This window comes from Gopherus evgoodei, chromosome 7 (assembly GCF_007399415.2).
Source record: "Gopherus evgoodei ecotype Sinaloan lineage chromosome 7, rGopEvg1_v1.p, whole genome shotgun sequence".
Lineage (NCBI taxonomy): Eukaryota > Metazoa > Chordata > Testudines > Testudinidae > Gopherus > Gopherus evgoodei.
The window spans coordinates 334,413-614,885 of NC_044328.1; the positions used below are offsets into that span (position 1 = coordinate 334,413).

The 280,473-nt window shown below is 52.5% G+C and overlaps 9 protein-coding genes and 1 long non-coding RNA gene across 24 annotated transcripts; 5 read left to right on the forward strand and 5 right to left on the reverse strand.

Annotated features, from left to right (window-relative positions):
* Positions 1-6,398: 6,398 nt before the first annotated feature.
* Positions 6,399-91,731, forward strand: DNMBP (dynamin binding protein). Of its 7 annotated transcripts, none has more exons than XM_030571090.1 (18): positions 6,399-6,469; positions 45,493-45,647; positions 46,412-46,462; positions 49,592-49,714; positions 50,179-52,146; positions 77,672-77,859; positions 79,197-79,296; positions 79,521-79,668; positions 80,252-80,269; positions 80,972-81,171; positions 81,461-81,591; positions 82,014-82,118; positions 82,576-82,704; positions 85,987-86,319; positions 86,851-87,033; positions 87,116-87,314; positions 87,536-88,002; positions 88,486-91,730. In XM_030571090.1, the coding sequence occupies exons 2-18, from the start codon at positions 45,503-45,505 to the stop codon at positions 88,669-88,671; spliced, it is 4,674 nt and encodes a 1,557-aa protein (XP_030426950.1). In that variant the 5' UTR covers positions 6,399-6,469; positions 45,493-45,502; the 3' UTR covers positions 88,672-91,730. The 7 variants fall into 7 exon arrangements, with proteins under 7 accessions (XP_030426950.1, XP_030426949.1, XP_030426953.1 ...); XM_030571089.1 differs by lacking the exon at positions 6,399-6,469 and adding an exon at positions 12,704-12,771; XM_030571092.1 differs by lacking the exon at positions 6,399-6,469 and adding an exon at positions 28,276-28,298.
* ABCC2 (ATP binding cassette subfamily C member 2) lies at positions 90,681-145,148 on the reverse strand. Of its 3 annotated transcripts, XM_030571088.1 has the most exons (32): positions 144,919-145,148; positions 140,868-141,041; positions 140,084-140,230; positions 130,096-130,230; positions 129,525-129,647; positions 129,023-129,078; positions 127,583-127,814; positions 126,736-126,911; positions 125,287-125,464; positions 124,570-124,824; positions 124,026-124,091; positions 123,490-123,627; positions 122,730-122,876; positions 119,182-119,266; positions 118,666-118,732; positions 117,741-117,867; positions 114,952-115,128; positions 113,635-113,802; positions 112,199-112,385; positions 110,621-110,744; positions 109,703-109,835; positions 108,228-108,447; positions 107,768-107,922; positions 106,933-107,088; positions 106,489-106,688; positions 104,822-104,948; positions 104,199-104,300; positions 103,870-104,013; positions 98,597-98,755; positions 97,680-97,846; positions 93,408-93,602; positions 90,681-91,897 (listed from the first exon to the last, which is right to left on the reverse strand). In XM_030571088.1, exons 1-32 carry the CDS (start codon positions 144,958-144,960, stop codon positions 91,768-91,770), a joined length of 4,692 nt encoding a protein of 1,563 aa, XP_030426948.1. In that variant the 5' UTR covers positions 144,961-145,148; the 3' UTR covers positions 90,681-91,767. The 3 variants fall into 3 exon arrangements, 2 of the variants coding, with proteins under 2 accessions (XP_030426948.1, XP_030426947.1); XM_030571087.1 differs by lacking the exon at positions 90,681-91,897 and having other exon boundaries at positions 92,888-93,602; XR_004001405.1 differs by lacking the exons at positions 90,681-91,897; positions 93,408-93,602 and having other exon boundaries at positions 97,761-97,846; positions 98,597-98,679.
* Positions 145,149-149,443: 4,295 nt separating this feature from the next.
* Positions 149,444-166,563, reverse strand: CUTC (cutC copper transporter). The gene is given in 10 exon segments (XM_030571100.1): positions 149,444-149,885; positions 150,405-150,510; positions 150,912-150,939; positions 152,439-152,572; positions 152,983-153,018; positions 156,177-156,324; positions 156,326-156,387; positions 156,985-157,044; positions 163,451-163,522; positions 166,432-166,563. Coding segments are annotated over 10 exon segments (804 nt in total). The 5' UTR covers positions 166,478-166,563; the 3' UTR covers positions 149,444-149,773.
* On the reverse strand, positions 159,790-161,512 carry LOC115655541. Its single transcript, XR_004001407.1, has 2 exons — positions 161,204-161,512; positions 159,790-160,472 (listed from the first exon to the last, which is right to left on the reverse strand). It is a non-coding gene; the product is annotated as an uncharacterized LOC115655541 (long non-coding RNA).
* Positions 166,564-166,744: 181 nt separating the features above from the next.
* LOC115655539 (cytochrome c oxidase assembly protein COX15 homolog) lies at positions 166,745-178,669 on the forward strand. Of its 2 annotated transcripts, XR_004001406.1 has the most exons (11): positions 166,745-166,825; positions 166,952-167,127; positions 168,645-168,767; positions 169,083-169,269; positions 169,624-169,791; positions 171,293-171,374; positions 171,885-172,039; positions 175,620-175,733; positions 176,102-176,424; positions 177,226-177,476; positions 178,174-178,669. XR_004001406.1 is itself a non-coding variant. In XM_030571099.1 (9 exons), exons 1-9 carry the CDS (start codon positions 166,757-166,759, stop codon positions 176,231-176,233), a joined length of 1,206 nt encoding a protein of 401 aa, XP_030426959.1. In that variant the 5' UTR covers positions 166,745-166,756; the 3' UTR covers positions 176,234-176,503. The 2 variants fall into 2 exon arrangements, 1 of the variants encoding a protein (XP_030426959.1); XM_030571099.1 differs by lacking the exons at positions 177,226-177,476; positions 178,174-178,669 and having other exon boundaries at positions 176,102-176,503.
* Positions 178,670-182,277: 3,608 nt separating this feature from the next.
* Positions 182,278-183,564, forward strand: LOC115654480 (skin secretory protein xP2-like). Its single transcript, XM_030568814.1, has one exon. It carries the CDS (start codon positions 182,278-182,280, stop codon positions 183,562-183,564), a length of 1,287 nt encoding a protein of 428 aa, XP_030424674.1.
* Positions 183,565-183,654: 90 nt separating this feature from the next.
* LOC115655063 (V-type proton ATPase subunit e 2) lies at positions 183,655-190,073 on the forward strand. Its single transcript, XM_030570132.1, has 4 exons — positions 183,655-183,808; positions 183,894-183,941; positions 188,484-188,635; positions 189,030-190,073. Exons 1-3 carry the CDS (start codon positions 183,705-183,707, stop codon positions 188,575-188,577), a joined length of 246 nt encoding a protein of 81 aa, XP_030425992.1. The 5' UTR covers positions 183,655-183,704; the 3' UTR covers positions 188,578-188,635; positions 189,030-190,073.
* Positions 190,074-192,610: 2,537 nt separating this feature from the next.
* On the reverse strand, positions 192,611-208,853 carry ENTPD7 (ectonucleoside triphosphate diphosphohydrolase 7). Of its 5 annotated transcripts, none has more exons than XM_030569006.1 (13): positions 208,739-208,853; positions 205,187-205,369; positions 201,631-201,836; positions 201,523-201,552; positions 201,169-201,319; positions 200,569-200,672; positions 199,996-200,052; positions 199,275-199,423; positions 199,024-199,190; positions 197,306-197,630; positions 195,883-195,968; positions 195,597-195,758; positions 192,611-195,118 (listed from the first exon to the last, which is right to left on the reverse strand). In XM_030569006.1, exons 1-13 carry the CDS (start codon positions 208,744-208,746, stop codon positions 194,890-194,892), a joined length of 1,857 nt encoding a protein of 618 aa, XP_030424866.1. In that variant the 5' UTR covers positions 208,747-208,853; the 3' UTR covers positions 192,611-194,889. The 5 variants fall into 5 exon arrangements, 4 of the variants coding, with proteins under 4 accessions (XP_030424866.1, XP_030424867.1, XP_030424868.1 ...); XR_004001210.1 differs by having other exon boundaries at positions 195,027-195,118; positions 195,226-195,758; XM_030569007.1 differs by lacking the exon at positions 201,523-201,552.
* A 1,226-nt stretch (positions 208,854-210,079) lies between these two features.
* On the forward strand, positions 210,080-215,293 carry SLC25A28 (solute carrier family 25 member 28). Of its 2 annotated transcripts, XM_030569464.1 has the most exons (4): positions 210,080-210,231; positions 211,291-211,519; positions 213,061-213,117; positions 214,676-215,293. In XM_030569464.1, the coding sequence occupies exons 1-4, from the start codon at positions 210,166-210,168 to the stop codon at positions 215,191-215,193; spliced, it is 870 nt and encodes a 289-aa protein (XP_030425324.1). In that variant the 5' UTR covers positions 210,080-210,165; the 3' UTR covers positions 215,194-215,293. The 2 variants fall into 2 exon arrangements, with proteins under 2 accessions (XP_030425324.1, XP_030425325.1); XM_030569465.1 differs by lacking the exon at positions 210,080-210,231 and having other exon boundaries at positions 211,374-211,460.
* Positions 215,294-261,168: 45,875 nt separating this feature from the next.
* NKX2-3 (NK2 homeobox 3) lies at positions 261,169-264,006 on the reverse strand. The gene is made up of 2 exons (XM_030570112.1): positions 263,655-264,006; positions 261,169-261,797 (listed from the first exon to the last, which is right to left on the reverse strand). The coding sequence occupies exons 1-2, from the start codon at positions 263,992-263,994 to the stop codon at positions 261,169-261,171; spliced, it is 969 nt and encodes a 322-aa protein (XP_030425972.1). The 5' UTR covers positions 263,995-264,006.
* Between the last annotated feature and the right edge of the window lie 16,467 nt (positions 264,007-280,473).

A 280,473-nucleotide genomic window follows, 5' to 3' on the forward strand; every position in this document is an offset into this window, starting at 1 on the left:
GAATATTGGGCAATTCTGGTCAACCTTGTTAAGAGAGATTAATTCAAATCAGAACAGGTGCAGAGAAGGGCTACTAGGATGAACCAGGGAATGGAGACTCTAACTTGTGAGAGGAGATTAAAAGGGCTGGGCCTCTCTAGTCTAGTTTTCTAAAATGAGGGGTGAGAGAGGAAAGGATAGCTTTCGATAAATACAGGAGGGGGGTAAACACCAGGTAGGGTGAGGAACTATTTCAGTTAAAGGCCAACGTTGGCACAAGAACCCAATGGGTATACATTGGCCATGAGTAAATTTATTCTGGAATTTAAAAGAAGTTTTTTAACCAATAGATAAGCGAGGTTCAAGGAACAGCCTTCCAATAAGAGGAGTGGCGGCAAACAACTTAATGAATTTTAGTGCAGAACTTAGTCCAGTTATGAATAGCATTATATGATGTGGTTGTCCATGATAGCAGGGCCTGGACTCAATGACCCAGATGCCCCTTCCATTCTGATATTCCATGAGCTGCCGATGCCACTCTGTGTGTATGACCTCCCAGCAAAGCCACTGGGATCTTCCCAGAATGCACTGATCTAAAGCAAAGGAAGCGGTGTCTTCAAATCAAGCCTGCATGCCTTTCTGGAGGATATATGTAAGCCAAACACAAGCTATTGGGGTCAATACAGGGGTGAAATTTAATGACCTGTGAGCTACAGAAGAGCAGACTAATGCCAGAAGGAACCACTAGATCATCTAAACTCTGAGTCTATGAGTACATTTATACTGCAAAAAAAAGACCCATGGCAGCAAGTCTGAGCCTGGCTCAACTCAAGCTTGTGGGGCCCAAAATAGCCATATAGACACTGGGGCTTGGGCTGGAGCGGGCTCTGGAACTCAGCGAAAGGGATGGGTGGCAGAGGCCAGGCTGCAGCCCAAGCCGGAATATTTACACAGCTATTTTTAGCTCTATAGCATCAGCCTGAGTCAGTTGACCCAGGCTTTGAGACTTGGTGTTGCAAATTTGTTGTTGTTTTGGTTTTTGCAGTGTAGATGTACCCTCAGATGCTATGGACAGGCAGCCTGGGAGGCCTGGATTTACAATGTGCTCAACACATAGCTGTGGTGTGAAAAATCATGCTTGTCGTAACTGGGTCCAATAAGTCATGGCCCAATCACAAAAACATGGTGCTACTTGGTACTGCAGGCAGAGTTGTTACACCCTAGGGCACTAAGACACTGCTCCAGAATTCAAGGGGGTTCAGTTGGGATGCAAAAGCAGCAAAGACAAGGCTTGATGTTTCTAGAGTAAAACACAAACAGGTAGAACGTTTATGGCCTTCGTTAAATTAGCAAAAAAAAGGCACAGACACAATTTTGTTACTAGATTTGCCCATTACTTTGGGATATGCTCATTTATTCGCGTTACTTTTCTGGGGAAGGGGATTCTGTAATTCTATCAATGTGCTGCTTGTGTCACTTGTGTGTTCATACGGAGCTTTACTTCTCCCTTTCTGCAAGTCCCCTCTCAATGGAGCTATCCTGCAGGACCTAGGTTCCCTAGGGCTGGGTTCCTCCAGCCCAAGAACCAGATGAGCACACACCCACCCATACATTAACAGAGCAAGTCTGAGCGGACCGGGTCAATCAGCACTGTCAAACTGACCCCTTATATGTCCCTGGACTCACTGGGCTGGATGAAGCAGCACGTTCAAGCTGCATCTCCTGATATGCCCCTGGGCTCCACGGACTGGGTTAAGCAGCACTTTCAAGCTGTTACTCTTGTGTGTCCCAGATTCAGCACGTCCCTATCCCCACCTTCACAGCACAATTGTACTGGCAGTAACCTACTTGATGAGCAAACCCCACAGGATTCTGGGCGCTGCAGAGATCTTTAGTTTAGGTAAAAGAAGTGTTGCTGCAGAGTGAATGGGGGGAGCTAAAAACACAAAAGAGTAAGGTTCAGCCAGAGAGAGAGAAGCAACCAGCTTAACCGTACAAGTTATTTATTGAATACAGGTGATAACTACACAAGGAGGCTAAACCAACATAACATACATTATTAAAGGCTAATACCTAAGGTAGAAAGGAAAAATGAAAAGAGAGAGAGAGAGAGAGAGAAGGGGATCTCACCACCCCCTGAAGCTTGGACTGGTCGGGGTTCCCAGATGATGCTGGTAGCTAAGGGTCCTGAGGGCAGGAGCATGGCAGGCAGAGTCCCCAGCACGATCAGTCAGGAGAGTATGGAGTCCTAGTGGAGCTGATGCAGAGTTTGGATCTGAGCATCAGAAACCTCACTGGAGGGTGAGTAGGGATTTTTGTAGAGAAAATACAATTGTTCAAGGGAGAACAATAGGTTTGTTTATAGGTAAAGTTTATAACTCAAGGGTTTTCTTTAGCCTAGACAAAAGGAGCTGATCACTCTTGGCTGTGGGTGGTGTTTTCTTCCAGGGAGCTCACAATGCAACTAGGCGGCTTTACTATTTGGATATCAATTAAGGATTCATTACTAGAATTGATCTTATAATTGCTGAGCTGGGTGTGTGCAGACCTAGGTTCATTAGCATCTGGAGCAGAGATTCCCATGATGCAGTGCTTCCCTGCTCTTTCTAGTCCCAGAATTCAGTGTGGTTCTTGTTTCTCCATTCTGTATGCAAATTGAGATGTTTTCCTGTCCCATCTTTCATGCAGATGAGGCTAGGGGAGTCGTCTCTGCTCTCCATTCTGTATGCTAATGGAGATGTCTTAATCTTGTCACCCTTGTCAGGAGGGGTCTAGGTGTGTCTCCCAACGCCCTTCACTGCTCTCTGCAAGTTCTTTTCTCTGATGGGTTTTGGTTTAAGCAGAGGCTGAGGGGTGGGGATGGGGGGGAGTCTTTCATGAGTCAGGCTGGATTCTGCACCCTGGTTCCCCAAGAACACAGAGGTGTCTGGTATCAACTTTCTCTTCCTTTTGTAGCTCAGCTTTACGGTCCTATACAGGAGATCATACCTAAATCCAGTTCTGGTATCCCCTAAGAACTTGCCTTCTGTGGCATGCTGCTGAGGATCACAAAGCTGTGAGTCATTGTGTTACCTCTCTGCCTTAGCAACAGTGAGTTTTGCTGACAATTAGACTGTGTGTCAGCTCCCCGTCACGTCAGCCTGTCGTCCTCACCAGCAAACTCCTCACAGCTCTCCCCGCCCAGACCTCACTCAGCAGGTAACAGTCAGTGCACTCCAGCCCTCAAGCTCCTCAGATGTTTCCCTGCAATGCACAGCCCCTACCATGGTGCATTCAGAGAAGATACTAAGTTCACTGCTCTGTTGGAGTCAGTACATCACACGTTATTAATTTAACTGGGTAAATACCCTTCAAAGCCAGCACTGAATTGGGTTATAGGAAAATTAGAGAGTTTATTAATAAAAGAGCATGGCTTATGTGATACAGTTAAAAAGATAAAAGTAGAGATGGTTACAAGCAAATAAAGTGGAAAAAGACATCTAAAACTTAAGTCTAGCAAGATACAGTCTGCTCAAGATGTCTTCTCTCAGCCCAGTCTCCTTTTCCTGCTTTTTGCTGGCCACCTGGCCAGGACTCGTCACAGAGATAAAATAGCTTGTTTTCTTTGTCTCCTAAAGTGAAGGATAAAGATGGATTCTCACTCTGCTCCTTATATTCCCACAAGGATGTCTTTGTCTCACATGTCAGGAAGGCGTCTTGAGCACACAGTCTCCTGTGTCTGGAGTGCAGGAGGCATGTTTCTCTGTCTTTGAGTATGAGCTCAGGATAACCCCTGCCGGTTTAGGTTGATGGCTTTGTGTACTGTTAATGTAACTGGAAGTAAACCCTTTGTCTAGGACAGACCTCTTTACCATCTTTACCTAGGCTAGGCTGTCTGGTCTTAAACCATGTTCTAATAACCTCATACAGAGGGAACTGATAACTTCCCATATAACATTAACACAGGCACTTTACAATATTAATAACCAGTGTCTTACTAGCTTTCGTACCATACCTCACAAGGTGTATGTTGTACAAAAATGTTTCCAGTAAGGTGTAGGGTGTGAATACAGGGGTGTGTAGGGTGTGAATACAGGGGTGCCTAGGGTCACACATCCCATTTTCATCCTTTCCATTTCTCCTTAACTCAGGCCTATCCAGAGACATCCCCAAACTGTCTTGCAAACTCCTCCTCTTTCCCAGATGTCTCATGGTCTCATCTCCATCACTCCTGAGCCACTCAATAGCTCATCACATGGGTCCTGTTCAGCATCAGTTCTCTCAGGGAGAAATCCCTCCTTGGCTCTGGTCTTCTCACACACAAACCACTGACTCTCTGTCTTACTGGGCTGCAGTGAGCGACTCTGTCTCATATCTCTATTTGCTTCCAGATGCTGCTTCCCTACAACGTCACCTCCTGAGAAAGGACCATGGCTCAGGCCTAGAAAGCGGTGGTCACTTTTATATTGTCTCTGTTGCCGGGGGGCACTGGTTAGGGGCACATAACTGTGTCCATTTGTGAAAGTGATTTCACGCTGACTGCCCACACTGGGGTGGGGGACTCATACAGGTTAGGTTCCCACTTGTAGCCATGGCTGGATTCAGATTCTCTATGCTCTCCTTGAGGTTGAGAGAAAGCAAGGGAGTGGCTGAGCCATTCAGCTGCTCTGTGATTTACCACTACCTTCCCCAGCCAAGTCTGGCTGCCAGAGCCGTGTTCTTGTCCCTTCTTATTTTCAGCTAGATTTTTTCATAAGAACCTGTCAGCCATTGATTGTAAACAAACATTCATGTATGAAAAGTGTTTAAGCTGAGTGCACAGGGAGAGGTCCAGCTCTCGGCCTATCAGACTGCCTGTGGCCCTTGTGGCATGTAGCATGGCTGGGGTATATTTAGCCTGTCTGTCTGGTGTAATTCAGAATACAGGCTATTTGGGGCAGGGCCTATGGCTTGCTCTGGTTGTCCAGAGCTGACACCACTCAGTCAATAATAACCAGGCCTCACACTGTTAGCTGGACATGCTACTGATCCGCATTAGCTGCAGAATGAGAGCACACTCATCGCCCTCTTGTGCTGCTAGAGAGTGTAACAGAAAAAAGTATGTGCCTGTCTTGCTTTCCAATTTCAATAAGAACCAGTGCCTCGGGATTCCGTCACAGCTCTGCATTTGGAACTGGGCTGCACTTCTAGAGGACTTGCTCGTTTCACCTGCCCATGGCCTGTCTCCACTCTAGGTAGAGATGCCTGCAGTACTATAGTCCTGGATACAGAGGCCCTTTCATTGTAGAATTTCCCATGAGCGTGTAACTTTCTGATGGAATCTGCCTCAGAACTGGAATTCCTCCTGTTCATTCTCAGCCCAGTGAGGAATATTTTGTGTGTGGACAGTTTGACAGAGATCCTTTTGGCTTTTTTTGAGTTATCCATGTGTGGTAAAAAATGGTTACAACATGTTTCCATTGCGTTTAGCCATTGCTCATTTAAACCTGTTCTCACATAGCCTCAATGCGCTGGAAGAAGTGTGTGCTAGAAATGACATTGCTAAATGTATACAGCTAAGGTGACCAGCTGTCCCGATCAGGGTCCATCCTGATATTCAGGGCTTTGTCTGATATAGGCCTCTATTGCCCCTCCACCCCATCCCAATTTTTCACCCTTGCTATCTGATCACTCCATATACAGCACAAGGGTTTCCACTAATTTTGAGAGGCAGTTCCAGTTAAAAAAGTTGATAGTGTTGGATCTATTTGGGTCAGGGTCTTTTAATAATTATTAATTAATTGATAATAGTAATAGCTCTGGTAACACTTCACATCTTCCAAGTGCTGTAGCTAATTCACCCCACAACCTTTCTGAAGGGAGGATCAATATTTCAGGTTGGGAGCTCTCCCTGCATGAGAAATTGGGAGCTGTATGAGAGAGAGGGAGAATTATTTCATCTGAGACTGTGGATTTGCTGCTCTGTACATGTGACACATGCTGTTTTCTGTGGACTTGGTGGGCCATAGTGGATGGAGTTTCAAATAGCTGAGGTAAAAGGAAATGAAGGCTGCCTGGCTGTAGATTACAGCAAAGATGGCCTCAGGGGAGTGGCTGAATCACTGAGATGGCCCTGGAGGATGTGAAAGACATCAGAGCAGTGGCATTCATGGGCAACACGGGGGTTAGGAAAAGTCGTGAAAAGAGACGTGAGTGAAATCCGCGTGGTGAGGGAGAAAAGGAAGCAGCTGAGAATTCCTTAGGGCTAAAAATATAAAAGTATTCTTTAAACCTGAAACTCTTCTTTGAAGACTAGAGAGGTTGGGACCAAAGTTAGGTAAAGAGTGAATTGGGAACCGACAGGGCAAAGAGAAGAGCAGAGAAGCCAGAGCTATTGAGGTGAATAATAACGAATGGAAGTACGAGAAGCAGGATGTCTGCCTGTGTGACTGCACCCTTTCCTCTCTCAGGGGCGAGGAGGATGATTACAGTATGAGCAAGGAGCAGAGAAGCTGGAAGACACTTCTGAATTGTGAGTTGCTCGTTGGTATAATTAACTATAGGTAAGGCTAAGATTTTGTTATGGATATCTTTAGTAAGTCACTGACAGGTCACGGGCAATAAAGAAAAATTCACAGAAATATGTGACTTTTACTGAAAATATCCCTGACAAAATGGGGTGCTCAGCTGAGGGGTCCCCAAACCACCTGCAGAGGTTGGACAGCTGCAGGGGCCACTCTTGAGCTCTGGGGGTCCCCACCACGCATGGGGGCTTGGAGCTCCAGGGTCTCCTGCTGCCCCTGAGTATTGGGGGGCCCCATGGCAGATGGAAGCTGGGGTAGGGGGGTGGCTGCTGCCCACAGCGGCCAGGAGCTGTGGCAGTGGTGTGACCTTGCAGCTCCTGGCCGCCAGGGCTGAATTCATGGAGTTTGCTGGAAGTCACGGAATCAGCGATTTCCATGAAAAAATCTTAGCCTTAGCTATAGGCTGCAATCCAGTAGGAGCCAAGGCAGGATGCAAGGAAGCACTTGGAACTAAGGAAATGTTATGACGGTTAGTTCCCAGAAAGGACCCGTCTTTCCATGAGTGGATACAGAGTTTGGTGTTTGTGTATATGTTTATCTATTGGTACTGTTATCCATTGCTGTCTGCACATACAGCCCCTCTTTATCTCCCTTATTCTTTGTATTTTCCGTATTGTTATATAGTGTAACAAAATGGTGGCCACCTGCCACATAGCTGAACATTCCTTCAGATAGCAAAGAATCCTTCAGATAATGTCTTTATTGGACCAACTTCTGTGGGTGAGAACCCAGGCTCTGGCATCCTTTCTCCTGATAGCCTGTCAAAGCTAGGGCTCCAGCCCGAGCCTGAGCGTCTACCTGGAATCTTACAGCCCTGCAAGCCTGTGTCAAATGACACAGGCCAGCCCTGGGTGTTTAATTGCAGCGTAGAAGCTCCCAGGGGAAGGGAATAGTGTGGAACGCTGAGTTCTGGGATCCGTCTCAGCTACGCAGGGGCAGCACTCAGCCAGAGGGTGGGGATGTTACTGAACTGAAACAAAACAACAGGGCTGGGCAGCGGCTGTTCCTGAAGCCAAAGGTTCAATTTAAAAGGAGCCAAGATTGATTGCAGGACTGAGAGGCCTGCTGGGTCACCTTTGGGAAGTGACTGAATCTCACACTGGTCTGTGCCAAGCCATGACCTGTTGCTGCAGTGGGTCATCTGTGCTAGGTCTGGGACCAGTTCCACTGTCAAGGTAGATGGGACAATGCCACGTGCAGCCCACAACAAAGCATGTGAGTGAGACACACTCCCCCCAAGCTTGCAACACTGCTGGAGCCAGGATGCATCATCCACCTTTCCCCTAAGGATCACCATGGATCAGTTTCCCCATGTCAGGTGCATGGCAGATGTTTGTGTCCATATGGCTGTCTGGCACTGTGTCAGCTGTATGGTGACAGAGGCTCTGTGTCCCCCTGCCTATGTGGTGTGTGTCCTTGTGCTGTTGAGGGAGTGGGGAAGTAGGTTTGTGCCCTATGCCATCCCCATGCAGGGGGCTGCATGTCATGAGCCTGTGTCCTGTGTAGGGTGTCACTGTGTCCCATGGCCATGTGCATTCTTGTCTGTGAGCATCCATGTCTGGGAGTGGTGTGACTCTATGAGGTGTCCCTATATCTGGGATCATATCCCTGTATCTGTGCAGAGCGTCCTGTGTCCAGGCAGGCTGTCCTGTGTCCATGTCCATGAGGGGTGTCCCTGTATCCGTGTGTGTGGGGGGAGGAGGGCGTTGTGTCCACTTCTTTGTGTCCGTGCAGGGTATCCCTTTGTCAGCATCCCCATGTCCATGTCCTTGTCCCCATGCTGGATGTTCTATGCCATGTGTCCCCATGTCCATGTGGGGGGTATCCCATGCTGCATGTGCAGTGTCTCGTGTCTGTCTCTCCTGTCTCTGGGTCTGTGCGGGGGTATCTGTGTCCTGGCAGGGTGTCCCCCGTCTCTTGGGGAGGGGCTGTCCTGTGTCTCTACTCTGTGCGGGGTGTCCGTGCCCCGGCGGGGTGTCCCCCGTCTCTTGCGGAGGGGCTGTCTTGTGTCCCTGTCTCTGGGTCTGTGCTCCTGTGGGGTGTCCCCATCTCTTGGGCAGGGGGTGTTCTGCATCTGTCGCTGGGTCTGTGTGGGGCTGTCTGTGTCCTTGTGGGGTGTCCCCCATCTCTTGCTGTGTCCCTGGGCCGGTGTGGGGGTGTCTGTGTCCTAGCAGGGTGTCCCTCGTCTCTTGGGGAGGGGCTGTCCTGTGTCCCTGTCTCTGGGTCTGTGCCCCTGTGGGGTGTCCCCATCTCTTGGGCAGGGGGTGTCCTGTGTCCGTCGCTAGGTCTGTGTGGAGGTGTCTGTGTCCTTGTGGGGTGTCCCCATCTCTTGGGGAGGGGCTGTCCTGTGTCCCTGTCTCGGGGTCTGTGCCCCTGTGGGGCGTCCCCCGTCTCTTGGGGAAGGGGTGTCTGTGTCCTGGCGGGGTGTACGCATCTCTTGGGGAGGGGGTGTCCTGTGTCTCTGGGTCTGTGCGGGGGTGTCTGTGTCCTGGCAGGGTGTCCCTTGTGTCTTGGGGAGGGGGAGTCCTGTGTCCCTGGGTTTGTGTGGGGGTGTCTGTGCCCCTGTAGAATGTCCCCTGTCTTGCGGGGAGGGGCTGTCCTGTGCCCCTGTCTCTGGGTCTGTCCTGGCGGGGTCTCCCCATCTCTTGGGGAGGAGGTGTCCTGTGTCCCCATCTCTTGGGGAGGGGGTATCCTGTGTCCCTGTCTCTGCGCGGGGGTGTCTGTGTCCCGGCGGGGTGTCCCTGTCTCGTGGGGAGGGGCTGTCCTGTGTCCCTGTCTCTGTGGGGCGGGGGTCTGTGTCCAGCGGGGTGTCCTTGTGTCATGGGAAGGGGGTGTCCTGTGTCCCTGTCTCTGTGGGGCGGGGGTCTGTGTCCAGCGGGGTGTCCTTGTCTCATGGGGAGGGGGTGTCCTGTGTCCCTGTCTCTTGGGGAGTGGGTGTCCTGTGTCCCTGTCTCTGTGCGGGGGTCAGTGTCCCAGCGGGGTGTCCTTGTCTCGTGGGGAGGGGGTGTCCTGTGTCCCCATCTCTTGGGGAGGAGGTATCCTGTGTCCCTGTCTCAGTGTGGGGGTGCCTGTGTCCTGGCGGGGTGTCCCTGTCTCATGGGGAGCGGATGTCCTGTGTCCCTGTCTCTGTGCGGGAGGGTCTGTGTCCCAGCGGGGTGTCCTTGTGTCGTGGGGGGGGGTGTCCTGTGTCCCTGTCTCTGCGCGGGGGTGTCCTGTGTCCCTCTCTCTGCGCGGGGGGGTCTGTGTCCCGGCGGGGTGTCCTTGTCTCGTGGGGGGGGGTGTCCTGTGTCCCTGTCTCTGCGCGGGGGTGTCTGTGTCCCAGCGGGGTGTCCTTGTGTCGTGGGGGGGGTGTCCTGTGTCCCTGTCTCTGCGCGGGGGTGTCTGTGTCCCAGCGGGGTGTCCTTGTCTCGTGGGGGGGGGTGTCCTGTGTCCCTGTCACTGCGCGGGGGGGGTCTGTGTCCCGGCGGGGTGTCCTTGTGTCGTGGGAGGGGCTGTCCTGTGTCCCTGTCTCTGCGTGGGAGTGTCTGTGTCCCAGCGGGGTGTCCTTGTCTCGTGGGGGGTGTGTGTACTGTGTTCCTGTCTCTGCGCGGGGGGGTCTGTGTCCCGGCGGGGTGTCCTTGTGTCGTGGGAGGGGCTGTCCTGTGTCCCTGTCTCTGTGCGGGGGGGTCTGTGTCCCAGCGGGGTGTCCTTGTGTCGTGGGAGGGGCTGTCCTGTGTCCCTGTCTCTGCGCAGGGGTGTCTGTGTCCCAGCAGGGTGTCCTTGTCTCGTGGGGGGGGTGTCCTGTGTCCCTGTCTCTGTGCGGGGGTGTCTGTGTCCCAGCGGGGTGTCCCTGTCTCGTGGGGGGGGTGTCCTGTGTCCCTGTCTCTGTGCGGGGGTGTCTGTGTCCCAGCGGGGTGTCCCTGTCTCGTGGGGGGGGTGTCCTGTGTCCCTGTCTCTGCGCAGGGGTGTCTGTGTCCCAGCAGGGTGTCCTTGTCTCGTGGGGGGGGTGTCCTGTGTCCCTGTCTCTGTGCGGGGGTGTCTGTGTCCCGGCGGGGTGTCCCTGTCTCGTGGGGGGGGTGTCCTGTGTCCCTGTCTCTGTGCGGGGGTGTCTGTGTCCCAGCGGGGTGTCCCTGTCTCGTGGGGGGGGTGTCCTGTGTCCCTGTCTCTGTGCGGGGGGGTCTGTGTCCCGGCGGGGTGTCCCTGTCTCTGCGCGGGGGTGTCCTGTGTCCCTGTCTCTGCGCGGGGGTGTCTGTGTCCCGGCGGGGTAACCCCTGTCTCGTGGGGGGGGTGTCCTGTGTCCCTGTCTCTGCGCGGGGGTGTCTGTGTCCCGGCGGGGTGTCCCTGTCTCGTGGGGGGGGGTGTCCTGTGTCCCTGTCTCTGTGCGGGGGTGTCTGTGTCCCAGCGGGGTGTCCCTGTCTCGTGGGGGGGGGTGTCCTGTGTCCCTGTCTCTGTGCGGGGGGGGTCTGTGTCCCGGCGGGGTGTCCTTGTCTCATGGGGAGGGGGTGTCCTGTGTCCCTGTCTCTGTGCGAGGGTGTCTGTGTCCCGGCGGGGTGTCCCTGTCTCGTGGGGGGGGTGTCCCTGTCCCGGTGGGTGTCCCTGTCTCGTGGGGGGGGTGTCCTGTGTCCCTGTCTCTGTGCGGGGGTGTCTGTGTCCCGGCGGGGTGTCCCTGTCTCGTGGGGGGGGTGTCCTGTGTCCCTGTCTCTGCGCGGGGGTGTCTGTGTCCCGGCGGGGTGTCCCTGTCTCGTGGGGGGGGTGTCCTGTGCCCCTGTCTCTGCGCGGAGGGGTCTGTGTCCCGGCGGGGTGTCCCTGTCTCGTGGGGGGGGGGTGTCCTGTGCCCCTGTCTCTGCGCGGGGGTGTCTGTGTCCCAGCGGGGTGTCCTTGTCTCGTGGGGGGGGTGTCCTGTGTCCCTGTCTCTGTGCGGGAGTGTCTGTGTCCCGGCAGGCTGTCCCTGTCTCGTGGGGGGCGTGTCCTGTGCCCCTGTCTCTGCGCGGAGGGGTCTGTGTCCCGGCGGGGTGTCCCTGTCTCGTGGAGGGGGTGTCCTGTGCCCCTGTCTCTGCGCGGAGGGGTCTGTGTCCCGGCGGGGTGTCCCTGTCTCGTGGGGGGGGTGTCCTGTGCCCCTGTCTCTGCGCGGAGGGGTCTGTGTCCCAGCGGGGTGTCCCTGTCTCGTGGGGGGGTGTCCTGTGTCCCTGTCTCTGCGCGGGGGGGTCTGTGTCCCGGCGAGGTGTCCCTGTCTCGTGGGGGGGTGTCCTGTGTCCCTGTCTCTGTGCGGGGGGGTCTGTGTCCCGGCGGGGTGTCCTTGTCTCGTGGGGGGGTGTCCTGTGTCCCTGTCTCTGCGCGGGGGTGTCTGTGTCCCAGCGGGGTGTCCTTGTCTCGTGGGGGGGTGTCCTGTGTCCCTGTCTCTGCGCGGGGGGGTCTGTGTCCCAGCGGGGTGTCCTTGTGTCAGGGGGGGGTGTCCTGTGTCCCTGTCTCTGTGCGGGGGGGTCTGTGTCCCTGTCTCGTGGGGGTGGTGTCCTGTGTCCCTGTCTCTGCGCGGGGGGGGTATGTGTCCCAGCGGGGTGTCCTTGTGTCGTGGGGGGGTGTCCTGTGTCCCTGTCTCTGCGCGGGGGGGTCTGTGTCCCGGCGGGGTGTCCCTGTCTCGTGGGGGGGGGTGTCCTGTGTCCCTGTCTCGTGGGGGGGTGTCCTGTGTCCCTGTCTCTGCGCGGGGGGGTCTGTGTCCCGGCGGGGTGTCCTTGTCTCGTGGGGGGGTGTCCTGTGTCCCTGTCTCTGCGCGGGGTGTCTGTGTCCCAGCGGGGTGTCCTTGTGTCGGGGGGGGGTGTCCTGTGTCCCTGTCTCTGTGCGGGGGGGGTCTGTGTCCCAGCGGGGTGTCCCTGTCTCGTGGGGGGGGTGTCCTGTGTCCCTGTCTCTGTGCGGGGGGGGGGTCTGTGTCCCGGCGGGGTGTCCTTGTGTCGTGGGGGGGTGTCCTGTGTCCCTGTCTCTGTGCGGGGGGGGTGTCCCTGTCCCGGCCGGTGCCATGTCCCCATGTCTCTGTGCGTTGCCCTGTGTCCCCGTGTCCTGCCCTTGTCGGTGCCTGGTGTCCCGGGGGGCCGCGCAGGGCGGGGCGGGGGAGCGCCCAGAAGGCCCGTTCCGGTCTAGCCCAGCGCCCGCGGGCCGCGGCTCCCGGCTCTCTCGGGCGGGGCGGGGCTTCGGCTGGGGGCGGAGGCAGCCGCGGCCTCGGTAGCGGGACGTGGAGGGGTTGGAGCGGCCGCGCGGGGCGGCTGGGCCCGGGGAGCAGGTAGGAACGGGGGCCGGGCCGGGAGCAGCTACCCGGGGGAGAGACGGGCCTCCGGCCTGGGCCTGCCGGGCCTCAGCCGCTGCCGCAGAGCGAGCGTCCCGCGGCGCCCAGAGCCCCCGCCTCAGGGCCCCGAGAGCCCCCCTCATGGCTCCCCATTGCCGCCGACCCCACATACCTCCCGGCGGCCCCCGACCCCCCTCATGGTCCCCCATTGCCTCCCGTTCCCGCCGAAACCCTCATCCCTCCGGCGCCCCCGCCCCCCGAAACCCCCTCATGGCCCCCCATTGCCTCCTGTTCCTGCCGAAACCCTCATCCCTACCTGCGCCCCCGCCCCCGATTCCCCTCACGCCCTGGCCCCCCCATGGCTCCCCACAGAGCCCCCATCCCTCCCGGTACCCCCTAGCCTGACACCCCTTGCGCCCTGAGCCATTCTCATGGCCCCCGGCACCCCTTACCCTCATCCCCCTTGTACCCCGAGCCCCCCCATAACCCCCTATGGTCTCTGGCACCCCTCGCCTCGACACCCCTCCTGCCCCGAGCCCCCCCATAACCGCCATTCCCCCTATGGCCCCCGGCACCCCTTACCCTCATCCCCCTCGTGCCCCGATCCCCCCCATAACCCCCTATGGTCTCTGGCACCCCTCGCCTCGGCACCCCTCCTGCCCCGAGCCCCCCCATAACCGCCATTCCCCCTATGGCCCCCGGCACCCCTTACCCTCATCCCCCTTGTACCCCGAGCCCCCCCATAACCCCTATGGTCTCTGGCACCCCTCGCCTCGACACCCCTCCTGCCCCGAGCCCCCCCATAACCGCCATTCCCTCCATGGCCCCCGGCACCCCTTACCCTCATCCCCCTTGTACCCCGAGCCCCCCCATAACCCCCTATGGTCTCTGGCACCCCTCGCCTCGACACCTGTCGTGCCCCGAGCCCCCCCATAACCGCCATTCCCTCCATGGCCCCCGGCACCCCTTACCCTCATCCCCCTTGTACCCCGAGCCCCCCCCATAACCCCCTATGGTCTCTGGCACCCCTCGCCTCGACACCCCTCGTGCCCCGAGCCCCCCCATAACCGCCATTCCCCCTATGGCCCCCGGCACCCCTTACCCTCATCCCCCTTGTACCCCGAGCCCCCCCATAACCCCCTATGGTCTCTGGCACCCCTCGCCTCGACACCCCTCCTGCCCCGAGCCCCCCCATAACCGCCATTCCCCCTATGGCCCCCGGCACCCCTTACCCTCATCCCCCTTGTACCCCGAGCCCCCCCATAACCCCCTATGGTCTCTGGCACCCCTCGCCTCGACACCCCTCGTGCTCCGAGCCCCCCCATAACCGCCATTCCCTCCATGGCCCCCGGCACCCCTTACCCTCATCCCCCTTGTACCCCGAGCCCCCCCATAACCCCCCCATGGTCTCTGGCACCCCTCGCCTCGACACCTGTCGTGCCCCGAGCCCCCCCATAACCGCCATTCCCTCCATGGCCCCCGGCACCCCTTACCCTCATCCCCCTTGTACCCTGAGCCCCCCCATAACCCCCCCTGGTCTCTGGCACCCCTCGTCTCGACACCCCTCGTGCTCCGAGCCCCCCCATAACCCCCCCATGGTCTCTGGCACCCCTCGCCTCGACACCCCTCATGCCCCGAGCCCCTGCATAACCGCCATTCCCCCATGGCCCCCGGCACCCCTTACCCTCATCCCCCTTGTACCCCGAGCCCCCCCATAACTCCCTATGGTCTCTGGCACCCCTCGCCTCGACACCCCTCGTGCCCCGAGCCCCCCCATAACCGCCATTCCCCCCATGGCCCCCGGCACCCCTTACCCTCATCCCCCTTATACCCCGAGTCCCCCCATAACCCTCCCATGGTCTCTGGCACCCCTCGTCTCGACACCCCTCGTGCCCTGAGCCCTGCCATGGCCCTGGAATCCCCTGCCCTGCTCCCCTTGTGCCCTGAGCCCCCCATCCCTCCTGGTACCCCCTGCCCTGCCACTCCTTGCACTCTGAGCCCCCCCCCCCATGGCCCCCTTCCCTCCCGGCACTCCCAGCCCCCAACTACCCCAATGCCCCTCGTACCCTGAGCCCCCTATGGCCCCCCGAGGCCCCCTGCTGCCCAGAGATCCCCACCTCCTGCTGATACCCCATCTATCCCTCCTGGAACCCCTTATCCCCCTGCTGTTCCCCAAGACTCCCCTGACACCCTCATTGCCCTCCAGGACCGAGAGACCACTCCTGAATGCCCACCCATAGCTCCCTGGTGCTCAGACCCCTTCATCTCCCCTGGTCACTCCTCCACCCTGAGACCCCCTGACACCTGCCATTGCCCCCTCTCAAATCTCCAGCACCCTGACACCTTCTAGTCCTCCTCTACCATCTTCCATTACCCCAACCCCCATTCCCCCTCTCTTTTAGCACCTCCTCCATCGCCCCTCAGTCTGCCAACACTGCTCCATTGCCCCCTGCCCCTGAAACCCCTCTCTGCCCCACCCCCCTACATCCCTCATCGCCCTTCCTGCCCCGACTCTCCCATCCCTTCCCTGCTCTAGTACCCCGCATTGCCCTCTGCCCCAACACCCCGCTCTCCACACAGAGCACCCTTCTGCCCTGATGCCCCCCTTCCCTGCTCCCCACACAGAGCACCCACCCCCTCACACTCAGTCTTCTTCCCCCCATCTTGACAAGCCCATGCAGAATACCCTGTATCCCCCTGACACCCTGTCTTCCCACCCAGCCCCTGGCATCACCAGTGCCCTACTCCCACGCAGAACACCCACTCTGACTACCCCTCAGGCACCTGACTCCCTCTGCTCTGCATGCAGGAAACTCACCCCCACATCCACCCACTGCCCCTGACAGCCCCATTCCCTCTCTCCCCATGCAGAGCACCCACCCTGATTTCTGCTGACACCCTGACTTCATCCCTCTGCCCCCCACAACTCCACACTTCTGTCCCCACATCCTCATCCCCCGGCTCCCCATGCAGAGTACCCACCCCGTCCCCTCTGCTCTGCCCCGACACCCTGTCCTCCTGCCTCCAGCTTTCCCTATTCCCCGTGCTCTGTGCCTCTGCTCCCCATGACATCTCCCTCTCCTGCCCATAGAACCCCTTGTTTCTCCCTGTGTGCCTCTGACATCCCTCTCCCTCTGCCCATGAAATCTCCTGCTTCTCACAGCACTCCATCTCCCCTGCTCCGTGCCCCTCATGCCCCTGTTCCCCCATCTCTCCGCTCTCTCTGCCCTGACCCTCCTGTCCCACCCCACCCACTGTCTGCCCGTTACCGCTACCATGGTGTAACCCTCCTTCCAGTTCTCAAGAAAACTTGATTGGCTTGAAAACTGTGTTTTGCCAAAGTGTGAAAGGTCTGGCCTCTGGGAATGCTGTCGGGGCTCTCACTGTGTTTGGGATTAGCCACGGTAGCATAGTGCATTGGGTTGTGTGAAAGGCTGCAGCAAGAGTGCACTGTGTCAGATTGTGATCGACCCTGGGGGCTAGCCCTGTAGTGCAGTGGAGTGCATTACGTGTAGGACTGCACAGGATGCTGCTGCTTCCATCATGTTAATAAAAATAACAGAGATTGGAGCATCGTGTTGGCTCACTGCTATGTAAAAGCATAAGAATGGCCACACTGGGTCAGACCAATAGTCCATCTAGCCCAGTGTCCTATCTTCTGACAGTGGCCAATGCCAGGGTTTCAGGGGGAGTGTATAGAACAGGGCAATTGAAGTGATCCACTCCCTCCTAGCTCCTGGCAGTCAGGTTTCACCTCAAGCATGGGGTTCATCCCTGACCGTCTTGGCTAACAGCCACTGAAGGACCTGTCCTTCAGGAACTAATTTAATTCCTTTTTAAACCCAGTTATACTTTTGACCATCACATCATCCCATGGCAATGAGTTTCACTTGTTAACTGTGCATTGTGTGAAAAAGTATTTTCTCTTATATGTATTAAATCTGCTGCCTTTAATTTCTTTGGGTGACCCCTGGTTTTTGTATTTTGGGAAAGGGTCAAGACTATAACAGGGTCAAAAAAGAACTAGATACATTAATGGAGGACAGGTCCATCAATGGCTATTAGCCAGGATGGGCAGGGATGGTGTCCCTAGCCTCTGTTTGCCAGAAGCTGGGAATGGGTGACAGGGAATGGATCACTTGATGATTACCTGTTCTGTTCATTCTGTCTGGGGCACCTGGCATTGGCCACTATTGGCAGACAGGATACGGGGCTAGATAGACCTTTGGTCTGACCCAGTATGGCCGTTCTTATGTTCCTATGGGTAAATAACATATCTGTAGTCACTTTTTCCACATAATCTCTCCTCCTTTAAAAGCCATTCCATGCTCTTGATCATCTTTGTTGTCCTTCTCTGAACCTTTTCCAATTCTAATATATCTTTTTTTGAGATGGGGGTGACCAGATCTGTATGCACTATTCAAGATGTGGGCATATCATGGATTTATATAGAGGCAACATGATATTTTCTGTCTTGCTATCTATTCCTTTCTGAATGATTCCCAACTTTCTGTTCACTTTTTTGACCACTGCTGCAAATTGAGTAGATGTTTTCAGAGAATTATCGACAATGACTCCAAGATCTCTTTCTTGAGTGGTAACAGCTAATTTAGACCCCATCATTTCATTTGTATAGTTGGGATTATGTTTTCCAGTGTGCATTACTTTGCATTTATCAACACTGAATTTCGTTTGCCATTTTGTTGCTCAGTCACCCAGTTTTGTGAGATCCCTTTGTAACTCTTCTCAGTCTGCTTTGGGTACTTGAGTAGTTTTGTATCATCTGCAAATTATGCCACCTCACTGTTTACCCCTTTTTTCAGGTTATTTATGAATATGTTGAATGGTACTAGTCCCAGTACAGGCTCCTGGGAGTCACCACTATTTACCTCTCTCCAAACTCACGTTTATTCCTACCTTTTGTTTCCTATCTTTTAACCAGTTGCTGATCCCTCAGAGGACCTTCCCTCTTATTCCATGTCTGCTTACTTTGCTTAAAAACCTTTGGTGAGGTTCCTTGTCAAAGGCTTCCTGAAAATCTAAGTCCACTATATCCACTGGATTCCCCTTGTCCATATGCTTGTTGACCCCCTCAAAGAATTCTAATAGATTGGTGAGGCATGATTTCCCTTTACAAAAACCATGTTGACTCTTTCCTAACATATGGTGTTCATCTATGTGTCTGACAATTCTGTTCTTTACTACAGTTTCAACCAGTTTGCCCAGTACTGAAGTTAGGTTTACCAGCCTGTAATTGCCAGGATTATCACTGGAACCTTTTTAAAATATTGGCGTCACATTAGCTGTCCTCCATCATCTGGTACAGAGGCGGATTTAAATGATAGGTTACATACCACAGTTAGTAGTTCTGCAATTTCACATCTGAGTTCCTTCAGAACGCTTTGTTGAATGCCATCAGGTTCTGGTGACTTATTATTGTTTATCAGTTTGTTCCAAAACCTCCTCTAAAGACACCTCAATCTGGGACAGTTCCTCAGATTTGTCACCTAAAAAGAGAGGCTCAGGTTTGGGAATCCCCCTCGCATTCTCAGCCTTGATGACCAATGCAAAGATTTAATTTAGTTTTTCCTCAATGGCCTTATTGTCCTTGTGTGCTTCTTTAGCATCTTGATCATCCACTGGCCCTCCTAGTTGTTTAGCAGGCTTCCTGCCTCTGATGTACTTAAATGTTTTTTTGCTATTACTTTTTCAGTTTTTGGCTAGCTGTTCTTGAAATTCTTTTTTGGCCTTCCTAATTATATTTTTACACTTCACTTGCCAGAGTTTATGCTCCTTTCTATTTTCCTCACTATGATTTAATTTCCACTTTTTAAAGGATGCCTTTTTGCCTCTCAGTCCTTCTTTTACTTTGTTGTTTAGCCATGGTGGCATTTTTTTGTTTATCTTACTGTATTTTTTAATTTGGGGTATACATTTAAGTTGAGCCTCTATTATGGTATCTTTAAAAATTTCCCATGCAGCTTGCAGGAATTTCACTTTTGACACTACCCTTCAATTTCTGTTTTACTAACATCCTCCTTTTTGTGTAGTTCTCCTTTCTGAAATTAAATGCTACTGTGGTGGGCTGCTGTGATGTTTTCCCCACTACTGGGATGTTAACTCTAATTATATTATGGTCACTATGACCAAGCGGTTCACCTATATTCACCTCTTTCACCACTTAGGACTAAACCAAGAATTGCCTCTCTCCTTGGGGGTTCCAGGACTAGCTGCCTGCCTCCAAGAAGCAGTCATTTATCTCTGCATTCTGACTTGAGGTGACATGTACCCAGTCAACATGGGGATAGTTGAAATCCCCCATTATTATTGAGTTTTTTATTTTTATAGGCTCTCTAATCTCCCTGAGCATTTCACAGTCACTAACACCATCCTGACCAGGTGGTCGGTAGTATATCCCTACTTGTTTGTTCTTATTATTCAAGCCTGGAATTACTATCCATAGAGATTCTATGGTACAGTTTGGTTCATTTAAGATTTTTACTTCATTTGACTTTACGTTTTCTTTCACATATACCTTTCTTAATAGTTCCTAACCGTCTGTTAACCATGTGACCTCTGCTGCTCTTTGAGCTGAAGTTGTCAGAGAACTATCCATAGTGACTCCAAGACTTTTACTTGAGTGGTAACAGCTAATTTAGATCCCATCATTATATATATGTAGTTGGTATTAGTTTTTTTCAATGTGCATTACTTTGCACTTATCGATGTGGTATTTGATCTGCCTTTTTGTTGCTCAGTCACCCAGTTTTGTGAGATCCCGTTGTAATTCTTAGTTCAATCCAAAGGTCACTCCAATCCTGAATAATACTGTATCATTTGCAAACTTGTCTCTTCACTGTTTACCTCCTTTTTTTAAGATCATTAATGAATATCTTGAACAGCAGAGGTCCCAGTACAGATCCTTGGAGGACCCTGTTGTTTACCTCTTGCCATTGTGAAAAATGACCATTGTTTTCTGTCTTTTAACCAGTTACTGATCCATGAGAGAACCTTCCCCGTCGTCTCATGACCACTTAGTTTTCTTAAGAGCCTTCAGTGAGGGACCTTGTTAGAGGCTTTCCGAAAATCCCTGTACACTATATCAACTGGATTATCCTTATCCACATTCTTGTTGACACCTCAAATAATTCTAATAGATTGGTGAGCCATGATTTCCCTTTACAGAAGCCATGTTGACTTTTCATCCAACAAATTGTATTTATCTATATCAGGGGTGGGCAAACTTAAGAAGATAAGAACGGCCGTACCGGGTCAGACCAAAGGTCCCTCTAGCTCAGTATCTGTCTACCGACAGTGGCCAATGCCAGGTGCCCCAGAGGGAGTGAAGCTAACAGACAATGATCAAGTGATCTCTCTCCTGCCATCCATCTCCATCCTCTGATGAACAGAGGCTAGGGACACCATTCTTTACCCTTCCTGGCTAATAGCCATGTATGGACTTAGCCACCATGAATTTATCCAGTTCCCTTTTAAACATCATTATAGTCCCAGCCTTCACAACCTCCTCAGGTAAGGAGTTCCACAAGTTGACTGTGCGCTGTGTGAAGAAGAACTTCCTTTTATTTGTTTTAAACCTGCTACCTATTAATTTCATTTGGTGACCCCTAGTTCTTGTATTATGGGAATAAGTAAATAACTTTTCCTTATCCACTTTCTCCACATCACTCATGATTTTATATATCTCTATCATATCCCTCCCTTAGTCTCCTCTTTTCCAAGCTGAAGAGGCCTAGCCTCTTTAATTTTTCCTGGTATGGGACCCTCTCCAAGCCATTTTAGTTGCCCTTTTCTGAACCTTTTCTAGTGCCGATATATCTTTTTTGAGGTGAGGAGACCACATCTGCACACAGTATTTGAGATGTGGGCATACCATGGATTTATATAAGGGCAATAATATATTTTCCGTCTTATTCTCTATCCCCTTTTTAATGATTCCTAACATCGTGTTTGCTTTTTTGACTGCCTCTGTGCACTGCGTGGACATCTTCAGAGAACTATCCACGATGATGCCAAGATCTTTTTCCTGACTCGTTGTAGCTAAATTAGTCCCCATCATATTGTATGTATAGTTGGGGTTATTTTTTCCAATGTGCGTTACTTTACATTTATCCACATTAAATTTCATTTGCCATTTTGTTGCCCAATCACTTAGTTTTGTGAGATCTTTTTGAAGTTCTTCACAATCTGCTTTGGTCTTAACTATCTTGAGTAGTTTAGTATCATCTGCAAACTTTGCCACCTCACTGTTCACCCCTTTCTCCAGATCATTTATGAATAAATTGAATGGGATTGGTCCTAGGACTAACCCTCGGGGAACACCACTAGTTACCCCTCTCCATTCTGAGAATTTACCATTAATTCCTACCCTTTGTTCCCTGTCTTTTAACCAGTTCTCAATCCATGAAAGGACCTTCCCTTTTATCCCATGACAGCTTAATTTACGTAAGAGCCTTTGTTGAGGGACCTTGTCAAAGGCTTTCTGGAAATCTAAGTATACTGTGTCCACTGGATCCCCCTTGTCCACATATTTGTTTGACCCCTTCAAAGAACTGTAATAGATTAGTAAGACATGATTTCCCTTTACAGAAACCATGTTGACTATTGCTCAACAGTTTGCTTTTCCTATGTGTCTTGACAATTTTATTCTTAACTATTGTTTCGACTAATTTGCCCGGTACCGACGTTAGACTTACCAGTCTGTAATTGCCGGGATCACCTCTAGAGCCCTTTTTAAATATTGATGTTACATTAGCTAACTTCCAGTCATTAGGTACCAAAGCCGATTTAAAGGACAGGTTACAAAACCTAATTAATAGTTTTGCAACTTCACATTTGAGTTCTTTCAGAACTCTTGGGTGAATGCCATCTGGTCCCAGTGACTTGTTAATTGTTGAGTTTATCAATTAATAGAGGGCCACATGTGGATGGGGTAATTGTATACAGGGCCATGAATGTAGGGCTGGAGAAGGGGGTTGGGGAAGGGGTGAGGTGTGCAAGAAGGGGCTCAGGGCAAGGGGTTGGGTGCAGGAGTGGGCTTGGCAGGGGGTTGGGCTGCAGGAGGGGAGTGGCAGGGGCTCAAGGCAGGGGGTTGACGTGTGGGGTGCAGGAGGGGTTTAGGGTGTGGGCTCCGGCCTGGCACTGCTTACATTGAGCGGCTCCAGGGTGGCAGCAGTTGTGCAGCAGGGTTAAGAAAGGGTCCCTTCCTACCCTGGCCCCATGCCACTCCCAGAAGTGGCCCACATGTCCAGCAACGGCTCCTAGGGGTGGGACTGGGGCAGGCGGCTTGGCTGTGCGCTGCCCTCGCCTGTGGGTACCACCCCGAATCTCCCATTGGCCGTGGTTCCCCATTCCTGACCAATGGGAGCTGCGAGGAGTGGTGCCTGCAGGGAAGGGTAAAGCATGGAGCCCTTTCTCCCCTTCCTTGCCAGGGGCCATAGGGACATGGTGGTTGCTTCCAGGAGCAACGTGGGGCCAGGGTAGGCAGGGAGCCTGCCTTAGCCCTGCTGCGCCACAGGTCTGGCAATCCCGTGGGCTGGATTGAAAGCCCTGATGGGCCGGATCCAGGCCATAGTTTGCCCTCCCTGATCTATATGTCGATAATTCTGTACTTCAGTACCAGGTAAATTGGTAAAAACTATAGTAAAGTTAGGCTTGCGTCCTGTAATTGCCAGGATCACGTCTGGAGCCCTTTTTAAAAAATCGATGTTCCCCGGAATCGGGCCCTGCGCCTAAGAGGGCCCCACGCTCGCACCTAAGAGGGCCCCGCTCTGGGGGTCTTCGGTGGCATTTCAGTGGCAGGGGGTCCTTCGGTGCCGCGGAAGAGCTGGAGCGGACCTCCCGCCACCAGAGTGCTGCAGAAGACCCACACAACCGCCAGGTATTGGAATCGGGCCCCGCAGGTCATAAAGCCAGCCCTGATCTGGTACAATGACTTTTTCCAGTGATGGGTTGCATCCTAGAGTTAATAGATGTGCGATTTCATATTTGAGTTCCTTCAGAACTCTTGGGTGACTTCCATCTGATTCTGGTGATGTATTAGTGCTTAATTTATCAGTTTGTTCTAAAATATCTTCTATTGACATATCAGTTTGGAACAGTACTTCAGATCTGTCACCCAAAAAGAATATCTTTGATATGTGTCTTCCCCACATCCTCCGCCGTGAAGACAAATGCAAAGAATTCGTTTAGCTTCTCTGCAATGGCCTTGTCTTCCTTGAGTGATCCTTTAGCATTTTGGTCATCTAGTCACGCTACTGTCTGTTTGACAGACTTCCTGCTTCTCATGTACTTAAAAAATTCTTACTGTTAATTTTTGCACCTTTACCATGTTGCTTCTCAAATTCTTTCTTTGCCTGCCTTATTATACTTTTACACTTAACTCACCAGAGTTTGTGCACCTTCCTGTTATCAGCACTAAGATTTGACTTTCAAATTTTATAGGATGCTTTTTTGCTGTTGATGGCCTCCATTGCTCTGCTTTCTAGCCATGGTGGTGTTCTTTTGGTCCTCTCATTGTTTTTCTGATTTGGGGTATACATTTCGTCTGAGCCTCTGTTATGTTGTTTTTAAATAGTCCCCATGCTTGCTGGCATTTAACCCATGTCACAGCTCTTTTTAATTTCCATCTAACAAGCATCCTCAGTTTTGTGTAGTTCCCCTTTTTAAAGTGAAATATTACCGTGGTGTGGGTTTTGGTGGTATCCCTCCATACAAAGGTGTTACATTTAATTACACTATAATCACTATTACTCAGCTATTATGTAATCACTATTACATCTGTGATATGGGTCCAGCAGCAAGGGTGGGTGAAGCTGAGGCATGCAGAGATTATGCTTGGGGGTTTAGTATGTCGGCATGAGTCACACAGCTGCAGTTTCTGGGTGAAATCCTGGCTCTTTTGAAATCAATGGCAAAATTTCAGTTGACTTCAGTGGGGTCAGGATGTCACCCTCCAAGTGTCTCATGGCAACTGCTCCCAAGGGGCCTGGCATACTAACTGCACAGTTAATGCCCATCTTCGTTTGTTGGGAAGGCTGGAATTGGGATTACAGGTACATGGAAGCTCTGATTTAATGATGCGCTGTGCCAGATCTGCCTGTGCTACTGGTAGGTCTGGCAGAGTAAATTCTGGAGATCTGGGGAACATCGCTGATGTGGTGACGGTGTCAGAAGTAGTATAGCTGTTGAACAGGCAGGACAGTGAGAGGAACATTCAGTTTGTAGGGCTAACGATATAGGCCTGATTTTAAAACCTGGCCTCTCTGCACCCACAACTTGCTGCCCAGAGACATACACGTATAAATGACCTCAGTTGTGTCCACAATTAAGAGAGACTGGGCTGAGCAATGTCCAAGTCTGCGACTGCTGCTTTGGGCAGTATTGTCACTGTTCTTCCATCTGCAGCATACACCCTGCCTTGTAAACACTATGGGCATATGGCCCAGCTGTCAGGTAAAGCCATTAATGCTGCAGAGCACCGCCTTTATCATTCCTGTACAGAGCACTCTTGGCAGAGTGCTATCTGGCCTAGGGATTTTGATCCTTTGGGGACATGTCCACACAGTGAGTGGCAGCAAGCATGGAGCCAGGCTCAGGCTAGCTGTGTGGATGTAGCCTGGGGAAGGGGGTGGGCTCTGTCTGCACAGCTGTTTTTAGTGCCCTAGTGTGAGCCTGGCAACTGGGGCTCTGGGATTTGCTGCCGTGGGCTGTGTGGACATACCTATGTGATCTGAGTTCCAATGGCCAGAGGGCTGTTCTGGGTTAAACCAGCAGGAGAGACCTGTAATTTCTGGCACTTGGTATTGACCTAATAGCTTATGAAAGAAGATAACTCCAGGGAGAGACAGGAGGGCAGCACAGCGGCTCCTAACTATATAAACCCAGGAGCAGATGCTGGGGCCTCTGGGTGCTGCTGTGATACAAACTCTGAACAATGTTATTTTGCTTGTCAGTAATTTGGGCCTGCCCTCTCTACCGAGCAGAAACACTAAGCATGAGGCTTCAGAGTTCAAAGGTAGGATTGGTGCTATGCGCGTCCTCCTGGGGGACTGAGGCCGTGTTGGGGAGGGGGATACAGGTGGGCAGACCCCCTCCAGGTGAGAGGCCTGGTGCAAGCTTCACCCCGTGGGTGTATCTCAGCTAATGTTCTCATTCTACTAAAACTCCTCTGTTTCGTAGGGAAGCCTGGGTTCAGGCATAGTGAGGGACAGAGGCATCTTACTTTGTAGATGATCTGAGCTGAGTGGCAAAAAGTGCCATCTTGATCAGCCCCTTGAAGGGTTGCCTTATGACATCTGCACCTCCTGCATCACCTCTCCCTGCTACAGCATGTCTGACAGAGTGATGCCAAAGCTGATGCATTATCCTTCACATGCTCTAGCCTCTCCTTATGCAAGCACCTTCTCCTTTGCAGCTCCTGGCATCTAGACTGCCTCATTCTATTCTTTTCTAGTTCTAGTTCCTATCCTGTCCTCATCGCCGTAGTATCTAAGTGCCTTTCAGTCATTCATTAAGTGATGTGACTGACACTTGTCATGTAAGGTTTGCCATGTTTCCATGGCTTTCAAATTTCTGCTGAAAAGGACTCTCTCTCCTTGGCTTCTGTTACAGTCTCTGTCTTTACCTCTGACAGAGACAGGAGAGATAGTGTCTGCCCTACGCAACTCTCCCAAATACAGTTATTTTGTACCATACAGCACAATCTCACCCCATCTACTCCACCTTATTTGCTTCTCTGCCTCCCATTGTGCTGTGCATCACATTTCAACTTCCTGTCTGCATTTTCAGTGCTGACACTGCCTACATTTCTGAGCTGGCTTCTGTCCGTGTCCCCTTCCCACACCGCTCTGTTCTGCCAATGTCACCAACTGCAGTTGTCTCATTTTTTGTCTCCAGTGCGCTTTGTAACCTTCCAAGATCTTTTTATCACCAAATTCAAATCTCTCCTATATACCCGCTTCTGGAATGGCTTACAAAAGGGAGCCTGTTTGCAGTTTAATTACAGGTGGCCTGCAAAGGGATTTGAAAGGATTGGACTTGGGCTCTTGTGTGATGGAGGGAGCAGCCCAAAGCGGTTTTGTTCTCATTTATTTGTTTCCAGCTTTTTTTAATCTTAGCAATATTATGAATATAAAGAAATATGGCTTTGTTGGAGGACCAGTGGGAGTCCTCAGAGGTATTTTGTTGAGCTCTTTGTGCCTTAATAGATCAGGTAAAATAAAACTAACAAAAACAACAAATTTCAGAGTAGCAGCCGTGTTAGTCTGTATCCACAAAAAGAACAGGAGTACTTGTGGCACATTAGAGACTAACAAATCTCTAAGGTGCCACAAGTACTCCTGTTCTTTTTGCAAAAACAACAAAAACCACCTACATTAGAAATCTTCTCTTTCAGCACAGTTTTTCTCTGTTTTTTTGTGATGTCATCATGTACACAAGCTACTCTGTCACCATAAAATTCTCTAGCCTTGACAGGACCTTAAGTACTGGAAAAACAAGCAGAATTTTATTTTATTTATTTTTTACAGAACCTTTTTGGGCCCCTGTCTCTGTCATAAAGGGGAAAAAATGGCACAAGCTCAGTTTTTTTCCTTTTCAGGTTACTGTTGAAACAAGTAGCATTAACCATCATGCTGAAAGGCAGCTAGGGATAGTTTATTTTGTGGAAGTGTCGGTCACAGCTCTCTAGAAAAGGGTGGGTGAAAATTTCTCTCTGAAGTTTGGCTCAGATCCCTCTGTATCTCTCACATGTTAATGACTGATTTGGGTCTCCAGATCTAGTACACACTCTTCGGGGTAGCTGGATTTTCTGTAATATTGTTATGGTAAAATATTTCTTCACTCTTGCAGTGGAAACACTTAGAAATACGTTTCGCTAAGATTTTTCCCCAACAGCCTTAATTTCCCCCTCCCCCCAAACTGAAATACCAGGGTCCCAACAAATTGCAAACTTTTATGTATGTGTCTTTCTCCCTCACATGTCTCTGTTAGAGGCACTGTTTAAAATGTGCAATTATGTTTAACCTACAAGGTGTTGTTCCCTGTTATGTATTTATTCATTTGTTCGTGAGAGCACCCCGCTGTGCCACGTGCTTTCCAGATATTCAAGAAGGAAGGAGAGTCCCTGCCCTGAGAAGCTCAAAGTTTAGAGATGGACCAAAGCTAGGGAAGGGAAGTAACAGAACGTGATTGTTTTTATACAAACCATCAAGATTTGCTGTGGGCAGCACAGTGCTGTTTGCTATAACTGAATGAATATCACCAAAGAAAAGCCAGAGGTACTAAGCGTGCCTGTTAAGCTACTTCTGTGCTCTGACATGGCTTCCCTGGTTCCTAACTACAGCTGCTCTCCCCTGCCTCTGTGATCCTCCATTCACTGGAATTAATGTTTATTTTTAATAGTTAAATATTAATAAAAATGGACATTGATAAAACTAAGTTGTTTAAAACTTTGGCAGGGGTTAAGGGAGTGGGGAGATGTCGGAGGCATGAAACTAATGAGTCTGGCTGAGCACGGGGCCTGCAGAGCTGGTGTGGGCAGCATGGCTGTGTGACCTCATTGTGCTGAACTCAGAGTTCAGTCTGTGACTGGGATGTGTACACTGTGGGTGGTTCTGTGAAAGGACTGTGTAGTGAAGATGATGTGTGAGAGTACACTTGCTGCCTTGTGCTTGGCTTGGAAATTAATGTTGCCTTAACTAGTTATTTCCTATATTTCTAGTGTTTATGTCACTTGAAAATGTATTTGAGCAAAATTATAAAAGCTTTTATATTACAACTGCTTGTATTCCAGTACCACCTAGCAGCCCAGTCAAGAGCAGGCCCCTCATGAGCTAGGTGCTTACAAACTGAATGAGAGAGAATCCTTGCCCCAAAGAGATAAGTTTCAATAGACAACGCTGGCAAAGGGTTGGAAGGATTGAAAATGCCCCCGATTACACAGCAGAGTTAGAAATAGAAGCCAATTATCCTTGACTCTCAGTCCAGTGCCCCATCCATTGGACCATGCTGCTTCCCAGTAGTCTCCATCTAAAATCTATATGAAAAAAACCTTAGCAAGGTTGCAGAGTCAAGCATTTGAGAATTAGAAATGCTCTTGCAACCATAATTCATATTTCAGGGGCTCTAATACCCTTATCAAACTCCAGTGATCCCTTTACATAGCTGTATTGTCTCTTAAGTGCTGGGACCCATGTGTCTGTGAGTGTGTTAATCTTCCAGCAAAAACAGGATCGACAAGATCCATATTTCCAATGTACAAAAAACTCCATTAATTTTATCTGCATCCATCCTAAAGAGGCTAAAAAGGGCACAAACTCATTTCACCATCCTCCTTCAGGTCACCCTCCCTCTGAGTGGTGGCTTCTTTGAGTAAGGGTCTAATACTCATCTTCTCCCTTGCCTTTCCCCAAAAATGGTGAGTCCATTAATGAAAATTTCTTGTCCGACCTCATTTCAGATGCAAGGAGAGAGGCTGAGGCATGTGGGAAATGGATCTGAAATCTGTGAGTCACTGTGCAGCAGAAATGTGACAAAGTCTCCACTACCCCTTTTGGGTGTATAATAACCTGGTTTGCTCCAGTCTGGACAGATGGCAGCAAACAACATTATCACCAGGTTAAAAGCTGTTGTGCTTTGCTTCAAGTCTCTGCTTTCTTAGCCTGCATTGGCTGGTCTGGCTGAAAGGACAGACGGATTTGTTGTAGGACTGGTCTGGCTCTGACAGGCTGCAGATTGCTCAGCATGCTGCAGCGTGGAGCTGGGATTTCTTCTGTAGGGCTCTGGGGAAGTTGCTAATCTAGGAACTGAGATACAGTTAGGTATTGAAATGTGTCACCTTTTCCCAGGAGTGGGGGTGGGGAGCAGAGGAAGCAGGGAAGAGTGCCATGACAGGGTGAGTTAATTGCCTAGCTTTCTCCTCCTATTCATACAGGGGGCCCCAAGCCTGCCTGGGAGGGGTATCTTGCTGCTGCTGGGCTGAGTTAGGAATTCTGAGCTCTGATTCAGCCCTGATCTCTGCTAGGGTGAAGTCTCCATGTTTGTTCAGTCCTGGGCCTTCCCTTCCTCTCCTGCCCTGCCTTAAAGGGATTACCCAGCTCTGAGGTGAGAGGGGAATGGTGCTTGGCCAGAAGTCAGGGATGGTGACTCATTGCAGATATCAGGCGGAGTGCAGCTCTCCCTAGAATCTGCTCTTCCTGCTCATGTATCAGGCACAAAGAGGACACTCTTGGGTGGAAGCTTGGGAGAATTTTGTTTTCACCTTTACGTCCAGAGGTTTAGATTCTGTAACATCTTCATTAATCATCTGGATGATGGGATGGATTGCATCCTCAGCAAATTCGTGGATGACACTACGTTGGGGGGAGAGATAGATACGCTGGAAGGTAGGGATAGGGTCCAGAGTGACCTAGATAAATAGGAGGGTTGGGCCAAAAGAAATCTGATGAGTTTCAACAAGGACAAGTGCAGAGTCCTGCACTTAGGAAGGAAGAATCCCATGCACTGCTACAGACTGGGGACCGACTGGCTAAGCGGCAGTTCTGCAGAAAAGGACCTGGGGATTACAGTGGACAAAAAGCTGGATATGAGTCAGCAGTGTGCCCCTGTTGCCAAGAAGGCTAACAGCATATTGGACTGCATTTGTAGGAGCATTGCCCACAGATTGAGGGAAGTGAATATTCCCCCTCTATTCGGCACTGGTGAGGCCACATCTGGAGTATTGCATCCAGTTTTGGGCTCCCCACTACAGAAGGGAGGTGGACAAACTGGAGTGAGTCCAGCGGCAGGCAACAAAAATAATTAGGGAGGTGGGGCACGTGACTTATGAGGAGAGGCTGAGGGAACTGGACTTACTTAGGTCTGGGCTACACTAGCGGGGGGGTTCGAACTAAGTTACGCAAGTTCAGCTACGCTGTTCACGTAGCTGAAGTTGAAGTATCTTAGTTCAACTTACCTAGCTGTCCTCACGGTGGTGAGTCAACTGTTGCTGCTGCCCCATCGACTCCGGTTACTCATCCTGCCGAGGTGGAGTACGAGCGTTGATTTGCGGATCGATTTATCGCAACCAGACAAGACGTGATATATCAGGAATCGATTTATCGAACACTACCCACCGATCCGGTGGGTAGTATAGATGTACCCTTAGTCTGCAGAATAGAAGAGTGAGGGAGGATTTGATAGCAGCCTTCATCTACCTGAAGACAAGTTCCAAAGAGGGTGGAGCTTGGCTGTTCTCAGTGGTGGCAGATGACAGAACAAGAAGCAATGGTCTCAAGTTGCAGTGCAGAAGGTCTAGGTTGGATATTAGGAAAAACTGTTCACTAGGAGGGCGGTGAAGCACTGGAATGGGTTACCTAGGGAGGTGGTGGAATCTCCATCCTTAGAGGTTTTTAAGACCTGGCTTGACAAAGCCCTGGGGAATGATTTAGTTGGTGTTGGTCCTGCTTTGAGCAGGGGATTGGACTAGATGATCTCCTGAAGTCTCTTCCAACCCTAATCTTCTATGATTCTACCAACATCCCAGCCTGAAAGAAGCTGTAAGTCATCTTCTGGTTGAGAATTCGGAAGTGGAAGATAACTTGGGAGAAAGTGGTCATGAAATGGTAGAGTTTGTGATTCTAAGGAATGGTAGGAGGGAGAACAGCACAATAAAGCAGTGGATTTCAAGAAGGCAGACTTTAGCAAACTCATGGAGTTGGTTTGTGAAATCCCACGGGAAGCAAGTCTAAGGGGAAAAACAATTGAAGACAGTTGGCAATTTTTCAAAGAGACATTATTAAAGGTACGAGCAAACTATCCCACTGCGTAGGAAAGATGGGAAGTATGGCAAGAGACCACTATGGCTTAACCAGGAGATCTTCAATGATCTAAAACTCAAAAAAGAGTCCTACAAAAAGTGGAAACTCAGTCAAGTTACAAAGGATGAATATAAACAAATAACACAAGTATGTAGGGACAAAATTGGAAAAACCAAGGCACAAAATGAAATCAAACAAGCTAGGGACATAAAAGAAAACGTTCTGCAAATACGTTAGAAGCAAGAGGAAGACTAAGGACAGAGTAGGCCCATTACTCAATGAGGGGAGAAAGACAATAACAGAAAATGCGGAAATGGTAGAAATGCTTAATGACTTCTTTGTTTCGGTTTTCACCAAGAAGGTTGGTGGTGATTGGATGTCTAAAATAGTGAATGCCAGTGAAAATGAGGTAGCATCAGAGTATAAAATAGGGAAAGAACAAGTCAAAAATTACTTAGAGAAGTTAGATGTCTTCAGATCACCACGGCCTGATGAAATGCATCCTAGAATACTCAAGGAGCTTACGGAGGAGATATCTGAGCCATTAGCAATTATCTTTGAAAAGTCATGGAAGACAGGACACATTCCAGAAGACTGGAAAAGGGCAAGTATAGTGCCCATCTATAAAAAGGGAAATAAGAACAACCCGGGGAATTACAGACCAGTCAGCTTAACTTCTGTACCCAGAAAGATAATGGAGCAAATAATTAAGCAATCAATTTGGAAACACCTAGAAGATAATAAGGTGATAAATAACAGTCAGCATGGATTTGTCAAGAATAAAGCATGTCAAACCAACCTGATAGCTTTCTTTGCCAGGGTAACAAGCCTTGTGGTTGGGGGGAAGTGGTAGATGTGGTATATCTTGACTTTAGTAAGGCTTTTGATACTGTCTCGCATCACTGTCTCATAAACAAACTAGGAAAATGCAACCTAGATGGAGGTACTATAAGATGGGTGCATAACTGGTTGGAAAATTGTTCCCAGAGAGTAGTTATTATGGTTCACAGTCATGCTGGAAGGGCATAATGAGTGGGGTCCCACAGGGATCGGTTCTGGGTCCGGTTCTGTTCAATATCTTCATCAATGATTTAGATTGGGGTAGGCAACCTATGGCACGTGTGCCAAAGATGGAGCACAAGCTGTTTTTCGGTGGCACTCACACTGCCTGGGTCCTGGCCACCGGTCTGGGGGGGCTCTGCATTTTAATTTAATTTTAAGTGAAGCTTCTTAAACATTTTAAAACCCTCATTTACTTTATATACAACAATAGTTTTAGTTATCTTTTATGGATGTATAGAAAGAGACCTTCTAAAAATGTTAAAATACGTTACTGGCATGTGAAACCTTAAATTAATAATATATGGAGATATACCTTTCTCATAGAACTGGAAGGGACCCTGAAAGGTCATTGAGTCCAGCCCTGTACCTTCACTAGGAGGACCAAATACTGATTTTGCCCCAGATCCCTAAGTGTCCCCTTCAAAGATTGAACTCACAATCCTGGGTTTAACAGGTCAATGCTCAAAACCACTGAGCTATCCCTCCCCCAACTTCTGTGAATAAATGAAGACTCAGCACACCACTTCTGAAAGGTTGCCGACCTCTGATTTAGATAATGGCATAGAGAGTACACTTACAAAGTTTGTGGACGATACCAAGCTGGGAGGGGTTGGAAGTGCTTTGGAGGACAGGATTAAAATTCAAAATGATTTGGACAAACTGGAGAAATGATCTGAAGTAAAATAGGATGAAATTCAATAAGGACAAATGCAAAGTACTCAACTTAGGAAGGAACAATCAGTTGCACAGATACGAAATGGGAAATGACTGCCTAGGAAAGAGTCCTGCGAAAAGAGATCTGGGGGTCATAGTAGATCACAAGCTAAATATGAGCCAATAGTGTAAAACTGTTGCAAAAAAAAGCAAACCTCATTCTGGGATCTTTTAGGAGGAGTTGTTATAAACAGATAACTAAGGGTTAATGTCTCTTTCACCTGAAGCACCTGACCAGAGGACCAAATCAGGAAACCGGATTTTTTCAACTTTGGGTGGAGGGAATTTTGTGTCTGAGTCTTTGTTTTCTGTCTGCCTGCTTTTTTTGAGCTTTGGAGAAGTAGTTTCTACTTTCTAGTCTTCTGTTTTTAAGTGTAAGGACAAAGAGATCAGATAGTAAGTTATATGGTTTCTTTTCTTTGGTATTTGCATGAATGTAAGTGCTGGAGTGCTTTGATTTGTATTCTTTTTGAATAAGGCTGTTTATTTAATATTCTTTTAAGCAATCGACCCTGTATTTTGTCACCTTAATACAGAGAGACCATTTGTATGTATTTTTTCTTTCTTTTTTATATAAAGCTTTCTTTTAAGACCTGTTGGAGTTTTTCTTTACTTCAGGGAAATTGAGTCTGTACTCACCAGGGAATTGGTGGGAGGAAGAAATCAGGGGAGATCTGTGTGTGTTGAATTGGCTAGCCTGATTTTGCATTTCCTCTGGGTGAAGAGGAAAGTGCTTTTTGTTTCCAGGACTGGGAACGGAGAGGGGGAGTCACTCTGTTTGGATTCATAGAGCTTGTGTCTGTGTATCTCTCCAGGAGCACCTGGAGGGGGGAAGGGAAAAAGGATGATTTCCCTTTGTTGTGAGACTCAAGTGATTTGGGTCTTGGGGTCCCCAGGGAAGGTTTTTCAGGGGGACCAGAGTGCCCCAAAACACTCTAATTTTTTGGGTGGTGGCAGCAAGTACCAGGTCCAAGCTGGTAACTAAGCTTGGAGGTTTTCATGCTAACCCCCATATTTTGGACGCTAAGGTCCAAATCTGGGACTAAAGTTATGACAGGAGTATTGTAAGCAAGACACGAGAAGTAATTCTTCTGCTCTTTCTGCGCTGATTAGGCCTCAACTGGAGTGTTGTGTTTGGTTCTGGGCTCCACATTTCAGGAAAGATGTGGACAAATTGGAGAAAGTCCTGAGAAGAGCAACAAAAATGATTAAAGGTCTAGAGAACATGACCTATGGGGGAAGATAGAAAAAATTGGGTTTGTTTAGTCTGGAGAAGAGAAGACTGAGGAGGGGCATGATAACAGTTTTCAAGTACATAAAAAGTTGTTACAAGGAAGAGGGAGAAAAATTGTTCTTAACCTCTGAAGATAGGACAAGAAGCAGTGGGCTTAAATTGCAGCAAGGGAGGTTTAGGTTGGACATTAGGAAAAACTTTGTAACTGTCAGAGTAGTTAAGCACTGGAATATATTGCTTAGGGAGGTGGTGAAATCTCCATCATTAGGGATATTTAATAGCAGGTTAGACAAACACCTGTCAGGGATGGTCTAGATAATACTTAGTCTTATCTTGAGTGCAGGGGACTGGACTAGCTGATCTCTCGAGGTCCATTCCAGTTCTGTGATTCTATGATTTCTTCTAGATGTGAGTTTGCAGTCGGTGTTCAGCAAGCAGCCACTCCTGGGGCAAGACAAGGCCAAGGTCCTGTAAAAATTAATAATACATCTGTGTCTTGTTATGGAACAAGTAAACTTCACAGGTTGGTTCTCTGCCTTCAAACAGATGAGCACAGTGACTGGGCCCAGAGAGAGAGAAACATACAGCAAACACTCCTGTGTTCAGGGAAGAGTCCCAGCGCATTCCAGAAAAGGGACAGCTTTCCCCAGACGCTGAGACCTGAAGTTTCATGGTGCTTGCAAGGGTGTAGTTTGCAATCCTGCAAAACACTCTGTGCAGAGAAATAGCATTACTTCTGGAAGCCCCAGTGAGATATCTAATGTAAATGGGAATACGAGCAGGAAGGGCTTTGTGCTGCCTAGTGACGTGCACAATTTTTGCTCAGATTCTCCAGAAATCCTGGAAGTTCTTGGGCTCAGAACTCCCCTATCCCTCCATATCAGCACTCCCTTTGCTCTGTAATATCCACATCCTCTAATTTCAACTCTCATTTGCTCTATGTAAAGTGCTCCTTTTTCCTCTTCATTTTAACATTCAATGGCTTCTATAACCCAGAAGAAAATTGTTAGCAGATGAGAGTTTGACCTGTGATGAGACCAAATTGTTACTTAATTGAAAATATGAACTTCTCCCCAGCTCCCTTAGACTTTTCACATTATTAGTCTGTCACACTTTACCATTCCCCTGAAATACTGGCCATGCTCTTCCTAAGGAGCTGTTACTTTAACCCTTTTTATGAGTTCCTCAGAAGCTGGATGAGAAAACCCCTCTTTCCTTGCACAGCTGAGAAAAACATGAGATGGCTGGGATTTTATTGCTCAGCACTGATAAGGCTTCAACTGGAGTGCTGTGTCCAGTTCTGAACAGCATGCTTCAGGAAAGATGTGAACAAATTGAAAAAAGTCCAGAGGAGAGAATAAAAATGATTAAAGGTCTAGGAATCATGTCCTAGAAGGAAAAATTGAAAAAAAGTTGAGTTTTAGTTTGGAGAAGAGAAGACTGGAGGAGGAGGAACATAACAACAGTCTCCAAGTACATAAAATGTCAATATAATGAGGAGTGTGATAAATTGTTCTCCTTAACCACTGATGATAGGACAAAAAGTAATGCGGTTTAATTTGCAGTAAGGGAGATTTAGGTTGAACATTTGAAAAAAAATTCCTAACTGTCAGGATAGTTATGCACTGGAACAAATTACCTAGGGAGGCTGTCGAATCTCTGTCATTGGAAGTTTTAAAAAACAGGTTAAACAAGCATCTGTCACTAATGGTCTCTAGATAATACTGAGTCCTGCCTCAGTGCAGGGGACTGGATCAGATGATCTATCAAGGTTCCTTGTAGTCCCACATTTCTATGATAGTGACCTGACCAAGCCTACAAAGAGTAGGGTGACCAGATAGCAACTGTGAAAAAAAGGGACGGGGTGGGGGGTAAGGGGCACCTATATAAGAAAAAGTCCCCAAAAATGGGACTGTCCCTTTAAAAATGGGACATATGGTCACCCTAACAAAGAAGGGACCTGTGACTCTTTGAAGGTCAGAGACTTAATCTGTGTGTTTAGATATTTATTTTACCCTGTGGGAAGAGAGGGTGTGACGAACTGGAACTGTTCTTAATGTGGTCTGTGAATGCTGAGTGGGGGGTGTTGGCCTGGGAGGACGATCTGCATTGGGGGATGGGAGAATGGCCTTGAGAAAAGATATCTGAGCATGTAATGCCCTCTTCCCCGATGCAGCAGGGAAGCATCCTGGCCAAAGAATTAAAAAAAAATAAATCAGTGCTGAGCAGAGCAAAAAATTACTTGTGGTGTCTAATGTATTACACTCCTGCTAGTACATCCCAGAATGCTGGTCTCTTTTTTGCAACAGATTTACATTGTTGAATAATATTTAGGGTATTGTTGGCCAAATAGGGCCCGTTTCCCCCTGGAGCTTACCTAATTACACCAAGGAGGCACGGAGAACAAGAAGACGGGTACCACACCTTTATTTTCGTTCAGCTGAGCGGGTGTTTCTTTCCGACTAATGCCAGAGAAGAACACACCTTACATGGGCGACCTGAGCCCCTTTTATAATCAGCAACAAACAACTTAGTTTACGTCACTTTACTGACCTATAGATAACAGGTTACACAGAATACATGGATTATTTTGGGGAGGGGGATACAGGACACATCTGTTGCGGATACATTTATCATTTTGAAGAGAAGATAAGGTACATGTCTTGACCCCTGGCATCAAATATCTTTTGAGGATACATGAGAAAGCAGCTGCATACACTTTTTTGTACCAAGCGGGCCAATTAGTAAATAGCTAACATGGTTAAATGTAAGATTAAATACATGCCCCGTCCTTGATTCCCTGGTCCCGTCCATCATTCAAATCCCTAGGCTCATCCTCTAGCTAGGCCCATCCTTTAGCTATAAGCAGAAAGAGCAAGAGCAAGACACAGGCCTTTTGATTCTTAGCAGGCCTTTTGATTCTTAGGCCTTTTCTATCAGTATGGCTACACTTGCAGCTGTACAGTGCTGCCGCAGGAGCGCTCCCGCAGCAGTGCTTTGAAGTGTGAGTGTGGTCGCAGTGCCAGTGCTGGGAGAGCTCTCTCCCAGTGCTGCAGGTTCTCCACCTCCCTGTGGGGTTTAGCTTACAGCACTGGGAGCTACGCTCCCAGTGCTGGGGCACTATTTACACTGACGCTTTATAGTGCTGTAATTTGCTGCGTTCAGGGGTGTGTTTTTTCACACCCATGAGCAAGAAAGTTACAGCGCTGTAAAGTGCCAGTGTAGCCAAGGTCTTAGTTTGCAATCTGCTATAACTCCCAGATCCTTTTCTGCAATACTCCTTCCTAGGCAGCCATTTCCTATTTTGTATTTGTGCAATTGATTATTCCTTCCTAAGTGGAGTACTTTGCATTTGTCCTTATTTAATTTCATCCTGTTTACTTCAGACCATTTCTCCAGTTTGTCAAAATTATTTAGAATTCTGTGCTCCAAAGTGCTTGTAACCCCTCCCAGCTTGGTATCATCCACAAACTACCATATATAAGTGTACCCTCTGTGCCATTATACAATATATTTATGAAGATATTGAATAGAACTGGCCCTAGGGCAGATCCTTGTGGGACCCCACTTGAAATTCTCTTCCAGCTTGACTGTGAACCGTTGATAACTACTCTCTGAATATGTTTTTCCAACCAGTTGTGCACCCACCTCATAGGAGGTTCGTCTACACTATATTTACCCAGTTTGCTTATGAGAAGATCATGTGAGACAGTATCAAAAGCCCTATTAAAGTCGAGGTAGATCACATCTGTTGCATTCCCCCATTCACAGGACTTCTAGGTCCTTACAAATTGATCGATTATTTGCTCCATTCTCTTTCCATGTACTGAAGTTAAGCTAAGTGGTTTGTAATTCCATGGGTTGTCCTTACTCCCCTTTATACAGATGGGCACTATGTTTTCCCTTTTCCAGTCCTCCGAGATCTCTCCCATCCTCCATGAATTCTCAGAGATAATCACTAATGGCTCAAATATTGTAGGATGCATTTCATCAGGCCCTGCTGACTTAAAAGACATCTAACCTGTCTAAGCAATTCTTAACTTGTTCTTTCCCATACAGAATTGCTGTACTGCATCAGAGGAGTGGTGCATCTATCTGGGCATTTATCTGGCTCACATCTGTGTGCCTTCCGCCCCCCCCCTCCCACCTCCCCCGGTGAGGTAGGGCGAGTTGTTTTTATATGCATTTTACAGATGGGGACCTGAGGCACAGAGAGTGGAAGGAACCTATCCAAAGCCTGACAGAGAGTTTGTGGCAGAGCCAGGAACTAGAGTCAGAGAATTTTAAGGCCAGAAGGGAACACTAGATCATCTAGTCCAGTGTTTCTCAATGACCGGTCTGTGGACTTGTGCCTGTCCCTGAGATCTCCCTGATACAGATTAGGAAGGCAGCAAGCGGGTCCCTGGTATCAAAAAGGTTGAGAAACACCTGACTAGTCTGACCTCTTGTATATTGCAGGAATGGAACCTATAACTTCCAGTCTGGTGCACTCTTGATACTTCTTGTCATAGCTTCTGACCACAGCCAGCACCAGCTGCTTCAGAGGAAAGTGCAAGAAAAATCCCATATGGGCCCATTATGGAATCATATGCCCATAGGGGAAGTTTCTCTCTAGTGCCCATCTTTTATCAGGCTTATGCTCTGAAGCAGGAAGGGTTAGTATACCCTTTTATAATTTTAGCCTTACATTCATATTCTCATTATAGAAGTCTCATCTTTTTCTGCCTCTCACTAAGATCCTGACCTCAGTGGTTGGTATCTTGTGGCAAGGAGTTTCACAGGCTAATTATAAGTTGTATAAAAATATTTCCTTCTACCAGTTTTAAGTGCATTGACTTTAAGTATTCAGAATGTCCAGTGTTCTGCATTTGTATTTTTATGGTGCTGTTCTGTTCTCTTTGTGGATTATAGTGCTACACATTGTATCACATTTACTGTGAGTTTCTCTCACGGACTTTTTTCTTTGCTACGTTAGTGAAGAAATGTTTGATAAATGTGTTACAGAGCTGTGGGAGCAGTGTTCACGTGAGGTACAAAAGCACTACACTATTGGGGCATCTCTGGTCCCTTCCCCTCCCTGTAGGCTGTAGAGCGACTGTTCTCTTCAGTATTTTTCCCATTGCTTTCTAGCTCAATTTTAAAGGCGGCCTGCAAAGGAAAGGACAATTTGGTTAGTGCCCCTTTTTAGCTGCTTTATAGTGAATGAAGGGGCCTGGAAAGTTGTGGGTGTTTACATTCTTTCCTCTGATATAGAAATATTAGTAAATGAGGGTTGAGCATTTGACTAGTCCAAAAAGTATTGGTCAGTCAACCAGTCAAATATCGGTCAAATAATGTAAAAAATGATCAAATATTTTAAAAGCTAATTTATTGGAACAGTAACAACAGTAACAAAAAAGAGAGAGGCCAAAGAAAAGAAACAAAAACAGCTCCCTGAGCGACATAAGTTGCACCGATGTAAGTGTGGTATGCACAGTGCTATGTTGGCAGGAGAGCTTCTACCACTGACATAGCTACCACTGCTCGTTGGGAGTGATTTAATTATGTCGACGGGAGAGCTCTCTCCTGTCAGCATAGAGCATCTCCTGCTGACATAGTGCTGTCCACACTGGCACTTCTGATGGGGTAACTTTTGTCGCTCGGTGGGGTGTTTTTCCACACCCTGAGTGACTTGAGTTTTGCCGACAAAAGTGCTAGTGCAGACACAGTCTGAGTTATTTTAACTCAGAAAAATGCAAAACACAGTGAAGTGAAGCTCTAATAAAGGAGTGGAACCATGACATTAACATTATTTATAATTGACATTGTTTATTGGTCAAATTATTTGACTTGCAACACCTTGTAATGACAAATCCAGACTTCCACAATCAATGCTGCAAGATGCTTTGGATACCCCAGAGTTGTGCCTTGGGAACCTTCTTAGCGCTTAGTTGAAGGGATGAGGATGTTGAATCCTTAACAAAGAAGACCTCTTGTCTCCCAAGTAATTGAGTTTGGAAGGTGCTTCTGAGTAGGGCTTCCTAGCACTGTTAAAAATACTCATGTCCTGTCTGGACAACACTTTAAGTCAGGGGTGGGCAACTTTTGGCCCGAGGGCCACATCTGGGTGGGGAAATTGTATGCAGGGCCATGAATATAGGGATGGCGCAGGGGGTTGGGGCACAGGAGGGAGTGTGCGATGTGGGACAGGGTGCGGTGTGGACAAAGGGGCTCAAGCAAGGGGTTGGGTTGCAGGAGGGGGCTTGGGGCAGGGGGTTGAGAGCTCAGCGGGTTAGGGTGCAGGAGGGGTTGCAGAGTGCATGAGAGGGCTCAGGGCAGTGGGTTGGGGTTTGGGGGGGTGCAGAGTGTAGGAGGGGGCTAAGGGCAGGGGGTTGGGGTGCAGAGTGCAGGAGGGGTTTGGGGTTCGGGCTCCGGCCCGGTGCTGCTTACCTTGAGCGGCTCCGGGTTGGCAGTGGCACGCAGTGGGGCTAAGGCAGAGTCCCTGCCTGCCCTGGCCTCGTGCCAGTCCTGGAAGTAGCCAGCATGTCCGGCAGTGGCTCTTGTGGATGGGGTGGGGCAGGCAGGTATCACCCCCAAAGCTTCCATTGGCCGTGGTTCCCCATTCCCAGTCAGTAGGAGCTGCGGGGCGGTGCCTGCAGGTGAGGGCAGCGCACGGAACCCTCTTCTCCTCCCCGCCCCATCCCAGGGGCCACAGGCACCTGGTGCCGGCTGCTTCTGGGAGCAGCGTGGGGCTAGGGCTGACAATGCCTTAGCCCCGCTGCGCCACGGGGCTGGCAATCTGGCAGGCCAGATTGAGAGCCCTGACAGGCCGGATCCGGCCCACGGGCTGTAGTTTGGCTCTCCCAGCTTTAAGTGTTGGTAATACCTAAGGAAAAGATTCTGTTGCGGGTATTTTTACTAAAAGTCAGGGACAGCTCACAGGCAATAAACACAAATTCATGGAAGCCCATGACCTGTCCCTGAATTTTACTCAAGATACCCGTGGAGTGGAAGGAGACTAAGAGTCAGAGTGCGGCAGGGGGCTGACCGCCCGCAGCTGCTCTAGCCCCAGGGGGCTGACCCAACCACTTCAGCCCTCTGGCCGCTGGTGCGGCAGTCCCAGGGCTGACTGCTGCTCCAGCCCTGCCCCAGATGTCATGGAATTCGTTACCTCCATGACAGAATTATGGCTTTAGTAATCCCCTTTAGCTTCATCCATGTGACACATCTGTTGAACACATTTACACATTCTTCTAGTTAAATGGGCTCCAGTTATCCCATCTTGAACTACCCTAAATAACTCTTCATCCTCCTTCCGGCATACAACAGATAGTTATCACGTCTCTCGTCCTCCCTCAATCAGGATTTAGATGGGTAGCACATAGCTCTGTTGTTCATTCTGCATCAGTCCGTCCCTGCAGCCCGAACTCGTGTCTGGTACATGTCCCTGCATTCCCTCAGGTCCCCTGATTTCTTGCTCGTACAAAATTGCCTTCCATTTTGTGTGTTATGTATTATTTGTATTGCGGCATGCCTACTAGACTCTGTTCCACTGTGCTGTGAGGGCTGTATGAACATATAATGAAGAGATGGTCTCTGCCCCAAAGAGTGTACAAGGGAAGGATAAGATGAGGCTTCAGCTCGGTACAACAGCCAGACAAGCCATCAAAGGTGACTGATTCTTGTTAGTGTGATAAGGAGCCATCACAGCACACTGGCTCATTCTCGAGTGTTGTGCAGGCACTGTGGCAAAGCTGAATGTTAAGGGAGAATTTGGAGGACATGATGTGGGTTTGTGGATGTCGGCAGGGCGTTTGTCCTCTGTATGAGGGGCAGCATGGGAGAAAACATGATGGTGCATGCTGGAAACTGTAGGATTTAGTGTGTAGTCTCCCTGTATGCTCTTACTGCCCTCGAGACAGACACTTGCGTTACTCTCTCTTGTCGTTGATGCTGCTGTAGTTACTGGAAGCATCTGTTTAATTTCCTGCCCACTCTCGTTCTTGGGCTTCCCCTGCAGCACACCCACGTAGTTTGATTCTCATCTGGATGCACATTAGGGTTTGTGCTCGTCAGGGGCACATGTTGGACGTGTTCCCGTCTCCTGGGCACATGTGGCCTTTTTGGCGCACTAAACAGGCTCCTCTGAAAATTCTTCCTTGAAGGAGGAAACTGAGAACTCTCCAGTGCTCAGGTTTCCTACATTCTGGCTTGGTGTGTCTGTGAACCCATCCCTGCTCTGTGCAGCGCCTGCCAGCTGTGAGAGCTGCCAAGGCCCTTTGCGGGGTGGTGCGTGTCTTGTCCTGTACGCTGGCTGTATGGGAGAGCCTGGGATGAGGAGAGACGTGCCAAGGCAGCGTTCTGGCAGAACCCAAACTATGCATTGTTCCTGTGAGGTGATTTGCACTTGATAAATAAAGCAGGTCCATCAGCAGAAAGTGTTGCCATGGCTGGGTTCTCCTCTGCACCCAAGGGCACTGCTGCAGACCCGGGACGGGGAGCCTCTGGCTGGTCCGGGGGCCCACTGCTCTCTGAGGTGCAGCTCTGGGGTGGAGGGAGCTGCTGGCTGGTCCGGGGCCTGCTGCTTTCTGAGGTGCAGACCCAGGGCAGTGGGGGCGGGGGGAGCTTCTGGCTGGTCCGGGCCCAGCTGCAATCTGAGGTGCAGCCCTGGGACTGGGGGTAGCTGCTGGCTGGTCTGGGGCCCGCTGCTTTCTGAGGTGCAGATCCAGGGTGGTGGGGGTGGGGGGATCCTCTGGCTGGTCCGGGCCCAGCTGCTCTCTGAGGTGCAGCCCTGGGACTGGGGGTAGCTGCTGGCTGGTCTGGGGCCTGCTGCTTTCTGAGGTGCAGACCCGGGGCGGGGGGATCCTCTGGCTGGTCCGGGCCCAGCTGCTCTCTGAGGTGCAGACCCAGGGCGGTGGGGACGGGGGGATCCTTTGGCTGGTCCTGGCCCAGCTGCTCTCTGAGGTGCAGACCCAGGGTGGTGGGGACGGGGGGATCCTCTGGCTGGTCCTGGCCCAGCTGCTCTCTGAGGTGCAGACCCAGGGTGGTGGGGACGGGGGGATCCTCTGGCTGGTCCTGGCCCAGCTGCTCTCTGAGGTGCAGCCCTGGGACTTGGGGCAGCTGCTGGCTGGTCCGGGGCCCGCTGCTTTCTGAGGTGCAGATCCAGGGCGGTGGGAGCCTTTGGCTGGTCCAGGCCCGGCTGCTCTCTGAGGTGCAGCCCTGGAGTGGGGGGAGCTACTGCCTGGTCCGGGGCCTGCTGCTCTCTGAGATGCAGCCTGGGGGTAGGGGTGGGGGTGGAAACAGCTGCTGGCTGATCTGGGCCCAGCTGCTCTCTCAGGTGCAGACCTGGGGCGGTGGGGATGTGGGGGAACTGCTGGGTGGTCCAGTCCCAGCTGCTCTCTGAGGTGCAGACCTGGACTGGGGGTTGGGGGAGTGCTGGCTGGTCTGGGCCCAGATTCTCTCTCAGGTGCAGCTCTGGGGTGGGGGTGGAGGTGGGGGGAGCTGCTGGCTGATCCGGGTCCAGCTGATCTCTCAGGTGCAGCCCTGGGATGGGAGTCGGGGTGGGGGGAGCTGCTGGCTGATCCGGGCCCAGCTGTTCTCTGAGGTGCAGCTCTGGGGTGGGGTGGGGGGAGCTGCGGCTGATCTGGGCCCCGCTGCTCACTGAGGTGCAGCCCTGGGGTGGGGGCGGGGGTGGGGATGAGGGGGAGCTGCTGGCTGGTCCGTGCCCTCCTGCTCTCTGAGGTGCAGACCTGGAGCGAGGATGGGGGTGGGGAGAGCCACAGCTGATCTCGACCCCGCTGCTGTCCTAGGCACAGTCACTGAGAGCTCCCTTCTGGTCCCCAAGTCAGAGGAGCCCTTCCAGTTCCTCTGCTGAGGGCTCCACGACCGTAGGTTGGGATGAGAGGAAAGCTCTGCTCAAGCTACAGGTTCATTGCTTGGGCTGGACGTGTTAGAGATGCCTTGAGAGAAGACCTGTTGGATACAAAATAGAGCTGAGTCACATGGGGGGTCTCAACTTGCAGAGTCATTTCCAGCAGCACTTCTAAGTTGTGCGGCCCGTTGCACGTTGGGGAACTGGTGCAGTGTGTGCATGTGCCCGCCTGCTGGGTGTGTTCCCAGGCATGTTTCTGCAAGAAGGGCTCAGGGCCTGGCCCACGTTTGCAGTGTGCGTGTGTGTGTGGCCGTTTCAGTGCCAGCCCCCAGAACGCAAACTGGGGTTTCCCTGCTCCCTCCCCAGTACCAACCCCAAGCCGCTGCGGAGCAGGCAGTTTGGGAGCTATCTCAGCCTGTTTGTGCTGGCACCCTTCCTACTGGGGGGCATTGGGGAGCCACATGGAGAATCGTTGACGCTACAGGCTGTGAGGAGCTGTTCTTTGTTACTGATGTGTTCAGCTCTGTACAGGACCCAGTCTCAGCTAGGTCTGCCCAGAGATCACAGTGTATAGTATGTGCCAGAGGGCTATGCCAGGCCAGGCCACAAAGGGCACTCAGGGGGAACAACTGGGAGGCATTTTCCTGTTGGCTCCTTGTAGGTATTGTGTCAGGAATGAGTCTCATGATCGGGGAGAGTGATTGGGTGTACTGGAATGGGGAGAACAGTCCATGCCCATAGCTCTTACTGGGGAAATGAGTGGTGGTGCCCTCTGCCCCCCTCTGTAACTCTGATAGGGGGCTGGTGGTGCCCCTTGCCCCCCATAGCTCTGACAGTGCACGTGTTGCAGTGCCCCCCATGCTTCTGGCACTGTGCGGGTGAGCGAGGTTCACCCTGTGGCTCTGGCAGTGTGCAGGTGAGTGTTGTGGTGCCCCATTCCCCCCTGTGACTCTGTGAGTGTTGTGGTTCCCTGTGACTCTGGCAGTGCACGGGTGGGTGTTGTGGTGCCCTGTGGCTCTGGCAGTGTGCGGGTGGGTTTTGCGGTGCCCCATCACTCTGGCAGTGCACGGGTGGGTGTTGAGGTGCCTTGTAGCTCTGGCAGTGTGTGGGGGATGTTGCGGAGCCCCATTCACTCTGTGACTCTGGCAGTGCACGGGTGGGTGTTGTGGTGCCCTGTGGCTCTGGCAGTGTGCGGTGGGTTTGCGGTGCCCCATCACTCTGGCAGTGCACGGGTGGGTGTTGTGGTGCCCTGTGGCTCTGGCAGTGTGTGGGTGGATGTTGCGGAGCCCCATTCACTCTGTGACTCTGGCAGTGCACGGGTGGGTGTTGTGGTGCCCTGTGACTCTGGCAGTGTGCAAGTGGGTGCTCCAGTGCCCCATTCCCCCCCATGGCTCTGACAGTGCGTGGGTGGTGGCGCATCCCACATGGCTCTGACAGCATGTGGGTTGGTGATGCCCTGTGCCCCCCATGGCTGTGGCAGTGCACAGGTGGATGTTGCAATAACCCCCCATGGCTCTGCAGTGTGTGGGTGGGTGTTGCGGCTCCCTGTACCTCTTTTATATGAGTATCAGAGGCAAGGTAAAGTTGCTGCTGCTGTTTATCTGCCTGCAGGTCCCTCATGCAGCTCCTGGCAGCCGGTGTGCCCAGTCTGGTGTGTCAGGGAAGCAGTGAGCTTCCTCTCCCGCCTCTTATTTCCCTTCTGACAGGAATTAATTTCCAGCATCTCTCTCTGCTGCTTCCTGATTAGCTCCCCCTGATTCAACACAAGTGCACACTCTGGCACCAGGGTCCAGAGAGACGGAACAGGGCAGCTAAAGCAGGGCTTCAGCTCCCGCTTGCAATGAGCTTTGATCCCTGTGGGATGAGTGAGTGCAGGCATGCGGACCCCTGTGTGGTCATTAGCCCATTTTCCTTGGAGAGTGTTTGGTCTGTCTCAGCATTTACACCATGCTCATTGCTCTGTGTCTCTCTCTGGTGACTCTGTGCTCATTGCCGTGTGTCTCAGCCTGAGGGATTGCGTCTGTCTGTGTCTTGTCCTGCAGATCCTGAGCAATGGAGGCTGGATCCGTGGTGCGGGCGGTCTTTGATTTCTGCCCCAGTGTCTCCGAAGAGCTGCCCCTGTTTGTGGGGGACGTCATAGAGGTGCTGCGGGTGATGGACGAGTTCTGGCTCCTTGGGAAGAAGGAGGGGGTCACAGGTAAGAGCTGAAAGGTGCTGAGCGGAATCCACAGAGCTGGAGGTTTCCTAGGGTCAGTGGTTCTCACCCTGTGGTCTGCAGATTATGTCTAAGGCCATGGCCCCCAAACTCTGGGGAACGGCTCCTAGGGGGCATGGTGGAACATTTTTGGGGTGTGCAGCAGGGCTCAGGCCAGCCCCCGTGGGGAGCAGGGAGGAAGCACTGCCCAGCCCTGTTCTCCCCACTAGCCACAGCTGCAGGTCCAGCTGTGGTTCCTGGCTCCTGGCCCTAACCACGGGCTTGCTTCTGGCTGCAGTTCCCGACCCCGGGCCCGCTCCCAAACACGGCCCCAGCCTCGCTCCTGGCCCTGGCTCCCAACCATGGTTCCGGGGAGGGCACGGAACATGGACAGAAACATTTGGGGACTGCTGGTCTGAAGGGGTCCACAAACAACAGACTAGAAACTGAACAGAATTTAACTGTAGATACAAACAATAGGTTTTCCAAGGGGTCCACACCTCCATTCAAAATTTTTTAGAGTGTGCAAGTGGAAAAAGGTTGAGAACCACTGTCCTAGGTAATCTTAGGCAAGTCAGTTACCCCATCTGGGTACATTCCCCCTTGGCCAAGGGCCAGTCTGATGGTGGATACAGGGGCCAGAGCTGTTTGACCAGATCCTGGAGTCTTCCCTCACTTGGGCTGTATCTGATGCTCAGAATATTTGCCTGTCAGCTTCATGTCGAGTCTACAGACAGTCCTTGTTCTTGTTTTTGTTTGTTTTTCAGTAGCGCTGAGTGCAGACAAATCTTCAGCAGATGGGAGCCTCATTGTGCCAGGTGCTGTACAACACGTAGTGAAAGAGACAGTCACTGCCCTGGCGAGCTCACAGGCTACTAGACAAAGCCATGAAAGGGTGGGAGGGAAACAAAGACACAGAGAGGGGAGGTGACCTGCGGGTCAGTGGCAGAACTAGAAACAGACCCCGAGTCTCCGAAGCTCTGGTCCCATGCCCTGCCTCCTGGGCTCTTCTGCTTCTCCATGACAGTCTCTTCAACAACCGCCTATTTCTGCTCCTGAAAACTCCCTCTCCCACAGGCCAGTATATGGACCTATCCAGCTCAGGATGGAATGTGATTTCATTGAGCTCCTGAAGGACATAAAGAAAGATTGGAAGCTCCAAAATTCCCACAAAAGGCCGTTTTAAAGTCTCGTAATCTCAACAGCTCTTTGAGAGAACATTCTAGCTCTCAGTCAGATGGGAACCAGATCACCTCAAAACATGACAATTGTTCTCATCTAGTTACAAAGTGGAATCAAATCAACCTTTATAATAGGACTATGATTACCTTAACTTTGGAGAGGCTACTGCCCCTCTTTCTACCAGAGCAGAGACCCAGAGTCCTGGTCCTACAGCTGCTAACATGCAGACCTCTGCAGAACCGTTATCTTCTCTCTGTGCCTCAGGTGGCCAACAGAGGGCAATATGTGTGCACATATGTATGAACACACAGTCTGCCTGCTCCTGCCCCTACTGACATCCTTGGCCCCAAACTATCTACAAGGAAAATCACCAACAGCTACTTAATCACAGTATTTTTTCCCCTGGACCCATATTCTTACAGAGATATGGCTGAGGAGAGTGTGAAGGGGTAGTAACTAGGTGTGTCCTGCTAGCTCAAAGATGAAGAAACAGACAAAAGTCGATCAGGCTAATTCTTAATGACTTGTAACTGAAAAACCATTTGAATTTCCTGCTTTCTCTCTGAGAAAATCTGTCGATTTTTCAAACTAATTTTCCAAACTAAAAGTTATAGGGGGCCTAAAATAGACCTTTAGAATGGAGAGGCTGCAACCTACCCATAATAATACTTAACATTACATGGAAATTAATTAATGAAGCCTCACAACTTGGTGAGATACAGCAGGATTCTTATTTCCATTTATAGGGAGGGAAACCCGTGCAGAGAGCAGGGAAGAAACTTGTTCTAGGTCACACAGGAAGTCAGCAGTAGAGCCTGGTTAGAATTCAGGTGCATATTAGGCCACTAGCGCTGCAGATTACGGATAGTGACACACTGAATTACACTGAATTGGGAAGAACCATGTCAGGATGTCAAGAGAGCATCCAGCTCATTAGCCCTGTGATTTTCCCAGAAAATAATATGTAAACCCAACTTTACCAGAGCATCTACACAGGGCAGTTTCCCTCATCGTGGTAATCAGCCTGTCGGTATCTGAGCCATATCTCACCGTAGTATCTGAGCACCTGACTAAACACTGGAGATGTTGCTAATCTGTCCTATGGAATTGCAAACTATCGGTGCAATATATGTAGGGCTCTACCAAATTCAGTATCCATTTTGGTCAATTTCGTAGTTATAGGATTTTTAAAATTGTAAATGTCATGATTTCAGCTGTTTAAATCTGAAATTTCACGGTGTTGTAATTGTAGGGGTTCTGACCCAAAAAGGAGTTGTGAAGGGGGTGCAAGGTTATTGTAGGGTGGGTTGGGGTATTGCCACCCTTACTTCTGTGCTGCCTTCAGAGCTGGGCAGCTGGAGAGTGGCAGCTGCTGGCCGGGAACCCAGCTCTGGAGGTAGAGCCGCCGCCAGCAGCAGTGCAGATGTAAGGGTAGCATGGTGTAGTATTCTGCTTTGCTGCCTTCGGAGCTGGGCCACAGTCAGCAGCCACCGCTTTCTGGCTGCCCAGCCGTGAAGGCAGCAGTGACATGGTATGGTATTGCCATGCTTCTGTGCTGCTGCTGGCAGGGTGCTGCCTTCAGAGCTGGGTGCCTGCCCAACAGCCACCACTCTTTGACTGCCCAGCTCTGAAGGCAGCACAGAAGTAAGGGTGGCAATACCATGATCCCCTAAAATAACATTGCGACCCCCTGCAACTCCCTTTTGATTCAGGACCCCCAATTTGAGAAACACTGGCCTCCCCCATGAAATCGGTATAGTATAGGGTGAAAGCACACAAAAGACCAGTCTTCACTGTCTGTGACACGTTTTTCATAACCATAGCACTTTGTAGCTTACAACCCGAGTCTTGCCATCTGACCTCTGTGTGCAGCACCCCAGGGGGCAGGTCCAATTGCAGGATTGGGGCCTCTTTTTATAACCAGTACATCCTGATCCTGACATGGGGCTTCCCTGTCATAAGACAGAAGATGGAGGCTAAAGATTATATAGTATCAGAGGGGTAGCTGTGTTAGTCTGAATCTGTAAAAGCAGCAAAGAATCCTGTGGCATCTTATAGACTAACAGACGTTTTGGAGCATGAGCTTTCGTGGGTATTCACACACGAAAGCTCATGCTCCAAAACATTTGCTAGTCTGTAAGGTGCCACAGGATTCTTTGCTGCTTTTAAAGATTATATGTTTGCTTTCCCTGTCTGGGTGTTGGTGACAGTGAGGTCACAGTAATTGTGAAGTGCTGGAATGGGTTACCTAGGGAGGTGGCGGAATCTCCTTCCTTAGAGGTTTTTAAGGTCAGGCTTGACAAAGCCCTGGCTGGGATGATTTAGTTGGGAATTGGTCCTGCTTTGAGCAGAGGGTTGGACTAGATGACCTCCAACCCTGATATTCTATGATTCTATTATTCTAATTCAGGTGGGCTGCTCATTGCCCTGGGGTGTTGGTTGGTCTATTGGGCATGCAGGGGGGAGGGTACTATATTTTTCTTAAAAAAATAACAACAACATTTTCAGAAATCCTCAAGAGCACCTGACTTCCAAACCCCTGGTCATTTCTGTGGGCCATGGGGCCAACCAGAGGGGATCCTGGAAAGGAGTGGGAGAGGAGGGAAGAGTCTGAGTGATGGTGGGGCTGGAGACGAGGTAGATCCTGGGGGAGGCTGGGTGGTGATGTGGGATGGGTTGGATCTTAGAGGAGTTGGGAATGGGGGAGACAGTCTGTGCCCCTGGGGAAGGGGTAACCATGTGCTGACAACTGCTTCTCCTTCTAGGGCAGTTTCCCAGCAGTTTTGTGGAGGCAGTGGATATTCCCAGTTTGAAGCAGGGAGAGAAGCTGTTTGTCTGCACTAATGACTTCATGTCCCAGGAGCCAGGGAGCCTGTCGCTGCAGAGAGGTAACCTCCGCTCCCTCCAGTTGGCTCCTGCCCTCCCCCACCCCTCCCCTGTCCCTTTCTGTCACTCGTGCCTTGGGAAATAGAGGGAACCTAGAGCTCAGCGCTGAGGAGGGGTTTCCTAACAGCACTGTGGATTCTAGGTCCACAGGCTGCCTTGTGCTCCTACCCCTCTGCACCTGCAGGACTCAGGCCCGCTTCGTACCCTGTGTCCTGAGTTCTGCGTGTTCTGCCTGTCTCTGATACACATACGCTGCATTGGGGTGGTCTACAGGTGGTCCCACAGCCCTGGTGTCATCTATGGGGCTGGGCCAATACCATGTAGGTGTGCTGCAGGTGCCCCACCACTGCACTGTGTGTGACTGGGCTGGCGAAGGAGGTGAGCAGGCCTGGAAGGGGAATGGGGAAAGACTAAGAAATTGCCATGGAGATGAGTCTCTGACCCTGTGTTTCTCATTCTCCCCCAGGAGACCTGGTGATCCTGAGTGGCTCCCTAGCCTCCAGTTGGCTCCAGGGTAGAAGCTGCCGGGGCTCCAGGGGCTTCTTCCCATCGTCATGCGTGCGGGAGCTTTGCCTCTCGCCCTGGGGCCGCCGGCTCTCTCAAAGCACTGTCTTGGAGGTGCCTGCTGACTCACTGGGCCAAGCCCGAGCTTTGATGAGCCTCTCTGCCCAGCTGGAGGAGGAGCTGGACTTTAGGGAAGGGGATGTGATCACCATTGTCGATATCCCTGAGCCTGGCTGGTTCACAGGGGAGCTGGGAGGTCGAAGCGGGATTTTTCCAGAGGACTTCGTGGAGCTGCTGGGTCCCTTGAGAGTGATAGGTGGCCCAGAGGGGCCGGGGCTCTCCGAGAGTTACAGTGTTAATGGCGTGGCAGATGTGCCCCCCGAGGAGGAGGGTGGGCAGGAAGGGAGTGAGGAGCCGCTGGGCATGTATGGCATTGCCCTCTATCAGTTCCAAGCGCTGGAGCCCCAGGAGCTGGATTTTGATGTGGGAGACAGAATCCAGATTGTGGGGGCACTGGAAGATGGCTGGTTGGAGGGTGTGCTGAGGGGGAGACGTGGCATTTTTCCTCATCGATTTGTCAAGCTGGAGGGCTCTGCTCCCTGCATGGAAAAGAGGGGCACTGGGAAGTCACAGGAAGAAGGCAGCTGTGGAATGGCCATCCATCAGGACCCAGCAAGTGCCTGCGCTGGGGCCCTTCCCCTGCAAGGGGAGGAAGGGGAAGACCTGAGTGCCAGGGGCTCAAACCATGTTGAAGGGAAGTCCAGTATAACTTTGTCCCAAACAGCAATGAGGTCAGAGGGGCCTTCTGATGTTGAGGTTGGACAGTCCAAGCCTGCATTCTTGGAAGGGCACCCTCCCAGCACAGAGCTCCAGGGGCCCCTTCCCAAGGACACAGCGGGCTCCCTCCCCATTGACTCTGCAAAGGCTATCAATGGCATTTTCCCCACCCCTCAGCTCCCTCCCCAGCCAAAGAGCAGACTCCGTGGCCAGGCGGTTGAACTGAAGCCCAGCCAGAGCCCTTGGGCCTTGCAAAGGCCCTTGGACATCCCTGCCTCACCTGAGAGGGATGGAGAGAGTCCCAGTGTTCCCCCATGGGCACCACGCTCTCCCCTGTGCAGTAGCAGGAGACAAGTCTTCCCTTCTTCCAGCAGCTGGGCTGTGGCAGAGCCTGGAGAAGGTCGGAGGAGCACGCTTTTCCAGGACCTGGCTGGCTGGATGGAAGATCAAAGGCAGAAATCTAAATCCCGCTCTTCCAGCTTCAGTGGTACCCACGAGGGCCTGGATACATGGCCTGGTGCCCGAGCAGACCGGCTCTCGCCCATGCTGCATGGAGACAGCTGCACTGACCTCGACTCCAAGCTGACAGAGCAGCTGGCGCAATTTGAGAAGAGCCTGACTAGCTCTGGAGCTGAGTCGGACAAGAAGGTCTCCCGCCACTTCTCCATCCTGGACTACAGGTCAGAGAAGGACATTGTGCGTGGCTCCCCAGAGTATGCCCCCCACTGGAGGCTGCCGGAGACGAGGAAGGGCCTAAGACCTCCTCCTCCTCGCCCCAATGCCCCAGCCCCAGCTGTTTCTCCCTCCTTCTCAGTGCGGCCCTCCCGGCCAGCCCCTCTCCCTCCTCCAAGCAGTCAGAGAAGGAACACGGCCTCTCCACAGCTTCAGCCCAGAAGCCAGCCCAGGCAAGAGCCACAGGCAGAGGAGGGCCAGGGGGATTCAGACGGGGCAGCTGCGCGTCAGTGCCCCTTTCTGCTGACAAGGATCCGGGAGGTAGAACAAGACCTGGAGGCTTATGGCAAGACTCAAGCTGAGCTGAACTTGATGCTAGAGGAGCAGCAGGATGAGCTGGTGAGATCAGAGACCCTGGAGAACCTGGATTTCTGCGACTCCAACATCAAAAACCTCAACGCAGAGTTGCAGGAGCTGAGAGGTGAGACTGCAGCAGCACTGGAAATCAGGGTGTGGGAGGTACTGGCCCTTTCTCTGTGTTATGGGGGTTCTGGCCCCGCCCTTGAGCAGGCCGCTGTGGCAACTGGCTCCTCTTCTTTCCTTCTGGGTTCTGAAGTTTGTCTATTTTTGTCCGAGTTGTTCTTGTACTAATTTTCATTAATGAGGCTCCCCAATGTCCCCTCCCTTTTCCCCCATCTCCTTCCCTTCTTTTGACACCCCCCTCGGTTATCCTTCCCTATGTCCCTCAGGCTCACCTTCCCCACTCTCCACTCCTCCCCTTGTACTGCTCCCCCTTCACACTCCTCATCCTTGTTTCCCTCCTGTCCTTCTCTCCCTGCTTCCCATCCTCTCTCCCCTTGTTTGCTGTAGGGGAAGCAGCAGGCCCAGAGTTGCCTTAGAGGAAGGCAACTCCTTGGAAACAGCAGATCTGACAGTGCCTGTAGAGAGACAAGTATCAGAGGGGTAGCCGTGTTAGTCTGGATCTGTAAAAAGCGACAAAGAATCTTGTGGCACCTTATAGACTAACAGACGTATTGGAGCATGAGCTTTCGTGGGTGAATACCCACTTTGTCAGATGAAGTGGGTATTCATCCACGAAAACTTTGGCTCAGATACGTCTATTAGTCTATAAGGTGCCACAGGACTCTTTGTGGAGAGACAGGTGGCAGCTTTTGGCCAGCTCTGGCACTAGGCTTGTTGAATGGCTCCTGCCTGAGATTGAGCTCCAGAGCCATGGGAAGTTGTGTTCCGCTCTGGACGTCTCTGTGCCAGACAAATCAGAGTATGTAGAGAAGAGCAGTGAACCTGAGCTGAGTCCCATGCACCTGCCTTTCTGTGGAGTCCAGAATTTCAGCTTCCATTAGAAAAAATAACTCTCCCATGCTTATGATGGTCAAGAAAAGCTTAAACACGGTGTGCCCTTGTTGCCAAGAAGGCTAATGGCATTTTGGGCTATGTAAGTAGGGGCATTGCCACCAGATTGAGAGATGTGATCATTCCCCTCTATTCGGCATTGGTGAGGCCTCATCTGGAGTACTGTGTCCAGTTTTGAGCCCCACCCTACAAGAATGATGTGGAAAAATTGGAGAGAGTCCAGCGGAGGGCAACAGAAATGATTAGGGGGAATTTGCAGAATCTGCAGAAGAGAAGAATGAGGGGGAATTTGATAGCTGCTTTCAACTACCTGAAAGGGTACCTGACAGAACAAGGAGTAATGGTCTCAAGTTGCAGTGGAGGAGGTTTAGGTTGGATATTAGGAAAAACTTTTTCACTAGGAGGTGGTGAAGCACTAGAATGGGTTATCTAGGGAGGTGGAATCTCCTTCCTTAGAGGTTTTTAAGGTCAGGCTTGACAAAGCCCTGGCTGAGATGATTTAGTTGGGATTGGTTCTGCTTTGAGCAGGGGGTTGGACTAGATACCTCCTGAGGTCCCTTCCAACCCTGATATTCTATGATTCTATGACTTGAGAGTAACTGGTGCAGTGATATCTGCCTGAATTTGCAAAGAGGCTGTAACAGTTGCTCTAAGAGGGAAGACCTGCCCCATTTCTCTCAATGGGGTGTTGTCACTGAAATGTAAAGATGGTGAGTTAAATATCAACATTGTTAACTGTTTCACTGCTGACCATTTTAACAGAAACATCTGACCTGTGTGCTTCTCTCACACTCCTAAAGCACCTCTCTCCCCTTCCAGGTGCCACTTCACCCACTTTAGTGCTTCTGCAATCCAGCTCTTTTAGCAGTACACAAACACTAGTGGCCACTGAAACCATGGGCACAGCATATGCTCGTTTGGATTCACCATCAGAACAAATAGCACTAGAGCTTCTGCTAGGGGGTCTGCATTTTTTACTGAATTAATTACAGATCTCCATTCTGTCTTTTAAACAAAACTGTCACAAACCTCCTGTTGTAGAGCTGCAGAATACAGGGTTCTAGTTGCAGAATTTAGGTCGGTCTGGTTCAGAGCACATGGGGCCTTGATTAAAAGCGAATAAATCCATGTAACTTTGGGTTGGGGGAGAGAGGATAACAACCTGCAAAGCACCGGGGAGGGAGAGATGATTTGATGTAATGCTGAACCTGGGGGAATATTCCCTGATGGGGGATTCGTCTGGCCAGGGCGCTGTTTCCCCACGGATGAGGTGGGAGCCCCCTGCCCTGGACAGGGGAAGGATCTGGCTGATCCTGTGCCATGGCAGTGACTGAGACTGGAAGATCCTTCACCAGAAGAACAGTGTTGGCCCCACTGTGTCAGAACTAGGTCTATCCTGCAGAGGGAAGCATGGAAGGGAGTCCCTGCAGCCTGGACCCAGGCCTTTCCCAGGTGCTCAAGGTCAGCAGGGGAACACCTGAGCCTTCTGGGGGGAGAAATTACCAAAATCCTCTGGCAGATGCCCTGGCCTGTGGTCCTTGGATCCTAGCCCTTGTTGCTAAGGTCCTTACCAACACCCATCCCAGCACTGATCACCCCATCTTGGCACAGCTGTCAAGGGGGTGGCAGGGAACCGATTCCAACAGCAGCTGCCTCTGCTGAGGCCCTAGATCCCTCCCAGGTGGTCCAGGCCAGGGCATAGAACCAGAGCCGTGCTGGTCACACTGAGGACCGATGACCTGACAATGGACACAGATGAGATGCCGAAGCAGCTACTTCTTGACCTATTGTCTGCCTTGGCAGTATTGCTCCTGAAGTACGGCTGGCTGGCCTACCTGTCCTGCTGGGGCAACAGAACTGCGCTGTGTGGGCCTTGTTTATTCCTTCCCAACCGGTCCCACATGGTTCTGATGTGCAGCTGTCGTGCTATTCCTCTCTCTGGATATTTGGCTGTGTTGTGTCCCTCAGAGCCTCTGGAAACCACTCCCAAAGGTGGTGGTGTCAGCAGTATGCTAGTAGAACACTGGTGTACGGATCCCTGTGTCCAGAGCAGACCCCAATATCTCCCAGGTAATGCAGGGCCAGACAAAGATTGTAGTGTGCCTGAGGAGCAGCTGGGCTAAACTAAACCTAGGAAAGACCTAAGTTATACCAATCAGAATAAGGAACTGCTCTGAGGAGCTGTTAACCACCTCCACTTCTCCTCAGTTGGGGGCATCACCCTCCAGTAGTTAATGTAGTACCCAGCCTGACCCTGTCTCAGTACTCATTAAAACCATCTCCACCTGACAGGCGGACTCTGTGCATTCTTCTTGAATGAAGACCAGGCCCTGGCTGCTGACAAGTTCATTACCTCCAGGCTGGTGGCTGCAGCTCCCTCTGCCTTGACAAGAGCAGCCCAACCCCTAAATAGAACGGGCTGGAGAAAGTGTATCACACTGGAGCTTTCATTAACATGGACACCCCTCTTATCCCAAACAACCTGCCATCCTTGAACAAACAAAAACCTTGAAACAAATCAACTTTAAAAAATAGAAGTAAATTAATACATTTTAAAACAACCCAAACCCCTCTCTGAGGCAGAGTTTTCACCCTGTAAAGGGAGAAGAGCCAGACACTCCATGGAGTCCACTGGGGACTCTGCTTTTGCTGTCAATTCGATGTGGAGGGCACTCAGATATTACAGTGCTGGGCAGCAGATACCACTCTCAGGCGGAAGATAGATAGCTCTGCAGCCCGCTCTGCCAGATCCAATGTAAGACTGAAGATGGCAGATGAATCTGAAGCAGCCTGTCTGGCCTCATGACCAGCACCTGCCATGTCAGAAGGGTCTATCCTGCAGTGGGAGGCACAGAAGGAAGTTCCTGCAGTCGGGACGCAGGCGTCTCCCAGCTGGTCACGGCCAGTAAGGGAACATCTGAACCCTGTGGCTATGTCTACAGGAGCACTTTTGTTGGTCAGGGGTGTGAAAACACCACTCCCTGAGTGACATAAGTTTTACTGACAGAAGTGCCGGTACAGACAGTGCTATGTCAGTGGGAGAGCACCACCGCTGCCCCTTGGGGGTGGTTTAATGACGCCAGCAGGAGATCTGTCTCCCATCAGCATAGCTACATGGGAGATCTTACAGCGGTGCATCCGGTACAGATCTCTAGTGTAGGCATAGCCTGGCTTAGTGGGACCCGTTGAGAAGGAATGAACACGGCCCACCCAGCACAGCTCTATTGGCCTCTGGCAGGCCAGTAGTCCTTCAGGAGCAACAATGCCAAGATGGATGACATGTCAAGCAGTAGCTGTCTCTCTTCAGTTGGAGAGGCTCACAGTGCCTCACAGACCAGCCTGTAGGTGAAGAACCACCCACCATGGCAGGAATGATCCCCGGGATGCCACGTTAATTGGAGCTAGACACGAGAGTGAGCAGGGCAGAGCTTACTCCAAGCCACCCAAGGCTTTGGCCACATCCCAGGGTAGACTAGGAGGAATCCCAGAGAAGGCGCAGCCATGTTCAGAATGTTCCCTTTGGGAAGCCAGAGCAGAAGAGAATATGTCAGTCATTAATTTTGAGCAGGGCAGTGACCGTGCCTGAACAGGGGCAGTTCTCACCGTCTGTGTGACTGACGGACTGTGTAGGGCAGAGACTCTGCCTTGAACGGGGCAGCTCTCACCGTCTGTGTGACTGACCTGTGTAGGGCAGAGACCGTGCCTGAACAGGGGCAGTTCTCACCGTCTGTGTGACTGACCTGTGTAGGGCAAGAGACTGTGCCTTGAACGGGGCAGCTCTCACTGTCTGTGTGACTAATGGGCTGTGTCTGCACTAGTACTTTTGATGATATAGCTTATATCATGCAACAGTGTGAGAAAAACACTCTCTCAAGTGACATAAGTTACACTGACGGAAGCTCTGGTGTGGACTGTGGTATTTTGGTGGGAGACGCTCTCCTGCTAACATAGCTACCACTACTCCTTGTGGATGGTTTAATTATGTTGACGGGAGAGCTCTCTCCCGTCTGCGTAGTGCAGCTACACGGGAGACCTTACACTGGTGCAGCTGCAGTGGTATCGCTGTGCCATTGCACGGTCTCTAATATAGACATGACCTTAGACGCTGCCCAGCTCAGGTTACAGCAGAACCCCAGGACAGCCCTGCAGGAAGAGCTTGTGTAGCCTGATTGCTCCTCCTCTCTGTCGTGGCAGCTGATGACTCTGCTCTGTGGGTGAATAATCAAGGCAACCCCCTGAAGTTTGGCCAGGGAGAGCTGGGGAGAGCCCTGGGAACATGTGGGAGAGGTTTGCTACCCTCATTTGTGGAGGGCTCCACAGGAGCTAACTGGTCTGTGATTTCCTGTGGCCCTGCTTGTTTCTCTTTTTCTGCCGGGGGCGGGGCATGGGTGTGTGCTGTTCTCAGTGTGAGGCTACCTGATGCCCCAGTGCCAGCTCTTCCCTGCCTCTGTGCAGCCTGCAAGGCCCTTCGGGGAGGTCGCTGGCTTGCGTCTTCAGCACAACAAAGCAGAGAAGCCGGTTTGGGCAGGGCAGGCCCATCCAATCCGCAGCCTCAGCTCACAGAGGGCTGGTTAATAATTACCTCGGGCAGCAGATGGGAGAGGCTGGAGCTGGCTGCTGATTGGGTACGAAGGTTAAAGTCTTACAAGTGAATTCAGGCAGAGAGTTTCAGAAGGGAACAGGAAGAGTCCTGGAGCGCTGAAGAGAGGTGGCTGCAGGCCAGGCCCCGAGTCTGGGCCTGGGCTCTTGGTACTGACCAGGGCTGGGCACTCAGCACGCCAAGAGAAACATGTGCGCTTACTCCAGGGCAAGAAACGGGGCCAAAGTTCCAAAGCAGGAGACCCGGCTCCTCAGCTGGGAATATGAGGACTGCAGGACTCTAAAGAGAGGGGACATCACTGAGCTGGATAAGCTCTACAGAGACCATGGCTGGAATGACAAATACAGAGGAGAACGGCAGTATGTGGACTCCCGATCACTGGACAGAGAATGTGAACCTAATGGGAAGGGAGAAAGCCAGTATATGGAGCATGGGAAAGTAGATGAGGACTACAGGGATTACAGGAAGGGAGAAAGTCATTATGTGGACGGTAGGAGAGTGGAACGTGACTGTGGGGATTCCAGAAAGGTAATAAACCAGTATAGGGATGATGAAGACTATGGGGATTATAAGAAGGGAGTTATTCGGTATATGGATCACAGGAGAGCGAATGGAGACTATGAGGATTACAGGAAAGATTGTACCAAGTATATGGACCGTAGGAGAGCAGATAGCCGATATAAAGAGGATGAAGACTATGGGAGTAATAGAAAGGGAGGTGTTCCGTATACAGGCCACAGAAGATCAGATGGGGACAGAGATTCTAGGAAGGCAGAAAGACAGTATAGAGAGGATGTAAACTATGGAGATCATAAGAAGGGAGTTATTTGGTGTATGGATCACAGGAGAGCAGATGGGGATTATGAGGATTACAGGAAAGATGATACTAAGTATATGAACTGTAGGAAAGCAGATGAGGAGTATAGGAAAACAGATAGTCGATATAGAGAGGATGAAGACTATGGGGGTTATAGAAAGGGAAGTGTTCAGTATACAGACCACAGGAGAGCAGATGGGGATAGAGATTCTAGGAAGACAGAAAGACAGTATATCAGGGATGTAGACTCTGGGAGCTACAGGAAGTGGGAAGGCTCAAATATGGGCCTCAGGAATTTAGACCAGGATTTTGAGCCCTGTAGGAAATCCGAGAGCTGTGTTACGGATTGTAGGAATCAGGCTGGAATCAGTGAAAATTGTGAGGTGTCTAATCTGGGACCAGACATCTGGAGCAGAGAGCCCAGGACTTGGGATGTGGAATACAGTGGCTTTGAGGAGCCAGAGAAAGTGGCCACAAAGCACAGGCAGCTGGATTTGGAGAGTTTGGGAGATGGAAACTCAAGGAAACGTATGGGGCGTTCAGACTGGAGCCGGACCTGGGAGCATGAGGCTGAGAGAGCAAGTGATGCAGACTCCTGGCAACGGAACAGCTGTTACAGACGGACAGCCCCCAGTGCCCTGAGGCACTGTGAGTTTGTACGGACCAGGAAGGAAAAGCAAGGTACAAAACAAAATTGGTTGGGAATTAGCTTGGGACACAGTGCAAAGTGTAGGGGATTTTTGTGCTCCTCGTCCCAACACCAGAGCTACCAGCGAGACCAGCCCCCTGCCATGAGCTGTAGTAATCCATTGCACAGCAGACAGTACAGTGAGAACAGCCGATGAGTGAATTACATTTTCAAAGTTAGCTCATTACAGATGTTAAATAACCATCACTGCGAGTCAAAATCATTGTCAGAGCCAGAGAGAGGAAGGGACTTTGCCCAGAGTTACTGGGTCAGATTCAGAACTATGATTTGAATTCAGGAGTCCTGGCTCCCAGCCACCTGCACAGATTGCTAGACCACATTTCTGCTTTTCATTTTTTTGGTAGGTAGCAAGCGATCACCCTGCTTTGTCCATCCCTGTTAGCTTTTGACTGACGTTCGGCTGGTGATGACTTGTGACTCACTGGGTATTTTATCTGATAATCTTCCATTTCTATAGTGCTTCACCCTACTGGTTTTCAGGGTGCTTCAGTAACTGTATCTAGGAACCACTCCCCCAACTCTGCCATGCAGCCCTCCCCGGGTGGAACCTGACAGCTATTTAACAGCAGCTCACAGCAATCATGCTGTGCAGCAGTTTGAGATGGGAAGGGAAGAAAGATACTGTATCTATTTGGAAATGTAGGGAGGCCAATTACCACCTTGCAGAATTCCACTGGGCAAAGACACCAGGGCTGATCCTCTGACACTTCCCTAAGAGGAGGGATTTGTAATCACCATGAGAGATCAGGGATCTCAAAAGGTGACATCTAGCAGCCTAGCTGTCCCTGGTAGTGAGCTGGTCACTGATATCAGAGGGAGGAAGGTCCCTTGCTCATGTCAGCCGCCAACTCCATATTCTGCAGCACCTGAGCTTTCCCTGGACCAGGGGTAGGCAACCTATGGCAAAGGCAGCACACGAGCTGATTTTCAGTGGCACTCACACTGCCCGGGTCCTGGCCACCAGTCCGGGGGGCTCTGCATTTTAATTTAATTTTAAATTAAGCTTCTTAAACATTTCAAAACCTTATTTACTTTACATGCAACAATAGTTTAGTTATTATAGACTTATAGAAAGAGATCTTCTAAAAACGTTAAAATGTATTACATGTAAAACCTTAAATTAGAGTAAATAAATGGCACACCACTTCTGAAAGGTTGCAGACCCCTGCCCTAGACGAATCCCACCCAAGTACTGACTGAATAGCTTGTGAGGTTTAAATTCACAGCTGGAGGGTGCAGACTGCATAGCTGTTGAATGGATTGTTCTTTGATATCTGTTGTTGATTTGGGCACAAAACCCCTCTGGGGTTTAGCTTCCTGCTTGAGAGCAGGTTAGTGAGTGAGTGTGGGTGGGTGGCTGTGATGAGGGGGGAGGGGAGGACAAAAGAGGGGCACATCTGCTGGGGCAAGAGCTCTGCCCTCTGGGGTTGGGATGCAGGGAACTGGGCTTGGTTAGTGAAGCACCCTGTTGGGGCTGCAGGGGTGTTTGAGAATCTCTATTCATATTGACAGTTTTCAGAGTGGTAGCCGTGTTAGTCTGTATCAGCAAAAACAATGAGGAGTCCTTGTGGCACCTTAGAGACTAACAAATTTATTTGGGCATAAGATTTTGTGGGCTAAAACCCACTTCATCAGATGCATATTGTATATCTTGTGTCAGGGGCTCCTTTCCAGCCATCAGAAAGAGTAGGAATTTGGTCAGGGCTGGAGGCTGCAGCTAGCTACTGGCTTGTGTCCTGTGGAATCTGTTCTCCGGAGGCAGCTGGGAGAGCAGGCTCTGTTGTTTGCATTCCTGAGCTCACAGTTGCCTGGAGCTCTGTCGTTTGCATGGAACCTTCTTGTGCCTGCAGCTTCTCCAGGGCGGGGAAGGCAGGGAGATTACAATGGAGGAGAGTTCAAAGGGCAGCAGCACAACTGATGCTAAATGAGGAGGAGCCAAGGAAAGAACTAACCCAGAGCCTTAGGAGAGCAAGGTCTTGGCTACACTGGCGCTTTACAGCGCTGCAACTTTCTTGCTCGGGGGTGTGAAAAAACATCCCCAGAGGGCAGCAAGTTACAGCACTGCAAAGCGCCAGTGTAAACAGTGCCCCAGCGCTGGGAGTGCTGCTCCCAGATCTGTAAGCTAATCCCCATGGGGAGGCGGAGTATCTGGAGCGCTGGGAGCGCTCTCTCAGCACCGGCACCTCAACCACACTCGCACTTCAAAGCGCTGCCGCGGGAGCACTCCCGCAGCAGCGCTTTGGAGTTTCGAGTATAGCCAAGCCCCAAGAGCGCGGCTAAGCTCTGGAGAATGTGACTACTGCGCTTGGGGAAACTATTGGAGCCCTGCATCTCCCTTGGAGGTAGCAGCCCCACTGCGGCTATGCGGGGAAAGTGCTGACCTGTGGGAGTGAGGGCAGAGGCTGTAGTGCAGAGAGGGCCTGTGTGTGTTTACTCCCAACAGGGTTAGAAAGAGAGTAGGCAGGTGAAACTTGGCAGGCACCCCTCTAGGGGTATGGCTACACTTGGAGATGTGCAGCGCTGGGAGTTACAGCTATGTTCGTACAGCTGTGTAGGGAAAGCGCTGCAGTGTGGCCACACTGACAGCTACCAGCGCTGCAGTGTGGCCACATTTGCAGCATTTTTAGCGGTGTTGGGAGTGGTGCATTGTGGGTAGCTATCCCAGCTTTCAAGTGGCTGCAACGTGCTTTTCAAAAGAGGGGGGTGGGGTGGAGTGTGACAGGGAGCGTGGGGGAGACAGAGAGAGTGGATTTTTGGAGCTGACACTGTTCTCAGCTCCCTGCCTTGCAAACAGTGCCTACCTTCAATCATTTTAAAAGTTTTGACCTTTCCCCCACCTGTCTCTTATTCACTAAATGCAAATTATGCACTCCTAAATAGCCTTTAGACCACATAAGCAGCTGCTCAACACGGACTACCCCTCCTCTCTCTCCTCAAGCAAACAGTTGTGAACATTCCAAAGCAATTCCCCTGCCTCCGCTCGCTCGCTTGCTGGAGCAAAGAGCAGCTGTGTTTGTTTTTTAGCTAAGTAGCTACGGGGAGATCGGAGTTCAGCCATGCTTCCGGTTTGTTGTGGACAGGAATTCTGGGATACCTCCTAATACCCTGGAGGCCAATAACAGCGCTTTTGGTGGCCACACTTGATGAGCAGCGCTGCATCACCAGCGCTGGAATCGCTACACCCCAAGCAGACCAGGTGTACAGCCAGCGCTGCAACCAGGGAGTTGCAGCGCTGGCTGTGCTTTGCAAGTGTGGACACAGAGTGAGTTGCAGCGCTGTAACCCCATCACCAGCGCTGCAACTCTCCAGTGTAGCCAAGCTCTAGGAGAAGGAAAACTCTGATTTCAAACAGAGGCGTCAGGCTTGGACAGCCAGCCTGTAAGGCTCAAGTGAGCTGAGTGTTAGACAAGAAAGTGGTAAAAATGCCCAAGCCCAATACCTGCACTGGGGGTGAATTAGGCCTTTGATTTTTTTCCTATAGTAAACAAAGTCCAGGGAAGCAGGAACAACTGAGAGATACCAAGGCATGAGATGTATTTTAAAGTACTGGTAGCAAACTGGGACTGAGTTTGCAAGGTCGTGTGTACATGCTGATGCTTTTCATCCCAGGGGAGGAGGAATGTGGCTGGAGCCTGGCTTAGGTCTTTGTAGCAGTGTTCACCCTGTGGCCCTCTTCTGGCTGAAATTCCATGACCTTGTTGCCCCATCCTGCCTGTCTGGGGACAGTGTTACTTACTGCTGGACTTCTACTACAGGACATGCAGCTTTGCTAGTGCCTCTGCTGCCAACAGGGTTTTTGCCGCACCAAGCGGCGGGGGAAAAAAAAAGCTGCGATCGTGATCAGCAGCAGCTCCGCTGCGCCGCTTTCTTCTTCGGCGGCAATTCGGCTGCAGGTCCTTCTCTCCGAGAGGGACAGAGGGACCCGCCACTGAAGAGCCTGATGTGCCGCCCCTTCCCCTTGGCTGCTCGAAGCACCTGCTTGCTGGGCTGGTGCCTGGAGCCGGCCCTGGCTGCCAATCAGAATCCAGCAGTCCTCCCTCCCACCAAGCTCCTCAGAGCCTACCCGCTTTCCCCAAATCCTCCCAAAGTACCTTGCTTCTCATCAGCAGCTGCCTGGCTTATTTGGAGGTGGAGCCCATCCCCCCTCTGTTCTTTTCTCTTGGTTTACACCATGCACCTCATTGTGTTGTCTGGGCTTCTTACAATGGGCTACAGTTCCCTACAGTCTTCCTCTCTCTCCTTCCTTTTCAGGAGCAGCAGGTGAGGGCCCCACTCTCTTCCTCCTGGAGTGTTTTTTCTGCCCCCTGTTCTCAAAAGGGTAGGTCGTGAATTATTCTAGTAGATGATCCGTAGCTTATGACAGCCTCTCAGTTTTTACACTCCCTGCTGCACGGGCCCCTGACAACAGAACCCTGTAGACTACAGCCTGTCTGTCCTGCCCAGTTGTGGGTCCTCTCCCAGGGCTCTCTCCCTATGTTGGAAGGGGAATCGCTTCTAAGGGAATTTGTCCCTCAATCCCTGTCTCTCTTGAATTGAATCTGCTCCCAATAACAGTCAACACTGGTCCTTTTTTCTGAGGCTGCCATCTTATGTTCCACAATCTTGGCTTTCGTTAAAAAGTCTGTAGCCCTTATGATTGCGAAGCAAACATTCAGAAGATGGCCTGATTATAGCTGATTCAGTTCTGCCTCTCTGAGTTTACAGACAGCTTGAAGCAGTAGCTGTCACCAGTCTGGTTGGGCTCCCTCTGCCTGCCACCCACCAGACTTATAGGAGGGGAATCCAAACCTCTGGATCCTCCAGTGTATTTAAATTTCCCTGGGTCTCAGCAGGCTGCAGCACTGTTTCCTTCCTTGACCTCTCTGGCATATGTCCTAGTCACTGACTCTGTCTGTTACCCTGTCATGGAAATGGAGCCCCTCAGCTCAACTGCCTTACGCTCCCAACATCATTGCTGACCCCCAAGATACCCCAAATAGTTTAACACTCCCTTTTCCAGAATCCCATTGAAGGAGTGAACCTTTTGGGTTACATTTTAACTCCCTCTGCGGCCCATTGTAGTTGAGTAGCATAGCACACAGACACTACTCAGAACTCTTAACAAGTATCAGAGGGGTAGCCGTGTTAGTCTGGATCTGTAAAAGCAGATGCATGTAGTGGAAATTTTGTCGGATGCATGTAGTGGAAATCCCTCCAACAGGACTCCACTGGCCATCACATACAGTCCCCAGCTAAAACCCCTCCAACGCATCATCAGGGATCTACAACCCATCCTGGACAATGATCTCACACTTTCACAGGCCTTGGGTGGCAGACCAGTCCTAGCCCACAGGCAGCCTGCCAACCTGAAACATACTCTCACCAGTAACTGCACACCGCACCATAGTAACTCTAGTTTAGGAACCAATCCATGCAACAAACCTCGATGCCAACTCTACCCACATATCTATACCAGCGACACCATCACAGGACCTAACCAGATCAGCCACACCATCACCGGTTCGTTCACCTGCACGTCCACCAATGTAATATACGCCACCATATGCCAGCAATGCCCCTCTGCTATGTACATCGGCCAAACTGGACAGTCTCTACGGAAAAGGATAAATGGACACAGATCAGATATTAGGAATGGCAATATACAAAAACCTGTAGGAGAACACTTCAACCTCCCTGGCCACACTATAGCAGACCTTAGGGTGGCCATCGTGCAGCAAAAAAACTTCAGGGCCAGACTTCAAAGAGAAACTGCTGAGCTTCAATCCATCTGCAAATTTGACACCATCAGCTCAGGATTAAACAAAGACTGTGAATGGCTTGCCAACGACAAAACCAGTTTCTCCTCCCTTGGTTTTCACACCTCAGCTGCTAGAAGAGGGCCTCATCCTCCCTGATTGAACTAACCTCGTTATCTCTAGCTTGCTTCTTGCTTGCATATATATACCTGCCCCTGGAAATTTCCACTACATGCATCCGACGAAGTGGGTATTCACCCATGAAAGCTCATGCTCCAAAATGTCTGTTAGTCTATAAGGTGCCACAAGATTCTTTGCAACTCTTAAGAAGTTATTGCTCTTTAATAATGTGATAAATGCACAGGGCCATACAAAATAATAAATGCCATACATATTTCCCTGCCTCAGTTTCCTCACCATTCAAGAGCATTCTTTGGGCTTGGGTCATCCAGGTTCTTCTGCTACAGTGCATAGCTTGGGTTCTGTTTGGTAACTTTCTACTCCCCTACTTTCCTTCCCTTTGAGAGGTCAGGTAAAACAGGATTCCCCCTAGAATGCAGTTACTCTACTATAACTATTGATTAGATGCTAAAAGTAAGGTACTGGGGAAGATTGACACCATCTTGCTAGGCCATGGTGGAGAGACATACAGGGGCATTCATGATATGGTAATTTTCATAGCAACAGCTTCACAATATCATCCCAAATTGATTATTTGTTGTTGTTGCAGAAAAAGCAAACATCATCCTGGGATGTATTAGCAGGAGTATTGTAAGCAAGACACAAGAAGTAATTCTTCTGCTCTACACGTGGTGCTGATTAGGCTCCAACTGGAGTATTGTGTCCAGTTCTGGGTGCTACATTTCAGGAAAGATGTGGACAAATTGGAGAAAGTCCAGAGGAGAGCAACAAAAATGATTAACGGTCTAGAAAACATGAGCTGTGAGGGAAGATTGAAAAAATTGGGTTTGTTTAGTCTGGAGAAGAGAAGAGAAGAGTGAGAGGAGACATGATAATTTTCAAATACATAAAATGTTGTTACAAGGAGGAGGGAGGTAAATTGTTCTTGTTAACCTCTGAGGGTAGAAGTAGTAATGGGCTTAAATTGAAGCAAGTATGGTTTAGGTTGGAGATTAGGAAGACTTTCTAACTGTCGGGGTGGTTAAGCACTGGAATAAAGTGCCTAGGGAAGTTGTGGAATCTCCATCATTGGAGATTTTTAAGAGCAGGTTAGACAAACACCTGTCAGGAATGGTCTAGATAATACTGAGGCCTGCCATGATTGCAGGGGACTGGACTAGATGACCTCTTGAGGTTCCTTCCAGTCCTACACTTCTGTGATTGAAAATTCATAAGATGTACCGACAGATACTCCAGATCATTAGAGAGAATAACTCAGATGCTTAATGACAATAATTTAAATGTCAACATTGTAAACTATTTCACTGCTGATCAAAGCACTAAAAGGAGGGAGGTTATGTTAATCTGCTGTGAGTGATGGCTCAGTGTAGTGTCATGTGAAGGTGGTGTGGGAGAGAGACTGGTCTGACCCATACAGCCAGGAGGCAGCTGAGCTCCACAAAGGGGGAATCCAGTCTGCCAAAGAAGAGCCCATCCTGCAGAGCTCAGGGAGTGGAGCCAAGCCCCAGGAGCTGAGGAGAGTGTCTAAACTTATCAAAGAGATGGTTCAGAAGGGATTTGATCACTGCTCTAGGCCCTGACCCTTGGAAGAGAGATCTCAAGGTTGGGCGGCTTTTCAGCCTTCCTGACAAAGGCATAAGAAGATGCAATATTTGGAAGTTGAAGTTAAACAAATTCAACCTTGACATAAGATGTGATTTTCTAGCTGTGAGGGTGAATGACCATTGGAACAGCTTACCAGGGAGAAGGTGCACTCACAACCAGTGGGGTCTTTAAAGCATAATTAGATATCTTTGTAAAAGATATGCTTTAATTGAGTTTCTATGGCCTGTGTATTGTGGTGGGGTAGGGGGTCTGGTTGGCCTTGAAGTCTGTGAATCCCCCTGACCATTCCTTGAGGGTCTACCAAGAGAACAGGAGCTCTGCATTCTCCTCAACGTGCTCATAACACTTGCAGCTCTGCTCTGTGATAATGACTTTTGTAGAAATATAGGGCTAGAAGGGACCTCAAGAAGTCATCAAGTCCAGCCGCCTGAGCTGAAGAAGGCCCAAGTAAACCTACACCTCCCTGGAAGGTGTTTGTCCAACCTGTTCTTAGAAATCTCCAGTGATGGGGATTCCACAACCCCCCTTAGGAGCCTGTTCCAGAGCTTAACTACCCTGGTAGTTAGAAAGTTTTTCCCAATATCTAACTTAAATCTCCCTTACTGCGGATTAAGCCCATTACTACTTGTCCTACCTTCAGTGGACCCGGAGAATAATTTATCACAGTCCTCTTTATAACTGCCCTTAACATATTTGAAGAATGTTATCACACTCCCCCTCAGTCTTCTTTCATCAAAACTAAACATGCCCAGTTTTTTCACCTTTTCCTCATAGGTCAGGTTTTCTAAATCTTTTATCATTTTTGTTGGTCCCCTCTAGACTTTCTCCAGTTTGTCCACATCAATTTGTGATCCACTCTAATCCCCAAATCCTTTTCAGCAGTCCTGCCACCTACCCAGTTATTCCCCATTTTATGGTTATGCATTTGATTTTTCCTTCTTCAGTGAAGTGCTTAACACTTGTCCTTATTGAATTTTATCTTGTTGATTTCAGACCAATTCTCCAATTTGTCAAACCCTCCAATTTTAATCCGGTCCTCCAGAATGCTTGCAACCCTGCCCAGTTTGGTGTCAGCTTCAGATTTTATAAGCAAACTCTCCACTCCGTTATCTATGTCGTTAATGAAAATATTGAATAGTACCTGACTGAGACTGACCCCTGTGGCACCTCACTAGATACACCCTCCCATTTTAACAGTGAACCATTGAAAACTACTCTTTGGGTATGGTCTTTTAACCAATTGTTCACCCACTTTATAGTAATTTAATGTAGACCACATTTCCCTGGTTTGCTTATGAGCATGTCACGTGGGACTGACAAAAGCCGTACTGAAATCAAGAAATATCACATCTACTGCTTCCCCCTAGCCACTAGCCCAGTAATTGTCAAAGAAGGAAATTAGGTTGGTTTGACATGATTTGTTCTTGACAAATCCATGCTGGCTATTCCTTATCACGTTATTATCTTGTAGGGCTTACAAAGTAATTGTTTAATAACAATCATTATAAGCTATAATAATTATAATAATCATTATAAGCTATAATAATTGTCATAATGATAATTATTATAAACTATAATAAAATCACATGCTTCATGTCATAAACTGGTTAACTGCAGGGATCAGGAATAAGTTTTTTTTTTCCCCTGATACTCTCAGTTCTCCTCACCTCTGAAGCTCCAGAGGTTGGTCACAGCCAGAGGCAGGACCCAAATGGAGTGGATCAGTGGTGTGACTTGGTACAGAGAATCCTTTGTTTTAGGAGGTTGGCTGGTGTGTCTTGCTCACCTGCTCTGTGTCAATCTGTTCACCGGATTTGGGGCTGGGATTTGGGTTCTTGGGGGTTTTCCTCCGTTGCATGTGCATTGATTGCCTGCTAGGATCATCTGGGCATACTTCATCTAATCAGTTCCCTGCAAGTGTTTTGGGCATTGGTATTACCTTGGTCTCTCCTGGTCTCTGACTGTAGCCACATAACAGTTAAGTCTCTTGAGGACTGAAATGCTTTAATTAAAGTATTTGGGCTTAATATGAGGGTATCTGCATGAAAATGAATTGCCAGGAAATCAGACTAGATGAGCTAATGGTTCCTTCTGTCCTTAGACTCCATAAATCTATGAAACTCCACTGCAGGGCAGCCAAGCCCACAGATTCTAGTAAAGCATCCCTGCCCTTGGAGCACAACTTCACTGTCCACTGAGTGGTGTCTCATTCTAGCATCTTGAGTGGATGGAGCCTGGAAGAACCATAGAATTGTAGGACTGGAAGGGATTTCAAGAGGTTGTCTAGTCTAGTCCAGTCCCTGCACTCAAGGCAGACAACCCTGCTGTTTTATTCCAGTTTGACCCCTGCCTCCTTCCATCAGGACACTGGCTTTCTTTAATGAGGAATTGAGACATCCAATGTACACTATATCTCTAACCTGGCTGGCTCTGGCTCTCCCCCTCATCCACGCACAGCCACATGAGGAGTGCTCTTTGGTTGGCAGACCTTAGAGTTGCTGGCACCATTACATAAAATAGATTAGCCCATTGGCCACATGGCAAGTTATCACACTTTCTGTAGTAAATTGTGCACCACGCCCTGAGCAAACAGCTTGATGCCTTCTCCCCATACCTGGCTGCTGACTCAAGGGCTGCACCTCTCCAAGAACTGAGCTCACCCTTCTGGTTTATGTCCCATCCCTTAGTCACTAGACTCTGGTTTGTGTGGTTGAATTTACTGCCTCAGACCAAAGCTCCCTTTAGCAGAGCCCTTCTCTGCCATGTGCCTCACCAGCTAGTCCTTGGGACATCCATTTTTTTAAATTCCAGAGCTGGAAGGCAACTCTTGGGTCCAGTCTAGTCTCTCTCAAGAGCCGCTGGAGTACAGTTCTGTACTGTGCTGTTTACTAATGTTTCATTCCTAGCAGTGGGGTTTCCACCCCATCCTGTGGAAGCCTGTGCCCCAACCAGCTCCAGCTCCATCCCCTGGCAGAGAGTTTAGCCTGACACTTGGCCTAAGTTTTCTCTTTTCTTTCACCACCTCCTTCTTAGTCTGTACCCCCGGTATCTATCACCTGAAATAACTCCTCCCTTCTTGGTGTTTATACAACAGACTGTTATTTCCCTCAATGCTCATCACTTGCCTGGGCCATATTGCAATATGGGGCTGGATTCACCCCACAAATGATGGGTGTAACTCCCATTGCCTGCAAAGGGAGTGGGGGTATTTGTATCTGCTGAGCCAGGGCTGAATGTGGCTTACAGTACTGAGCTGTTCTCATGTTTCTCTCTGCCCCCGGTCATCGTTGCTGCTCTTCTTGGGCCTCCCTCCAGTTTGTTTGTCTCTCTGTCCATCTACCTCTCTAACCTATCTCAGCATCGTGATGATATCCAACTGCCTCTCTTTGTCTGGGGAGCTGAGTTTGTCAGTATCTTTCTGGTAACGAGGTGCCCAGAAATAAAGCAGGTTATTTATATGGAGATATACCTATCTCAGAGAGCTGGAAGGGACCCTGAAAGGTCATTGAGTCAGGGCCGCCCAGAGGATTCAGGGGGCCTGGGTCAAAGCGGGGGAGCTGTGGTGCTTGCACTCACCCAGCGGCCGTCTGGGTCTTTGGCAACACTGAAGGGCCCCCCCACTGCTGAAATGTTGCCGAAGACCTGCACCGCTGCCAGGCCAGGGCTCGCAGGGCCCGGGACAAATTGCCCCACTTGCCTTCCCCCCCGGGTGGCCCTGCATTGAGTTCAGCCCCCTGCCTTCACTAGCAGGACCAAGTACTGATTTTGCCCCAAATCCCTAAGTGGCCCCCTCAAGGATTGAACTCACAATCCTGGATTTAGCAGGCCAATGCTCAAACCACTGAGCTATCCCTGTGCAGTTATGCTGAAGCAAGAGGACCTGTCCCCACTCTATTGCCTAATAAGATGCCCTTATGCTGAGGGGAGCCTAGTTTAAAAGATTCATAGATTTATGGCCATAAGGGACAATTAGAACATCTAGTCTAACCTCCTATATAACAAATACCAAAAAATTTCACTCAGTGAGCCAGTGTTGAGCCCAATAATTTGTGTTTTACTACAAGATCTTCCAGAAAGGCATCCGGTCTGGATCTGAAACATCAAGAGATGGAGAATCCGCCACTTCCCTTGGTGGTTGGTTCCAATGGTTAATCACCCTAAATTGCTTAAAATGTGTGCCTGATTTCAGACTCATTCCTGGGGCCCTAAGGCCGCTGGCTGAAACTCAGTCTGGGAAAATGGAGAGAGTGCTTCTAGGAGACAGAAAACTTGTGGAGTATCCTGCTTATTTGCTTCCAGCTCTCTTCAATGAAGTCTGCCGCAATCAGGTTCACTACCTGAGGTCTCATCTGGGAGCTAGGCCCAGCCAGATACCAGTTTTGGTCAGAAGTGGCTTCTTGACTCTTAGCCTGCATGAGTAATGAACTTTATTTGGGGCACCCTGAAACCACTCATGAGGTGCAGCTATTGCAGAATGTGGCCACATGACTGCTTAAGGGCTTTTGCCCATCAGAGTTAGTGACACTGGCTCTTCCTCAATTGCACTGACTATGCTCCACAGCACCGAACAGCATAGGGCTAGCCTATCGCTCTGTCCTTCTGCAACCTCTGAACTCAGCAGAGCTGGGTCTGCTCACCCTCTCTAGGTGAAGGGGCTGAGAGGCGGGAATCCTCCTTCGCTGGTCGAGGACGCTCTCCTCCTTCCTATAGCTGGGCATTGTGTAAGGGAGAATCCAGACTCTTCTCTTCCCATTTCCTGTTTGTTGAGGGGCAGCTTTTGGTTCTGTAAAGTTTTTCGGCTCCTGCTTTTTCTTCAGTTCAGGAGGTGCCCTTCTATGCTGAGGTGTTTAGTTACCATTTGGTGAGCTGTCCTTTGGCTGAGCTGTCGCAGGCCAATTCTATGCTACAGCTTATGCTGGCAGAACTTATATTGCTCAGGGGTGTGGGTACCCTCTGCCCACCCAAGCAACGTAAGGGCTGGTCTATGCTAATGCTGTAAGTCAGTCTAAGTTAAGCTAGTTCAGTTATGTAACTGAAGTTGACGTAACCTAGGTCTACTTACAGCGGTGTCTACACTATGCTATGTCAGTGGGAGACGCTCTCTGTTGACATAGCTATACAGACATCTATGGAAGATGCTCTCCCATCAACATAGCGTGTCTTCACCAGACCCACTAAATCAACACTGCTGCATCTGGTAGTGTGGACATGGCCTAAGTTACATTGACCTAAACGCTGGCATGGACAGCGCTGTGTTGGCAGAGTTCTCACCAATATAGCTACTGCTGCTCACGGGGGCTGGAGTAGTTAAGCCGGCGGGAGAGCTGTCACCCGTCGGCTTAGAGTGACTACACTCGAGAGCCTACAGTGTCACAGCTGCATCAGTGCAACCGTGCTGCGGTAAGTCCTCAAGTGTAGTAACATGGCTTAAAGCAGAAATACAGGCAAATTCTGTGTGTCATCCCAATAGCATTTCTTCCCTTATCTGGGGCATCAGTTCCATGGGAGAACACAGCTCATCAGAGGGCTGGGCAGGGACCTGGAGAATTCTTTTAGGCTATGACAGCAATTACCCTGAATGACTGTCACATTGTTGCTTTATTTGTGTGTGACTCCTCTGCACATTCCTGAGCAACACACCTGTTCCTCCTGGATCCCAGAACAACACCTGTTGTTGGATCCTGGGAAGAGAGGCGGGTTGCGGGACACAACTGTGGAGCAGCTTCAATGGGATCTATATATATGTATGTTAGTGAAAAGGGGGGAGCACGGAGCAGCAGTTACTGAGTCGTTGTGGAGCTTCTGTTCAGCCCCAAGGGAGCTTTGCAGTAGGGGAATATGTTCCCTAAACAGCCTAATGCCAGCTCTCTTTAGTACCTGGTTGCACAGTTTAGTTAAGAGTTGTAAATTCGGCCCCAGGAAAGCTGAACTCCTGGTTTGAAATCTCATGCTGGCTTCTGAACCAGCCCAATCCAGAGTCAGATTCTGTGTTCAGGGATTCCAGAGGCAGTGGAGAAACTGCAGCCAGGACAGATACCAGACAAGGACTCAGGTTCTAAGGGCTTTGAGCAGGGAGCTGCATTCTGGGTGCCTCAGGACTAGGATTTCCTCTCTGTGCAGAGTCTTGGTGCTGAAGAGAGTCTCTGGGCATTGTGCTCTCAGTGTTGCTGAGGCTCTGAGGCATGGACGTAAGCTGGGAACATCTCAGCGGCACCCCCAGGAATGCAAGTCCTGGAGGCATCTATTCCTGAGCGACAGGGCGTGGCCAGACATTGGCCTCAAGTGGAGATGGTGTGAGCTCCAGCTCTGCAAGGTGCTGGCAAGATGCTGTGTGGGATGAACCTGGGCTGCTTAATGACTCATTGGGAAAGGAGGCATAACCCCCCCCCCCCAAGCTGGCTGCTCCAGCTTTCCCCCCCAAAATTAGCCACTGTGGTTAGCACTGATTTACCCCCACTGATGTGACCACAATGCACACAGGGCTGCAGGCAGTTGCCAGCATTTTTGCCACCATATAATCAAACCCTGCCAGAAGACAGCTTGAGTCAAGGGGGAGCTGGTCCTGCCTTGGCAGTGGTGGGAAAGTTGGGGAAGGAAGATGAGCAGAGATAAAGCCTTTGATAGCATCCAGAATGAACGTATTGCAGGGTGCAGGCCTGCTTACAAGGGGTTGTCAAGGTGTCTAGTCACCTGTGCAGAGATCCAGCACAATGGCATGAGTGCATTGGAAGAGTTTTGTCATCAGAGTTTTCTATTGGAAAATTTTTCATGAAATCATATTGATTTCTCTGAAACTTCTTGCTAAATGAAAATTCTGAGTTATGACTAGTTCTAGCACAGAATCACCTTGTGTTGCAGTCTGGGGCTTGGCATGGGCGGTGCATGGCTCCAGCATTTGGGGAGGCTGGAACGAGCACCAGAAGCTCCTCTGGCTCCTGGACCTTGGCTCCGCTCTGAGGCCCACTCCTGCTTGGCATCTTCCCCCTGAGGCTCTGCCCATGCTCCGCCCCAAACCCTGCTCCCACTCGATCCCCTCCCAACTTGGCCTCCCTGCCAGCCGCTTGCCATTGCTCCTCTTCTCCATGGTGGGGTGAAGGAGAGGAGCAACTCGGCAGGTGGTAGAGGTCTTCAGGGGAAGGGGTGGAACAGAGATGGGAAAGGGTAAAGCGAGGGCGGGGCCACGGGGAAGAGTGCGAGTGGGACCTTGGGGCAGAGCACAGGTGAGGCAACAGTCCAGGCGACTGTGCTCTCAAAGGCAGCGGGTCGGCAGCTGTTTGAGGAGGCTTAGCGTTCCCTGGCCTTTAATACCTGCCACCCATGGGGCCTGGCTTGTTAGAAGGGCTGTAAGCAGCTACTGGTGAGGATCATTTCGCTGGTTTTGTTACATATTCAAGCACCTTCTTCCATTCCAAGTGCAAATCCTGCTCCATTCCTGCACTGGTTATTATTTATAACTTATTTGTATTACCATAGTGCCTGGGAGCCCCAGGCATGACCCATTGTGCTAGGAGCTGTACAAACACAGAACAAAGCTGTCCCTGTCCCAAAGAGCTTACAGTCTAAGGGCTTGTCTACACTGGCACTTTACATCACTGCAACTTTCTCACGGGGGTGTGAAAAAACACCCCCCTTGAGTGCAGCAAGTTTCAGTGCCGTAAAGCGCCATTGTAGACAGTGCAGCAGTGCTAGGAGCCGCGCTCCCAGTGTTGGGAGCTATGCCCCTCGTGGAGGTGGGTTTTTTTATCGCTTTGGGAGAGCTCTTTCCCAGCGCTCTGCCGCGACTACACAAGCCATGTTAAAGTGCTGCCTTGCCAGTGTAGACTAGCCCTAAGCCTAAGAAAGCTGGATCCAGTCAGAAGAGGGAGTACAAGAAATGATTGGGGAAGAGAGGTTTCAGGAGGGGTGGCTCCAGGCCCCAGCACACCAAGCGCATGCTTGGGGCGGCAAGCCACTGGGGGCACTCTGCCAGTTGCCGGGAGGACGGCAGGCAGGCTGCCTTCAGCGCCTTGCCTGCCGAGGGTCCGCTGGTCTGGTGGCTTCGGCGGACCTCCTGCTGGCGTGCCTGTGGAGGGTCCGCTGGTCCCGTGGTTTCGGCGGACCTCCCGCAGGCGTGCCTGTGGAGGGTCCGCTGGTCCGGTCGCTTCGGCGGACCTCCTGCTGGCATGCCTGTGGAGGGTCCGCTGGTCCCGTGGCTTCGGCGGACCTCCTGCTGGCGCGCCTGTGGGAGGTCCGCGGAAGCCGCGGGACCAGTGGACCCTCTGCAGGCACGCCACCGAAGGCAGCTTGCCTGCTGTGCTTGGGGTGGCAAAAATGCCTAGAGACACCTCTGGGTTTCAGTAGTGGGCAGAAGCTGAGAGGTTCTGGCATGGAATTGGAGGAGAGGAACTCCAGACTTGGTGCCTGTATGTCCCTGAATGTTACTGAGAGAAGCCATTGGAACTGGTGGGAGACTTTTTAGCTGAGCAGCAGCAATAAAACCCAACTATGTGGAGTGGGAAACTGCCCGAAACGCCATTGCATGCAGAGCTTGGAAGTGGGAGAGAAACGGAGCCTACAGGAGGAAATGCCCCTGAATGAGGGAATCAGTCTGGGGCCCAGGGAAAGGATGGGGATGCAGGCTTTGTGGCTGCCTGTGTGCGCTACCCCTTTAAGTGCAGGAGGAGGGCAAGTGGTGTAGCTGAAAGTTGCTGGGACCCCAGAATCTGCATGGATAAAATGTCTCAGTATTTGCCTGAGAATGAGGGGGCTGGACTGCTGGGGAGCATCAGGCAGGATAGAAAATCAGGAAGCAGGCAGCTGCCAAGGAAGGGCACAGACAGGGAGGCAGGAGCCCATCCACATGCTCGCCTGCAGACACTGTGCCACCTGTATGTGTGTATGTTCTGCTTGATCTACCTGGATGTGTCTGTCTAGCCACCTATCGTGCCTGCTGTGTCTGTCCATTCAATTCAGTGTGCTTGATTGGGGTGACACGCAATACATGCGCTGCCGGCATGTGTCAGAGACAGACCTTGTGGCTCTGTTAGCGGGTCTGGTCTGCCAGGACAAGGCTTCACACTGTCTGATTTTGAGCCCTGGCCATTCCTGCTCTGTAGTGCAATGCCATCTGTCCATCTCGCCCAGGTGTGAGTCTGTCTATCCCACTTTGCCTGTGTGTCCATCTGCACTGTTCTGCCTAGGGGCGTGTCTGTCCTGCTGTGCATGTGTATATGTCCTCCTGTCCTGCTCTGCCACTGTTTGTCTGTCCTCCTCTGTGAGAGTGTGTATATGTCTCCCCTGCTCTGTCCATTTGTGTGTCTGTGCTGCTGTGTGTGTGTCTGTCTGTCTGTCTCCCCTGCTCTGCTCATGTTTGTGCATTCCCTCTGATGCTTAGCAGAGGGAGACGCTGGGCAGGGAGCCTGGACCCTGTCTGTGCACTCGGACCCCAAGGATGAGGGCGATGTGAGCAGCTGCATCTGCTCAGGCCCGATTCTTGTCATGGCCAGTCCAGCGAGCACAGACTGATCCTGGCCTGGCCTGTTATCTTTGGTGTGCCAGCAGGGGAACGTTTGGCATGTAGGATCAAGGAGGTTGGTTATGTGGACCATGTCACTTCCTTGGGAACTGATGCCAGAGCCTGCAGACCCCAAACAGGACATCGTAAGCCATTTCTGGGTGTGGTGTGTGGTCCCCACTCTCTGGAAGGGGAAATGATGGAGACAAAATGCCATGCTCTGGGGAAGCTTGCCTGTCCATGGAGGGCTCTGGTACTCACTCCCAGTTGCCTGGGGCAGGAATTCCAGCTCCAGGCTTTGGCACCTGCCGGCTCCATTGTGGCTGCTGGAGTCATTCTCAGCTATTCAAATGGAAATGACCTGAGCTGGAGAATAGAAGCCCCGTTCCCCCAGGGAGGGGCAGTGTAGGGGAGAGGAGAGCCAGGGTTCCTGGCCAGGCCCTACACCCGAGCAGGTAGGTAGCTCAGCAGTGCTTCCTCTCGGATCCTGCTGCTGGGCACTGCCCCATCCTCATCCAAGAGGGAACAAGGAGAAAAGGGGCCCATCCTGGGTGTGGGAGGGGAAGCAGGTGGGCTGCCTAGTTCAGCAGGGATCAGTGGAGGGACAGGCTGTGGGGAGGGACACGACAGTCATCTCCACAGGGATCGTTCCCAGGGTCCCATTCTGCACAAGAAGGGACAACCCAAGTCCCTGCCTATTTTCTTCGTGTGTATAACGGGGGGTTAATTTTCTGCTCCCCTTTGCCTGGAGCTTGTAGTTTTAACAGCCAGCGTTTCTTAGCTCATTAGCATTTACTGTCCATCCATTTTGGATCTGAACCGCACTCATAGGGCCTGACCCTCCAGCAGGGCCTGTAAATGTCTCCAATCTCCCAATGCGGCCAGACTAGGTGATTGGCCACTGGTTTAGTTGTAAGTTCGAAAAGTGCAGCCCAAGCTGTACCCCCCGGGGGTTCAGGAACTAGGACATTGTGGGGCTGGGAGAGATCTGCGCAGCAAAGCATGCTCACCTGTTGTGTTTGCTGCCAGAGTCAGCAGGGAAGTGGTTCACAGCACTATATTCCAAGGTGGCCTTCAGCATTTCCCGTCCGCCTCAGGCTGAAGTGAATAGACTCTCTTTGGAGGTGAGCTGTGGGCTGTGACTGTCTCTGTCCACGCAGCACCAGTTGAATGAGGCCCCAGCGGTCTCCTGGTCTCCTGCAATACAAATTACCGTAATGTGGGAGCGGGAGCAGGAGCAGTCGGTGGGGTCAGACCTGGAGCCCTCAGGAGTCCTGGACTCGTGGCAGGACATGCCAGCGGGCCAGGGTCTGTCCTCGACAGGCTGGAGCTTGAGGGCAGGGCATTCCTGCTGCCCTCGACATTCAGAGTGGTTCAGCTGCCCTGGGGCTTGGGGAGATTTCTGCACTTGGCAGGGTCCAGGCAATGCATGGGCCTTGTTCGTATCACAGACCCATGGAGGATGCAGGCATCAAAGGGAGCTTGGCCATCGGCTGTCAGTCTCTGGAGCTGACCTTGTCTGTTTCTTTCAGAAATGACCCTCCTTTCCTCACAGCCTGTGTCCCTGGAGGCAACATCTGGCACAGTCGCCACCGAGAAGCAAAGGATGCTAGAGAAGAGGTCGAAGGTCATTGAGGAACTCCTTCAGACAGAACGGGATTATATCCGAGACCTCGAGATGTGTGTGGAGCAGATCATGGTGCCTCTGCAGCAGGCGCAGGTAGGGAGCCTATGGCAGGAGGTGGTGGGACAAGAACAGCCAGACAGGATCAGATCAGGGGTCCATTGAGTCCGGTTTCTGTCTCCATGGCTGGCTTGTTCAGTGCAGGGACCACTAGTGGCAACTGTGGAATCTCCTGCTCAGGGTGGGATGTTTCACTCTAACTTGTGTCATTTAGTGTTAGGTTTAATTTTTGTTGTGGCTTATGTGACTTGAACCATCATCATTGTTCATAGAAATGTCCAATCCTCTTCTGAATCTTGCCAAACTCTTTACTCACTCTTGTGGCAGTGAGTTCCACAGATTGATTGTCAGTGGGGTAACAACTTTTCTCCTTTGATCTGTTTTATCTGTGGTGGCATGAGAGACGGTCAGGGTTAGTGGAGCCAGACTACAGCCTGTAGGAGGATTCGGGTGCGAGGGGGAGGTTGCTGTGGGGGGATGGGTGTGAGGTTGCGATTACTGGTGCAGGGATCGGGGTACAAGACAGGTTGCTGTAGGCGGATGAGGGTGTGAGGTGCAGATTGCTGTGGGGGATGGGGGTCTATGGATGCGGTTGCTGGTGGGGAGATACGGAATGCGAGGCACAGGCTGCAGTGGGCAGATGTGGGGTGTGAGGTGGAGGTTGCTGTGGGGTATACAGGGTGCGATGCAGAGGTTGCTGTTGGTGGGGGGTGGTGCGAGGTGCAGGTTGCTGTAGGGGGATGGGGTGCGAGGCGCAGGTTGCTGTGGGGGGATGGGGGGTGTGAGGTGGAGGTTGCTGTGGGGCGGATGGGGGTGTGAGGTGGAGGTTGCTGTGGGGTATACGAGGTGCGAGGCAGAGGTTGCTGTGGTGGGGCGGGGGGGCAAGGCACACTGCTGTGGGGGGATGGAGGTGGAGGTTGCTGTGGGGGGATGGGAGTGCAAGGCGGAGGTTGCTGTAGGGGAGGATGGGGTGCGAGGCAGAGGTTGCTGTGCGGGGGATAGGGTGCGAGGTGCAGATTGCTGTGTGAGGGATGGGGGTGCGAGTCAGAGGTTGCTGTGGGGGGATGGGGAATGCGGGCACAGGCTGCTGTGGGGGGATGGGGAGTGCGAGGCAGAGGTTTACTGTGGGAGGGACGAGGGGTGCATGGCAGAGGTTGCTGTGGGAGATGAGGGTCCATGTGTGAGGTTGCTGGTGGGGACATAGGGAATGCAAGGCGCAGGCTGCTGTGGGGGGATGGGAACTGGGAGGCAGAGGTTGCTGGTGGAGGGCATGGAGTACTGTGGTGGGGTTGTGCGGGGCATGGGTTACGTCGCTGCGGGGCCTGGCCTTGAGTATTTCTCCCACCTGGATGCTTCTCTTCCCATCTTTGCAGGTGCAGAGTGTGGACTTTGAGGGGCTCTTTGGAAATATTCAGATGGTGATTAGCTTCTCCAAGCAGCTGCTGGGCACCCTGGAGGCTGGGGATGCTGTTGGTATGGAGTCTGTTATTGCTTCTCCCAAGCCAGCCGGGCCCTTAGGGGTGGGGGGGGGGTGTGGGTTGGGTGGGGGAGCTGTTTCAGTGGGAAGGTGCGGGCTCAGCTCATCTGTTGCCTCCCAGCATCTCGCCAGGACAGAAATAGAGATTGTAAATGCACCAGGGCTGAGCAGAGCTCAGGGTGGGCAGGAGCCACTGTGCAGCCTTGGTCATTCTCCACAGGGCCAGCATTCCTGGCGCACCAGGCAGGGCTGGAAGAGGTGTACAGAGTGTATTGCCAGAACCATGATGAGGCTATTGCACTGCTGGAGGCCTACGAGAAGGACGAGAGGATCCAGAAACACCTACTGGACTCCCTGGAGAGCCTCAGGTGATTGTCTTCCCCACTCCGCATCCTGGCCAGGAGTCTGGGCTGCCTCCTTCCCTGCTCTGCCCCTCATCCTGAGCATGCTGAGACAGGAGCCTGCCTTCCTGCCCCTTTTGCAGACTCTCTCTATACCCCTACCAGAATGCACGGGACTGTCTTGGTGTCCAGGCCCCTTTGATCTCTGAGGCCTTAGCAGAAGAGAAGAGACAACAGTAGAAAAGGGCCCCTGGCCTGAATGCCTCATCTCCCCTTCCCACCCCAGGCAGGATACCTGCAGGGCCCCTCCTGAGTTACAGAGAACAGCACATCTCTGGGGTGAGGATTCCTGACCCTTCAGTCCTGCCTAGTCAGTGGCTTGACGGCACTGGCTTCCTTGCCTGGCTGATGTTCTCAGCTGCCTGGCTCAGGGTCACAAAAGGCTAATCCCCCTGAAGCCAGCAGCTTCAGCCTCTGGGCTCTGGGACAGAGCAAGCAGCTGCTTCCCAGTGTCACTGCAGGGCAGAGGTGCTGGCTGCTGGAGCCCGCACCTGATTGTCCCATTAACTAGCTTCCTTTCTTTGCTTTTTCTCCCTCTGCGTCCCTGCAGGAGCCTGTACAGTGAGTGGTAAGTGCCTCCTTCCCATTATTCACTGCATGCCTGTCAGTCTGGTTCAGCCCTGCCACCCATCCCCACAACTAATATCCTCCTTCCCTAGGCTGTGTGCATGCCTGCGGAAGCATAAGTGCTGCATGGAGCCTGTGAATGCAGAAGCCTGGGGCTGGGTTTGGTGGGTCTGTGGTGTGGCTGGGCTGGGCAGAGGAGGGAAGAGTAAAGGGTGTCTGTGCAGGAGTGTGGCAGAGCAATGCAGAGGTCATGTCCAGTGTAGACAGTTCATATAGAATCGGTCAGTACAGAATTTAGGTTAGGGTCTGGGCTCTGGGGCACACAGCCAGGATAGTGGGATGGAGGGTGCGAGGCTGATGGGTTGGTGAGATTGTGGGATCAGGATTGATGGCAGGCAGGATTGTGCGAAAAGGAAGGGATTGGTGGTACACTAGGCCTGGGCAGTTTGAGGCTGATGTGGATTGCATGGTGTGAGTTTGTGGCAGGTTTGAGATGGACAGACGCCATGGTTTTTAGGAGCATGTGAGTCTGGGGGTTGAAGTTGGGAAGCTTTGAGGACATACGGGTGCAGTGAGTTACTCAGATTCAGTAGCTTTGGGGGGATACGTGCAATGGGTTGGGGTGGGTTTGGGGGGCAGGGTAGGCACTGTTCTGTGGAGCTGGATTGAAGTTTGATGCATCTCGTTCCTCCTGACTGCCAAGGGGTTGCACAAACTACATCAACCTGGGCTCCTTCCTCATCAAGCCTGTGCAGAGGGTGATGCGATACCCACTGCTGCTGATGGAGCTGCTGAGCGCCACACCTGAGTCGCACCCTGATAAGGCACCACTCGCTGCTGCAGTCCTTGCAGTCAAAGAGATCAACGTCAACATCAACGAATACAAACGTCGCAAAGACCTGGGTGAGCCAGCCTGGCAGAGCTTGGATGAGGAGGCACCCCCAGCGCAGCGGGGCACAGGAACAGGGAGGCAGCAGGGGAGATGCAGCAGCTGGGCTGGGAAGGCAGCTATGGAGAGTATGTGACAGCTGGGTGTGGGGGACATGGTGGAGATGGGACCGCAGTGGTGATGTGGTGGGCAGGGGGATGGGGATGCAGTGGCTGGAGGGGGTATGCAGCACCAGGGATAGGTGAAGAGGTTGCAGGGCAGTTGCTGGTGTGGAGCTTTGACTCCTGCTCCTCCCTCTGCCAGTGCTGAAGTACCGAAAAGGGGATGAGGACAGCCTCATGGAGAAAATCTCCAAGCTCAACTTTCACTCCATCATCAAGAAATCCAACCGTGTCAGCAGCCACCTCAAGCACCTCACAGGCTTCGCCCCCCAGGTAATCCACCCGTGCAGCTGGAGCCCCCTTCAGGCAGAGGGAGCAGAAGGGGGCTTGGTACCCCTCTGGCCTTCCCCTTCTAATTATGCTCATCACACAGCTCTGCCTGGTGATCCACAGATGGGTGGGGGGAGTGGTCAGTGCCCCGGGCCTCTGTTCACCCCAGGGTAATGTTTAGCTAGAAGTTCTGCCTCAGTTTCCGGAGCCCGGTACAGACATGGCCAGGGATCAGTGCCTCTGGCCTCTCTCCCCTCTGGGTAAGTGTATGTTGGGGTGTCAGTGTCCCTCAGTCTCTCTTCCCTTGGAGGGAGGCATTGCCCGTGGCCTGTCTCTGCTCTGGGAGCAAAGGGCCATCTGCAGTTCCCATTGGGCAGGACACTGTGGTGCTGTATTTGACCCCTTTGAGCCACTCTCCATCACAGCTGAAGGACGAGGCCTTTGAGGAGATGGAGAAGAATTTCCGGTTGCAGGAGCGGCTGATCAAATCCTTCATCCGAGACCTTTCCCTCTACCTGCAGCATGTCCGGGTGAGTCCGTGCTCGACTGGGGCTGCCCTCACTAGTCAGCCTGGTGGGGTGAATGATTCCCTTCTCCTAGAGGAGGGTTCAAACTCTGGCACATCCACGGGCGGCTCTAGGCATTTTGCCACCCCAAGCACGGCAGGCAGGCTGCCTTTGGCTGCACGCCTGCAAAGGATCCGCTGGTCGAAGCCGCGGGACCAGCGGACCCTCTGCAGGCAAGCCTCCAAAGGCAGCCTGCCTGCCGCCCTCGCAGCAACCGGCAGAGCGCCCCCAGTGGCTTGCCACCCCAAGCACGTGCTTGGCGTGCTGGTGCCTGGAGCCGCCACTGGGCACGTTCCATTCTCTGAGGTGAGAGGGGGAGGGACCCTGTTCTCTGGGTCATTGGCTGTGTGGGAGGGGTTCTGCACAGCCCTCAGCAGCGGGTGATCATTGTACTGACAGCTGTTTGTGTCCCTCACCCCAGGAGTCGGCCTGTGTGAAGGTGCTGGCAGCTGTGAGCATGTGGGACTTGGGTATGCAGCAGGGCAGTGGGGATCTGGAGCAGTTCCAGAAAGTGCATCAGCTCATCAGCGACCAGCTCTTCTCCAGCTTTGTAAGTGAGCCGCCTCCTCCCCTGCTCTGTGCTGACCTGCTGTCTCTGCATGGCGGGTGCAGCAGGGCCCTCAGAATGAGTGTGGGCGGGTAACACGGCCCCATTACGAGTTCCGGATTACGTGCTTGGTCTGACTATGAATGTTTGTGTGCATTTACACTCCAGGTAATGCCAGCGGGGTGGGTTGGACCCTGTGGTTTTGAGCTGGGGAAGGCTGTGTTAGGCTTGGGTTTTATTGGCTATTCACTGACAAAACACGTAATTGATGTAGAGTTATGGTAAGGGAGGCGGATTTAGGGTGAAACATGGGATGTTAGCTAGAGGGGAGGGTTTAGGGTGAAATACAGCAGAAGAGTGTGAGGGGATGAAATTGGATGACACAGGGTTGATGTGGATGTTGATTTATGAAACGGGGGGTTAGCAGTGGCCAGATTAGGGCGAGGCAGAATGATGGCTAGCAGGGAAAATTGAGGGTTAGTGTCGAAGGGGTCACTAGGAATGAATTGGGATGATACTCGGGGTGACTGTGGGGCTCAGGGATACTACATAGCGTGACTCACAGAAAAGTTTAGGGTGAAATGAGTGATGTGATGAGAGGCAAAGATTAGTGAGAGAAAGCACGGGTAAGTGGGGGATGATTGAGGGATTCGTGGAGTGGTCAGTGAGTGTGATATGGGGTGGTGACTAGAACAGATGATTTACTAATAAAATGGGGGTTACTAGAGGTAAGATTTAGGGTGAGTCATGGGGTGGCCACAGGAGATGTAGAGTGAAACGAGGATTCACTAGAAGGGAGGACTTAGGTTGAGGCACAGTGTTGGGGACTAGGAAGGAAAGTTTCATGTCAGATATGGAGGCAATGAGGTCTGGTGATAATGGAGACTAACGAGGGGTTTTAATTAACTTTGTGCTCTGCCCCTTGGAGCTGGCAGTAGTCACTGGGAATTATCTGCATGTACTGCTGCTGTGTTCACTGTGTTAGGTGTAACTGCATTGAGTGGTAGTCGGATTAGTGGGAACAGTTTGGAAGAGCTGTGATTGGGATAGGAGGTGATCTGAGGGGCTGTACTCTCCTTGGGGGATGAGCCCCTTTCCCTGACCCCCATGTGTCTGATCATAGGGAAAAGTGTACCTTGAGAGACCCAATCAGCCTCACTTCAGTGTTGCTCTGTGCAGGCTGTGTCAGTAGCTGGGCATAGGGGTCTTGCCGTGTGTGTGCTCTGCGTTTAATGAAGGGTAAGGGAACATATTGTGTTAGATGGCATTGTACATATAAGGGCTTGCGGGTTGTGAAAGGTGTTGAGGAGGTTGTAAAGTTTAGAGATGTGGTATTCTATCTACGGAGTAGGTTAAATGTTTGAATGTATGGCAGGGGTAGGTAGCTCTTGTTCAGTACCGCGCAAACGTAGAGTGAAAGTATGTGTCACAGGCATATTGAGGCTTTGCTCAAAGAGGGCGGAGTTAAGGTTATGTGGGCACGTATCTTAACGCTGTATTTCCTGGTTTCCAGACGTTTGAGTTTTATCCATTCCTCTAGTATCTTTGGAGCACTGGTTCTCAACCTGTCATCCATGGACTATGTCTAAGGGGTCCATGAAAGATTTTGACTGAAAACTGACCGAATAGAATTCAGCTGTAGATACAGACAATAGATTTCCAAAGGGGTCTGCACCTCCATTCAACATTTTTTAGTGGTCCACAGATGAGAAAAGGTTGAGAACCACTGTTCCGGAGGACATTAAACAGCGGTTACTAAAGTTAGACGTTTTGAAATCAGGAGGTCCACACAACTTGCATCCATTGCATCTGGATGGTTAATGTTGATTTTCATTAAGTCTTGGAACACTGTGGAAGTTAAAGAAGACTGGAAGTAAGGTACTGTTGTGCCAATATTAAAAAGGGCAACCAGCGTGACCTGGGTAGTTATGGGCCTGTCAGCCTAACATTGATCCCAGGCAAGATAATGGAGCAGCTGGTACTATGCATCTGACGAAGTGGGTATCCACCCACGAAAGCTCATGCTCCAATACATCTGTTAGTCTATGAGGTGCCACGGGACTTGTTGTTGCTTTTTACAGATCCAGACTAACATAGCTACCCCTCTGATACTTGATAGAAGAGAGTGGTTGGGAAAGAGGGTGCCATGGGGGTTGACTAGCGAGAAAGGGTGAAACACTGCAGGGGGATGCATTAGACTGACACTGGGCTGAGGAGGAGAAACAAGTTGGGGTGATGGGGTGGAATTGAGGTAAGACGGAGATGCAGAATGTGGTATTGTAAGGGTCGAGTTAGGATGAATACCATGGTGCGTGATTAGGGTGAGACAGAAGTGATTTGGGGAGGTGGGTTAGGCTGAGATGCAGTGGGGGCGATTTGGATGGTTTTGTCTGAGAGTTGGGAGGTAACTGAGATGGAAGCTTCAGCATGAAGCACAGTGGAGTTGATGGGAAGTGATTTAGGGTGAGAGACTGAGGTGGCTGGGAGAGAGGGGTTAACATGAGGTGCACCAGCAGGAAATGTGGGAATAGTGTAGGGTAGAGGTTCTCAAACTTCTGCAACCCAAGGACCCCTATTTTGATTTAAAAACTTTTGTGGACTCCCGTCCCCTGCTCAGCCCCAGGTCCTTCCCCTGCTCCACTCCGCCCCTCCTCTTCCCCTCCTCTTCCCGCTCCCTCCCTCGAACGCACCCTGTCCCTGGTCCTCCCTCTCCCTCCCAGCACCTCCTACACACCAGGGAACTGCGAGGCCCATGGACCCCAGTTTGAGAAATGCTGGTGTAGGAATATGGTGGGACAGAGGAGAGAGAGGGCAGAGATGGCATTGTGCTGCATACCAAGCTGCCACCAGTGCAGGAATGGACACTGCTGACAAATGGGTACATGGATTCGGACCCTGGGCACAGCATGTGGTCCTACCCTGTGTGGTTTATCCCTGTCCACAGACCTGCCACTTTGGAAACACTCATATAGCTTGCCAGGTTGCATTGGCTGGAACTGACAAAGAGGGAAGATTCAGGCTGATCAATGGGGATTGAGGTAAGGGGTGACTAGGAGGTATCTGATGAAGCTGAGTGAAGAGAATGTAAATTGAATCTCAGTCCACGTTTAGTGCCAGTGAGAAGACTCTGGCTGTCAAAGCAGGACAGCTAGGACTCCCCGTCACTTGGGACACGTGCAGCTAGCTAGATAAATCCCTGAATAACCAGCTGCCCTAGCTGAGAGAGGCTGAACCAGGAAAGAGGGGGATGCCCTGTCACCTGCCTCTTGTTTCACTGTCTTCCAGAAAGAGAGGACGGAGCGGCTGGTGATCTCCCCTCTCAACCAGCTTCTAAGCATGTTCATGGGGCCGCACAAGCTGGTGCAGAAACGCTTTGACAAGCTCCTGGACTTCCACAACTGCACAGAGCGGGCGGAGAAGCTGAAGGACAAACGGACACTTGAGGAGCTGCAGTCAGCTCGCAACAATTATGAGGCATTGAATGCCCAGCTACTAGACGAGCTGCCCAAGTTCCAGTGCTGTGCCAAGGAGCTGTTCGCCAGCTGCTTGCGGGGCTATGCCAGGGCTCACTGTGACTTTGTGCGCCTGGCACTGCGGGAGCTGAGGCCACTGCTGTCGGTGAGTTCCCAGAACCCAGCCAGGTCCCATTCAGCAACAGGGGCAGGGGATGGAGCAGGGAGGATGTGATTGCAGATACTTCTAGCTCACTGCAGACATGCCTCTTTGGAGGTTTTCTCTCATGTGTTGAGGGAGTTTCTGCTTCCTGGGGTTTGTCCCCCTTGTGTGCGGAGCTGTGGCTGTCGTGTCAGACTCTGGCCTCCCCTCGAGACTGCGCCTGTAGGCTCCCCCTGCTCCAGGGGACTGGATACTCTTGGTGGCAGGGGCTGCTGTGAAAAGTGCTGGATCAGCAGGCCTAGGGGCTCACCCTGTGTCCTCACAGCAGGGACTGCAGGGGATGTGACATGATAGGCTCGCCCCTTCCCTGCCAGAGGGGTGTTCCAGGGCTGGCTCAGTCCTTGCCCTGGACACTGGTGCAGGTTCTAGACCAGCATCTGGCTCATCTTCCGCTGAGCTCCCCTTTGGCTGCCGGGTCTCTGGGTTAGCAGAGCTCTGCTGATGGCCGCATCCTGCCCTCTGCTCCTGTTCCAGCTGCTGCGAGTGGCTGGCAGGGAGGGGAACCTCATCTCCATCTTCCAAGAGGAACACAGCCAAGTTCTCCAGCAGCTCCAGGCCTTTACCTTCTTCCCGGAGTCCCACACGGCTGCCAAGAGACCCCTTGACAGGAGGAGCGTGGAGCGCCAGTCTGCCAGGTGGCAGCCACTCCTGGGCCCAGTGAGTCCCTTCTGCCTTGTTTCAGGGGCTTGGTCTGGGGAGCCCAAGGGGGCCTTCTCATGGGTGTCTTGTTCCCCTCCAGCCCAGCTACATGCTTCAGTCGGATGAACTCCGAGCTGCCCTCCTGGCCAGGTATCCCCCGGAGAAACTCTTCCAGGCAGAGCGCAATTTCAATGCAGCCCAGGACCTGGATGTCTCGCTGCTGGAGGGTGATCTTGTGGGCGTCCTCAAGAAGAAGGACCCCATGGGCAGCCAGAACCGCTGGCTCATTGACAATGGAGGTAGGTGGGGTTCTGTGCCTCCAGCAGCACAGGGTCTTCCCTGATTCTGCCATCGGCCAGGATCCATGAACAACTTACTGTAACCCTCCGGGGACAGGCAGCCACTCTGGCCTGTCTCTTGTGGTCTCCTCTCTGGTTTATCATCCTCTCCCCTTTGACCCACTCTCCTCTCCATGGGAGCCTTTTCGTCTCTGACCCTGACTCCGCTCCCTTCTCCGCAGTAACCAAAGGCTTTGTGTACAGCTCCTTCCTGAAGCCCTATAACCCACGCCGCAGCCACTCAGACATCTCGGTGGGCAGCCACTCCTCCAATGAGTCCGAACACAGTAGCTCCTCACCGCACGGCAGCAACACCCTGACCTTCAACCCGAGTGGCATGACCGTCACCTTCACCCAGAAACCTTTGCAGGACTGTGCCTCTCCAGGGGATCCATACCACTCCCTGAGGTCCCGCTCCGAGACAGATGCTGCCTCCCAGCCCCAGGCTGGCTCTTCTGATAGAACGGTTCCCATGGAATCCAACCAGCAGCCCAGTATGACACCAGCTCACCGACACTACGGTCGTCCTGAGCTGAACAGCAGCTCCAGCACCCGCAGTGGGCACCCTGGCAAAGCATACCTCAGGCCGGCACCTTCGCTGGAGGACAGAGACTCGGGGCTGGAGAGCAGCGAGTCTGAGGGCAACCAGGTAAGCCCCCCTGCTGTCCTTGCTCTATGGGGGAGGTGCTGCAAGTCACACCCTTCACTGGGCAGAGGCTAAACCCTCCCTTCACTAGGGAAGCGGTGCTGGTATGTGTGAGGCAGATCTGGTTGATCAGTCCAGGGGGTGCTCAACCCCCACTCCCCTAAGGCCCCGCCCCACTTCACGCCTTCCTCGAACCCCTCACCCCTGTCCTGCCTTTTCCGTCCCCTGAGAATGCCCTAGCCCGGCTTCTCCCTCTCCTTTCCTGCACCTCCTGCCTGCCACTGAACAGCTGTTCTGAGGTTGTTCTTATGCCCTGATGACCCTGGGAGATAGTCCTTTCCCCTTGCTGTGCCTCAGTTTCCCTCTCAGAGTGTGTCTGAGTAATTCTCACACTACACAAAGAGCTACATGATAGTATTGATCCTGGTCTGTTGTTCCTCAGGCCCGGCCTGGCTCTGACCCACTTTCTCCCCCCTGTCCCTCTAGGTCTATTATGCTGTCTACACCTTTAAAGGCCGAAGTCCAAATGAGCTGAGTGTATCAGCCAATCAGAGACTCAGGATCTTACAGTTTGAAGATATCACGGGCAATCACGAGTGGTGGTTAGCTGAGGTGCATGGGAGGCAGGGCTACGTGCCGTCCAGTTACATCCGGAAGACAGAATATACGTGAGTCTGTACCATCCCCACAGAGAGACCACGTTCTGGTGCCTTAATCCCAGCTGGACCATGTCAGAGACTTGTGGGGGAAGGGTCTGTGACCCCTGCTGGGCTGAGGCAACCTGTATTGCTCACTTCTGTGTGAAAAGCCAACCCTCTAGCCACTGGAAGGCATGCAGTATTGTCAGTGGTGCTGGACGGTCCAAGCCCTGCAGGGGCTCGACCCTGCCCAGGCTGCCGGCAGTTGGTGTGGTGACCGTGGCTTGGCCAGGGGCAGTGAGGTTACAGGGAAACCTGTGCAGCAGGAGTTAATGTTGCCTCCTGTCCTGTCTCTTCCTCCTAGTATGGCAAGTAGCTTCCCCTTCGATCTAGCTGCTAGGAGCTGGCTGGGCCTCACTGGACACAGAGCAAAGCCAAGTCCCTGAAGGAAGTGGCCTCCTCGCTCAGGCCAAAGCTCTGCTTCCTGCCTGTGTGCAGCATTTTCTTTCCTTCAGCGCTTCTGGTTTAATGCAGATTCCCTCTTTGGCCAAGTACCATTGAAAGCAACCAGGGCTGTTGAGAGCATGAGCCCCACGGCTCCTCAGCAGTGAACAGGAGCATTGGGAGCAAGGGCCAGGCTCCCTCACCGGGCAGGGGTCAAGCTGGAGCTGGGAAGTTGGGGCTGGAGTGCAGAACCTGGTACCTGCTCAGGGTGAGATTCTGCCCTTCCCCCGCTCCATGTAGAGGACCCACTGTCACTGGTTATGAGCCGTTTGATTCCATAGCCGGGGAGACCCATCTCCCCAGAACCGCCTGCCTTCCTTGGGGGAGCTGCTGGTCTAGGGTATGTCCGTGCTGCAGCAGGCACTGGAATGCCCAGCACAGACAGGCTCACATGCTCAGCTGAAGCATGGGCAATGGCCAGGGCTAACTTCCCGCGTCCAAGCCCCCCCGGCCTGCTGGACTCTACCTTGGGCTGCTAGCCTGTGCTGCAGCAGCCATTCTGCTGCGTTTAGCATGCACATGGGCTCTGCCTGGGCTGAGAATTCACACCTCCTCCCTGCAGTGGAGACATACCCTGGGTTTGGGCTCTCCCAGGCCCTTGTTTCAGGACTAGCAGCACAGTGCTGCTGTGGGAGATACATGATACTCCTTCCCATAGTGCCCAGCAGGCAGCAGCTGCCCACAGAGAGCCCTGCCTCCAGTCGTTCAGCTGAGCCAAAGGGAAGACAGCAGCCTCACCTCCCTGTCACTCGAGCCATTTCCCCTCCTCACCCTGGCCCACCCCTAGAACTTGGGGGGTCCGTCCCTTTGTTCTGACACATGTCCCAGTGCACTGAGGGGCTAGTGAGAATCAGCCAGATCCTTTGGCAAGAGTGTAGGATAAAGGCATCAACATACCACACTGCCTGCTAGGCTCTGGCCATGCGCCCCCGGAGTGGGTTAGCACTATTGGAGGGGGTGTATTTGGGGGCTGCTGTTCCTGACCCAAGGGACATCTCCCCATTCTGTGCTCTGACGGCAATGTGTGTGTCTCCCCTAATTAAAATGTCTCCCTTGGTGTTGCTCAGGCTTGTTTGCGTCAAGTGCCATGTTTCTGGTCAGGGACATGCAGCTGGCAACGCTGTAAGCATGTGCTCCTCCTGCTGCACCCGGGCTGCAGTGACAAATTGGAGCAGCAGCCGCCCTGCAGCTTGCTGAGAAACCAAGAGACTAACACACAGTTTGGGACCTGTGCCCAGAAGCTGCTGGAGTACAGCACTTTATATAGCAAGAATCTGGCAACTGGTGTGTAGCCAGATGGCCCAGCCCCTGTGCAGAGGCGATAGGGGGTGCGAGGACGACCCAGATAGCTGTTCCAGGCTATGGGCCCCAGCATCACACTGGAGCCAGGTTTCTGCTTCAGCTTGCAACGCACGATGGAGCCCTGCAGAGCAGCAAACTCTGTGCCTCCTGTGTCCTCCGCCCTTGCTGCTGGACTAGGCCCAGTTCTCAGCAACTCCCCCCTCGCCTCCCACACAATAAAATCACAAACAAGGGAAGTGTTTAATACCCTTTATCGAGAGACAATTGCAACACCACACTGTGAGCACCAGCAGGGACCAGGGGAATGTCAAGTTGTTTGGCTGGGCTTGGAGCAAAGCCCAGAGACTGACACTGACTCCAAGTCTTGCAGTGGGGGGTGAGGACAGCCCAGGGCTGCAGTCATCTTACACGGAGGAGGAGCCAAATTTTGCCTGTGCATCCAGTCATTAGTATCAGGAAATTCTGTTCTATGTAGATGTTATACTGCCCTCATCAGTGAGGTGTCTGCATTAAAGCAGTGGGTCTAACGTGTCATGTGGGGTTCGCTTGTGCTCTCAACCTCTCCCAAGGGCATTCGTCTTTTTACATTGTCCTGACGCACTGTTTCTGCAGAGGAAGGCTGCCTGGCACTTGGAGCAGAATGGGGGAGCTCTGTGATGGGCCAGATGGTTCGAGCCCTGGACTGGCCACTGAGGCAGCTGTCTCCTGTCCAGCTTTGCCCTTGTGCTCAAGAGCTCCATTCTGCTAGAGGAGCAGTACTGTCAAACATGGTCTTCAAGCTGGAGCTTTAGTTAACCTTTCAGTGTCCTGGGCCTATGCCACTGAGTGCCTTGAAAATAAGGACCAATCAATAAAGTGACTGTAAAAATACCCCCACATTCAGCCGAGCTAGTCCCAGACTGCGTGTCAGGGCAAAGCCACCCTGGGTGTCGTTAGAGCTGCTGCCCACGTGCACATGGGACCTGGCCTGGGCACGTCTGCATTGAAGCTACCCCCACGTAGCGGGATTTGTCCCCTGGGTATGGCAGCAGCAGGCCCAGAGCTGCTGCCTGCTGTGAGGTAAGTCCTAGCCTTGTCTAGCCCAGCCCTGAAGCCCCCTCTTCAAGGGACTCAGAGCACAGCGGTTTAACTCTCTCCTTTAGTCCCAGGTGAAGAGGAGTGAAGTCCTGGGCAGGTCCTGCTGCTTGGAGCTGCCAGGCGCACTGAGGCAATAGAAAACAGGTTCTGGCACTACACTGTTTGTCTGTCCCAGTTTGTGGTGGACCCTGCCCTAGGTTCTGCTCCAATGTTGGGCAGGGTGCTCATCCTGTCAGCTCCAGCTCTCCTACAGCACCGTGGCTTGAGCACTCGCGATACCAGCGTCCTTAGCCATTGTAGAGAAAAGGCCTTGCTGCTGGAGCAGCCGCTCTGGGCTGTCATACTCCACGATGCGCCCCGCCTGCAGCACCATCACCCTGCAAGCACAGAGAGGGGGAGGGACAGCTCAGTGGTTTGAGCACTGGCCTGCTAAACCCAGTGGTATGAATTCAAGTCTTGAGGGGGCCATTTAGGGAACGGGGATAAAAATCTGTCTGGGGATTGGTCCTGCTTTGAGCAGGGGGTTGGACTAGATACCTCCTGAGGTCCCTTCCAACCCTGATCTTCTATGATTCTATGAGAACATTGGGCGCCACAGGACCAGCGCTGCTGTCATGCAGCTTTGCCGAGTACATACCCTTCCCAGTCCGAGGTTATCTACAGCTCCTTCCCCACTCCAGGCAGGACAGTAAATCACTCCTCTGGGCAGGGGCCTGGGCCTGCCTGCATCTGTCCAAGACGACAGAAATAATGCCTCTACTACCTGAAAGACGGGGGCAAAGGCATCTCTTTTACTGGCCCAATGGCTGAGTGAATGGGACAAAGTCTGGAGCTGCACAGAGATCAGGGTCTCTATGACCTGTCCAAGATGGTGGGCTAGGCCACATCTGCACACCCACTTGGTGCAGGCCACGAAGGTGCCCAGAACCCATCCACACCACCTCTGGCGGTGGGGTCAATCTGTCACCCTCCCCCACTCGTTTGTGTGTGTAGCCCCTGGAGCTTCCACCTGGAGCCTGGCCCCTTGCACGCCTCCCTCAATGTGTTGGTGGCCCTGGTGGTGTGTACAGTGCCCCTGCTCCCCCACACACACCCCAGCCACAATAGTGCAAACCTGCCTGCAACACCCTCCCCCCCAAGTACACAATGATGTGTATAGCAACTGCTCCTGGGGTGGGGGGGTGTCCAGGATGGTGTGTACAGCACCTCCCCCCAGCCTAGCCATGATGGTGTGTATCGTTCCCATGTGTGTGTGTGTATACATACACACACACACACACATATTGCTGTCTGTGATGGTGTATATTGTGCCCATGTATGTATGTATATATACACACACACACACACACCCATTGCTGTCTGCGATAGTGTGTATGGCAGCCCCCTCTTCCCCCCGGATTGGCCATGAGGGTGTGTATAGACCCTGCCTGCACCCACCTCGCATTGCTGTGCAGAATGGTGTGGACAGTAGCTGCTTTGGGCGGGGGGGAGGTGTTCAGGATGGTGGCTAAGTGCCCCCACCCATTCCCCGCTGCCTGGCTAGCCATGATAGTATGTAAAGAACTCGCTTCCCCACCCCACACCGAGTGCTGTGTGCAACAATGTGTGCAGCAACTGCTGGGTGACCACTATGGTGTATACAGTCCCCCCCCCCCCCAAATGCCATGGCTAGCAATGATGGTGTGTATAGCACCCATGTGCGCACGCACGTACACACACACACACACACACACACCCATTGCATCTACAGCACCCCTTCCCAGCCGGCCATGATGGTCTGTAGAGTGCCTCCCCCGCCCCATTGCAGTGTGGAATGGTGTGTACAGCAACTGCTCCTGGTAGTGCAGGGGCGTGAGCATGGACGAGTGTGCATGCACAGACACACACCTGTTGCTGTCCATGATGGTGTGCAGCCGGTGGGCGATGGTGAGGACAGTGCAGTTGGCAAATTCACTCCGGATTGTTGTCTGGATTAAATGATCTGTTTCCAGATCCACAGCTGCTGTTGCCTCATCCAGTATGAGGATCTTGGATTTGCGGAGCAGGGCTCGGGCCAGGCACAGCAGCTGCCGCTGCCCAACGCTGGGGTGGGGAGAAAACACCAGCACTGATGCGGGTCAGCTTGAGAACATGCCCAGTGCTACCGCTGCTACTGAGGGCAAGCAAGTGACCTGGAGGAGCCCAGCGGCAGCATCACACCCTGCCTCTCCTGCCTCATCAACCAAGCCCTGAGCCAGGTTAGGCCACAGGGCATATGGCAGCCGGGCTCAGACACAAGGCTGTCTAGTCCAGCACCTGTCGCCGACAATGGCAGCACCAGATGCTGCAGAGGAAGGTATAATAATGCTGCTGTCAGCAGACGCTGGGACTTCTGACCCCCTCCACCCCCATCCCCACCCCCCTATCACGTCCCAGCTGGACCTTGCTTAGTAAGAGATCAGCTTATGCCTTGAAGAATTCAGCTTCGTCCTGTATCAAAATTTTTCTTAGCATTAACCACTCTAATGCTGGATCATCTTACTAGCCATATACATGTCCTGTTCCTTTCAGAAGTGTGTGAATTTATTGGCTTCAACAACTTCCTGTGGCAAGGCATTCTACAAGCTAATTACACATGGGGGAGGGAAGCCGGGGGTTGGGGGGCTTGACTGTCTCCGTTGTCTTGTTTTAGAAGACAGGGACCACAGACATTCCTCATTTATCCTCTCGGCCATTTTTTTTTATACAGTTTTAGCCCAATATGGCCATTCTTATGTGTGCCCCTCCCTTAGCTGTTTTCCATCAAAAGGACACAATGCCAAGCCTGTCACTCACTCGTCCTGTGAACATTTTTCCAGGCCCTTGCTCACTCATTGCTTGTCTCTGAACACACCCACACGTAAGTCAGCCCTACGCTGGGTGAGATGCAGTGACCAATCCTGCATGCGCTATTCAAACGCGACCGCACCATTAATTTAGGAAGCGTATGCGATATTATTCACCATGCCATTCCTTATGCAACCTCACACAGAATCGTAGCCAAACAGGACGGAGCAGCTAGGCCAGTCCCCTGCAGTGAGGCAGGCCTACGGCTTAGCTAGACAAGTGGAGATCAACCATTTTACATTTGTGGACCCTTAAGAAATTTCGGATGGCAGCGTGGATCCCTTTGGAAATCTATTATCTGTACACATAGGTGAATTCTGGTCAGTCAGTCAGGTTACAGAATGAGTCTTTTGCAGATCCCTTGACATAGTCCACAGATCCCCCTCCCCCCCCCCAGGGGTCCACAGATCACAGGCTGAAAACCACTGATCTAGACCATTCCTGAGACCTGTTTAATCTGGTCTTAACCAAAACAAAAAAACCCTCCAATGACAGTGATTCCACAAGCTCCCTAAGTCATTTGTCCCAGTATTTAACTACTCTTACGGTCAGGAAGTTTTTTCCCCACTGACCAACTTAAATTTCCTTCGCTGCAGTTGAAGCCCACTGCTGCTTGTCCTGGCCTCAGTGGCTAAAGAGACTGCTCCCCTCCTCTGCTTTATAAGACTTATCATGTCCCTCCTTAGACTTCTCTTCTCCAAATTAAACAACCCCTCCCCTTATTTTTTTTAAATTTTTCCTCATAGATCACATTTTCTAGACCCTTCATAACTTTTGTTGCTCTCATTTGGACTTTCTTACCTGAAGTAAGACAAGTTGGAGAAATGGTCTGAGGTAAACAGGATGAAGTTCAATAAAGATAAATGCAAAGTGCTCCACTTAGGAAGGAACAATCAGTTTCACACATACAGAATGGGAAGAGACTGTCTAGGAAGGAGTATGGCAGAAAGAGATCTAGGGGTCATAGTAGACCACAAGCTTAATATGAGTCAACAGTGTGATACAGTTGCAAAAAAAGCAAATGTGATTCTGGGATGCATTAACAGGTGTGTTGTAAACAAGACACGAGAAGTCATTCTTCCGCTTTACTCTGCGCTGGTTAGGCATCAACTGGAGTATTGTGTCCAGTTCTGGACACCGCATTTCAAGAAAGATGTGGAGAAATTGGAGAGGGTCCAGAGAAGAGCAACAAGAATGATTAAAGGTCTTGAGAACATGACCTATGAAGGAAGGCTGAAGGAATTGGGTTTGTTTAGTTTGGAAAAGAGAAGACTGAGAGGGGACTTGATAGCAGTTTTCAGGTATCTAAAAGGGTGTCATCAGGAGGAGGGAGAGAACTTGTTCACCTTAGCCTCCAATGATAGAACAAGAAGCAATGGGCTTAAACTGCAGCAAGGGAGATTTAGGTTGGACATTAGGAAAAAGTTCCTAACTGTCAGGGTAGTTAAACACTGGAATAGATTGCCTAGGGAAGTTGTGGAATCTCCATCGCTGGAGATATTTAAGAGTAGGTTAGATAAATGTCTATCAGGGATGGTCTAGACAGTATTTGGTCCTGCCATGAGGGCAGGGGACTGGACTCGATGACCTCTCGAGCTCCCTTCCAGTCCTAGAGTCTATGAGTCTAAGTGTGGTGCCAGATCTGGACACAATAAATCCAGTTGAGGCCTCATAAGTGCAGAACAGCGTGGAAGAATTACTTCTCACGGCTTGCTCACAACACTCCTATGACAGCTTAGAATGAAGTTTGCTTTTTTTTGCACAGTATTACACTGTTGAGTCACTGTGTTTGTGATCCACTATTTAGTTTGTGATTCACTGTGACCCCTAGAGCCTTTTCTGCAGCACTCCTACCTAGGCAGTCAGTTCCTATTTTGTATTTATACATTTGATTGTTCCTTCCAACATATAGTGCTTTGCATTTGTCCTTATTGAATTTCATCCTGTTTACTTGTTACTTTCTCCAGTTTGTCCAGATCATTCTGAATTCTAATCCTGCCCACAAAGTGCTTGCAACCCCTCCCAGCGTGGTATTGTTCACAGACTTTGTAAGTGTACATGCTCTCTGCTAGTCTCCAAATCATTGAAGATACTGAACAGAACTGGACCTAGAACAGATCCCACTCGTTACGCCCTTCTAGCTTGACACTGAACGATTTTGTAGCTTTTTTGGCCCACAGCTGCCCTTTGAGATGAGCTTGCCATTGAGCTGGCTACAGTGAGGTACAAGTGTCACTAATACAGTTAATTTACAGCCCCACATGGTGCGAGTTGTTCAGTTTTTCCCCTCCCTCCAGTGTGCACTACATGCATTTATCAACAGTGAATTTCATCTTCCACCATGGTGCCCATTCCTCTAGCTTGATCAGGTTCCTCTGAAGTTCCTCACAGTCATTTCTGGATTTGACTCCCCGATGTAGCTTTGTGTTAGCTACAAAATCTCGCCTCCCTGCTCAGCCTCTTTCCAAACCAATAATAAATGTATTGTACAACACGGGCCCACGTGCGGCCCACGGCCATCTTTAGCCAGAATGAAAATTGACCATTTAAGCGTATTCTTTGCTTTCTGTTTCTTGGCTTGTTTTTGATCCACGATGACACTTTGCCTCTCACCCCATGATGACTAGGTTTCACCCACATGCGCCTTGAAGACCCCCCCCAATCTGCACCATTCTCCCGGTCTTGCTGCCCCCACATATACCTCCCCTAGGCCTTGCCCCCCCCCCCACACAAACACCCACCCTTCTCCCTGTGCCTTGCCCCTGCAAAAAATGCACCATCCCCCCCCCCTGGCCTTGCTGCCCTCCCACCCTTCTCCCGTGCCTGCCCCCTATCCACACAAAAAACACACCCTTCCCCCGTGCCTTCCTCCCCACCCACACAAAAACACACCCTTCCCCCTGTGCCTTCCCCCCCCCACAAAAACACACCCTTCCCCCTGTGCCTCCCCCCCACACACAAAAACACACCCTTCCCCCTGTGCCTTGCTCCCCCTTTACCCTGGCCTTACTGCCCCCCCCCCACCCTTCCCCCTGGTCTTACCACTCCCCCCCCCCAGTGCCTTGCTCCCCTTTTTCCCTGGCTTTGCTGCCCCCCCCAACTCTTCCCCCGGCCTTGCCCCTCTCCCACGCTCACAGAGGGCCATGCATTCCTACAGGGCTTAGCCCTGCTGGCTAGGCTGGGCTCTTGGAAGGTGGCGGGCACACACAGGCTGTGCTCTGCTCTCCCTGGGACGGACGCGGGCTGTGTCTCTGGCCTGGGCAGGTGGTGATGAGACCCAAGTTACCCACCTACCTCAAGTTCTCCCCTGCTTCGCTCACTTGGTGGGACAGTCTTTCAGGTAGGTCCAGCACGTATGTCTTCAGGTGGGCCAGCTCCAGGGCTTTCCAAATCTCCTCATCTGAGTGCTGGTCAAATGGGTCCAGATTCATTCGTAATGTCCCGGAGAACAATACCGGATCCTGCAAGGACAGCATGGGGGTCTCTGCCAGCGCCAGAGCCATGAGGTGCTTGTAAGCCCGTTAGTTAGACAGAAGGGGGCCACCCGCTGCATCTGAGTCTGCTCTGTTTGGCTAGAGCCAGCTCTGAGCTGTTTGTCCAGCTGCACAAACTGGCTGACCAGGGCTGGGCAATGCATTGGCTGGCAGGGCAGGGTTAGGCTCCTACCATGGCTGCTTCACCAAGTGCTTGGCCATGCTGCAGCTCCGACAGCCACAGGCTGATGGTAGATCAGCAGCCTGGCGGAGCAGCAAATGCGCCAGCAAGTGGGTCTCCGCATGCTGGGTGAAGGTTAGTGGCTGAGCCCAGGCTCCCAGCAAGAGACCAGCAGGCTGATCCTGGGCCTGGGCTGAACCACAGTGGGTACCATTTCCCACAGTGCCCATGGCAGGGAGAAGTGGGGGACATCTGAGCTTTTGCTTCCAGAGCTCAGGTGGTGCCCAGGATGGGCTGTGTCTTCTGCTGCAGCTGCTGTCATCTCCCCTCCTTCCACACCTGGGGGCTCTGGCTTAGCCCCTCCTGCTCACAGTGCCACACTAGGCTTTGGCTGCCACATGGTGGCAGGTTGGGATAAGTTAATGAAAGAGACACCCAGGGCATGGAACTGGCGATAGAGGGGCACAGTGCCCAGCCCACACGTGTGCCCTATGGCAAAATACCTGGCCACCTGCTGCCAGAGACCAGGCACCTGCCTCTGCCCATGCAGCGCTCACCTGGGGGATGATGGTGAGGCTCTGGCGTAGGTCATGAAGGCCAATGGTCGATATGTCCACCCCATCAATCACGATCTTCCCTCCTGCAGCCTCCAGGATCCGGAAGAGGCAATTGGTGAGAGAGGATTTCCCAGCCCCCGTCCTGCCCACAACCCCGACCTGTGGAGACAGCACTCTGGGCAGTTAGACTGCTGGCGCTGAGAAGGCCTTGGGGGGGGGGGTCCCCCTCGTTTTAGCCACACTGGGCTGGTTTTCTGTCTCTCCCTCTCACTGGCCCCCTGGTTAGGTCTGTGGCTCTTCTCTGGCTGGCTCCTCTGCTCAGTGTCCGTATAGCAGTGGGTGCCCAGCCCTCACACGCTGACTCCCTGCCGTAGCCCTCACTCGTTCATTGCTTCATTCCCCAGGAGCCGCTTTCCTGGAATCTATCCCCGGGTGCTGCTGCCCCCTCCCATTCCCACCTCGCTGTGCCTCCCTGCTCCTCACGGGCTGAGTTCTGGTAGCTCCCAGCACTGCTACCCAGCTTCCCTGCTCTCACATTCTCAGTGAGTGCAAAGCCAGGACAACACCCCTTCCGGCCGGAGGTTGCCTTGCAAAGAACCTTCTTGGTGTGTAGGGGAAGCTCTGTTGACTCCAGTATATGGTGGGTTCAGTTCCCTGAGTTTGGCCAGGCAGACGGGATGAGACTGACAAACAGAGCACTGCCAGCTGCCACGCTGGACTTGGAAGCAGGCCTTGCTAGTTCAACTAGAAAATGAGGGGAGACAGTTGGGAGAGACTCATGAAAGCCAGGCGTCCGTACTCAGGGCAGAAAAACCAGCCAAGCAAAGCTATAGTAAGGACCAGCCAAACACCACAAGGTGAGCAGATGGAGCACAGGGCAAAAGACAGTACAAATACAAGTGGAGTAATGGTCAGGTAGATGTTACCGTTAATGAATCCAGCCAATCGCGGTCGCTTCCAGTCCTACATCTCTGTGATTCTATGTGCTCTTTAGGAGGGATAACATCACAGCTACCCCACCAGGCATAAAGGTAAAGGTGGTGGGGTAGCTGTGATGTTATCTGATTAAAATATGACCCTTTAGATCATTATTGCAACCACTATTATATAGTTGCAGCAAATCTTGTACAAAGGTGGTGAGTGAGGTGTCTATGGGAAGGTTCTGACTGGCTGGTTACAATTATGCTCTCTGTATGCAAGTGTCATGTTTGTATTTGAAGTGATACGTATTGGCTCTATACCTGGAGTTCAAATGTTTGCGCCTGGTGTGACACCCACAAGGTAGCACCCAGCACATCTTGGAGAGACTATTCAATGAGTGACCCATCAAAGGACACTTAACTCACAATGACTCATGGGAGACTTAATGGAATGTCGTGCTGTGACTAGGCAAAATGCATGGACATAGGACTTGTGTATGTGACGCCAAACGCCATCTTGTTGCTGTAATTTTCCATAGTAAGAACAACGGGATGCCCGCCACATGGCAAAAGCTATAAAAGGCCCTGGAAACACCTCCATTTTTGTCTTCAATCCTGCTGCTTATCTCTGGAAGAACTTTGCTACAAACTGAAGCTCTGAACAAAGGTCTGAATGACCCAGCCCAGCTGTGGATGTACTCCAGAGACTTGACTTAAGCCAGCAGTTTATTCCATCACTGCTACAAGCCTGGACCAAGAACTTTGTAATTACTGTATGTATTTGATTCTTTTAACCAATTTTAACTCTCATCTTTATTTCTGTCTTTGTATGAATAAAACTTTAGAGTTTAGATAAGTGATACAGGCAATTACAGACCTGTAAGTCTGACCACACTTATATGCAAGACTTTGGAACAAATTGTGAAGGAAAGAATAATTAAATTCATGGAGAAAAATAAAAAAGGGGATGAAATGCAATATGAGTTTACCAGAAGTAAATTATGCCAGAGTAACCTGCTTTCCTTGTTTGATAAATGACTGATTTTTAGATAAAGGAAATCCAGTGGATCCAATACATTTGGACTTCAGTATAACATTCAACACGGTACCTGTGGCATTTTGTACCTCAAAGCAGCATCCTGGAACCCCCATATCCACCCTTGTCGTATAATTATATTTCATAGAAACCATGCCCTGTAAAATAGCAGATGAACAGTCATGATCTGCTGGAATACACTGTTCTGTTATGATGTGTATATCATTGATATGTATGACGTTATGAGATTTTGCTGGATGGTTGCTAGTGAAATATGTTGTAAGTCTGAGAGTCTCTTTTACAAGGATGGTGAGCCCCACCCAGGAGGGTGTTAAACAACCATTAATCAGCAGGGGTGTTGTAATCAAAGGATTTACATCTCTATGACTCAGTTGCACAAGACTACACCTGGGATTGCTTAGCTCTGCATCAGCAAAGCCTACCAAGACATGCCTGGGATAGTGTCTTCCAAGCACATAGACGAAGGATATAAAATAGGGGACAATGGCATCATGTTTTTGCCTCCCCCACCTACACTGGAAGCAACAAGAATGCTGCGAAGACACAAACTTCAGCTGAGGAGACTGGTCCCAGGCTTGAAAGGGGCAGCCTGTGTATTATGAATTGTAATATCCAGTGGGGTGAGAAAACTGCTTAATCCAAATACTGCCCAGTCGAATAATGTTTCAGATTTAGACTGTGCGCCTACTTTTATTTTCTTTGGTAACCATGTTTGACCTTTTATGCCTACCACTTATAATCACTTAAAATCTATCTTTCTATTGTTAATAAATCTGTTTTATATTTTACCTAAAACAGTGTGTTTTGGTTGAAGTGCTGGGGAAATCTCAGTTAAGTTTACAAAGGTTTGTGTATGTCTCTCCACACTGAGGGAGGGGCAGACTGGGTAATAACCTTACACTGGTCAAGCTTCTGACCAGTCAGGACAGAACAGCTCTGGAGTGCCAGGCTGGGGAGCTGAGGGGAACTGACTGGTGCCTTTCTCTGTGTGATTTGTGAGTGGCTCAGGCAGCCTTCATGCAATCTAGCTTGGTGTGGGGCTCCACATGCTGTTGTGCTGAGTGATAACAATGCCTGGAGGGGTTTGCCGCTTGTCCCTAGCAAAGCATTGGTGAGACAGCCCAAGCTGGAGAGTACAGCGGTACCCCAGATCCAGGTTGTACCCCGGGGATCCCGTCACAGTACAATATGGGATATTACTAATTAGATAAGATGGGGATTAATACAGGAATTGCAAGGTGGATAAAGAACTGGCTAAAGGGAAGAAGGCAACGCGTTGTGCTGAAAGGTGAACTATCAGACCTGAGGGAGGTCACTAGTGGAGTTCTTCAAGGAACCAATCTTATTCTGTATTTTTATTAATATTTCTAACCTTGGCACAAATAGGAGAAGTGTCCTTGAAGACAGGAGTGACAGATATGGGATGAAATTAAATCATACAAAAGCATAAGCTCATGTACTTAGGGTCTAATAGTAAGATTTTCTGCTATAAATTGAGGGGCTCATCATTGGGAAGCGACAGAGGAGGAGAGAGACCTGGGTGTGTGGGTTGATCACAGGATGACATGCTACCAATGTGATGTGGCTGCAAAAAAGGCAAAGTGATCCTAGGATGTATCAGGCAACGCGTTTCCAGTGGGGGGAGAGAGAGAGAGAGAGAGGTGTTAATGCCACTGTATGCTGCACTGGAAAGATCTTTGGAATAGCAGGTAAAGTTGTGGCCACCCATGTTCAAGAAAGACGAATTCAAACAGGAACCGGTACAGAGAAGAGCTGCAGGGATGATCCAGGGAACAGCGGGACTATTTTATGAGAACAGACTGAAAGAGCTTGGGTTTTTTTAGCTTATTCAGGCTGGAAATTAGAAGGTTTCTGTCCTGCAGAGGAGTGAGGCACTGGAATAAACTTCAAACAGGAGTTATGGGGGCAAACGACTGAATTAGTTTTGAGAAAGAGCTGGGCACATTTAGCAGTGTGATTGTATGACAGGGTTGCTTGTCATGGTTGTTGTGAAGAAGTAAAAAGGGATCTCACAGAACTGGGTGACTGAGCAACAAATGTGGATAAGTGCAAAGTAATGCACATTGGAAAACATAATCCCCACCGTACTTACAACATGATGGGGTCTAAGTTAGCTGTTACTACTCCAAAAAGAGATCTTGGAGTCACTGTGGAGAGTCCAGCAGCAGCAGCAGTCAAAAACCTAGTTATCTATCCCAATTAGGAAAGGGATGGCTAATGTCATATTGCCTCTATATAAATCCATGGTACGTTCACATCTTGAATACTGCATACAGATGTGGTCACTGCCATCTCAAAAAATATATATTGGAATTGGAAAAGGTTCAGAAAACAGTAACAAAAATGATCAGGGTATGGAACAGCTTCCATATGAAGAGAGATTAAAAAGACTAGAATTGGTCATCCCTTTGAAGCATGTGGCACTGACCACTGTCAGAAGACACAATACTGGGCTAGATGGGCCACTGGTCTGAAGCACTATGGCCATTCTTATGTTCTTATGGTGGGGAGAAGGGCTTGGAAGCCCTAGGGGTCCCTTTCAATTTATGTCTCATGTTTCTAAAGCTCATGCTTCAGGGCTTCATTCAGTCACCTGCAAGGATCAGGAAGGGATATTTCCTTTCCCTCAATGTATTCTGTGGGCTTTGTTCTGTGGGAAGGGGTGTCTCCTTGTTCTGAATCATCAGGGATGGCAATAGCTGGAGATGAGACACTGGATGTGAGGGGACAAGGTTCTGAGGTGGCACCGAGCATTCTTTATTTCAGGTGCTGGACTGGCTGGTTCTCGCTCCCATGCTAAGTGTCTAACTGGTCACAATATGCGGAATTGGGAAGGAATTTGGACTGGTCAGATGGGCAGTGACCTTGGGTGTTTTTCACCTTCCTCTGCAGCATGTGAGTCACTTGCCAGGATGACCTTGGTACATCTCACTCAAATCCCTGCCACTGCAGAAGCCTCAGGCACTGGTGCCACTAAGTGTCTCCTCTCCTCTGCTGCAGCACATAATCTAGTCTCCTGACAGCTGTTATAGTTTGGTCTAGTTTTGGTTGCTGCTTCGTGGCGAGTGCTGAGTGGGGCTGGTGGCCTGTGATACACAGAGGGTCAGACGAGATGATCTGGTGGTCCCTTCTGGCCTCAAACTCTATGACTCTCTCCAAAATAAACTGATATCTTCTGGCTCTGATCTGAATCAATGGGGGTTTCTCACTCCTTCCACCTCTCATCAGCAGCTGACAGCAAAGAACCAAAGGGGTCTGTCGGGGAGGCGCCTCACCTTTTCAGTGCTCCCAATGTCACAAGTGAGCCCATGAAGAACCAGCTCCAGCCCAGGTCGGTACCGGACCTGGTAGTCAGTAATCTGGATCTCGCCTTTGGTAGGCCAGCCGGGGGGTGGTCGCTGCGCTGTCACCCACTGAGCCTGGGGATGTGGGGAGGAGTGTTAAAAGGATGTCTGATAACTGGGGAACTATGGTGCAAAGCACTCTGGGTAGCAACATGCAAATGAAGTGAGATATGCAGAGACGCAGAGGCGCCCAGGTCTCATTGCTCTCTGCACCACGTCCCGCTCTATCTCCCAGTCACCTTCCCATCGCCTGGTCTCACCTCATTCTCCACCTCTGTGTACTCGCGCACTCGCTCAACCGCCACAATGTTGGTTTCCAGCTCCGATGTCATCCGCACCAGCCAGTTCAGCGTCTGGGTTATCTGCACAGCAGAGTCCAGCGGTCCTGATCCTGGAACACCCAAACCCTCCCACCTTCCTGGGGCCCAGTGCCCCTAGCAGGAGCTTCCACATCCTGACCCCATCCTGCTGTAACACACCAAGCAGCAGCACCCCAAACCTCACTCCACCCCATCGCATCCAGCAGCAATGCCCCTGCCCTGTCCTCACCTCCCAATGGGACAGTCCCCTTCCCAGCCCCATCCTGGCCTAGGACCCACAGAGGGAGTACCCCTCTCCTGCACCAGCATGTGCCTCCCCCCTCACTATGGGAACATCTCTTTCTTGGCTCCATCCATCCCAGCACCCTGCACCAGTGTCCCCCTCCCAGCTGGCAGCCCCCAGGGGGAGAGCCCCTTTGATGACCGAATGTGCAGCAGCACTTTCCAGCTGAAGGCAGGAACCAGCCACCGAGGCTCTGCTGCCTGGAGCAGCCCTGCCCCCTGGATGTCAGCAGGCCCCCGCAGAGCAGGGAGGCCTCGTTCCCCTGAGTGACTGGACTCACGTTGAGTGCTGAGGAGATGGAGAGCCCAACGATGCCACTCCCCAGATTGTCCCTCGTAATCACGGCCAGGAGAGCCGCAGAGAAAACCACCAGGTTGCCCACAAACTCCAGGCGGACGGCCAGCCACCTGCATCAGGGAGAGTGTTGGCAGTGAGGTGTGGGAGAGAGAAGCCTGCCTGCATCTACGCTCGCATGGTGGGGCACTTACAGTGAGCACTGTCAGCGACATTCCTGGCCACCCAAAACACCCAGCAGGTGCCCAGCGCCACCCCATCCACTCACAGCTCCCAACAGCGCAGTGAACATCTGTCATAATCCTCCGTTCCCGGCCAAACACCCAGCAGGTGCCCAGCGCCACCCCATCCACTCACAGCACCCAACAGCGCAGTGAACGCCCATCATAATCCTCCGTTCCCGGCCAAACACCCAGCAGGTGCCCACTCGCAGTGAACGTCCGTCACAATCCTCTGTTCCCAGCCAAACACCCAGCAGGTGCCCAGCGCCACCCCATCCACTCACAGCACCCAACTGCACAGTGAACGTCTGTCATAATCCTCCATTCCTGGCCAAACACCCAGCAGGTGCCAACTCGCAGTGAACGTCCGTCACAATCCTCTGTTCCCGGCCAAACACCCAGCAGGTGCCCAGCGCCACCCCATCCACTCACAGCACCCAACTGCGCAGTGAACGCCTGTCATAATCCTCCGTTCCCGGCCAAACACCCAGCAGGTGCCAACTGTGCAGTGAACGTCCGTCACAATCCTCCATTCCTGGCCAAACACCCAGCAGGTGCCCAGCGTCACCCCCATTCATTCATAGCACCCAACAGCGCAGTGAACGCCCATCATAATCCTCCTCCCAGGGCCTCACCATAAATATTACCCCCAGGCACCTATTTCTCACACAGAACTTTTAGAGCCATGTAATGTAGGATATCATGTTCCACATCTGCTGGGAGTGAAAACTACCACTTGAGGAGGAAGCGTCTGAGATCCCACCAACCCACATGAGAACAATGGAGACAGTGGGTGTGTGTTTACTCTCTGGAATAGAAGCAGGCTGGAGATTTACAATGACAAACAAACTCCAAGAGAGTTGTGGGAAGAGGGGCCATGGGCTAACAGACAATAGGCTATGTCTGTAAAAGAGGAGGAGTGGCCCATGTGGTTAGCCATGACAGGAGAAGAGACTCTGTTGGCCTAGTTCATGAAGAGTGGATCCCAGCTTTTTGGACTGGCCAAGTGCTGCAAGAACCAACCTTTGGGTGAGAAATACTTTATTAGACAGAAACGTAACTTGTGAATAAGTCTAGGCTATAGATTGAGTGTTAGGTTTTTCTTTTACTTGTAACCTTATTTTTCCAAATCTTTAGACTTGCTTTGATTTGAATCTTTACCTCAAACCCTGTTAAATAAACTTCAATTTCTGCCCAAGTACCCGGTGCAGTCAGCCAAGACCCACCCAGAACATCCAGAGGCGGAATGAGGCTCTTCAGATAAGTCAAAGGTCAGGGGAGTCCCAGCTCCTAGTAATCCCCCTCTTCCCCCCCACCCCCCAGCCATCGAAATCACATCCACAGATTTTACTGTAGCTAGTTGTACCCAGCCACGCCACATGATGAGTGCAGGTTCTGTTGGCCTGTCCCTCTGGGGGTGGAGTAATCTCACCTATTCGAGACAATCCAGGAATAAACACTTTTCTGGTTCATGTCCACGATCCGGTCGTTGTGCTGCAGAAACCGCTCCTGGTGTCCATAGGCCCTGATCACAGACAGGCCTGACACTGTCTCACCAAAGTGGGAATAGATGGGAGACCTGGTGACGGAATCCAGACGTCTCAGCTGGCGGGACGTGGAGACATAGTAGCGCTGGGACCAGAGAAACAGTTCTATTACTGCAATGTGCACCCGGGACCTTCCCACCCATGGCAGGTAGCAGAGACCTCAGTTCTGCTAGGTGTGTCTGCAGTGACACATGCTGGGCAGACGGCCCCAGCTGTCACAGCTCTGGGAATGCCCAAGGAAGGACAGAGGCCAAGCTCTGCCCTGCCCATTGCGTCGAGGCAAAGGCAGGTGGTGGCGAAAGCACTCCGAAAGTGCCAGAACCACTCACCAGCAGGAAGAAATAGAAGATGCTCAAGGGAATGATGATGAGGGCGAAGTAGGGGGTGGCCAGGCAGATCATAAGCAGGGTGCTGATGATGCCCAGAAAGCAGGTCAGCCAGCTACGGAAGGACATGGGGATGGTCTCATCCACGGTAAAGATGTCCTGGGAACAGATGGAGAAGAGGGGAGATGCAGGCAGTGAGACCAGGCCCTGCGAGACAGGAGGAGACCAGAGAGCCCTGCACATGCTGACCTGGGAAGCTCTGATACCACTACCTTCCAGCCGTGGGGCTCAGCATGATCCTACTGTCCAGACAGAGAGACTGACACAGAGGGGAAGGGTCTTGCCTCATGGGGCATGTTGTGAGTCAATAGCACAGCTGGGAAAATGAACGCAGGGTTTTGATTTCCAGCTCTCCATATTCTAACCATTAGACCCCACGTCCTCCCAGATCTGAGAACAGAACCCAGCAGTCCTGGCTCTCTGTGCCCCCCAGCTCTAACCATTAGGCTCCACTCCTTTTCTAGCTCTGCATGATTAAAGGCCAGTCGGGTTCCTAGTTTGGTCCCACCTTGTTCACGTCACAAAACGCTGCTGAGACCTGACCAAATGCTGGCACGTGAGGCTACTGACAATGCAGTGGGGCTGTTGGGGAAGGAGTCACGTCTCCACTAACACAGGAATTGCCCTGGGTGAGGGTTCCTAGGATAAAGCTACTGGCGCTGCAGCCAGAAATGTGCCTGTGAAACACTCGTAGGAACGTCCCTCTCTCTGCCCCCACCCCCAGCCCTGGTCCCGCCAGGCCAACAGGGCACAAGGTCCCCCCCGCACGAGCTCTCACCTTGGCAAATCTGTTGACGATGCGACCTGTGGGAGTCGTGTCGAAGAAGCTCATGGGCACTCGCAGGATATTGCTGAGCAGCTGCTGGTGCAGCACGCGGGAGGCCCGGATGGCACCTCGAGTAGCCAGGAGGGCTCCGGCCAGCAGGAAGGCAGCTAGAACGCATGCATGTGCCAGTTAGGGTCAGGCTCACAGGACCCTGGGCCCGACACCCACCCCGGCACAAAAGGAGACATCGGGTGCTGTGCTGCCAGGGAGGCCTCAGCCCCCAGCTGCCTGCTCCCAGCTCTCAAGAAAATCTTGGCAACCCCATCCAGCGCACTGGGGGAAATCTTGGGCCCTGGCAAACTGCCAGTTCAAGCAGAGGCCTGGGACCTCAGCAACCCTTCCCTGGGCTCTCCAGCCCAAGTGCCCCCAGCTCATAACATCCCATTTAAATTGGGTAGGTCTCCAAACTTACCCTGCACTGTGCCCAGCGCCCCGAAGACCCCGATCCGCATGTCCCGCTGAGAGGTTGGGTAGGTCTGGTTCCAGTACCGCAGCGAGTCGTCGGTCCAGTCACTGAGCCACAGGTTGGACCCCATGAAGGCGGCATATTGTGCAACGTAGGTGATGAAAACCCAGGCAGAGAATCCCCAGCCCACGGCATGCAGGTACCGCAGGTACAGGGAGAACTTCACCTGCAAAGCAGCACAGCCTGTTGCGGCGTCCCACGGAGTCCAGCCACCGCATGCACCCCTGACGCAGCTACGCCTGCAGGCCACACCTCTGCCCTCCCCACACAGCAGCACTCAACCCCCCCACAGCACTGCCCAGCCCCACCACAGCACTGCCCAGCCACTAGTCCCCCATGCCCTCCCCACACAGCAGCACTCAACCCCCCCACAGCACTGCCCAGCCCCACCACAGCACTGCCCAGCCACTAGTCCCCCATGCCCTCCCCACACAGCAGCACTCAACCCCCCACAGCACTGCCCAGCCCCACCACAGCACTGCCCAGCCACCAGTCCCCCATGCCCTCCCCACACAGCAGCACTCAACCCCCTCACAGCACTGCCCAGTCCCCCATGCCCTCCCCATATAGCAGCACTCAACCCCCTTACAGCACTGCCCAGCCCCACCACAGCACTGCCCAGCCACCAGTCCCCCATGCCCTCCCCACACAGCAGCACTCAACCCCCTCACAGCACTGCCCAGTCCCCCATGCCCTCCCCATATAGCAGCACTCAACCCCCTTACAGCACTGCCCAGCCCCACCACAGCACTGCCCAGCCACCAGTCCCCCATGCCCTCCCCACACAGCAGCACTCAACCCCCTCACAGCACTGCCCAGTCCCCCATGCCCTCCCCATATAGCAGCACTCAACCCCCTTACAGCACTGCCCAGCCCCACCACAGCACTGCCCAGCCACCAGTCCCCCATGCCCTCCCCACACAGCAGCACTCAACCCCCTCACAGCACTGCCCAGTCCCCCATGCCCTCCCCATATAGCAGCACTCAACCCCCTTACAGCACTGCCCAGCCCCACCACAGCACTGCCCAGCCACCAGTCCTCCATGCCCTCCCCACACAGCAGCACTCAACCCCCTACAGCACTGCCCAGCCCCACCACAGCACTGCCCAGTCCCCCATGCCCTTCCCAAACAGCACCATACACCCCCCATGCCCTCCCCACACAACATCACCCCAACCGTGCCCTCCCCAGCACTGCCCGCCCACCCTGCCTTCCTATAGCCGGCAGCCTACCCTCCAAACACATCCCGGCAGCACCCCTCCACACATCCCTCTTCACGCATAGGCTGGGAGCGGAGCAATGGGGGTCAGCAAAGCTGAGGGTCAGTTTTCTCAAGCAACTATTGTGGTTGTAAAGCAGTGAGCTGTGGGGTGGGATTTCACGGTGCCCTCACCCCAAGCCATGGGATCCCTTCTCTCACCTTTCCTGTTTCCATGGCCTCCTTCTCAATCAGCCTCTGTCCTGTCACCTCCTTGGCAGGCTGCTTGTCCTTGGGCCCCACCTCACCCGCTTGCAGGGCTTTTCGCAGGGACTTGGTGCTGCTGGTGCTAAGGCTGCAATAGGGCGATTGCTCATAGTTAGCAATGGGGCTTGGAGCCACCCTGGCACCCCATCCACCTCGCCCTGCACTGAACCTCCCGCTCCAGCATGCTGGCTGCACCGGGATCTGCCAGGGACCAGCCATGGGACTCAGTGACTTTGGCGAGAGAAACATTTCAACTGGACCCTTTGGAAATTCCTCCAAGTCCAGTGTTGTTCCCACCTTCTCCAGCTAAACAAGCCCAGCCTCCTGCTCCGGACATACCTTCACCCAGCCAGCGAGCCCCAGACAGGTGCTGACAGCCATCGAGAGAAGCCCGAGGGCTGGATGTGTGACATGCAGAAACCGCTGGGTAAGTACGAGTCACCACTCATACTAGAGGGAAAGCTACTCAACTGTGCGATCCTGCCCAGTGCATTGTAGTGGAACAGGGAGAGGTGGGGTTGGAAAGCAGCTTCAACAGGGGAGTCTGGGGGAAGACAGCTGGAGAAACCCTGCAGACAGGAACTCGCCCAGCCTGGGCTGCAGAGCAGAACCATGACAGGCCCTCTCCGGATCAGCAGCTGAGCAAAGCAGAGGGCCCCACATGCCATGCAGGCCAGGGAGACTCTAGAGTCCGGGGCTCTCAGACGCTTTCCCACAGGTTCCCCAAGAAGTGAAGTGTCACACAGGGCCCCTCCATCCCAGGAAGCAAAGCAGAGGCCCAGGGTATGGGGAGATGCCTATATAGGAAGCAGGGAGAGGGAAGGAAATGGAGAGGTTCGGGATGAGATCTGATGACTGGGGACAGGTTCCTACCTGCGGCTGAATACTCTCTGCTGGATGCTGGCTTCTCTTTTCAGGGTCATGGTCACTATGTCAGCTGGCATGTCCTCCGTGCTAGTCTCAGGGACCCCATCGTCTTGCTCCTCTGCAGCTCCAACTGAAGCAGCAGACACAGGAGTTAGGAGGCACCCGGACTGGACGTGGTGTTAGGCACTGAACAGAGAGCAGCACATGGCTCGGTAGAGCAGTGGTTCTCAAACTTCTGCACTGGTGACCCCGTTCACACAGCAAGCCTCTGAATGTGACCCCCCTTACAAATTAAAACCACTTTTTAATATATTTAACACTATTTGAAATGCTTGAGGCAAAGCGGGGTTTGGTGATGGAGGCTGACAGCTCGCGAACCCCATGTAATAACCATGTGACCCCCTGAGGGGTCACAACCCCCAGTTTGAGAACCCCTGCCGTAGAGCCACACCTGTGCTGCGTCCTTCTGCACAGCAGCCAAGAGCTGCAGCTGCTGTGACCGAGATGGCAATTTCCTGCAATATCTTCAGGAGCCCTTATTAAATTATGCTCACGTATCCTTGGGGTCCATTGTAGTAAATGGTTTGTGTGTTATTGTGGGCTGGATGTATGTAACCTCTGGAGTGGGGAGATGTAAGTCCTGGGGGCCCAAAGGACTATATCAAACAATGTGTCGGACTAGAACAGACTCAGACCAAAAAGTGTAGAGTGGAATATACAGGGCATGGGGAATCCCCACCTCCAGTGATGCAAACCCCAGCCCTGAGGAGGGACCACTGTCTGCTGATCACTCTCGCTGTCCTCTGACAGGTTCCTAGCTCTCTCTGAAGCAGCTGGTGCTGGTGGCCCCTGCTGGAGATGGGGTACTGGATGCACAGACCCCTGCTCTGAGCTGGAGTGGGAACTCCTGTGTCCCTAGGAGTAAGGGTGCAGCGTTCTCTAGGTGGAATTGTCCCAGTCCTTGCCAAGGCCTGTCTTGGGGAGACCACAGGCGTTTTCTGGCTTTGCAGGACTGCATAGTGTGCTAAGGTGGTCACTGGGTTCGCTCCCAGCCACAGAAAGGGGAACGCCCAAGTAGCAAGCTGAGTGCGTCTCCCAGCTGCAGCGCTGGACTCTGGAGATCGAGCTCCAGCCAAGCTCAGCAGGGAAGGAGAAGAGACCATGCTCTGGGAACCATGGTGGGTGGGAAGGTTCCCAGAAGGGGTTCAGGCTCGGTTCCTGCACAGCCACATCGCTCTTTCTGCTGACTCATACTGAGGCAAGACTAGCCGAGTCACACGTCTCCAGTTCAGGAGGAGGTAGGGTTGGAGTGGCCCCCCAAGGCAGAGGGGAAGGGGCAGAAACAGAAGGGCCCTGCAGAGACAGACCCAAGCTCCGGAGACAGCGTAGGCCGAGACTCTCTTTGTATTAGTGTTACCCTCATTAACAGAGGCGAACCCCAGGTGGGTGAGTTAGGGCTGTCTCCTTCCCTCCCCCCAACACTGGGGCGCTCTGGGCATACGTAGCACAAAACAGGACTCCATGGGCACTCTATGAAAGGCACCTGTACAAAGCTGACCCTGGGCTCAGCACCTGCCCACATACCTGTGGCCTCCCCCTCGGGGGTGCTGCCCTCCTGGCTTCCATACGTGCTCAGGAGCTGAGCAAAGGCCCCCCCGTTAGCCAGCAAGGTGCTGTAGGAGCCCTGCTCAGACACGGCACCGGCCACCAGCACCACAATCTCATCCGTTCTTGGCAGGAAACTGACACTGTGCGTCACCAGGATCCGAGTCTGCAACGAAGAATGGCTCAGAGGTTACAGGGCACAGCAGGTACAGGACTCCCCCCCTACCCGATGCCCCTGGCTTGAAACACATGCCACCCCCACCTCCAGCTGGGGACCCACAGAGCTCCCCCTTGTGCACTCCCGCCCCTGGCAGGGGTCTTGCAGGGTATCCCCTCGCCCACCTCCGCCCCTGGCCGGGGACCCGCAGGTCTCCCCCTTGCCCAGTCCCACCCCCAGCTGGAGACCCACAGGGCTCCCCCTCGCCCACTCCCGCTCCCAGCTGGGGCCCCACTGGGCTCCCCCTCATCTACTCCCACCCCTGGCTGGGAACCTCCCGGGCTCCCCCTCACCCACTCCTGCCCCTGGCCACCCACTCCTACTCCGGGCCAGGAACCCGCAGGGCTCCCCCTCGCCCACCCCCGCCCCTGGCCGGGGACCCGCAGGGCTCCCCCTCGCCCACTCCTGCCCCCGGCCGGGGACCTGCAGGGTCTCCCCTCGCCCACTCCCACCTCCGGCTGGGGACCCACAGGGCTCCTCCTCGCCCACCTCCGTCCCTGGCCAGGGACCTGAAGGGCTCCCCCTTGACCACTCCCGCCTCTAGCCACCCACTCCTACTCCGGGCCGGGAACCCACAGGGCTCCCCCTTGCCCACTCCTGCCCCCGGCCGGGGACCCACAGGGCTCCCCCTCGCTCACCTCCGCCCTGGCCGGGGACCCGCAGGTCTCCCCCTCGCCCAGTCCCACCCCCGGCTGGAGACCCACAGGGCTCCCCCTCGCCCACTCCCGCTCCCAGCTGGGGCCCCACTGGGCTCCCCCTTGTTTACTCCCACCCCTGGCTGGGAACCTCCCGGGCTCCCCCTCACCCACTCCTGCCCCCAGCTGGGGGGACCCACCGGGCTCCCCATCATGCCCCTTCAGCCCCACCTGGGGATGCACAGAATCCCCCTTGCCCTCCCCCACCCCTGGCTGGGGACCTGCGGGGCACTCTGTCATCTACCCTCACCCCTGACTGGGGATGCACAGGGCCCCCCTCCTCCACTCGCACCCCCAGTGGAAAGCCTGGAGGTGTTCCTGTCACCAACGGCACACAACTGCCCACCTAGCCAGCCCCTCATTCAAGCCCTCCATTAAGCCACTAAGAGGCTTCCCTGGCCACGGAGGGGGCCAGACGAGAAGTGCCCCAGACGAGGGTTGATGGGGGGCATTTCCTGGTGGGGGACTGCTCCCTGTCCCGATCAGCTCTGGGCTGTTCTCACCTTGCCCTGCAGCAGCCCATCCGGCCCCAGCACCTGGTCAAAGAGGTGCTTTCCCACGTGAGCGTCCACGGCTGACAGGGGGTCGTCCAGCAGGTAGATATCTGCATCGCTGTACACAGCCCTAGCCAGGCTGACCCGCTGCTTCTGGCCCCCACTCAGGTTAATGCCCTGGTGGGGAAAGCATCCGACTGTAAGTCCTGGTGCTTTCCCTGCACCCCAGTGTGCTGACCGAGGGGAGCAAAGTCTTTCACCGGTGCTCACTCACCCCCACCCTACCCCCATGTTCTCCAGACAGTGCTCTCCAGCATCACACGCTCTCTGCACCCCTACCCTACCCCAACAGGCTCCAGACAGACCCTGAGCACCACACGCTCTGATGCCCTCTGCACCCCCACCCTACCCATATGTTCTCCAGACAGCCCCCCAGCCTCACACGCTCTCTGCACCCCCCACCCTACCCCCATGTTCTCCAGACAGCACCCCCAGCATCACATGCCCTCTGCACCCCAACCTACCCCCACAGGCTCCAGACAGACCTTGAGCACCACACGCTCTGATGCCTTCTGCACCCCCACCCTACCCCCATGTTCTCCAGACAGCGCTCCTCAGCCTCACACGCTCTCTGCACCCCCCACCCTACCCCCATGTTCTCCAGACAGCACCCCCAGCATCACACGCTCTCTGCACCCCTACCCTACCCCAACAGGCTCCAGACAGACCCTGAGCACCACACGCTCCGACGTCCTCTGCACCCCTACAGGCTCCAGACAGCCCCCCCAAAGCATCTCACGCTCTCTGCCACCCCCCACTTACCCCCCCATGCTCTAGACAAAGCCTGAGCACTGTATTCTCTCTGCACCTATCCCACCCTCGTGCTCCAGACAGCCTTCCTGTACCCATATGCTCTCTGAATCCCCCCATCCCCACGAGCTCCAGACAGCCCCACCCTGAGCGCCACACATTCTCTGCCACCCCTTCCCACCCCTAGGAGCTCCAGACACTCCCCAAGTGTCTGCTATCATTGCCTCCCAAATACACACCCAGGGGCTGCTGCTTCTACCACCAAACATTCCTCCTCTGCCTCAGATGCCCATGCACCTCTCCAACTCCACATACATCCTCCTCTTCTACCTTCCTCATACACCCACGAGCCTCCCATTCCTGCCACCACACGACCCTTGAGCTTCATACATTCACAACACCCTCCACCCTCTCTGAGCCACCCCCAGACACCTCCCCCTCTCCTATCCCCCACCTACTCCCAGCCTTCCCCTCCCATCACACTTCCTTCCCCAACATGCCCAGTGCCGCCATCACCTTCTCTCCAATCTCCGTGAGGTCACCTCCAGGGAGCAGCTTCAGGTCTGGAAGGAGAGCACAGGCCTCCACAACCTGCTGGTACCTAGCCTCATCCAGGTCCGACCCAAAGAGAATGTTGTCCTTCAGCGTGGCGTTCTGTATCCAAGCCTGCTGGGGAACGTAGGCCACAGAGCCCTGGAGGGAAGAGCCCGATCACAGCTGCCTCATCCAGTCAGCAAGGACTTGAGCCCTGGACTGGGGGCTGGAGATGGGCCCAGGGTGGGAGCAGTCACATTAATCTCTTAGAACTGGAAGGGACCTCGAAAGGTCATCAAGTCCAGCCCCCTGCCTTCACTAGCAGGACCAAGGACTGATTTTTGCCCCAGAACCTTAAGTGGCCCCCCCTCAAGGATTGAGCTCACAACCCTGGGTTTAGGGGGGCTAACATGCAAACCACTGAGCTATCCCTCCCCCATGAGCCTCTGTGCAGGGAACTACACAGAGCCAGGATGAGACTGGGACACTGGCAGACCAGGTGCCAGCTCATGCCAAGGCCTCTAGGCCTCAACTGAACACTGACCAATACATCGCTGGAAAGCAGCCTGGCTCAGCTCTGTGTCGGCATTGTTCAAATAAAGATTAAGCGTATGAGCATGTGGTCAGACATTATGAAATGCTGGTAGGAACTGCATGTAGTAATCTCACTTACAATATCTGTGTACTCACATTATGAGGTTATATTGAGCATTTACTTTGTAATCCTCTGTAACTGTCTACCTTGCGAACCAGGAACGAAGCATTAACGAATGTGAGATGCTGGCTTCCTACTAAAGTGGTTAGGCCCTGCCCCCCAAGAAAGCCCATTGAAACAAAGGAGCCATCGTGGAACATCAGAGGACAAAGCTTGGTTAATCGCTCCCCCAACTCCCAGGAAGGGGGCTCATTCCATCAGCTTGAGCTCTGGGGGAAGATGAGAAAAATTCCTGCCAAAGAAGCAGCTGGATCCTTTATATTACTTGGACTTTGAGGGCAAGGATTACTGGGCATAAACAAAGATCCCTGGTGTTTTGCATGGGTGAGCCCTGAAGGACACACTGAGCTTGCTTATTATAGAAGCTTCTATTACTTTTTGAAACTTTAGACTGGAACCCATTTGAATGTTTGTTTATTTGCTTTAGCTCTGTAAATAACACTCATTTCTTTTTCTTAGTTAATAATCTTTAGTTAATTTATTACAGAATTGGCTACAAGTGGGGGAGGGATAGCTCAGTGGTTTGAGCATTAACCTGCTAAACCCAGGGTTGTGAGCTCAGTCCTTGATGGGACCATTTAGGGTTCTGGGGCAAAATCAGTACTTGGTCCTGCTAGTGAAGGCAGGGGGCTGAACTCAAGGTCCCTTCCAGTTCTAGGATATTGGTATATCTCCTATTATTGTTGTCTTTGATGTTAGCTCTAAGGTGCAATTGACCTGAGGTAAGTGACTGGTCCCTTGGGGCTGAGGGTAACCTGAATGTTGTTGTGATTTTTGGTGTAAGGGACCATCTATCACAAAGGCAAGTTTACCTGGGTGACAAGACAGATCAGAGTACCCAAGGGGACTGACTGTCTGAGACTCCCTGGTTAGGCTGTTATAGTGCCTGAGGAGTTTACACTTGGTACTTGGCTGATGGAATCATAGAACTGGAAGGGACCTTGTCTAGTCCAGTCCCCTGCACTCACGGCCGGACTAGGTATTATCTAGACCATCCCTGACAGGTGTGTGTCCAACCAGCCCTTAAAAGTCTTCAATGACAGAGATTCCACAACCTCCCTATGTAATTTATTCCAGGGCTTAAGCATCCTGACAGGATGTTTTCCCTTACGTCCAACCTAAACTTCTCTTGCTGCAATTTAAGCCCATTGCTTCTTGTCCTATCCTCAGAGGTTAACAAGAACAATTTTTCTCCCTCCTTCATGTAACAACCTTTTATGTACTTGAAAACTGTTATGTCCCCTCTCAGTCTTCGCTTCTCCTCTCCAGATTAAACCAACCCATTTTTTTCAATCTTTTCTCACAGCTCATGTTTTCTAGACCTTTCATCATTTTTGTTGCTCTTCTCTGGGATTTCTCCAATTTGTTCACATCTTTCCTGAAATGTAAGTACAGAACTCACAACCAGTATGGGGTTTGTGCTCTGGTTTCTAACATACAGCTTGGCAGAGCGGATAATGCCTGTGACATTCAACGTCCTGCAGGGTAAATGTTGTTCACTGCATCTCCCCAGGACTTAGGGGGAAGAGGGTGCTGGAGGCTAGGACCCTAACCAGCCTTTCCACCCTACAGACCAAGGGTTTGCTCTTACGTCCATGAGCTGGGTGGATATCTGTCCATGGCATCAAGCTGCCATGTGATCGGTCATGACAGTGGATGTCTGGAGCTTCCATGCCAGCAATAGCATGAAACGTGTGAGGGAGGACTGAAGAGTGTTGGCAGTCGGGTAGGGACGATTTGAGCAGTTGGGGGCTGCAGATCAGGATTGAGGGCATCGGAAAGACATGCATGTGGGGAGCCCAGGGCTGGAAGAGCAGCAGGGCTGTGGGGCAGGGCTGAGGGGCACCAGCAGAGCTAGAGGGTGTCCCAGAGCTGGTATACCAGGGAAATCTGCAAGTCATGACCGAGGCGATCTGGCCTGGATCCTGGCTGGGTGGGGTGGGGTGGGGCTTGGCATTGCTGTTAACATCTCTGCCTGGGGTGGGCACTCATAAGTGCCCCCCAGGATCCGACGGCAGCTCACGGGGCCTCCTCCACCCAGGGCAGCTCCTCTCACCTGGATGTTAATGTGCCCCTTGAGGTTTTCCATCTCTCCTAGCACGGCTGACACCAGTGAGGATTTCCCTGAGCCCACAGCCCCGACCACGGCCACCAGGTGCCCAGGCTTGATATCCAAAGTGACCCTGGAAGGACGAGAGAGCTGGGACTCAGAGCAGCGCTGAGCAGCTACCAGGGATGTAAATAACGTGTAAAAACAATAACCATGTAACCAACTGAAATTCTGTTGGTTACATGGGTAAACGTTTAACGAAGGAATTAGGGGTGCAGGGGCTGCTGCAGCATCCCCATGTTTTAGGCAGGTTCCCGCTGCTGCCCCGTGCCCAGGGATCCCTGCTGCTGCCCCTGCGCCCAGCATCCCAGCGCACCCAGCATCCTGGTTGCCAGCTCATGCCCAGGGTCCCGGCTGCTGTCCCACCCCTGGGGGTCTGCGCCACAGTGGCAGCCAGGATGCTGGGCACGGGTGGCAGCAGACCCCTGGGCACGGGGCCAGCAACCAGGATCCCAGGCGTGCGCGGCAGCAGCCGGAACCTTGGGCGGAGCTTAATTGTTAACAGAAACTTATAAGCCTCAAGCTTATTGGTTAACCAGTTAAACTTTTACGTCCCTAACAGCTACATTATCCAGGCTAAATGTAGGCTCCTTCATGGACTCCTGCGTCTCCTGGACTTGCCACCCGGGCCTTGCACGTGTTTGGAAATGTCATGAAAGGGCCCAGACCATGTGGTCAGCGAGAACAAGCCAGCGAAGCAGGTGTTTCCAGTTGCCCATGTCTCTGCTTTGGGGGATGTGTGCCCTGCAGTCCCAGGCCCCACCGGGGGCTGTGTTCCACCCATGACAGCACAAGGCAATTGCCTGGCAGGTCAATAGAAGAGAAGGGAGCCCCCCAGCACAGCACCAGGCCCCGGAAGCAGCACACTCACTCTCTGATCACAGGCTCGGCATCCTGCTCCCAGGCAAAGGAGGCTTCGAAGAACTGCATCGCGCAGTCTGCCAAGAGAATGGGCAGTGCCTCAGAGATTGGGTGGGGGACAGCTCCCTCCCCAGCCCAACCCCAAAGTCAGTGTGTCCAGCTCCCAGGAGCCACCAGTCCACTCAGGGGCTCCCCCTCATGCCTGGTGGATCCTGGATTTGGGCCGATGAGGGAAATCCTCCCCAAAGGGCCCTGCACACGAGGGGAGGGTTGTTGTACCACAGGACCCTGCAAACCAGGTGCCCCCCGCACGCGGTGTATCTAAGGGCCCCACACATGGGGTAGGAATGGAGGAGGGATTGTGCTTGGGGGCCCCACACACGGGGTGGGGTTCTGCCCAAGTGCCCCCCACATGCAGTGGCGCTGATGGGGAGTTGTATTTGAGGGCCCTGCACACCCATGATGTGGCAGCAGGCCCCCCACATTCACACCAGGGCCCCGCTGTGAGTCCTGGCAGTTTATTTACCAACACTGGGGTCACATTTTATGGCTGAGGGGTCCAGGTTGCCACTCCCCAGGTACCGCTCCAGCCGCTCGGTGGACACGGCGGTCTGTAGGACGCAAAAGGGGACGTCACACAGGTGAGACACAAGATCCATCCGAGTGGGGTAGAAAGCTTCAGAATCTTCCTGCCCAACCCTCACACCCTGGGGGCAGCTCCCCAGTTCTGTATGTCCCAAGAGATTGAACAATAAGGCAGGGAGCATATGTCTGTGTGTGCAGCACCCAGAAGAGAAGGTTACTCCCCCTGTGCAGTAACTGGGGGTCTTCGAGATGTGTGTCCCTATGGACCCTCCCCTGTAGGTGCAGCAGCACCTCTTGTGCCTGGGATCGGAGATCTTCGATAGCAGCGCCCACTGGGCTGCACGTGCTCTTCCTCGTCTTGTACCATCTATATAGCGCTCTGCGGTCCAACCACCCTCAGTTCCTGCTCTGCTGCAGAGTCTATGTTTGAACTCCGAAGCAGAGAGGAAGGAGGGTAGGTAGTGGAGCACCCGTAGAGGGACACATCTCTCAGAACCTCCGCTACTGCATAGGAGGAGTAACCTTTCCTTCTCCTTCAAGTGACGTCGCTATGGATGCTCCACTGTAGGTGACTGCAGAGCAGTGCCCCTAGATGAAAGTGACCTCAGAGTGATGTCTACTAAGGCTAATAGGACACCGTGTCCTAGTCGGGCATCTGATGCCACATCATGGGTAATTGCATAGCGCTGGCTAAAGGGGTCAGTTTCAGTTGTCAGTTGTCAGCATCAGTTGGCAAGTGTCAGTAATTGGCATGTTGTTCAGGCATGCTCCCGGCTTCAGCCCCACAGGGGGATGCCAGGGCTCAGCACACTGGGTTTCAGCTGCAGGGCCCCATGACCCCCCTGAAAGGCTCGTGGACTCCCAGGGGACTGCAGACCCCAGATTGAGAACTGCTAGTATAGATGCCAAGGGCTTGCTTGGTGCTGGCGGTTTAGTTGGTGCCACTGAGGATTATTTTCGTTGAAGCAGTAGGCACCGCTTTTGAAAGTCTTACACTGTCTTTCTCAGTGCCAAGAGACAATGTTTCCACCTGTGATCCTGCCTGTTTAGGGTCCTTAGACCTGTCCTTCGCACCAGTACTGGAGGTGCCCAGACAGTCACGGGAGCTGTCTCACGTCTGTAGCCGCAACATCCTCAGAACTCGCCAGGGATGCCTTTTTCTGAGGCAGTTCCTTAGAGGGGGAGCTAGTGGCCCTTTTTTTTCACCTGGGTGGGAGAGGGTGGGTTTCCATATGGTCATCAGCGAGTGAGGGTTGGCTGATGACTGTATGGATGGTGAACACCGCACAGGAGAGGTATCAGGGCCAGGGTCTGGGGCTGGTGGCAGAAAACCCTCCATGAGTAAAAGTTTTAGCCTCAGTTCACAGGCCTTCAAGTTGAGGCAGCAGGTACACTTCTGAGAGACATGTCTCTCACCAAGGCAGCATATGCACCAGGAGTGACCGTCGCTCACGGGGATGGCTTCACAACAAGAGAGGCACTTCTAAACCTGGGAGATCTGGGCATAAATGAGCAGAGAGAGTCTCCCCATCGGGTAAGGCATATTAAAAGAGGGAAACCTATGTTAAGATAAAGAATAATGGGGAGGAAAGAGCAATGGAATTTTTTTTTTGATGTAAGCAGAGTCAGGATAAGCTCTACCCTGACATCTGGTGGAAAGAAGTTCAGAGAGTGTATTTGCATAGGTACGCCCACCCTATCCCAGACTCCCAAGCTGTGGGATTGCTTGGTGACAAATTGCTCACCCTCAGTTGAGTAGTACTGGCTAGACATGGGACATGGGTTCCAAAACCCAGAGAATTGAGAGAGGCTGGGGACAGGTATCTGTGCCTGGTGGTGCAGTCTCCTTGTGGAGCTAGAAGCACCAGTTGCACCCTCTCCTCTCTCCACTGTGGAATGTCAGAGTTGGTTTTTTTATTCTCTCAAGAATCTAAATACAGGTTACTGAGCTGAACGCCCTTTGGGCTAATGGTGCACTAGCACTGGGGCTCCCCCACTAAGAGCTGAGATCACTAAGAGTTGAAATCACAAAAAAAGCTGAAATGACTGAGCTGAGAGCACTGAGCATTGTGCTAACTAGTGGGGGAGCCTGAAGATATGCTGTGGACAGAGCAGCTGGTGGAGTGGAGCAGTTGCGGGGACGGCTGGAGCGGATCATGGGACAGCTGGTGGCAGCAGAGCGGAGTAGCTGTGGGACGGGTGGCGCGGCCCACAGAGTGAGCAGAGCCGAGCAGTTTTGCAGAGCAGCTCATGGAGCAGAGCAGCTGGTGGAGCGGAGCAGTTCCTGAGGATGGCTGGAGGAGCAGAGTGGAGCAGCTGGTAAAGCGGAGCAGTTCGTGGAGAAGGCGGAAGCAGAACCCACGGAGAGGCAGGGCAGTTGGCCCTGGACCATGTAAGGTGCCCCTTTCTACCCAGGCTGGGGGGGAGGGACCTCTACAGATAGACTCTCGAACTCTGGGGTGGCATTGACCAGAGACTTTTGGGTTGTTGGACTTTGGGGTGATTGGACTTAAAACCCTAAGCGGAAAAAGGACAGTGGCAAACGTACTTGGAGGTGGGTTTTTGTTTATGGTTTGTGTTATAACCCTGTTTGTGGTGTTTCTCCAATGGGACGCCACATTGATTCCTTCCTTTATTAAAAAAGATTTTGCTACACTCAGACTCCGTGCTTGCGAGAGGGGAAGTATTGCCTCCTAGAGGCGCCCAGGGGGGTGTGGTATGTGAGTGTCCCAGGTCACTGGGTGGGGGCTCGAGCCGGTTATGCATTGTGTTACTGAAACGGAACCCCTGGATACTGAACCCGGCCCTTGTTGCTGCCAACTAGAGGGGCAGAAGGGTTACATTTAGGAGGAAGAAAAATGAAAGGAAATGGCGAGTATCTACAAAAGAACAGAAACCCGACTTTTACTGCTATTACTAAAGGCTAGGGATGTCTGAAGGGCTCGGCTCAGGATCCCATCCCAGACCAAGGGCAGCTGAGAAGAAACTGAGGGTGGTTGGACTGCACAGCGCTATATTGACACCGCTCAAGGGGCGAGACGGGGAGGAACGCATGTACGGCCTAACGGGCACTGCTACCAAAGATCTCCAATCCCAGGGCAGGAAGTGCTGCTGCAACTACACTGGAACGCCTAACGGGACACTACTCAAAGAATTGCAGCTCCAATCCTGGCAGGGCCTCTGGGTGCCACCGCAACACACGCAAACAAGAGAGGAAATAAATTTGATGACGGGCGAGTATGGAGCCCTGCAACCCAAGTCCTCCTGCTCCCCACTGAGTCCTGCAACCAGCACTCTGAGCCCTGTGCCCCACATGCTGATTCCTTCGCCCAAAGACTGGCCACTCGAGCTCCCTGCCCTGAGCCCCACACGCTGAGCCCTGATACCTCAGCCCCACACACTGAGCCTGAACCATATGATGCATTTGGGGGTTAACAAAAGGGCCCAAGACTCAACCCTCCTTCTCTCCGCCCTGCCCCGGGAGCTCACCTGCACCAGGGAGGAGATGACCAATGGCAGCGTGGCCATGGGGAAGCGCAGAATGTTGAAGAGGGAGATGGAGGTAAATGCCTTCTGTGCGTCTAGGACGTTCTTCTCATCCACCATGACGTAGACGGCGAAGCTGGCCACAGAGACCTGGGGCCAGGGGGTGTTAAAGCCACAGCCCCTCTGCCACTGCAGTCATGCCCTCACCCCCCCCCCCACTGCGCTGTGCTCCCCATGTACACCCCACCTTGTGCTCCTGCCCGGCATCCCATCCTCCGCATGCAGGGGCACGTGCTCAGGCCAGGGGTCCCATCTCCCAGTGCTCAGTGCTCCTTCTGGGGCCCCAGCCAATGTATCCCCTCCATAGCACTCCAGCTGGGGGACCCACCCAGAGCTCTTGTTGGGGACTCCCCAGAAGAGAGGACAGTGGACAATGAACATGCTAGTGCTTTGCCTGCCTTCCCTGGGACAGGCGTCCCGCCCAGGGGCAAGTCCCAGTCCCTGATCACAGGGAAGTAGTATGGGATGGTGTGGGGAATAGGCACATTACTCCCTGTCCACAGCCTGTCAGACCCTGGGCACATCCCACCCCCTAACCTCAAAGCCTGACCCCCTTCCCCTCCCCAAAAACCACCTGTGCATCCATGCCCACAGCCTTATCACCCTGGGCACATCCCAATCCCTCCTGCCACCCAGAAGGCAGCCGCACCTCCAGCTCCAGCTCCCCAGGGGCCTCTTATCACCTCCAGCCCTCGGCACTCACCAGGAACGGGGCACAGGAGAAGATGAAGATGGAAAAAGCCTGAAGGTTGGTAAAGTGCAGCAAACCCTTCAGCTCACGCACCCGGATCTCCCCAACCTGTCGCTCAAACGAAGGCTCCCAGGCGAACAGCTTCAGAATCTGAGCGACACCCAGAATAAGCGAATCCTGGTCCCACAGCGGCCAAGGCTCATCTCACCTGCATGCAGCACCCTGTCCGCTGGCCCGGGGTCCTGCTCTCCTGCCTACAGCCCCACCCATAGGTAGCTGCACAACCAGCCAGGGGCATTATGGGGGTCACCTTCCTGGACCCATGCAGCAAATCCTTTACCATTATATGCCATCAATTCAGGGCAGTGGGGGGCACTGCCAGCTCTGCTGCCATGCAGAGAAGAATGGGCCCCCATGTGCCATGGGGAAGGGACGGCCAGGCAGTAACCCCAGGTGTCCTGGTGGGAGGAGGGCAGCCAGGCACGCCCCTAATGCCCTGGAGAGGGAGGGACAGCCAGGCACTGGGGGGTGGGGCTCATGGTGCTCACCTTGATCCCACTGAGGATTTCATTCATTATTTTCATGCGCTGATCCTTGTTCTTCATGTTCTTCATCTGCCAGTGAGAAAGGCGAGTTGGATCCCCCAGCCCAATGCAAACAGCAGCTCCGAAAACCCAGGAGCTCCACAAATGCCCCATCTCATCCCCAGGCTCATTCATCTCTCATCTGCCTTGCCAGCGCTCCCCATCTGCAGGCCCCACCCCTGGACTCCCGTCTATTCCCGGCAGGCCACCTCTCCCATTGGCAGGGGCTGGACCAGTACAGGTCCAGGAGGGTCAGCTCATTGGACTGGGGTCTCTGCTGGAGTCTGGTGCTCCACAGAGCAGCGTAAGGAGGAAGCCCCGAGCAGGCTCTGTATTTCCTCTCTCAGTCCCCACCTACATTCCCACTCCAGAGAGCCACTGGCAGCGTGTGGGGCACTGGAGGGAAGAGACCCGAGTGGCTGGTGAGTGGGGAGGCTCAGGTGGAGAGGGTCAAGGAGGAAGCCTTTGCCAGGCCAGCCCAGGGAGTGGACCCTGCCCAACCGCTGACCTGAATTCTTCTGGCCTTGGTGGCCAGGACAGCGTTGATGGGGATGAGCAGCACCATGACCCCGATCCCTGCCAGGACAGAGGGGCCCAGCTCCCACCACAGGAAGATGATGGACAGGGCAATCTGTAGCGGCGCCGACCACAGCTGGTGGATGAAGGTGGCCAGGTCCATGAACCTCTGGGTGTCGGCGGACATAAGGTTCACTGTCTCACCTTGGGTGTACTCCTTGCGTGTGGCGTTGGAGACGGTGAGTGCCTAGGGTGGACAGCACAGTCACCAGGGGCCAGGCCAGTCCCCATCCCCTGCTGCGTGCGAAGACTAGGCCTAAAGCGTCAGAGTCGCTCCTGGTGGTTGCCAACCTTTCTGCACTGACTCCTGAGTGATGGCTCTTGGCCACAGAGCCACTCCTCCTCGCCGGGCCTCCAACCCGGCTCTGGGGACCGCTGCACTGCTGTGGGTAAATGCCTCCCACCAGCACATCAGTGCACAGGGATCACAGCAGGGAGCCAGCCTGGTGCACATTGCTCTTACTGCATGGCTCCCAGCAGGTAACCCCCAGGATGTCCAAAGCCCCCAGCTCCTACACCAGGGAACAAAGGCCCAGCCCATAGATGCCCTTAGAGGAGAGGCAAAGACATGGGAAGAGAGAAGTGTACTGTGGGACAGGGAGGCCCCGCACGCCGTCCTGGCAGAGCTGACGGGGGTCCCCACACTGACCTTCTTGTAGACAGCAGCCATGAGTGCTGTGCGCAGGCTCATACCCAGCACAAAGCAGAGCTGGAAGTACTGCTGCAGGCAGAGCGACTGGACCAGCGCGGTTACAAACAGCAGCAAGGCGTAGAGGTAGCCCTGCCAGGCATACGCCGTGGGGTCCGCAACAAAGGAGATCAGCAGTCTGATGGTCAGAGCAGCCAGTGAGACCAGCCAGGCATGGGGAGACCTCTGCCCCACAGAGACCATCCCCCAGGGACACCCCCACCGCAGCCCACATAGACCAGCCCCGCCCCCCGGATGCTACCACCTCCTCCCTGCAGAGACCACCCCCACACCAGGGACACCACAACCCCTGCCCCACAGGGACACCCCCACCCCAGCCCCCCATAGATCAGCCCCTCCCACCCTGGATGCTACCACCTCCTCCCTGCAGAGACCACCCCCACACCAGGGACACCACAATCCCTGCCCCACAGGGACACCCCCACTCCAGCCCCCCATAGGTCAGCCTCTCCCACCCCGGATGCTACCACCTCCTCCCTGCAGAGACCACCCCCACACCAGGGACACCACAACCCCTGCCCCACAGGGACACCCCCACCCCAGCACCACATAGATCAGCCCCTCCCATCCCGGATGCTACCACCTCCTCCCTGCAGAGACCACCCTCACCAAGGGACACCACAACTCTTGCCCCACAGAGACCAGACCCCCCAAAGGATGTTACCACCTCCTCCCTGCAGAGACCACAGCCCCCGGGACACCACAACCCCTGCCCCACAGGGCCCCTCCCCACCAGTCCCACATAGATCAGCTCCCCCCCGGATGCTACCATGTCCTCCCTGCAGAGACCACCCCCTCCAGGGATACCACAACCCCTGTTCCTCAGAAACCAGCCCCCCAGGGACACCCCCAGTCACATAGATCAGCCTCCCTAATGATGCTGCCATCCCCTCCCTACAGAGATACCCCCAGGATGCCACAAGCCTTGTTCCACAGAGAACAGCCCCCACAGATCCTGCCATCTCTGCCCTTCAGAGACCAGCCCCCCACAGATCTTGCCACCCCTGCCCCTCAGAGACCAGCCCCCACAGATCCAGCTCCAACCCTGCCCAGAGACCAGACCCCTAGGGACACCTCTGCCCCACAGATACCAGCCCCCCCCCAACACCCCTCCACCCCACAGAGACCCAGAAGGGCATTGCCACCCCTGCCTCAACGAGACTAACCCTGGAGACGTCACCACCCCCAGCACACCTGGGGCTCCCTCACCTGCATTCCATCTATAACAACCAGCCACTGATGCTAAACCCTGGACCATGAAGCAGCCCCCCCTTGTCTGGCTGTGTCCCTGCACCATCCAAGAGAAACCCCTGGCCCTGCCCTAGCTCCTGGCTGGGTGCCAGGCAGGCAAGCGGTCCCTGTGGAGGCAGCCCAGAGATGGGGACTCACTTCAGCAGCTGGGGGCTGACAAACACCAGAAGGTCATGCACCACCTTGAAAGCCACTGATTTCAGGAGGTTCCCCACAAAGGTTCTGATCAGGGCCTTGGCCAGCCAGGCTTTGGGGTAATCCCCGCTGGGGCCACCCACATCCTTCTTCTTCTTCCGCTTCGGTCGCTTCTCCTCCTAGACCGGAGCCAGCATGTGAGAAAGAGAGCTGGATCAGACAGGCATCCTGCCAGCCACCCCACCCTGGGTCAGACACCCCACAGGGTCCTCCCCCATAGCCAACACTCCATGGGCCCCCTGGATCAGACACCCCACACAGGGACCCCCTCCCAGCCCAGAGGTCCTTCCCCAGGTCAGGTGCCCCCACCCGCCCAGGGACCCTTCCCTGGGACAAGTACCCTGCACAGGTGTAAGGCCCAGTCCCGGATGGCAGGGAGGCAGCATGGGATAGTGGAAGCAATGGGTGCTCGGGAAGGGGTGGGGGAGCTTCAGGGGTCAGTGCTTCACATGCTCCCACCAGAGACTTGGGGCTGGTTCCCAGGGCTGGGAGGGAGGTGTGGGCAGCACAGAACCCCAGGGGAGAAGGGTCTTCACAGCCCTGTGCTTAGACCCTCAGCTCATGATGGAGCAGCACAGATGGTCCAGGGAGAGGGGAGCTGTGAGACAGGCCTGTGAGGAGCTGGTGAGGAGAGCAAACCGTAAGACATGTGGGGCCATCTATTGTAGGCTCCCTCCAACCCTCCTCACTCACATCATTGCAGAGCCAAAGCACCAATGGCCTGTGCCAGGGACACAGTGACCCAGCACCAGAGCCCCAAGTCCAGCCCAGGGGGCAACGAGGGAGTTACCAGCACCAGGATATCTTGGCTCTGAGCCTTGCCGAGTCCATTCCTGTGGTCTGGGGCTGCCTCACACAAGCTCCTCTTGCAGCGCCGTCTCTCCAGCTCCCGACGGGCCTTCCTCACCTCGGCCCTCATGTTCCTGTCAAACCTGCTTAAGATTTGCTGCGTTCTCATATTTTCTTTCAAGTCCCAGAGATCTTCCATCTCCAGGGGTTTGCGATAGCCCTTCAGAACCATCCTGTGGGGCAGGGAGAGCCTCTGGTCAGCAACACCTTCTCCTGCACACTACGGAAATGGGCCTCTCCTGTCCCTCACACCCAGCCTGGAACAGGCACAACGCCAACACTCGGGGTCACCAGGCGCTGGAAGCTGAGATAACAGTGTCCCAAGCAACCGAGCTGCCTCTGGGGTGCTGAATCTCACTGCAGTGCAAGCCAGGAGCGACTCATTTCACCCGCAATTCCTCCCACCCTGCACCTCCTGCACCTGGCAGACAGTGATACTCAGCAGAGTAAGAGAACAGGATCTGAGCAGAGCTTAGCCTCACACAAGGCCCTCCCTGCCATCCCAGCTGTCATAAACAGATAGATAAGGGTTAATGTCTCTTTTACCTGCAACGGGTTAACAAGCTCAGTGAACCTGGCTGACACCTGACCAGAGGACCAATCGGGGGACAAGATACTTTCAAATCTTGGTGGAGGGAAGTCTTTGTTTGTGCTTTTTGGGTTGTTCTTTGTTCTCTCTTGGGATTAAGAGGAGCCAGACATGCAACCAGTTTCTCCAATCTTTCTAAAACAGTCTCTCATGTTCTAAATAGTAAGTACTAAATAGAAGGCGAATTAGTCTTTATATTTGTTTTCTTGATTTGCAAATGTGTATTTTGCTGGAAGGATATTTCACCTCTGTTTGCTATAACTTATACTTAGGTTAGGAGGGAGGGAGTCCCTCTGGTCTATGTAAAGCTGAGACCCTGTAAACATTTTCCAACTTGATTTTACAGAGATAATTTTTACTTTTTCTGTCTTTAATTAAAAGCTTTTCCTTTTAAGAACCTGATTGATTTTGCCCTTGTGAAAGACCCAAGGGGACTGGGTCTGAACTCACCAGGGAGTGGTGGGGAGAAAGGGGAGGAAAAGGTTAATTCCTCTCTGTTTTAGGATCCAAGGAGTTTGGATCAGTGTATATCTCAGGGTTCCCCAGGGAAGGTTTTTGGGGGACAAAAAGTGTACCAAACACTATATTTTGGTTGGTGGCAGCGTTATCAGATCTAAGCTAAGAATTAAGCTTAGAAGGGTACATGCAGGTCCCCACTTTCTGGACGCTAAAGTTCAAAGTGGGAATCAGACCTTGACACCAGCCCTGGGCTTGCCACAACTCACACCGCTCTGCCGGGGCCCCTCAGTCCCAGCCTGCAACCCCCCACTGTTCCCGCCCTGCTTTGCCTACCTGCTGTACCAGCTAAAGGTGATAGAGCTCAGGAAGGAGGCTGTGACTTCTGGGTTCTAGGATACAAGGAAAGAAGAGAGTCTGTTCATCACAACTGTGTCTGTGGCAAGAGCTGACTCGTCTCCGCCTTCCAAGGTGGAATCGCGGGGGCCTCACACTGAGGCAAAGGGGATGGGCCACAGCGAGTCCCACAGAGCACATGAGGCAGTTCTGGCCAGTCCTGGGACCTGCACAGGCTGAAGGGCAGGGGTTGAGAGCCCTGTAGGGCTGAAGTGTAGGGACTCTCTCCACCCGCCTGGCCCACACTGAGACCTCACAGACACTGTCTCACGAACCTGGCCCCAAAGATGGGTGGAGATGGGATCCTGCTATGGAGCCCACGTGACACCGACCAGCCTCTCTGTGCTGAGGCACCTTGTGGCATCCTCTCCCTCCCCCAGCCACCCGCAGGGTCTACAGTCTGTGCTCATCCCAAACCCAGACTGGGGCACAGAGCTCTCACCTTCTTGGCCATTTCCTCTGTTTCTGGGGCAACATCTGAGAAAGCAGAGATGATCAAAAGGAGGAGCTGGAGCCCATAAGAGATGAGGAAGAGGCTGAACCGTGGCAGGTCAGGAACCATGCCCTGTGGGGAAGGAAATCCCTCAGGGATAACTGGTGGCACCTGCAAGCGAGGTACAAGCCCAGCCTGGACCCAGGGACGACCAGGAAAGTGAGTGGGGCTAAGGCTGCCGGAGCGTTTCCGCTCAATCCCTCACTTCAACTGCTCCTGAATTCCTGGAGCTGTCTCCTTTCAGCCCCGGCCTCTCTGGACATGACCCCCCAGGGGCAAACACTGGGGTGGGCAGAGCTGAAGCCCTATGGGAGGAGAGATAGGAGTGATTTCTCCTTTACCCCCACTCACGTTCCCCATGGGTGCTTGCTCACAGGGGGCTGCAGTGCCCCAAAAGCTGATGCTAGTTAACAGCCCACAAGGAAGGGGATTTTCCTGGGCCAGGCCCTGCCCTCTGGGAGAATGGGGAGTGTGAGGGATTTCCCAGGGGCCCTTGCACGTGGTCCCCGTTGCTCCTCACCAGCAGTGCCTTCCGGACCAGTGTCTGGAGCGGGAACACCCCACAGAGCAGGGAGACAATCCAGAAGAGGAAGAGTGGTCCAGAGTCCCTGCGCTGGTGGAAGCGCTGAGTGTCATGGAGCAGCAGAACCAGGCACTAGGGAGAGAGTGAACTGGGTCACAGCAGGGAGTGCAGGGAAGCTGGTGACAGAGGAACCCAGGACAATGTAACCTGGGCAGGGGGTAGGACCCCAGAGGCTCATGGCCTGGAGATTATACATGGGCCCCAGGAAGGCACAGATGCAGAATCGGGCTCCACAGTACTGGCTTTTATTTAAAAATGTGATCCAAGTGTAACTGATTGTGATGTTATCTGATTAAATTATGGAAAATCATGTAGATCATGGTTATATATGGAGATATACCTCTCTCATAGAGCTGGAAGGGAACCTTGAAAGGTCATTGAGTCCAGCCCCCTGCCTTCACTAGCAGGACCAAGTACTGATTTTGCCCCAGATCCCTAAGTGGCCCCCACAAAGGCTGAAGTCACAACCTTGGGTTTAGGAGGCCTATGTTCAAACCACTGAGCTATCCCCCCCCCCAGTTGTTGCTACCACTGTTATATAACCGCAGCAAACCTTGTACAAACTGTGGCATGTAAGATGTCTATGCAAAGGTTATGATTCGCTGAATACGATTACGCTATTTGCATGCATGTATCATTTTTGTATCTGAAGTAATGAGTATTGGCTCTGTAACTCTATAACTGGATTCCTAGTGTGTTTGCTTCTGGGAAACACCAACAAGTGGCTCATCAAAAGGACACTTAACTCACAATGGAAGACGCCCATCTACACTGAATGGACTATCCTTCTGTTTGGGGTATAGGTAATGGCTTCTTCTGCGACTAAGAGAAATCAGGCATGGACATGTGACTTTCCCATGTGACTCCAAACTCCACCTTTTACCTGTAATTTTCCACTAGCTGTGCTGAGGGCTTTTTTAGAAACAATGGATTTTCCTCTAGGTCGCAGAAGCTATAAAAGGCACTGGAAACATCTCCATTTTGCCTCTTGCCTCTGGCTAAGCAGGTACCGGTCCTTCAGGGACTCATCAAAGACTTAACCATCCATGCCCAGCATATGCCACAGTGGCAGTATGCTGGCCATAAAAAAAAAAAATGAAACTGTTAAAATGTCAATTGGCCGTGCATTTGGTCCAGGTGGCGAGCCTTACGGGGGAGAATTCGGGTAGTCCTTGTAAGGGCTTTAATCTCTCCCTTTATAAGAAACCTCAGTTTTGGACCGGAACCTTGTTGCACCCCTATAGTGGCGCTCATTAAGACTGAGGCGGGGTCCAGCGGGTGAAGGGGAAAAAGGTCGTATGTACGGCACCCCCAACTACAAGGAGAGCACCCTGTGGGGTGATTACAAAATAAAAGGAACTGGAAGGGGTTGGGGCTAGTTAAGGAGCCCACCCTCCTTGCTAAATTGGTAGTGGAACAAAGCCTGTGCCCATGGAAAGAAATGGCTCAACAAAAAACCAAAACAAAAAAAAAAAAATCAGGTCCAAACAAGCAGGCAGGCAACAAATAAAAACATCAAAAACCAGGTTAAAAGCCTTGAGGGCCTAGAGCCAAGAGTAAAAAAAAAAAAAAAAAAAAAGTAAGTGCAAACAAGGATTTTAGGTCCCTAAAACAGGCCTTAAAATGGTAACGTCTAAGTTAATCAAGGCGTCGTTTTAAAAAATAAGCAAATAATTAAAAAAAAAAGGTATTCAGTTAACTCTGTAAATGCTAAAAAACTAAGCGGTTCAGGGTTGTAAAAATGTTTTTTTTTAAAGTTATTGGTTTCTTTGCACCCATTCTGAAGGAAAAATGGGCCCTTTTCCAAAAAAAAAAGTCTAAGAATAAGCCAGGCACAAAAACAATCTAATTTAAATCATTTGACTATCAACAATTTAGTCATATTTGCTAAAAATACATAAGGGGTGTCTACTGGAACGTAACTGTCCCCAAATAAATATAAATGTCATCTATGTACAGCTGTGTAAAAAGTAAAGCACTGTAAGGGGTGTTTAAAAAAACAAAATAAATTGGTTTTGTTTTTAAATAATACCACTAAAATCCATTCAAATATTTCATTCAAAGTTTTATAACCAAAAAAATTTTTTCGCCTGACACAGGTAACTAGTATTGTTTGGTATTTAGCATTTAACCCTTACGGGGTAACTCAACGCTTTACAAAATGTAAATGTTTTAAAATAAAGACCAAAGTTGTGGCTGCAGCAGGGCAGTCAAAGCCAAAAAAAATAAAATATATATACATAAATTTGTTTTTTGATAATAAAAAAGCAAATAAAAGCTATATTAAAAAGAAAAGAAAAGAAAAACAGCGCCCCATACGAAGCCTTAAGGCGACTGTGTAATCAAACTGTCGCTTTGCTAAGGGTACACAAAAATTCTGCAACCACAAAAAGCCACCACCCAGCTACACCTTATGTAAAATTAATATGGCTAATGTTATAAAAAATAAATTATAAAAAAATGTGCATTTTCCCCAAAATATGTGCAGTGTATATAAAATTCAAAAATATACCATGGTACTTAATTAAAATCCTATTAGGGCTGCAAAGGGAGCCACAATAGGTTGTATTTTCCTTTTCAAATCACTGTGTGTTTGGGAAGCAGAAGTTAAAAGTTAAAAGTAATCAAAACTCTGGTGAAAGTCGATTGTGTCCCTTTTAAAACAAAGTCTCTAAGCTGCTAATAGCTTTAAATCCAAAAGAAAGCCAAAAAGCGTCTAATGCACATTACCTAACTAGTAAAGGTAAAAGACGTTCAAAACTGGCCTGCCTGTAAAACAAACACAAAAAAATATGGGGGTAATTCCTCTGTTTTGCCTGCAATCAGCAAGGGTATTTGTAAAAAATATATCTATATATTTTAAGTAGTAATCTGCCACCCTCCAAGGGGTAAAAACATGTTCTTTTGTCTTTCAAAAAATCAAAAAAAGCTCATACTAGCTGAAGAGCAACCCCAAATACCATAAATCTACTGTCACAATAAAAATTGTGTTTTGGGTTCCATGTTTTGTCTTGTTTTGTTTGTCTTGTTGCTAGCACTGTTGTGTATTAAAAAAAATACTGCAAAAAAACATCCTCAGGTAGTAGACACCATATGAGGGGAAATTGATTTTAAAGCACAGATATGGAAAGTTAGCCCACTCCCCATATGGCACGTAAAATCCTTCTGGCTACTCCAGAGCTCAAGCCAGTGGGCTGGGGAGGGAGGGAAGCTATTAAACACCAGAGATTGTACCGAGTGGACTCCTCAAAAGTGGGTGTGCTTGTCCTGGCCTGTTGCTCCAAAGCCCCGTAGAAAAAACATTGCCCTAAAATCCTGCATGTGGGATACACTGAATAATAAAACCAAAGTACTGTATAATGGGCAATGTGCATGTGTTAATTCCCAAAAAAAAAGTGTTTAAAAAAAATGGTAGTGTTAGCAACCCACTAGTAAACAAATGTAAATGTAATGTAAGTACAGTGTCTACCAATAATCACATTTACTGTTTGCCACAACCAAGAAAGTCCTAGCTTTGCCCAGTTAAAAAAAAGCTATGTAAAACCCATAAAGGCCACTTTAAATTAAAAAAAGGCCAAGTGTGTAAAAAAAATTGTTGTTAAAAACATCTGAAACGAAACATCTGAAATTAAAAACAAGATAATGTTGCAAAAGCTAAAAAAAGCGGCCCACACCTTAAATGTTAAGTAAATGGGCCCATATCCCATTGTAAAACAACCTCTCTCCGGTAGTATACCAGCTTCAACTACCAGGCAAACTAAAATGGGCGCATGCCAATCAATTCAAAACAAGTTTCTTCCTAGGTTTCTGGTCATGGCATTGTGGGCCTCGGTTGTGGACCAGCCACCTGCCTGGACCATCCGGGTTTCCAGCTATCCATGGGATTATCTGGATAATTATAATTTAAAAAAGGGAGAATACCTCCAAAGGCTCTCCCTGGCTCAAGCAGCTAATGGGGCCCGAGCCACAGTGTGGCACAAGGCTGGAGGGGAGGTGCCTTGGAAATGGTGCATAATTGGAAAAGACAAAGAAGGGTCACAGCAAAATACCTGGTGGGTGGCCCAAAACCTTCCCTGGATCAAAATAAAAGGCCCTTTGGCAAGTAACAACAATCCCTAATCCCTAAGCACAATATTGTTGTTGCAACCTCTTAAACCAAGCAAACAACATTGATGACAGAAGCCAGGAAGGGCTATACCAGAATAACCAATAACTTAAAAAAAAAATTCTATGTGCCTCAGTTTCCCCAATATGTGCACTTACGTTGTTCTTTTTTTCCTCCTTTTGCTTTGTTAACAGGACAAGGCAGAAAGAGCAAAAGCCCAGGGACACCTTGAACAGGAGTGGTGGAACTGCTCTTGCTGCTTCAGGCGTGCAAAATCCTTCATTGTAATGCAATGTTTTTTTGAATATTCTCCAGGGGCGGCCCCTGGCCGAGAGCCCCCGGTTCCCTTGCATATCCCTTCCAAATTGAGTCCCAGATGGGATTAACCCAAAAAAGCTCCATACCCCACCAGGCAGCCCCAAACGGGACAACGTTACGTCCCATCGCCCCAACAGCGGTGGTGGCAGATGTTACCTGCCACCAAATGAGAGGCAGCCACTCAACCGTGAATCTTCCTAAATGCCACCCTAAAAGCCTTAAACATTTACCTGCCCCTAACACGCTTTCAGGTCCCAGTCTTCCTGCATATTGTACCAGGGGCCACCCTCCAACTCACCCTCCTCAGGCATACGCTGTCCTTGTCATCCCCACCTACCGGAAAAGGCAAACCATAGCGGGCTCCTTGTGGGATGGGGCTAATTCAGCAGTCAATATTTAAAATATTCAGCAGGGGGCCATAAAAAATAAGCAGTTAAGACAATTAAAAAAGGCCATAAAACTGGTCAAAAGTGTGGCTCTCACCCACCTGACAGTGGCCACCTCTGCCCTCAAACAAACTGCCAAACTGGCCCTCCACATGCAGAATACCTTGCTAAAACTAATTAAAACCATAATTAAGGCAAAAAACCAACTAATATGGAATTCGGTGTGCTCCCAGCCCCAACAATATTTAACCCAACAAATTTGTAGCATGTGCGTGCTATGTTGCTGTTAGGGCCGGCTCCAGCTTTTTTGCTGCCCCAAGCAGCGAAGCGAGGGGGAAAAAAACAGCCGCGATCAGCGGCACTTTGGCGGCAGCTCTACCACGCTGCTTCATTCTTCAGCGGCAATTCGGCGGCCCGTCCTTCCCTCCGAGGGGGACTGAGGGACCCACCACCAAATTGCTGCCAAAGACCAGGACGTGCCGCCCCTCTCCATTGGCCACTCCAAGCATCTGCTTCCTTTGCTGGTGCCTGGAGCTGGCCCTGATTGCTCTGTATGTAGAAGGCCAATAGTAACCCCAGCCACCATGTGAGAGGGAGGGTAAAAACCAAAAAACCACAACAATGGGGGGACTGTCACAGGCCCAAGGACTCCCTCCCTCAGGGGTTCCCATGGGGAGGCAAATTAGAATTGTATGTTGCTAACGCCGTTGCAAGTATCGCAAGGCATTTCGGGGAGGGCCAAAGGTGTAAATGTAAAATAAAAAATTCCTTGCAGGCTGCAAAAGGCCAAAAGGGGGAAAAAAAAGCAAAAAAGGGGTTAACTCGGCACTTCAGCTAGCTCCATGTAAAAATAGAATAGTGGCCATGGCCTAAGGTCATGGGCTAAACAAAAAATCTACAGCTGCCCAGCTGTAAAAAACAACAACAAAAAAACACGAAGTTAAACAAAGCTGCAAAAATAGCAGTAAAAACAGTAAAAGCAAATAAGGTTGTGATGGTGAAGGCCAACAGCAGGAAAAACAAGTCTCCAGAGCCGGTGTGTTTTGAGCAGCCAAAAAAGCCACAGCAAGCCAACTGAAACTAGTACAAAAAGCACCAGGCACAAATGGCCCTAAACGACAACACCCCAAAAAACCCCAAAACTTAAAACCCTACCAAGAGCCCAAGCAAGGCAAAAATTACAGCAGACCCTGGACGACCTGGGCCCAAAACAGAACTCCCGTCCACCCTTCCCCCTCTTCTTACATTACACCCAGGGTTGGCCAGCCATGAGTAGAGCATGTGTGAGTATGAAAGTGGGTTAGGGCTTGGGGCACTAACACTTTCTTCCTTCCTCTAAGTAACATGGGAAAAACCCATCACTCTCCGCTGTTATTTTATTATTTTGTTAATAAAGCTTTAAAATTTAAACCCTTGGTGTGTTTCATCATCTCCTCTCCAGACAATCCTGTGGTCAGCATAATCACCTGACGCCTCAGGCAGATTGGTAACTGAAATCTGTCACAGAGTGCAGTGGTCTCAGCGCATCTTTCCAGGTGGCCATGCCTGCTCCATGCACCAGGCGATCCCCAGTTTGGAGCAATGCCGAGCTGCTGGACCTTATCAGCATTTGGGGAGAGGAGGCAGTGCAGTCACAGCTGCGTTCCCGCCGTAGGAATTATGATACCTATGGACAAATTTCACGATGCATGACAGAAAGGGGCCATGACTAGGACACATTGCAGAGCAGAGTCAAACTGAAGGAGCTGTGGAATGCCTACCACAAGGCACGGGAAGAAACTGCCGCTCCAGTGCTGTGCCCACGAGCTGTTGGTTCTATAAAGAGCTGGATGCAACACTCGGTGGTGACCCCACCTCCACTGCGAAGGCCTCTGTGGATACTTGGTTGGCTTGCATGCCAGTAGAGAGTGGACCAAGCCAGGAGGAGACAATCTTGGACAAAGAGGGGGAGGGGGACCTAGAGGCAGAGGATGACTTGGAGGTCAGAGGTACATGCAGTCAGGAGCTCTTTTCTACCCCGGAGGAGCCTAGCCAGTCACAGCAGTCAGATCTTGGCGAAGTGCAAACAGGAGAGGAGGCCACTGGTAAGTGGCTTTGATTTTGGGAATTGCTGAAGCCAGTTGTTGGGGGCAGGAAGGTTGCAGAAAGAAGCCTTGTCTCCCACCACATGCCTAGTCTGAGCAGCAGAACAGGCTGCTGATAGACTCTCTCACTTCACAGGAATCTCCCTCAGAGATCTCCAGGAAACTCTCCTGGAGATACTGGGCAATGGCAGAGCTGCTTTGTTTCTTGCCCCATTAATGGTAACTTTCCTGAGATATATTCCATAATGATCACATCCTGTGGAAAGTGTGGGGACAGGAATGATTATCAGGCCCCCCCACAATGCTGGCTCTCCCGAAGTGTCCAAGAGCCACGTGCGCAGTGTACAGCAGGATCCGAGGACAGTGAATTACCCTGTGGCTACTCACCATTTTGGGGGTCTTGTGGCTCATGTGTGCTTGCCTGGGGTCAGCCAGTCAGTGACAGGTGTGTGAGTACTGGCTGTGTTTTAAAGCACTGAAATAGTGTTTTCTGTGTTGCAAACAACACTGCTTCTGTAAAATGTTACATTTAAACTTCACAGAGATGACCTTGGGAGAACAGCCTCCCTCTTTGTTATCGGCAGCAGAATCACAGAATCATAGAATATCAGGGTTGAAAAGGACCTCAGGAGGTATCTAGTCCCACTCCCTGCTCAAAGCAGGACCAATCCCCAACTAACTAAATCATCCCAGCCAGGGCTTTGTCAAGCCGGGCCTTAAAAACCTCCAAGAAAGAAGATTCCACCACCTCCCTAGGTAACCCATTCCAGTGCTTCACCACCCTCTGAGTGAAATAGTGTTTCCTAATATCCAGCCTAAACCTCCCCCACTGCAACTTGAGACCATTGATCCTTGTTCTGTCATCTGCCACCATTGAGAACAGTTTAGATCCATCCTCTTTGGAACCCCCTTTCAGGTAGTTGAAAGCAGCTATCAAATCCCCCCTCATTCTCCTCTTCTGCAGACCAAATAATCCCAGTTCCCTTTGCCTCTCCTCATAAGTCATGCGCTCTAGCCCCCTAATCATTTTTGTTGCCCTCCGCTGGACTTCCCCTACAGTGATCTTCTGGTCAGGGAAGAAAGTCCCTGCTTGCAGGTTCTTGAACAGGCCAATGTTCTGAAAGATCCATGTGTCATGCACCTTTCCAGACTAGCCTGTATTAATGTCTGTGAAACACCCACGATGATCCACAAGCCCCGGAGAGCCATTGAGAAATGACCTTTGTGATTAATGTACTCAGTGGCTAGGTGGTCTGCTGACAGAATTGGAATGTGCATGCCATCCATCGCCCCTCTGCAGTTAGGGAAGTCCATTTGTGCAAAGCCATTCACAATGTCACGCATGTTGCCCAGAGTCACGGTCTTTCGGAGCAGGAAGTGATTAATGGCCCTGCACACTTCCATCAACACGACTCCAACGGTCGACTTTCCCACTCCGAACTGGTTAGCAACTGATCGGCAGCAGTCTGGAGTAGCCAGCTTCCACAGTGCAATCGCCACGCACTTCTCCAGCGACAGAGCAGCTCTCATTCTCGTGTCCTTGCGCCACAGGGCTGGGGCGAGCTCATCACACAGTCCCATGGAATGTGGCTTTCCTCATGCGAAAGTTCTGCAGCCACTGCTCGTCATCCCAGACATGCAGCCCTATGCGATCCCACCACTCAGTGCTTGTTTCCCGAGCCCAGAAGCGCCATTCCACTGTGGTCAGCACCTCTGTGAATGCCACAAGCAATCTCCGTCGCAGTTAGTATGTGTGGCGAGATCAATGTCGCATTCCTCTTGCCTTTGTAGTTTAAGGAATAACTCCACTGCCTCTTGTGATGTGTTGGTCAGAGTGAGCAACGTACCGGTCAGCAGCTCAGGATTCATTCCTGCAGCCCGAAGAGGCAGGGCAGGGCGCGCAGTACACAAACTGTTGAAAGATGGCGCCAAATGTGGACAGAAGCACAGGGATTGCTGGGATGTGAAGCAATGCATCACGGGGCATTGGGACAGGACCAGGATGCCCCGCGACCCCTTCCACCTTCCCATACGTCTTAGCGGCAAAAGAGAAAGAGGTGCTCTCTGGGATAGCTGCCCCGAGTGCACTGCTCTGAATAGCACTGCAAGTGCTGCAAGCCTGAACACGCTATGGTGCAGACACCTGTCAGTGTGAACACACAAGAGTGGTTTTCCTTCAGTGCCCTCTGAGCGGTGCTGTAACTTTGCATGTGCAGACATGCCCTTAAGTCATCAGTTTATTCCATCACTGCTACAAGCTTGATCCAAGAACTTTGCAATTATTGTATGTATTTGATTTCTTTAACCAATGTTAACCCTCACCTTTCTTTCTTTTTATAAATAAACCTTTAGATTTTAGATAATAAAGGATTGGCAACAGCATAATTATTGGGTAAAATCTGGGTTGTATATTGACCTAGGTGTGTGGCTGCTCCTTTGGGATCAGAAGAACCTTTTATTTGATAAAATTGGTTTGAAAGAACCACTCATCTTTAAGTCTAGTGTTTTTGGTTGTGATACAAGGACTGAAATGCCTAAGGAAACTCCTTTTCTGACTTATTGTTAGCCAGTGTAGTGAAACAGACCTTTACTTTTGTTGCTGGTTTGGTATATCCTATGGGAGAATAACCACCAATTTTGGGATGTGGCGTCTGCCCTATTTCTCAGCAGTTTGTCTTGAATTTGGTATTCTCAGTTGTGACCGATGCTATGACCACTGCTGAGTGTGCAGTGAGCCTGGAACCATCACTCACCAGTCCTCCAGCTGAATGACAGGTTCGCTCTGGAACCTAAAGGTGCACATTGACATTCCTATATTAACTATTTCACTGCTGCCCGTGTTAGCAGACACAGCTAATGAGTGTGCTGCTCCCACAACCCACCTGTCCCCTAGGCTATGGCCCCGCTCTGCTAGGGAGTTTTCCTGAGATTCAGCCTAAACCTCTCTTTACTGTTTCCTCCCCTCACCCCAGCTCTGTCCCCTTCATGACCCAGCATGAATTCAGCTGGTGGCAGGCATGGCAGTCTCTTACCCATGTCACGGCGTACAGAGCAGGGTTCGTGTATTGGACAGCGGGGTTCCTGCTGGCAGGAGTCGGGTGGGGGTACTGGCCAAAGTCCTCTGCAAGCGTGAAGACCAGTTCAGCCACTGCTGTCAGTAAGAGCAATGTTGTCAGCGCCTGGGGAAGAGCAGCTGTTAGGAGTGACACTGGCCTTGTCCCTGCCTGTTGGGCTACTGGGGAACACCACTGCAGGGGTCTGTCAACACCACCACAGGGGAGACAAAGGGTGTGATGGTGGAAGTGGTACCATGCCCATGGGCCCCACACCCCATTACATCCCTTCATCCCATGTGGGCTCAGTATTAACCCTCTAGTCCTGGGCGATTCCCAAGGTCCTGTTCCAACTGTCTGGGTCCACATGCCCCGTTCCTCATCTGATCATGCCACTCTGACCTTATGAGCACAATACTCCATACCCCACAAAGCCTCCCTACCCACTGTGCTCACCACCCTGCACTCCATTACGCCCCATTACATCCCTCCAGTCCCAGGTGTTCCCCACCCCATGCCCCATTAAACCACAGTACATCCCTCCAGCCCAGGGCATTTCTCCCCCCCGCCATGACCCATTACATCCCTCCAGCCCAGGGCATTCCCCACACCATTCCTCATCACACCCCAGTACATCCCTCCAGCCCATTCCAGCTCTCCAGCCCCAGGCATTCCCCACCCCTGGCCCCAATACACCGGATTACATCCCTCCACCCCTGGCCCCATTATCCCCCTGGTTCTGTAGGGCCATAGGATGCTGTACCTGCTTGGTGAGGTAGATTTTGGTTAGAGATGATTTCTTGGTCATGGGTTTAAACATGGGAAGAAGCTGCCAAGGAGCCAAAAGCCAGAGAAAGCCCAGAGGGATCCAAACAAGCACAGTCTGTTCGAAGCAGAGCGGCAGGTCGGGCTGGGGCACAGCCAGTAAGGAAGCATTCTGGGCAGGGAAGAGACAACGAGAGCAGTCACACCACAAACTCACCAGCATCCCCTGGCCGGAGCACCACTCCACCTGCATGCACCCTACCATGCACCTCAGAGCCTTTCCCCCTACACACCTCAGCCTCCCCCTGCAGGCAACCTAAACCCAAAACACTGAGACCACCCTTCCCCCTTCACCTGCCCGACCCCTAACTGCCTCAGCGCATCCCTGCCCTAATCATGCACCCAGCCCCATATACACCACAGCACCCCTCCCCCTTCACTGTTCAACCCCTAACCCTCCAGTGCATCCCTCCCCCTAAACACACATCCAACCCCATATACCCCACAGCACCCCTCCCTCTTCACCTGCCTGACCGCTAACTGCCTCAGCACATCCCTCCCCTAATCATGCACCCAGCCCCATATACCCCACAGCACCTCTCCCCCTTCACTGTTCAACCCCTAACCGCCTCAGCGCATCCCTGCCCTAATCATGCACCCAGTCCCATATACCCCACAGCACCCCTCCCCCTTCACTGTTCAACCCCTAACCCTCCAGTGCATCCCTCCCCCTAAACACACATCCAACTCCATATACCCCACAGCACTCCTCCCTCTTCACCAGCCTGACCGCTAACTGCCTCAGCGCATCCCTTCCCTAATCATGCACCCAGCCCCATATACCCCACAGCACCTCTCCCCCTTCACTGTTCAACCGCTAACTGCCTCAGCACATCCCTCCCCTAATCACGCACCCAGCCCCATATACCCCACAGCACCCCTCCCTCTTCACCTGCCGACTCCTAATTGTCTCAGCGCATCCCTTCCCCTAAACACGCATCCGACTCCATATACCCCACAGCACCCCTCCCCCTTCACCTGCCCGACCCCTAACCCTCCAGTGCATCCCTCCCCCTAAACACACATCCAACCCCATATACCCCACAGCACCCTCCCCTTCACCTCCCCGACCCCTAGCCCCTCAGAACACCCCTCCCCCAAACACACCCGACCCCTAACCCATCAAAGCACTCCCTCCCCTTAAGCAAACCCTGATCCCCAGAGCAACCATCCCCCTAAACAAACTCTGACCCCAAACCCCTCCCCTAAACACCCACTCAACTCCTAAGCCCTCAAGGCACCCCTCTCCATCAGGGCTGGCTTATCCCAAGCGGCGAAAAAAACCCCAACAAACTATTGAGCTACCGCGGAAGTGCAGCCGAAGAGGAAGACAGAGTGAAGGACCCACTGCCGAATTGCTGCAGAAGACTGAAGCAGGCCAAGTGAGCTGCCGCCGAAGTGCCACTGACGGACTACTGCCCCTTTCTACTGGCCGCCCCAGGCACCTGCTTCCTTCGCTCGTGCCTAGAGCTGGCCCTGCTCCCCATAACATACACACGACCCCTATCCCCTCAGAGCACCCCTCCTACACACTTGTGCAATAAATATGAAATTCAAGAATTAGAGTTAACTTAAATTTGGTAAGAAATAGATCTATGCTGTAAAGAAAGGGCCCTGAGTAGCAAGTAGAAGGAAGGCCTTGAAAATAATGAGTTGCCAGGCCAGAAGGAATGAAGTAGGGAGGACATCTTGTTCAAAGAATAACTAATGAGATAAAGGGAAGTTTCTAAAAAGAAGCCTCTGGCTGATGGGGGTGACTGTAGATTATTTTATATAAGAGAAAAGCAATCTCTCTTATAAGGAGCCAGCATGGCCCTTCCCAACACACTAGTGTTAAAGCCTGTGTGAGCCCAGAGAAACTGTGGGGCAGCAAGGAGGGAGGAAAGGCCTTGAGGAGAAAGGTGGTTGTAAATCTTGTCTGGATTAAAACTGGAGCCCTCGTCCCGCTGTGCAACCCCTGACCCCATCCATTCCCCGGAGCCCTCATCCCCATAGACACACACCCTGACCCCATCCATCCCCCGGAGCCCTCGTCCCTCTGCTCACCCCAGACCCCATCCCCCACGGATCATTCATCCTCCTGTCCACCCCTGACCCCATCCCCCTGTGCACCCCCAACCACATCCCCCTGGAGCACTCGTCATCCTGTGCAACCCCTGACTCCATTGCCCCCAGAGCCCTCATCCCCATAGACATACATCCTGTCCCCATCCATCCCCCAGAGCCCTCGTCCCTCTGCTCACCCCTGACCCCATCCCCCAGGAGCCCTTGTCCCCCTGTGCAACCCCTGACCCCATGGCCCCCAGAGCCCTCGTCCCCATAGACACACACCCTGACCCCATTCGTCCCCAGAGCATTCGTCCTCTTGCCCACCCCCGACCCCATCTCCTTGCGCACCCCCAACCCCATCCCCCGAGAGCACTCATCTCCCTGCACACTCCCGACCCCATCTCCCTGGAGCACTCGTCCCCCTACGCTCCCCTGACTCCATCCCACCCAGAGCATTCGTCCTCCTGTGCACCCCCAACCCCATCCCCCCAGAGCACTCGTCCCCCTGCGCACCTACTAACTCCATGCCCTTGTGCACCCCCAACCCCATCCCCCTGGAGCACTCGTCCCTCTGCGCACCCCCTAACCCCATCCCCCCAGAACACTCGTCCCCCTGCGCACCCACTAACTCCATGCCCTTGTGCACTCCCAACCCCATCCCCCTGGAGCACTCATCCCTCTGCGCACCCCCTAACCCCATCCCCCCAGAACACTCGTCCCCCTGCGCACCCACTAACTCCATGCCCTTGTGCACCCCAAACCCCATCCCCCTGGAGCACTCATCCCTCTGCGCACCCCTGTTGGTGTCACTAAGCATAACCCTACGTAACTCGGGAGGGTGGAAGGCCACAAGAGTATGGAGCCTTCCTGGTTTTAGGCCTCAGCAGACAAGAGTCCCTCCATCTCTGAACTTTAATCGACCTAAAAGGCCAGGTGTAACAGCCGTTATCACCTGCAACAGTTCCAACTGGTCTAAAGCAGAAATAATGAGGCCTGTGCACCATTAGCAGAAGGACAAGATAACTTGCAGAAGGAAAACTTACTAACGAGCTGCCGCGGCCAAGATTACTTAATGCACCTGCGCTTACGGAATTGCTACAGGGGGAGGAAGGAGGAGGAGGAGGGAGGGGAAACAGGGGATTGCTAGTCAGTGAGAAAAGTTCTCATGGATATAAAGGAACAGAGTGCTTGTTTTAGGTGTGCTTGATCTGAGTCAATCTCCCTGCACCGCTTTGAGATCTCAAATAAACTTGGTTTGCTTCTCCACCCTGGTGTGTTTATTGGCGCGGCACACCAGGCGACGGACCCCCCCCCGCTGTTGCTTGGCCTCAGGCAGTTATCTGCTGGCAACACCCCCTAACCCCATCCCCCCAGAACACTCGTCCCCCTGCGCACCCACTAACTCCATCCCCTAACCCCATCCCCCCGGAGCACTCATCCCCCTGCGCATCCCCTAACCCGCAGCGCATCCTCCCTGGGTGCCAGCAGAGTCCCTCATACCCTGTAACACTGAGTTAAAACAACTGCCTCCCTCCCAGGAGCAGAAAGAGCACCTGAGATTGCGTCTCTCCTGTCTCCAGAGGGCAGCGTGCAATGCCCCACGTCTCTGGACATAGTCTGGCAGGGGGTGAGCTCAGGTCACTGGCTGCTTTTCAGATCATGCTCATCTCACCGTTACCTTCCCCTTCCCGGCCTGGCTTGCCATGTGTGCACAGTGCCCAGCACCCGACAGGCCCTTTGGCACTGGCATTACACCCATGGGAAATAACGACTTTAACGCCAGAACCCTGACCTGGGCCATGCCCCCATCCATCAGGGTGCTTTGCCTCCGTAAGGACTGGGGGACCCCAGGCTTTGGCTTGTGTTTTCTGCTCTCCCCAGATATCCGCGTGCCCCTGCCGAGAGGGGTGAGGGCTCTGTGAGGACATGCAGCCACTTACCCAAAAGACGGAGCCACAGAACTCCTCCAGTGGCGCAGGCATGGCCCAGGCGTTGGGGAGCTGACAGCTCCCTGCTCTTTGCTCGCTGCAGGGGCGTTAGACCTGAATGGCTGAGCAGGGTAAAAGATCCCAAACACCCCAAAGAGGGAGGATGAGATCAGATGGCAGGGCAGTTAATCATTAACTCTCTCTTGCTCTTGCACAACGTCCCAAATGGAGCGACGACCCAGGGTCCCCAGGGTACTCAGAGAACTGTACAGGACCCCGGGCAGGCAGAGCCCAGCTGGGACCAGGCGGGCAGACCCCACCTGGGAGCCCCAGGGAGCCCCGGGCAGGCAGACCCAGCTGGGACCAGGTGGGCAGACCCCAACTGGGAGCCCCAGGGGGCCCTGGGAGGGCAGACCCCAGCTGGGAGCCACACGGGGCCCCACGGATCAGCCATCTTAGCTCAGGGTACGTCTATGCTGCAGTTGAAAACCCTCGGCTGGCCAACAGCGTCAGCTGACTCGGGCTTGCAGGGCATTTAATTGCCATGTAGACGCTCGGGCTGGAGCCTGGGTTCTAGGACTCTGCCAGGTGGGAAAGTCCCAGAACTCAGGCTGCAGTCTGAGCCCAAATGTCAACACCGCAATTCAACATCCCCTTAGCCTGAGCCAGCTGACCAGTGCGGACACAGGCTCAGGGGACAGCCCAGGCTCAGAAATTCCAGCACATCCCAGCTGTGATCCATGGGACGCCCCAGGAAACAATCTCAGACTGATCTAGTGAAATCCTTGGCAGCAGGAGGAAGACAAGTGTTGCCAAAGGGTAAGAAAATGCCCCACCCTTCAGGTGTCAGTCAGGAGGGTAAACCCCTCTGTGTGACCCCCCCAACCCCATTGGCCCTGTTCATACTCTTGTGAGACCCCCCCCCCAGCTTAGAGCCCCATGGGCCCTGTTCACAACCTTCTGTGTGCCTCTCCCCGAGCTCCACGTGCTCTGCTCAAACCCATGTGCCCCCCCATCCCTGCTCACACCTGTGTGCCCTTCCCCAGCATGGCAGGGATTGAGCTGACAGCACTGGCCTATACCACCGGCTTGAAGGGGGCCTTTTGCTCCTTACAACATCAAATGGGGATATGGGGCAGGAGATGGACTTCTAGGCTTTACACTGGGATGGATGGTCCTCCAGAGCTCTCTCCATGCCTCAGGGGGATGGCGGATCATTCCTGGTGAGGCTGCTTGGATGCAAAACCGTAACCACTCAGCTAAGGGAGTACAGAGTCGTGAGGGCAGCAGGTAGGGGCACAAGAGAAGCTACACAACATGTCTTCTAGATAAAAAATTGGACCTGCCCTTGCAGTTCCTCTCAAGGGGCAGCAGGTAGCGAAGGATCTTGTGAAAGGAGTGTGACGAAGTAGGACTGTTCTTAATATTTCCTCTGAATAATGTGTGGGTGCCTCAGTTTCCCCTATGCATTTCTTAAGTCTCCAGTGTGCATAAATGGCCAACACTCTGTCTCCTGCCAACAAATGGCCGGGGTCCTTCCCCCCTGCAAGGGAATAGCTAAAGGTGAACAAAGAGATTAGGTAATCTCCTGGCCCAGGAAAGAGACAACGGCCAGAAAGGAGGGGCTGGAGGGGGTTTCAGTGGGGAGCTGGCTGGGGACGGGAAGTGAGGGCAGACATGGGGGTCTGGCTTGCTGGGCTCCAGAATGGACCCGGTTGAGGGGTCCGGTTCTTTGGACCTACAAGCTCTGTTTTAGACCATGTTCCTGTCATCTAATAAACCTCTGTTTTACTGGCTGGCTAAGAGTTACATCTGATTGCGAAGCGAAGTGGGGGTGCAGGACCCTCTGTCTTCCCCAGGACCCTGCCTGGGCGGACTCGCTGTGGGAAGCGCACGGAGGGGCAGAGGATGCTGAATGCTCCAAGGAGAGACCCAGGAGGTGAAGCTGTGTGAGCTTCTTGCCCTGAAGACAGTCTGCTCCAAGGGAGACGAGGCTCCCCAAAGTCCTGCCTGGCTTTGTGGGGAGCAGTTCCAGAGTATCGCCCAGAGACTCCCCAACAAGGAGCATATGTGGGATGCTGGAGCAAATTGAGATAAGCCAAGGGAAAATTTGTTGTCTCATTGCTTATGTAATTAGTAACTAGCTCAAGGTCAACAATGGTTCAATAGGTAATTGCACTGGCATTAGCCACGAGCCACTGGCAGAGATGCGGGTCCAATGTCCAGGGATGACAATGCAGAACTCTCACCAGTTAATTATTAGAGGCTTTGTTGATTAAATACCACCTTCATTTCATATACAACGTCAACTCCACCCCATGTCGGGCCCTTTAACACAGGACTTCTCAGCGCTGGGTCCGCCTGTCCCTGAGATCTCCCTGACAGAGTTGAGGAAGGCAGCAAGCTAGTCCCTGGTATTAGAAAGATTGAGAAACACACCGTGCAGGTACCAAAACATTTCTGATGGACACCCAGGAACCTGCACCCTTGTACACAGGGGAAAGCTAGAAAAAACAGCTGTTCATAGTGCAACAAAATCTCATCTGTAGTGTGGATTATGACCTCTCTTTGAGACCTGCAACACAGCCACTTTCCTCCTTGCTTGATCACCATGGACAACTCCACCAGCCTGCCCATAACTCAACCCTGTAACCTGGGCATCATCTTTAACTTAGCTCTCTCTCTAGAGCCTCACATCCAGGCTGTCTAAATCTTACCAATTCTTTCTGCGTGCCTTCTGTAAGGTCTGGCCTTTCCCATCCATCCACACAGTGAAAGCTCTGCTCCAGCCTCTCATCTCACATCTTGATTATTGCACTATTCTTTTCTCCAGCCATGCAAATGCCATCTGCCCCCACTCAGATCCATTCAGAATGTGCTGCAAAGACTATTTTCCTTGCTCATGACTTTGACCACGCCGTCCCACTCTTTGTGTCCCTTCAGTGGCTCCCCCTTCTCTAGTTCATCAAACAGAAGCTGCTTGTCTCCACTTTCAAGGCCCTTCCCCATCTCTCACTGGCTACTGAGAGGCTGCCTCCCACCTCCACTCTGCCAGTGGCTCCAGCCTCCATTGTCCACTTGTCACAAGCAAGCGCTTTTGCACTTTCCCCAGCTGCTGCCCCCCACCCCCCCCAAGGGATGAGCTCCCCATAACCATCCACAAAGCCACCTCATTATTCTCCTTCCAATTCCTCCTTTGCTGGGACACCTACAAAATACTTGGCAACAATTAGGCAGTTTGTATGCTGAGGCCACAGCCTGGCCTGCTGACCGAGATTTCTTCATTGCTGAGGGCTCAGTTTCTCCATTGTGCAGCCAATGATTTTAGTTTATTGTTCATTTATTGTGTGATTATGATTAACTAACATGTTATGTCATATAGTCATTGTATGCTAAAGAGAGCTAAGTTGTAGGATTATAGAAGTATAAGATTGGTCAGTAGTTAGAAGGGATAATTATGTATTCAGTATCTAAGTAAGTACTGCTGAAATGCAAGGCCTACAGGCTGAGCCTGTCAGATGTCAGCTTAGCCATACTAGGCCATAGACTTGAGAAATGCTGGACACAAGTAAGTTACCAAAGCATGGCCCTGTGCTACAAGATTATGGGAAGAGATGCACCAAGGGTAATTAACAGTAAGAGTAATTTTCTGCTTACAAGATCCTACACACGCCCTAATGGCAGGGTACACAATGTGTCCAAACACTAACGAGGTATAGCCAGAATCACCTTATAAAAGAGGGTGCCTAGAGTGAGACAATTGAGCTCCCTATGGGAACCATCCCTCTACTGAGGATCAATCCATGAGAGACCCATCAGACCCTAACACTACCTAGGAGGATGTGACTATAACTATATTTGTAACTTGTGCATAGGTCTCTATAGAATTTCTATCTGCTTGGGTAACCATAATTTTGTAGGTAACTTTAATAAAACTTTGTAAGAGACGTACTGGTAAATGTGTGTGTGGTCACTACCCTTGGTCTTTATGTGTCCCTAGAGACTCTAAATCTGAAGCAAGTAGCAGAGGTGACTTTCACTCTGTTAAGCTTGAAACTGTAGCCACCAGAGCAGAACCCACAGTGGTGTAATACCACATTACTAAATTCATTTTAAAGAAAATAAAAGGCTACAATTTGTTCTTTGTACTAACTCCAGGATTTCTTCAATTGATTTCCCTCTGGTTTTCTTTAAGAAAAGGGGATGAGACCTGAGCTTTCAGTTTATGAGGCTGACAAGCTTAGTCAGCAGAACCTGTACTGTTTGAGTTCTAGAGATAGTTCTCAGTTCAATATCTCCTGAACTCCTCTGCCAACCTTAGCCACGGATTGCTAAATCAGCCTGAAAGCGAGACTCCTGAATTCAAAGGACCTTAACTCTGAATGAAATCATTTCCTTGTGCTGACTTCATCTTGGGCAGATTCCACGGTACATAACTCCTTTGCAAGCACATGTCATATGACTCACCGTAGCAGATACTCTTCACATTGGATAGCATGACCCAGACCATCAAGCCTCTCTGACAGTGACACGGGAGTGGCTGCAGGGTGTTTATTTAACAATCACTGGTGGCAGTGCACAATTTAGTTACCCGGTTAGCTAAGGTCCCCCCTCCCAATTGCTGCTGAATGGTTTGTGCCACTACAACAGTCAGGAACGGGTCCTTGGTTTAAAAAAAAAGTAGCCAGTTTAAGCCTCCAGTCCAGGGAGAGTGTCCAGGTGAAGCCAATGAAGAGACTGCAGGTTCCTTTATAGTATCCACTTCCTTGACAGCCCTTGTGAGACTGAAGCCAGAGCCCATCTGTCCAGACTGGCAGGGAGGATCCCAGGGTCTGCACGCTCCTATCCCACACTCAGCACTTGCCCTCTACAGGATGTTCTTTGCAATAGCGTTCAGGGTCCTCACTTTAGCCACATCCGCTACCTTTAGGGAATATTCGGAGACAGAGACAGAGGCTCCCATGGCAACACTGCTGTTTCTGTCAGGAAAACCAACAGGTGACTGATTACTGTCTGGAATGTGGAACAGCTGGGAGAAAGGATATCCCAGGCAAAGGAAAGGGTCTTAGCTCTAGGCAAGAGGCACCAGCATTAAAAGAATATAGTACAGATCTTCTAGAAACATGTCTCATAAAGATGCACCCCCACAGCACAGGTCTCATGCGCCCAAGAGCCAAGGCAGCTCCATTCACATGCCCCAGCGCGCTAATGCCAGGAATCATGCTCCCAGCAGCTGAGCACAGGGCACCTCGACATGCACAGGACTCGCACCCCCAAACGCTGAGTGCAGCTGGATTCATGTGCCCCAGAACACCAGTGCCAGGAGTCACATATCCAGCACCTCACCCAAAGCACAATTCTCACACCCTGAGGCATCAGCAGGATCAGGGAGTTTTCAGTGTAATTCACAGACTCACCAGTGTCAGAGCAGCAAAGCTGTGGGAGGAACAAGCCAGACTGTAACTCCACCCTGGCTTAGTGCAGAGACAACCTCTTACCTGAACTTCATTCCCGAGTCCCGAGCTGAGCGAGCAGAGCAGTGAAACTCAGGTGCACCAGAGCCCTCAAGAATCCTCTGCAGGTTCCTCTCTGTTATACCACCCCCTAGTGGAAAGAATACATTCATACATCACATTCGAGCAGGACAATCCTCAGCATCATCACCCAGTGGCTAGCCCCTAAGACCAGATCCAGCCTGGACAGGAAAGGGAAACAGCCCCACAGAGGCACAGGAGGCTGGATGAGGCACTGCCGGGGACTCCTGGCTGATCCATAGAGTATCCCCAGACCTCACAGAATGTGGCAGCTGTACAGGGCTTCACTGCCCACAGCAGGTAGCAGGACTGGTGGCCTTTACGTTCCCTGGAGGGAGGGTGCAGCAGCAGAATGGCTCAAAACTGAAACATGGATCTTCTGCACCTGGGCATGTGCATAAGACTGGGATCCCGGAGCCAGGGACAGATTCAGCCCCCAGTATGTACATAAAGTTGCAGCAGAGTCATTACCTGGCACCACCACAATCCTGCCCTTAGCCTGAAAAGGAGCAGAGTGACAGATGTTAATGCTCTTGCCCACTCCAGCTTGACACACAGGAGAGCCATGGTACTTGCATGCACCCCATCCAGACACAGCCTATCATGTGGGGGATCTTGGAGTAGCATGAGCTATTCATACTCACACATCTCAGGACATGCCCAATCATGGAGCTCACAGCATTGTCCCCAAGACACATTAAAGGAAACCACTGACCCTGTGATTCTGCGGGACTTGTTTAATTCCTCAGCCTGGTGCCTCCAGTGCGACTCATGCTGGAAACTCCTCCAGCTCTTCTGAAACTCGGCCCCGAGACACTTACAGGCTGGCTCAAGGCCTGGCCTACTTAATATGCTCCAGCCCAGGAACCTCAGAGACCCTGGGACATTGCAGCCACTTCTTGCAAGAGCCCTCTGAACTCCAATAACTTACAAGCCAATCAATAATACACTTGTGTGTGCATATCCGTGTGCATGCACATGTGTGTGTACAGGTACATATGTATGAGTATTGTGTGTGCCTGCAGTGTGTCTGTGTGCACATGCATGCCTGTCTTTACTATGTCCTCAGACTTAGCTCTTTGTGGCATTGGAATTAAGTCTGCCAGACTGCAGATCCCCCTAAACACACCAACCAGGAAACAAGCAGTTAAATCATTCAACACCCCAGCTAAACTCTGCTCATCAGTCCCCTTGCCAGCCTCAGCTGTCCCTTGCCTTCTGCCACTCCTAGCCCAGACAGCTCCCTCCTCAACCCACGCAATCAACCCCAGGGCACTCCAGCCTGCTCCCAACAGTAACATTCATAAACCATCACACTGGGCTGCCTTCCATCTGACAGTCCCACTGCCAGGCCGTCTCACACCCTCCAGAGAGGCACTTCGTGATTTTATGTACGTCTCGGACAGAAAAACATGCAGATGAGCCGGCCTCCTTAAAGCCACATCTCAGAGCATCTGTATCCCTGGGATCCTGTCAACATCTCCCCCGCTTCACTCTCCTCGTCCTGCACCTTTCTTACTCCCATTTGTTGCATTTCATTTTAAACAGGATCGTGAGCTTTTGTGTGTGTTGCTTAGCATTACAGGGCTCAGGCCCTGATCCCCCAGGGGGCCTCCAATGTTACCGCAATACAAATATGGTGCGAAGGACAACAGATACAGGTGCTGTCACGCTAACAGGGAGAGCAAGTTAGAGATGAGGCCCCCCCGTGAGGTCACCCCATCTGTAGCCTGTGAGCAAGAGCAGCCCAAGTGGCTTACCTGTTGGCAGATGCAGGTCTCTGCCACGGGGGGCCTCACAGCTCAAACCCACAAAGCCCTGATGTGCACCTGGGGCCAGTGCAGAAGCCGGAGCAGATGGGGAAGGTGCTCACAGCCACAGACTCCCCTAGGGGCCACTGTTCATGCCAGCTAGCTCTCCAGGGCAGCCCTCCTAGAGCAGTGAGTGGTCGGGGTAACAGAGCAACAGCAGAGACAGAAGGGAGGAGGGGGCACGCACCTGTTCTGTGAGTCTCTTTATTAAGGGTAACCCCTCCAGTGCTGAGCTGTCACAACCGCTGGTCAGCACCCGCTCAAATCCCAGGGACACCAGGGTCTCCAGGGCCACAAGAGGATCATGGACCATGTCGAAGGCTGCAAGACCAAACAAAATAGCTCAGAGACACCATGATGGCAGGCTACAGCACTGAGTCCCACCTCTCAGCCAGCTCACCAGCCAAGTGGGATGGATATATCTGGGGCATAGAATCAAAGGCTTCCCTCACAATTGGCGACCCCTGCACAGGGGCTTGGCATGCACGGTCCCCACCCCCGGGCAGTGGCATGGCCATAGAGCCTGAACCCTCAGAGCCCGAGGCAGGCGCATAGCCACAGAGCCTGGGCCCTCAGCGTCCCGGGCAGGGGCACGGCCACAGAGCCTGGGCCCTCAGAGCCCCGGACAGGGGCACGGCCACAGAACCTGGGCCCTCAGAGCCCTGGGCACGGGTACGGCCATAGAGCCTGGCCAGCTCCATCACAGCGGGACAGCACAGACAACAACTCACCTCGGTGGAAGGTGACTGGCAAGGGACGACAAACAGCTGCAAAGAGAAGAGTTCACGTGGTCAGTGCAGATCTCGCTGTGTGAGAAGAGGCTGCTGCATCAGAGTGGGGTCCCTTTCCCTTCCCAACTGCTGAAAGATTGGCCAAAAACAACTCCTGGACCATCTTTGGAGAGCCCAGCAGGAAGCATAGCCAAGCTGGAGAGGTGAGATGGCTGTTTCCTCCACGAGCCTTTGGAGAGGCCCAGGCTACCTAGGCTCAGGCACGGTTCGTATATTTATGGGCCTTTTAAAGTTTCCATGTGTTTTCTGTGAAGCTCCTTGTGTATGAACTGCCCTGCAGCCCCGGGAAGGGCTGAGATAATGGCCCATCCGTGCGGCTGAGCACTGCAATCCTAAATTCCACTCCCTATTGCGTACTGTGCTTTAGGCTCACGGAAGACGGGGCTACGCATCACAGAAAGAGCCCGAATGGGAGACTAGCACAGGGTGCTCCGCATCGCAGTGGCGGAATGGCCGACCGGATTGCCAGCTTTTGTGTAGCTGACAGAGCATCCATCAATGGCCCTGAGAACAGTGATAAACTGGGTTTATGCCTGGAGTTCCTGTATACCCAGCCCCACTCATGGTGTGCATTAAGGAGAAAGGATCAACCCGGGGGGGTGGAAGGCCTGGGAAACCAGGGGAACAAACTTGACACTGGCAGGAGTGTTTCCAAGTGTCCGATGGGAGTACCCAGCCATATCGCAGCTCCTTTGTCTGAGACAGTGAAAGGAACCAGCATCCCAGGAGGGCATAGCTGAGTCCATATTCCCTCAGATATACACTGCTGCCACCCCTGTGAACGACCCGGTGATTGCTGGGACCGGGGTGGGTGCTTCTCCCCTGTCTGTCCAGACTCGCTCTGGATGACAAATTCTTTGCCTCCAGTTAGTGGGTCTCCAGTCCCACCATGGAAGCATCAAAACTTTATTCCATTTATGAGCAGGGGTGAAAGTAAAATACAGCTCTTCCTGGTACAGGTCCCACTCTGCCCCCCAAGGGGCGTGCCTCAGACAGAAGGGGCGGGGCCAGGGTGGAAGTAAGTTACATTTCTTATCCCTACAGTCCAAACACAAGCAACCCACCTCCCCTACGATCCTTTCCATTGCATGATTTAGATATAGAAAATAAAGCAACTATTACTACTACCACCAGCACTGTCTGTAATAAAATTTTACTATTGGAATAAGCCTGAAAAACTGAAAACTCACTGTCACATTTTCCTCCTTGTCCTTCCTCCTCCTCCTCCAGCCAGGCTGCCCGACGCGGCTAGGCTCCACGTTCCCCTGACCCCCACACTCAGCAGGGGCTGCAGGGGCTCCCCTCTAGCTTGTAGCCAGCAGCAGGGTGACTGGCTGAGGGAGAAACCTCCCCAGGTAGCCTGCTGCCTGCATAAGAACAGTTTAAACTTAGCCATTCATGGTCTGAACCATGGGATTCGGGGCTATTTCTGGCATCCTTGTTAATTTCACTCATGGTGGTTGTATCATAGGTTTGAACTTGGAAATGATTCCTGATTTTGATTGTATTTTTTGTGTATTATATTATTGAAGATCGCCTCATCCAGGGGTAGAAAAGAACTGCCCCAGCTTTGGTCACCCCTCACCCCCAACACCTATGAATGAAATTAACAAGGATGCCAGAAATAGCCCCGAATCCCATGGTTCAGACCATGGAGTGAACAGTGAAGTTTAAACTGTTCCTATGCAGGCAGCAGGCTACCAGGGGAGGCTTCTCCCTCAGCCAGTCCCCTGCTCCCTGCTACAAGCTAGGGGGAGCCCCTGCAGCCCCTGCTGAGTGGGAGGGATGGGAGAACGCAGAGCCTAGCTGAGTCGGGCAGCCTGGCTGGAGGAGGAGAGGGAGAGAAACAACAAACAAATGTGACAGTGAGTTTTCCCTTTCCAAGCTTTTATTGGCTTTGAGTTTGAACTTTTTGTTATTTAGCCAAAAGAGGTGAAAGTGAGCCAGTTCTGAATGCTCCACTTATTTGCCGATACACTACTGCACCTTTTTTTTTCCCCCACCGGTACTCTGTACTGGGCCACACTAACTTACTTTCACCTTTGTTTATCAGTAACGTCAGCAGCTGCTTTCAAGGGCTGATCTTTTTCCTGGCTGTTAGGCAAGGAGCTGCCTACATCATCCTTATCTTTTGATTCACAGGGAGGGACTCTCGCTCCTTTCACAGACAGCTTCCTCTGCAGGGACTATTTCTAGGCAGTCAGAAAGGAGTCTGCTCTCCCATCACACAGGTGGGGGAAGGGTCAGGATCAAAGCTACGTGGGAAGCCAGAGAGTTAACCGCTCTGAGCTCTCCGCTGCTTTTCCACCACTTCCACAGCCCTCCACTGCAGACTGCTCCTGCTCCTTCGTTTCCTTAGGCTGTCCCCAGGAGGTTCAGCTGGCACTCAGCACCAATGGACCAGAGCTGGTCATTTTCCTGACAAAGCTCAAGCTGTGTCCTCTGTTGACTATACCAGCCCCTGCAGACCATCCCATGTCACATAGGGTGCAGAGTCCTGGACAGAGCCCTCTCCTCTCGCTGCACCTTTCCAAGGGAGGATCCTTTCCTCCCTTGGCTCAGAAGGCATTCGGGTCTTTCACAGCCCAGAAGCTCCAGGCAATGCCAGCTGTACCCACTTTCTGCATTTTTTCATTTCTCCTTTTTTGCTGTTTTTCTCAGCTATTTTGGAAGACAGAAAAATTCAGAGCGAGGTCTGGCCAGCTGGTAGGCAGAAGGCCAAGACAAGCACTTCCTGGGCATCTTTACCAAGGTTTCTGAGCTAGCTCTGCTCTCAACCACAAATAGGAAAGGAAAGTATGGGGGGAATTTTCTAGCCATAAAATACACTGGTCTCTCCTGCATGTACCCTGCATGAGCCTCTTCCTCCCTTACCACCTCACCTCGCCCAAGACTGCGTCTCATGCTGGAAAGTCCCGGGGCAGCCGTGCTGTCTGTCTGCAAAGCGCTCACCCACAATGCTGTGGAGTAGATGGCAGCATGAAACCAGGAAAGGCTGGAGTGAGGGGGCCAGACCCCAGCCAGCTATCACTAGCCAGAGCAACCTACACGGCATCTTCCAGCATCACCAGGTCAGACAGCACCAAGCTGCCACCATCAGTCAGAGCGAACCCCATAACTGGGGGCCTCCTTACCCAGCAGGGCTGTGCAGAGCTCTGTGTCGATGTGCCCGTCCTCAGTCAGGGCCCCAAACACCAGCCCATCTGCCCCATGCAGCTTGGCTAGGCGGATATCAGCCTTCATCACTTCCAACTCCCGGTCGGAGTAGAGGAAATCCCCCCCCCCGAGGGCGGATCATCACAAACACTGGGACCCGCACACACTGCTTCACCACCTGCAGGAGCCCTGCTGAGACAGACAGAGACAGCTCAGCATGGGGACAAGCAGGGCAGACACCTACCCTCCCCGCTGCAGAGGCCTCCCAGCCCTCACTTCTGTCCAGCAGGAGAGCCTCACCTGGGGTTCAGAGATGGGAAGGGACCTTTGACCCCCAGTATCCTGGAGCAGGGGAATTAGGCAGGAATCCCTGGGCCCCCTGTCAGCAGGGCAGAGGAGAATAAAGGAAAGCAGGAGTGAAGAGCTAGCTGGATGGAAGTAAGGTGCTGAAGGGATGGGGATGCAAATTCCATGGGCTGGGCCAGCTGAAGAGCTGGGAGGCTCCCTGACAAATCCAGGACACGTGGGGCCTGCTCCCTGCACTGAGCCCTGGAGGGTACAGCAGCCACTGAACCCCATGGACACTGGCAAAATTTGGGCACACTGGACAGGAGGCTTCAGAGAATGCACAAATTGGCTCTGATCTCAGAGCAGTCGCAGCCTGAGTCTTTCTGCAGGATTGGCCCTGAGCCCACTGAATGCTACCCCAGTACGTATTCCACTGGTGCAGTTGCAGGGCAGTAGTCCTGATGACCCAGTATGAGCAAAATGCCCTTGGGCACTCACCCATACTGGGCGTGGTTCCTCCTTCCATCAGCCCAGCACACAGCTCGATCCGGCCAGCACCTGGGACAAGAGAACGAGTAATAGTCGCTAAGTTAGGGCACAAACCATCCCTCTGGACTACTGAGAAGGCCACATGGACCAAGGAAGGGAACTGGGGCTTATGGAAAAGGGCCACTGGGAGACAGAAAAATGGGACCTACAGCCTGCAGAGTCAGGACACTAGAACAACAGGCCCCTGCCCTCCCATTAGGGTGATACACCTGGAGGCCAGAGCACTGTGCCAAAGGGGAGAGTCACCTGCCCTTCTTTCTGCCTCACACCACCTGTGACGGGATTCCCTGGGGTGCAGCCTGGGACTGTGGGACCGCTGTGCCCCTCTGACTCTCTCCAGCCGGGGTCGTCTCTCACAAAGCCTTGCTAGTGATCAGCAGCAAACCCCTCCAGGTGCTGTGATCACTCAGCACAAATGGATGTGGAGCCCCACACCTAGCTACATTGCATGAATGCTCCCAGAGCCACTCATGAATCACACAGAGAAAGACACCAGCTGAATCCCCCCAACTCCCAACACTGTGCCTCAGGAATACACAGGCCTGCACTGCTCAAGAGAGCAGTGCAAATTTATTAGTTGGTTCACCACTTCATCAATGGAAAGTGGACATACACCAGCCTTTGCATATCTGACAAGATTTGCCACCCAGTTCAGGCAAACTCACTAGTAAAAATAAACAGTTAAACAAACGTACTGACTACAAAACATAGATTTTAAGTAACTATAAGTGTTAGGCAAAGAGTAAGAGTTAGTTACCAAAAGAAATAAAATATAAGCATGCAGTCTACACTCTCAACCCTACTAGACAGAGCAACAACTAGACTAAGCAGTTTTTCTCAACCCACTGTGTATTGCAGTCCTTAACATACAGATTTGTCCCTTAAATCTGGGCCAGTCTCCTCTGCTGGAGTCTTCGGTCTTCTTCTCGGGAAACATCGGCAGAGTTACAGCGCCGCTCAGAGAGCACTGAAGGGAAATTGCTATTGTGTGTTCACATTGTCAGCTGCCTGCACAATAGCATGTTCACACTTTGGACACTTGCAGCAGTATTCAGAGTGGTGCACTCTGGGTAGCTATCTCACAGAGCATCTCTTCCTCTTCTGCTGCTAAGAGCTGTGGGAAGGCGGAGGGAGTTGAGGGGCATCCTGTGTCCTTCCCAATTGGGTGACCAGATGTCCCGATTTTACAGGGACAGTCCTGATTTTGGGGTCTTTTTCTTATATAGGCTCCTATTACCCCCCACCCCCATCCCAATTTTTCACATTTGCTGTCTGGTCACTCTATGTCCCAATGCCCCATGATGCACTGCTTTGCTTCCCAGCAATCCCTGTGCTTCTGTCCGCATTTGGCGTCATCTTTCAATAGTTTGTGTACTGTACGCTCTGCCTCTTCAGTCTGCAGGAATGGATCCCACACTGTTGACCAATATGCTGCTTGCTCTGACTAACAAGTCATGAGTGGTAGTGGTGTACAAAGGCAAGAGGAGTGCGACATTGATCTCGCCATGCGTAGTAGCTACAACACAAGATTGCTTGTGGCATTCACGGAGGTGCTGACCACGGTGGAACGCCACTTTTGGACTCAGGAAACAAGCACTGAGTGGCGGGATCACATTGTCAGGCATGTCTGGGATGACAAGTAGTGACTGCAGAACTTTCGGAGGAATAAAGCCACATTCACAGGATTGTGTAATGAGCTCGCCCCAGCCCTGCCCTGCAGCGCAAGGACACGAGAATGAGAGCTAACATGTTATTGGAGAAGCGCGTGGCGATTGCACTGTGGAATCTGGCTACTCTGGACTGCTACTGATCGGTCGCTAACCAGCTTGGAGTGGGAAAGTCAACCATTAGACTCGTGTTGATGGACGCGTGCAGAGCCATTAATCACATCCTGCTCTAGACAATGTGCATAACATTGTGGATGGTTTGCACAAATGTGCTTCCCTAACTGCGGAGGGGTGATAGATGAGAAGCATATTCCAATTCTGGCACCAGACCACCTAGCCACCGAGTATATTAATCAAAAGGGGTATTTCTCAATGGTTCTCCAGGTGCTTGTGGATCACTGTAGGCATTTCATGGACATTAACACAGGATGGTCCAGAAAGGTGCGTGACACATGCATCTTTCGGAACACTGGCCTGTTCAGGAAGCTGCAAGCAGGGACTTTCTTCCCTGACCAGAAGATCACAGTAGGGGAAGTCGAAATGCCCATTTTGATCCCAGGAGACCCCGCCTACTCCTTAATGCCGTGGCTTATGAAGCCATACATAGGGCACCTTGACAGAAGCAAGGAGCAGTTCAACAACAGGCTTAGCAAGTGCAGAATGGCTGTTGAGTGCGCTTTTGGCCGTTTAAAGGCCCGCTGGCGCTGCCTGTATGGGAAGCTGGACATGGCCAATGACAGTATTCCTATGCTTATAGCTGCATGCTATACGCTCCATAATATTTGTGAAGGGAAGGGTGAAAGCTTCACTCAGGGCTGGACCGCTGAGGCTCAGTGCCTGGAGACTGAATCTGACCAGCTAGAGACCAGGGCTATTAGAGGGGCATAGCACGGGGCCATAAGAATCAGGGATGCCTTGAGGCAGCAATTTGAAGCAGGAAGCCATTAATATTTGTTGCTATGCTTGGGAGTGCAGTGTGTGTAATGCTAGGAAGGGATTGTGATTAGTGCAGATGATGCACTATAGTGTAAGAAAATTGCCTGTTGCTTTGCAGGGCTCTGTTTGCTTTCAATTAATGGATTAAAGATTGCTTTCAAACCCAAACAATTATTTTATTAAAAAACAACAACTGGAGGAGAGAGACAACCAAAAAGAACACATCAGCACTGAGGAGGATGGGGTAAGGGAGGGTCCCAGGAGATGGGGTCCCGGGGCGGTTAAAGGTTTGTGTATGTCCAGGTATCATATCCAACCTTCTCCTCTGGAGCACAGTGCAGCGGGTACAGTACTTCATCAGGGCTAACCTGCAGAGGGATGGGTGTTGAGTGCAGTGGGTACTGGGAGTCCACAGGGCTGAACTGTGACAGGGCAGGAGTGGAATGCAGTGAGTACAGACTGGAGCCAGGAGGCTGATAAGAGTGTGTTGGCGGTGTCAGGGGGATACAGTGGAAAGAATTTTGCGACAGTGGCTGCAGGGGAGGGTGGGTGCGGAGCTGCTTGGTTTGCAGTGCTAGCAGTGCCTGGAGCATGTCTGCTTGGTGCTCCATAATGTTAAAGAGCTGCTCAGTGGCTTATTATGGCCTGCCGCGTTCTCCTTTCAGTCCCTCTTCTTGCTGTCCCTCCCCTCCTTCAATTCCTGTTTCTTAGCGGTGGAGTGCATCATGACATCACGCAGAAAGTCCTCCTTAGTTCTTCATGGCTGCTTTCTTATTCTGGGCAGCCGTTCAGCCAGAGATAACAAAGAGGGGGGCTGGGCTCCCAACGTCATATCTGTGAAGCCAAAATGAAACATTTTACAGAAGCAGGATTGTTTGCAACACACAGAGCACTGATTCAGTGATTTAAAACACAGCCACTATTCACATACCTTTCACTGATTGGCTGACCCCAGGCAAGGACACATGAGCCATAAGACCCCCAAACTGGCGAGTAACCACAGGGGCAGGGGAAACCAGTGTTCCAGGACCGTACTGTACGCTGGGCACGTGGCCCTTGGGGAGAGCCATCACTGTAGGGGGGACGTGAGGCCTTATAACCATTCCTGTCCCCACATTTTCCACAGGCTGTGATCATTATGGAAGACAGCTTGCTGCTGAGGGTGAGCAGGGACTCAAGGGAGGGTCTCCTCCAAGACTGTGGCTTCCGTCCTGGCCCTTATGCGGCTTGCCTGTGTGCAGCAATGGCGTCCCCGTCCCGTCCCCCCCCCTACCTCCTCATTCCAGTGATGGCAGAGTGGTGCAGGAAATGTACCCTTAATGGGGCAAAAAACAAAACAGCTCTGCCAAAGAACCTGCAGTAGCGGATTGCCCAGTATCTCCATGAGAGTTTCCTGGAGATCTCTGAGACTGATTCCTGTGAAGTGAGGGAGTCAATCAACACCCTGTTCCACCGCTGACTAGGCATGTGGTGGTACCTGCATCATACAGACACAAGCCTGCTTTCTGCAACTATCCTGCCCCCAACAACTAGCTTCAGCGATTCCCAAAATCAAAGCCACTTACCAGGGGCCTCCTCTCCTGTTTGCGCTTTGCCAGGCTCTGACAGCTGTGACCGGCTAGCCTCCTCTGGAGTACAGAAGAACTCCGGGCTGCATGCATCACTGATCTCTGAGCTGTCTTCTGCCTCTGGGTCCCCCTCCACATACTTGTCTAAGATTTCCTCCTCCTGGCTCGGTCCACTCTTGACTGGCATGTGAGCCACCGAAGTATCCACAGTGGCCTTCGCAATGGAGGTGGAGTCGCCACCAAGTATGGCGTCCAGCTCTTTGTAGAACCAGCAGCTTGTGGGTGCAGCACTGGAGCAGCGGTTTGCCTCCTGCACCTTGTGGTAGGCGTTCCACAGCTCCTTCACTTTGACCCTGCACTACAGTGTGTCCCGGTCATGGCCCCTTTCTGTCATGCATCGTGAAATCTGTCCGTAGGTATCATAATTCCTACGGCTGGAGCGCAGCTGGGGGTCAGCCTCCTCTCCCCAAATGCCAATAAGGTCCATCAGCTCATCATTGCTCCAAGCGAGGGATTGCCTGGTGCGTGGAGCAGGCATCGTCACCTGGAAAGATGCACTGAGACCACTGCATGCACCACCGAGCAAACAGGAAGGGGACTTTCAACATTCTCAAGGAATTTACAGGGTGGGGATGACAGTTGGTCACTTGAGGGTAGGGCAGTAGAGTTCACACCGATGATCAGAGAGGCGAGAACCAGCATTGTGGGACACCCCCCGGAAGCCAGTCACAATGCTGTAATCAACCAGGGTGTCTACACTGGCACCGCGGCACTCAAACCCCGGCGTAAAAAGCTGTACGCCTCTCATCGGGGTGGTTTTTTACAGCGCTGATACCGTGCAGTTTCTGCGCACTAAGTGGCGTGGCAGTGTGTACTCCTCGGGAGTTACAACGCAGAAAGCTGCTTTACTGCGCAGAAACTTGCCAATGTAGACAAGGCTTCAGTGTCTTTGTTGCTTGTAGCATAGGTGGGGCCAGGAGAAAAGATGAAACATGGGCCTGCTCTGTTCTGTTTTATACCCTCAGTCCCATGTGCTTGGGGAACACACAAGTCCAGGCATGTCTGAGGGGCATTGCTGAGTCTCCAGGCAAGGTTGAGCAATTCCCCTGGTGTGGCTTCATGCAGGGAGTCATTGAATTGTAGCTCCCTTGCTGGACAATCGCTGTTGATGGGTTGTTTGACACCCCCCCCGAGCGTTGGTTACTTTCCTTGCTGTTGTCTCTGAGGAGCTAATATCTGTCTGATTCCCCAACTTACAGCATGTTTTACTGACAACCATACAACACAATTCACATAACTTCATGTGTGTTAATGACATACATATATGGATAGAACAATGACTTTCAGCTGATCATAACCTTTCCCGACACCTCACACGGCCTGCTTTATATGCAAAATCACAATTATATATAAATGAGGAATATGGGGATTACAGGGTGCTCCCCCAAGGTACAGAATGTCACACCACCACCTAGCACTGTGCTTGGACCTGGGTCATCGTCTCCTGGAGATCTTATATCTAACTATTGGGCCAGCCCTGACTAGCTTGTGAAGGTTGATGCACACATTGACTAACATACCTTAGCTGCAGATTTCTAGTAGTAACCATTCATAAATTCTAAGGCTAATCTGACCTTTTGTATCACACAGAAGTTCCCAGAAATAATTCCTGTTTGAACTAGAGCAGAAAAACATCCAATCTTGATTTAAAAATGGACAGTGATGGAGAATCCAGTCCGGATTTGTCTAGCTTCACCTTCCAGCCATTGGATCGTGTCATACCTTTGTCTGCTAGCTTGAAGGGCCCATTATTAAATATTTGTTTCCTGTGTTCAAGTCATCCCTTCACCTTCTCTTTGTTAAACTAAACAGATTCAGCTTCTTGTGTCTGTCACTATCAGGCAGGTTTTCTAATACTTTAATCATTCTTGTGTCTATCCCCTGAACCATCTCCAATTTATAAACATCCTTCTTGAGTTGCGGGCACCAGAACTGGACACACTATCCCATGCTCTGTGTCTGCTCCGTACAGTTATATTAGACTATGAGCTCCTTGGGGCAGGAACCATGTCTTTCTCGATGGTCTGTATAATAAAGCAGAGGCCCCTGAGTGCTCAGCTGATAACACTGAGAATCCCTCTTTCAGGAGAAGCCTTGGCACCATACAGGCTGTTGCATTCTACCCCGGTCAGGTTTTATTACACTGAGGACAGGTCAAGTTCCAGCTGTTCCCCTCTTCCTTACCTCCTCTCTCTGCATTCAGAGCAGACTCCACTGAGTCAACGCACACTTCCATGAGAAAGCCATCACCCATTCCTAGGAAGAAAACACAGGAGCGGTCAAGGAGGCAGTCTTAGGGGGTAGGGTTTGGCTCAGGGATTCTTTCAGCTCCAGCCCTGGAAACCAGTCCTCCCCTCTTCAGTCTCCTGCCCCACGTGGGGTTTCCAGTTGGCCCAACTTGATCTCTCCTGATCTCCTACTCTGTCCAGTCTCCAAACCCTTCTCATATCCACATTTCCCATTTCTAACATACACTCCTGGTTGGGCTTTGACCACTCCTGCCTGTAGCTATTTTTGGTCCTGAATCTCCACTCTGTAATGTCAAAGAACATAAGAACGGCCATACTGGCTCAGACCAATGGTCCATCTAGCCCAGTATCCTGTCTTCCGACCAGGTGCTTCGGAGAGAATTAACAGAACAGGGCAATTATCTAGTGATCTATCCCCTCTCGTCTAGTCTCAGCTTCTGCCAGTTGGATGTTTAGGGATACCCAGAGCATGGAGTTGTATCCTTGACCATTTTGGCTAATAGCCAGTGATGGGCCTATCCTCCATGAATTTATATAATTCTTTTTTTAACCCACTTATACTTTTGGCCATCACAATATCCCATAGCAACTAATTCCAAACGTCGACTGTGCATTTTGCGAAGAAATACTTCCTTTTGTTTGAACCTGCTGCCTATTAATTTCATCAGGTGATATCTAGTTCTTGTATTATGTGATGGGATAAATAACACTTCCCTATTCACCTTCTCCACACCAGTCATGATTTTATAGACTTCTATCATATTCCCCCTTAGTCGTCTCTTTTCTCAGATGAACAGTGTTAGTCTTTTTAAGAGCAGCAAAGAATCCTGTGGCACCTTATAGACTAACAGACATTTTGGAGCATGAGCTTTCGTGGGTGAATATCCACTTCGTTGGATGTATAGTTGGGATCATGTGTTCCAATGTGCATCACTTTGCACTTATCAACACTGAATTTCATCTGTCATTTTGTTGCCCAGTCACCCAGTTTTGAGAGAACCCTTTGTAGCTCTTTGCAGTCAGTTTGGACTTAACTATCTGGAGTAGTTTTGTATCATCTTCCAATTTTGCCACCTCACTGTTTACCCCTTTTCCAGATCATTTATGAACATATTGAACAGCACTGGTCCCAGTACACATCCTTCAGGGAGTGTGCTATTTAGCTCTCTCCATTTTGACAACTGACCTAACCTATCCTTTTGTTTCCTATCTTTTAAACAGTTATTGACCCATAAGAGGACCTTCCCTCTTATCCGATGACAGCTTACTTTGTTTAAGAGCCTTTGGTGAGGGACATTGTCAAAAGCTTTCTGAAAATCTAAGTACACTATATCCACTGGATCACCCTTGTCCACATGCTTGTTGACCCCCTCAAAGAATTCTAACAGATTGGTGAGGCATGATTTTTCTGAGTCCTAGGATAAGCAAGCCAAAACTAAAGGCCTTCCCCTTTTACTGAGGGGGTGGAACCACAAAGCACAGGCCACAACTGAATTTGGGAACAATTGCAAAAATAGGAATGGGGTGCAGGCAATGGTTTGGACATCAGGACTCCAGACAGGGGCACCAAGTAAAGAACCCCAGACACTGCCCACTCTTCCTGAAGGGAGCCTAATGGCTGGTCTAGACTAGAAAATTAAATCATCTCAGCTAAGTCGCTCAGGCGTGTGAAAAAGCCATACTCCAGAGTGACATAGTTAAGCTGACCTAAATCCCCATGTAGACAGCACTAGGTCAATGGAAGAATTCTTCTGTTGACCTAGCTGCTGCCTCTTGGGGAGGTAGATTACCTATGCTGATGGGAGAACCCCTCCTGTAGGGATAGGTAATGTCCACATTGAAGAACTGCAGCTGCACTGCTGTAGCATTTCAAGTGCAGACAAGGCCAAGGAGTCACCGGACGTTGCCAAGAAACACTCTGCTCGGAGATGTGATATGACAAGGGAACGGAAACAGGTCCCACAGTCAGAGAGCACCCGCCATTGAGCTTTATCCTGGTCTGGTGGCTGGCCACCTTGGCCAGTGTCAGGAGGAGGCTGATGAGAGTCTCGCATCTTGGTGGGGTCATGGATGGAGTGTTAGAGAATACACAAGTGAGGGGAAAAGTGTAGCCAGAACCCCAGTTCACGGTTCTGGAGGAGCTCCAAGAGGGGCTGTAGCCTGACACCCTTGACATAGGTGTGCACCAGGCCTTTGTATCATCTAAAGAGTAAGTGCAGCCCCACCTACTCCCTCTGAAAACCCATCCCCCAATTTGTTGGCATGAAAGCTACAAAGGCATGAGTCTGGCACCTGACCCCTGTGCTGCATAGGCTGCCTATTCCCTTGCTCTCCTGTAAACAAGTCTCCTTTCCCTGCACCTCCTCAGGCGCCTCTACACAATGCCTCTGGTTCATCTCGTTCCACACTCTGTCACGCTTTTCCACACTTGCTACCTGCCCCCCTAGTCTGGAATCACAGGGACAGCTCCCAACCCAGGCTCGCTTATAGCGAGCTGTGGTTTCTATTGCAGTCGGTGCGTGTTTTCCCAGCGGGGGTCTCCAGCCCCGCTGCAGCACAAAGCAGTCCCGTCTCGCCCAGAGGCAGCAGGACCCAGCGCAGGGAGACGCTTAGCGGGCGGGCCCGCCCCGACCTGCTTCCCACGGGCAGAAAGGCAGAGCGGGACGCGCCAGGCCCACGACGGACCCCAGCCACGGGCACGACGCGCAGCCCCAGCGTCCAGCCCGCGCCTCCTGCCAGGTGCTGGGAGCCGCAGTGACTCCGAAGCGGCGCCACCCCGCTTCACACGCAGCCGTGCCCGGCCCGGTCCCCGCCCCGCAGGCTACGGGCGCGGAGCGTATCCCAGCCCATCCGGGCTCCGCCCACGGCTCTGCCAGATCCTCCCCAGCACTTCCGGTCCCAGCTCCGCCCGCTCACCCGCATTTCCGGGCCCCGAGCCCGGCTTCCGGTCCCGTCTCTCCATATCCACTTCACCCTCCGCCCCGCTGACTCTGGAGGCGGTGGAACTGACTAGGCCCGGTCACGTGTCTGGAAGGAAGCCCCGCCCCGGACCATGTGACCCCGCCCTCCCGGTGATCGGGCCCCGCCCCCCTCGGACTCGCGCTCACCTGTCCTCAGTGCGCGCGAGGCGCTCCCTACTCTCGGTCACGTGCTGAATTGTCATGGTGACGGCTAATAGGTCCGGAAATGCGGCTTTGTTTCCGGGTCAGATGTCAGGGTACTGTTTCCGGTTGTGCTCGTGATGCTGCGGGCGGCGCTGGGGGGTGCGCGTGTCCTCCTGCTCCCTCGCCGGGGGGGCTCAGGGGCCCAGGTAACTCAGGGAGGCGGCGCAGCTGCCCTCCCCCCCGGGGGGCCCCGGGCCGCCCGCTGCGCTCATCCCCAGCGGGGCCGGCCCAGGCTCGGGCCCGGCCGCACTGACCCCCCTCTCTCCCCGCAGCGATGTCTCCGCTGGCGGCAGCCGCAGCAGCGGCGCGCGGCGTCGGAAGCCGCCGCCCATCCCGGGGCGGTGGCCCCGCCTGTGCCCGGCTCGGCCGCGGAGCGGCTCGTGGGGCGCTGGCTGCTGGTGTGCAGCGGCACGGTGGCCGGAGCTGTTGTGCTGGGAGGCGTGACCAGGTGAGAGCGGCCGGCGGCACCTGCCTGTCCCTGTCCCTGCCCAACCGGCGCTGCCCCAGGCCGTGCCTCGGGCCCTACACAGACCCTGCCCGCCTTGCGCCCCTATTGTCCCTGCAGCAGCTGCCTTCTGGCCAGGCCCCTCGTCCCCTCTCCGAAGAATGCAAAAGGTTAATGGGTTACCCTATAAGCTTGATGCTTATCCGTCCCAGCTGCCGGCCCCACACAGAGCTCTAGGGACCCTTGGGGCGAGCAGCTGGGACCCCTGGGGCGGGCAGCGGAGCCCCACCTAAAACATGGGGATGCTACCGCCCCCCCCCCCCCCCGCACTCCGGTTCATTGGGTACATGATGGTTGTTTTTACAGTTATTTACATCCTTACCTCTCATCCACACAAAGTGCTGCTGAAAATGCTATCGATCTACTTCCAGCCCACCTTCAGCTTCCTGCATTGCCATCTCTTTTCCCTGTGTGCCACATTAACCTGCTTTTCTTAAAGGCCCCTCATCCCGACCAGAACCCTGATCTTGTCCTTTGCAGCAATACCTTTCATTGACTGCCTTCCATTACACCTTTATGTCGTCGTTCTCCTGCTCCCACCTCCAAGTCTTTTTCCCACACTTCCCTGAGTACCCGGGTTTTCCATACTGACCTGCTTCTCCAAAGCTCCATGCTCTCCTCTAAATTCCTGCACCTTTTTTGACGTTTCCCCTCTCTGCAGATGTGTTAAGGAATTGAGAGATTATCAGATCACTGACTGCATCCAGGCAAACAATAGAGTGAAGGAACTTTAACAAGTCAGGTGCTTAAAATTCACTGTTCTCACACTGCCTTTTCTTTGGCACCCATTTCCCTCTCCCTTATTTGTATGTTGTCTGTTTAGATTGTAAGCAATCTGTGGGGAGAATCTTGTTTTCATACCTGTCTGTACACCACTATGCAGCTGGTGCCATACAAACAATAAGTACCCCTAATCTTGTCTGAACTGTTTTGAATCTACAACACTCTATTGTATGTGGCTGATAATTTATTTCTTCACCCCAAAATTAGTCATCTTACTGGTCCCTTTCCTTCATCAGTAAGCTCATCCACTCCTTAATTATGGTCTTCCTATAGGGACAGGAGGCTTCTGTCACAGGCCTGCCTTTTTCTTCCCCCATCTCCCTTCTGTGATCATCTCTGTAGGAGCAATTAATTTTTTTTTGCAGCCTCATTCTTCCTCTGTGCAGGGCTAAATGGTGTCAGTTATGAGGCCAACATCTTTCCCACTAGATGGGGGGGTGCAGCAAGGCAGATCTTCTCTACATTGCATTGTCTCCAACTTCAGTTTGTTGTACCTACCTCTGGCTAGTATGTGCCTGATAACATTTTTTGGCCTAGTTCATAGTGTCCTTCCTCCCCATCACCTTTGCTGCTGAGAAGTGGCTGCAGTTCATTGGGGGAAATGCTGTCAGTGCTCTCCTTATTTTGGTTAAGGAGTGAGTGAGTCACATCTGTGTGTGTGTGTCTGTCCCTCCTAGGCTAACAGAGTCTGGGCTCTCCATGGTCGACTGGCACCTGGTGAGGGAGATGAAGCCCCCACAGACACAGCAGGAATGGGAGGCTGAGTTCCAAAAATACCAGCAGTTCCCAGAATTTAAAATGTAAGTGCTGCAGGTTCCAGGCAGAAGGACTGAGATGGCACAGGGAATCCTCCTCTTTGTTTTCACAGAGCCCAGACTGACTGTGAGTCAGCAGCACAAGGCTCTTTCTTTCTATGGGAATGGACTAGCTCCAACAAGGGGCACTCAATACATAGCTAACAAGGATCCAAAGGTGGCTTTGGTGTTCATCTTCCCTGGCTATCCCTGTTCTGTCCAAGGTGAAGAAAATCCTTGTGAAATTGGGAGCGTGAAGGCAGCCACTGTTCGATGCCAGGGAGTTTCTTGCTTATTCTTCTGCTCTGCCTTTTCCAACAGCCTGAATCATGACATGACATTGAGAGAGTTCAAGTTCATCTGGTACATGGAGTATTCGCACCGCATGTGGGGTCGGGTTGTAGGTTTGGCCTATGTTCTGCCTGCTGTCTACTTCTGGAGAAAAGGCTGGCTCAGCTCCTCCATGAAGGGGTGTGTCCTTGCCCTCTGTGGGCTTGTCTGCTTCCAGGTAAGGGAGCCTGCAGCTGCTGGGATATGTATCATTGGCTTTGGGGGCTTCTGGGGGATGATGATGTGCAGTGGTGTTGCCTGACTGTAAGTATTTCTTGAGTGGTGGGCTGAGACTATGGCTTCTGTGAAGGCTTTGGCTGGTGGTACTGATGGTGGAAGCATGGTTATTGTACAGCTAACACCTGTATGATGTTTGAGGTCAGTGCTGGAACAGATAACTCCCTCTTGCTCCCTTTATCATGGTGAAATTGACATGAAGGTGGGTTCTTTGTTTCTCCCAGCTGAGGCTATGGAAGGGGACTGGGTTTTGCCCCTCAGTAGCTCTCATGTTATCTCTTTGGTCCTTTGACAGGGTCTGCTAGGCTGGTACATGGTGAAAAGTGGATTGGAAGAGAAGCCGGATTCTCATGATATCCCCCGAGTCAGTCAGTATCGTCTAGCAGCACATCTAGGCTCTGCACTAGTTCTGTACTGTGCCAGCCTGTGGAGTGGATTGTCCTTGCTGCTCCCACAACACAAAGTAAGCGGTACATGCATAGTATATGGGGAGTGCAGGACTGCAGTGTTGGTGCAAGAATCTGGGGGATGGATAGGTAGTTGGGGTTCCAAGGCTGCTTGGAATATCTTTGTTTTAATGAGGAGCTTAAAGGAGTAGGGAGGGTGAAAGGTAATAGCACAGCCCTCACATTTCTGCTTTTGGCTTATCTTTGATCTGACAACGTACATTGCAAAACACTGTGGCGTAGAATGAGTAACCATGGAATAATTTCCTTCAGCATCCCAGTCCATCCTTATTGCCAGTGATGCCTCACCGTATCTTGCCCCCAGCACTCTTTCACTCGGACATGTGGCTAACAGAAGATAGTTCTGAGTTCTTTGGCTTAGACACTGCTCCATTAAGGAGGAAGTCAAGAAAAGGCATTGGAGTATCCCCAGAGTCAGAATATTTGGCCCGGGAAGCCGGGGATTGCCCTGCATCAGGATTGGATCAAGTGCCGTGGCACTGTTTGAGTAATTATCTGCTGGCCCCATTGGTTTCTGTAGGGTTAAAGATTTCGCAAGTAAAGAAAAGGCTAGTTTTGGTGGTTGCAAAGAACCACCTGAGTGGGACTCTGCTGAGCTGCTGTTACTGACAAGAAGCTGTGAGGATACTTAACACGGGGAAATAGATTCAATGTGTGTAATGGCTCAGCCATTCCCAGTCTCTATTTAAGAATAAGTTGATTGTATCTAGTTTGCATATCAATTCAAGTTCAGCAGTTTCTTGTTGGAGTCTGTTTTTGAAGCTTTTCTATTGCAAAATTGCCACCTTTAAATCTGTTACTGAATGGCCAGAAAGGTTGAAGTGTTCTCCTACTGGTTTTTAAATATTATGATTCCAGATTTAAAGTGGCAATTTTGCAACAGAAAAGCTTCAGAAACAGACTCCAGTGAGAAACTGCTGAACTTGAATTGATATGCAAACTAGACACTATCAATTTAGGCTTAAATAGAGACTGGGAATGGCTAAGCCATTACACACATTGAATCTATTTCCCCGTGTTAAGTATCTTGTCAAACTGTCTTAAATGGGGTATCTTGATTATAACTACAAAAGTTTCTTTTTCCTCCTGCTGACAACAGTTCATCTTAATTAGTCTCTTAGAGTTGGTTGGCCAACTCCCATCTTTTCGTGTGTGTGTGTGTGTGTGTGTGTGTGTGTGTGTGTGTGTTTATCCTCACTATATGTTCCATTCTATGCGTCCGAAGAAGTGGGCCGTAGCCCACAAAAGCTTATGCTCAAATACATTTGTTAGTCTAAGGTGCCACAAGTACTCCTGTTCTCTTTTAATCACAGGAATTTCCCCTTTGACATGTTGGCTGCATTCACAAGTGACCTCACCCTTTTTGTTTCTGCGCTGGGGGAGCTTTCCTCACCTGGTGCAGCCAGCTCATCCCACCAGGAGCATCAGTGCCCAGTCTCTTGCAAGGCCCCTGGGGAGTTTGTTTCTATAGCCCTTTCTGTGGCTTGTGTTTTACAGTTACCTGAAACCTATCAGCTTCTCCGTCTGAGACGATTTGCTCATGGGACAACAGGTCTTATCTTCCTCACTGCTCTCTCAGGTAAGGGCCTCTGTCATTGTGAGTCTGCCTCCTTTGTGACCCTGCCTGCCCTACCCCTCTCCTGAGGGGGTGGACTGTATCAGATCCCCAAGAAGTTTCATGTCCAATGAGGGTTTAGCTCCTTGCACGTGTATAGGTACTTTAGAATTGCCCTTGATGGTCCCAGATGGAGCAGCTGGAACATCTCCTGCAGGGCAGACTGTGTAACAGAGCATCACTGTCTGATCACCAATGTGCTGCTGTAGGAGAAGGAATACAAAACCAGGTTGCCCTGTCCTCAAGCCCAACTCCAAGCTTGCCTAACTCTAGAGGCTAGTCTGGTGTATCTAGGATGACCAGACAGCAAGTGTGAAAAATTGGGACAGGGTGGCTGGTAATAGGAGCCTATATAAGAAAAAGACCCCAAAATCGGGACTGTCCCTATAAAATCGGGACATCTGGTTACCCTAGGTATATCACCTGCTTTGTCCCTGGTATGTTAGTACCTAACTCTCTTCTCTGGAATTACAGGTGCCTTTGTGGCCGGACTGGATGCAGGCCTTGTGTACAACTCCTTCCCCAAGATGGGGGAGCGCTGGATCCCAGACGATCTCCTCTCCTTCTCCCCAGTGCTGAAGAACATCTTTGAGAATCCCACTACGGTGCAGTTTAATCACAGGATTTTGGTAAGTGCCACTCAGCCCCTTCTGGGGACCATGCCATCCTGTCATAGCTTTCCCTTGATTGGTCTCCTAAAGTCAGATGGATCACTCTCAGGCTGCCTCCCACAGTGAACAGGGGTGAACTTCAGGGCATCATACTCCTGGGAACTCATTACCTTCAAAAGGAGGAAGCATGGTCTCTTAGCTGGCATGAGTCTCCTCTTTATCTGTGAGGTAGTCTTGTTTGCTGGGGGAGTGGTGGTCTTACTTCTGCACCTGGCTTCCCTCCAGAAGGGACATGTTGGGAACAAAAGAGCTCGTCCCACTGTGTGCCTCAGTTTCCCCAATCTGTAAATGGGGGATAAAGATGCCAGGCTCCTTCGTAAAGTGTTTTGAGAACCCTGGACAAAATAAAATTTGGATATGAGTAAAGAATTGGATATTGTACATCAGGGAACCCTTTACTTAAATGCCTTAACACTCAGAATGCTGTACAACTGCAAAGCTCTGTGCAAATAAGAACATAAGAATGGCCGTACTGGGTCAGACCAAAGGTCCATCCAGCCCAATATCCTGTCTACTGACAGTGACCAATGCCAGGTGCCTCAGAGGGAGTAAACCTGACAGGTAATGATCAAGTGATCTCTCTCCTGCCATCAATCACCACCCTCTGACAAACACAGGCTAGGGACACCATTCCTTATCCATCCTGGCTAATAGCCATTTATGGACTTAACCTCCATGAATTTATCCAGTTCTCTCTTAAATGCTGTTATAGTCCTAGCCTTCACAACCTCCTCAGGTAAGGAGTTCCACAAGTTGACTGTGCACTGTGTGAAGAAGAACTTCCTTTTATTTGTTTTAAACCTGCTGTTTGTTAATTTTATTTGGTGACCCCGAGTTCTTGTATTATGGGAATAAGTAAATAACTTTTTTCCTTTCCCACTTTCTCCACATCACTCATGATTTTATAGATCTCTATCATATTCCCCCTTAGTCTCCTCTTTTCCAAGCTGAAGAGGCCTAGCCTATTTAATCTTTCCTCATACGGGACCCTCTCCAAACCCCTAATCATTTTAGTTGCCCTTTTCTGAACCTTTTCTAGTGCCAATATATCTTTTTTGAGATAAGGAGACCACATATGTACGCAGTATTTGAGATGTGGGCGTACCATGGATTTATATGAGGGAAATAATATATTTTCCGTCTTATTCTCTGTCCCTTTTTTTAATGATTCCTAACATCCTGTTTGCTTTTTTGACTGCCTCTGCACACTACGTGGACATCTTCAGAGAACTAACCATGATGACGCCAAGATCTTTTTCCTGATTAGTTGTAGCTAAATTAGCCCCCATCATATTGTATGTATAGTTGGGGTTATTTTTTCCAATGTGCATTACTTTACATTTATTCACATTAAATTTCATTTGCCATTTTGTTGCCCAATCACTTCGTTTTGTGAGATATTTGAAGTTCTTCACAGTCTGCTTTGGTCTTAACTATCTTGAGCAGTTTAGTATCATCTGTAAACTTTGCCACCTCACTGTTTACCCCTTTCTCCAGATCATTTATGAATAAGTTGAATAGGATTGGTCCGAGGACTGACCCTTGGGGAACACCACTAGTTACCCCTCTCCATTCTGAAAATTTACTCTTTATTCCTACCCTTTGTTCCCTGTCTTTTAGCCTGTTTTCAGTCCATGAAAGGACCCTCCCTTTTATCCCATGACAGCTTAATTTTCGTAAGAGCCTTTGGTGAGGGACCTTGTCAAAGGCTTTCTGGAAATCTAAGTACACTATGTCCACTGGATCCCCCTTGTCCACATGTTTGTTGACCCCTTCAAAGAACTCTTAATAGATTATTAAGACACGATTTGCCTTTACAGAAACCATGTTGACTATTGCTCAACAGTTTGTTTTTCTCTGTGTCTGACAATTTTATTCTTAACTATTGTTTCGACTAATTTGCCCGGTACTGATGTTAGACTTACTGGTCTGTAATTGCCGGGATCACCTCTGGAGCCCTTTTTTAAATATTGGTGTTACATTAGCTAACTTCCAGTCATTGGGTACCGAAGCTGATTTAAAGGACAGGTTACAAACCTTAGTTAATAGTTCCGCAACTTCATATTTGAGTTCTTTCAGAACTCTTGGGTGAATGCCATCTGGTCCCGGTGACTTGTTAATGTTGAGTTTATCAATTAATTCCAAAACCATCTCTAGTGACACTTCAATCTGTGACAGGTCCTCAGATTTGTCACCTACAAAAACCAGTCAGGTTTGGGAATCTCCCTAACATCCTCAGCCGTGAAGACTGAAGCAGAGAATCCATTTAGTTTCTCTGCAATGACTTTATCGTCTTTAAGCACTCCTTTTGTATCTCGATCATCAAGGGGCCGCACTGGTTGTTTAGCAGGCTTCCTGCTTCTGATGTACTTAAAAAACGTTTTTATTACCTTTGGAGTTTTTGGCTAGCTGTTCTTCAAACTCTTCTTTGGCTTTTCTTATTACACTCTTGCACTTAATTTGGCAGTGTTTATGCTCCTTTCTATTTGCCTCACTAGGATTTGACTTCCACTTTTTAAAGGAAGAATTTCCTTTTATTTGTGTTAAATCTGCTGCCCATTAATTTCATTTGGTGGCCCCTAGTTCTTATATTATGGGAACAAGTAAAAATTTTTTCCTTATTCACTTTCTCCACACCACTCATGATTTTGTATACCTCTATCATAACCCCTGTTAGTCTCCTCTCTTCCAAGCTGAAAAGTCCTAGCCTCTTTAATTTCTCCTCATGTGAAACCCGTTCCAAACCCCTAATCGTTTGTTTCCCTTCTCTGAACCTTTTCTAGTGCCAGTATATCTTTTTTGAGATGAGGCGATCACATCTGTACGCAGTAGTCAATGATTCCTAACATCCCTTTTGCTTTTTTGACTGCCACTGCATACCGCATGGATGTCTTCAGAGAACTATTCATGATGACGCCAAGATATTTTTCCTGATTAGTTGTAGCTAAATTAGCCCCATCATATTGTATGTATAATTGGGGTTATTCTTCCCAATGTGCATTACTTTACATTTATCCACATTACATTTCATGTGCCATTTTGTTGCCCAATCACTTAGTTTTGTGAGATCTTCTTGAAGTTCTTCAGTCTGCTTTGGTCTTAACTATGTTGAGCAGTTTAGTATCATCTGCAAACTTTGCCATTAACTCAGCTAGCTTGTGCAAGCTCATGTGAACGTTTCTAGTATCTGCAATGTCATGGACTGATCCGCAGTTGAGACCACAGACTGAGGGGAATACAGATGAGTGCCTTGAGTTGGGATGGGTGTTGTGGGGTGACACACTGGTCAGAGTTAGGTCTGGTGTTACTGAACACCTTCGCTGACGATGTGCTTTAGGTGGCATCTGACATTAGCTAATAATGTGTGAAATGTAACGGTGCCCCATCCCCATAAAACGTCATCAGTGGAAAATGCAGCTAAACAAGCGTGTGATGATCTCCTTCCAGCCCCCATGTTAGCTGTTGTGTGGGGTTTCTTCCTGCCAACTCTTCCCACACCCACTTCCCTCAAGTAACTGCTAGCTTCTTTCATCTCTAGGGGATCACCTCAGTCACTGCCATCACAGCACTCTATCTTCTCTCTCGGAAGATCCCCCTACCACGCAGGACCAAGATTGCTGTGGCCTCTTTAATGGCTGTGGCATATATGCAGGTACTGTCTCCTCTTCTCTCCTAGCACTAAGCTGCTGTGTCACATTCATCAGAAGTACCATTAGGTACCCAGAGCTGGCATGTGGAACTGCAAAGTCCATGGGAAATTGAAGTGTGGCAGTAGCTATGGGGTGGAGGCTGCACAGGTCCAGGTGCCTGTGGCACAGTCTGTGCTATATGTGAGGATGGGGAGTCTGGGTCTTGACTTTTTTTTTTTTCTGGAGCCTCTCCCTCTCCCAGTGGGTAGGGTTGTGATTGGGAATGTGGGGGTTGCTGGAAATGTATTGACAGGCATATCTGGTAGAGTGCTTTAAAACATCAATGTTGAATCAGCTGTTGCTTTTCTCACTCCCGGGTGCTTCTCGACAGGTGGGCCTGGGCATCAGCACCCTTCTACTGTATGTCCCAACTCCTCTGGCTGCCATTCACCAGTCGGGATCCCTGGCACTGCTCACTGTGGCTCTGTGGCTTATGAATGAACTACGTCGGGTCCCAAAGTAGCCTGGCTTCAACTGGGCTCTGCAAGGACGTCTAGTTCTTTTCCCCACTGCATTGATGTAGATGCTCTGGCTGATTGCTTTCCTCTGTGGTGACTTGCTGGGGTTCGAAGGGGCTCTGAGTGGGGAGTTCTGCAAGCCTGAATTTAGACTGACCAGACTGACTGTTCTGTTTACTGGGACAAATTCTTGACTGTAAGATCATGTGCACTTTTGATTGTAAACTTTGTAATGTAAATTAATTTGTTTTTTAAGCTGCTTGTCTTTGGCTGGATCCCTGGATCGTGGGTCTGGGAAGTGAGGGATGGAGAGGGATGAAACTCCTCTGTGGTGGCAGCTGTTACATGCTGTGGCATCTTAGGTCTTGTCTACACTACATGGTTTTGTCGACAGAAGTCAGCTTTCGTCAACAAAGCAGTGGAGGGTGTACACACTACAACGCTCCTTCTGCTGACAAAATAAAACCACCTCGATGAAAGGTGTAGAGCTTTCTGTGGCAAGGTTATATTGACAGTGTCAGTGTAGACACTGCGCTTGTAAATAGCCTCGAAGAGGTGTCCCACAATGCCCTTGCTGACTGCTCTGGTCAGCAATTTGAACTCTGCTGTCTTGCACCCAGGTACACAGGATCTGCCCCTCCCCCTTTAAAGGCCCAGAAAATTTTGGGAAATTTAACTTCCGGTTTGCTTGGTGTGAAGAGCTCACATCGCATCTTCCCAGCTGCCCATGGCAGCTCCACGCAGCAAACGCTCTCTCGCTCAGAGCACAGCTGAGTTGTTGGATCTGCAGGCACTGTGGGGAGAGGAGGCCGTGCAGTCCCAGCTCCGTTCCAGCTGTGGGAACAGGCAGATTTCTCATGGCATGTTGAATAAGGGCTATGAAGGGAACACACAACAGTGCCATGGGAAGATAAAGGAGTTGAGGCAGGTGTACCAGAAGGCAAGGGAGTCAAACTGTTGCTCTGGTGCAGTGCCAAAGACATACTCCTTCTATAAGGAACTGGACGCCATCCTCGGCAGCAACCTCACCTCCGCCAAGAGCCCTGTGGATGCTTCAGTGGGGCTGGAGACAGCAGACTTAACCCCAAAGTCATGGATGAGAGGAGGTTAAGTTGGAGGATGACGTGGAGCACACAGCAGGGTCTTCTGCTGGTGCAGTGAATCAGGACCTCTTATCCACTCCAGAGGGGTCTTGCCCATCACGGCAGTCCATCTCTGGCATGTATGATGCAGAAGAGGAGAGCCCTGGTAAGTGATCTTTTTGTGTTGATGATGCTCAGTTACATGAGGTAAGAGCTGACCTTTACTCTGTATATTTTAGAAGTGGGAGAAGGGATAGAAATGTACAAGACTAGCGGTGTTTGCATGTGCTTCACATTCCCCTATGCAGCTAAGCAGTGCCACAGAACTGTGTCTTAACGCACACTGAGATTTCACGTGAATCCTCCAGAGTTTTCTCTAAGATTTTCCTGGAGGTACTCTCGAATCCTCTGCCAAAGGTTTCTTGGCAGAGCTGCTTTGTTCCTTCTCATGTCATAGGAAACTTTCCCGTGCCAATCAGCAATCACTTGTGCCAGGGACCAAAGCGGCACAAAGGGACCCAGTCTGAAGCTGCAGGCATGCAGGAGATGTACCCTTGCATACCCTTTGGAGTGAGAGAGTGGCTTCAGAGACCCACACCTATGGAAAATGTCAGAATTTACAATATTGTCCTTAGCTGCCTGCAGTGATCACCTTAAAAAAACCACCTAAACCTTTTGCCCCATCTTGAGCCCCATCTCCCGGGCAAAACTCACTATGTTTAGGGCATTTGCTAAGCTGTGTGCCTGCCAAGGGACAGTGAGAAACTGATTTGTATTTAAAAAGAGATGTATTTTAGGATAATTATTTAATGCTGTGTGTGCACTAACAATCATGCTTCCGTTTGCTTCTTGTGCTTCTGCAGATGTGGTCTTCAAGGGAACCCCTTACACAATGGTGCAGGGCCTCCGCCAGATGAGGAAGTGACTAAGGAGGACACGTTTCGAGAGGTGCTCCAATCCTCAGCTGCTGAAAAACACAGGGCATGGAGAGAGACTTCAAAGGAAAAATTTAAAATAGGCAGGAGAGAAAGGAGAGCCAGGAGCAAATTTTACTAGGCCAAATGCGGATGATAAAAGTGATGAGAGCAGCAAAAGGAGATGTTGAGGTCCCTAATCACACTGCAGGCAGAACACATGCATGCTCAGCCCCCTCTGTAGCCGATACAGAAGTGCTTTCCATATTCTCCCCAAACTGCTCCCACAAATTCCTTGCAATTCCGGGTTCATCTCGGTATCCTGTTCACTCCATCCCTTTGGACAACTTCTGGAATGACTTACAGACAGCTATAAGAGCCTATACTGCCCTTTTTGTTTGTGTTGGTAATTGGTATTTAATAAAAACATACTCTCTGTAGGATAGCCAATGTTTGTCTTCTACACATGGTGGTTGCTGCTGGAATAAATGCACCATGGCAATTTGATCAGTTATCAGTGATCTGGATGATGGGATTAATTACACCCTCAGCAAGTTAGCAGATGACACTAAGCTGGGGGGAGAGGTAGATAAGCTGGATGGTAGGGATAGGGTCCAGTGTGACCTAGACAAATTGGAGGATTGAGCCAAAAGAAATCTGCTGAGGTTCAACAAGGACAAGTACAGAGTCCTGCATTTAGGAAGGAAGAATCCCATGCACCGTTTCAGGCTTGGAACTGACTGTCTAAGCAGCAGTTCTGCAGAAAAGGACCTGGGGATTACAGTGGATGAGAAGCTGGATATGAGTCAGCAATGTGCCCTTGTCGCCAAGAAGGCCAATGGCATATTGGGCTGCATTAGTAGGAGCACTGCCAACAGATCGAGGGAAGTGATTATTCCCCTCTATTTGGCACTGGTGAGGCCACACCTGGTATATTGTGTCCAGTTTTGGTCCCCCCCACTACAGAAGGGATGTGGACAAATTGGAGAAAGTCCAGCGAAGGGCAACGAAAATGATCAGAGTGGCTTCCACACAGCGATGCCATATGCTTCACCACTACAAGGGCACCTCTTATTTTGGTATTCTTGTGCCAATGTGCTGGGACGAGCTCTGCACAAAGTTCCGGGAAGGTGGCTTTCCACATCTGAAAATTCTGCAGTCACTGCTTGTCATCCTAGACCTGCATAACAATGCAATGCTACTACTCAGTGCTTGTGTCCTAAGACCAAAAGTGACGGTACACTGTGTGCAGCTGTTCTGGAAATGCTAAAAGTAATCTGATGTTTCCATGGCACACAGCTGGTCAGGCAACTCTGATTTCTATTCCGTTTAGGATGTCATGAGATATTACATGTCCATCTGTGATGTGTTCATAACAGTGACTGTTGAAAAATGCAGTAAGGCAGGTGAAAGCCCATGGAATGATTGGATGGGAAAAATTGCATCATGGGATGTTGCACCTGCACCTGTGATGCACTGCAATCCACTGTTTTCCCACAACTCCTAGCTGCAGAAGATGGGAAGCAGCACAGGGGGATAGCTACCTACAGTGCACTGCTCTCACCATTGATGCTAGAGCAGTTGTTCTCAAACTTTTGTACTAGTGACCCCTTTCACATAGTAAGCCTCTGTGTGCGACCCCCCCCAATAAATTAAAAACACTTTTTAATATATTTAACACCATTATAAATGCTGGATGCAAAGTGGGATTTGGGGTAGGGGATGACAGCTTATGACACCCGATATAATAACCTCATGACCCCCAAGAGGTCCTGACCCCCAGTTTGAGAACCCCTGTGCTAGAGCCCCAAGTGGATGGGTTCTGCCAGCGGAGTGCTGTGTGAACATGCCCAAGCAATGTAATTATACCAGTTTTTGCTTGTCGGCAGAGCTTGCTCTGCCAAGGCCTCAGGGTATGTCTACACTACGGGATTATTCCGATTTTACAGAAACCGGTATTTGTAAACAGATTGTATAAAGTTGAGTGCACATGGCCACACTAAGCACATTAATTCAGCAGTGTGCATCCCTGTTCCAAGGCTAGCGTCGATTTCTGGAGTGTTGCACTGTGGGTAGCTATCCCATAGCTATCCGATAGTTCCCGCAGTCTCCCCTGACCATTGGAATTCTGGGCTGAGATCCCAATGCATGACGGGGCAAAAACAGTGTTGTGGGTGATTCTGGGTAAATGTCGTCAGTCAGTCCTCCGTGAAAGCAACGGCAGACAATCATTTCATGCCCTTTTCCCTGGATTGCCCTGGCAGATGCCATAGCACGGCAACCATGGAGCCCGTTTAGCCTTTTTTCACTGTCACCGTATGTCTACTGGATGCTGCTGACAGACGCGATACTGCAGTGCTACACAGCAGCATCCCCTTACCTTTTGCAAGTTACCATAAGATGGTTACCAGCCCTACAGTACTGTCTGCTGCTTTGGACATTGGCAATGATGGTTACTAGTCCTATTGTACCATCTGCTGCTGTCATGGGTGCCCCTGGCTGGCCTCGCTGAGGTCGGCCGGGGGCACATGGACAAAAATGGGGATGACTCCCCAGGTCATTCCCTTCTTTACGTTTTGTCTAAAGGTAGAGTCAGTCCTGCCTAGAATATCGGGCAAGCCTACTAAAGAACCAGAGAGGCAAAAGGCTGCTCCGGGTCAGAGCCCCAGACATCCCGCAGAAATGATGAGCTGCATGCCATTCTAGGGGTGCCCCTGCAACAACCCCACCCGTTGCTTCTCTCCTCCCCTACCCCTCCTGGGCTACCATGGCAGTTATCCCCCCATTTGTGTGATGATGCAATAAAGAATGCATGAATAAGAAACACTGACTTGAGATAAAACGGGGTGGGGGAGGCAGCCTCCAGCTGCTATGATATTCCAGGCAGGACTAAATCTCCAGGAGAGAAAGCTTAAAGAACGGAATGACCAGGAGTCATTCCCATTTTTGCCCAGGCACCCCCGGCTGACCTCACTGAGGCCAGCCAGGAGCACTCATGGAAAGATGAGGATGGCTACCAAGCCTGTTTCACCATCTGCCATCAGGAAGGGAAGGGGAGCGGATGCCGCTGTTCAGCGCTGCAGCACCAAGTCTACCAGCAGCATCCAGTAGACATATGGTGACATTGAAAAAAAGTGAGAAACAATTTTTTCCCCTTTTCTTTCATGGGGGAGGGAGGGAGATTGACGACATATACCCTGAACCACCCATGACAATGTTTTTGACCCTTCAGGCATTGGGAGCTCAGCCAAGAATGGAAATGGTTTTTGGAGACTGCGGGATAGCTCGAATTCTCAGTCCCTCCTCCCTCCCTCCATGAGTGTCCATTTGATTCTTTGGCTTCCCGTTACGTTTGTCATGCAGCACTGTGTTGAGTCCCTGCTGTGGCCTCTGTCTATCATAGCCTGGAGATTTTTTCAAATGCTTTGGCATTTCGTCTTTTGGAACGGCATTTTGATAGAACAGATTCATCTCCCCATACAGAGATCAGCTTCAGGAACTCCCGGATGGTCCATACTGGAGCTCTTTTTCAATTCTGGGACTGCATGGTTGCCTGTGTGGATTGGTGCTCCATGCGGGGCAAACAGGAAATGAAATTCAAAAGTTTGCGGGGCTTTTCCTGGCTACCTGACCAGTGCATCTGAGTTCAGATTGCTGTCCAGAGCGGTCACAATGGTGCCCTGTGGGATAGCGCTCGGAGGCCAATACCGTCGAATTTTGACCACACTAACCCTAATCCGAAATCGCAATACCGATTTGAGCGCTACACCCCTCACCGGGGAGGAGTACAGATATCGCTATTAAGAGCCTTTTCTGTCGATAAAAAGGGCTTTGTTGTGTAGCCGGTGAAGGATTAATGCGGTTCAACGCTGCTAGATTCCATAGACACTCGTAGTGCGGCCCAGCCTCAGTCTCTAGCTCTTAGCGCTGCAGGCAGACCCAGCGAAGCCAGTGTAAGCGCAGTGGCCTCGGCCTGAGGCTGCAGCCAGCCTGATCCCCGGGCTGACAGCTCTGAGCAGCGGGGAAACGACCCTTCGGGCGCTGCAGCTCGGCATGAGCCGGCCGGCCGGCCTCGCTGCCCCTGCGCTCCCCGGGGACACGACTGCCGTGCAACCTGCACCTGCTGCTGCTCCCGCCGGGGCTCAGCCGGGCTACGGAGCCCCAGCCCCAGCGGGGGGGGGGGGGCAGCAGGGAGCCCCCCGACCGCAGCCGGCACTGCGCACGCGCTGTCAGCGAGCCCCGCCCCCCGGCGGGAGCAGCAGGGAGCCCCCCAGAGCCGGCACTGCGCACGCGCTGTCAGCGAGCCCCGCCCCCCGGCGGGAGCAGCAGGGAGCCCCCCAGAGCCGGCACCGCGCACGCGCTGTCAGCGAGCCCCGCCCCCCGGCGGGAGCAGCAGGGAGCCCCCGGACCGCAGCCGGCACTGCGCACGCGCTGTCAGCGAGCCCCGCCCCCCGGCGGGAGCAGCAGGGAGCCCCCCAGAGCCGGCACTGCGCACGCGCTGTCAGCGAGCCCCGCCCCCCGGCGGGAGCAGCAGGGAGTCCCCCAGAGCCGGCACCGCGCACGCGCTGTCAGCGAGCCCCGCCCCCCGGCGGGAGCAGCAGGGAGCCCCCGGACCGCAGCCGGCACCGCGCACGCGCTGTCAGCGAGCCCCGCCCCCCGGCGGGAGCAGCAGGGAGCCCCCGGACCGCAGCCGGCACTGCGCACGCGCTGTCAGCGAGCCCCGCCCCCCGGCGGGAGCAGCAGGGAGTCCCCCAGAGCCGGCACCGCGCACGCGCTGTCAGCGAGCCCCGCCCCCCGGCGGGAGCAGCAGGGAGCCCCCGGACCGCAGCCGGCACTGCGCACGCGCTGTCAGCGAGCCCCGCCCCCCGGCGGGAGCAGCAGGGAGTCCCCCAGAGCCGGCACCGCGCACGCGCTGTCAGCGAGCCCCGCCCCCCGGCGGGAGCAGCAGGGAGTCCCCCAGAGCCGGCACCGCGCACGCGCTGTCAGCGAGCCCCGCCCCCCGGCGGGAGCAGCAGGGAGTCCCCCAGAGCCGGCACCGCGCACGCGCTGTCAGCGAGCCCCGCCCCCCGGCGGGAGCAGCAGGGAGTCCCACAGAGCCGGCACCGCGCACGCGCTGTCAGCGAGCCCCGCCCCCCGGCGGGAGCAGCAGGGAGTCCCCCAGAGCCGGCACCGCGCACGCGCTGTCAGCGAGCCTCTCCGGGGAGGGCGGACGCGCAGGCCCTCACGCCGTTTCCCCCTAGCGGCCGGCTCAGGCTACCGCAGCCCCGCGCTCGCGTCCCCGTCCGCGGGCCGGCAAGTGGCCAATGGAGGCAGCCGCCGTGGGCGGGGCGCCCGGGCTAACTCGGATTGGTCTCCGACTGCGCCAATAGGCGGGAGCGAGCGGCTGCGGGGGCCAATGGGTCTCGAGGGGGCGGGGCCGCGGCTCGCTACGGGGGCCGCGCTGGTGGGTGGAGGAGACTCGCTTCGCTCGCCCCGCCGCCATGACCGAGCACAGCTTCGCGCTGCCGCTGATCCTCTTCTCCGCCTTCTGGGGCCTCGTGGGCGTCGCCGCGCCCTGGTTCGTGCCCAAGGGGCCCAACCGCGGGTAAGAGCCCGGGGCGCCGCCGTCGCGAGACTCCGCGCGCCCGCCCGCGCGCCCGCCCGCCGCTAACCGGCCTCTCTCTCCGCAGGGTCACCATCACCATGCTGGTCACGGGCGCCGTGTGCTGCTACCTCTTGTGAGTGAGTGCGGGCGGGCGGGGCCGGAGGGGGCGCGGGCGGGCGGGCGCGGGCCCAGCTGGGAGTTGTGCCAGTCCCGCGCTCGGCGCTGCCGGGTGCGTCGGCCCCGCGCCTGGCTCGGGGTGTCCCCCCCCCCCGCCGCGGGCTCCAGGGGCCTGCCCAGCCCTGTGACAGAAACGCCCCCCCGTCTCGAGCCCTCAGCCTTGGCTGAAGATGGAGAACCCGGCACGTCCCTCGGGAGGCGGGGCCAGTGGCTGCTCAGCCTGTCCCTTAAAAACTTCATCTGAATCCTAAACTTTCTAATCTGACTGTGCCGGGCCCCAGCGATCAGCCGCTGACTTGCTCTGTCTCTCTGCGCTAATAGATGAGCCTGTTAGTACCGGGTGTCGTTTGCTAAAGAAGGTTCTTTTGCACTGTAATCAGCTCTCCTCTCCATCTTAGTTTGATAAACTAAACAGGTTGTACTAGCAGCATCTGCCCTTCAAAGGCTTTTGTGCCCTCTGCAGTTTCTCAAGATCCTGGTTTCAGTATGAAGACTAGAACTGGACTCTATTCCAGTGCTAGCCTTCGCCAACGCCTATCTCACCTCTGTGCTCCTACTCCCCAGTTCTGACATCTGCAGAATGCTTCAGCCCTTTTGGCCACAGTATGGCAGGGGAGTTCACATCGAGTTGCTTGACCATTGTGACCTCCTAAATTTATTGGAGTCTCCGCTTTCTGGAATACAGACCTGCGTTCTGTAGGGCAGTGTTGGAATTATTTATTATTTACCTCAGGCAGTATCACGATACTTATTTCACCATAAATTACTTTATTAAATCCAAAGCCTGAATGGCATTTATACAGTTGCTCTAAACATGCCTAAATAGTAAGCAGTTTGCTATGTCGAGACAGTAACAAAACACGTATAAGATACTTACAAGCACGATAAGCCCAAGGATGCTCGGACCCATACTGCTCGGCTCCAACATGGTCAGGCAGGTATTAGCAATGAATCCTTTAAGTATTCACTTTTTATACCCTTCGGCAAACAAGTGATGTCATGGCCAAGCACTGACTTCAGCTGAATACCAATTGGAGACAATTTACCCTTATTTCCAGTCTTAATCCAGATAGCATTTGCAACCACCTTTCTCCCCAAGGCCTTTCCACCCTCCTTGCTGCCCAACAGTTTAGTCAAGAACTGAATGTTTATCTGAATGAAGTAGAACTGCTCTATCTAGATGGGACCTTAGATCGCACACTGAGTTACCAGGCCCACCTGAAGAAGACAACTGCTAAAGTTAAGACACACAACAATCTTCTTAGCAAACTGGCAGGTTCGTCATGGGGTGCTCAAGCTCCAACTTGGGGGATGTCAGCTCTTGCCATCTCGTTTTTGGTAGCGGAGTACCACGCACCAGTTTGGAGTTGATCATCACACACCAATCTGGCAGATACGCAGTTACGTGCTGTCATGCATATCATCTCCAGCATCCTGCGTCCGACTCTACTCCCATGGCTTCCAGTTCTGAGCAATATTGCTCTTCCTCATATCAGACGAGAGGTTGCCACTGGCAAGTTACTAGAGAAAGTACATGCCAACTCAAGCCTGCTACTGCACAATGACTTTTTTAAACCACCAGCTGCATGTTTGCAGTCACATCGCCCATTATGGTCTCATCCGCCATGCCAGGATGTTAGGGTGGGAACACTCTGGCAAGAGGAATGGATATCTGTTATAATACCCAACCAGTCCGTCGTTGGCAATCCCACAATTTGCCTGACTGCGTTTGAACTGCCCTGTCGCCAATGGTCCCTAGTGAACAGGTTCCGGAATGGGCAAGGTCTCTGTGCAGCCAACCAGTATCGCTGGGCCTTTGTGACAGCCCTTTGTGCAGCTGCGATGCAACACAGATGATGAAGACAGTCGATGAATGCCTGCTGACTAGGTTCAGCAATGGCCTAGAAGAACTGCATCATGCCACTGAAGATCCCTTTGCTTGGCTAGACAAGTATGCACACTCTAAATAAGTAACAGTTTATCCATTGAACCTGGGTTCTCATAGTCTTTACTTTTAAGATAACACTGGTATGGGTTGGGAAGGGCCATGTTGGCTCATTTTAAGACAGGTTGTTTGTCTTATTTAAAATCATCTGTTGTCACCCCTATCACCAGAGGCTTCTTTTTAGAAACATGCCCTTATCACATCAGTTATTCTTTAAACCAGACGTCCTCCCTACTTCTTCTGCCCCTATAACGCTTGGGTTCTTTTACCTGCTAGTTAGGACCTTTCTTACAACACATTTCTTTAACCAAACTTAAGCTCACTTTAATTCTCTGGTTTTATATTTATTCTACATGATGGCCTGCATACCTTTTACCTAGAGGTGTGACCTTGCATTTGGCTGCATTAACATACAAGTTGTTTGGGCCCAGTTTATCAAGTGATCCGGATCGCTCTAGGTGACTGTCCTCTCCTTATCATTATTTACCATTCTGCCAATCTTAATGTCTTCTGCAGATTTATCAGCAGTGCTTTTATATTTACTTGCATGCTGTTGATAAAAACATTGAATGGTGTCTGGCCTAGAACTGGATCCTCAGAACTCTGCTAGGAACACCTCCATTTGATGATGATTCACCATTGACAACTGCCTGTTCAGAATTGTCAGTCAGTTTTTAATCCATTTAATGTGTACTCTACAGATACTGTACAGTACTAATTTTTTAATCAGAATGTCATGTGGTACTAAATCAAACACCTTACAGACATCTAAGTATATTACAACTACATGGTTACCTTTATCCATCAAACTTGTAATCTCATCAAAGAATGAAGTTGAGTTTGTTTGACAAGACCTGTTTTCCATAGAACCATATTGACTGGCATTAATTATATATATTCCCATCCTTTAATTCTTTAATTGATTTGAGGTGGTATCAGCATTTCCATTAGCTTGCCTGTGACTGATGTCAAGATAACCAGCCTGTAATTACTAGATAATCCCACTTGCCCTTTTGGCACAATAGCGCTCTTCTGGAATTTCTCTGATATTGCAAAACTTACTAAAATGAACGTCAGTGGGGCAGAGAAAACAGAAATATTGATTGAACACTTCTGCCTCTTTTACTATCTCATTGAGTAATGGGCCTGGACCATTGTTACGATTTCTTTTATTGCTAATGTACCTTCTTCGTGCCAGCCATGGACTTTTTCTTGCAGTCTTCAACTTCCCTTATACATTTTTACACTTCATAACTAATTTATATCAATTGCTGTATTTCCTCCTGTCTCCTAGTGTGTTTATATAAATTTCTAATATCTTGTCTTTGCTTTCCCACTGAACTAGAATATGCTTTTAGCCAAAGTTGCCCACTTCATTGATTATGGAATGTGGGGTTTTGGGCCATCTAAGAAGCTCTTCATAAGAAACTCCTAATTTTTATTCACATTTTTCTGTCTAAAATTTTCCTCCCAATCAACTTCACTCATAATTTTCTTCAGGTTTGGGAAATTAGACAGAGATTAAAAATTACCAGTTGGGACTGTCCTCTGTCTATACTGAATGTAATCAAATCATGATCCCTTGTCCCCTAGGCAACCACCAACTTCCAGTCCAAATATTAATCAATCTTTATCCATCCTAATGAGGTTCAAAGTAGTTACCTCATGTTGGAAGCAATACATCTTTGTGTTAGAAAACAGTAAGTTTTAGAAACTAGGTTTTTCTTATGCTGGAGGGCTCATGGAGCCAGATCGCCCACATAGCAGTCCCCTTACAAAAACAGTTTTCCCCACACACACACACACACACACCTTACACACATGTGCCTAAGGAGTAACTTAACCTGTTCTCTGGTTTGATTCAATGTTCTGTAACAGACCCACCAGTACACCATCCTGGGCTTTGTAAGTTAGCACATGGATCCATAGAATCATAGTGATTCTGAGTTATCAATAACAGTGTCTTTAAGTTAGAGTGTCATTTCTCCCACACCCCTCTTTTAGTCACTCCATCCTTTATAAGAGGTTGTAACCAGTGACTTTAACATTCCAGTCATGTGAATTGACCCACAGGGTCTCAGTAATACCAGCTGTAGCAAGGCCTGGTCTACACTTAAAATTTAGATTGGTGTAGCTGTGTTGCTCAGGGGTGTGAAAAATTCACACTTGAGTACCATAACTATGCTACCTAACCCCCAGAGTAGACATGGCTGGGTTGCTGGCAGAATGCTTCTGGCAGCCTAGCTACTACTTCCTGGGGAGGTGGAGTTCCTACAGTGATGAGGAAAACCCCTTGTTGCTGTGGGAAGTATCTCCACTATGGTGTTACCACACTGTAGCTAGGCTGCCCTAGTGCCCATAGTGTACAAGCCTGTAATTTCCAGTTCCTCTTGCTTCTTACCCAGATGCCTAGCACATTTCTTCGCTCTTTGCCACCTTGAAGTTGAACCACACATGCCCTCTTACTAGCCTCCCTTTGGGGTGTTGCGTAGTGCCTGGCAGCTCCTGCTGGTCTCCGCGGAGGAAGAGTCACTCCCTGTCTGTTCTTTGCAGCTGGCTCATAGCCATCTTGGCTCAGGCAAACCCACTGTTTGGGCCCCAGCTGAAGAATGAGACCATCTGGTATGTGCGCTTCCTGTGGGAGTGACCTGTTGCCAGCCCAGAAGCTACCAGGAAGGAGATGAGATCAGCACCCATATATCATGGTGAATGGAGCCTCCTGTGGGACACACTACCTGGGCTTGGGGAGTTGGGGGTTTGTGGTATAGGGCCGTCCCTTGACCTGCTACCCTGGCTTGGTTTGGGGTGGGGGCAAGAGTTACTTTACAGAAATGAACACGTGCAAGCCAGGGTGCTTTACTCTGCAGCTGCCTGGGCAGTTTCTGGTTGGGTTTGGTTTCTGTCGGTGGCTCCTTGGGAAGGTGGTTTGCTGCTGCCTGTTAGTGCTCTGTTCTGGAGCCAAACAGAGGATCCCTGGGTTCAGCCAGGAGAGTGCTTTTCTCCCCTGTAAGTGGGTCCTCCTCTCCCTGGGGTGGTTCTTTGGGTCCCCTGCACAGGAAAGAGTTTGGCACTAAACATCTCCCTGTTGCTCTCTCTCAGCTCCTTCTGAAATCCAGATGTTGCCCCATCCTCTGCACCCTCCAGTGCTGTCCTACCAGACCCTGCCAGAGTTGGACCCCAGGTCAGACCAGCTGCAGCAGCACACCTGAGCCACTGCATCGAGGAACCAGAAAGCAAAGGGCCACCTGTGCAGCCCTATCTGAGGCATGACCCCTACCCCAAGATGGGCCCTGAGGAGTAGGGGTTCCCCAGGTGCTGTAGAGGGAAGTCCCCACCTCCTTAGCAATGGAGATGTTCTGAAGTGGCTGGTTGAGCTCTGTGGTTCCCTAGGAATTGGTTGGTGCTGAAGACAACCCCTACTCCTTTGCTTAAAGGATCGATACAAGGACCCCTGACATGCAGCTCATCAAGGATGGGAGCAGCACCAGCTGCCTCTGTTTAGTCTTTAAAGCCGGGAGTGGAGACCTGAGTTTAACCTCATGATTCCTGTTGCATGCAGTCCTGCCCCCAAATCAAACCAGCTGTAGAATCTTAGGCCTCTTCTGGCCCTGGTAGCCCCTATCCTCTGGGCCTGTGCATGTGAGAACCAGAACCCGAGGTCTCCTCTAGATACTGAGCCCCCTCAGGGTGATATCTGGGCCCCTGGAGCAGCATGCCTGCTTTCAAGCTAGGTTCTGATTGGTGGCCATTGCTTACTATTTCTGGGAGGGTGTGTCCTGAGGAATAGGATGCTGATGTGGGGAAGGGAGTGCTCTGCTAGAAGTCATGGTGAGTGGGTAGGTCAGGGTGGGACTCTCCTGTGTCAGTTTAGAGGGAGAGGACTCCTCTTTCACTCCCCCAAGACTCCTAGAGATCCTAGTCCTGGAGCTGGTGCCACAGACACCAGGATCTTCTCTGCTCAGAGTTCCCACTCCTACCCCTCTTGTGTGTTCTGGTTGTGGGGCAGGTGCTGACAATCTGGGCAAGGTCCTGGCCTCCCCTCCCCTTCCCTATATTTATTGGTTAACCACAGTGTATTTATTTGTCTTGTTTGGTGTTTCAATTTGTGTTGTGAAAATAAATGTTTTTCTAGTGACTCTGGCAGCAACAGCTCTAGACTCATAGACTTTAGGGTCAGAAGGGACCAATATGATCATCTAGTCTGACCTCCTGCACAAAGCAGACCACAGAACCCTACCCATCCACTTCTATAACAAACCCCTAACCTATGCCTGAGTTACTGAAGTCTTCAAATTGTGGTTTGAAGACCTCAAGCTGCAGAGAATCCACCAGCAAGTGACCCATGCCCCATGCTGCAGAGGAAGGCGAAAAACCTCCAGGGCCTCTGCCAATCTGCCCCGGAGGAAAATTCCTTCCTGACCCCAAATATGGTGATCAGCTAAACCCTGAGCATGTGGGCAAGATGCACCAGCCAGCACTCAGGAAAGAATTCTCTGCAGTAACTCAGATCCCATCCCATCCAACATCCCATCACAGACCACTGGGCATACTTACCTGCTGATAATCAAAGATCAGTTGCCAAAATTAAGCTATCTCATCATACCATCCCTTCCATAAACTTATCAAGCTTCGTCTTAAAGCCAGATATGTCTTTTGCTCCCCACTACTCCCCTTGGAAGGCTGTTCCAGAACTTCACTCCTCTAATGGTTAGAAATCTTCATCTAATTTCAAGTCTAAACTTACTAGTGTCCAGTTTGTACCCATTTGTTCTTGTGTCTACATTGGTACTAAGCTTAAATAATTCCTCTCCTTCCCTAATATTAATCCCTCTGATATGTTTATAAAGAGCAAGCATATCCCCCCCTCAACCTTCTTTAGCTTAGGCTAAACAAGCCAAGCTCTTTAAGTCTCCTTTCATATGACAGGTTTTCCATTCCTCGGATCATCCTAGTAGCCCATCTCTGAACCTGTTCCAGTTTGAATTCATCCTTCTTAAACATGGGAAACCAGAACTGCACACAGTATTCCAGGTGGGGTCTCACCAGTGCCTTATATAACGGTACTAACACCTCCTTATCTTTGCTGGAAATACCTCACCTGATGCATCCTAAAACCGCATTAGCTTTTTTAACAGCCATATCACATTGGCGGCTCATAGTCATTCTGTGATCAACCAATACTCCAAGGTCCTTCTCCTCCTCTGTTGCTTCCAACTGATGTGTCCCCAGTTTATAACTAAAATTCTTATTATTAATACCTAAATGCATGACCTTGCACTTTTCACTGTTAAATTTCATCCTATTACTATTACTCCAGTTTACAAGGTCATCCAGATCTTCCTGTATGATATCCCGATCCTTCTCTGTGTTAGCAATACCCCCCAGCTTTGTGTCATCTGCAAACTTTATTAGCACATTCCTGCTTTTTGTGCCAAGGTCAGAAATAAAAAGGTTAAATAAGATTGGTCCCAAAACTGATCCTTGAGGAACTCCACTAGTAACCTCCTTCCAGCCTGACAGTTCACCTTTCAGTATGACCCGTTGTAGTTTCCCCTTTAACCAGATCCTTATCCACCTTTCAATTTTCATATTGATCCCCATCTTTTCCAATTTAACTAATAATTCCCCATGTGGAACCGTGTCAATCGCCTTACTGAAATTGAGGTAAATTAGATCTATTACATTTCCTTTGCCTAAATAATCTGTCAGCTTCTCAAAGAAGGAGATCAGGTTGGTTTGGCACGATCTACCTTTAGTAAAACCATGTTGTAATTTGTCCCAATTACCATTGACCTCAATGTCCTTAACTACTTTCTCCTTCAAATTTTTTTCCAAGACCTTACATACTGCAGATGTCAAACTAACAGGCCTATAGTTACTCGGATCACTTGTTTTCCCTTTCTTAAAGATAGGAACTTTATTAGCACAGCTCTAGTCTCCCTTGCCACTGCTACAAGGTCCAGGAAAAGCCCTAGGTGCAGCATCTCTTCCTTCCCCTACCCATTAAGCTGACCTTGCTGCAGGGGAGAAGAAATGTGGGCCTTGCCTGTACTTGGCACTGGAATAGTTTCAGGGAGAATGCAGAACATACTCCACTCCACCTTTCTCTCGAGTAACATGATGCTGTTTCGGTGTGTAGCCTTGGTCTTCTCAGAACTGCATGTGTTGGAGGTAGTATCAGCTGTGAGCACACAGTTGTGTCTCAGGCCAACTTTGATTTAGTAATAACAATGGGTGTGTGATTTCATTAACCCCAGTTCTGGTGCAGGCTCCTGCCTGTGCCTGCCTGTGCCAGGGAGGGTAAAGGGGGAGAGCAGATATCCCTCCTAGCTGGACACCTGGTGGCAAGGCTTTGTGCTGTTCTCAGGAGGGTGGTGGAACACTGCAGGGCCTGCCCCTGGTGTCAGTAGTTCATGCAAGTGCCCTCTGCAGTGATCATGTCAGTAGGTGCAACCTGGATCAGAGCTACTCCTGCTGTGCTGAGCATGTGGGGCAATAGGCGCTGATAACTGTAAAGGTCTGATGTGTGACACAGCATCTGTGACTGGGTGAAGCTTCCACCTAGGGGTCTCTTCCCACCGAGAGCATGGAGGGGAAGAGCGCCTGCAGCAGAGACCACAGTGAGTGCTGACATGATCAGCAAGAGCTTGTTACCAGCATAGATACGGACAAAGAGGCTGTTGTGGGTGGCTTATGGATCATTTATTGCTCTAGTAACTGGAGTAGGTGGGGTTCAAGTAATCCAAGTGCATTCAACAGTGGAGGCAGGGCCCAGCCCAAGGAGGGAAGGCCTTATGGGAATTTCCAGGAGGCAGGGGGCTGTGAGACCACCTGTCTAAAGGCCCCTCCCTCAGTGTTGTGGGAGGGAACCACTGGACCAAGAATCCAAATGAATACAGGGGCTAACTAAGGAATAACAGGGAGGGGAGATCCAGATGGAGACACTGCGCAGAGAACCCCAGACAGCCCCCACTACTCCTCAAACCTGTCTAAGGAGCAAGGGGGTGCCACACAGAGGAACTCTGCCTGGATGCATGAGACCAGGGAGGACCAGAAATAGGTCCCAATCACAGAGCACCCCCTCATCCAGTATCCTCCTCATGGTGTATATGGCCACTTTGTCCAGGGCCAGGAGGAGGTCTCAGTATCCCTGGTAGGGTGTGAGACCAGTGTGGCATAGAGGCAGACCCACGAGGGTTCCTCACCTTCTTTACAGGTGGTAGATAGTCCCACCACTTCATATCAGGGCAGGACATGAGGGTGTGGAAGTGAAACCTGGAGCATAAGCAGGTATAGTTGTTTCCTTGGCAGTTTGAAAACAAACCAGTTGCAGGGTGTGCAGCTAGCTTAGATTATGGAGGCTGCACACCCTTGCCTGCTTACCTGCACCACAAAGGGGTCTGTGCAGGGCCTGGAGGCTGAAGACAGGGATCTGGCTATGGAGGCAGACCAGGCCCTGTCCTCCCTCCTCCAGGGGAAGACTCAGAACCCTGCAGAAACCCAGTGCAGTTCTGACCAGAAGAATTCCAGAGCTACCCTCGAGCCAGGTTACAGCAGGGGTTCCATGGCCAAGTTGAGCCAGCACTGGCTGGGGGAGGGAGTACTGTCCTTGGCAGGGAAAGTGATTTGGCAGCAAATGAGTGTGGGATAGGGTTGGAATGAGGAAGGCCCCTGCCCACCCATGGACAAACACTGCCTCCCCTTCCAAAGAACAAGCTAGTAGCCCTTCAAGTCCCGTTGCTGGGGCCAGTGACTTATCAGCCCCTACAAGACATCAAATGTAATCCAACTGAGGTAGCAGAGAGCCCCTCCCTAGGGTGAGAGCTGCTGGGATGCAGCAGTTGGGCTGTGCACCTCTTTACCAAACAGATGGGCTGGAGGGAGGCTTAAAGCCCTGAGGCCAGGATGGGGGCTTAGAGAGAGGATGTTCTACCAGAAGCTATTTGAATGAAGAAACCCAATTCAACACAGAATTATGAAGTTTTCAAGTGCTTCCCCCTGTCTGAAATCAAGAAACCGCATGGCTCAGACTGGGGCATTATGCCCTATGGACCATAGGGTACCCCAGTAGTTGGGAACAGGACACATCAATGGAAACAGACTCACTGCTGCTCAGCCCTTTTGGTGGGGTCAAACCCCTCTCCTTCCGTGAAGATAGGATGAGGGACTCTGGCCCTTTGACCATGACAGGCCAAACTGTCACAGCAACTCCCTGGAGTCAGGGAGCATGTCATGCTTGATGGCTAACTCCAGCCAATCCTCCAACTGCTGCAGGCACAGCCTGAACATAGAGCCAGGGCCAAGGTTCCAGGTCCCAGTCCTGTCCCCTTGGAGAGAAAAACTGAACAAAGGGTGCAGCCTGTCTGTGAAGACAGGAGGGGCAGGGGCTCTTCTGTGTCCACAACGGGGCCAAAGGACAGAGACTTAGGGGTCCGGGATCCCTGCTCTGTGGCAGGCAGAAGCTGGCTTAGCCAACTAAGTCCTTTAGGATTGACTTTTCAGAGGGTGTGAGCTTTTCAGAGCTGTGCTTGTTGGTCCCTCAAGTGTCTAGTCATCCTCTGAATCCTACCAACTCTAGGCCTTACTGATATCTTGGCACAGTGAGTTCCATAGGTTTGCAGGACAGCAGATGAGAGGAAATGCTACAACGGTGCTGCCTTTACACCTCCCTGAGTAGGAAGTGCTAGTTCTGCCTTGCTGATGCCACCTCTCAGTGGGTGTCACCTCTCTTGCCTCCAGGCCTTTGCATTTGTCAGAAATACAAGCACCAGAGCCATGTCCTGTGCTGCTTAGGACCTGTCAGACTCTGGTTCTGGCTCTAAGAGGAGGAGATGATGGACCTCCTGACAGGAGACTCTGGGCACTTGCCATCCAGCCTAGGTTCCAGTTCAGATGCTGGAACTGGAACCTAGAAGCAGGTTGAATTGTGGCTCAGACAGATTCTTGGGCTGTAGCAGGATTAGGGTCCCAGTTCCTGGCCTGGCAACAGCACCACCTCGTCCAGCCACAGCAGGTTGAGTGGAGCTGAGCGCAGCTGGCATCTGTGAATGCGGCGCAGCCGCAGTAGGTAGAGGATAATGGCCAGCAGCACCACCAGAATGCAGACGAAGAAGAGATAGTGATTGTAAACGAAAGAGAGGCGGAGCCAGGGGCTGTGGGCCTGCCGGCTGCTCTCCTGCCGGAGATCCCTAGGTAGGGAGGAAAGAGAAAGGAAGAGGTCAGCACCCACCACTGAAGAATTGACATGAAAGGTGGCAATGCAGCACATGCACCTTGGCTTACTCCCTGCACTTACAGTGCCCCCTGCTGGGAAAGGTCAGGCTCTCCCCTTACAGCCAGCGCCTTTGCCTTGTTCCCTGCAGTGCCATTGCTGGGACTGGAGTAGCCAGGAGCTTGAGCTGATGCGCGACTGCAAGGTGGAACAATCTTCTGAGGGTCGTGGAGGATTCTCCTTCACGGACAATTTTTAAATGAAGATGAGATGTTTTTCTAAAAGCTCTGCTCTAGGAGTTTCTGTAGGGACGTTATCTGGCCTGTACCATACAGGTCAGATGAGATGATCGCAATGGTCCTTGGAATCTATGAATCCCCTCAGACAATGTCCTGCCCCTCTGCAGGCCAGACACTGGGGACAGCCCCTGGGCTCCCACCTCAAATTTCCTTTACCTGAGTGGCAGAAACCGTGTTTTATAGAGAATGGCTCCCAGGGTCCACTGCACCTCACGGTCGTACACCAGCTGGGCCGTGTGCAGGCTGGAGTAATCCAGGGGAAAGTGAAAGCCCTCATGAAGGACTTGGTACATCCAGGCAGATTTAAAGCACTGATACCTACAGACAGAACACATGGGACAATCGGCCAGATGCCAGGGCCTCCTGCTTCTGAGCGCCCCAGGTGCTAGACACACACTGACTGGAGCTCCAGCTATGCTCATGGTGAGGGGAAGCTCCTTACTTGACCCGATGCTGGTCCGCATGTGGCGAGTACAGGCCCTCTTGGAACCGTTCAGTCAGCATTGACCAGCTCAGGCCGCAGTAATCCTGAGGCAGCAAGGGAGAGAGAGCACTGTCAGTGGAGACTGGTACCCCTCCCTGGGAGGCAGAGGGCAGCACCAGTGACACTGGGCACAACGTAACACCAGCACTCTCCTCCAGCATAGCAAATAGAATCACAGAAATGTACGGCAGGAAGGGACTTCAAGTCTGTCCCCCTGCACTGAAGCAGGGCCAAGTAGCCCTAGACCATCCCTGACAGGTGTTTGTCCAGCCTGTTCTTAGACACCTCCAGTGATGGGGATTCCACAACCACCCTTGGAAGCCTAGTCCAGAGCTTAACAACCCTGATAATTAGAAAGGTTTTCCTAATATCGGATCTAAATCCCCCTTGCTGCACATGAAAGCCCGTTACTTCTTGCCCTACCTTCAGTGGACATGGAGAACAATTGATCTCCACTGTCTCTATAACAGCCCTTAACACCACGCCCCCCCTCACTCTTCTTTTCTCAAGACTAAACATGCCTAGCTATTTTACCCTTTCCTCACAGGTCAGACTTTCTAAATGTCATTTTTGTTGCTCCCCTCTGGACTCCCTCCACTTCATCCACATCTTTCCTCAAGCATGGTGCCCAGGATTGGACACAGTGCTCCAGCTGAGACTTCACCAGCGCCAAATAAAGCAGGACAATTATCTCCCATGTCTTACATACCACTCGTGTTAATACACCTCAGAATGAGATAAGCCTTTTTGCAACTGCATATTGATTCTCAATCTGCGATCCACTCTAACCCCCAAATCCTTGTCAGCAGTACTGCCATCTAGCCAGTCAGTCCCCATTTTGTGGTTGTGCATTTCAATTTTCCTTCCTAAATGAAGCACTTTGCACTTGCTTATTGAATTTCATCTTGTTGAATTCAGACCAGTTCTCCACTTTGTCAGAGTCGTTTTGAATTCTAATCCTGTCCTCCAAAGTGCCAGCAACCTCCTCCCAGTTTGGTGTCATTTGCACATTTTATAAGCATACTCTCAGCTCCCAGTCATTAATGAAAATTTTAAATAGCACCAGACCAAGGGCAGACCCCACTAGACACGTACGCCCTTCCAGTTTGACAGCAAACACAGTCTTTCAACCAGTTGTGTGCCACAGTAATTTTATCTACACCACATTTCCCTAGTTTATGAGACTGCACCAGAAGGCTCACTAAAAACCAAGAAAGCCCATCTATTGCTTCCCCCATCCACTAGGGCAGGGACCCTGTCAGGGAAGGATCCCCATGGGAGCTAGAGAAGGGTCAGGGTGGTACAGGTGAATCTGGGCGCAAAGTAACATGCTCATCTCCCAGCACAGCAAATCCCATCCCCTGGGTCAGGGGGTGCTCACCTGGGCAGCGCGGGTGAAGCTGGGTGCATGGTAGTGGCCCCCGAGACGCAGCACATCCTCAGTACAGTAGAAGAATTCAGAGAAGCCATAGAACTCGCTGTTGTTGAAGTCAATGGGCGCCTGGTAAGTGTGGGTCAGGGAGGCCTGGCTGACGTTGACCCCTGCCAGCAGAGGGTGCAGCAGCTGCGCACAGGCCTGCCAGTCTCCTTGCCCTCGGACATGCAGGGTCTGGCCACCCCTTTCTGCTGTGTCCTCGAGTCCCACAGGCAGGCAGGGATCCAGAACGGGTGTCTCGGCACTTGTTCCCGTCTGCTGGGACTGCAGCCTGGAACAAGAGCCAGGGAAGAGACTGATTAACCTGGGGGGGCGCGGAACTCTGCACTGACAGCTATGCCCCCTGTCCCAGCCACTGGAAATACCCCTCTGAGTGCTGAGTCTCCCCCTGCGAAGAGCAACACCCCCTGCTGGGCACACCCCAGCAAGCGCAGCCCACCTGACAAGCACACGCTGCCTTTGGGCGTGCACACAGCTGCCAAAGGGACACCCTGCCCACCCAGTGGGAGGACACAGCCCCAGGCCTCAGCAGCAGAAACAGGGTTACTGGCACTAGACTATCCCTGAAGCTCTGGCAGGGAGGTTTGCTCTGGGCATTGAGTGTCTCTGGCCCTGGCTATAACCCCACATGGCATTCCAAGATGGGTGCGCGCGCGAGAGAGAGAGCCTGGATCAGCGTGGAGGGGGAGAAGACTTGCTGACATGGGCTCCTGCAGTTGGCTCATCACACTGGGGGATGTGGGAGAGGCCAGGCTGAGGGAGGGGAGGAACTGAGGCACAACAGACTCCAGGGTGCAGTGGGTACAGGGGAGGGCAGCACTGTGCTCTGGGTGCTATGGCCACGTGTGGTCATACAGCTGCACTAGCTACTGCCTCTTCGTCCATCTGCCTGAACCTGCTGCAGAATCTCCCCCTGACTGGCACAAGCCAACACCTCCTCCAGTCCGCAAAGCTGTGCGGAGGGCCCTGGTGCCATCCAAGCCCACGGTGGGGTCCAGAGAGAGGCTGGCATGGGCTGCAGGGAGGCACTGCCCACACAGCAGGGAGGCACTTGGCATCAATCCCTGGAGAGGATGGGCAGGAGAGCTGAGGCATCAGCTGGCTGGAGGGAGCTCAACACCATATCACCACCCTCAGGGAGATCTCATGCAACAGGAGAGCATCCCATGAGAACAGGCAGGTACCCTGGGTGAGCACTGAGGAGTCAGTCCCCCAAACATAAAAACAAGGGCAGAGAGCCCTGGGCATGCCCCTCCAGCTGGAGCTGAGATTCCCTCCCATGAGCCTGGGGCTGATCTCCAGGGGAGTGCCTAGAACCCAGCCCCCGCACAGGCTGGGCTGGCCCTCCAGAGCCAATGGTTGTTAGCATGAGCCAACAGAACCCTGACTGCCCATGTGCTGGCTCCCGCATACTCAGAGACAGAAGGACCTCCAGCTCCGATGCAGACCCATGGGGGATAGCCCTGCAGACTAAGGGGGGGCCATTTTAAAGCAGTCATCTTACACTATCAGCCTTTAAGCTTCTGCAGAGCGTGCTGAGATTAGACCTCACACAGGTCACCCTCCTGTTATGGGCCCTACAGCTTCAGGGGCTGGGATGTCTGAGGAACTCCCCTCTGCAAGCAGGTGCCAGTTGGGGTCTGCTGAGCCTGGGGCAGCGTTACCTGTTGTGCGCGCGGGTCTGGTTCAGCACAAGGTCCTCGTAGCGCTGCCGTGCGAAGTTGCCCCCAAAGCCCAGGAAGGTGCTAACGTAGACACGGTACACATGCTCCGTGTGCTGGACGTCACAGCCCAGGTTGAACTCAGCCAGCAGGCTCTTGGCAGCCTCCTCCTAGGGCAGAGAGAGGGGTGAGCAGCAGGGCCAAGCCTGGGGACTGCAAGGGCTGCTTTCCTGCCCTGGCGGCAAGATACGCACCTGCTGTGGGGAGGAGAAGGTCTCCATGCTGGGCACCTCGTAGGCGATTTGCAGAGAGGCACCACCCATGTCCAGGATCCCCACTGTCCGCTTCCGTACCAGGGACTCCGCGTGACCCCCCAGGGCCACAGTGATCATCGCATCCTCCTCTGCGGCCCACAAGAGTAGGTTAGCAGGACCCTGGGACCAAAGTGCCTCCTGCCCTGCACACCCCCGACAGGGTCCCAGGAACCGACCTCACAGGGCGGCCTCCCTGCCCCCTCAGCCCCCAGGTCAGGGCCTTGGGAATCAAACTGTGGGGGGGACAGGGATGGGGCAGGATCCCATCTGGTTGCTACCTAATGCAGGGAGCTCCACAAAGTGGAATAAATGGCTGACGGCAACTAAAGAGATCTCACCATCCCTGCAAGCCTCTGCTCCTACAACATCCTGAGATACTAACTCCAAACACCACCCCATCCCATCTTTACTGTCCTGCCCCCTCCCCCTCCCATCGCTACCCCACCCCCTACTGACTCCCTGCTCTCTACTACCTCACTCTCCCCACCCGACTGGGGCTCAGGGACTCTTCCTCCTCTGCGGAGGGGGACTGGTGCCTTGGAGCAGGGGCTATCAAGGTGCCAGAGCCTGGTTTGCTCTGGGTGCTGGATCAACTCCAGCAGAGCTCCACCCGCCCCAGCCCCACAAGCTAGAGAGAGATGCAGGCACTGGCTGGACTCACCCTCCTCGTGATCGAATCTCCCCAGGACAAAGTTGATCCCAATCCAGGCATAGACCCCTGAGGGGGAGACACACAAATCAGTGTGTTAGGCAAAGCGCCCACAGCAGCCAGGATGCTCTTGGAATCTGCAGTTTCTGGACTGCAGAAGGACCAGCACTCGGGGCGTTCTTTCAGCATCTGACAGGACAGTTCCATCAGGTCTAAGGGAGCACAGTGCTCAGCCGACTGGTGAGTCTGCACTATCAGTTCAGTGGCCGGGAATAGTGTGTACAAAGACCCATCGTCTTCGCCCTGCCTATGCTGTCTGGCCTCAGAGCGAGACCTTCTGAGAACATGCACCGGGGCTCCCACAATGCCTGTGCAGCACTGATCCCCACTCTGGCATCTGGCCCTTCCTCTCATACAAACAATAATTAGCATCACCTGCTCGCAGAACCACACTCCCTCCGCAGGAGGGAGCAGCCAAGCCACTTCTTACAGGCATCTAGGTCAATAGTGGCTCCAGTGAAGTCTCATCTCCCCCAGGCTCCCTACTCATAACACATAGGTATTAGAGGAGCTAGGTACTGTTACCTTCCTGCTTCCCTGAGATCACTTCAGCTTGTGACTCGGAGAAGAGAAAATCAAACTCCAGGGGCACATTCCTCACCAAGTCCTCCAGGATCGCAGCCTGCTGTCTGCAGAGGGTATAGGAGACAGGCAGTGAGTGTTTCAGTCCCCGCAGCACAAGCATTCCCCCACTGCCCACAGGGAACACAGTGAGCATCCTGCCCAACAGCTGCCTCTCCTTCCCTTTGGGTTAGGGCACAATGAATCCCCCTCAACATACCCATTCTGGTTTGGAGCCGAAGGGTTGGGATTTCAGTTACTTCATTTGAGACTGAAATGTTGTCCCTCATCACAAAGGCGGCAATGACTCCAACACCCCCATCCACACTCTTCCAGGATTCCTGAAGCCAATCCTCTATTCCCACACTGAGCTCCCCAAGTCATCCCCTCTGCCCCCAGCACACCTGCTGGCTAGTCTCAGAGCAGCATGCTCCTTTCTCCCTTGCATGTGGCACCAGGGTTCTCTCAGGAATTCCCTGCCCTCCTTGGCTCGCCGAGTGACTGGGTGCCCCCAATGCCAGTGGAACCCAGTGACACAAGCAAAGTGCAATGGGGAGCACTCACCTCTCAGGCAGCAGCCTCATGCCTGCCGTGCACAGGATGTAGAGCGGAGTCTCCTTGTGCTTCTTTACCGGCACATGAGCTGCAGCGAAGCTGAGCAGCGGGCGCATGTAGTGACTGGCTTGCTCAGGAGTTGTTGCCAGCACAGAGATCCCTGCACGGGGAAAGGGGAAACGAGTACGAAATCAGTATCACATAAACGCATAGAAAGGCAGCCTAGAATTGCCGCTCTGGGAGCAAAGCTCTGCCACTCAGCCACAGGGCAGGGACTAGGAGCATGTAAACTGCCCCTTGGTCTGAGGGAGGCGAAGGGGCGAGATCACTGCCCCAGACTACAGAGTGGACGAGCTCCTTCACCTGCATTGCCTTCACCAGCCCTGTCCTCACCTGCACGAAAGGAAAAGCAAGCGATCAGTCCCCAACCCTTGCAGTAGGGGCTCACGTGGGGAAGAAGGGGGCACAGACCTGGCTTGATTTTCTTGACAACAGGCTGGCTGTTCTGGTCTCTCATCTGCTTGATGTCTAGAAGGTCATGAGGATTCCCATTGTGCGGTGGCCAGAAATACACAAAGACCCGGGAGCCACTGCTCCCACAATCAATGACAATCCCGTAGTTCAGCGTTGAGTCCTCCGTGTCTGTAGCTTGCAGGTCTCCCACCCGTGCCAGGTACCTGGGACGGCAGAAGAGGGAGGATCAGTCCAATAGGCAGGAGGAGCAGAGGGCCACCCCAGGCACAGCCCCACAGCAACATGGGCATGGCCAAGGTCAGTCTAGCATGAGTGCTAGGAGCCAGCCTACTCCACACAACACTGCCTTGCAATAACGTGTAGCGCTCTGCCTCCTTAAGGGTGAGACCTGGATGGGCCTTACACAGGGAGGGAGAATGGAGAGCAGATGGGACGAGACAGCAAGGACTCAGTTCCACCCGGGGTGCACTGGGAGGGATCCCGTGCAGTCAGGGCAGTTGTGATGCTGGGAAAATTCCACTCACAGCGTCTGTAGCTGGGCAGGCTCCTCAGACACCACCCCAGCAGCCAGGAGAGGTGTCTACCAGCTCTCCCCTCTGCAGGTCTGAGTGCTTGCACCAAGCATTAGCCATCAGCCACAGGGGGGCTGGAGGCTACGAGACTACAAAGGGGTCAGAACATCAACCAGTCATTGTAAGAGTCAGGGAGGAGTCACCCCGCACACACATACACCCGTCAGACAAGGGCACTGTAGGGGCTTGGCCATGGCTGATGGCAGAGTCCGGGGACATGAACTTACCAGCAAACCCTAGGAGGGCTTCACCCCCGCACAACGTCTGGTCTGTCCTTCCAGAGGCCAGAGGGCAGACTGATGGGGCCTTCTCTCCTCATTAGCCCACTCTGTAGGCTCTGCTGATGCTGCACAAAGCACTTGCCCTCTGAGCTCTGCTTCCAAAGTGGCAAGAAAGCTCCAGACTCCCTCAGGGCACTGACGAACTCTTCTGGATCCTCAAGGCAGGAGATCAATATGGCTGATTGAGCCCTTCCCTCGCAGGCCCCCCGCCGGCTGCACATGCAGCTGGGCATGTTGGCTGAGTCAGCGCAATGCTAGCTGCCCGCACGCAGGGCAGAACCAGGGGCTGCAGCTTCCCTTTTCCATTAGTAAAAGGCCTAACAGAATTAGGATGCCCTGGCTCAGCACCATTACCCAGCCCAGAGCATCCGCTTCCACGAGGCTCCGATGACCCCCAGGCTATAATATGGACAATAAACAACCTCAACTCAATTACAGCGGCACCAGGGGGACATCCCTGCTCTTCCCTGAGCCCCAGAAGCTGGTGCGGAAAGTGGAACTGCCTAGCACAGAGCTGGCGCCTCACTGGCCCTGTGCTTCTGGGGTAATTGTGTTACAGCCAGAGCCCTCAGCACTCTGACAAGGGAGGGGAAAATTACTGACCTTGTGATCCTGCGTCCCTGGAGATGCTGCTCCAGCAGGACTCACTCTGGCCTCTCAGCCCTGCCATGCAAGACCCCTGGAGCTCCCCCAGAGCTTACGGGCAGCAACAGCACAGCAGTTTCACATGCCACTCCCTCCCGAACTTTCCACAGTCCCTCCCTTATGCAGGACACAAAATTCCCAGGAAAAACAGCCAAATCAAGAGGCTCAACGTCCAGTGAGGCATGAAAACTAATGGGCTGGGAAAAGAGACACCCCTTCCACCGGGGGTGGCAGAAGGGAGCATCCTGATGGATGAGCTCTTCAGAAAAGCAAACCAAGGCCCCAATCGTGTCACTATCTCAGCACTGGCAGAGCCGTGCCTGACTGGCCATTTCCCCTTCTCTACAGATTCCATCTGTGCAGGATTCTCCCTCCGGGGGCATAAGGAGCTCAAGGGATGCTCCAACCAGAGAGAGAAGTTGCAGTGAGAAGCAACAGCCACAGGAGGGGTTTCTTTAATCCACATGTAGAAACACTGACCCAGAAAGGACCAAATCCCTTCTTACAAGGACAGCTTCAGACAACATTCAACACACAGGAGCAGCAGCAATTAGGGACACAGCCCTATGCAAATGGTTGGCCAGCTGCGAATATAGTGCTCCCCAAGAGAGAACAAAGCTTTTCCTGGGGGGCAGGAGAGTGGCCTCTGTGTTTTGGAAATGAGTTCTGTAGGGTGGAGGGGCTGAAACAGGACTCCTTCTTGGTAGCCAGAGCAAGCACTGACACTTGGGGACGTCGGGGAGAGGACCACAGAGCAGCCCATCACATAGCTGTGATGGAGACACTCCTGAGATAGGCTGATGCAGCAACCTAGTGTTGCCTTCTAGTTTCAGGCCAGCCAGGTGACAGATGCAATGTGACATACAGTCTGACATCCTTAGCACTCTTGGGAACAGCACTGGCCACTGCATTGGTGCCTGGAGAAAGAAGAAGTTGGGTAGACTTGCTGAGGGATTTAGTCCACTCCAAGTAGAGCTCCAAGGGTCTTTTAACTTTAAATTCCACCATCATCTTGGAGAAGAACTGTGGGTGAATGCAAAGCACCACACTTCCCTTGCTGGATGCTACCCGTCAGGTTATGGGGAAGATACGGGACTCAAGACCAGGGGTCACCCAGAGAGAAGTAAACTGCATAACGTTTCTGTCATCTGTCCCGTTCTTCAGAGGTTGGACAGAAAAGGGCTAAGTGGCTGGGAGGTCCAACACGTGCACCTTCATCCTCACTAACAACTTCCTGGGGGGGGTTCAGGCAAAGAGTGAAAGCAGGGCACAGAGCTCCCTATCCTAGTACAATGCTTTGGTTTCTCTGAACAATTTACTATGAGCTGTTGTCTATAAACAGAGGGCGACATATTGTGTGTAAGCAGCTTCTGGGCAGTCTGAGAAATTTAATTTCCTTACTTTTTATTGTAAATCCCCCTTTCTGAAGTTTACTGTCCCAACCCTCTCTCCCCTGAGGATGCTAAACTTGATATTGTTGTCAAGACCGCCTAGTAGATCAACTGTGCCTCCTTCTTAAATCAGCTGTTGCACGTTCCTCAGGACTAAGATCAGAATAACCTCTCTCCTTGTGTGCTCTGGAACTAGTGGTTTCAAGAAGCAGTTGTTTCAGGTGTCAAGAAATGGCTTCTCTAAACCTTGTCCTGCTGAGACATGTCACTAACTTATACCAAGTCACACGTTATTACTGTTTTCATTAGACTTTGATCCCTCTCCACTTTATGCATTCAGTCTCCAGTCTCTGGGCAGAAGGCTGCTAACGCGACACATATTCTCATTCTTATGGGTTAGGATTTGTAGCCATACAGATCCTCCTATGTGGTCCTCTCCCCTCAAAAATTCTCTTGCTAGATTCTACGGAATCTTCTCTGTGTCCTGGTCTGCTGCCCTGCCTTCATGGCATAATCTATCCTGCCTGCATAATCTAATCCATAGCCAAGTCACACAGTGTTCCACTCATTTGTCATTTCACCACATTTCTGAAATGCCTGTGATGCCAAGCTCCCCTTCCCTTGCCAGGCACAGCAAAGAGACTCCAACCCAGGGCTCACTCACCTCTCAAACTGCTTGTCTGGGTGGGGAGAGGAGCCCCAACGGCGCAGATCTGCGGCTGCCATGAGCAGCAGGAGACAGACTCCAAGAAAGAGTCCCAGCAGGGCCAGTCGCTGACGGGGACACAGGCTCACCAGGGGCACAGTGAAATGCCATGATGCTGGGCACAGGCAGGAAATGCTGATTCTGAAAGAGGACAGAAGGGAGCACTGAGAGCACAAGAAGCCAGCAGGTACCTGGAGGATCCTACAGGGCCCTCAAGCCCACACTTCCTCCTACTCGCTTACCAGGAATGTCCCCAGGCACTCCTTCATAGGTGCAGATGCACTGTCCAGCCTGTCACTGGCTCCCACAGTGTGCTTAGCACTGTCCACACCCTAAGGCGGCAGGAAGGGGTGCATAATACACTGGGGTGTGATGGTCTGTCAGTTATACATTATGCTAGTGTATGGATTTGGGGGTTGGTTTGTTTTTTAAAAACCCAGATTTCTCCTCTACCTCCTCCTCCCACTCCATACACACCAATTAAGAACATAAGAACGGCCATACTGAGTCAGATCAAAGGTCCATCTAGCCCAGCGTCCTGTCTACCGACAGTGGCCAACGCCAGGTGCCCCAGAGGGAGTGAACCTAACAGGTAATGATCAAGTGATCTCTCTCCTGCCATCTATCTCCACCCTCTGACAAACACAGGCTAGGGACACTATTCCTTACCCATCCTGGCTAATAGCCATTAATGGACTTAACCACCATGAATTTATCCAGTTCCCATTTAAACGCTGTTATAGTCCCAGCCTTCACAACCTCCTCAGGCAAGGAGTTCCACAGGCTGACTGTGCGTTGTGTGAAGAAGAACTTCCCTTTATTTGTTTTAAACCTGCTGCCCATTAATTTAATTTGGTGGCTCCTAGTTCTTATAAATAACTTTTCCTTGTTCACTTTCTCCTCACCACTCATGATTTAAAGGGGGATATAACAGAGGGATGTAAAGTCTCCTCTTTGCCAAGCTGCAAAGTTCTAGCCTCTTTAATCTCTCCTCACATGAGACCTGTTCCAAACCCCTAATCATTTTAGTTGCCCTTCTCTGAACCTTTTTAGTGCCAGTATATCTTTTCTGAGATGAGAAGACCACATCTGTACGCAGTATTTGAAATATGGGCATACCATGGATTTATATAAGGGCAATAATATATTCTCAGTCTTATTCTCTATCCCCTTTTTAATGACTCCTAACATCCTGTTTGCTTTTTCGACTGCCGCTCCAAGATCTCTTTCCTGATTAGTTGTAGCTAAATTAGCCCCCATCATATTGTATGTATAGCTGGGGTTATTTTTTCCAATGTGCATTACTTTACATTTATCCACATTACATTTCATTTGCCATTTTGTTGCCCAATCACTTAGTTTTGTGAGATCTTTTTGAAGTTCTTCACAGTCTGCTTTGGTCTTTACTATCTTGAGCAGTTTAGTATCATCTGTGAACTTTGCCATCTCACCTTTTACCTCTTTCTCCAGATCATTTATGAATAAGCTGAATAGGATTGGTCCTAGGACTGACACTTGGGGAACATCACTAGTTACCCCTCTCCATTCTGAAAATTTACTATTTATTCCTACCCTTTGTTCCCTGTCTTAACCAGTTCTCAGTCCATGAAAGGACCTTCCCTTTTATCCCATGACAGCTTAATTTACATAAGAGCCTTTGGTGAAGGACCTTGTCAAAGGCTTTCTGGAAATCTAAGTACACTATGTCCACTGCATCTCCACCTCTTCCCCCACCCCACTCTGCAGCCTCTCTAGCAATGCCCTCCAGTCTCCCTTCCCTCCCACCCCAGCACTGGATCCTTACTACCCTTGAGATGAGCTAAGGTAGTGGGACAGTACCATGACTATAGTTAAGGCTGAGACTAACTTATTGTTTATAGTAGCCAAATTTCCTAAGTGTTCTAAAATCCAAATGCTGACTTGGATGGTCTTGAAATTTGGGGCTGGGGTAAGGATAGCAACCCAAATAGGAGGACATTGGAGCAAGGGCTGCCCAAGACACAGATGCCCTTTCCCTTCCCCCCCAGAAAAACATGTGATATCAAAATTTTACAGTTTTCATAATATTTTGGTGCATCTGGGGTTCAAACTATGGCTCTGACTCTCCCCAGCCTGCTATCACCTGCTCAGGATTGATCATAGCTTTTGTCAAACACCTACTACCCCTTTGGGGAAACTATATTTTTAAAACTATTCAAGGAGAAAAACTGGACTTACAATGTGGCTTGAGCAAAACCGACAAGCTAGAGAAAGTCATTTGTGTCTTTGAAGCAAGACTAGGCTCTTGCAAGTCAGAGTGTTTCCAGATATTCTGACAACAAAGTAAGTGGGTGGTCACTGACCCAAAGCAGCACCCACGCACTGCCAGTTTGAGTCCTACCTTTGCAGCTCTCAGAGACTGTGTTCAGCACATTAGCTGCTCCTTGCCTGTGTTCTGCATAGGTGTTTTCTGGAAGTTTTGCTTAAGAGCAACACTTCTGGTTTAAGAGTTAATATTTCAAAGTGCTCTAAAATATATGTGCAGACTCTGATTTTACTCTAGAAGTATTGTTAAGGAAAATAGCATTAAGGAAATTGCTGGAAGATGGAGACTCTAGTCAGTAGCAGCATTAGTGTAATATAATCGTACTCCATGTTCTTCACCCATTTTCTGAACAACAGGACAGAGTGTTGATTGCTCATTACAGCCATCTGTAACCCACGCAAACCGGCTCCCACCGCCGCTCCCCCCTGCCTCTCGCACCCATGACTGGACAAATGTTAACTGGTCACTGAACCTTGAAATGTGTGTTAACTACTTATGCTAAACAATCTGTTTCATTTTGTATTTAGCTGCGACACCCTGAGTACATTTCCCAGTCCTGAAGAAGAGCTCCGTGTAAGCTCTCTCTCACCAACAGAAGTTGGACCAACAAAAGACACCCCACCCCCATCTCTATAACATCCTGGGACCAACAGGACTACAACAATACCACACACACAACTTTCTATATATGCAGCCACAACCCAAGGGATCCCACCTATCAATTTCACCCCTCAAAGTGCTGTAGCCCCTGCCCAAAGGGGGTCAAAAGAAATGTCAGACACCAGAAAAAAGTAGTCACCTGGCCCTTTCTAAGTTTGGGCAAACCTCAGAGGATGTCCCGCCCCCGGCCTGCTACAGACAAACCGGGCAGCGTGCAAACGGCAGGAGGCAGAACGGCCCAGTGGTTAGGACACTAGGCTAGGACTTGGGCTCAAGTCTCTGCTCTGTGTGATGGCCTCCGCTCCCCACCTGCAGCACGCGGCCCTGCCTCCCACGGGCGGCTCTCGGCAGCTCCCACGGGCGGGGAACACGTTCACCACCGGCAGGACCCGGCGCAGTAACGCCCGGGCTCCGCCGGGCCCAGGACAGAGCTGGGCGGCCGCGCAGCGCTGCCGTGTCCCTGAGCTGCACCGGGGCCCTGGCGGCACGTGACCTGCCCGCCGGCCCGGGGCGGCCCGGCCCGCGCCTCTCAGCGCCGCACTCACCTGGCCATGGGCCCCGCCCTCGGACTGGGCAGCGGCACGTCACCTCCCGGCCCCCCTGGCCTGGCCAGGGCCTCCCCCCGGCTGGGCCGCCCCCGCCATCAGCCGGGCTGAGCCAGTGGCGGGCAGTTCCCCGGGCACCGCGCCCCGGCCGCTCCCGAGCGTTTCGCCTCCAGCCGCGCCGCAAGGGGCGCCCGGGACAGGGCAGCGGTAACCACGTCACCAGGGCGACAGCAGGCAGCCAATGAGAGGCCACATGAAGGGAGGGGGCGGGCTCCCCAAGTTTCGCCGTGTGAATGGATCGTGTTGGACCTGCCCATCTTTCCAACGCCCAATCGGTGCCCGTCCTGAGACGGAACCCCGCCCCCACAGCAAGAGGCGCCAATCAGAATGAAAGGGACTCCGCGTTGCCCCCGCCGGCAGAGCCCAACGTTTCCTTTTACGTCACGGTGGTGGCCAATCAGACACCGAGTCTCTGATCTCTCGCTCCCTCTTTCGCGCATGTCCCCCGAGTGCGGTCCAATGGCAGAGGCCGCAGTGTGAGTCTGCCCCTTTGGGCGGGGTCATTTGCAGATACGCGCTTAATTTTGGGTCTTAGCCAATCGCGGGATCAGCTAACGCAGATCCCGCTTCCTCCCCGGGGCGTCACCATCATGAAAGAACCAATCAGGGGCTATCAAACCAATTACACGCCCGTTGGAACTCGAAGCAAGAACCAATCAAGACCCGGGATTCTGAGTAGCAGCCAAAAAACCCAATAGCCGCTCCTCTGCCATGATCATTGCGATTTTGAGGGAAAGGAGGAACCAATGAAGCTCGAAGGGAACAAAAGGTCAAAGATCGGCTGCCCAATAGGCTCTTCAGATGGACGGGAGAAAAGGATTAGTTGGCCAATAGGCTCTGTGGATGGGCGGGGCTGAAGACATTACTGACCAGTAGGGGTTGTGGATGACTGTGTCGGAGAGAGCGACTGCCCAATGGGAACTGGGCATGTATGGAGGTTAGCGCACGGCTAACCAATAGGTATTGTCGGTAGGCGGGCGGATGGCGAGACTGGCCAATAGAGGTTGCCGATGGGCGGGGCGTACCTTGCGCTGGCCAATAGCCGTTGAGGGGGCGTGGCAGGCTGAGCGGGAGCCTCCGGCCGTTCGCGGCCCGTAGCTGATACGGCGGCTCCCGGAGCTGGATCGGAGGCCCCGGCCGGCACCATGGAGCTAGGGGCGGGCGCGGGGACGGGCGCGGGCCCCGGGGGCGGGACGGAGCCGGGCCGCATCCTGCTGCTGCTGCTGGGCGGGGGCCACGGCTGGGCCCGGCGGGGCGGGGCGGAGGCCGGGCCCGGGCCCGGGGGCTCCGAGGCGGCGCGGAGGCCGGAGCCCGGCTCCGACCCTGACTACGAGGCGCTGCCGCAGGGCGCCGCGGTCTCCACCCACATGCTGGCCGGGGCCGTGGCGGGGGTGCTGGAGCACTGCGTGATGTACCCCATCGACTGCGTCAAGGTGAGGGGCCGGGCCGGGCCCCTTCTCCCGGGACCGGCCCATTCTGCCCGGCCCGGCGTCCCGCCTGGCGCTGCAGCCCGACCCGGGGGGACAGGCCCCTTCTGCCCGGCCCGGCGGCCCGCCTGGCGCTGCAGCCCGACCCCGGGGGGACAGGCCCCTTCTGCCTGGCCCGGCGTCCCGCCTGGCGCTGCAGCCCGACCCGGGGGGACAGGCCCCTTCTGCCTGGCCCGGCGGCCCGCCTGGCGCTGCAGCCCGACCCCGGGGGGACAGGCCCCTTCTGCCTGGCCCGGCGGCCCGCCTGGCGCTGCAGCCCGACCCCGGGGGGACAGGCCCCTTCTGCCTGACCCGGCGTCCCGCCTGGCGCTGCAGCCCGACCCGGGACCAGCCCTTAGCCTGGCCCGGCATCCTGCCTGGCGCTGCAGCCCAACCCCGGGGGGACAGGCCCCTTCTGCCTGGCCCGGCGGCCCGCCTGGGCTCTGCTGCCGGGCCCGGGACCAGCCCTTCTGCCTGGCCCGGCGTCCTGCCTGGCGCTGCAGCCCGACCTGGGGGGACATGCCCCTTCTGCCTGGCCCGGCGTCCCGCCTGGCGCTGCAGCCCAACCCCGGGGGGACAGGCCCCTTCTGCCTGGCCCGGCGGCCCGCCTGGCGCTGCAGCCCGACCCCGGGGGGACAGGCCCCTTCTGGCTGACCCGGCGTCCCGCCTGGCGCTGCAGCCCAACCCCGGGGGGACAGGATCCTTCTGGCTGACCCGGCGTCCCGCCTGGCGCTGCAGCCCGATCCCGGAGGGACAGGCCCCTTCTGGCTGACCCGGCGTCCCGCCTGGCGCTGCAGCCCGATCCCGGAGGGACAGGCCCCTTCTGGCTGACCCGGCGTCCCGCCTGGCGCTGCAGCCCGACCCGGGGGGACAGGACCCTTCTGCCTGACCCGGCGTCCTGCCTGGCGCTGCTGTCAGGGCTCTCTAGCCCATCCCCGAGCGGCACGAGGAGAACCGGGAACCGGGGCTGGGCTGTCCACAGGGTCATTCAGTGCGTGTAACACCCGTTTCTTGCTACACTTTCAGACACGGATGCAGAGTTTGCAGCCGGAGCCTGCTGCCCGCTATCGGAATGTGCTCGAAGCCCTGTGGCGGATCGTCCAGACAGAGGGTTTCTGGAGGCCGATGCGGGGCATGAACATCACGGCCACTGGGGCCGGCCCTGCCCATGCCTTGTATTTCGCCTGCTATGAAAAGTTAAAAAAGACATTGAGTGATGTTATCCATGCTGGGGGCAATAGCCATGTGGCCAATGGTATTGATCCTTCCTGCACCGCTTCCCTGCACCACCATCCCTGAGGGGCTAGAGCAGCTGAGGGCAGCTTTGCTGGCTGGGGCAGTAAAGTCAAGGGCAGGGGCAGCCCCAGAAGCCAGGTCTCCTGTGCCCCCCCCAGGATTATTCAGTAGAGATCAGTCTGATTGTCAGAGCGGTTTCTGTCCCCTGCCTGGTTACCATCTCCCAAACACTGCCCTGACCTATACCTGCATAACTCTATACCAGCCCTACTGGAGAGCTCCGTGTCCACTCCTCTGCACTGGCTGTAAGGCAGGCAAGGGCTGTGCAGCAGTGGCTACAGTGAATCAAGGGGAGAGCATGAGTGGCACTAGAGGTGCTTACTACTGTTTAGACCTATTCATGGGGCCAGATGCAGCAATGGGGAAAATAAATGTGGCCCAGCTAATGGGAGGGGGGAGCAGGGGGTGTGTGTGTTTAGTTCTTTGGGCAGTCAGGAATAGGGGCAAAGTAGGGGCCAGGGCTTCCTCTGTGGCTCTCCAAGGTGCTGTTATGTCACTGATTTCCTCATCCAGCCCAGGACACGGTTTCCTTGGTGATGCTGTGCCAGGGTGATGGTGGCCAACTGGCAGAGAGATGTGACTGGTAGCAGCGGCCAGGGCTGATGCTTAGTGCTGGTGGGCTTAAAGCATTAGACATGCTGCACTTAGGCTGGTCTGCTCAAAATCGAGCAGATGTCCTAAGCAATGTCCTCTCTCCAGTCACTAGCTGGCAGCCCATCTGTGCAGTGCTCTGGTTCCACATCACCCTTCCCTACCAATCCCAGCGCTGGGCAAGGGGAAGTGCTGTACTCGTGCCTGCACCTGTTCTTAGACCTGTCTGAGATGTTCCCAGGTATCTGGCTTTGAGGAACAGGTTAGTGGGGCTGGGAGCTGGCCAACACCTGCCCCTTGCTCACAGCAACACCTGTGGATGGGAGCTGCCTGCGGGACTCCCCCTCATCTCTAGCTGGGATTGACTGCAGCATAGTGGGTAGGTAGAGTGGAGCAGGGTTCAGGATGCAACCCTCAGCGTTCCCGTGCCTCATTCCCAGTGGAGCTTTTGACTTTCTCTGGTTCCCCATGCTGCTGTGCTTGAAGAGATTTGGGACTCATTGGACCTGCATTGGAGGGTGTATTTCACCCTGGTGGATACGTAGGGATCCTGACTATGGAGTGGTTTCTCACTCTGGGACACAGTGAGGCATGGTCCCATAGGGTCCCTGTGAGTCTGTTTGCATCTTCTCTCTAGTAGGTGCTGGGATTAAGTGAGGCCTAGTTGTCTCCATAAGGACCTGGCAGATTATTGCACTTCCCCTCAATTTGTGGGTTCTGAAGTGAGGGGTTCCTGGCATCTGGCCCTCTTCTTGGGCAGGATGTGGTGGCTGCATTAGAAATGTACCAATCTTCTCCTTTCTGGCAGTGGGTGTCTCCCTCTTCTCTGGCGAGGGGCCCTGGAGCTGAGTGGAGCCTCGGGTCTCTCGCCCTCTCCTCCCCTCACATGTATCAGTTCTTGTTTTACAGGTGCAGCGGGGTGTGTAGCAACATTGCTCCATGATGCAGCTATGAACCCTGTGGAAGGTAATGGTGACCCCGTGCCCACTGCAGGGGAGGCTTGGTAGGCGGGGGTGAGGGTGTGTGTTGCTTCCTCTGTGAGGGAGCTGATTTCATAACTGCTGTGCTCCTCTCTGTGCCACCAGGGGGCGCTCTCATTCTGTCCTAACTAGGGAGAGTCCTGCAGAGAGCAACCTCCCCAGCCTAGGGCCCAGGCCTGGGTAGCTAGCTGAGTGGTATCCATTTAAGGAGTTGGATTAGCCAGAAGGTTTCTATTCTAGGAAAAAGGAGCCAGCCTCAGCCTGGGGAATCTAGGGGCAGCGAGTGAGGGAGCTTTGAACCCTTCCCCCCAAGGGGCTTGTCATGAGGATCATCAGAAAAAGTGACAGCTCTAGTTAGTGGATCTGAATTCAGAATACCGGTGATTTGGGCTGTGGTGAGTGCAGTTCTCACCTGGGCCCACCTGTGCTGAGGGTGTGAGTGCTGGGAGAAATTGCTCTGTGGAAGCAACCTTCTCTCAAGGTCCTGTATCCGCTTTGCAGGGCGTTCCTAGAAGAGTCTTTGCAAACCCTGGGTTGTGAGTTCAATCCTTGAGGGGGCCATTTGGGGATTGGTCCTGCTTTGAGCAGGAGGTTGGACTAGATGATCTCCTGAGGTCCCTTCCAACCCTAATAATCTATTATTATTATTAACTGCATACTTGCAGCCAAATGCCTCATGAGTCTGAGTGCACCTGCAGAGGCAAGGAACTGGGCTTGCCCATTGCTTGGATGTTACTCCCCAAGAACATGCAGGTGCTTTTGGCTCAGTATATGACATTCCCTCCCTGTGGTGGGACTGATCCCTATGCACCGCACTTAGGTGTGCTCTGGCTCTTTCTGCAGGACATGGGGTGGTAGGCCTGGTGTCCCGCCCAAATTCCAGCTGTGTTGTTTGTGTTCTATCTCCTAAATCCCCCTGCTGTCCCAGTCAGAGAGTTTTCTGCTCTGCTGTGTAGAGCTGGAGTTTGGCTCTTGAACAGCTGCTGTTTTCCACTCAGAAGTGATCAGGGCTGTGGCTGTAGATGAGCACATGTATCTGCTGGCTGAATTAGTGAAATGCTTGGGGATATTCTGGGATGGAAGAGTCTGTAGAAATGCATGGATGTGCCCAGATGCTGCGATCCATCTGAGAGACGGACTGATGTTCTCTGACTGCCTCATAGGTCTGTAACAATGGAGGGAGGGATTGGTCTCCCCAAGGAAAGACGTAGATGCTTGGCGCTGAGCTCAGTGTGCGAATGCTGACTGAAGTGAAGTGTAGCAGCCCTTGGTTGTGCAGCCAGATACTAATACAGGGAGGTAGCTGGCACCCAGCAAAGAGCTGTTCTAGCTAGATTCCTGGCTGGGTGTGGGGCTGCTGGGAGATACTAATCTTGAACCAGGGTTTTTCTGGTCTTAGTTGTCAGTGGTCTCTGAAGCCAGTGAGAGTAGAAACCAGGGTGCTCCCTAGCCCTATACTCATCCTTTCTCTCTCTCGTTATCCCCTCGGTGGCTTGGCCACTGAACGCTATCGCTAACTGCTTGCTGCTGCCATCTGCCCCAAGTGATCAAGCAGAGGATGCAGATGTACAACTCACCGTACCAGCGGGTGACAGACTGTGTGCGGGCCGTATGGCGCAACGAAGGGGCCAGGGCCTTCTACCGCAGCTATACCACCCAGCTCACCATGAACATCCCCTTCCAAGCCATCCACTTCATGACTTACGAGTTTCTGCAAGAGCAGCTCAACCCCCAAAGACAGTATAACCCTGGCTCCCATGTGGTCTCAGGGGCGTGCGCAGGTGCTGTGGCCGCTGCTGCTACCACGCCATTGGACGTTTGCAAAACGCTGCTCAACACCCAGGAGTCCCTGGCCTTCAACTCCAACATCAGTGGACATATCACAGGCATGGCCAATGCCTTCAGGACGGTGTACCGAGTGGGCGGTGTGACCGCCTACTTCCGTGGGGTACAGGCCCGGGTCATTTACCAGATGCCCTCCACAGCCATTGCTTGGTCTGTGTACGAGTTTTTCAAATACATCCTCACCAAGCGCCAGGAGGAGCACCGGTCTGGGAAGTGAGTCAGAGCTTGGCCCTGCTCTGGGCCCACATAATCTCCCCTCCCTGCCTCTGCCTCTCGGTGTCGCCCCTTTGGTTTGGTTTGGTTTGTGCTGGAGATGGGGACGCAGGAAAGCCCTTGGGTTCTAGCAAGGCCGTCTCTTGCCTGGGGCTGCTGCAGCTCTGCTCAGACAGCACAGCCTGCCCCTGTCCCAAGAACCCTTGAGTGATGTCATCCTGGAAGCTACAGCCCAGGTTACCTGCCCTTGCATTTCCACTAGGAGTTGTGTTCCTGCTCTTCCCCTACCAAATCTCCTTGAACCTAAAGCTTTATCTCTCTGGAGATAACAAACACCATGACCCACCACTGTCAAGTCAAAGCTCAGGTGCTCAGGAAAGGTCCTTGCCGTTGCTTGGAGTGCCAGCGGCTGTTGCCTGCAGTGCCAGGGGCTATTGGCTGGTTTCTGGCTGGGGGAAGTGTAAGCTTAGCCGTTGTCTAGCAGCACGCACACACAGATGCACACCTGACACCAACCACCCTGTTGCCAGCTGGCAGGAAGGATTGCCTGGGAGGGGAGTTCATAGATTTGTGGTTGTTCCTACTCTTGGCACTTCCAATAAAGAATTCTGCTTTATTGTCATGTCCCTTGTTACTCTTGTAAAGCCCAGCTCCTGGGGTCTGGCTTGGGGCCTTTCAACAGCTCTTCAGCCAGTGTTATGCAGTTGTACAGGCTGTGGATGGTGCTTCCATCTTGCATGATGGGGAGATGTAACTAACTCTGCTGAGCTGCTGAAAGCTCCCCGCCTGGAGCTGTTAGGGGGGAGAATGTAGCAGGGGAGTTGGGAAATGGGCAGGGTGGTGGTGAATGTGGGGCGATGGGGAAACGGCAGCAAAGGAAGGGAGACTGAGCTGGCTGATGATCCCTATTTGGAGAAATGGGACCAGGCAGCGGGCAGTGGGATATATGGGCCGAGAAGCTCTCAAGGTATGGCCCTCGATATGGAATTGTTCCAGAGTTCTAGGCAGGGCTGGGTTCCTGCAGATTGTGGAGTAAAGGGAGGAGGGGGTAGGTGTAGGGGAAGGGCCTCTGCCTGCTAGTCGAGGAGGAGTGGGAGCCTTGGCTGCCCTCTAGAGAAGGTGAGAGGGACCGTGGTGCTCAAGGCTGTGGATGGGTTATTTATTGGGGGGGGGGGCTGTGTCAGGGGGGTCAGGCCCCATGACCTATTGCTCAGCAGCTGGCGTGGATCATGAAAAGGTTTGGGGAAGGCTGCCTGGGATTTTTCTGGGCTACAAGACTGATCTTCCACCAGCTGCCCTGCATGAGTGTCTGTAGGGTGGGGTGTGGCTGAAATACAGATGCTCTCGGGACAGTTCACCTGTCCCAGGAAGGTCAGCAAGGCGCGTGGGTGAGATGGGGAGGGTGTGAATCAGAGCAGTGGGTGGCATTTTGGGGGCTCTTGGCTTCATGCAGGCTAGTGCTGGAGAGGACTGGAGCTACAGCCCATAACTCAATTGCAGTGCTCTCCGCAATGCTCCAGGAGGGGGCTGCAGTTTTCTGCCCATGGGGAGATGAGCCAGTCGCTGGGCCTTTGGCTGAGCCAATGTATGTAACATCACCTCTAGGGCTGTCTCCTGTGCCGGCACAGATATGGACATAGGGCTGATCCAAAACTCATGGAAATAAATGGAAAGTCTTGAATGGCCTTTGGGTCAAAGCCTCCTTGGTGAACAAGTGTCTTGCATCTTAACTTCACTGATACTCTGGGCCCTAAATACCTTCCTGCTGCCCTCTTTGTTCTGCATGCAGTGCTGGGAAGACGGCTGGCTCTGTTTGCCATGGGAATGTAGGAATTGCTGTATTGGACCAGAGCAATGAGCCAGCTAATCCAGTGCCCTGTCTCTGGCAGGGACCAGTCCTAGGTACTTCTTGCACTGACATGCAGGGGTAGGCGAGCATGGGTTCCTCTGCCTGCAGGGAAAACGTCCTCGTGAGCCCTGATAGGTTGTTTCTTGCCTGTGAATGGCTGGATTGCTCCCCCAATTCTTTTATTATAACTTCTGGATCTTCTCAAGAATTATCAAACCCTTTTCTTAATCCCCCAAAGCTCTTGGCCTCAATGGTCTCATGCAGCAGCAACTTTCACCGGCCAATGGTGTGTTGCATAGAAAAGGATTTCTCCGCTCTGACTTTTTTCCATAGGCCTTGTGGCCTTGCAGACAATGGACCTGTTGGTGACTGGAGGGAAGAGCTGCTTGAGAGCTCCAGGTGGCCGGGGGCTCCTAGGGAAGGGTGCTCTCTGCTTGTCTGTTGGAGGGTGGGGGAAGGGACTGAATGGGCTGGCCTCATTTGCATTCCCTTTACGTGGCCGTTTGGGCCACATTGGCTAACTGCCTCTAAGCTTTGAGTTTGGGGCAATCCAGTGGCATTGATGCTTTTGGGAAAAGAAGGGACAAAACACTGACCCAAGGGTGCCTGGAGTCACCCTGCCCATGGCTGCAGTGAGGCCCAGTTGGGTAAGGGAGCTTGGCAACTCAGGTGGCAAAGGGGAGGGATGGGACAAACGGGTAGGTGGTGTGAAGTGCACGTTTTCAGTGACACTGGTTTCTTTCAGAGAAGCGGATGTGGCTTTGCTTTAGCTGCTTGGGCAGAACAGATGTGGTGAATGCTGCGCTGCAAGGGATGGTGTGTTTGAAGATAAAACCACAGTGTGTGGCAGGCTGTGTGCAGCCCTTCTCAGCAGGGCCAGTGCAAGGATGTTTTGCGCCCTAGGCGAAACTTCCACCTTGCGCCCCCCTTGCGGCAGCTCCCCACCCCCCACCCTGAGACACCCCTCCGCCCCAGCTCATCCCTGCTCTGCGCACGAGCACCCTGAGCACGCCATGGCTGCTTCACTTCTGCTTCCCAGGCTTGCGGTGCCAATCAGCTTAGGCGCCGCAAGTCTGGGAGCAGGAGAAGTGAAGCAGCCACGGTATGCTCGGGGAGGAGGCGGGGCAGGAGTGAGCTGGGGTGGGGAGTTCCCCTGCCTGCTGCCCCCCACCCCTGCTCACTTGCTCCTCCCTGCGCTCCCCTGCCCCAGCTCCCTCCATCTAAATTCCGGCGGTGGCTGAAGATCTGGCCGCCACAGTCGCTGCCGAAGAAAATGGCGCCCCCCAAATCCCAGTGCCCTAGGCAACCGCCTAGGTCGCCTAAATGGTTGCACCGGCCCTGCTTCTCAGCCAGTAATTAAAGCTGAAGTTGTTTCAGATGAGTCGTGGGGTAGAGTCCCATGAGCAGCATGGGCCTGGGAGAATCCTTGGACTTCTCCAATTCAGGACAATAAACTAGGACTGGGGAGCAATGGAGGAGGGAAGTAGTAGAAGACACCTGCCACTCATAAATGCCAGAGGAGGACTGAGGTTGGGACTGTTAAGATACCCAGGGCATGGGGGAGTCAACGCACAGAGCAAAAAAGAGTTCTGTGGCACCTAATAGACTAACAGACGTATTGGAGCATGAGCTTTCGTGGGTGAATGCCAACTTCATTGGATGCATGTAGTGGAAATTTCCAGGGGCAGGTATAAATATGCAAGCAAGAATCAGTCTGGAGATAACAAGATTAGTTCAATCAAGGAGGGTGAGGCCCTCTTCTAGCAGTTGAGGTGTGAAAACCAGGGGAAGAGAAACTGCTTTTGTAGTTGGCAAGTCATTCACAGTCTTTGTTTAATCCTGAGCAGATGGTATCAAATTTGCAATGAACTGAACAGAATTTAATTGCAGGTTTTCCCAAATTCACTCCAGTGTCCTGCTCCCACCTTGTCTCCCCCAGTATGGTTCTCTTTGTTTCAAATCTCTGGAATCGATGCTGTTGAGTGAGGAAGTATTATTCACCAAAGGTACCCAGGGTAGTATTGTTTTTGTTTCCCTTTTTGTTGCCAACACCTCCTGGCAGAAGGGCTACACTCCTTTGCTGGGGACCTCTGTCTCCAAGTCCATTGTCAGGCATGATGGGGCAAGGCCAGATGGCTACAGTAAAGTACTGAGGAACGGTATGTTAGCCCCAGGCTAAACAAATCCCTAGTACTGTGGTAACCAAATGGCAGTTGCTCCAGGTTAATCAAGGCACTTGGGGCCAATTAAGATCTTTCTAGAAGGCAGTGGAGATAGCTACTTTAATTAGAACACCTGCAGCCAATCAAGGCAGGCTAATCAGGGCACCTGGGTTTAAAAAGCTCACTCCAGTCAGGCAGGAAGGAGCCAGAGGAGGAGCAGCAGTGTTGTGGTCGTGTGTGAGGAGCAAGGAGCTGAGAGTGAGAGGCTGTGCTGCTGGAGGACTAAGGAGTACAAGCATTGTCAGACACCAGGAGGAAGGTCCTGTGGTGAGGATAAAGAAGCTGTTTGGAGGAGGCCATGGGGAAGTAGCCCAGGGAGTTGTAGCTGTCATGCAGCTCTTACAAGAGGCACTATAGACAGCTGCAATCCACAGGGCCCTGGGCTGGAACCCGGAGTAGAGGGCGGGCCCAGGTTCCCCCCTAAACCTCCCAACTCCTGATCAGACACAGGAGGAGTTGACCCAGACTGTGGGTTCCACAAGAGGGGAAGATCACTGAGGTGAGCAAATCTCCCAATAAGCGCAGGACCCACCAAGGTAGAGGAGGAACTTTGTCACACAGCGCAGGGCATAGGGTTTCAGAGGGAGGGTCTGCTTCCTTTTCACCATCTGGCAGCGCAGGTTGCCTGTAGGAGCAATGCTGGACTAATGGAATCTGACAGTGTAACAACTACTGCTTTTTCACTAGGAGCCAGAAGCTGAGGTGGGACCTTTATTACAGAGTTGTTGGGCAGGAATTGCACAAATCTTTGGCTGTTCCACTTGGTGGAGGTCTCTGATTCTTAAGGGTTGACCTGGGACCCTCGGGTACCAATTTGGACTTTCTCTGCAGTGTGTCTCATTGGCTAGTCTGGATCTGTTAGAACTGTCCAAACCCAGACTGTTCTGCAGGGAACATAAGAATGGCCGAACTGGGTCAGTCCAAAGGTCCATCTAGCCCAGTATCCTGTCTGCTGACAGTGGCCAATGCCAGGTGCCGCAGAGGGAGTGAACCTAACAGGCAAAGATCAAGTGATCTCTCGCCTGCCATCCATCACCACCCTCTGACAAACAGAGACTAGGGACACCATTCCTTACCCATCCTGGCTAATAGGCATTAATGAACTTAACCACCATGAATGTATCCAGTTCTCTTTTAAACACTGTTATAGTCCTAGCCTTCACAACCTCCTCAGGTAAGGAGTTCCACAAGTTGACTGTGCGCTGTGTGACGAAGAACTTTTTTTGTTTGTATTAAACCTGCTGCCTATTAATTTCATTTGGTGACCTCTAGTTCTTGTATTATGGGAATAAGTAAATAACTTTTCCTTATCCACTTTCTCCACATCACTCATGATTTTATATACCTCTGTCATATCCCCCCTTAGTCTCCTCTTTTCCAAGCTGAAGAGGCCTAGCCTCTTTAATCTCTCCTCATATGGGACCCTTTCCAAATTTTAGTTGCCCTTCTCTGAACCTTTTCTAGTGCCAGTATCTCTTTTTTGAGATGAGGAGACCACATCTGTACACAGTATTTGAGATGAGAGTGTACCATCGATTTATATAAGGGCAATAATATATTCTCAGTCTCATTCTCTATCCTCTTTTTAATAATTCCTAACATTCTGTTTGCTTTTTTGACCACCTCCGCACACTGCATGGACATCTTCAGAGAACTATCCACAATGACTCCAAGATCTTTTTCCTGATTTGTTGCAGCTAAATTAGCCCACATCTTATTGTATGAATAGTTGGGGTTATTTTTTCCAATGTGCATTACTTTACATATATCCACATTAAATTTCATTTGCCATTTTATTGCCCAATCACTTCATTTTGTGAGATCTTTTTTAAGTTCTTCACAGTCTGCTTTGGTCTTAACTATCTTAAGCAGTTTAGTATCATCTGTAAACTTTGCCACCTCACTGTTTACCCCTTTCTCCAGATCATTTATGAATAAATTGAATAGGATTGGTCCTAGGACTGACCCTTGGGGAACACCACTAGTTACCCCTCTCCATTCTGAGAATTTACCATTAATTCCTACTCTTTGTTCCCTGTCTTTTAACCTTTTCTCAATCCATGAAAGGACCTTCCCTCTTATCCCATGATAACTTAATTTACATAAGAGCCTTTGGTGAAGGAGCTTGTCAAAGGCTTTCTGGAAATCTAAGTACACTATGTCCACTGGATCCCCCTTGTCCACATGTTTGTTTGACCCCCTCAAAGAACTCTAATAGATTAGTAAGACATGATTTCCCTTTACAGAAACCATGTTGACTTTTGCCCAACTATTTATGATGTTCTATGTGTCTGACAGTTTTATTCTTTACTATTGTTTCGACTGATTTGCCTGGTACCGACATTAGACTTACTGGTCTGTAATTGCCGGGATCACCTCTAGAGCCCTTTTTAAATATTGGCATTACATTATCTATCCTCCAGTTGTTGGGAGATTATGGCAAAGCTCCAGGGCTGTGCTCTCCGAGGCTGGGGGCTATCTATTTATTTCAAAATGTATGCACTGGCTGTCTGATTTATCCCTCTCCTTCCCTCTTCATATGTTGCTTGTCATGTCAGGTTGTGAATTCTTGGTAGAGACTGTCTCCCACTACGTGTAGGTCCCACATGGCACATAGTGGGAGTGACCAGAACACCAATAACTGATCATTTTAAGAACTGATTCCTTGTGACTTGCCAGGGCCAGTAATGCTGGTGAGACCAGGACAAATGCTTTCAGGACCAGTCAGGTGTTGGCTGCAGAGTTTTGTCCTGGCCTTTCCACATGCTGCTCCCCTTGCCTTTCTCTGTGCACTTCAGAGGGGTTTCTGGAATTTCCTCCCTGCTCTCTCAGCCCCAAACCTTCACAACTTGACTACTGAGGCATGGCTGCAGTCTACTGCCTCTTGCACTGGGGTGAATGAACTGGTGCAGTGTGGAATGGTGCACTGCATCCACACAGCTTTCCCTGCAGGTGTGGAAGAGCCTGTGGCTTATTGCACATATCCCACAATGCCCTGCAGCTATCCCACATTGCCACACACAACATGACTCCCTGGAGGAAGTGCTTAGCATCTATGGTATCTAATGTCTATTAACATCTGTTCATAGTTTCAGCTTGTTCCAATGGATTCTTTCAATGGGTCTGTCCTGCATGGGCTGTGACAGACAGACAATCTGCTGTAATATCCTGAATAAACCTTATGTAAGAGTGAGAAACTTTAATTTAAGGACTTTAAACCTAGGATTAGCATCGATGCCTTTGGGGTCCATTGTATTAAATGTGCAATTGTGTACATGCTATTGTGGCATTGTATGTGCCTTCTCTCATAGGGGAGAGGGATGCAAATGTACTTCCTCCCTTAGTAACCCTATGTTACCACCCTCCTGGACAGAGATGCATGTACTGGTTTAAACCAGATTCTCCAGGGACCAACAGACACAGAAATGATTTTTGCATAAATAGCCTGGTTTTAAACTGGCTCAGGACCATGTTTCTTCTGATCCAGCAAATGTACCGGATCCTGGTCCACGAAGGCCCCAGTCCTTAGTGTACAGTTGGAAGGACTGAGCCTACTGAGGCCTCATAAGACTGAGCGCTTATTCTGAGCTGGAGCTGTGATGAATTTGTGACCACAAAGAACCACAATTTGTCTATCCTAATGACCAGCCAGGGAAGGATGGTCCAGGTTCTCAGCAGACCTCCAGCGCATTGGCAGATGGGGAGAGTCTTGGAGCCAATGCCTTGGAGGGAAGCAGGAACGAGGCTGATGAAGGCTGCACCTTGTTCCATCCAGGCCAAGCACCCCAGTGCAACCAGAGCAGTGGACAACCCAATGGCTGGAGCAGGAGAGGGTGCCTGGAACTCCAGCGGCGCTCAGACCAGGAAAGGCAGCGTTAGTATGAGAGAGAAGAGAAGGAGAACCAGCAAAACAACATAAGAACATCAGAATGGCCAGAGTGGGTCAGACCAAAGGTCCATCTAGCCCAGTATCCTGTCGGCCGACAGTGACCAATGCCAGATGTCCCAGAGGGAGTGAACAGAACAGGGAATCATCAAGTGATCCATCCCGTCACCCATTTCCAGCTTCTGGAAAACACAGGCTATCCCTAGTCATAAAACGGGGATACCATCATCCCCGTTACCTCACAGAGATGTCGTGAAAATAAATTCATTAATATTTGTGAAGTGTTCAGATACTATAGTGCGAGTACTAACATTGGGGTGAGTGAAGTTTGTTTGGCTGTTTGTGTTTTTCTTTTTCTTTTTCTTTCGGGTTATTTCAGTTACAGGGTCAATTGGGATTGTGTGTTTGGGGACAGCTTAAGCCGGTGTTCCCTTGATCAGCCTCCTGGTCACCCTCCCTGTAGGGAGGCGCCCTGGCTCCACGCTGCGCCTGAGATGGATGAGCCAGAACAGGTGCCTCAGTGGGCGGAGCCACCGCCGCCTGTCCCCGCCCCCCGGAAGTCAAGGGGCAGGACAGGAAGTATAAAAGCCCGGCCCCAGCGCTCAGTTGACCGCAGGCTGCCGGAGAGGACAGATGCTGGTGCCCGAGCTCCCGCTGGGCCCAGTCTGCCCCACGCTCACTACCCAGAGGAGCGCTGGCCTGACCTGCCTCGGGCCCAGTATCCGGAGGAGCGCTGGCCTGAGCTTCCCCGTGCCCGGTATCCCGAGGAACCCATGCTCTGGGACCCGCCGGACGACACCGGCAAAGGACAGGTACCTAGAGAGGGGGAGACTGGAAGTGGCCCGGGGGAAGCCGACCCCAGTCTGGCTCCAGGGGACCCTGAACCCATGTCAGTGTTGCAGCCAGGATCCCCCACTGACGGCAGCGAACCCTTGCCGCTGCCAGGGCCCCGGGCTGGGACGCAGTGGAGTGGGAGGGCCTGCGTCCCCCCTGCCACCCTTCCAAGGGTGGCAGACTCCCCCTTTCCCTGGCCGGAGGAGGCCTCTTGTGCTGCCTAACTCACTGCTCAGCCCCTGCTTGAGGGTCTGACCCTTACCTGGGTTTGTTGCCTCGCCCTGAGCCAGGGCTTGGGCTTTACAGACCACTACTGTTCCCTTGTTGCTCAGCCCCTGCTGAAAGGCCTGAGCTGGAACTGTGTGCTGCCCCGCCCTGCCCAAGGGCCTGGGCTTATATATTGTTGACTTGTATTCGCTCAGCCCTGCTGGAGGCCTGAGCTGTGAGCTGCTTACGGCCCTGCCCCACCCAAGGGCGGGCTTATGTACTGTGTTGCTCAGCCCTGCGGAAAGGTCTGAGCCCGAACTGCTTATAGACTCTGTACTTGCTCAGCCCTTGTTGAAGGGCCCTGAGCCTGAACTGCTTGTTGCCCCTCCCCTGCTCCAGGGTCGGGCTTATAGACCCTGTGTCAGCTTAGCCCCTGCTGAAGGGCTAGGACTCTGAATTGCTTAGAGACTGTTTGCTCAGCCCCTGCTGACAGGTCTGGCCCCTGCACGGACTGCTGCCTGTAGGCGTGGCGGGGAGCCAGGGCGCCTCCTGAGAGGGATGAGCCCCAGCACCGGACCCTTACACTCCCCCTGTGTGATTTAATGACCAGGTAGGGCTGACCTAGGAGGGAAGGCCTTAAAAGCCAGAAGCTAAGTGAACAAGGGGAGCTAGAGAGAGGGAGTTTGTAGGAGGGAGTCATAATATTATCATTGTGGTTAGGAAGGACTGTATCACCTGTGCCAATACTGCTCCTGTCTCCTCTGCCTGCACCTGTATCCAGACAGAACCTAACCATGGATGTGTCTATCCAGATCCTGGTATGGAATTGCAGAGACTGTGACCTGCATTTCCCACTCACAGAAAGCCAGGGTGGGGGGACCATCCAGTGTGAGAGGTGCCTGCTGATGGAATCTCTCAGGAAGCAGGTGGCAGAGCTACAGGAGGAGGTGGCTGGGCTGAGAAGCATCCCTGCACATGAGGAACTCATTGATGGTTTTCACAGGGAGACTTCCATGGCTGAGGGTGCTACCCAGCTACAGAGGACTGCTCTCATGCCCCTGGGGGAGGAGGCTATGGCTCTGTCCCAGGGAGGACACTGGCTGCTGGTGACTTCCGGCAGCAGGCAGTGCTCCACACCTACTCCCAACCCATCCACCATGGTGATGGAAAACCAATATGCTGCCCTGGCAACGAGTGATGAGGAATCACCCCCAAAGATGGAGGAGGAAAAGCCATGTAACCTCAAGGCTGGGAGGATCACAGCGACCACTCCCAGGAGGAAACATAGGGTAGTTGTGGTTGGAGACTCTCTTTTGAGAGGGACAGAGGCACCTTGACATGGCATCCCAGGAGGCATGATGCCTGCTAGAGGCCCATATCCAAGACGTTACAGAGCAATTGTTGAGGCTCATCCAGCCCTCTGACTACTACCCCATGCTACTCATCCATGTAGGCACTAATGATACTGCGAGGTATTACCCTTAGCAGATCAGAAGTGACTACAGGGCTCTGGGAGAAGGGTGAAGGAAATTGGAGTGCAGGTGGTGTTCTCTTTCATCCTTTCGGGATCGCAGCCTGGACAGAGAGAGATTTATCTTGGAGGTAAATGCCTGGCTGCAAGGATGGTGTTGCCAGGAGGGTTTTGGCTTCCTTGACCATGGGATGCTATTACAGGAAGAAGGATTGCTAAGCAGAAATGGGGTTCACCTATTGAGGAAGGAGAAAAGCATATTTGGATACAGCCTGGCTAACCTAGTGAGAAGGACTTTAAACTAGGTTCAGTGGGGGCAGGTGACCAAAGCCCACGGGTAAGTAGAAAACATGGAGACGGGTCAGAATCTGGGGGGCTGTTATAGCAGAAATAAAGGAGAGACAAGATAGAACTGGGGGGAAAATCAAATCGGTATCTTAGATGTCTGTATACTAATGTGAGAAATATGGGGAATAAGCAGAACTCAAAATGCTAGTAAATAAACACAACTATGACATAGTTGACATCACAGAGACTTGGGATAATACACATGACTGGAATATTGGTATAGAAGGATATAGGTTGCTCAGGAAGGACAGGCAGGGAAAAAAGGGAAGATGTGTTGCCTTGTACATTAAAAATGTACATACTTGGACTGAGGTTGAGATAGAAATAAGAGACAGACTTGTCGAAACTCTCTGGGTAAGGATAAAAGGGATAAAAAACAAGGGTGATGTCATGGTAGGGGTCTACTACAGACCACCTGACCAGGAAGAAGAGGTGGATGAGGCTTTCTTTTAAACAACTAACAAAATCATCCAAAGCACAAGACTTGGTGGTGATGGGGAACTTCAGTTACCCAGACATCTGTTGGGACAATAACACCGCAGGGCACAGATTCTCCAACAAGTTCTTGGAATGTATTGGAGACAATTTTTTATTTCAGAAGATGGAGAAAGCTACTAGGGGGAGGCTGTTCTAGATCTGATTTTGACAAATAGGGAAGAACTGGTTGAGAATTTGAAAATGGAAGGCAGGTTGGGTGAAAGTGATCATGAAATAGAGTTCATGATTCTAAGGAATGGTAGGAGGGAGAACAGCACAATAAAGACAATGTATTTCAAGGCGGCAGACATTAGCAAACTCAAGGAGTTGGTAGGTCAGATCCCATGGGAAGGAAGTCTAAGGGGGGAAAAACAATAGACAGTTAGCAGTTTTTCAAAGAGACGTTATTAAGGGCACGAGCAAACTATCCCACTGTGTAGGAAAGATAGGAAGTCTGGCAAGAGACCACCCTGGCTTAACTAGGAGATCTTCAATGATCTAAAACTCAGAAAAGAGTCCTGCAAAAAGTGGAAACTTGGTCAAATTACAAAGGATTAATACAAACAAATACAAGTATGTAGGGACAAAATTGGAAAAGCCAAGGTACAAAACAAGATCAAACTAACTAGGGACATAAGAGAACAAAAAAAATTTCTACAAATACATTAGAAGCAAGAGGAAGAAGGACAGAGTAGGTCCATTATTCAATGTGGGGGAAAGACAATAACAGAAAATGCGGAAATGGTAGAGGTGTTTTATGACGTCTTTGTTTTGGTTTTCACCAAGAAGATTGGTGGCAATTGGATGTCTAACATAGTGAATGCCAGTGAAAATGAGGTAGCATCAGAGTCTAAAATAGGTAAAGAACAAGTAAAAATTGCTTAGACAAGTTAGATGTATTCAATCACCAGGGCCTGATGAGATGAATCCTAGAATACTCAAGGAGCTGACTGAGGAGATATCTGAGCCATTAGCAATTATCTTTGAAAAGTCATGGAAAATGGGAGACATTCTAGAAGACTGGAAAAGAGCAAATCTAGTGCCCATCTATAAAAAGGGAAACAAGGACAACCCAGGGAATTAAAGACCAGTCAGCTTAACTCCTGTACCCGAAAAGATAATGGAGCAAATAATTAAACAATCAATTTGGAAACATCTAGATGATGATGATAAGGTGATAAATTACAGTCAGCATGGATTTGTCAAGAACCAAATTGTGTCAAACCAACCTGATAGCTTTCTTTGGCAGGGTAACAAGCCTTGTGGGGGGGGGGGGAGTGGTAGATGTGGTATATCTTGACTTTAATAAGGCTTTTGATACTGTCTTGCATGACCTACTCATAAACAAACTAGGGAAATACAACCTAGACGGAGCTACTATAAGGTGGGTGCATAACTGGTTGGAAAATCATTCCCAGAGAATAGTTAGTTTTCAGTGGTTCACAGTCATGCTGGAAGGGCATCACAAATGGGGTCCCACAGGGATTGGTTCTCGGTCCAGTTCTGTTCAATATCTTCATCACTGACTTAAATAATGGCATAGAGCAGAGGTTCTCAAACTGTGGTCCATGGACTTCCAGTGGTCCATGAGCTCCATTCAGGTGGTCCACAGATAGTTCCCTCTCAGGTGCACACCTAATTAGTGGAGTCAAGCCATGACCATGTAACCTGGAGTAATAGAAATGGGATGATATTTAATAGTGCAAGGTCATGCATTTAGGGACTAACAACAAAAAGTTTTGCTATAAGCTGGGGACTTTTCAGATGGAAGTGACAATGGAGGGGAGAGAGCTGGGGGTATTGGTTGATCACAGGGTGACAATGAGCCATCAATGTGATGCTGCTGTGAAAAAGGCTAATGCAGTCCTAGAATGTATCAGGCGAGGTATTTCCAGTAGAGACAGGGAAGTGTTAGTACCATTATATAAGGCACTGGTGAGGCCTCATCTGGAATACTGTGTGCAGTTCTGGTCTCCCATGTTTAAGAAAGATGAATTCAAACTGGAACAGGTACAGAGAAGGGCTACTAGGATGATCCGAGGAGTGGAAAACTTACCTTATGAGAGGAGAATCAAAGAGCTTGACTTGTTTAGCCTAACCAAACAAAGGCTGAGGGGAGATATTATTGCTCTCTATACATACATTGGAGGGAGATAAAGAAGTTATTTAAGTTAAGCACCAATGTGGACCCCTGGACAAATGGTTATAAAGTGATCATCAACAAGTTTAGGCTTGAAATTAGGTGAAGGTTTGTAATCATCACAGGAGTGAAGTTCTGGAGCAGCCTTCCAAAGGGAGCAGTGGGGACAGAAAACATAACTGGCTCCAAAACTGAGCTTGATAAGTTTATGGAGGGGATGATATGACAGGACTGCCTGCAGTGGAGTGTGGCCCATCAGTGACTGCCTGTAGCAAAAATTCCCAATGGCTGAGATGGGGAGGGCTCTGAGTTACTACAGAGAATTCTGTCCCAGGTGTCTGCCTGGTGGGTCTTGCCCATGTACTCAGGATCTAGCTGATCACCATATTTGGGGTCAGGAAAGAATTTTTCCCTGGGTCAGATTGGCAGAGACTCTGGGGATTTTTTGCCTTCTGCTGCAGCATATGGCAAGGGGACACTTAGAGGTTTAAACTAATGTAACTGGTGAATTCTCTATAACTTGAAATCTAAGTCATGGTTTGAGGACTTCAGTAACAAAGCCAGCGGTTATGGATCTATTACAGGAGTGGATGGGGGAGGTTCTCTGGCCTGCGATGTGCAGGAGGTCAGACTAGATTATCGCAATGGTCCTGTCTGACTTTCATAAGAGTATATGAGTAAGAATATACTTTACAACTTTAAACCCAACCAGTGTCCCATAAGTGACTTGCCATGAGATGTCAGAACATGTTAGTATTAGAGCTGAGTGGGTCTAATATTTATTTAATTTTCTTTCTTGATATAGGAACTAGATACAATGCTCCTATTAGGTAATTGCTAAAAAAAAAGCTATCTCAACTATACATGTAAAATGATGGGATCTAAATTAGCTGTTAACTCTCAAATAAGAAATCTTAGAGCTCAACGTGCAACAGCAGTCAAAAACAATAACAGAATGTTAGGAAACATCAGGAAAGGGATAGATAAAGTCATGATGCCACTATAGAAATTCATGGTACCTCCACACCTTCAATCTGGTGTTGCTCTATTAGAATTGGAAAAGGTTCAGAAAATGGCAATAAAATGATTAGGGGCATGGAACAACTTCCACAGGAGGAGAGATTAAAAAGACTTGGACTGCTAATCTTAGAAACGAGTAAGGGGAGATATGATAGGGGTTTATTAAATCATGAATAGTGTGGAGAAAGTGAATAAGGGAGTCCTATTTACCCCTTAGTTTAGCACAAGAACCAGGATCCCACTGAAATTAATAGGCAACATGTTTTAAACAAACAAAAGGAAGTACTTCTTCTGACATCAGGAATCATAACATTCAAAAACCAGAAGGAGAACACTTTAACATGTCTGGTTACTCAATAAGAGACCTGAGGGTGGCAATTTTGCAACAGAAACGCCTCAAAAACAGACTCCAACAAGAAACCGCTGAACCTGAATTAATATGCAAACTAGATACATTCAACTTAGGCTTGAATAGAGACTGGAAATGGCTGAGCCATTACAAACATTGAATCTATCTCCCTATGTAAGTATTCTCACACTTCTTATCAAACTGTCTGTGCTGGACTATCTTGATTATCACTTCAAAAGTTTTTTCTCTTACTTAATTGGCCGCTCAGAGTTGGTAAGACAACTCCCACCTTTTCATGCTCTCTGTATGTGTGCCTATATATCCTCAAGATATGTTCCATTCTATGCATCTGAAGAAGTGGGCTGTAGCCCATGAAAGCTTATGCCCAAATAAATTTGTTAGTCTCTAAGGTGCCACAAGTACTCCTGTTCTTTCTTCATATGATGCATAGTCAACCTGTGCAACTCATTGCCAAGGGATGTTGTGAAGGCCAAAAGTATGAGTGGGGGTTCAGAAAAGAACTAGATAAGTTCATGGAGGACAGGTTGTCACAGAGATCCCAGGTGATGCTCTGGAACTGCTCCCCACAAAGCCAGGCAGGACTTTAGGGAGCCTCCTCTCCCTTGGAGCAGACTTGTTCAGGGCAAGCAGCTCACATGGCTTCACCTCATGGGTCTCTCCTTGGAGCATTCAGCATCCTCTGCCCCTCCGTGCGCTTCCCACAGCGAGTCCACCCCAGCGGGGTCCTGGGGAAGCCACAGGGTCCTGCACCCCTACTTTGCAGTCAGACGTGACTCTCAGGCAGCCAGTAAAACAGAGGTTTATTTGATGACAGGAACAGGGTCTAAAACAGAGCTTATAGGTACAGCAAACCGGACCCCTCAGCCGGGTCCATTCTGGGGGTCAGTGAGTCAGACCCCCACGTCTGCACTTCACTCCTCATACCCAGGCAGCTCCAGACTAACAGCTCCCTCCAGCCCCTCCTCCTCTGCTCAGCCCCTTTCCCAGGCTAGGAGGTTACCTGACCTCTTTGTCTCCAACTCCTTCAGTTGGCACTTTTTGCAGAGAAGGGCCCAGGCCATCAGTTGCTAGGAGACAGAGCATCAGGCATTTAGGTGCACTGGCCCTTTGCTCTGCCAGATACTTAAGAACTGCCATGGGGACACTGAGGCACCAACACAGTGTTCAGAGAAAACATTAAGAACATTCCCAGTTCGTCTCACAGGTCCATCAGTGGCTATTAGCCAGGATGGGCAGGAATGCAACCCTATGCTTTGAGTTGACTAAACCTCTCAGTGCCAGCATCTGGGACTGGACAACAGGTCATGGATCACTCAATAAATTGCCCTGCTCTGTTCATTCCCTCTGAAGCACCTGGCATCGGCCACTGTCAGAAGACAGGATACTGGGCTAGATGGACCATTGGTCTGAGCCAGCGTGGCTGTTCTTATGAAAGCTCAGCACCATAGGTTCTACAGAGGAAAACGTATGCAGGTTGTCATACAACTCTGTACAGATTTTTAACAGTGGAATGGTGGTTTGCTAGCAAAATGTTTATCTGAACAGAGGAAATGTAACTGAAAAGTAATGGCAAAACCACCATGTAGGGAATAGACCCACCCAGGCAATAAGTCAATGGGTTTCCCAAGGGAGCAGATCAGCACCCTAGTTACACCGAGTTCTGCAGGGGGAAAGGTGACAGACTGACACTCTCTTTCATCCTCGGGTGAGGGGGTATTGGTGAGGAGTGTGATGGGGAGCTCAGGGCTGATTCCCTTTCACCCCAGCTGCAGGGTCCCTGCAGGGCTGATGGATTTCTGTAGGGGTCCTGCTCAGCCATCCTGGCTTGGTGCCCTGGGGCACAGCTGCGCTCACTCTCCTGGCTTAGTGGGATGAGAGTCAGGTTCGCACCTGGCCTAGCTAGTTCTAACCCATGCCTGCAGGAGCTCTGGGCCATGCCAGGAAACTCCAAACAAGGCTGGGGAAGATCAGGTGCTGACAACTTGCACAAACACCGTAAGTCTTATAACAACAAACCTGGGGATGCTAATTCCCCCCACAAAGCTGGCTGCTGTCAAAGGCAGATCTCTGGGAGCCTGGAGTCCAGCCCTGCACCTGAGGCAGACAGGTGTGCTGGAGCCCCCACACCTCCCAACACTGCTTGCAATGAAGTGAGGGAGGGGGCTTAGGAAACATGGCTAGAGAAAGGGAACTGAGCCCCACCCACAGCCTCTGGGGACCTGGGACTGCACCTTCCCCTTGCACAGGGCACCTGATCCTGCAGAGCATTTCCCCAGACAGTGCTACAAGAGCGTCTTCTCAGCATTGCCTGCCAGAAGCATTCACACAACCCAAGTCAGGCCCCAAGAGCATGAGAGTGGCTCAAAAGTCATGAGATTTGTAAGGAAATGGGTTCTTAACAGCCAAGATTCCAGGAGCTGGGGCTGTAAGAAATACACCAAGACAAGAGTTGGCAACATTGCTTCTCCTCCACCCAGGAGAGAGAAACTGGAGTAACAGGAAAGACTGGGTGAGACAAGTGGAGGATTAATGGGCAGTGAATTAGGCATGCGCTGTCCAGGGCCGCTCCTGGATGTGGCACGCTGAGGCTCTGGGAGGGGCGGGAGGTGGGGGTAAGCGGCATGGTAAGTGGGCTGGGGCAAGGGGGGTTGGATAAGGGTCAGGGAGTCCCAGGGACAGTCAGGGCATGGGAGGAGGCAGCCAGGGAATGGGGGGGTTGGAGCGTGGGCTTTCCAGGGGTCTGTCAGGACTCGGGTGGGGGGGAGGTGGATAGGGGTCAGGGCAGTCAGGGGATAGGGAGCAGGGTGGGTTTGTTGGAGGGGGTCCCAGGGTGGTGGTTGGTGGGGTCTCAAGGGGGTGGTCAGGAGACAAGGAGCAGGATGGGTCAGGGATTCTGAAGGGGACAGTTGGGGGGCAGGAAGTGGGTGGGGGTCGGATAGGGGGCAGGGCCATACTGCTTGGGGGGGCACAGTCTTCCCTACCCTAAAGCTTATTCAGCAGTTTGAGGCTTGCAGACAGCAATTTAACACAGAAGATATTATCTTTTCCCTTAGGGCTACCATCCCTTTCACTTCTCAAATGCCAAATTATAGTCTACATTTAATTTCTGTGCCATAGGGAGATTCATGTCAGGGGAGAATAGCTTCATTTAAAATTAGCCATTTAAGATTAATAGTGATAGAGCCATGGGGGAGGGATCAGATGAGAAGAGCAATATTCTACAACATCTACCTCCTTCCCAACCCTATTAAGGGAAACCTCCTTCCCCTGCTGTGACGTTATTGATATAATCTGGGACCATATAGAACATGGTTGCAACCAAGGTCCTGTAGTGGCACCAAATCTTATGTAAAGGGGGTCATATATGGTGTCTAAGACCAGGTTATGGGTTGCTGGTCATGATTATGCTGTCTGTCTGTATGTATAATTTTTTAGTTGAAGTTATGAATATTGGCTCTATCCTGTCTGTATTTCAAACTTGTGCTATGCTTTGAGGTGACACCCCAGACAAGTTGGTGTTAGCTCTGCCTAGCCTGCTTGATGGCCCATTAAGGACCATCAGCTACGCAATTGACCCATTGAGAGGAGGCAGATACGCCTTGTACTCAGCAAAGTATGCAGGGACTTGCCCATGTGACTCCAGCCTCCATTTTGCTGTAATTTTCTACAGTAAGAACAAAGTGGTTCTTACACCTGGAAAAGCCTATATAAGGCTGATGCCTTATCTCCATCTTGTCTTCAATCCTGCTTCTTACCTCTGGAGGGACTTTGCTACAAACTGAAGCTCTGCACAAAGGACTGATGACCCATCCCAGAGGGAGATGTACTCCAGAGACTTGATTTGAACCTGCAGTTTACTCCATCACTGCTACAAGCCTGAACTAAGAACTTTGCCATTACTGTGTGTAATTGATTCCATTTAACCAATTCTAGCTCTCATCTCTATCTTTCCCCCTTTATGAATAAACCTTTAGATTTTAGATTCTAGAGGATTGGCAACAGCATGATTTGTGGGTAAGATCTGATGTGTATATTGACCTGGGACTGGGGCTTGATTCTTTGGGATTGAGAGAACCTTTTTCTTTTATTGGGGTGTTGGTTTTCATAACCATTCATCCCCAGGACAGGTGACACTGGTGGTGATACTTGGAGACTGGAGTGTCTAAGAAAATTGCTTGTGTGACGTGGTTAGTCAGTGGGGTGAAACCAAAGTCCTTTTTGTCTGACTGGTTTGGTTTGCCTTAGAGGTGGAAAAATCCAGCCTCGGGCTGTAACTGCCCTGTTTAAGCAATTAGTCCTGAATTGGCACTCTCAGTTGGGTCCCGCCAGAACTGCATTGTCACACCGGCATTCCCCGAGGCTCCAGAGGGGTTATTTCAGTGGTTCTCAAACTTTCATACTGGTGACCCCTTTCACATAGCAAACCTCTGAGTGCGACCCCCCTCCTTATAAATTAAAAACACTTTTTAATATATTTAACACTATTATAAATGCTGGAGGCAAAGCGGGGTTTGAGGTGAAGGCTGACAGCTTCCAACCCCCAGTAATAGCCTCATGACCCTCTGAGGGGTCCTGACCCCCAGTTTGAGACTCCCTGGGTTAATTTAATTTTAGCACCCTGTGTCCATTCACATGCATGTGCTATTCTGAGCATTTCAGTTTTCACAACATAGGCTCATCCCAGATTCTGGAACAAACTCAAATGCTCAGTTCATGGAGTATGTACGTAAGCTATACTAAAGACAAACCCACAGTGGGGCACGAAACAAACCTGCTTGCCGGCCAGCTGGAACAACGAAGGGAAGAAAAAACAAGAAAACAAAAAGAAAAAAAATCCCTGCAGGGCGGTGGTAGCGTGGCTGCTGGGGGACTCCCAGCCCGGCAGACCCCGGGCAGCAGTGTGCACACCCCAGCTGGGGGAGAGAGAAGGGGACTCCAGGGCTTCCTTAAGCGAGGTGCTCGCCATGCGGCCCCTCCCTCCGGGGGGCAGGCAGAGAAGGACGCGGGCTGCGTGCCGGGCTTGCCGCAAACCTGGCACCTCTCCCAGCAGCTCCCCTCCTCCACACCGCTGCCCCCTAGAGGGCGGCAGGAGCAGAAAACCAAAAGAAAAAAACCTGCAGGGGTGGCAGAAGCAGCGAAGCACAAAAAAAAAAAATGGATTGGGCGGAAGCCGCCTCTTGGAATCTGCCACCCCAAGCAGCAGCTTGCTCAGCTGTTGCCTGGAGCCGACCCTGTTCCAGACACCCATCATGGGCTGGGAGGGACTCAGGAAAAATCCTCTCTCCTGCCCCTCTGGTCTCCCTGCTCTGCTTAGGTTAACCGTTGACACAGATCACCGGCTCCTGGCCAGAAGCACTGCAACAGGACTGGCTCTAGAGCTGTGGTGGGGAGGTCACAGGCATCGGCTGCCTTTCCTGCCGCTACTAAGATGGTCTCTTCAGCCTGAAAGTTGTGCTCTCGAGGTGCACGGAGCATGAGGAGCAGGGAATTCAAGGGACCGAGACACCCAGAGGCTGGGGCCTGTTGTATCCACCTGGGAGACGCCCGGGGTAACGTTCGTGCGCCTGGGATTGGGAAGGGGGCTGCTCACTCCCACCCGGCCTGTGTGGATGGAGCTCAGCTGGGAAGGTGAAATAAGAGCAACTTCAGAAGGTAAAATTCTCTGGAGGCTCTGAACTCTCCAGCTTGCCCTGAATCTCGTGCTGAGCAGCTGGAGCCCAGAACTTTTCCAGCCAGCTGTCAGGCCAAGCGGGAAACTCCCTGGGCTGGGCCTGAGTGGGGGGACATGGAGAAGTGGAGGCAGCTATGCCCAGCCAAAAAACTTTGTTGCAATAAATCTGCACTGGGAAAAGATCCTAGAGGGAAACTTTTGAGGTCTAGCAGGGTTTAGATGGTGCAGGGGCAGGGCGGCCTTGTGACGGGAACTGGCTCCCCCGGGAGAGGGGGAGCATTTCTCTGGAGTCCATTCTAGCATTCCTTTGTGCTGTGGTGAGTTCCTTGTTTCCCATGGTCTTGGCGGTGCCAGGAATCTGGATAGTTCGCTGCCTCTCTCTCTCTCTCAGGACGGCATTATTGTGCATTGTTCACACTGATCTGGCCTTTCCTCACCATCCTCCCATCAGCCGCTTGGAGGGCTGTAGCTTCACGTTACCTCTTTCACTTCTTCCTCGCCCTGCACCGATTCGCTGCATTGAAGCTGTCCTGTGGGAAAGGTGGCAGCTGAGGAGTTCTCTCATTAATGCTGACAGCTCTCAGAGGGCAGGGAAGGGAAACCCCAAGTCTGGATAAGCTCAGTGGAGAAGTTTCCATTGCTCAGCAGCTCCTACATCTGTTCCTCTTGTCACTGAAATCAACCAGCTGGTGCAGCCCGGCTCAGCACGGTGAAGTGCCCAGCAGCAGGGCTGGTGGGGAGCCATCCTCTGGGCACAATGACGCCTAATGGCTCTTCTAGGCACAGCCCTGCAGGCGAGGGAGTCACAGGACAGCAAGCCTGAAGAGAGGTGGAGACGGGGACTCTAGGCTGTTCCCAGACACAAATGTGGTTTATTAACCCACCTCCAGACTAACCACTGAAAACCAAATGAAATGCAACAGGCCCAGTCTGCAGGGCATGAGGTGGGTGACAATGGTCCCTGGGCCACCCCTGCGACCCCTGAGGAAGGAGATAAGCAGTGGAATGCAATTTTCTGTGGGCCTCACAAAACAGTGGGAATGGAGGAACATAGGGCTGGTCAGGCTGGCTTAGAGCCATGGTCCATCTAGCCCAGTTTCCTCTCTCTGGCAGTGGCCAGTCCCCAGAGAAGGGGTAAGATCCTCACCTTAGGCAGATGTGGGATCATCTGGCCCCCACGGAGTGCTCATCCTGACCTTGAATAGTGAGCAATTATTTTAAACCCTGAAGCATGAGGATTTATTTCCCCAAACTCTTTGTTTCGTATTTACTACAACAACTCTGTTTGCAGTGGTGGTGTCACTGTCCCGGTCCAGGATATTAGAGAGACGAGGCTGGGGGAGCTGGGAAGAGATAATATCTTTTATTAGCCACTTTCTGTTGGTGAGGGAGACAAGTATTTGAGCTACATGGAGCTCTTCCTCAGGAAGCTTGTCTCTCTCACCAACAGAAGTTGAGCTAATAACAAATATTCCCTCACCCACCTTGTCTGTCTACAACAACTTGGGACACTCTTGATAGCCTTTGTGACGTTCCCCTGGTGTTATCTGGACCGGTGATCTGCTAGATCACTCCAATCCTTGACTCTGGGAGCCAGCCTGACCCTGCTCTGCTGTGGGAACCCCACTCCTGGGCTGTTCACCCACAGCCTCTGGCATGTAAGATGCTGCTTGGATTGTGCAACTGAATGACACTAGCCAATATCTCGGGTCCCGGACACAACCCTGGGAACCTCCATCTTGCAGTGTCCAGTTGTGCCCGCTGGATGCTACAAACTTATATGAGTTTGTCAATTTAACAAAGAAATTGATATGCACCAGGCTTGTTATCCCAAGGGGAGTCTCTGATACACTTCAAACCAAACGCACTGCTCCAGGTAGAGTAAACCAACAAATGTATTAACTGTAAAGATAGATTTTAAGTGATTATAAGTCAAAGCACAACAAGTCTGATGTGATCAAATTAAATAAAAGCAAAACACATTCTAAGCTGATCTTAACTCATTCAGTACCCTTACAAACTTAGATGCTTCTCACCACAGGCTAGCTGGTTGCCCTTCAGTCAGGCTCTTCCCCTTGATCAGTCGCTTGGTGATGGTGTCTCTAGATGGAGGTGGAAAAGAGAGGAGGAGCATGGCAAACGTCTCTTCCTTTTATCATGTTCTTTCTTCCCTCTTGGCTTTGCCCCTCCATCCCTTCAGGGTCAGGTGAGCATTACCTCATCTTAGTCCCCAACTGACCAAGGGAAGGAGGGTAACTCACTCAAGAGTCCAACAGATCCTTTTTTTGCTGCGTAGACCAGTGTCCTTTGTTCCTGTGAGACTGGGCTGGCTTTGTCCTATACATGCCCCGATGAGGTATGAACTGCCCCTGTGTTCTGGGAGAGTTTTGCCTGGGCTTGTTTTAAGCTATGAGAAGACATTTTCAGCATCATAACTATTATACATTAAATTACAACCTATAACATCACTATAACATCACTATAACAACAATGATCGGTGCATCATGAACCTTCCAAAGACACCTGATTTGACAAACTTTGCATTGGATACCACACAGTCATATTATAAGGATGAACATGAGGGTGCAGGGTGTTCCCCCAAGGTACAGAGTGTCAAAGCCTTATACATGTTCAATGCTTTTCTGAAACTTGTTAAATTCTTGGCCTCAGTGACTTCCTGTGGCAGTGAGTTCCAGAGTTGAATGATACATTGTGTGAAAAAATCAGTTTAAAATGTGCCACTTTGTTAATGTAATTAAATGTCCCTTTGTTCTTATGTAAGGAGATGGGGAGAACAGCAGCTCCCGATCTACTTCCTGAAACCAGTCATCACTACAGTGGCACATCAGCAATGCTATACCTAAGTTTGCTTGGATGGCTGTTTAAAGGTCAGTCTTTCTAAGTCCTCTAAAACTGATATGCTTAGTCAGAGTTATCTGAAATTTGGGGTGCCTCAGGCAGGTGCAGGTGAGAGTTTATGCCCAACTTGGACTTATTGGTTTTGGAGATATAAGCCCTGAAAAAAATTGCCATTTTAAAAAGCATCTTTAGGTGAGGGGTATTTTTGTGACAGAGTGAGACTGTTCTTAATGTCTTCTCTGAATACTGTGTGGGTGCCTCAGTTTCCCCTATGCATTTCTTAAGTCTCCAGTGTGCATAAATGGCCAACACTCTGTATCCCGGCAACAAATGACTGGGGCCTTTTCCCCCCTGCAAGGGGATAGCTAAAGATGAACAAAGAGATTAGGTGACCTCCTGGCCTGGGCAAGAGACAAAGGCCAGAAAGTGGGGCGGAGGGGATTTCAGTTGGGAGATGGCTGGGGATGGGAAGTGAGGGTAGACAGGGTTGTCCGGCTCGCTGGGCCCCAGAATGGACCCGGCTGAGGGGTCCCATTCTAAGTACCTACCAGCTGTTTTAGACCGTGTTCCTGTCATCGAATAAACCTCTGTGTTACTGGCTGGCTAAGAGTCATGTCTGACTGCAAAGTGGGGGTGCAGGACCCTCTGTCTTCCCAGGACCCCGCCTGGGTGGACTCGCTGTGGGAAGCGCACGGAGGGGCAGAGGATGCTTAATGCTCCAAGGTCAGACCCAGGAAGTGAAGCCGTGTTAGCTTCTTGCCCTGCAGACAGTCTGCTCCGAGGGAGAGGAGGCTCCCCAAAGTCCTGTCTGGCTCTGTGAGGAGCAGTTCCAGAGTATCGCCCTGGGAGTCCGTGACAATTTCGTACTGAGGTAGAGCTCAAACTCTTGATGAGCTCTGGGTCAACATGTGGCTGTTGAGTTTTACCCACAGCAGTGCCTGGCGCTCACTAAAGCTTTAGGGGCCCCACCCTGAGAACAGTAAGAAAAGTAAGCATGTTGACGCTGCTGAAGGCAGTGTTACTGTAGCCATGTCAGTCTCAGGGTATTAGAAACATAAGGGAGGGAGGAAATGTCTTTTATTGGAGCAGCTTCTGTGGCTGAGGGAGACGAGCGTTGGAGCTCCACGAAGCTCTTCCCCGGGAAGAGTGCGTGTCTCCTCACCCGCAGAAGTTGGTCCAGTAAAAGGTTTTCCCCCCTCACCCCCGTCTCTCTTGTTTTCACACTGCACACACGCTGCCTCAGAAAACGGCTGGAGGGGTTTCATTCTCGCCATTTTATATGCTTTAAAGCTTGACTCCTATAAGTGCTCTAAAATTTGAATGATTAATCAGATTGCTTTGAAATTTGGTGGGCCTCATGGGAGTAAAGGGTAACCATAGTGATCCAAATTCGGGGTCACTTGACCAAGGGGTTTCTGAGCTATTGTCCCCCCAGAATGGTTTTCTTCTGCTGCTTTATACTGTTAAACTGAGAGGTACTGACTCTGCGTGGATGAATCACAGACCCTGTTAAGTTTGATGACTGCAAATTCACCCTTCAATTAACACAATTAAGGGTAAATTAATCAATCACAAGCAGAGATGGCTCAAGGCACAAGCGCAGGAAGCAGGTGCTTGGGGCAGCCAATGGAGAGGGGCGGCACATCCTGGTCTTCGGCAGCAATTCGGCGGTGGGTCCCTCAGTCCCTCTTGGAGGGAAGGACCAGCTGCTGAATTGCCACCAAAGAATGAAGCAGCAGAGCAGTAGAGCTGTCGCTGAAGTGCTGCCAATCACGGCTTTATCTTGTTTTTTTTCTTCACCACTTGGGGCAGCAAAAAAGCTGGAGCCAGCCCTGATCACAAGCCCTCACCTGAAACAGAAGGAGTTGTGGACTAGTGGCAGGAGGTTGCTACAATTTGTGAATCCTAGGTGGCAATTTTATTTTTGGGGGAATGTAATCAAAGTATCTGGGGGGGGCATAGTTGTCATAAACAGATAGCTAAGGGTTAATGTCTCTTTCACCTGGAAATGAGTAACCTGAAACACCTGACCAGAGGACCAATCAGGAAGCAAGACTTTTTCAAATCTACGTGGAGGGAAGTTTGTGTGTGAGTCCTTTGTTCTTCGGTCTTGTGCCTATCTCTCTCTTGGCTATGAGAGGATCTCTGTTTCCTGCCTTTCTAATCTTCTGTTTCCCAGTTGTAAGTACAAAAGATCAGATAGTGATTTATATGGTTTTTTTTTTGTATTTACATGTGTGTAGTTGCTGGAGTGTTTTGAATTGTATTCTTTTTGAATAAGGCTGTTTATTCATATTTCTTTTAAGCAAGTGACCCTGTATTTGTCACCTTAATACAGAGAGACCATTTTTATGTATTTTTTTTCTTTTTACATAAAGCTTTCTTTTTAAGACCTGTTGGAGTTTTTCTTTAGTGGGGAACTCCAGGGAATTGAGTCTGTGCTCACCAGGGAATTGGTGGGAGGAAGAAGTCAGGGGGAAATCTGTGTGTGTTAGATTTACTAGCCTGACTTTGCATACCCTCTGGGTGAAGAGGGAAGTACTTCTGTTTCCAGGACTGGAAATAGAGAGGGTGGAATCCCTCTGTTTAGATTCACGGAGCTTGCTTCTGTGTATCTCTCCAGGAACACCTGGAGGGGGGAAGGGAAAAGGTTTATTCCCCTTTGTTGTGAGACTCAAGGGATTTGGGTCTTGGGGTCCCCAGGGAAGGTTTTTGGGGGGACCAGAGTGCCCCAAAACACTCTAATTTTTTGGGTGGTGGCAGCTTTACCAGGTCCAAGCTGGTAACTAAGCTTGGAGGTTTTCATGCTAACCCCCATATTTTGGATGCTAAGGTCCAAATCTGGGAATAGGTTATGACATGAGTGGCAGCGGTTGTGGGAAAGATAGAATCCAGAAGCCAGTAGGAATATTATATTTTTCTTTTCTCTGCTAGGGGCTTTTAAGCAGAGACAGTTTGGTTTTAAAAGGAATCAGAGAGAATTTTTTTTCTCTGCTCTCTCTTGCAGTTTCTGGCTTGCATATTAAGCAAGGAACCATTAAGCTGTGACAAAAGGGTCTTTTGTGACACAATAGCACTCCCATTAGGAATCAAATACCAGCACTATATATATGCAAATAAAGTGGTTTTTCTGGTTTACTTTACATTGAAAAGATTAGCTAGAGGAAGAAAGGGAAAAAGGCACTGTTGCTAGGCAGATCCCAGGAGGCAACAGAGAACCTGCAGTTCAGAAGATAAACACCGGAGGGCACTCCAACACAAGAAAACAGGAACCATGACTTCCAAGGAAAAAAGGGAGGCAGAAGAACAAATCAAAGAAGCTGAACACAGGCGACAACTGGAAAAAAGACAAAAAGAGGTGGAGCTGAAAGAAAAGGAAGAAAGCATCAAACTGGCAGCCTACAAAAGAGAACAAGCAGCCAAAGAGGCAGCCCACAAAAGAAAACTAGAAGAAGAAGAGGTGGCCCACTGAAGGAAACAAGAAGAAGAAGAGGTGGCCCACCGAAGGAAACAAGAAGAAGAAGAGGCGGCCCACCGCCGAGACATGGAAAAACAACAAAAAGAGATGGAACTCCAGAGGGAAACCCACCGACAGGCCATGGAATTAGAAAAGGCTAAGCAACAGGCTCCAGCCAATCCTAACAACCCTTCACCAATTATGGTTCCACATCCCAGGAAATTTCCCACCTACAAGGCAGGTGATGACACCGAGGCCTTTTTGGAAAATTTTGAAAGAGCCTGTCTTGGGTACAGCATCCCTGAAAACCAGTACATGGTAGAATTGAGGCCACAGCTCAGTGGACCTTTAGCAGAGGTGGCAGCTGAAATGCCTAAGGAGAACATGAACGACTATAAACTTTTTCAAACCAAGGCCAGATACAGAATGGGGATAACCCTGGATCATGCCCATCGGTGTTTCGAGGTTTCTACAATTTGTGAATCCTAGGTGGCAATTTTATTTTGGGGAGAATGTAATCAAAGTATCTAGGGGGGGCATAGTCATGTGAATGCTTCTTGGAAGGAAGAGGCATTGGGGGTGGAGTGGGGGGAACATGGAGAAGAGAGGTTGGGGCTGCAGCAAGGGGGTTATAGGAAGGGGTAAAAAGAGATGGATGGTAGGGGAGGCAAGAGAGGTTGGGAGTTCAGGTATGGGAGACATGGCAACCCTCCAGCCCTGCCAATGCACCCCAACTACCTGACATCCAACCCCCTGCTACCCCCAGCTCTGCCAGTGCACTCGCCTCCACCGTTGAGTACAGCTGCACCTGACACCAAAGACGCCTGCTTTACCTGGAGTACATGCAGATAATAAATGCCTAGACTGCTCTCATATCCCTGCTTGCTGCCAACAGTAATAAAACCTCGTGCCCTTCTCATGTATAGGATAAACTCCTCTGCAATGAAATGATGCACAGTGGATCTTCCAGACACACATGCAGCTCTTCACAGAGGGGACAAAGCATATCATGTGACACACCTCAAAGGAATCCACCCATGTCCTCCTAGCACAAACACACCTTTACCAAGCAGGGCCCCCTACTGCCTCCATCATTTACTGCAGGGGCACCTCACACACTGATGGCACCAGGAGTGAATGCACTAATTATCCTTGACTGTTGCCAGCGCCAGGAGAAAAGAGGGAAGTAGAGTGACCAGACAGCAATTGGGAAAAATCAGGACAGGGGTGAGGGGGTACTAACTAGGTGCCTATGTAAGATCGAGGTGTCCGGGTGAATCGCTACCACCTGCTCACAGTGTGAGGGAGTCTTGCCTGTGCCCAGCAGGGGAAGTTCTCCCAAAAATACTGGTTGCAGGCAACACATGCTCTGCCCCAAGCTACCACAAGCTTTGCTCTTTCCCACTCCAGGTGAGCAGCTAACACACCCCACTATATTGCACTGGAGCACCCAGCCCCTTGTCGTCTGGACACCTGCAGCAATGACATGTTTTTCGAGCTCATGCAGTCCTCCCGCAGTGATAGGGCACAGCTTAATGCATGGAGGCATTCAGTGGCAGAGGCCATGAAAGGACATGATGAAGCATCTATTGGGGGAGCAAACGGACATGATGATGGAGCATCTGTTGGAGCTGCAGGAAAGCCAACAAGAGCACAGACCCCCGCTGCATCCACTGTATAACCACCTACCCTCCCCCCCATGTTCCATAGTCTCCTCACCCAGACACCCAAGAATGCAGGAAGGCGGGGGGGGGGGGAAGGAGGCTCCAGGCACCCAGCCACTCCAATGCAGAGGATGGCCAAAGCAAAGAAGGCTATCGTTCAAATAATTTGATTTTTAGTGTGGCTACAATAAGCAATGTGGCCTTGTCCTTCCCTCCTCCTCAACCTCACCCAGGCTACCGTGTCCATTATCTCATTTTTTTTTAATTAATAAAGAAAGAATGCATAGTTTCAAAATAATAGTTACTTTATTTCCAAGCAGGGAGGGTGGTTGGCTTACAGGGAATTAAAATCAACAAAGGGGGTGGGTTTGCATCAAGGAGAAACACATACAATTGTCACACCAAAGCCTGGCCAGTCATGAAACTGGTTTTCCAAGCCTCTCTGATGTGCAGCACACCTTGCTGTGTTCTTCTCATAGCCCTGGTGTCTGGCACAAAATGATTGTCTGCCTTTGCTTTCACGGAGGGAGGGGGGACTGATGAAATGCACTCCAAACCACCCGCGACAATGTTTTTTGTCCTATCAGACATTGGGAGCTTAACCTAGAATTCCAATGGGCAGCTAAAATCTAAATTTCTAAAAATCGACTTCTATAAGTCAACCTAATTTCGTAGTGTAGACATACCCTTAGCTGCCAGCTTTGTAAAGTAACAAAAACCCGGCTTCTCAATCTCTCTTCAGAGGAGGGTTTTCCAGGCCGTGAATCGTTCTTGTCACCTTTTTGCCTTTAATTTGTCCATCTCCTCTGTGCTGGCTGAGCAGTGCTGCACGCAGGATCCAGATGCAGTGACGTGCAGTAAAGGGGCACCTCAGCCCCTCTCACACAGGCTGTTCTGGCTGGGTTGGTTCCTCCCTCAGGCTGCCGCCTCTGTTATTCTGTGTTTAAGGAGCATTTTTAGCATGTTGCCGGTTACAGACGTAAGCCTGACTGGTCTGTCACACCTGGGTCGCACCTACAGCCGTTATAGAGCTCAGTACAACGTTTGCTACCCTTCGATACTCTGGGACAGCAGCTGTTTTTTATGAGCTTGCACATTTTTGCTGGGAGCTCAGTCACTTACCCTGAGGTCCCTTCACAATCTTTGGTGCAACCAGATGGGCCTGGGGCTTTATTGCTTCTGAATTTACCTGTTTGCTCCAGGCCCACTGCTTCTAACATGTCAGTCCCTGACAGTATCTCATTGCTCTAACCAGGAGAGAACAGCTCTGGGGTAGGTGTCTCCCTGGCACCCTCTGGGGTGAGCTTTAAAAAGCTTCCACTGGTCTGAAGTCAGTAATGCACCTGCTCAGCAATGCTGGTGGCTGGGAGCCTGTCACCCTGCTGCTCTGGGCACTGCACTGGCTCTCCAGTGACTGCGGAGTTGGGTTCATGGCAGCATTTCCCAGCTTTAGGGCCAGCCACGGAAATGGCCCAAACTCGCTAAGGGAGCTGAGAGCCCCCTCTTTCAACGGTGCTGGGAGAGGGATGGACAGAGGGCCAGAATCTGAGGGTACGCTGGGGATGAGGGACAGAGCTTGCTAGAATGCAGGAGGTGAGAACGGATCCCAGTGCTTCCAGTGCAAAGGGGTCCCCCCTCCCCTGCCCTCCTTCAGCCTGGCTTCCTCTGCAACAATAGCAAAGAAAAAGAAGGTTGAAGAGGGCAAGCTAGCCTGCAGGCAGGAAGTGTGAGGACACCGTGGTGATCCATACGGTCAGCTGCCACCAGCTGACCTGGCCTGAAACGTGTCTGCCCCTGGCAGCATGAGGTGCTAGGCCCTCACACACAAGGCTCATTCACATGCTCTGACTGGGGCCTTTGGCAGGGCAGACTGAGCCACAGACAGACAGGAAGTTCAAGGGGGAGGTTCTGCAGAAGCCCTGCACTTTACTCCCCTTCCTCACAGGCACCGGGAGATCAGACTTGGGAGCCCCCTTGCACACAGACACACCTGTATGCAGAGGGAACACTCCCACCCGTGGACAGACGCCCACCCCCTAACTCCTGCTTGCAGGGATGGGGGAGAAGTGACAAGAGCTGACTCTGCAGTAGGAAGTGTCCCCTCTCCCCCACACATGCAGCAGCTCTGGGATTTCTCAGGGCTCTGTCAGACCCCAATAAAGTTATACAAGTTCTCATGACCCCAGCAGTGTCTGCGTTTGTGCTAAATGCTTGAGTTTGGAGCTGTCTGGACGCAGAACAGACATTTCCATTTGGGGGGCTCCAAGAAGCCACTTTATGATTCCATGAGGCTGACGAGGTTCGAAAAGCTACTGGCTTTCTTGGTACTAGCCACTCCTACTCCCCAGTGCTGTGTGCCTATCACATGTCATGTGTCATGTCAACAGGAGAGGAAGATAGTGAAATAGAGCTACAGCACTGGAGTAGGAATCTGAAGCAACTCAGAGAACTTAGCTTTATTTGTACTGCAGGAGGCCCCAGAGGCTGGGTGCTGTTCTCATTGTATTTGGGTTTGGTTAGCCCCATGTTAGAGTTCAGCTTCTTTTTTTCAAGCTGTTTTCATAGAATCATAGAAGACAAGGGTTGGAAGGGACCTCAGGAGCTATCTAGTTCAACTCCCTGCTCAAAGCAGGACCAGCACCAATTAAATCATCCCAGCCAGGGCTTTGTCAAGCCTGACCTTAAAAACCTCTAAGGAAGGAGATTCCACGACCTGCCTAGGTAACCCATTCCAGTGCTTCACCACCCTCCTAGTGAAATAGTGTTTCCTAATAGCCAACCTAAACCTCCCCCACTGCAAATTGAGACTATTGCTCCTTGTTCTGTCATCTGCCGCCATTGAGAATAGCTGAGCTCCATCCTCTTTGGAACCCCCCTTCAGGTAGTTGAAGCTGCTATCAAATCCCCCCTCACTCTTCTCTTCTGCAGACTAAACAATCCCAGTTCCCTCAGCCTCTCCTCATAAGTCATGTGCTCTAGCCCTGTAATCATTTTTGTTGCCCTCCGCTGACTCTCTCCAATTTGTCCACATCCCTTCTGTAGTGGGGGGGTCCAAAACTGGACACAATACTCCAGATGTGGCCTCACCAGTGACTAATAGAGGGGAATAACCACTACCCTTGATCTGCTGGCAATGCTCCTACTAATGCAGCCCAATATGCCATTAACCTTCTAGGTAATGAGGGCACATTACTGACTCATATCCAGCTTCTCATCCACTGTATTCCCCGGTTTCCTTTCTTCAGAACTACTGTGACGCTCTGTACCTCGAGGGGACACCCTACTGCCCCCATGTTCATCTTTATAAAATGATTGGGTGGTATCCAATGCAAAGTTTGTCACGTCAGGTGTCTTTGAAGCTCATGATGCACCTTACATGGTTGTTATAGTAATTGTTACAGTAATGTTATAGTGAGGTTATAGGTTATAATTTCATGTATATAATTATGAGGCTGAAAATGTATCCTCATGGCTTAAAACAAGCCCAGGCAAAATTCTCCAAGAACAGAAGGGCATGTTTTAACCTCATCAGGGCATGGATGGGACAAACCCAGCCCAGCCTCACAGGAAAAATGGACACTGGCTTAGGCAGCAACAAAAGAATCTGTTAGACCCTTGAAAGAGTCACCCCCTTCCTTTGGGCAGTTTGGGACTGCAATGAAGTAATGCTCACCTGACTCTGAAGGGTCGGGGGGACAAAACCAGGATAAAAGGGAGAGACATTTTGCCATGTTCTCTCTCTCTCCCACCTCCATCTACAGACATCACCACCACGCGACTGAAGTGCTGATCAAAGGGGAGAGCCAGGCTGAAGGGCAACCAGCCAACCTGTGGTGAGAATCATCTAAGTTTGTAAGTATCAGAGGGTAGCCGTGTTAGTCTGGATCTGTAAAAGCAGCAAAGAATCCTGTGGCACCTTATAGACTAACAGACGTTTTGGAGCATGAGCTTTCGTGGGTGAATACCCACTTCCTCAGATGCATCTGAGGAAGTGGGTATTCACCCACGAAAGCTCATGCTCCAAAACGTCTGTTAGTCTATAAGGTGCCACAGGATTCTTTGCTAAGTTTGTAAGGGCACTGAAAGTGTTATGATCAGCTTAGACTGTGTTTTGCTTTTATTTCATTTGACCGAATCCAACTTGTTGCGTTTTGACTTATAAACATTTAAAATCTATCTTTATAGCTAATAAATATGTTTATTTCTTCTACCCAAAGTGTTTGGTTTGAAGTGTGTCAGAGGCTCCTCTTGGGATAACAAGCCTGGCACATATCAATTTCTTTATTAAATTAATGAACTCATATAAGCTTGCAGCGTCCAGCAGGCCTAACAGGACACTGCAAGACGGAGGTTCCAGGGTTGTGTCTGGGACCAGAGATATTGACTAGTGTCATTCACTTGCAAGTAACTGGGAGCAGTTTACATGCCAGAGGCTGTGTGTGACCAGCCCAGGAGTGGGGATTCTCCCAGCAGAGCAGAGTCAGGCTGGCTCCTGGAGTCAACGATTGGAGAGGCCTAGCAGATCACCCGGCCAGATAACACGAGGGGAACATCACAGTGGTGCAGCGAACAAGGGTGTATGCACAGCTTGTTACGGCAAGTGAAGTTCACACTTTAAGCACTGATATTTGTGATTTTAAATGAGTCTTAAGTTCTGTAAAAGCAGCAAAGAGTCCTGTGGCACCGTATAGACTAACAGACGTATTGGAGCATGAGCTTTCGTGGGTGAATACCCACTTCGTCGGATGCAAGTGCAGTGGGTAAGGACAGTCAGGAGGAGGTCACAGTTTTGTTATTCTCTGCTTGCTTATTTCAGGAAAGGGAATTAAGAATAGAAAAGCAGGAAAATGAGTGAAAGCAGTGAAGCAATTGTGAAGTTGGAGCTTTTTAGGCTGCAGATTGCAGAAAAGGAGAGGGAGCACCAGAGATTACTGCAACTGAAAGAACTGGAGATAAAAGAAAAAGAGTCAGCCAGGGAGGAAGCTGCACACAGAAGGGCTATGGAAGAAAAAGAGAGAGAGAGAGAAGAAAGAGAAAGAATAAGAGAGCGAGAAGAAAAAGAAAGAGAAAGAGATCGAAAACACCAGCTGGACCTGCTAGAGAAGCAGAACCAGAACCCCCCCAATCCCGACAACTCCCATCACTCCAAAAATCCACAAGCGGGAACACTTATGTCCTGCATACTGTGAGGACGATGATATTGCTGAATATCTGACTACCTTCGAAAGGCTGTGTGTAATAACAGAACAATGATCTCAAGTTGCAGTGAGGGAGGTGTAGGTTGGACATTAGGAAAAACTTTTTCACTAGGAGGGTTGTGAAGCACTGGAATGGGTTCCCTAGGGAGGTGGTGGAATCTCCATCCTTAGAGGTTTTTAAGATCAGGATTGGCAAAGCCCTGGCTGGGATGATTTAGTTTGTGTTGGTCCTGCTTTGAGCAGGGGGTTGGACTAGATACCTCCTGAGGTCCCTTCCAACCCTGATATTCTATGATTCTATGAATACATGAAATCCCTGATGATAAGAGAGTTCCTATCCTGATTTCAAAATTAACTGGTAAAGCTTGAAATGTATTCAATAGAATGCCTATTGAAGATGCTTTAGACTATTGTAAATTTAAAGATACTGTTTTCTGAAGTTTTCAGATTACCCCTGAAACATATAGAGTTAAATTTAGGAATCTTAAGAGGGATATTGGGATCAGGGCCGGCGCTTCCATTTAGGCGACCTAGGTGGTCGCCTAGGGAGCCAGGATTTGGAAGGGCAGCAGACTGCTCCGGTGGATCTCCTGCAGGCATGCCTGCGGAGGGTCCGCTGGTTCCGCGGCTCCGGTGGAGCATCCGCAGCCATGCCTGCAACAGGTCCACCGGAGCCGCGGGACCGGTGAGCTGGCCCTATGCCTAGGGCACCAAAAACCCTGGCGCCGCTCCTGATTGGGATGAGTAATGGAGAATATGTAAACAAAATGAAAGATTTGTTAGGAAAATGGGTGAGAGGCAAAGAGGTGTCAAGTTTTGAGCGAATGTTGGATCTTGTTGCTCAAGAGCATTTCCTGGGCATGCATAAGTCTGATGTAAAGCAGTGTCTATGGGATAAAGATGTAAAGTCTGTGGATGAGGTGGCTTTTTTAGCTGATGTCTTCGAACAGAATCAGGCATCTACTGAGGGCAGGCCACAGAAAGAGGGATTTAAAACTGGTGAGAAGGGAGGATCCCATTTTGCCCCGGGAAGAGAGAAGGAGGTTAGGAACCTAAACTCTCTCTTACCCAAAAACATTCCTCTAACCCTCATCCCAAATCTCCTGTGAAAGCAGAAGAGCCCAAAAGGTGCTATCAGTGTAATTCCACTGATCACCTGAGAGAAATAAATGCCCTGTGCTAGGCGGAAGCAGGCAAACAATAGCTCATGCTAGTTCTGTTGTCCTCAACACAGAAATCTCCCAAGCAATTGAAACGTATCCCATTGGTTCTGGGAGGTTAGCCTCTGCAGAACCAGATATGGAGCACGTTCAGGCTGTCCAAATTGATGGCAGGGAATACTTGAGGCAGAGGGATACAGGGTCCCAAAGGCAAGTATGTTGCCTGGCCAAATGGCAGATTGTGGGGGTGGGCGAAAGCAGATTCCTCCTATCACTAGCTAAAATCCTTGTGGTGTGGGAAGGTTTGGGAAGTGTTTTGACTGGGGGGGGGGTAATGGACGACCTCCTATTTGACCTGCTCCTTGGCAATGATTTTTTCCATGTCGCTCAGGTTAAAGTATTTGCCTGCAGCAGGAGGGAGTGTTATACTGGGACCCCCGAGGGAAAGGGTCAGGTGTCAGGAGCTGCTGAAAGAATGGGAGAGAGTCTCCTTCATTCTTCTGAAGCTGGGGGAAGGCACATGCTTCCAGGTAGGAGGTTGGTTGAGGACCAACTCCTGAACTGCAGCTGGAGGCAGCACCACATCAGGAAGGGATGGGGATGCGATGCCTGCCAGGGAGAGAACTGTCCAGGTTGTTAGCTGCCAGCTGGTCACAGCTGAACCAGAGACAAACCCAGCTCTAGGGAGCAGAGAGCAATGTGTCCCAGAGGAGAGCCCAGAGAAGGGGCAGGGGATCTCAGAAACCACTGAGCTGGGTGAGGATTCTTGTGACTCTAACATAGGGAAGCAGGGTGCTTCCAAGTGTGGGAGAGGCTGAGACTAGCTCCTTTCCAGCAGAAGGCAACATGCCCTCAGGCGCAGGGATGGGAGAGGTGTTGTCAGGGATTAAGGAAACTGTCCCAATTGTTAGCTGGCAGAGTTCTGCAGCTGAACAAAAGCCAGAACCCTTCTTAGGCAGCACAAGGGAATGTGTCATAGGAGGGGAGCCAGAGGAGGAAACTTGGGAAGGAACAGTGGGGGCACAGGAATGTCTCCTCACCAGTCACTTGGGGCAGGATGCCCAGGACACTAAGGGTATGGCTACACGTGCAGCTGTACAGTGCTTCCGCGGCAGCACTTTGAAGTGCGAGTGTGGTCGAGGTGCCGGTGCTGGGAGAGAGCTCTCCCAGCGCTCCAGATACTCCACCTCCCCATGGGGATTAGCTTACAGATTTGGGAGCAGCACTCCCAGCACTGGGGCACTGTTTACACTGGCGCTTTGCAGAGCTGTAACTTGCTGCCCTCTGGGGATGTTTCTTCACACCCCTGAGCGAGAAAGTTGCAGCGCTGTAAACCACCATTGTAGCCAAGGCCTGAGTGAGCATCTGTGCACCCAGGCACTCAGTCTGTCCCAGGCTTTGAGAAGGAATTGTGTAACTTACCTCCTGGTGGGGAGCAGGCACACAGCTGACTTACCAGGGACAGAGAAAGGGGTGGCAGAGGCCCCAATCTAAGTCCTGGTTTTTCAGGATGCTATTCCTGAGAAGTTTTTGGGAAGTAACTGTGTCTCTTTACATCAAGATGCAGATCCAATGCCTGTGACAGCAGAGGAGTTTGAGACCAACTCCTGCCCAGCTGCAATTGGCAGGAAATTGCCAGGTGGTTTGGAGAGGCCTAACAGATCACTGGTCCAGATAACACCAGAGGGGAACGTCACAACTGCTGCTTAGACAGTCGATCCCCAGCCTGTAGGGGCATGGCATTCTCCCATCCTAAGTGCAGGATGCTGCACTTGTCCTTGTTGAACCTCATCAGATTTCTTTTAGCCCAATCCTCCAATTTGCCTAGGTCCCTCTGTATCCTGTCCCTACCCTCCAGTGTATCTACCACTCCCCCCAGCTTAGTGTCATCTGCGAACTTGCTGAGGGTGCAATCCATGCCATCATCCAGATAATTAATGAAGATGTTGAACAAAACCGGCCCCAGGACTGACCCTTGGGGCTTTCTGCTTGATACCGGCTGCCAACTAGACATGGAGCCATTGATCACTACCCGTTGAGCCTGACAATCTAGCCAGCATTCTACCCATCTTATAGTCCATTCATCCAGCCCATACTTCTTTAACTTGTTGGCAGGATACCTTGGAAGACCGTATCAAAAGCTTTGCTAAAGTCGAGATATATCATGTCCACCACTTTCCCCACATCCACAGAGCCGGTTATCTCATCATAGAAGGCAATCAGGTTGGTCAGGCACGACTTGCCCTTGGTGAATCTGTATTGACTGTTCCTGATCATCTTCCTTTCCTCCAAGTGCTTCAAAATAGTTTCCTTGAGGACCTGCTCCATGATTTATCCAGAGACTGAGGGGTGGCTGAACAGTCTCTAGTTCCCTGTGTTCTCTTTCTTCCCTGTTTAAAAGACGGGCACTATATTTGCCTTTTTTCCAATCAGCCAGTACCTCCCCCAATTGCCATGAGTTTTCAAAGATAAAGGCCAATGGCTCTGCACTCACATCAGCCAATTCCCTCAGCACCCTCGGGTGCACTGCATCCGGAACCAGGGACTTGTGCTCATCCAGCTTTTCTAAACAGCCTTTAATCTGTTCTTCCACCACTGAGGGCTGCTCACCTCCTCCCCATACTGTGCTGCCCAGCACAGCAATGTGGGAGCTGACCTTGTCGGTGAAAAACAAATAGGGTAATCAGGTGTCCTGATTTTATAGAGACAGTCCTGGAATTTGGGGCTTTTTTTTATATGGGCTCCTATTACCCCCCACCCCCGTCCCGATTTTTCACACTTGCTATCTGGTCACCCTAAGACCAAGGCAAAAAAAGCATTGAGTACTTTAGCTTTTTCCACATCATCTGTCACTAGGTTATCTTCCCCATTCAGTAAGGGGCCCACACTTTCCTTGACCTTTTTCTTGTTGCTAACATACTTGTAGAAACCCTTCTTGTTACTCTTCACATCCCCTGCTAGCTGCAACGCCAGCTCTGTTTTGGCTTTCCTGATTACACCCCTGCATGCTTGATCAATATTTTTATACTCCTCCCTAGTCATCTGTCCAAGTTTCCACTTCTTGTAAGCTTCTCTTTTGTGTTTAAACTCACCAAAGATTTCACTGTTAAGCCAAGCTGGTCGCCTGCCATATTTGCTATTTCTGCACATCGGGATGGTTTGTTCCTGCAACCTCAATAAGGCTTCCTTAAAATACAGCCCGTTGTCTTGGACTCCTTTCATTTAATACAGATGTGTGGAGAGCCCAGGACTGGAATAGCATGGGGGTGTTGCAGAACGGGACTCAGGGGCATCAGCAGAGTTCAGAACTGGGCTAGCAGGGGGCTGCAGGTCAGGGCTCAAGAGCATCAGCAGAGCTGGTGGGGCAGCGAGGCAGCCAGGACTGGTCTAGAGGTTTGGGACTTAGGAGCATTGATAGATTGTCCCTGAATTTAACCCCCCTCTCATGAGTGCTGAATGTAGCCATTTTAAAGGGGCCCTAGAGCCAAGACAGCTCTGTGTTTACTGTGACACTGAAGACTGGATTGGGGTTGATTGTTTTAAATTAGGCTGATCCATGGATTTTTCTTTGGAAGAGACCAAACCAGTCCCCCACCCTGGGCGAGTTCTGAAGCTGATTAGCTCAGCACAGCTTGTCTGTTCTGGTTCTTACACTTCACGCATTGCCCTGGGCTCCAGCTTTCACCCCAGGTGGGGGCCTGAAGAAATGCTGCACTCAGCGTGTCTAGGAGAAGATGGCCCAGATATGCTGATATGAGAGATGCGCTGCCCCTCTAAATACACCGGTCAGCTGGCTTCATGGAAGGGTCTGTCTTGTTGAGAACTCAGGTGCTAGGAGGAAGTAAATACCTGTAGTCCCTCCCCTGGCACCCTTTGGAGTCATTGACACCTGTGTGAAGTCACTGGTCACCAGAGTGTGGGGAAGTCAGGGCCCTGCACCCCCCACTTCTTGCGATTCACCGGGACTCTCAACTGGCCAGTAAAACAGAAGGTTTATTAGAGGACAGGAACGCAGTCCCAAGCGGAGCGCGTAGGCACAACCAGGACCCCTCAGTCAAGCTCTTCTGGGGGGTTCAGGGAGCTTAGACCCCAGCTTGGGGTTCCCTGTGTTGCACCCCCCAGCCCAAGACTGAAAACAAAACTTCCTCCAGCAGCTCTCTCCCCCCTTCCCCCAGCTCCTCCTCTCCTTTGTTCAGTCTCCCGGGCAGAAGGTGTCACTTCTCCCAACCCCTCTCCCGGCTCAGGTTACAGCTCAGGGAGCTTCCTTCCAGGGAAGTTCCCCATCTCCAATGTAACCCCCCTGCGACACTCCCAGGTCAAATCCGCCCTGCTCCCTGCTCCGTCACACTGATTCACTAGCTTTCACATGCACTTTGCACTAGTGTAAATGGCCACATAAGGCCCCAGGTACAGTAGTGGAGAATTGGGCCTATTGTTTCTGCCAGTGAGGAAACAGCTCCCCCTGGTGACAATGACGCAGTAGTTAGGCAGGTGCTCAACTTTGAAACCCAGCCCAGCCTAGCACTAATTATTGTTCTGAGAGGAGGCTGCTAAGACCATCAGGCCTTTGAGGCAGGCGCTGTCTGGGTTTGCGGCTTGTTCAGGGCCGAGCATGTCCTCAGTACTGAGTGGTTAATAAAATCATTATTCACCATGACACCCGTCCAGGTTTCCACCCCAGGGCTGAGTAAGGGGCTTGTCACATCACTTGCACAGGGTATTAAAGCCTAGAGCACAGCAAGGGAGCAGACATAGGGATGAGCACAGAGACAGGGGCAAGGGTGGGAGCCCTGAAAGTGCCTTGGCACTGGAACTCCAGACTTGGTGCTAAGTCTCAGGTTTAGACACGGAAGTGCCATTCAACCCGGATTTATTACTCACTTCCCTTCCCATCCCACTCGGAGCACTGTCCACGTTTGAGATTCTGGCCTGCAGAGGGACTAGGTCATCGCAATGACAAAAAAACTGACCTGCTCCTTTTGAAGGCAGCTGCACAGTGCCTCCTTCAGGGAGGGCCCAGGGACTCCAACGGGGGTGCAATGAGGGTGCCAGCACCCACCTTGCAGGTCAGCTCCCAACGTGACCTATGGCAGAAGGCTATGAGGAAGGGGACCATTCCCATTATGCACTTCGCTGGACAATGCCCTAGGGTTGGGGAGTGGGAGGCCTGTTCCCCATTAGAGGTCAGCCCCCCTTCCTGCTTGTTGGCATGTGTGACCCATTCAGTGCCTCTCCCCTCACTGGTCAGCCTGAACCAGACTCTGGACCCTGGGGCCAGCAGGAGGCTGCTGGCGGAGCTGCGTTTTCATTGACACGGGACCCTGCTGCTCCCCAGGGTCTGTTCCCCGGGGAGCAGCGCCTGGGCTCACAGGGGAAAGCAGGAGCGCCCTGGCCCAGGAGCATCAGAGCAGCTGGACAGCATGGATCGGATCCCGGTGGGGCCAGGGGCCGCTGCAAAGTGCACTCTTGGCACCAGACGGCGCTGTGCGGGTTCCCTTGGCTGCCGGCAGGTGGCCCTGGCTCCCTGTGAGCTGAATTGGCTCATGCTTGATTTCAGTCTGACCTAGGTCCCTTCCAGCTCCGCCCCGAGGGGGCTCTGCCCAGCGGTTCCAGCAAGCCAGGAGGTGGGGGCTTGGCTGTCCAGGGGTGCAGTCACCCTGGACTTCACGGGTGAATTACAGCCCCAGGTATCCCCCGGGAGACGAGCTACCCCAGACGGCAACAGGAGCAGGGTGGGGGGAAGCTTTGCTTGGCATCAAGGGTGCAAAGCAGGGTGGAGAGTTCACCTGGCCATAGCAGCCCTTCCAGGAGAGGGTCCAGCCATATGCTGTGTGACCCCAGGGCTGCAGTGTCTGCCTGAGCCTGCAGACAGCCTGGAACAAGGGCTCCGAAAGGACAGAACTCCCAGCGGCTTGCGTGCTCATGCTCAAGGGCTAGGGGTATCCTGGTCAGTATTAACTATTTCACTGCTGGTAATTGTAGCAGACTGGATGAGGTAGGACTGTGGGAATTGCCAAGGGAAGGACGGGGATAGGTGCAGCAGCAGGTAAGAGAGGAAGGATGGGGAAGGAAAGCAAACCAGGGCAGAACTAGCGGTGGCCCAAGGCAGCAGACTGCCCCACTGGGGGATGCTGAAGGGGAGAATAAGGCCTTGGGAGACAAAACAGCTAAAGGCTGGATTCTCCCCTTGGGTTTTGTGTGAACTCCTGTTGGCATTGCTGGGAACGTTGCTGAGGATGGAGGAAAGTCCAGAGCCACAGTCTGTTCCCTGGTCTGCAGGCCATCATCAAATGTGGAATTGTCTCAACCCAAATTTGAGCCCCTGCCCCAGGCCTAGTGTCTCCTCTCCCTCTTGTTTGCTTCAGGTCATTGTACCGTTTTTCGACCAGTGTGTTTAAGTTTGAGCCCTGTCTAAAATCCATCGGCACCTTCCCTCTCTGGCTCCCAAACAACATTAGAGCCTGTCACTCTTTCAGGAACAAACACAAAACATGACCTTTGCCCTTTGAGTCCCTCTCTCTGCACCCCCCTCCTCCACCTCTGCAGTCTAATCCCTTTCTGGGCTATACTGAATCATGGGTCTTGCTGGGATCATGCAGAAGCCAGCGCCACAAATTAATTACGTTGACTTTTAAAAGTGTTGTCTTGTGTAGACCTTTAATAATGTGCTGCCTTTCCTAAGTGCCCCCGTACTTTTGGGGCAAGGTGAGTAGGAGACGGACTGGCTTGCTCTTATTTAGACCTGCACTCATTTCCTTCTGCCATGGCTCTTCTTCCCAGATCGCTAGTCCACCCTTCACTCTGCAAATGGCCTTTCCTCATCTCTAGCTGCTACTGTTTGTTCCTCCTCTAGATTTTTTTCCTTTCTGAGTTGAGGTCACCAGCTGAGGACAAAAATCCTATAAGGGTCAGACCAATGGTCCATCTAGCCCACTAGCCTGTCTCTGTCAGTGGCCAGGGCCAGGTGCTTCAGAGGGAATGAACAGAACAGGGCAATTTCATGTGATCCATCCCCTGTATCAGTCCCAACTCCTGGCAGTCAGAGGTCTAGGGCACACAGAGTATGTGTGTGTGCAGGAGCACTGCGGAGATTTCCATATTATTTTCTGTCCCCTTGTTAGTCCAGTCTGCACCTAAGCACTCTGACCACTGCTCTGCATTGAGCAGTCACCTTCACACACCCAGTCCGGACCACTGTGAGTCTATTCTCTGTGAGGGCTACAGCTCATTCTGCACCCAGCATGGGAGTTAAACCAGTCCCAATAGGCCTTGCCTGGCACTTGTTTTCAGTTAATTTAATCTGTCCAGTTACTTAATTTGGGGCTAGAGTCGGCCCTCACATGGCCCACTGCCCCGGACCCTAGTGGGCCTGCACAGGTGTGCATGAGGTTGGAGTTTGCCCTCTGGCTGAGTCTCTCCAAATCTCACACTCCTCCCTGGTCTTCACTAACCACATTAAGAAAATGTGCCTCCTTGCTATAGACCTGCTTTGCCAGGTGGCTAGGGAATATGGCGAGCACCCCCACGGCTAGTGGTGGTGATGTGAGATGCTGTCTCCCAGGGGATGGTGCATGGGACTGGGCATCTGGAGACTATTCCAAGCTCTGCTACTGAGCTGCCATGTGACCATGGGCAAGTCACTTCCCCTCTCTGGGCCTGTTTTCCCTCCTTCGCGTTGTCTGTTTAGACTGAAAGCTCTTTAGGGCAGATACTGTCACTTCCAGTGTGGCACCAGAGATCCCAGTCTTGGCTGACACCTCTAGGTGCTATTCAGGGAGAGAAATAATTGATTTCTCTGCACATACCTGGAGGCTGGGGATGGTACACTGAGCTGGGTGCCAGAAGACCCATCGGCTCTAACCCCTACGTGACTAGCCACAGAAGCCCAGGTACTATCTTCTAAACCCCAGGGACAGAATCCAGGATTCCTCTTCTCCAATAGCTTCCTGCTGCCTGGCCAGTAGCTGTGTAACTCACTAGCTGGGGGTGTGTTCCTATCCCCTCCTCGTAACCAGCCCACCAAAAGAAAAATTACTTCTTCGGTCAAGTGGTACGGAGCAGGCGCTGTGGAGCTAAGGGGCCAGCATTCAACTCTCCCTACAGGCTGGATCTATTTATTTTCACTGGTTTTCTTTAAAAACAAAAACCAAATCAAACCTGGTTTAATTCACACAGGGAGCAAATGTCCCTCAAAACGGGGTTGACAGCTAAAATCGGCACTTGTCGGTTCGGCGTGGAGCAGCCAGATCAGACCCAGGTGGTCGCCTTTTGAGTCATGTGTCAAAGTTTGATGTCTTGTTCCATGGCCCCTCAGCCTTTCGTTACCCATCGCTCCTACACAACCCAGCCCGAGGATCTCTAGTTACCAGCTCCGGGGCCAGGGGAGCTGGCAGCACCCCAGCTCCAGCAGACCTGTCAGCAGAAGCTGGAGCAGGCAGGGCTGAGCTGTACCTGGCCTGTGGCTGAAGTGGGGAAACCACAGCGAGGGGCACGTTGCAGACCTGTGCGAGGCAGCCGACCTGCTCCTGTGTGGCTGCCAGGACCTGAGCTGGCAGCTGGGATGCACAGAACCACCTGGCTCCCTGGCTCCACCCGCTACCTCTGGCCCGGGGGGTCCCTCCTCTATGCCCACCCGGGACCCCTTCTCCTGCCCCCAGCGCCTTTGCCCTCCTCCTGCCTTGGGATGGGCAGGGGGAACAGTTCCAGCGAGACGGGCCCTTCCCAGAGCCCCCAGCCCTCTCCTGGCTTCTCTGTGGGTGGCCCCAGCCCAGGGTTGCTTCCAGCCAGCAGCTGTTCCCAGCCAGCCCGGAACCCGCGGGGACTCCCCAGGCCAGCACCTCTGGCCTGGACCAAGCCGAGCCATGCCAGGGCCCAGCCCATGCCCTGACAGCCGCAGGAAGGAGAAACTGCCTGGGATGGCTCCTGGCATGGGGACCCTCAGAGGGTGCGCAACTAAAAATCCACCTGAACCCCTTCTTATCTGTGGTGACCCTCCCCCACCCAGTCCCACCCCCCTGCCCCCAGCACCCCTCACATCGACCCATCCCCCAGCGCCATCCTCGGACCCACCGCCCCATCCCCCTTAGTCCCCTGACAATACGTTCCCCCACAGCCAGCCCCCAACACCACTCCCAGAACTCCACCCACAACCCGACATCCAGCCCCCTGCTCCTAACCCCCCAAACCGACCCTCCACCAGCCCATTTCCGCAGCCCGCCGTTCGGACCACCTGCTCCTACCCTAGACACTTTCTCTGCTGCTCACACTCACCCCCCCCCCCCCCACATACTGATTCCCCGGCAGGAATCCCAGCACCCCCGAGCTTTTCCGTCACCCCAACACCTGCCCAGCCCTCTGCAGCCACCTCTGCATCCCCCCGGCCCCAGCCCGCACTCAGAGCAGGACCCTCTATGCTCGGCCCCCACCGCACCCTCTCCCCACCTCGGGGCACCAGCTGTGCTCCGAGCCCGAGGTGCCTTTGGGGGGCAGGTACAAGCCCCCTGATCCCGAGAGACTCCTGGCAGAGCAGGACGGTGTCTGTCCCCCCTCGCCTGTTCCTTGGGGCTGGGTCCCGGCCTCTCTCCCCGCCGCAAGTTTTAGATTTTTACATTCAGGAAGCGGCTCAAGGCCTCGGAACCGACCCGGAGCTGGGGCTGCTTTCCCACGTCCCACCCCCCTCCCGACCACACCCCCTGCGCCCGTGCTCCGGGTCCCCACAGCGCCTTGCGGCCGCGGCCAGACCCTGACCCCCTCCCCCTGCTGCACCAGCGAAATTGCTAAACTTGTAGCAATAATGACCCGGCATTGAGGCGGCCCGGCCCGGCCGCCCCTAATCAGCGCGCCCCGCGGACCCCCCTCCTTTCCCCTGCGCTCACAGAAAGGGGAACAAAACCCTGCACGTTTCTCATCCTGCGCGCATAAAGCGCCGGGCCCGGGCCCCAGCGGGGGGCAGAGCGGCCCGTCAATCTCGGCGCCTGGGCCCCTTTGTCCCTCGCCTCCCTGCCACACCTTTTGTTCCCGAATCCAATAAGCGCCTATTCTCGCCACCTTCCCCGGCGGCTCCTTTCAGAGCCGGCCCGGCGGCCACAATGGCCCGGCTCTGCGCCGCGGCTCCCCATTCAGCGCCTTGGCACGCTCACAATCCGCCGCGCGGGCCGGGCTGCCCGGCCCCTGCGGGACAAGGGGATTACAGCGCCGGCAGGAGGGGGACGGAGGCTCCCCGGCGCTGCATCCCCCTGCATCAGCCCGGTGATCGGCTTCCCACAACTGGCCGCCACCAGGGCCACTGCCCCGAGCAGCCCGGCGCTGGCTCCGGGGCTGGGGCTGGCGGTGGCCGGTTTTGTACAAGGGACTCGCCTCTCGGCACCCGCGGTGAAGCCGCCGGGGCACGGCAGAGCAGGCGCTCCCCAGCTCGCCCAGTGCGCTGGGCAGCGGAACACAGGGACCTGGCAGCGCAGAGCCAGGGGAGACCCCCATGGAGAACTGGCTGGGGCCAATGGCAAATCTCCAATTGACTTCATGCCTAACGTACAACATCCCATGGGGAACCGCCTGCCCCGGCTCTGTCCGCACCTCTCGGGCCGGTAACAATGAGGCGCTGGGGCTATTGCACCTGGTTTATTAACCCCCTCGCTCCTGCGCGGGCTGGCACGTACAGCGGATACAGAGTAGATACAGGGCCCGGCTCCCCGCGCGGCTGCCTCCCCCAGGCCCAGACACTTTGACTTTTTACAAGCGAAGCTGCTTGGACGGTGCGGGGCTTCCATCTCCATGCCCAGCCCTGAAGCGAGCCACCCAGAGCCGGGGGACGCGCTCCCTCCTCGGCCGCTCCGGGGGACCGGACAGGCTTTGGGCCGAGCCCGTTTCTGCCCTGCGGCCCCAACAGCTGCAGCGCCGGCCCCGCTTCCCCGCCAGGGGCACGGAGGAGCCGGGACAGGAGGCTCCGCCGAGCGCAGCGGCTCGGCGCATGGCGCCGGCCGGGGCTTGCAGCTCCAGCCCTGGGCGAAGCCGTCGCGGAGGGCCGCGCTGGGGTCCAATCTGCCTCTAGCGAGCAGCCTTCAGGCACCAGCCGGGGCGGCGCGGTTCCCTGTCCTTCCCCGGGGCCACCAGGCTCTTTCCTGGCTCAGAGTGTCCGCCGCGGCCGCGGCTACCAGGCCCGGATTCCCTGCAGGGCGCCCTGGCTGCAGGAGGGCCCCGCAGCGCCCTGGTGCAGGGGCTGGGCCGCGCCGCCGAACCCGCCCAGGCCGCCCATGTTCACGAAGGGCCCCGCGCCCGCGCCCGGGCTGCAGCCGGACTGTCCGCCCGCGCCGCCCGCGGGGTAGTTGCAGCCGTAGCTGGCGTTGTAGGGAGCTGAGCTGCCGTAGCCGTAGGGCGGGAAGCCGTTGTAGGAGTAGGGCGCGTTGTAGGGCGAGCCGTAGCCCGGCGAGCCCCCCAGGCAGGGCTTCCCGTCCCGCACCAGCACCGGCACGGCCACCCGGCGCGGCGGCGGCGGCGCGGGACCCATCTCCAGCGACTTGTCCTGCCGCTGCCGCTTGCACTTGTAGCGCCGGTTCTGGAACCAGATCTTCACCTGCGTGGAGGTGAGCTTGAGGCTGCTGGCCAGGTGCTCGCGCTCCGGCGCGGACAGGTAGCGCTGCTGCTTGAAGCGCCGCTCCAGCTCGAAGACCTGAGCCTGCGAGAAGAGGACGCGCGGCTTCCTGCGGCTCCGCGGCTTCGGCCTCTCCGCCTCCTCCGGCTTCTCGGCGGCGCCCGGCTGCTGCTTCAGGGCGCAGCGCTCTGCATGGGGGAGAGGCAGGGTTAGGACCGGGCCAGGCCGGGGGAGCGGGGCCTGACCCACAGGGCAGCTCCAGTCCGAGTTCACGCCAGGCACTCGCCTTAGAACAGTCCTGCTGCAGGCCCGGCCCAGCAGCGCCCTGCCTCAGCCCCCGGCCCGGGAGGGGCAGCTGTCCCCGAGGACTGTCCCCCTGCCAGTTTGAGGGGAACTGTGAGTGGGTTTGTGCGGGATGTCCTGGGGGTGTGATCGTCTGGTGTGTGCTTACACGTGCACAGAGGTGTGTCTTTCAGTGCCTGCCTGTGTGATCGCGGTGTTGCTGTAGGCCCTGCGTAGCTGTGTGTGTGAGATCAGGTGGTGTTGTACTCTCCCGTGGTTGTGTGTGAGATCAGGGGTTGCTGTAGGCCCTGCGTAGCTGTGTGTGTGTGTGTGTGTGTGATCGCGGTGTTGCCGTATGCACAGGGTGGCTGTGTGTGTGTGTGATCAGGTGTTGCTGTAGGCCCTGGGTGACTGTGTGTGTGTGTGACCAGAGCTGTGCAGTATTTCAGGGCGTTGTGCTCCGCGTGCTGCAGGGGCTGTCACATTTCATGCCTCTGCAGGATCCCAGCTTGTGCGCGCAGGGGCAGTGGGACAATTTGCAGAGGAGTGGGGGGTTGAGAGCCATTGAACCAGACTGTAAACGGTATAGGAGGGAAACCACTTCAAGCAGAGGGTGCAGCAGCCCACCCACCCCCCTAGTTCCAGCCCCGTGTGTGTGCAGGGAACAGAGCGGGTTACAGGGCCCGGCTCTGCTCAGGGGTTCTGGCTCCTCGCTGCAGGCCGGGAACGCAGCTCCCTGGCGGGTCCGAGCCCCTCGGGCAGCGGGGCAGTTTAGGGGAGTCTCTGCGCTCCAGGCTGAGCGCCCCGAACTGATCCCCCGCATGCCTGGCTCAGGCCCGAGCTAGGCTGACATCCCCGCACGCCTCTGTTCTTCTCCGGGGCCCTCCCGCTCCCCCTCACGCACCCCGGAGCAGTGGGAGCCGCCAGATCCATTCGCCTGTCTCCTTCCCCTTCCTCGCCGGAGGCTTCGGCCCTTCAGCGTCTCAGCTGGGCCCGGTTCTGCCCCTGCCAGAGCAGCCAGCCGGAGCAGGAGCGGGCCGGGTCAGCGTCCAGCCATCCGTTCGCTCCAGGCCCCCGAGAACGGGGCGGCGGGTCGGATTCGGGCGCCACTTCAGCGAGCGGAGAGTGACAATCCCGGGGCCGCCTCTGCCCTCGGGGGGCGGCCGGGGCTCGCCCCACGCGTTATTGTTCCTGATACCTCGCGGCGCAGCCAGCTACCAGCGCCAGGGTCATTCGGACAGAGCCCGCCCTCTCAGCACCCGGGCACCGCGGTGACTCCCTCCCCACGGACCTGCCTTCTGCGGGCATGGAGGAGAAACTAGGGGAAAGACCCGCGGGTCGGACTTCGACTTCGCTCATGCTGGGGGCGGCAGCAGTGGCGGAGCGCTATGGGGCGGTTGGGGGACAGCGGTGGCGGAGCGCTATGGGGCGGTTGGGGGACAGCGGTGGCGGAGCGCTAAGAGGCAGTTGCGGGGCAGCGGTAGCGGAGCGCTATGGGACTGATGGGGACCAGGGGCTGCGGTGGAGGAGCGCTATGGGGCGGATGCGGACCCGGGGCTGCGGTGGCTGAGTTCTATGGGGCAGTTGGGGGGAGCGGTGGCTGATGGGGACAGGGCGCTGCGCAAGACACAAAGTCCCGTTAGCCCCGCTGCGGAGTGAGGATGGGTGGGGGGAAGTTGCAGGGATCCCTTGCCCCTGCTCCGCGCCTGGTTAGCTCCGCACTGTTAACGGCGCTGCCGCGGGGCTGCTGCCCCCATACTCACTGGGGTCCCGATCCCCCGCAGGCTCCAGCTCCTCTCCCGGGCCGTTGGGCTCACACGATCCTCGCAGCACCGCGTGCACGTAGTTTTCCGGGGAGAGCCCCACGTCTCCTTGGCTCTCCGCCGCGGCCATGGAGCTCAGGTAGGACAGCTTCTCCTCCTCCTCCTCCTCTCCGTCGGAGAAGCGGGAGCCGTCCGTGTCCGCCAGCAGGCAGGCTGCCGAGTGGAAGTGCTGGTCCAGGTGCTGCTGCAGCGGGCCCCCATAGCGCGGCTCCTGCTGCTCCAGGCTGAGGATGTCTCTGACAGAGAAGGGGGTGGAGGTGACGGGGCTCGGTAACATCATCGGGGCAGCGCAAACAGCCAATAAACCCTGGGGGCGGTGCAGCGCCCTGCAGGGCCCGGCGGGCTCCGGGGTGCTGGGGGGGCGCGGCGCCTGGGGCGGGGGAGCAGGCAGCGCCGCGCGCTGATAAACTAGGGGCCGCGCGCTCCTGGCTAAGTTGCCTCCATTAGCCCGGCACTGGGGGTCTGCGTTTTGTTACAGCCTCTGCGAGGACCAGCCAAGGGCTCGCGAGCCTCCTCTGCCCCGGGCCAGCACGTCACGGCGAGGAGGGGCCGGGGCCCTGTGGGCAGCCTCCCCATTGGAGGGTGGGGGCGGCTGAGCCGGCCCCCTGAGCCCCGGCCCAAGATCCGGCTGCCCTACCAGAAATAGCAATGTCTTAAGGGGAGGCTCGCGGGAGGCTGCTCCCAGGAGCGCGCCAGACCGGGCCTGGCACCCACCTGGCTGGGCAGAGGCTGCCGGACGGTGTGTGGGGGTCAGGGAGCCCCAGCTGTGCGGATCCCAGGGGTGCCCTGGACAAAGCCGGTGCTGCCACTGCTCATGTCAATCTAAGTACATGTAGGTAGGTAGGCACATCACACAGCTTGCGCCGGGCCCGGGAGCGCCCAGAGACCCGGGGAGTGCGGGACGGTGCGTGGGGGTCTCCGCACAGGTCTTCTCAAGGGAATCGCTCTGAGAGATCAACCCCCTGCGCACTCCCGGCTCAGGGTCCCATTGGAAAGTAGCCAGAAGTGTCACTGCGCAGCGCCTACGGGTGGCGGTGGGTAAGGCCCCGGCCTGTGCCGACTTCTGTCCTGCTCCGCACCCTTTCTCCCTGCCCGGGGGGTTCTCTCCTGGGCCTGCCTCCGGAGAAGGCCGCCACCCCGCCCCCTGCCCGGTCAACGCTTGGCGCTGCTCCCTGGGGCCGCAGCGGGTTCCCAGGCAGGCGAGGGCCTGCAGAGGCTGCGGGATCCCCGCCGAGATTCCCACATGGGAGCCCCCAGTCACCTCCAGGAGACTGAAGCGGCCAAATGAGAGTTTTTAAAAATAAAGGGCGAGATCCGGGTCCCACAGAAGTTAGTGGTAAACTCCCCGGCCGCCCCCGGGCCTGCGCCCTCAGCTGCTGTGAACTGGCCGGGCTCCACTGACTTGAATGGAGCTCTGCTGGTTTACATCGTCGAAGGATCTGGCCTAACCCCGCCGTCGGCGCTGCCGTGAGATCAGGATCGGCCCAGAGAGTCCAAACGACTGTTAAGGCCGCAACCCAGAGCAGGGCAGGGGCCAGACCCAGCACCGATCTCTGCTGCTCGGCCTGCGAGTCAGAGCCAGCGCAGCGAGGAAAACCCCAAATGAACCGAACTGTGCAGGGAAAGCCCGAGGCGGCCCAGGCCAGAGCCGTGTCCTTCCTTTGTTTTCCTTACTCACTCACGGGAAGCCAGAGCGTGTCCCGGCGCCCAGGGGAGATCGAGGCGAAGGGGCACAGCCCGGCTGTGGAAAATAATGACCTCCCCGCCTGCAGCAAACCCTCCTGTGAATGATCGCGGCGGCGCGCTCCGCAGCCCCGGCCACGGGTCAGATCCTGGCGCCCTTCCGAGGCAGCCGGGGAAGAAAGGCCCGAAGCCGGGGAACCAGGAGCCCAGCTGTCCAGTCCCTTCACCGCCGTTGACAGATTTTGAGGGAGAAAACGGTCCCTTCCTGGCGGCCCGGCTGGGGGGCGGCGGGCCCGGGACCCTGTCGCCAGGAGGTTTCGGTGTGTGCGGGGCGGGCAGCCACTTCCAGCAGAACAGCAGGGAAAAGCGGAGCGGGGACAGTCACCGCCGCGGTATTTCGTTGTAACGAACAATTGTGTTGCTCCGCAGGCCCATGCGAATCGAAACGGCGAAGCCGAAAGCGGATCCCGCGGCACCGGCAGACCTGGGCACGGACCGCGGATAGCGTGAGTACTCCGCACACTCGGGGCCGGCTCTGGGGGCTTCCCAGCCCCCCTGGCGCTCTGCCTTCCGCGCCTCACTCGAGGAGGCGAACGGCGCCTGCCAGCCCCGGCGGCTGGTTCCGCAGGGTTCGGGTCCAGTTTTCTCTCTCCACCGGCTGTTTGTTTATTTCCCCATTCTTCCCCTGTGGTTCCCGCGCCCCGGCCTCCGCCCCGCTCGGTGTTTGTGGGCAAAGAACCTCGCCGCAGCTGGGGCAGTTCTGCGGTTTATTTACATGCAAAAGTTAAACCGATTTTAATTCCTGGGGCGCCGCCGTTTTAGCCCGTGCGAATCGGACACGGGGATTATCGCAAATAATTATCACTAACCAGATGGAAAAGATTTCGATACAAGAACTGACTATAATTTATAATTTCCGCCGAAAACAGTTGGACTCAAGAACCGATCGATAACAATTTCCGCTAGAGACATTTCGCCGCGGTAACAGGCGGGGAGGGACTGGTCGTTATTACACACCGCCCGGCTGGCAGACGATGCTGATCAATCGCATATTTTAAATAAATTCGATCGATACTTGTCGGCTGGCTTCAGCCAGCTTCTCCGCAGCGCGCTGCCGGGGAACAGTGACTGCTCGAGGCTCGGCTGAGGAGACCCGCGTATTCCCATTGGGTTCGCTGCCGACGGAGCTCAGCGGCCCGATTCCGCCTTGGGAGCCGCTCCCTCTGCCTCGGCCGCCGCCACCCGGATCGGGCCCCGCTGACTGTTAACGTTAGCTCGGGGCTGGCTGCTGAGCGCTGCGCAGCTTGGGAGGATGCGGCTCCTAGGGGCGAAATCCCGGCCCTGCTGCCCCCCGTGACTTTTATGGGGCCAGGATTTCGCCGGGAATCCGGCAAGGGCCGTTGAGGCTCCGGGTGTTCCCGCAGGGCCGTGCTGATCGGAGCAGGCCCTAGGGGAAGGGAACCACCCCCTGCTCCGCAGGTAACAGGCGGTCTGGAAAGGCCGGAGCGCCCTGACCCCTGCGGGGTCCTGTGGCTGCGGGGCAAGGGGGTAGGTGGGGTTGCGGCTGGGGCAGGAGCCGCAATCAGGGTGAAGCGAGTGCCTGTGTCAAGCCGTCTCGGTGTGAGGGATGCGCAGGACCCGCCTGTGGCCTCCCAAGTGCCCCCACGGCTTCCACCCGTGTTCCCCCGAAGCTCCTGGACGTTCCGCGCAGCTCCCCAAGGCGGGACCACGCGTTGCGGGGGACGGGAGTCCTTCACCGCAGTGACCCCGGCCGGTTTGTCGTTGGGGGCGGCTCAATCCCCCGAGCCTCAGCGGGGCGAGGAATTTCCACAGGTCTCGGCAAGGGAAGCCTGGCAAAGGCTGGAGGCGCTTTCCTTCCCCATGGCTGCGCTGTGCGCTGGGACTCTGCCTGCGGGGGCCGGTAGCCCTTGCACGGGGCGAGCCCTGCCCGCGGCCTGTCGCCTATACGATCTCGTCTCCCCTCGGTCAATGGCACCTAGGGGTGCTCGGGCCGCCTGGGGAGCAGACCCGGCCTCTCTGCTCCCGGGGTCTGCAGGGAGCTGGGCGCCGCCGGGCCCGCGCAGGGCGGGTCTTGGCCTGGAACCCAGGAGCTGCTGGGCCTCCTAGGCCCTCAGCCCCCCTCCACGCCAACTGGAGACTGGGGCCTACTCCTGGTAAAAGGCCTGAATCTCAGGGCCCGGACCTGGGTAGGAGTCCCCGCTCCCTGTCCCCGAGCCTGGAGCAATGGGGATAGCGGGCAGCGGAGGCCCGCGCCTCTCCCATGTCACCTCTCCGAAGGGGAGCGGGTTTGACCTCGGGAGAACAGGGGGGTTAAAATCATCCTCCTCGGTGCCAGGCCTGTTCCCAGGCTATCCGGATCTCACCGAGCGCAGCCCCCGCGCCCGTCTCTGGGCATGGGGCTCTCCCAGGCCAGCCCGGCTTGGCCCAGCCACTCTCTCAGCTGCTGCTCACTTTAACCTTCCTGATTTTTTATCAGGTTTTAGTTTAAATCCGCACGCAGCTCCCAGTCCCAGCGCTGCGCTGCTCTGCCCGGGCCAGGCAGACGCTGTATTAACGCTGTTACGGCCCGGCCTGGGGCAGGCTTCGCAGCCCCTGGAAACCGCTGGGGAGGCCCCAAGAGGGGGGCACCTGTCCCGGCGCTTCACCCACCTCCTGCGGGAAGCGCCCCAGCCTCCTTCGCTCCCCCGTGGCGTCCGCCCCGCACCCGGTGCGGCAGGCTCCGCTGCAGCAGCGTGGAGCAGGACACAGGCCCTGCTGGGGGGGCGGCCCGCAGGCTGTTTCCCCGGCAGCGCCTGGCCTATATGATTCGGCCGGGTGCAGAGCAGTGGAGGGACTGGACGGATCTTCTCCCAGCCGGTTCAGCGGGTGCGGGCCCGGCTGGATGGATCCCAGCGACCTCAGATGTTGACGGCCGCTTTTTTTAGGAACCCTAAACCTCAGCGGCTGGTCCTAGGGTAGGGAGTGACTGGCCCGGCGAGGGAGGGGCTCCTCTGTAGGTTAACCTAAAAACTGCCCGAGACTGCACAAAGGCCCGGGGGCCGAAGGGGAGACGGATCCGCTGGAGGGTCTGGTCTGCGGAGGAGGGCGGACTGTAGCAACCCCCTGGGTGCGCTGTACGCGGCGCTGGGAGGGGTCCATGGATCTGAGCAAGCGAGTTACTAAGCGGGCAGGTTGAGCCCTCCCGCGGGCGCGGAGCCGTCCTGCCCAGAGCTCCCCGGGAGCCGGTTTATCCAACTCCATCCAGCAGCAGCAGCGGCTCCCAGGAGCCCGCTTGCTCCCGCCCGGGGATCACCGCAGGCGGCTCCGCCAAGGCCGGGTCCCACCCGCCTCCCCCAGGACTTGTGCCTGGCCCTGGCTGGCGACGCGAAGGCGGCTGAGCCCGGGGCTGGGATTCTAGTTCCTTCCACCCTGGAGCCGTCCCCGCTGAGCTGCGGCGCTGGGCTGGTCGGGCCCGGCCCGGACAGGAGTTCGCTCCGCGGGCTCAGCGGTGTCGTTTCTCCCCCGGGGTGAAAAGTGGGATAAAAACTGCGATTTATCCGGGCCCGCGCGCGGCGACGGGAAGGCCGGGCCGGGCTGGGGGTTCCCTTTGTACCCGGCCCCTGGGGAAAGGGGTTTGGGAGGCGCGGGCACCCGGTCCCGGCGGGCTCCGGGGAAACCCTCCGCCGCTGCTTTACCTTTCCCGGGAGTGGCCTTACTGGAAATCCCGCCCGGCCCGATTCCCCGAAACTCCCAAATAAGGGAAAGGGAGCACGGCGCGGGCTCCGAGTGCCACGCAAGGCCGGATCCTGCGCCCGCTCCCTTAGGCTGCTCGCAGGCCTGGCCCGAAGGGGTATGAGCCCAAGGCGCAGGGGCCAGCCCAAAGGCCGCGGGAGCTGCGCGGAGCCGCCGGATAACGGGCTGCAGGCAGGCCAGCTCTAGCAATTTCGTCGCCCCAAGCACGACGGCACTCCGCGGGGGGCGCTCTGCGGCTCGCCGGTCCCGCGGCTCCGGTGGACCTCCCGCAGGCTCCACCGGAGCTGCGGGACCAGCGGACCCTCCGCAGGGAAGCCTGCGGGAGGTCCACCGGAGCCGCCTGCCGCACTCCCGACAACCGGCAGAGCGCCCCACCCGCATGCAGCCCCAAGCACGCTGGAGCCGGCCCTGGCTGCAGGGACAGACCCGGTGCCGCGCCGGGCTGCCGCAGCCGCCGTCCTGAGCAGTCCCTTGGGCTGGGCCCGGAGACAGCGCAGGTGCCAGGGTCCTTGGAGCGCGCGCAGGGCCCGCGGGGGGAGGGACAAGGGCTGAGAGCGGGGCTGCGCCGGCTCTCAGGAGCCGCGGGAAGCTGCGCGGGGCCTGCCGCGGTGTGTCAGCCTTGCCTGGCCCGGGACCCGTGGAACGAGCTGTCCCAGGGGCAGCTGGGGTCGGCCGGGCGCGGGCGCGGCTGAGTTTGTTCCAGGCTCTGCCAGTCACCTGGGCCCCCACCCCGTGTGTGTTTCTCTCCAGCCTGTGCCTCGCCTAGACTGGGAACCCGGTGGGGCAGGCTGGTGGGCCCGCGTGTGAGCGCAGCGCAGCGCAGCGCAGCGCCCCTCTGGCTGGGCTCGCTTCCCGCGCAAAATTCATGGATGAACACCCCGCGCGCCAGGTGCCCCTGCGCTGCGCCTGGGAGCAAGGAAGAATCCAGCGCGTTGGCGGGGGGCTCTGGCTGAGGGGCTGTAGGGAGTTCTGTGCGGGGAGGGTGCAGGTGAGGGGGGGCGGCCAATAAAGGAAGTTGGGGGTCCCGGTGTTGGGCGTGTCCCTGGCTGCGAGGACCAGGACGTGGGTTTCTTACGCTTTGGCCCGGGGGCTCTCCCCGCCCGTTGGGCCCAGGGGCGCTATTAATGGTTATTTTATTTATATCATTAGCGGCGCCCGCTGCGCTCTGTTTACAGCGCGACCTTGTTGTCCCAGCCGCTTCTCCGCTGTGTTTAGACAGGGGATTATTGTAATGGATGGGCCTCGCTCTGCGGATGCCGCGCCCGGAGCCAGCAAACAGCCCGCGGGGGCCCTCCCAGCAGCGGAGGAAAACGTTTCCCTTCCTGCAGGAGCCCGGGGCTCTGGCTGCTGGCTTCGCAGGCCGGCGCCCCCAGCTGCAGGACCCGCTGCCGAGGAGATGGGCTCTCCCAGGCGGGGCTGCTAATTGTTCCATTAGTGGCCGGGGGCTGAGTGCTGCCGGGCGGCCCCGCGCTAATGGCTGTAAACAAACAAACACTTTAATCCCACATTGGCTCCAGCTCGGACCCGGGGCCTTTGATTTTCGCTTGTCCCGGCCGGCGGGACGCACCAGAGCCGCCTCATTGTCCCGTAATCCCGACCGCCGCCCCCCGGCTGCGGGGACCCAGGTGGCAGGAGGAAATCCAGGGGGGCTCTAGCTGGAGCAACACCGGGCTGAGGGCCAGGACTGTGTCTCTTCAGCCGCGGCTGACCTGCCTCCAGCCAGGTCTCGCCTGGGCTCCCGCATCAGCCGCGGGCGGCCCCCATGCGAGTGACCCCCTGGGGGGCGCCTGCCACGGACACTGCGCGTAGCCCGCCCCGGGGGACCGCCCCGCGCCTTGGCATTGCTGCTAGCGCGCTCAAGGGCCCGCACGGCGCTTGTCTGCAGGGGGCAGGGTGAGCCATGCTGCGAACCGGGGTGCGTGCGCCAGAGTGCCGCAGCGGGGCGCCGAGAGCCGCTCCCAGACCCGCGCGGGCCAGCACTGGGCCTTGGGGCCGGGAGCAGAACCCCGCAGCTGGGACTAAAGTGTGCGAGGGAGGAAAACGGGCGCCTGGGGGGACGGGCGGGAGAACTGCCGGGAGCCCGCCTTTGCGCCCCGGCCTGTTCCGAGCGCTCCCGCCTTGCCTGGCCCCAGCGCTCCCCTCCTGTTCCTTTCAGACCAGCGCCGAGACGTGTCTGGGATAGGCCCGCCTGACCCCTCGGGGCGGAGACCGCGGCAGGGTGCGTGGGACAGCAGCTCTCCTGCCTTCTGCGCCCATCCCAGGGTGTGTGTCGCCATCCCGGACGGCGCCGTGCGCTGACCGGGACCCACAGGGCCCCCGCAGGTTGACGCCCGGCAGGGGGCTGCTGCGGGTACTCGGCCAGGCCCGTTTCCCCGGCGCTGCCCCCGCGCCAGCTCTATTTACACAGAGCCTGCCTTTGTGTAAACGCTCCCGCTCCAGCGTTTATCTCAGGGCCCGTCTGTTTCTCGTTCTCTGTCAGCCGCGGCCCGATGACAAATGGGCCCTTCCCACGGGCTCTGGCCCGCTGATTTATGTGGGAACCGCAGGGACCGGGATCTCCGGGACGCCCCAAACGTCGCTTCCCCTTCCCCGGAGAGCTCCGAGACCCCGGCACGCAGCTGCCTCCATGGGTGAGAAGAGAGTGGCTACAGCCGGGACCTTGGCACCCCACCCCGATGGGGCCCTGTCTCTCCCCAGCCCTCCCCTGCGGGGAACCCAGCTCCCGCCCTGCCTCTTCGCCATGGCCCGAGGCCGCCCAGGGATCGATCCCTCTCCCTGCCGCCTGCTCTGACCCGGGCAGCGAGGGGCTCCATCCCGCCCCTCTTCCCTTCCCCACAACGCTCGGCGCCGCCCGGGGAATCCGGGCTCCGGGCATCCTGCCGCCGGCGCTTTATTGGCACCTGCCCCAGCCCGACACGGACGCAACTGCCGCAGGGTTAGTGCGCAACGGCTCTGCCAATGACAGCGGTACCGCCGGCTCCAGCTCATTTGCATATTTAATTGGCTGCTGCGTGGAGCTGCAGGCTTCGTACCTTGCGCGCGCTCGGCCCCCAGATCTCTGGGGTTGCGCTGGGCCCAGGCGGGCGCTCGCTGAGAGCGGAACCAGCCCCTGGCTGCGGCGGGACCGGTCTGGCTCCTTGCGGGCTCAGCGCCTCTAACGATCTTTGCCGGCCGCAGCGAAGCAGCTCCCATAATTTCCAGCTGCGTCCTGGGTCACCTGGGGCTGCCATGAGCGAGCCCAGCGCGGAGTCCGGTTTCCCAGCCCGGTCCGAGGCGGGCTCAGCCGCCAACCCTGTCTGCCCGCACCCCCCGCATTGCCCCATTGCTGGGACGCGAGTAGCGCTGCTGCTCAGGTCCCTGTCTGCGCTCCTGGCCTGACGCTGCCCCTCGCCCTGGTCCCTGTGCTGAGCCCGCGGCACGGGGCCCCCCAGCCGCAGGAGAGCCCGGGGGTGGGGCGCGGTCTGGTAGCCGCTGCGCCCTGCGGACGGGGCGTAGCAGGTGGCTGGAGGGGGCACTCCTGGAGCGCTCTCAGCACCAGGACTCCCGGTCCCCCCATGTGCTCCCGGGAGCGGTTGGCTTGGGGTCCTGGGCCCTGGGCGTGCTGCTCACAAGATCCCCAGGGAGCAGCCTGAGCAGGCGATCGCCCTACGGGCCTGTCCCAGGTATGCAGCCGCGGCCCAGGCTCTGATGTCCCCCCTCCCTCGCGTGTGAAGGACTCTCCCATCCCCCAGACCCTTCCATGCCCCCGTCCTTGCCCGCAGGGGCCGGACTGAGGTTTCGAAGGAAGGCGACGGGAGCCGGAGAGAGAAATAGCTGTTGAGGTGGGCCCCTGCAGAGTGGGTCCCGGGCCTTGCCCGCCCGGCTCCGGGGCGAGGAACGTTCTTGGCTCCTGATGGTGCCTTTGGGACTGGCCTTCTGCCTGCGAAGAACTGACAGTGACCAGCAGCCGGGTGCACAGCATGGGCCTGGAGCAGTGTGCAGCGGGGGCTGAGAGCCATTGAACCAAACTGGAATCTCTGGATATGATGGAAACCACTTCAAGTCGGGGGTCCAGCAGCCCCTCAGTTCCCGCACCTCTGGCACAGGGGCTGACACGAACCTCCCGGGCACCAAGGCTTCTCTGGCCATGTCGGGCTGTCACCCAAGGCTCAGGCTTTGCCAGCCAGGTGGCAAGAGAAAGGCCGTTGTAAGGGCCCAGCCCTTAAAGGCATCAGGACAGCTGTCACCCCAGACGAGCCTGCCAGGCCTGGGGAAGACCCGTCCCCATTCCCCAGTTCTGACAGCTGGGGTGCCATGAAGCTGCAGTCCTTAAAGCCCCCGCACCTCACCGCCTCGGGGCAAAGCCCACGCCCAGAGCCAGAGAGTGGCTCCTTCCCCGCGCCTTGGCTTGCTGGTGCCAGGAGTGGGAGGCGGAGGGCACAGGCGCTCCAGTGAGAATGAACATAGCCCACTCCTGCAGCACCCTGAGGCAGTATTTCTAGCTTGGGGAAGGGGACACCGAAGCAAAGTTTACAGGGGCTGGAGAGGGTTGCAGTAGAAAGAGGTGACATCAGCACACTGCAGGCATTAGGTCAGAAATGCCAAACCTCTCCACAGCACCCATCTGGCTGGGGAAGTGCAGAGACGGAACCTGAGGTCGGGGTAGGTCTGAACGCTGCCCTCGAAGCCGCGGTATCCAGCTGGGAAACCTGAAACGGGTACAGAGGCAAAGGAGCCATTGACAGAATGGGCTATTGCCGCGCTCGTTGGTCCGAGGCTGTCACGGGCAGGAGAGACCACCTCTTGCTAGTGGGTTAATTCAACGCTCTTTTTAAACGGTGCAGTGCACGACACATCGAGCAGCAACAGAACCACACCTCGCAAATCGCATGGTCTCACCAGGGAATCCCAGCTGACTTCACAACAGATCCTAGCCCCACTCATCAGTGGCTGAGCGCAGAAATCCTCCTTGATATGCTTGCCCGAGCAGAACACGCGGTATAAACAGCGAGGAACCTGGGGTTTAGAAACCTCTCTGCATTCAAGCCGTCGATATTCAGCCTTGTTAGAAAATCACAGTGCAGCTCCTACAGTGCAGGGATAACCGGCTCCAGATACTCACCATGTAGTTACTTTTTCTGCCAAAAGAACGTGCACATTTGTGTTTCGTTTGAAATCATTCACTCCTGCCTGGCCCATTTTTCCATGGAAAAGTTGAAATTAAATATTTTCAAATAAACAATGTTTTTTTCACTTTCAGGAATTATTTCCCCCCTTCCCGCCCTTTTTTCAATCCCCTCCCACCCCTTTTACATAAAAAACATAAAAAGTGGGACAATTTAAACACAAACTTTTCTTTACACTTTTCCAGTGGGGGAAAAGGGTGGAAGGTGGGGGGAGAGGAAAGCAAGGGGAAATTCTTTTACATTTATTTTGACATTTTCCCTTTTTTCCCCTGCTAATATGTGTGTGTTTGGGAGGGAAACACGGGAGACAATTCACATTTTATTGTTTTCACACTTTTTCAATTAGAAAAAGTAAAAAGAGGAGAAAAGTGATTTTTTTCACTCTCTCTAATATTGTGATCCCTTCCCCTTTCTGGGATGGAATGTGGGGAGCAGGGGGAGACTGAAAAACTGAATGAAAGTTGGGATTCTCCCATTGATTTGAAACAATAAATTTCAAACACTTTACAAATTTTTGGATTTTCTTTCAGGAAATTTTAATTTCAATTTTTTTCTGAATTTTTTTGTTCACAAAAAAATGTTTTCAACTAAACTCTAGTGTTTGAGAAAAAAACGTGCATCTAAAAAGTCGATGACCCCACTAGCCATTCAGGGGCAGATCCTCTGCCCCAGTGCCTGGTCTCAGGAGCCCGGTTGGGGTAGAGGGAGGGGAGACAAGGAATCCTTGCCCAGGTCACAGAGCAGTTGTGGAGCTGCTACATGGATGCTGCCGTAGTCTGAAGGAGGCCCCTCAGCAGAGGGAAAGATGGGAAGATTGGCCTAGTAGTAGAGGTCCTGGCTCCACCCCTCCCCTGACTCTGATGCCTTACTCCCAGCTACCCCCTGGACTGAGCCATGCCAGGCTCTGCACCAAGGCAGGAGTTACTCTGAGTGATCCCTGCCTCCAGCCCCCATTTGTGCCAAGTAACCACAGTGGTTCTACCACCATGAGAACTGCTCAGGCCAGGGAGGAGGGGCCTGGATTTGCCCCAAGAAATCACATTTTTTGTATTTCCTGGGAAAACTTACTATTAATGTGTTTTTTTTCTATTTGATTGAGCATGAATACCAGGAAAACATTCCTGTTTGTCTCTGGAGTGAGTTTTCCTCCCTTCTCAGATTGGCTAATTTATTTTTTGTTTGGAGACATTTTCAGTGACTAAAGGTTTGAGAATACACCCCAAAATGAACTATTAGCCAGAAAACATATTTTGCTGAGGGTGAGATCTCTGGATCTGATCTGAAGGGGCGCTGATCACCTGTGATCCTCCACTGAAGTCAGCACTCAGCATTTCATGGAGCAAGAGCAGTTTATGCCAGAACTGTAGGGTGATGGATCATTTATAGTCAGGGAAGTTTGGTAGATTTAAACTCCAAAGGGAAAAGTACATGCAAGATAAAATACAACTATATTCCAGTGCAGACTGGGACCTCTGAAATTCAGTCAGAACTGACACATCAAGCTGAATTGGGAGCCAAATCACAGGAGTGGGCAAAGGTCGTACTGTGTCTGAGCCAGTGCAGGATAGGAAATGCCTGTGCCAGCGACTGATGCTGCTGTTTTTATAAGGCATCTTTCATGCACAACGTCCATCCAGAGTTCCCCCACTGCACAATACAGCCCTGGAATTATGGACTATTAAAGGAGAGTAAAACTATTCCTCCTCTGAAAGAAAATCTCCAATCAATCACATTTTACTGCTCGTTAGATAGGAGTGCTGCAGCTGGGCCCCCGCTGGCAGACACCGCCAGATACAAACACACATGCAGGGTGGAAACCTGCAGCTATTCACTTAAATCCTTTGTTCATGTTTGAAAAGCCAATGCTGCACACGGGTGTCTGTTCAGAGCAGGGGTAGGCAACCTATGGCACGGGGGCCGAAGGCGGCATGTGAGCTGATTTTCGGTGGCACTCACACTGCCCGGGTCCTGGCCACCAGTCCGGGGGGCTCTGCATTTTAATTTTATTTTAAATGAAGCTTCTTAAACATTTTAAAAACCTTATTTACTTTACATACAACAATAGTTTAGTTGTATATTATAGACTTATAGATAGAGACCTTCTAAAAAGGTTAAAATGTATCACTGGCACATGAAACCTTAAATTAGAGTGAATAAATGAAGACTTGGCACAGCACTTCTGAAAGGTTGCCGACCCCTGGTTCAGAGGTTAAGAACTATGGCTGCAATTCGTCCCTGAGCAGCATGAGGCCTGTGCACCATCTAAATGTATAGGCCTGCACCCCACTCACATCCCACTTAATCCCATAGGGACTGCGCATGTGACAGTGGCAGGATTGGGCCCTGGATTTGTATTCCTTGTAAAGAACAGACCAATTAAAATTAAGCCAATTAAATTTTAACAGGTCTGGTGAGCCTTTTATTGCTTAATAAACACTGAGGTTTAACTCTGTCAGAGTTTGCCGTGTGTATACATCACTGAACAAATTCTTGCTGTCCATGTGGCTTAGTGCTTCCTTTCCCAAGACCTCCCTGTCTGCTCGTTTGGGTTCATCTTTCTGATGAGTCTATGGTGCTGGGAGAGCAACTGCAATTAGGCTTTCTGTCTTGTTCGAGGCCTGCTGCTCTCTGCGTCTGTCTGTGTCTTGGAGGTGGATTCATCTGAGGGAGGGTTGTCCCAGGGTGAGTCTCCTTGAGTTGTTTGGTCACTTTTCACACCCTTATTCTCTTGAGAGGGTTGAGTCTTAGAAATGCTCCCCCGGTTACCTGCTCTCACACATGCATGTGTGTGATGTGACAGCAGCTGTGTGGAGCATATACATGCTGGGTGGTGGCCCAGGCCCCATCTTGGAAACAAAGCAGATAAGTTCCATTTGCTTAGGGGAACTGCTTGGAAGTTCAGGGTTATCACTTCTCCTGTCGGTTAATCAAGATCTTGGAGACTGCCAAGTTCATTTGTTGCCATGTGGGTGAGGTTATACATTGCGTTGCTTAACCTGGTGTGGCAAAGTGGCAATCTTTTGTAATATTTTTATGAATCCTAGGTGTGCCTCAGTTTCCCTCTGTACTTTGCATTGCTACCCAGTGGTTGCAGAAGGGTTAAACTTGCTCTTGGGGCAGAGCAGGGGAGGAGGTGTTGGGTCACCTCACTGTGTGGGGCAGAATGTCTGGGTTGTTAAAGGACTGACTGAGAAAACAATGGGAAACTCAGGCATGTGGTGCGTATGAGCTCAGCAAGGCTCTGTGGGAAAACAAGGAAGCTAGAGGTTACAGAAGAGGGTTACAGCTGGCTTTGGGAGCGACTAAGCAGCTCTCACCTGGGTTTGACAAAGAGGGTGATTCAACAGCAACTTGGCAAGGTGGAGTCCTGGCTTGGCCAGGATGGGTAATGTCTTAACCTTCGCTGTTCCATGCTAATCTAAGGACTTCCCAGTGCTGTGTTCCAGTTGACTAGTAATTCCCGCTCTGTTTTGAAAAGGTTGCCTGGTGTCACTGCAGCTACTTGCTGAGGTTCGTTGGTCCCAAACGGGTGTCAAAGTCTCTGACCAAGAGTCTCTCTCTGTTGGACTGGCTGGGCAGAGCTCATCAGGTCAGCAGGATCACTGGAGTCCACCCTTAACAACTACTGGGACACTTTCAGGATCGGGCTCACTGAAAAGGTTCCTCCAAGGGACAGTTTAAAACCTAGGGCATCACACATCTGTGGCTCTGTGGCACTTGGGATTTGATAGATTTGCACCAAATCTTTATCCCAGGCTCCTGAACAACCAGACCACTTTTCAAGCCAATTTAATTATGGGTGTGGATTTTAAAGAAAATGCAAAATTCAGCGTTAAGGAGATACCATGTTGCAACCTTGAGTATGGTGCAGCCCCCTAATATGTATGTGGCCCAGTCTGGGTTTAGACATTTAATCTGTGCCACACTCAGGTTTGCTGTACGCTACAAAGTTTTGTTGACAGAAATTGCTTTTTATTCCCGAGGGTTTGGGTTGCACGCATGCAAAATTGATGCAAACGGGCAAACCTCAGTGTTTCTGTTACCCTGCTAACAGGGTCCGCTCCAGGCCCCAGCACGCCAAGTGCGTGCTTGGGGTGGCAAGCCACGGGGGGGCGCTTTGCAGGCGCTGCGAGGGCAGCAGCCTGCCTGCCGTGCTTGGGATGGCAAAATGCCTAGAGCCGCCCCTGCCAGCTAAAGCACCAAACCTGCTGACATACCTCTGCCAGCACAACGCCAGTGTAGGAGCTGCATTACCTGTGCTGGCTAAAACAGTCCTTCAGCAACAATCCACAATGCCTCTGTCCCCACGCCAGGTACAGTTTTGACCTCCATGGCTCAGAGATCACAGAGCCTCTTTGAAATCCCCAGTGTGTTTTGGAAATGCCTCTTTTCTTTCTCCTTTTTTTATCCCACCTCTGAGAGCAGACAGGCATTGCTCAGCACAAAGCTAGAGCTCCAGCTAAACTCCCAGCTACCTGCCTGCCCCAGGAAAGAAGGCGTGACTTTCCTGTCCAGGAATTTGATGTTGGAATTCTTTTAAAGCCCCATATCTGCCTCAACCTGCTGAGGGTCCCTTCCTGGTGTTTGGTCTCATGGCTCTGGGTGGCATTTGCAGCTGGAGATTGTTGTGTATCTCCATATTCTGATTCTGCTACAATGACATGCTGCCAATATCTCCACAGGTTGCTCCCACAGCATATTTCCCCAGCCAGGCTCAAACCCCATGTGCCAGACACCATGTGTGGTTCTGTGAGCCTGAGGAAACTAGACCTTTCTGTTTGCCTGCTTAGATGCAAAGGTTTATAAGGAAGGAGGTGGCACTGCAGGGCAAACAGACACATCTGAAGGGCATTTTGCTGGAAGTGTGTGTACTTGTTTCCCAAACATCCCTGAGAGCGCAGCGCTTTGACACTACAGCACTGTTCAATTGGTGTGATTTGAAATGGGTCTGTGGGTGAATGGTGGGGACTGAGACATGTTTAGGGGAATTTAGAGAAAACCTGGTCCTATGGTCAGCTCGTGCAGCTGGTGAGCATGGCCCATGGCTATTAAACGTGGGCTTTGCTTGTCCATTTTTAATAAACAGCCCTGTGGCTTTCATTTTCCCTGTTGTGTTTTGCTGTTCTCTCTCTCCTCATCTCACACCTCCCAGGCTGATGACTGAGCTGTAAATAGCTTGATTAGATTCAGAGTCACTTACACAGCCAGGGGTGGGAAATTTGAACGTTTCTGTAAAGATTTACCCTGAAAGTTCTTTGGGCAAACGCCTGTTGTGATTTCCAGGCAGCAATTGTTAACATATCAGGGGCGTAGACAACTTTTATTTTTTAGTTTTTGGAGGCAGGTGTCTAGAGTTACACAATAATAAAACACTAATTGTTGAATATTTCTGCAGTGAGCAGTTTTGTACCATAACCAAATGTATCCTCTTTAAATAAAGTGAGTTAAATGAGCTTCTCTTCCAAATTTTGTGTTCCTTTATTTAGTAATGCACCTCCTACCTTGGGGGGCTTGAGGTGCGGCTGGGCTCCCACTATTGTCCTGCCAATGTGCTTCCCTTTGATCTGGAGGAGCCTCTTCTAGAGCTGTTCTGGGTGGGGCCATTCTGCTGAGGCTGCCACCAAAGCCACAGTCGTAGAGAGAGGTTGCGTGGTGCGGACACTTGTGGAATAAGGACTGAACTGGGACACAGGACTCATGTCCTGTGGGCCCCTGAACAGCTAGAACGAGACAGGAAAACCTGTCCCACCGGTTGTTACTGCCTAATCTCTGGTTACTCCTGTGAGGGCTCCAGTGTGTCTGAGGGCTGGTTAGTAGCTGCTACACACAGGAGGCTCTGCATGAGCAGTTACCAAGGAGAGCAGGGGCCCTGGTCCATGATAACGCAGATAATAAATAATCTCCCACCAGGTGAGCAGCTCAGGAGACAGACATAGTCAGTTGGTTGTGAAAACACCAGGAGGGATGTGTGCATGTAATTCACCAATAAGCCTAAAAAAACAATTGGGCCAAAGGCAAAGCTCCCGCCCCCCAAGCCGCTAACATGGGCTGCTCACCGTGCTGACCAGCCTTGTGCATACAGGTCAGAGGCACCAGGGCATGGTTTTGACACTGGAGAAGGAGTCCTATAAGTACAGACCTCTCTCCTGCTAGGGCCT

What these genes read in the sequence shown, in the direction of transcription:
- LOC115655539 (XM_030571099.1), top strand. Translation starts at nt 166,757, where the DNA reads ATGCTGCGGGCGGCGCTGGGGGGTGCGCGTGTCCTCCTGCTCCCTCGC. An exon ending in GTGGGCTTGTCTGCTTCCAG is followed by an intron (nt 169,270 to 169,623) that starts GTAAGGGAGCCT and finishes GTCCTTTGACAG; the next exon opens with GGTCTGCTAGGCTGGTACAT. An exon ending in TGGCTGTGGCATATATGCAG is followed by an intron (nt 175,734 to 176,101) that starts GTACTGTCTCCT and finishes GCTTCTCGACAG; the next exon opens with GTGGGCCTGGGCATCAGCAC.
- ENTPD7 (XM_030569006.1), bottom strand. An exon ending in GATCTCAGGGAAGCAGGAAG is followed by an intron (nt 200,053 to 200,568) that starts GTAACAGTACCT and finishes TCTCCCCCTCAG; the next exon opens with GGGTCTATGCCTGGATTGGG. An exon ending in GCTTCACCCGCGCTGCCCAG is followed by an intron (nt 195,969 to 197,305) that starts GTGAGCACCCCC and finishes TTGCTGCCTCAG; the next exon opens with GATTACTGCGGCCTGAGCTG.
- LOC115654480 (XM_030568814.1), top strand. Translation starts at nt 182,278, where the DNA reads ATGAGCCGGCCGGCCGGCCTCGCTGCCCCTGCGCTCCCCGGGGACACG.
- ABCC2 (XM_030571087.1), bottom strand. Translation starts at nt 144,960, where the DNA reads ATGCCTGCGCCACTGGAGGAGTTCTGTGGCTCCGTCTTTTGG. An exon ending in ACACAGAGGTGGAGAATGAG is followed by an intron (nt 104,014 to 104,198) that starts GTGAGACCAGGC and finishes CCACATCCCCAG; the next exon opens with GCTCAGTGGGTGACAGCGCA. An exon ending in GAAGCAGGGGAGAACTTGAG is followed by an intron (nt 93,603 to 97,679) that starts GTAGGTGGGTAA and finishes TCCCCACCCCAG; the next exon opens with CGTTGGGCAGCGGCAGCTGC.
- SLC25A28 (XM_030569464.1), top strand. Translation starts at nt 210,166, where the DNA reads ATGCTGGCCGGGGCCGTGGCGGGGGTGCTGGAGCACTGCGTGATGTAC. An exon ending in ACCCCATCGACTGCGTCAAG is followed by an intron (nt 210,232 to 211,290) that starts GTGAGGGGCCGG and finishes CTACACTTTCAG; the next exon opens with ACACGGATGCAGAGTTTGCA. An exon ending in AGCTATGAACCCTGTGGAAG is followed by an intron (nt 213,118 to 214,675) that starts GTAATGGTGACC and finishes ATCTGCCCCAAG; the next exon opens with TGATCAAGCAGAGGATGCAG.
- DNMBP (XM_030571090.1), top strand. Translation starts at nt 45,503, where the DNA reads ATGGAGGCTGGATCCGTGGTGCGGGCGGTCTTTGATTTCTGCCCCAGT. An exon ending in TCTACCTGCAGCATGTCCGG is followed by an intron (nt 82,119 to 82,575) that starts GTGAGTCCGTGC and finishes CCCTCACCCCAG; the next exon opens with GAGTCGGCCTGTGTGAAGGT. An exon ending in GCGAGTCTGAGGGCAACCAG is followed by an intron (nt 88,003 to 88,485) that starts GTAAGCCCCCCT and finishes CTGTCCCTCTAG; the next exon opens with GTCTATTATGCTGTCTACAC.
- NKX2-3 (XM_030570112.1), bottom strand. Translation starts at nt 263,994, where the DNA reads ATGATGTTACCGAGCCCCGTCACCTCCACCCCCTTCTCTGTCAGAGAC. An exon ending in TGCGGGGGATCGGGACCCCA is followed by an intron (nt 261,798 to 263,654) that starts GTGAGTATGGGG and finishes TCCCCCATGCAG; the next exon opens with AGCGCTGCGCCCTGAAGCAG.
- LOC115655063 (XM_030570132.1), top strand. Translation starts at nt 183,705, where the DNA reads ATGACCGAGCACAGCTTCGCGCTGCCGCTGATCCTCTTCTCCGCCTTC. An exon ending in CCCAAGGGGCCCAACCGCGG is followed by an intron (nt 183,809 to 183,893) that starts GTAAGAGCCCGG and finishes CTCTCTCCGCAG; the next exon opens with GGTCACCATCACCATGCTGG. An exon ending in GCCGTGTGCTGCTACCTCTT is followed by an intron (nt 183,942 to 188,483) that starts GTGAGTGAGTGC and finishes TGTTCTTTGCAG; the next exon opens with CTGGCTCATAGCCATCTTGG.